This window comes from Chanos chanos, chromosome 4 (genome assembly GCF_902362185.1).
Source record: "Chanos chanos chromosome 4, fChaCha1.1, whole genome shotgun sequence".
Lineage (NCBI taxonomy): Eukaryota > Metazoa > Chordata > Actinopteri > Gonorynchiformes > Chanidae > Chanos > Chanos chanos.
In genome coordinates this window covers 19102528-19390885 of record NC_044498.1, presented here as the reverse complement: position 1 = coordinate 19390885, position 288358 = coordinate 19102528, and the positions used below count along the sequence as shown (strand labels likewise).

At 40.8% G+C, this 288358-nt stretch overlaps 5 protein-coding genes across 16 annotated transcripts; 2 read left to right on the top strand and 3 right to left on the bottom strand.

Annotated features, from left to right (window-relative positions):
* Window positions 1–49522: 49522 nt before the first annotated feature.
* On the top strand, window positions 49523–68799 carry esr2a (estrogen receptor 2a). The gene is made up of 10 exons (XM_030771253.1): window positions 49523–49764; window positions 53965–54533; window positions 54781–54938; window positions 55543–55659; window positions 57809–58129; window positions 60802–60940; window positions 62319–62452; window positions 63192–63372; window positions 66437–66664; window positions 66934–68799. Exons 2-9 carry the CDS (start codon window positions 54133–54135, stop codon window positions 66657–66659), a joined length of 1674 nt encoding a protein of 557 aa, XP_030627113.1. The 5' UTR covers window positions 49523–49764; window positions 53965–54132; the 3' UTR covers window positions 66660–66664; window positions 66934–68799.
* A 4565-nt stretch (window positions 68800–73364) lies between these two features.
* syne2a (spectrin repeat containing, nuclear envelope 2a) lies at window positions 73365–157649 on the bottom strand. The gene is made up of 107 exons (XM_030772153.1): window positions 157562–157649; window positions 154130–154191; window positions 152156–152278; window positions 151945–152022; window positions 151674–151766; window positions 150810–151009; window positions 150328–150527; window positions 149996–150096; window positions 148440–148553; window positions 148083–148220; window positions 147827–147991; window positions 147157–147269; window positions 146455–146623; window positions 146088–146184; window positions 145767–145966; window positions 145144–145308; window positions 144814–144951; window positions 144487–144588; window positions 143992–144168; window positions 143605–143763; window positions 143174–143350; window positions 142484–142888; window positions 141224–141352; window positions 139921–140070; window positions 137776–137885; window positions 137259–137376; window positions 136719–136870; window positions 136364–136517; window positions 135477–136099; window positions 135206–135361; window positions 134836–134986; window positions 134477–134635; window positions 134029–134196; window positions 133438–133539; window positions 132782–132985; window positions 131557–132438; window positions 131081–131262; window positions 130383–130698; window positions 129938–130093; window positions 129376–129684; window positions 126583–126756; window positions 124503–124967; window positions 122888–123082; window positions 122277–122432; window positions 119928–120169; window positions 117617–119690; window positions 117117–117436; window positions 116613–116757; window positions 115947–116147; window positions 115173–115432; window positions 114892–115042; window positions 114391–114534; window positions 113918–114037; window positions 113497–113679; window positions 112703–112840; window positions 112240–112425; window positions 111900–112022; window positions 111577–111759; window positions 110484–110585; window positions 110029–110136; window positions 108421–108873; window positions 107954–108066; window positions 107596–107779; window positions 107435–107500; window positions 106470–106625; window positions 106056–106256; window positions 105879–105971; window positions 105542–105700; window positions 104792–104953; window positions 104443–104574; window positions 103329–103531; window positions 102967–103090; window positions 102527–102709; window positions 101654–101800; window positions 101246–101422; window positions 100685–100840; window positions 100173–100328; window positions 99412–99540; window positions 98868–99001; window positions 97421–97625; window positions 96115–96297; window positions 95818–95928; window positions 95575–95729; window positions 95153–95300; window positions 94739–94833; window positions 93755–93986; window positions 93422–93616; window positions 91721–91829; window positions 90877–91043; window positions 88199–88360; window positions 86442–86608; window positions 82305–82467; window positions 81687–81874; window positions 81364–81514; window positions 80924–81106; window positions 80086–80223; window positions 79769–79963; window positions 79157–79415; window positions 78922–78990; window positions 77891–78024; window positions 77545–77671; window positions 76779–76981; window positions 75733–75933; window positions 75096–75224; window positions 74471–74695; window positions 73812–73858; window positions 73365–73572 (listed from the first exon to the last, which is right to left on the bottom strand). Exons 1-107 carry the CDS (start codon window positions 157647–157649, stop codon window positions 73365–73367), a joined length of 20832 nt encoding a protein of 6943 aa, XP_030628013.1.
* A 6292-nt stretch (window positions 157650–163941) lies between these two features.
* Window positions 163942–166482, top strand: l3hypdh (trans-L-3-hydroxyproline dehydratase). The gene is made up of 5 exons (XM_030772640.1): window positions 163942–164425; window positions 164573–164742; window positions 165093–165215; window positions 165583–165720; window positions 166069–166482. The coding sequence occupies exons 1-5, from the start codon at window positions 163945–163947 to the stop codon at window positions 166192–166194; spliced, it is 1038 nt and encodes a 345-aa protein (XP_030628500.1). The 5' UTR covers window positions 163942–163944; the 3' UTR covers window positions 166195–166482.
* A 1784-nt stretch (window positions 166483–168266) lies between these two features.
* daam1b (dishevelled associated activator of morphogenesis 1b) lies at window positions 168267–197452 on the bottom strand. Of its 2 annotated transcripts, XM_030771846.1 has the most exons (25): window positions 197270–197452; window positions 192403–192492; window positions 186787–186858; window positions 185413–185507; window positions 184144–184477; window positions 183742–183852; window positions 183392–183495; window positions 183211–183277; window positions 182990–183107; window positions 182480–182618; window positions 182244–182302; window positions 181837–182024; window positions 181198–181503; window positions 180431–180538; window positions 179391–179420; window positions 178982–179079; window positions 176301–176385; window positions 175999–176105; window positions 174196–174284; window positions 173794–173962; window positions 173348–173455; window positions 171896–171956; window positions 171391–171522; window positions 169356–169526; window positions 168267–168479 (listed from the first exon to the last, which is right to left on the bottom strand). In XM_030771846.1, the coding sequence occupies exons 1-25, from the start codon at window positions 197450–197452 to the stop codon at window positions 168267–168269; spliced, it is 3237 nt and encodes a 1078-aa protein (XP_030627706.1). The 2 variants fall into 2 exon arrangements, with proteins under 2 accessions (XP_030627706.1, XP_030627707.1); XM_030771847.1 differs by lacking the exon at window positions 179391–179420.
* Window positions 197453–234725: 37273 nt separating this feature from the next.
* On the bottom strand, window positions 234726–276482 carry mark3b (MAP/microtubule affinity-regulating kinase 3b). Of its 11 annotated transcripts, XM_030770444.1 has the most exons (19): window positions 276428–276482; window positions 270726–270917; window positions 269308–269361; window positions 255201–255249; window positions 253062–253127; window positions 252645–252715; window positions 250727–250783; window positions 248952–249188; window positions 248585–248704; window positions 247117–247216; window positions 245666–245778; window positions 243542–243692; window positions 242987–243195; window positions 242656–242756; window positions 241283–241462; window positions 239778–240044; window positions 238845–238871; window positions 236140–236184; window positions 234726–235082 (listed from the first exon to the last, which is right to left on the bottom strand). In XM_030770444.1, the coding sequence occupies exons 1-19, from the start codon at window positions 276476–276478 to the stop codon at window positions 234737–234739; spliced, it is 2436 nt and encodes an 811-aa protein (XP_030626304.1). In that variant the 5' UTR covers window positions 276479–276482; the 3' UTR covers window positions 234726–234736. The 11 variants fall into 11 exon arrangements, with proteins under 11 accessions (XP_030626304.1, XP_030626310.1, XP_030626305.1 ...); XM_030770450.1 differs by lacking the exons at window positions 238845–238871; window positions 241283–241462 and having other exon boundaries at window positions 242987–243158; window positions 243193–243223; XM_030770445.1 differs by lacking the exon at window positions 238845–238871 and having other exon boundaries at window positions 241289–241462; window positions 242981–243195.
* Window positions 276483–288358: the final 11876 nt, after the last annotated feature.

Genomic DNA, 288358 nt, shown 5'->3' with positions numbered 1-288358 from the left:
TGCCTGGGCACATCTAAGTTGTTTTATGGTTGAGAGACATGTTAGATGTCACCTACCTCTGCCTATTGTCTTTAACTTAAAAAAAAAAAAATCCTGTATCATTAACACAGGAGCAAGGAGGGAAAAGTCACTTCTCTCTAACAGTGGATGGGAATAAGTTGCCATTTTGTTGAGCTACTCTGTTTATCTCATGAAAAGCTGATCTGGGCTGTAACTTTGTAATTTACCAGTAATAAATACAAATGATTTTGCCCTTGCTAGTGCCAGGGGTGAAGTCACCTCCTAGATCAATACAGGAACTCTCCCTTCCTCTCAAGATGGCACTGGCAGCAAGCAGCCAATCAGGAGAGGTCTCCTGTTCTCGGCTGACTTTGGTCCGACTAATGGGATGCTCTGTTTTCCTGTGGCTTCATCCGTTCTGAATGTTTCATGAGGAAGCTTATGATGATGCCTGTTTGGTTATGTTATGGTCTCCGCCCTGTGAGTTACTGCCTCTAATGGGATGGTGGTTCATTGGAGCAGTGGAGTCAGGTTTCACGCTTTGGGAGAGTCGGGGGGGGGGGGGGGGTCGGGGGGGTTGATGGCTGCGAAACCATAGTCGTTTTCATTCACAGTGATGCTGCTCTGAAAAGCACACTGCAGACCATGTGGAATGACAAGATGCGCTAGACATAAGACAGCTGCACTTAGGCAGGTGAAAACCATATCTTGACTAACTTGTGGTCAGCTGATTTACTGGATAAACACCCATGTAGAGGAATATGTTGGGAATAATATGAGTAATAGTATAAGCAGTAATTAGTATTACTCAAAAAAAAAAAATGAAGCTCATCAATAATGAAAGGCTTTTACTATTTCAAGAGTAAGGAAGATCAATTACAGTAAACAGCCAATTGACCCATTGATTCACATATCGTACATACATTTATTCACAGATATATTTGGATGCAGATTTATAACTGTGTCCAGCTGTAATATTTGTTTGCTCCTCAGTATTTATTGCACTGGTCTAGTGCTGGAATATGGAAAGAATATGGCTACTCTGTGTCCTCAATGTATTGATGGTCTGTTCTTAAGTCCACCTCTGCCATCCACCATTCAAAATACCAGGACCAAGTGTTACTAAAAAAAATATTATTATACAAATATCGAACTACAACTCTCTCACACGCGCGCTCATATCCTTTGATAAGATCAAAAGGAAGCATGCCTTCCCATCAGTCTGTTTCATTTAGTCAAACTTCACCAGTATGACTGACCTATATGTGGTTAAGAGCCATAAAGTCGTCCCATGTCTCCCAGTACCAGACGACAGCATGTGGCTGAAAGCCGACACTGGATTCCTGGAGTGTCTTTCAGTAGTCAAGGACGTCTGACCCACACACATTTATAAACACTGCGAGTGTGTGATGGGCCCAAATGCTAGGTACGCCTGTCTGATCCAGCCGTCACTTCACTGTCAGATCTGTCGTCTTCAACAGCCAGCCCTTTGCCTGCGCGGAGTGAGCAGCAAAGCAGCAACCAGAATTGGCCATTTGACAAATTACAGTGCTCTGTGCTTTTTGCAGACAACTTAAGTGGTCATATAGATTATATATATACACATACATACACACACACATATGTATATATGTTTACACACTGTGCAATGTAGATGGGATTAGTCATTTTCAATTACTACAGGTTTTAAAAAATGCACTTTATAGGAACGCTTTCGAACTACTTGCTACCCATTTGACTGATCTTAATTTTATTTCTTCTAACATAATGTTAGCACACCATATTTCCATGCAATACTCAAATCTGAACTGTTTTGGCAGGTGTTGGTTTCTGAATGTCTGCTTGGAAGCACAGATCAACACCTACTGACACAAATGCAAAATATATGTTCAGCTTACAAAACATAAGAAACATAATGCCCATCTGTGTTTGTAACACAGTGCCCATTTTATCTACAGCTCTGGAACTAGGTGTGGTGTGTGTGTGTACAACTCAACCATGCATGTCTGTATTTACTCAAATTAGTTCAGAGCATCAGGATGGTTCCACCTTTAATGTTTCTCTCTCTCTCTCTCACTCTGGAACTATTTGGATTTTGGTTTTTGCTGTACTTTGCCAGGTGTGTTGGTGCAGTGCCCCTGTAGTGACTTGCATGTGCTTTGCCAGTTGTTTGAACATGCCCATGGACGGTTTGCTTGCATTGAGCAGGACGAAGACAGAACTGCATACAGTGCAATGAAGAGACAGCACAACACAACCCCCCACTGAATAGCATGTTGAGAATCACTCTTTACAAATCTTTGGTCTTTGGTGAGAAAGAGAGATATTCTATTGGGCAGATGTCTTAATTCATACATTTCAAGTAACCCTGTCTGGTTTTTTCGTCCTGTCATACCTCTGTGCTTTGTGAGGCACAGACTTCTTAATCATCCTGTAGTAACGTACATTTGTTATCTACACAGAGCACATCATTTATGAATAACGTCTGTGCTCACTCACACAAGCTTTTCTTTTCTCTTTCCTCATTATGTCATCATAAGCCACCATGTTTTGAGTATTTCCTCCATCTTCAAATTCAAACCACTGTAAAGGTTGCATGGAAAGTATGTCTTTGATGTATAAACCAACAGTAAAAACAACTAAATGTCTATGGAACAGAACCGTCTTCCAAAGGCATACAATGTTTTAAAAAAAAGTTACAGTATCATCATTTAAATTAATATATTGATCATCAGGAAAAATTAACAGTACTGAGATGCATTAGTCTGCCATGTTGTTCTTATGATATAAAAAAGGCAAAATTTAAAAATGTAGAGCCTAGGAAACATATTCTTCTGAGATAAGCGATGTTCTTGAGATGCCTGCAGCATTGACTGCATCCATGAATTATTACAAAGAGTTATGTCCTCTAAGCACTGAATGAGCATTCCAGAAACAAGCAAGCTCTTATCTGTGGGTTTGGGGAATTCCAGTGAGTCCAAAAATTTGAGATCATAATTATTCAATATACATTTACAACCTACACATTCTCCTTTCATCCTGTATGACTGAAAGATCATTTGTTGACAGCAATACTGAGAGACAACAAATGGAAGAATGCAGAAAATCTGTCACCTTTTTCTTTTTAAAGCCAGAGGACCCACCTGTTAAGAGGTCTGTGTTGCTTTACCCACAGTTCACCTGGGACTGTATTAAAATGTATTCTTCTTTGCCAAAATACTGTGCTCAACATAGTGCTTAACTGGCCTGTTGCCATGTTTGTTCTAACATATCACTCAACAGTTTGTCAGAAACTGTATTTGTGTGCGTGTGTCTGTGTGTGCATTTGTGTATGCTTATGTTTGTATCTGTATGTGAGTGTGAGTGTGTGTTTACTACAGATTGAGAGTAGGTCTGTGTTTGTGATTTAAGGTGTTTATTATATTATTAATATTTCATTTCATGTCCGTAAATGTGACACTGTTTTCAGGCCATCCTACTCATAGCACATGCATTAAATTTCATTTCGTGACATTATCACATGCTATTTAAGCCACATAATGCTTTACATTGCAGTAGGAGATACTGCAGATATGATGATACATTATCCAGCAGGTAGTGTCGTTCTCTCTGGACAGTGTCTGTGAACATAAGTCTCGTAGATTAGTTTTCAGGAGTCTTCACATTTATGCCCAGTCTGTTTGTCTGAATATGACTGATCTTTTCTGCATAAAAAAATATACACTATACTCAGTAGCACAATGAGTCAATGGCTCTTTTCACTTAATGAAACATCCAAATATTTGAATGCATATTGGCTTTGTTCTCTTGCATTTTGAGAACAAAGCAATGCAAAAGAATATTTCAACAGTTCACCAGACACCTCATCTGATTATATGTTTCAGCTGGTTACTCTGGCTACAAAATAATTCTGTCATCAACCCAAGTGCAGCAAAATAAATCTTGGTATAATAAGTGCAGAGGACCTATTTTGGGTGTTTACTAATATAGGTTGTCTCATTGATACCACCATTGAAAGACTTCCTCTATTGGGTTCTGTGGTTTTTGTGCCCCGGAGTAAGACTTTGGTATGCCCTAGTGGCAGGCCATTCACACTAAACCACGGGGGAGCAGAAAGTGACCACACTAGTCACATGAGTCATCGGGTTACACACACTCATCACCCAGCTGAACTGTACAGTAGAGAAACACACGTGTGTGTGTGCGTGTGTGTGAGAAAACTCACATAGGACATGTATGCTCACACACACCATGTTTCCTCAACACGTAGAAAGAAGGACACACATGGTGAAGTATGTCTTTCATTCTTACATGAAATCGTTACCATGGAAACGCATTCTTAAGTACATGATGCATGGTTGTTTACTAACACCGCGATATATAGTTGTATTCTAATGCAGTCCAATCCGGTTCAACATCAGGCACAGACACAGATGGGCGTTTACTAAAACAGACGATGGCATTCTGATGCGCGCGCACACACACACACACACACACACACACATACACACACAGTCCTGAAGCTGTCAAAACGCAACAAACAGGCACATGTGTGCTGGCCTTGAGCCAGTGGGGATGCGATGACCAAATGGGGGGTTGGGGTAGAAGGGGTAGGGGAGCACGCCAGCACCCTGTTTGTTTACCCCTTTTGGCTTTTATGTCAAACGTGTCGTAAAGTAGTCTAAACCAGGTGGTGAAACAACATCAAAATGTTAAAAAAAATCACAATCGGTCTTGAGAAATTTACACCTTGCAGTTATCTGTCATTAGCAAGGTATAGTATGCCAAGTGGGTGATGAATTCTCACCATTGCCTGAGATAATTAAATCTCTGACTTCATGCCCATTACAGATAACATTATGCCTTGTTCACATTTGTTGACATATGGAACCGTTTTTACAGTTGCCCTCTTATAATTAAATTATCAACACCATTTTTCTGATAAAATTATATTGGCAGACCAATATTTACCAATGTTATTGTTGTTTACACGTTGATATTCAGTAGGTATATCAGCGTGAGACTTTTGTGACCTGACAAAGCACAAATAGTTGAGAATGGTTTCAGCAAGATTACACAGAAATCCCTATGACAATGAATAGTTTACTTGAAAATTCAGGTCAAAGCAGCCAAGGTGGTTTATGTTACGGCAAATAAATAAAATTCGGAGTTAAGGCTGTTTTTGATTAAACAATGGCTAAAGAAACAGTTGCGATCAGAAAACCCTCTGAAACACCAACAAATGAGCCTATTTACCAATAAGAGTGAACTGCCCCTGTAAAGTCATTCGGCTACATTCTTACACATCCAGTGACAAATGATTTGGTGATGACTGACAACTGACACACAGACTATCAAAGAACATAAATATTTAATCATTTTAAGATAATCCACCTGGGTCAGTACAAAGCCTGTGGCTATGATGATCACTATACACATTTCAGTGCATCTCATAAACGGAGCACTCATTTCTTACATGTTTGGCAACTGTAAGCCCTTGGTGTAAGCCCTTGTGTCTCAGAGGTCTATAAGAAATATTCATTTTAACTTGTCATAAAGAGGTTCCATGAGTAGATGTTTCAATTATGTTTGTCCAATTATGTCCAACACTGAAGAGGGATACTAGTAAAAAAAAAAAAAGGTTGCGGGGGAGGATGGGGGGGGGGGGGGGTGGCATTGAATACCCCTGATGTTGATCTGTGACATAGCAGATGAGCTCTGCCCAGGAGTTCTTTCTTCTCAGGTTAAATCATAGATTATGCAGCACAGCCTTAAGGGTACATGCTTTGGCAAGCTCTAGAAAGGTCACAAGACCACATACTGCTGTGGCAGATCAAGAATTTGCCCTACTGAATGCAATAGTACTGTTTGTTTAGGATTCTGCCACTTCACAAACCCCAAGGTTTGTCCACAAATTGTATAATCTTGTCTTGTGATCCCCAGTGATTCAGACACTGGCCGATACCTTTACAATAGCCTGCTATCATCTTAAAAAAACTTAAAAATGGCAGAAACTAAATAAACAGAGGAAAAATTTACACCGATATTTGTCAGCTCAAGTCCAGAAGATACACAAGACTGAACAGTTTTGGTTTGCTCCAACTCTTACATGCCTGACTTTTTTGTTAAAAAAAATGTGTCTAGTTCCAACTCAACCAAGCCACTATTCTTTCCTAATCAGAAAGTTGACTTTATTCAGTCAGTTATAACAATGTTGGATCAGAACCCCAAAGATATAACTGAGAAGCCCTGCTTGGCTTCCTAACAGCAATGATACAACTATCTGTAAAGATCTTTACAATCTCTGTTGATGCAGTGTGTGGAAATATATCCAAAAGTACAGAGCAGTGATTAATGGGACATTCTGTACAGTCCCAGATCTTGTAGAGATGTTGCAAGTTCCATGGATAAGTGCCAGTCAGTTCCTCAGATAATGCTTGAGGCTGGCCCAAGACAGAATTACGTCTGGGATGGAGATTTTCCCCTTTTATATCCAGTTTAACTTCAAACTCATTTTAATCATCGTCTGTTAAACTAAACCAGTGAGTTTGATAAGGAAGGAACCACAGTGGTATTTTCTTGATTTTGGGTTGGCTGTACCTCCTCAATGTTCAGCGAAGTCGTCTCGTTTGCTGACTTCCAATGAAAGGAAGAAGCTGAATCTGTAAAGACTACAGTTCACTGACATCAAAGGGGAAAGTTCCTAAATACACAAACTGTTCCACATTCAGCTCTCCTTTATCCACAGGTTCTGTCTTCCCCTGGACATCAAACAGACTTGAAAGAGACTTGTCGATCCTGGTGTAGATTATTCATCTGTGGACTTCCTTTTCCTTTGCTTCGATTCCCTTTACCATACCTGTTTCTTTTCTTGTGTACCACGTTTCATTCTGTAGCAGGAATATTGGAAGTCAATAATGTGCCATAACATGCTACAATAATATGTAACCCCACATAATTTGAAATGACCCTTCAGTGTGCAACAGAATTTCAATGAAACAAAAGTTTATACAGATGTTGTAAAGGACACATAACACAATCCTTCAATACATTATGACTGATTCACAGTGAATTGTACATGCTGCTTTCCATTGACATGTTGACAGTTGTGGACTGTAGCATTTCTGTGTGCTCAGTGTTACTGCCCTATTTTTGTGAGAGAGTCCAGCCCTATTGGTCAGACTGACAAGACCTCGGTGTAATCTAATCCTGGACCTCTCACTGGGATCAAAACACATTTACTGTAAGCAACATTGCACATGTGCCAGTGTAATGAAGGCAAAACTCACCATGCAATGTGTTTATTTGTATTTCTACCTGTATATCTATGTCTCTAACTACTCTGTGTATCTAACTATATGTATGTATGTATGTATGTATGTATGTATGTATCTATCTATCTATCTATCTATCTATCTATCTATCTATCTATCTATCTGCAAGGACCATGAATTAGACTCTTCCAGCTCTGTGGGAGACACCACAGAGAACAGTGGAAAACAATGGAGCTGAGATTCCTTGTAACTTCCACATCTGGGCAGATATACAAGTAATGGCTAAGAAACCAAGTATATAGTAATAATAGAGAAGTAGAAAACAGCAGTGGTGATAGCTGTGGCAAGTGACTGTAACATCTCAAGTGACGGTAGCATCAAAAAGAATGAATACAAGAATATAGTGAAACATCAGCAACTGGAGGAGGAACTAGAGAGAATGAGGAAGGTGAGAACCAAGGTCATTCCCCTAGTGATAGGACTGCTTAAGGCCATGACCCCTGAGCTGGAAGAGTCACTCCAGCAGATCCTAGGAATGACAACATCGATCTCAGTCGAGAAGAGCGCGAGCTTAGGAACAGCAAAACACTGCTCCACACCCTTAAACTCCCAGCCAGGCCTCTGGTGAGAGGAGGCTCAAGTCAGAGGAAGATTCTACCCACAGGAAAAAAGTGTGAGACAGGAATTTTTCATTAATGTAAAGTCCCATCATAATCTGATGTGAAAGAGGTTTGTGTAGGCAAAGCAGTAAACAATACAAAATCTTCCTCTAAAATACATTTAACTGTCTCTGTCTAAATGAAGGAATCAGAAGAGCTTTAACATAGTCTTCATCCCAATCAGAGTAAATTTAGTGAATGAAGTAATGATGCATAGGTTATTATCCTTTCATTAAGACTGTATTTTACTACTCAGAGGTTTTTCTCTATGGTAACTTTGGTGTGCTTTGTTGCAGGTTAAACCTCTCAGTAAACAATGTATTGAAAGTCAGCTCTACTACAATCCGTAAGTGCTACTGAGGTCATTATGAAAGAAGGATTTTGTAATATCACATTCTTTTGTCAGTTTGGGCATGTTTTTCCAAGTACCCTGAGGGCATTAAAATGAAGCCATTCCAAAGATTGGTTGCACCAACATGTTTTCTATCCAAAGGAGAAATTGAGATAAATGATCAAATTAAACTATTAAAGAACTCACCAAATGTATCTATAGACAACTGAAAAACTTCAGATGCAATATGTTCATACAATGAGTGAAAGACCCCTATGAGGTGGTTTAAATTTAGCTGTGATGTAAAGATTCAGATGAAAAATCCTGATTTTGTAGCCATTTTGCTTTAGCTACCATTAAATATAATACTTTCACCATTTAGAAATAACCCTGAACTTAAAGCTGTGGCTCCTCTGTGTTCCTTGGTCTCAGTGTTTGTTTCATTGGGATCGTGTTCTCTGTCTTAGTCTCTTGTTTTCCTCACTTTCCTGAAAAAGAGGGCTGTGCTATGACTGTCTTATCAGTAATCATGAGAGAAGGGCTGATAGAACTTGTTTTGTTTAAGCATGATTTTCTAACTATGCCAATTGTTCTTTGAATGGCTGGACCAAAACATTGTCTAAAATCCAAACCTAACCTCAACCTTTGCCAATCCCTTTCCTCATCATTAACATTAAACTTCACTTAAAATATGCCTGCCCTCAGGACAGACTGTATTAATTCTCACTCTTTAAAACATCAGCATGTTTAGATGCATGCCTAAGTAGGGCTGGGCTTTCATCTCACTGGAATACAAAGGTACTTGAAGCAGATGTTGCATTTTTCACAGCTGTCTTCACCATAGGTCAGGCAGTCTATGGAGCGTGTGTGTGTGTGTGTGTGTGTGTGTGTGTGTGTGTGTGTGTGTGTGTGTGTAGGGGGGGGGGGTCTTCCCAATATCAGAACAGGCAGTAGTTTTCTTTGATTGAAGTCTTGGGAAGGAAACAGATTTCAGCTAACTGAAATATGGATTTGAGGTTTGCTCCAAACATAATTCAGTTCAGGGGCGAAAGCAGGGGCTCCCTGTGTGTAAGCTGCAAGTGGCAAAGCGAAAGGGCACGCTAGGACTCAGAGGACCAGAGCATTGCAGGAACATCTGGGTTTGGCAGGTCACCACTCCAAACTGGCAGTTTGCCTAATTGGCATGGATACTATACTTTGATCTAGATTTTGCACATGTGGCTCTTGCCACTGCTCAGATTTCTTCTGAAAGCAGACAGAAAGGTGTGGTCCATCCAGCTTAGGGACAAACTGCATCCTCTCTCTCTCTCTCTTTTACTACTTTCTGCTTTCTGTTATGGTTACAATGCTGAGCTCCATTGAGACAGATTGTCAGAAATAAACATTACGATTCAGTGAGTTACTACCTGTCATCCAATCACAATCAGAAATCCTTTCCAACTTGGCCAATGAGACAGGAGTACAGCAGAAGAGAGTAGGGACAGTATTGCTTACCCAGAGGGGCAACAGTAAGGCATCAGTGTGTAAGTCCAACATGCGCTGCCAGTGATTATGCAAAAATAGGCAGTAGGGCAGGGGGTAACTTACTACAGAGGGAGAAGTCATTAAGCCTGGGCTTCAGCCCACTCTCTCTGGGTCATTGTGTTTTTAAAACAGATACGCGCAAGGCCAACAAGCAGGGAAACCCTGCTGCTTTGGGCCTTGCTGTGATTACCACGGGTCATGAGAAATGCTCCCGATTTGCCGACTGTGCTGTGTTTGGACCAACGCTTCAAAAGGGGGCTCCAGCAGGATGCACTGACCACAGACGCCAACCAGCTTCCTTCCTGCGCCTGTCCAATCACTTTGGCTCTCTGTCCTATCCTGGTAGAGAGGCCAATATTGCTTCCCTAGATCGGCTGCTCTCTCCGACAGCCCTGCTTTTTAACCAGTCACGGGACCTTTATTGTAAAGTACAGGGGTGGGCAACTATCCCCCTGTGGAGCACAGAGTGCTTGCATACTACAAGTTTGTACATTGATGCACAAACTTGTATCTTGCTATTAATGCATTTATCCAGGATTTGTTCAGCTAGGTGTGGTGAATCAGGTGTACAGTTAGAATGTATTTACCTCCTGAAGTAGATGCTGCCTCCCCATTGACTGTAATGTAAAGGTTTGGTCAGAAGAGAGAGAAGAAGGGATGGGTTGTAAGAGAGAAGTGTTAGAAAGACAGAGAGGAGATGGCAGACTGCCATGCTACTCATTATATTCTGTGCAGTAACTCAGAGGCAGCATTGATCAGAGATGCGAACCCAGGAGGCGAGGAGGAGGTAGGCTGCTGCTCGCCTCATCAACCAACACAGAGCAGTCCTAAGCATGAGGCAGAGAGAGAGAGGCCGAGAGAGAGAGAGAGAGAGAGAGAGACAGAGAGAGACAGAGAGAGACAGAGAGAGACAGAGAGAGAGAGAGAGAGAGAAGGCAGTGGCTCTGAAATGACCACACATGCTCTGTATAGTATGTTCTGAAGACTGTTTCTTTGTATGAATGTTTGTGTCTTTGTCAGCTCAGTCCAGACTTCAGGAGGTCTGGACCATCGATCAGTGCTAAAGATAAACTCCTGTTCAGGCAATGTGTGGGCTCTCCTCTCTGAGCACTCTCACTGTGTGTGTGTGTGTGTCTCTCTGTTGCTCTCTCTCCAGCTGCAGTGCTGTACTGCCTCCAATGGCTTGTCTGGGCATACTACGCCAAGGTACCATGTCACGGTAACTCTCTGCCACCTCCCAAACCCCACCCACCTTCTGGCGCAGTAACTAGAGCAGGGTTTCATTATACCAGGTCTATCCCCCACTTCTCTGACTGCTTACAAATTAGTGTGTTTGGATTGTGGAGAGGAGAGGAGAGGAGAGGAGAGGAGAGGAGAGGAGAGGAGAGGAGAGGAGAGGAGAGGAGAGGAGAGGAGAGGAGAGGAGAGGAGAGGCTGCTTGTTTTGGAGTCACAGAGAGTGAGGGAGAATGGAGTGGGAGAGGAAGATGGAGAGGGTAGTTTTTAGAAAAACGAGGAGAGCGAGGAAAGAGACACACCTCTGCATCAGTCCTCCACAGTGACCTCTGTCAATGACATCAAATGAGCAAACTATAACAAGTGAAGTGCATATGACTACCCTGAAATTGAGGAGTTGGCTGAAGCAATCAGGATGAACAGAACTCTCACTGCAATCCCTTTCTCTCTTCATTTGTACATTTGGAATGGTTAAGACAAACTTCACCATGTTGCTTGAAAATTCCATGAATTTTGTGTTCAAAGAATTACTCATGATTTGAAAAATATTGTGTTTCACAGTATTAGATTGGCAAATTGAAAGGAGTTTCGTGAGCATATTAGTGGGTTCATGTGCAATATTGTTGGCACTACACATACTTGCTGCAGGGGTTTGGTTTGATCAAAAAAGTTTGAGTAGACATCAAGACCTCATTTTGACATTGTGGAGCTAGTCATTTTTCATAACTCTGTGTGTAGTATTTCTTGTCAAAACTTGCTGTGGTTAAAACAATGTTTGTTAAAAAATATGGCACATTCGTTCTGCTTTCAATTCACTTAACAACAGAAGTATGTATTATGCATCACTTTGATAATATGTTCAGTCTAATTAATACGTGTTTCATCATGATATTTAAGTACCCACACATATTTTCTTCTATTTTCTCTTCTTATGATTCATAGGGCCCTACTAGCTATTAATTTTAGTTGTCCTCTTGTCCCGAGTCAGCTAATTCCTCTCTGGACTGTCTTCTGACTCTAGAACATTGAAAGGGAGTTGAGCAAGCCAACGTTCCTAGAGAATTAATGACCTTTTGGGCATGCCACATTACAGTGGATTGAACTGTTCAGTTGTCATATGCTTATATCCTGTTCTTAATTGTGAGTTCTACCCCCCTCTGGCTTGGGAGTAGTACCTACTCTGTTTTAACACAGGGCCCCCAGTTAATCTCTTTAAATGAAATTCTGTCTCAGAAAAAAAGAAACACTCTACACTACTAAACCTAAATGACATTCCTATGTTTGACCTGTCACTCTGTTTCAGCTTATTACATCAAGAGAAGGAAAAAGAAAATACATTACCTGAAAAAGGAAATCAGTTTTCTAATGGCATTTCAGTAATTACAGTTTTTCTGCAGCACCTTTACTGATTGTGAAATGTGATCCAGGCATTTTGAAGACTAATGTGGTTAAAGTTGTCATAAAAGAACACAGTAACCAGATTAATGCTGTCTGACTGAGCCCGTGAGGTTCATGATTAGATGAAAAAAAAGAAAGAGTGAGAGAGAGAGAGAGAGAGAGAGACAGAGAGAGAGAGAGGAAGACAGGCACAGTCCTCTTTGCCTGTCTTTGGGCCGTAGTTTTCTGATCACTGCATTGCACAACTATTCTTGAAACAGATTTCCTCAATGCTTTTCTGGGATCATAGTGGTTTGTTCTAAACAGTGGGGTTGCATAATTAGCTCAACTGCCCAACTGGTGTAGCCAATAATAGACAGTGTTGTAGTGTTGCGTTGTATCAAGAACTCTAACTGATGCCCCATAACCTGTGTGTGACTGTCATCAGAACCAGAACAAAGTAGTTTGCAAGGGTGATTAAAAACATGCCAGATTCAATTAGAGATTCATTCACTTAATCAAACTATTTTGCAACAGTGTTTTTGACCCATTGGGTTTTGATCAACCTTATTACTTTCAAAGGACGACTTTGTCTGTTCCATTTCTCATTGGTTTAGATGGAGCAACCTGTCTCCCTGCTCTGAGCTCCCATGTCTAATTACAGAAAGTCCCTGAATGTGTTCCACATCTGAGAAACAATGACATTTCCATTGGAGGAACTCAGAGTTCCTGCTGATAAGCACTAGGCTCCGTGAAGCCAAGCAGTGTTTATGTGTGTTTGAGCACAAGGCGAAAACAACATTTCTCAGTTTAAAGAGGACAAGTGTCTGTATATAAATAGCCAGGCATGGATAAGCATCAAAGGCCAGAAAATTACACCCAGCGAAAAAGATTCTCACGTTGTACTGTGTGAATATTTTGCAGTATTTTAGAATAGTCTGAGGTGCTGGACTGTCTTTTTTTCACTTGTTTGATACTGATTTTCTTCGGGAGTATTGCTATATTTCTTACAAACGACCATTTATAAATGCTTTCAGACTCTGAAATCTTCATGTAAGCCAAGCCAACTTGAAAGACAATTATATGTCTTATTGGATAACCCAGGGTTCGAAAGTAACATTTATGATAGGATAGCACTTGATTTAAAATTGGATTGGAGCTTCTGATTTTAGGCTGCAAACATGTTTACAGTTAAATGTCAAAGTTGCTCTATTATGGTTATTTTCCAAATTATATTGTATGCTTGACTTTTCACTTTGTTCATACAAAGTCAGAGCGTAGTCTGCAGTTTACCTCAGCTACAAACTTGTCTTCACCACACTCACTCACTCATTAACTAAGCCGCTTATCCTGATTAGGGTCATGGAGGGTGCTGGAGCCTATCCCAGCGCCCATGGGCTGAAAGGCGGGGAAACAGCCTGGACGACCTGTCCATCACGGGGCAGACACACAGACGAACACACACATTCATACCTAGGGGCAATTTAGTGTCTCCAATTTACCTAACCTGCATGTCTTTGGACTGTGGGAGGAAACCGGAGCTCCCGGAGGAAACCCACGCAGACACAGGGAGAACATGCAAACTCCACACAGAAAGGACCCTGGCCGCCCGGCAATCGAACCCGAGACCTTCTTGCTGTGAGACGACAGCGCTACCCACTGCGCCACCGTGCCGCCCTCTTCACCACACTGATCAACCTAAATATGTTAAATATTTACTGATAAATTACTGATTAAGCATCAAAATATTTCTTTTATTGCAACTTTGCAGCATTTATGTTTTTGCGTGATAAACATACACTTATTTTAAAATGTTCAGATGAACACAACTGCTATGGAATTGAACAAAATTTGAAATTTTCTTACTATAGTACAGTCTAGAGAGTAGAGGGGAAACAAACAAATGAACAAACAAACAATAATAACAGCAAAAAACATCTATCAATAGACATGTTCACAATTTTGATGTAGGCCTATTTAGTTTTTTACACCCTACATTTTTCTTTATACCTCATACAAAAACAGTTTTACAGCACCTAAAATGGTGATGCTGGTATTTTTTTATATTTGAATTTTTAAATTTTGTTTGTTTGTTTGTTCATTTTTGATGTGGCTGTGTTTATTCCTGCTTCTCACAGCACTCCTGTAATGGATGTCTAATAGGCATATTTGTCTCTATCTTTTTTCACTTTTTGTGCTTTCATCTCACAACTGTCTCATGAAGATATACGGTAATTGTTATTGCTGTGCTGGGATGGTGATTTGTGATGACACTTTCATGGTTTCCCCACCACAAGCAAGAGTAGCAGGACATGTTCTGAAACGCAGGTTATGATTATCCCAGCTCTCAAGGCGGTCTGCAGAAGAGAAACGAAGCCAAAAGCGTAGAGAACTGGGATCACCTCTGTAATGGGTCCCCAACAACTGCACTGAAGCAGCTAACACTGCAGGACACTGTCTGAGGTCATTGAAAGGCACCATGGAAAAAGGTTTGGGCTGTCTTATACAAGCTTGTTTTCAGTCTCTTAAGGCCCTAATACTCATAACTAGGTGACTCCAATAAAAAATGACAGTTATGGATGCTACTGTAAGTAAGACTGTGCATCTTCCCTCTAATTACTGTGGTTGGCCATGACTCAATCCTGTAGCTACCTATTATAGTGTGCTGTACTGCAGCATATTGATAATGGTTAATAAACACTTGTCAATTGGTTTCTCAATGATCAACTGCACGTAGATATTTTATCTTCTCTGATATCATAATTGCAGCTCTGTGTGTGCCACGGGAAGGCAGTTACAGGAGGTTCTCCTCGTCCTAAGGGCTAGTGTTCTCTTAAGAGCACATTCTAGAATGTGTTCCATGTTGACACTCTAAAAATAACCTCTGTTCCCGGCTGGATGTTCAAAGCAGCCCCCTCAACACCTGATCGAATAACCAAAGGAGGGAGCTGGGGGGGGTGGGGAGGTGGTGGCTTTGCTTCAGTGGACCTCCGCTAGTCTGTCTGTTTAAGACCGGAGTTGAGTAACTCTGATTTAACTGACTGTGAAGCCTATCCACAGCTCTCTTCACTGTAAGGAAACTGGCAATCTTCAAAGCCAATTTACTGTTACTGTTGCCTATCTCTTTTACCACATAGAACGGTTGCATGGGCTGGACAAGGAAGTGAATAAGGTTGTTGCTACTCTAATTTTATGTTGTTTTTTTGGCTACACTAAGTCCACTGTAGTTTGTCTGGAAATTTATTTATTAAATACCTTTGTTTTTCGGGATAAGAATAAGATTCCTTAAAAATTGAGGGGACATTTCTAAATTCATAGATCTACAGGTCTGACTAGGAGTCTAGTGACTATTGAAGGAAGTAAGGGTTGGCGTAAACAGTAGCTCTAGAAGCAGTCAATCGTGGTCCAGACAGAGAGAGAGAGAGAGAGAGAGCACTCCAGGGGCAGCTGTCTGTGCCCTTCACAGGGCTGCTGAAACCGCCCGTCAATGTCACTCATCATTTCCACGACAACAGGGCTACAGACTGGAGCTGAGCTTGGCGTGAGCAGACACACTCACAGGCGGCCAAGTGTGTGTAGAGTGAGAGAGCGACTGTGTGCAGCCAGAGCAGATTAGTGAGGCGAGTTTGTATCAGTCTACATACACAAATCAGTTCTGCTAACTGAAATATGCCACTTTGAACATAGGACTTTACTCAAGCTCACATTTACCCAGCACACTTGATTCTTTTCAGATGCCAAACAGAGCTTTGATTAAGTGAATCAGGTGTGTTTAGGTAGATTTGGAACAAAAACGTACACACTGTAGCTCTTCGGGAGAGGGTCTCCTTAATCTTAGCCTGTTAAACACTGACAATACCTCTATGTGTGATGTTTGATTTGAACTGTTTCTCTAACTGGTCACTTAATATTGTAATTAGCAGCATGCTCAGGCACTTTCTGTTTTTTGTTTTTTTTTTCCTGCAAGTGCCAGTTTAGAACCCCTGCTGATAACACAATCAATCTGCTATATGTATCATGAGAGCCGTGCAGTTGGAAGACCCACAGAAATATTGACTGTAAAAGTTCACATTATCCAAAAGATATTCAGTCTAAGTTTGATGATATACAGCAAGTCTGGCATACCGCATGAGTTATCTATTGTCTGAGTACCATACAAAAGGGAAATTCTTAGCATTGTGTTGCAGTAGCAGTTTGTCACTTGTAGCATGCAATCCAATTTAATAGAGAGGGTGAAAATCAAACAAGTCAAGGGGTAAGGCATGGCTGCCTTTTTTTTCTTTTTCTTTTTTTATTCCTGCAGGAACATTTAGATAAAAATGGTCACATGACGGTCTCATACTCTCTGGTGATGGAGCACATTTAAATTCTAATGAAGCTGGAATCATTGTTCCACCAAGGTGATGAGACATCATGTGAGCTAACATGGGGTTTCTTGCTGAAGCTGACAAACATGAACATCACCAACATTCTAAAATTCTAAAATTGGTAAAATTCCTCCATCCCTCAAAGTCTCTCAAACCAAAGCCTGATGTATCCTTCACATTTTAGTGGCAAAAACAGCATTCTGTGCTTCACTTTGTGCTAGCTGAAGCACCACAGTCACTCAAGTGTTGGACGTTACACCAACAACACTCAGAGAGAACTACTGTAGCTAGGAGTATTTGGTACCAATGTTCACAATACAGTTATTTCCCTTTTGACTGATATTTACATGACTTTTTGATTTGGTGTTGGTACACCCTGAATGTTGTAGAAAAAACTAATGGAAATTCTGACATGCAGAGAATTAAGCTTTTGTTCTATCTTGGACATGCTTGTGGGATTTGACTGCCTACAGTAAGATGGCTGCATCTTTCAAGGTCGAAGAAACCAGAGAGGTCAAAGCTGTATATGTCCGAATTTTCAGCACAGATGGTAAGAGGTACAAGCCAGAAAAAAACACTCCCTGGACAAAGTTATGCCATTGTTCGGCATAAATAAAACATTTGACTAGATGCACGGATGAAATTTTAAGAAAAAGGGGCTAGTTTCCCAACTGAATTGTAAATTGCTAAATCCCTGTTTCGTTCATAAATTTTAGTTTGAATTTGACAAGATCCACATTTTAATTTGAATTAAATTAGAGTTCAGCACTCAGTGAGAAATGATGAGATACTCAAAGGTTTGAAGCACTGAAATATTGTGTTATTGTAGCATGTATTGAAAATTTGCCATGGGGGAGGGGGGGGGCAACCCTTAAGGAATCCTCAGTGCAAAAATATAAACATTATCTTGTCCATAATACAAAGTAAAGTTTACAGAAGTGTTTATGCACAGTATTGTGAGGCTGCTTGTGTTATTTCAATTACTGTATGAAACACTGGCTTGTTTCTGATGATTTGAATCTGTGATACCGATGTAATATCAGCAGTTCACACACTGAGGAAGGTATGATGCCAGGTTGTTTATAGCAATGCTTTCCACCCCTGCTGCCGCTAATGACAAGAAGAAAAACAAAGGGAATATTTGTTTGCCTCTTTCTGCTACTATTTTTTTTTCTTTTGTCTAATTTCATTCAAAATCAATCTTGTCTTCTTCTTACACTTTCAGAATTAGAATTCAGTGTTATTTATTTCGGAAATAGTTTCTGGATAGTTTGGTCTTTTTCCAATAAGTCATCATTACCATTTAAATTCACTTTCAGCTAAAATTTTGCTTCCTGTCTGACTCTCATGTCAAACTCAACTTACTTGAATTGAATTCACATTAATTCAGATGCATTTACAAATTCTAAAATTGACTCCAGTCCTGAGATGTATGTAATGCTGTATACATACCATGCTTTTGCTGGATGCTACTCAGATTAGATATGTTTAAAATGCTTTAACTGTGTGGCAGATACTATTCCTTGCTGTAGTTTCTCTGTGATCAGGAGTCAGTTGCACTTTACATTCCTCTTCTCTCATTCCACATTCCCTGCCCTCTGTCTGATGTCTCTCCTGGCTTGTTATCACTGGCTAATTGCCAATGATGTTTAGGAGTGTTCCTCACGAGACTGCTACAGTGGCGGGGTGCTGTTTTTGTCTCTCTCTCTCTCTCTCTTGCTCCAGGAGCCTGATTCACTTACAGTCTGGTCAGGGCCTTAATCATGGCCCAACCCAACACTGCCTTTCATGTCTGTTTCCCACGCTGGACCACTTCACTGTGTGTGTGTGTGTGTGTGTGCAGTGGTGGAGGTGGAGGCCTTGCCTGTTGTGTGTTCAAATCAGCCCCGGTAATTAGTATTTAAGACATGAAAGGCAATGGAGGATTAGGTGGTTTCATGAACTCTGCCTCTGACTGAAATGAATTAGAGGACATTAGAGCATTAGGGGCTGGTCTCTTCGTAGATAACATGATGTTGCTCCCCTGCTTTTTACTTAGCTTATAGGCACTGGAAAGGATTTGTCTGATTGTGTGACTGTGTCCTCCTCCTTGTCCATATCATACAGCTGGAACATTGCCATTTGAAATTAATCCAAGTTTTCCAATACTTTTTCTGCCTCTTCTTTTTCAACATTGCCTAAATTTCTCACAGTGAGTCATGACAGTTAGCCAACCTGGGTATGTGTACACTTATGGGCACACACACACACACACACACACACACAACCTCAAAATATTTAAAATATATACATATAAAATTTGCTAATGTTAGCAATGCTAAAATATGTGTGATCCCATAATACACTCTCTGTGCTGATTTAACACTGGTAATTTTGCTTTATACATGCAATAGTGTACGTACATTCTGAGTGTTGAATGGAAAGAAAATGAAAATCTTTTAACCACTATGTGTAACTGTGAGCGCTTTACTGTCTCTAAATGAAGGAATAGCAGCTTTTGGTGGTGTGATGATGACAGTTGTCAGATTTGGCATGGCTCTTGGTGCTGGCTGGTTGTGGTCAGGACAGTCCAGTTAGTGTCCTCCAGCCTGTTGCCACAGCTGTTCCTTGGTCCCCTGCCCAAACCCAATCTAAACCCTCTCGGTGCAGTTGCTCTCATCAGTTTGCTAGAACTTGTATGAGAAGGTAGTAGAAGGTCTCTGCTCAGATGAGGGAATGTGATTGGTATGGAGAAGATAAACAAAAGGCAAGCTTTTCTTCTAGGGCTAAGTATTTATGAACATATGCGCACACAGGTGAGAGTGTGTGAGTCAGTGTGTGTGTGAGTGTGTGTCTGTGTGTGTGTGTGTGTGTGTGTGTGTGCGCGTGTGTCTGTGTCTGTGTGTCTGTGTGCGTGTGCGTGTGTATGCGTGTGTGCATGCGTGTGTGCATGCGTGTGAGCATCTGTGCATCTGTCCTCAGTCCTCAGCTCCTCAGTTCACACTTGATAAAAGGGTGAGCTTTGGCTGATAGCAATGTGTTACTTCCAATCACAGCGCACAATCCACTTACCACTGGCACCTGATGGCAGGAGACCTGAGGCTGACTGGAATGGAGAGTGGGAACTATATGACCTGACATGCCTGTCTGGATGACTCCATTGATAAGAAAACCCAATAATGATGTCTTTAATATAAAATGTTAAGACCAATGAGTACCTGAGAAACCTTAATGTATGCGAAGAAATAATTCACCTTGATGAAACACATTTCCTCAGCTGCCTAGAAAGAGAGCAGACAGCCATGTATACCTAGACACCCAACATATATATGTATGTGTGTGTGTTTGTGTGTACATACATACATACATACATACATACATACATATATATATATATATACAGTATCAGTCAGAAGTTTGGACACACCTACTCATTCAAGGGTTTTTCTTTTTTACTATTTTCTATATTGTGCTTTGTTTACTCTTTTTTTGCTTACTACATAATTCCATATCTGCTATTTCATAGTTCTGATGCCTTCAGCATTGTTCTACAATGTAGAAAATAAAAGTAATAAAAATTATTATAAAAATATAAAAATAATAAAAACCACTGAATTAGAGGGTGTGTCCAAACTTTTGACTGGTATTGTGTGTGTATATATATATACATATATTTATACATCTCACACCTTCTGATGCTGACTTCTCTCTTCAAGCACCAAACCTTTCAGGGAAGTGATATGCGTGACTTGACAGTGCTCTTTATCTCTAAGGCAGTCATACCTCTTATTCTCTTGACTGTTTTTTTTTTTTTGTACCCAGTTGACACTTCTGGTGCTTGAGCCGTCACCTTGAGACGTATCCGTGTCTAACGTGCTACTGTTAAGAACAGAGGTGTTAAGAGCCAGCAGAGAGGCGTGCCTGGAAATCTGTGACAGACCAGCGGTTGAGAACAGAGTGCTCAGTCTAATCTTACCTATTGTCAATGGAAGACTATTTTTTGTTGAGGAGGAAAATACTAGCACCTAGACAACCGAGCAAAAAAAAAACCCCAAAAAAACACCTAACCAAGGAAGCTACTTAAAGGCTACTTAAAATGCCAGTGACAACTTTGGATAAAAAAAAAAAAAAACCTTTTATTCCAAAAAGCATTGTTCACCAACCAAACATCAAACATGTCAGGGAGGTAAAAAGAAAATGATAACTCACAAAAGCCGATCCTAATGTCTAGTTGAAGTTTACAAAGAGACCAAACAAGCAAACAAACAAACAAACAAACAGACAAACAAAAACAAATTTAACAAGATTCTGTACCATATGGCAAAAAATCATGTGATCTGGCAAAATGTCTTTGTCTCCCATTTGTAAAAACCAAAACCCAAATAAGCACATCAGTCCAGAGGGACCATCTCCACTGTGAAGCTCGGTGGTATTGGCATGTTAAGGGGACGATTCTCATCAGGAAAGTGAATAGAGCAAAGGAAAAACATTGCAACTAGGTCAGAAGTTCAGCTTTCAACGTGATGGGCCAAAACACATAGCTGTAGGCACAGTAGAGTAGATAAGGAATAAAAAGACTTCTTGAACTGCCCAATTAGGATCCTTTTCTAAATATAATCAAAAATTGGAACATGATTTGAAGACTGCCATCCATCAGCTCTCCATGATGGCACTTGAACAGTTTTATCTAACTGAACGACAGTGTGACAGTAAGGAGAAATAGCAATATAAAAAGGTACATATTATGCATACTTACTGTTTCCTAATTTAATAAAGATCTGAAAGATGTGGATACATTGGAGGTGACTGCGAGGAAAGGTCATCACTGAAGTGTATCAAAGTCAGGCTCTTAGAAATCTGAAGAATATTCAGTGATGTGCAGACTGTCCACATATACTGTGTCTGTTCACTATTTATGTGGAATAAGCCTTGTGTATTTTCTGCTTTGTTCAGGGAAATGGATCCTTATGGACAGATTTCAGGTGGACCACATCCACAGACACATTTGCAACCCCTAGCCTTTGGCACCAGAACCAGCAGGCACTGTGTGTCATGGGCTCTCGCTTGGCACTGGATAGGGGATAGGCTGTACTGTTCTTGGTTGCTAAGAAGAACCATCCAAAAGAGAAGTAGACTCACAGATAAATAAGTAACAGAGTAAATAAAGGTTTGAACCCATAAAAGGTGGGGCTAGGGGTGGGGATATGGTGGCATTCCCTGTCTGGAATGCCCTGGAAATGGAGTTCAGAATGGGATGTGCCTTGAGAATTTAGCACGGGTCTTTACGGATCTGCCGGAAAGCCGGAGGTGGGCAGGGCTCCTCTGGGCAGTGATTGGGCGTTTTTCTGCATGACAGGGTATTTCTGAAAATACAAGAATAGGATGCAGACCTCCCCAACGTTGGCAGCCAAGATGCAAGGAGGAAGTAGCAATAGCCAAATGGAGGAACCGCAGCCAACCATGGACTTAAATCTATTGGTGGTGAGAGTTGGTTTTAGCTCACAAGATAGACAGACAGTAACTTCTGTGGTCGGGGGTGGGGTCTCTCTCAGAATAGTCCCTTGAAATACCAGTCAAAAACTTAATGTGATAGCCCAATCTGTGCTTGTGCATTCTCTTCTATTTTGAGTATAACCTTTCATGCTAAAAGAAATTAATTAATTGATTTTGTAAAGATATATCACTCACTGAGAAACCTGCGCATAGCTGATGATCACATAAGAGATGTTTGATGGTCAAGCAAAGCTTCTATTCACAGGTTTCAAAAGCTGAACAGACCCTTGATGATAACAAAGAAGACAGGATGAAGGAGGGGTACACTGGTGTCATGAAATCAAACATAACCTCATTGTGTGCCATATATGATCTTGAACTCTGTGTGTGTTTATGTATGTGGTGTGTGTGTGTGTGTGTGTGTGAGAGAGAGAGAGAGAGAGAGAGAGACAGAGAGAGAGAGTGAGAGAGAGAGAGAGAGAAAGAGAGAGTGTTATGTTTCATCATAAGAAGTGGTCACTGTGTGCTTATTTAGGCCTCATCATGCACATACTGCCTCCTGCTGTCTTTTATCTATTCATCTATGCCCTGAGGGTAAATCTCTCAAACACAATGAGGTTGGCATTAGAAGAGCAATGGGAATACACATGTAATCAAACATTTAAAAAGCCATGTGACTGGGTACAGTGGGTTGTAAAGGATTGATTTTTCATTTTATTTTGTTTTTGTGCTTTTCTTTTCACATATGATAAAGAAAAATATGCCAAAACATATACATGTCCAAAATAACCATCGTGTTGATCATATTCTACCATTCAGGAAGATCATTTGAATTCTTTTATTATTATTATTCATTTTCCCCCCTAGCAACAGTGTAGTACCCCATATAAAAGTATCCCAACTGTTATCACAGATGATTTGCTATCCTGAGAGTTGTTGGCTTGCATTCTCTTCCCAAACCATGAAGCAATTGTGCAAAATATCTTGAAAGGATAGGACTGTGCAGACGCCTAAAAACTCAGCGTAGAGATGTGAAAAGAATCACACACCTTTTGTGTGTTAAGGATTAATGATTTTCACACTTACTTTTCTCTCCCTTGATTTATTGCATTAACAAGCAATATATATATATATTTTTTTTTCTGGCCAGCTAATATTGTGGTTTGACAAAGAATCAAGATGATCTTCTCTGGCTGGACAGAAAAAAGCCCAATTTCTTTTTCATTGTTTGCTGGAGACACCATGAGTTTAGACACTCTAAGGCTAAACTGATATGTCCCTCTTCACCTCCTGCCGCACCTTGGGTCCATGTACTTACTAAAGGATTTAAGTACAGTGTCCCAGAGGAAGGGGCTATTAATGTATTCAAAAGAGAAATCCAAAATCAAAAGAAAAATATATTTAGAAATTCATATGTGTGAAGTTACAAAGTACACAAAGACACAAAGTATAGGCCTAAATTCTGCTGTATGACTGGACCTCTCTCACAAGGTAACTGGATCTCAATGTGGAAAACATTTTAATCTCCATTGTAAATATTACATAGTGCTTCATACTATTACTGTTGATGTTGGTTGTATTGTAGAACTGCAGATTAGTACATGCTTCCACAAGCATTCTTGAATTAGAGAAAATAAAGTGAAATTAGGTTTACAGCTGTTAGAAAATGCAAGAAATTTTAACAGAGCACAGAGTACATTTAAAGAAAATGTGGGCCAGGTGTGGTGAACTTTTTCAGAGTATCAGGTTCACTCATGTATTGCATGACTCAGGGATTACCCATATAGTTATACCAACATAACAAATCTGTAAAATTGCCAATAATTCAAACACGGTTCGAGCACAGAATAAAGTGATTCAAGTACACACAAAAGGTCAGTGAGACAACAACATTCAGAAATAGATCGACGGAGGTGTGAAGAGCTATTTAAAAAACCTCTTGACTTCTCCACAGAAGCTTTCTCAGTCTGTCCAGATATATTGGTAAAAGAGAGAGGTGGGACATGTAGTTTAATCATTACCCACTCTTTTATGCAAATACACAAAGAAAAAGCCAATTAATGGCTTGTCATACATTTACAGCCTTTCTGTATGAAGACAAAGACGCCCATTCTTGCCGCCAGTGATAAATCAGACCGTGATGTCATCCAGTGACAATGCCACACAATGTGGTAGTGTGACAATCCCCTGGGGAAGTGGAGGGGGGGTGGGGGTCCCAGACCCTCGTGCCCTGTGGCGCTGGCACCGAGAGAGGGAAACTTATGTGGGTTGCTTTGGTTCAAGAGCTGATACAGCTCATAGTCAGAACCAGCTATCGCAATGAGTAGCCAGCCAAGGCAACACCATGAGAGAATCAAATGGACTGGATGAAGTGGAGAATAGTGAGGTCATGGATGAAACAATGGAACCTCGTCTGGCTAACATGACAAAAGTAGAGATATGTGAATGTAGGTATGCTATGACCTTTCTTAGCCTTAAAAGGCTCATCATGTCCAAACATGATTGTTAGATCTCAGTCAAATGTAATAATATAGCATGCAGGCAGCAGCACTCCAAAAGCATAGCTTCTACTTTCATTTTACTATCGTGGAAACTGGCTTCATAGCAGTGCTGTGGACTTTGATGTTGAAAGTCATGAGTGCAATATAGTAAAGTAAAAGTAGCAAATGTCATCTGTATTTTACAATAAATATGATGTTCTTTTCCATTGAAAACGTTTGTACCGATTGGAATGACTAATTCCCCGACACTGGTATAATTTCCTTTTCTGAAGTTATTATGTTACCAAGAAAGATATACGGAGGTATTCCCTCTATGTTTCTCAGACCAGACATTGAGAAACGAGGCAGCAAAAAGAAACTATGAGAGTGAGGCATGATCTCATTTTTGTGAACCAGATTTCACTTACTCTTCAGTGCCTATTTTAGGTCCAACAAATGCCAGTGTCAGCTTTCAGCAAATTAAGAATTTTAACAAAGTAAGATGATACACAAGTGCAGGTATTGGAACACTCAAGTATGTAAACCCGCAGCTTTCTCAGACAGAGACATGAAAAACACTTCAGTTGTTTGTTGAGTGGCAGCGGCAGTAGAAGTAACAGAGAAAAAAAAGAGATGCGTGATTTTGAGATATAAGTTTAAGAAACGTTTTGGCTGACATGATTTGCATATGCACATCAAAGGCTCCTAAACATACGATAATGAAGACAGACTGAGACATGAGCCAGAGAGCCATAGAATCGTAGTGTAGTGCATCAGGGCACCCTGGTATCCCACACATTGCTTCACCCACAGCCTTCTCATTGTACAAACGTGTATACATATCTGGACTCGCATGCTTCAGACAGTTTTACACTCCTGCTGTTCTACATCCATAAATGTGTGCCATATCTGACACTGTAGGTTATTTTTTTCCTGCATACACGAGTTTATAATGGATGTTATGACTCAAGTGATCAGTGCATGCCCTGCCTTTATAAAAAAAAGGGGTTTCAAAGAAACCGTCATTTTTGCTCTTTGTCTTGCCTGCATTCCTTTCAGCTTAGTATTATTTTAGCATTCTTTTTCGTTCTTCCGGCTATACATTTGGTTTTCCTCATTGTGTTGGTTGTGGTCCTTGTGATGTCATTCTTTTGTACTTGATGACAGAAGAATTATGTCATAATGGGCTGGTTAAAATGGAAAAAGTTTTTTAAAAAAAGCACCTGCTTCCTGTTTGTTGGAAGCCATGTCCTGCCCTGGTGTAGTTACATGTAAACCCTCACCCCTTAAAACTTTCCAGTCCATGGGGTTACATGGCATTTTGAAATCCCAAGTTCCAGACACACATCACTTGTACTGAAAGCTACGGTTGTTTGATGTTTTAGCCAATGGCGGAGGGTTTGTGTCAGTCAGAGTGTGCTTCCAGTAGTCTAAATGAAACCTAGTCTTGAAAATAATCAACCTGGGTTTTTACCAGATTCTAACAGAAATACCAAATGTTAAATATTTATAGCTTCATAAATTTTGCATCCAAAATCGTGGGAGATGTTGGTTGTGGAAGAAAATGCCTGATTTGCAGAAATTTACACATACTTTATACACCTGTATAATGTTCAAAAACAATGATATCCTATGGCATAATTACTTACACATCAATGTTCTGAGTTTATGCAAAACATTCATGGCATTCAGTTGTGACACTACTTCACTTTAGTGAGAACTAGAGTAAGATGGTTTGCATATGGTTGTCGTAACCCAAACACCTTTTTCTACTTAGAACATTAGTGTGGAGTACACGTGCATGAATTCATGTAGTAGCATGTGAATTGAAGTGACTAGCTCATTAACTTACATAGCCTACCACTAAAAAAAATCCATCATGTAGCTCTGACTTCAGGAATGATGTGATACTATCCTTTCTTAAATTGTTTTTTTTTTTTTGCATCAGCACAAAGTCGCAAACTCTAATTACTATAAAATACATTCTCTAGTGCTCAGGCTGAAGTGGTTAAAGTTGCCACGATTAGACCACCACAGCCAGCGGAGGCATTTGACTTGAGGGAGTCATTCCTGAAAGACATTTGGTGGACATGGTGCAGAGAGCCCCAGGACCAAGCTGAACCCCATATTAGGTGTATGCGAACTACCCAAAGCTGCTCCACTGGCTTTGGAGGATTATCGGGTCATCTGGATGACAGATTAGCACAACAGTGGAGATTTGCCAGGGGTCTATGGATTCCTAAAAGGTAGGAATCCAAGATTATCAGCCAGTTTTGAATCATATCTTGGCTAAGCTTTGAAGGAAAGATGTTCTTCAGCATTGTGGCTGAGACTCGCCTTGAAGTCCATCAGAGAGGATTTCAAAGTCTTGTGTGCAAGGGGCATATGTATGAACCTCTAGTGTAACAGTAGCCAGCGGGTACAGTGATGTGCTGTTAGTAAACCTCACTCATCCGACACCTTAAGAGGCGTGCTAGCAACCGAGGCTAGCTCCCATGAGTTTTAGCCTCCTTGCTAGCGCCCGACTCCCATACCTGAGGTTGCGAGTTTGAACCCAATGCAGGACTGTGTGTGTCTGTCAACACAATGCAGGTTACACTAGCACATGTTGAGCTGCTGTCTAAAATCTCTGCGTGATGGCCATTACTGCTCGTGGCATGACCAAGTGCTCAGGACCATTGCAGAGGCAGCTGGAGAAGGCAATTTTAACCAGGGCTCAAAAATATTGCAACAATTAGTCAGCTTTGTCAGAACTGGAGAGAAGCCAAGTTCCACACTTTATGCAATGCTGGGGCCTCTCAACACCACACAGGACTAGCAGCCAACAGCGGATCAAGACAGGCAAATCAAGCTCCCCTAGCAAATGACCAGGACTACCCTCAGACCATACTTTGTCCTGGTGTCAGAAACATCAAGGGTCAAATGAATTCTTCCCATGCTGGAACTAACTGTACCATGGGAAGAATACATTTGAGCAGAAGAAGGAGAAGTACAAAGATCTGGCTAGTGACAACCATAAATAAGGCTGGAGGGCCAGGTGCTTGTCAGTGTTGGGCACAGAGGCTCTGCAGGGCAGTCCCTCTGTTAGACTTACATTGCACTTGGCATCACCAGAAAGAAGAAGAGGAGGGCCGTCTATAACAGCACAGGGGCTGCAGAGAAAGCCTCCAGCTGACTCTGGATTAAGAGAGGGGATCTGTGGGATATTGCTGCCAAGGCACAAGCTGTGCCTTGATCAACCTCAGCTGGGCTGCCTGTATAAGGGCGTAGGATGTTGAAAGGCCTGAAACACCTGAGTACCCCAGGTAACATCACTGATGACATGCCCCAGCTTGGCATCAGAAGATGTTTCATTTCAGCAAGGTCTACTTTAATGACTAGTTCACAACTTTGAATTTTAGTGGAGCTCTTTAAGGAAGAGGCATGCTATTTTCATTCCTGTTTATGACTTTACGTGAGTAGTAATGACATTTTTTTACGGGTCTTTTGTATGTAGGAATTGTAAGAGCACCTCCGGTCTCTGCATACCAGCATGAGGACAAACACCTGAAGTAGAAACCAAGGTTGTTTTGATTTTGGAACCATGACCAAGCAGAATGCATGAAATGATATGACAACGTAGTCCTCCTTACCTTATCGATGGTTGGCTGCATGCCATTTGAGATGGTAAAGAGATAGTAAGCTGCCCTGAGAGAATATACCCAGCTGCCTGTACCAGCATCGGTGCAGTCATTCAAAACAAAGAACGGGGTGACAATAATTTAAGCATCGTATATGTTAAACTCTGTTGTACCAGTTTCAAGTTGGAGAATCTAGACTCCAGCTGTGCATCTGGGTAGACAACAGGACACAATGATAGCTAGTTCAGGAACAATGGTGACGTTTGCCAAGCCCACTTGGTGTAAGCAGATTCAGATCAGCACCAGGACACTATGGGTAGAAGAATAAGATAAACAGTTCCAGGGTGCCATTCTCTTGACAGGCCCATACATTCTCTTCCCGACAGTAGGCCTACTATTCTAAAATTAAAGAAAAAAACTAAAATGGCTTAAAAGGGTTGAGTTTCACATTAAAACAAACACTAAGCAAACATCACAACCTGCACTCACAAGTCAGGCAGTGACCTGAAAATTTCTGCCTGAACTCATCAGCCAGCTATTTTCATAAAACACACCAAAAACAATCAGTTTAAGTACTCACACTCTATCCATGAGAACACTCCAGCATGCCGCCTGGTGTGTGTGTTATCAGGCGCTGGAGTGTCATCACTGCTACACTTCTGGCTCCTGTCTCTCATTTGATGCCGCTAGAACACATGGCTCTTGTGAGGCTTCTCCTTGTCGGTGGCATCCACCATTGTTCTGTTGCTAGCATTTTGTCTACTGGAGAAAGCTGCTGCACCTCCCTTGTGACCCTTGTGATACTAGTAATTTGTCCATGTAAAAGTCCGTCCTTCACAATTAACCAGTGCTGTTTTGTTTTTTGTTTTTCTTTTGCATTCTGGACAGCCCACTATGTCTTAGTTCAGGGGTGAGATAAAATATTAGATAAAGCAGCTAATCCATAACAAACCAGGAAGTGATACTGTGGAACAGGAGCTATACATTATTTCCATTCGCTGACTGCTGGTGTCCTAAACAACTTACAATTATTACTTTCTCCTTCAAAGGTCACGCAACTCTGGAGTAACCTCAAGGTTAAATGCCTTATTTGCTGCACAATAGCAATGAACAGCCTCACTTAGGGTTCAAATCCACAACACCCCAGTTACTAGGTCACTGCCTTCACCAGGACACGATCCTTACGCACTACTCAAATATCTAGCACAAGTGACAAGCGATCACACCAATATTAAAATCAGGTAAAACAAGTTCCACCAAAGTTAAATCACATGTTCACTATTCTCCATGGCTGCAGTGTCATAAGACTGGATAGATCAATCAAGAAATTGCTCTGTGGAGGTTCACATTGAATGGAAGGAATAGATGAATTTCTTGCATTCACAAGATAAGATTCTTTAAATGAAAAAAATGCCATTTTCCCATGTTTTAATGGCATAATTTTTTTAAAAAAGAATTGAAATGTGTTAAAATAAAAAATGAAAAAACTTTTTTTCTGGACAATATTTATAGTGAAAGCCCAACAACACCATATGGGATCATTTATTTAATGAAATATCTTGCACAACTTTAAATTCTTCTTAAGATGTTTTTGAGCTATGAAACGCCTGATAAAAATTATTTCTGAAGTGCAGAGCATAATTTGGGCTGATGGTGACAGCTCTCAGACATTGATAAAAAAGGAGGGGTGCGCTGAACCTCAAACCTGCTAATGGGATCCCTGACAATATAATTACCCTGCAAGGATGGTGAGGGAATGGCAATTCCCCCAACCCCCCACCTCAGCCCACGCCACCCACACACACTATTTCTCTCTCTCTTCAGCTCCATGTTATCCATTCTCCTGATGTCCTCTACCTCCCTCACTTCTCCACTCTAAGTGTGTCTCCTTGGCTTCCATTGTTTGCTATGTACCTCATGTTTGTACTGGTGTTAGGGTGATTTGGGGAGAGGGGAAGGGCACTGGTGTGTGCCTAATGCCCCCTCCTCAACCCTCTAACCCCCATCGGCAGATAAAGCGCTCCACATGGCTAATGGCTGACCTTTCCCTCACGGTCCAGGGCCTTCTCTTTATCGGGCCTATACAATACCTGACATTCATCTGCCACTCTTCTTTCATCCCTTCATTATCACATCCCAAATCCACATTGTCCCCTCTCTTATTCCCCTGGGCAGCCTCTGGTACCTATGACATCCAGCAAAGAGAGATGGGGGTGGGGCAGTCATGGCATGGGTCATTTCCCAGAAGCTGCCTCTCTGTGTCTCTGAATCATCCAATAACAAATGCTAACATCTGAACAACATATGAATTACCAGAAAACCAAATACAATGCCATGAGGGGTCTTTTTTATTTTGTGTTTATAGCTGCATGCTCCACTGTCTTTACTACATCAGTGCCTTACTCATCAAAGTTAGTATTATTGTTTTCCAGTCGAGTTACAGTTTTCCTGGAAAGATAATGTATGTTTTTTGGCTTAATTTGTGAACTCCAGTTCTGTGGTTTTCTCGTCTCGATTCTGCTGCCTGGTTTTGTCATGTCTTGGTGCCTGGGTGTTTTCAGAGAGGAGTCATTGTTGGTGGGATTTGTGTCTGGGCACAGTTCCTCGCTTGTGCAGTGTTCTGTGTTGGCATTGCTGATCTCTCATTCCTAATCTTGGTTTCCGGTGGGCTTACATCCTGCACACAGCTCCCTTCCTCTGTCCGGGTCTCTCCTGCCATCCATCCAACGCCAAAACAAAAGATTGGAGATCCAGGGCTTTCACCTTACCCAGCTCCCAGTTTCCCACCCAGACATGCATTACCGCACCAGTGAGAGAATTTGGGGACAGGCATACCGCAGCTCTTTTACATAGCTGTCAATTGAATGGGCTTCTTGGTAATGTGTCTGGCATTGTGACAAGGTATATGGATATTTTTGAGTGTTTTCTTGTCCAGTACTGGTTAAGAATCAAATATTTTGGAAGCTGGGCCAAAGGGCATGCAACTGGCAAAGGTATTCCCTAGGGTGGGCGTGTTGGCTAGGGTCACTCTCTTTGTTGCTTGTTAATGTTAGTGTCTGACAGTTAGATGCCCATACAGCTGCAGGTAGAGGTAAGTGAATACCCCTTTACCTCACACTTCAATTATACTGCTTGCAGATACTAAAAAAATGTCAGAGGAAGTGTGTGCTAACATCATTTGTGAGGGAGGGATCCACAAGATTATGGGATATGGGGCATTCCAGATTAGGAGAAAAGGTGAAAGCATTTTTAAAAATCAGAGAAATAATTAAGATACTGATAAAATCACATCTATCTCTAAGCTCTACTCTGAGCACAATAAAATACTTCTGTAATTCATAGTTTGGAAGGTGTTGACAATATTCAACAAATTAGAAGAGATATTTGTCACCCAGTGAGATCTTTATAAGAATTTTTTTCCCATGCAAAGGTCAACTTACCCCTGTTTAAACTCTTATTTGCTGGTCTCGTATGACCTTAATCCCCTCTGACAAATGAGGCAGGGATGTGATCCCGATGGAACTCACAGGTGGAGATGCAACATAAGGGCCTGGACATGGTACCAAGAAGAGCGCTGATCCTGCTCAGTGCCAGTAAAACAAGAACACTCACAGCTGTGATGTTCAAGGCATGAGTCTCAGGGAAACCCTCCCAGATGACATGTGGCCTCTTGTGTTAGAGGCCCTCTGAGACGCGTCGTTGAAGTGTGACGGTGCAGAGAGTCAGCTTTGACCTCCAACCTCTCGGCTCCCCAGGAGTCTTGCTCCTGTCGTAGACGATTCATCCTTCTTGTCTCAGAGGAGCGCTGTGGCCATCAATCAAAGCGATGGACACTCCAACAGAAATGAGGCACGTTAAGAGATGCTTTTAATTTGTTGGGTCGTAACCCAAGACAAATACATTGGAACTGGATGATGGGTATAGAAAAAAAAATTACTGCCTCATACTCAACCAAAAAAAGTATTACAGCAGATTTCATAAGAGAGAAGGCGTACATTTTGAGCACACTACCTCAGGAGGAGTTTGTTAAATGTGGAAATAGGGAAAGAGATACCTTTGTTAAACCATGAGGCTTTTCACATTAAGGCTGTTAGAATAGAGAAGTATAGCAGTAGAAATGTCCTCCACCAGACACAACTGAAAAGTTGGTAGTTGCTTTCCTCCAGGAACATGACATTTAGTGACAACTAGCTTTTCTCTAAAGGCAGCTGGGATGTGAAAATGGTTTGGTGAGCTTACTATTCCTGGGATGTCAGGAATGTTTTCAAGCTAAAGTGAAGTTCTTAAAATACTTTGTTCTGTTGTCTGTCTATCCCTCTTTGTCTGCTTGATTATTGTCATGTGCAAATTTATGACCTAATGACTTGTTATTTTAACACTATTTCTTCGTAACCTATTTTTCTCCATTTACATTGTAGGATTCAGTTACTGTATGTGTTATTAGGTCGCCTATGAACCATGTTCCACTTACTTAGTGCACGTGAAGGTCATTTGTTTTAATGTGTTTCTTTCATGGTTTTGTTCCACATCTGAATGTGTTCAAAAACACTACAAGACTAAGACTGATTACACCTATGAATTACCTACTGAGACCGCAACCTCGTAAAATCAGTTTGATATATCTGCTGTTCCTGTACTGTGGTCATGTGTAAGTGGCAATAGATTGATGTTAAGTTATTACTTATGATAAGTAATGTTAAATGTTGAATGCACAGGCTATTCCTAGACAGCAGACCATGTGACATGATCTGTCATTTCCTTTGTTATTTGTCCAGCTGTGTTTTAGGGAACATTCACTGCTGTGAGAGATTTTAAAATCATTCATCCAAATCTTTTTATTTTTTCCCCATCTTTTCTGATAACAAATGTGTCACTGTGTTGCTAGAGCGCCTCAAATACCTATTACAGTGTTCTGGAGATGGCACAGCAAAGACAGGTGGTAAGCTGTATGAACTGTGCACTACAGAGAGGAAGAGAGACAAAGAAAAGACAGAGAGAAATAAAGACTTAGAAAGGAGGAAATATGCTGTCTGGTCTCCTGACGGTGAGTGCTGTCAGAAATCTGAGCCAGTTGTCTCTAGTCCAGACTGGGTGAAGGTCAGAGGTCGCTTTCACAGTTGTCCTGTCCTTTAACCTCTGCTCTATTTACTGGGGAGCTGGGTTCCCGAGGAGGTAGTGTTAGCCCTGACTGAAACGAGCTTCACCACAACTGATACAACATATAGACTCTGATATCTCAATTTAAACTTTATTTAATTGGACATTAAACATTGAATTCTGAGTGCACTCTAATTCAGATGTTCTCTCTCTGTCCTCAGTGGTCCCTGTCTTTCTGTATCTGTTATGATGGAGAACATTAACACCTGGAGGTGATGAATGATCGTGTCATTGTAGAACTGCTGGGATTGAGTACTGATAGCATTATTCCTGTGATATATTGAGCTTCTGCTAGCACCTAAACTGATTTTATCCAACACATACAGATAAGACTAGCATTGGCCATTCACTGCATGATCAATCAACAATGCGGAACATTGTTTTATTCTTTGTTGTTTGGAGGTTTTTTGTATCCCTGTCCAACATTACAAGATTACATTTATAGTGTTGTGTGGATGCGTCTTAAATTAATCTGATAATTCAAAGATATAAGTCCTGCTGTATTATTGAATTGCCTTGGACATTATTCTAAAGGGATCAAAAGGGGTTTTTTTTGTTGTTGTTGTTTTTGTTTTTAAATGTTTTTTAGCAGATGAGATGGTTTTGATGATTTCCCACATGGATCTCTTCTGTTCCCTTATCTCTGCCCCTCTCCTCTGCTGGTATAATTCAAACAAACAGACTATAGGGGGAAAGTTTAGAAGGGATACTGCTGTGAATATGAATTCTCTCAAAATGTTCTATTTGCCCTCTAATCAGCCTCTGTTGGACAATGGACTTTCGGCATGGAGATTTTCTAATGAAAGCGGATGCTGATTTTTTTCAGTCATTATTGTTGCCCATTGGACTGTATTTTTCATCACTGAATTTTGGCAACCCTTCATTTATTATATGCAGCCAAAGATAAATTGCTCATGAACAGTCAGACATTGGGGTTTATATCGGCATTAATTTCTGTGCATCTCCGTGGTGACGGATTAAATCACTCCTGCTTTGTGATGTGGGTATTCTTGGATGATGTCATTGCGTTTTATTGTAATTCATACATGTAGGTTGACAGCAAGTGCCAGAGCATGCAATGCAGCAGTAGTGGAAGGTAGCTTTAGAATGAGAGGTGGTGAGGAGAGGCAAAAAATAGAGGGTATCATGGAAACCCTATTTCCATTTGCCCAAATATCATTTATCCAGCTCCCCCCTTGAAGGTTTGAATGTCATGGACATTATGCAGTATTTGAAAGTCTAACTTCTAAAACGTGTTTTGATATACATTACTGAGTACTTGAATTTAAATGTAATCAACAACAAATCATTTTTCAGGCAACTAAGTTTAAGCAATATGGTCCATTTGCTATCAAGCAATTATAGACAAATGTGGTGTTATTATTAGCCGAAAGCTTTCTTGTACTCTCACACCTACTTCAAGGCCCAAGGGGAGGAGGGAGCATGCAAGAGCATTGTTCTTTTCGCTCTGCCATCGACTTTGAGAGTTAGGATTTTATACCCTATTAACAGTGTTCAGACTCATGGCTTTTATTGCAGAGTGTCTCCTCCAGTGAAAAAGTAAGTTCATTGCTTGCGATACTGCAGAAATATTGAGTGGCTTGTTCAGAGTTTGATTACAGTCTGCAGTCAGTGTCGGGTTCAGCTTGGTTTCTCTCAGCCTTTTTGTTAGACATCCCAAAGAGAACCAGACACAGCAAGTTCGATGAAAAGGTGTATATAACTGCATAATTGCATTTATGAAGTGGATGGGAACAGTATTTTTGATTGCTTTTGTCTTTGGCAGACACTAAGAGCTCAACATCACTTTCAGTAACCATCAGAAACTATTGGTTTGAACTATGAGTGCTTGATTACATGGTGCAGTGTAATGAACGGTGCAACAAGGCTCGGCAATAATATTTAGGTGTTTTCCATGACAACCCATTTAAGAAGGCACTTAAAGAAGTCACTTGGAAGTCAAACAACGCGCTGTGGGTTCAAGATCTTTTACTAATTTGGATAATTCAAGGTTGAAATATTCTTTTACTCTCACTGAATGATAAACACTTGAATGAAAACTTTAAACAAACACCATGTTTCAGCTTTCACACTGACATTTCATTTGGCTATGTGATTTATTGCCAAAAAAATAAACGCTTTGAACTTACAGCGCATCCAACTACATTGTTCATATCATGAATTGACATACACAAGAACACTTAATGGATGGTTGACTATCTCATTCACTGGGTTTGGACATGATCTGGCTTAGAAAACTAATTTAGGAAATCTAGCTTAAGAAAATCTTGAGTACACAAGCAATTTTCACCCCTCAGAGACAAGTTTGTTCCATGTTGGTGTAGCATGTCATAAAAAATATGCATTGTGAAATCATGCAATGGCATGTCTGACCTGTGGCTGAGTTGGAAATACTACAGGAATGGCTTTCTGCAAGCAATGACGAAGGCATTGAGCAAGACCACTGTTTGCTGACTTTTTTTTTTTTTTGGTTTTGAATCAAAGTGCCACACAATGACACAAACAGTTCCAACTATCAGGCTTCTGAATGGTTAACATTATTTGTTATGACACTGCTCCTTCATTGAGACAGGGTAACTTGCTGACAGCACATCACAGTAAGTGTTCATCTTTGCATGCTCACGTTTATGCTGGTTTTTGATCCAACTCACAATATTAAAAGTGATCAATTTTGTAGAAAAGCACCGTTTTCGTGTAACTACGGTTGAATAAAATGATTTTGATGTGAGGAACAGCTCTTAAGATGAAAGGCCATCATACTCAGAGAGCCTCAGAACTTGAGTTTAAGACAATAAAGTGTCTAAAATAAAAATCCTAATGGAGACTGATTGTTTGCCAGTTGGGCCAGACTGCCTGCTCATGAAACAGGGTGAGCGGACTGGCACCATCCCAGTATTCTCTCAGCACAGAACCCCTCTGTAAAACAACCCACTGCTCTAATGAAGACACACCACACTAAAGGCAAAACAGGGTATTGGGTGAGTCGCCAGGCTAGCCACAGCAGCAAACCATGTGCTTTTTATTAAGTCTCAGTAACAGTGGCGCGTATTTTAAGGGGCACTGGGGTTCTCTGAGATGTCATGGCACAAATACCCAAACTGAACCTCTCTTTTCCACTGTAGCCCTCCCTCTCTCCATCAAAACACAACACTTCCCCTACCCACTGGTGTTAGCTTTTGTAAATTCACATTGCGACTGAGTACACCATCATCCAAACCACAGATTCATAGCCAGACGTTTCACGCTGACCAAATATGCTGTCATACTCTGTGTCACTACCAGGAATTTTTATTTAATCCAAAGACTAATCCTTCACCACAGTATCTTCAGTGCAAATATCGTGTCAGTTAGAAAAGACAGCTGACATGATAGATGAGGAAAAGTTTTGTCTAAAGCCTCTAATCAGGTCAAAGAGCTACCGGATATCTACGCAGAACCATCCCAAGCATGACTGAGGCAACTGGGTGAGGCTGGCGCGTGCCATCCTGTGTTTGGGTGTGGGATCATTTGGCTGACGCTCCTTCTCCATCGCGTCAGTCTTACCTGCCTATACATGAGTGAAAACTCCCTGCAGCTCAGTAGAGCTCTCTTTACTGCACTTACATTACAGACAGGGCCTATCCCACAGACAGTAATATTCTCTACCCAATAACATTCACTTCGGGATGGGCCTGGTACTACTTTCTCTGCTTGAATGTGCTCAGATGTGAGTGCGTATTCCTGCCTGTGTACAAGGAATAGAAAGTGAGAGTAAGAGAAGGAGACAGGAAACATTCAAGTTGATTGTCAATGTAGAAATAAAACAGAAGCAAAGGGAAAATTAAATCACTGTTTCGTCTAGTGAAGGTCACAGCATTGTGACTCACACTGATTGACAGCATACTGTTTGAATGAATGATAGATGCAGTCTCACTGTTTAATGTACAGGAAATGCAAAATGGATAGAGTTCCTTGGTTGTGTAGTTAACGCCACCTTGAGTACACTTAAGTTTCAGCTATTGCTACCTTTATTACCAGTATGAAGACAAGTTGATTAAAATACATATCATTAGTAATCTACCTTAAACCTTTCAAACAGTTGTTTTAAGACTTGAGTAACAATTTAAGAGGGATGACCCACTCTGTAGTGTCTTTCCCTTTTTACTGTCTTTCTTGTAACAACACTGCACCCTACTGATCATAGCAGGAACAGTGGGGTTCAACATGATGTGCTCATTTCTCATCAGGAAGCATCAGGGAAAGTCATGGCTTTTCTAGTCTCTAACACATAATCCAACTTTATTTCAAATAGCAAGTGCTAAATTTGTGAGATTTTTCTTTAATTGGAAAGTTACGTTTAGAAGAAAATTCAGTTTCAAGCAACATCTGCAATGATTCTGTAACATCAAAGTGAGAAAATACTTATGATATTTTAGAGTTCTCTGGATGTAAAGACAAACATAGTTCATTTAAAGTGTATGTCAATTTGTTTGTGAAGTTGTTGGAGAAATCTTCATGACAGTCCACACAGCAAACAGAATAGCAACAGGGCCAAATGTCCAACAAGAGAGGAAAAAGCTGCACAGCACTAATGCAACATACAAAAATCGGAATTTTTTGATCACTTAATGAACCACATATTGATGCATATTCTATGATTAAAAAATTCATTGAGAAGGAATAAGCATAATTATTTACATCAGCAAAGTGGTAAAGTTGCATGCTGTGATATTACCATGGCAAGGCATTTTTGCTGTATTTTTATTTTCACTGTGTGTTTTAATGTAAATACACCAACAAAAATACTATGCAGCATGTAAAAAAAAATCCAACTGGGATGACTGAACAACTCCTTTTGCAGTGCATTTCAACTGTTTTGTGGCAATCACTTCGCTTTGCCATGTGAACTTTAGAATATGTCATTTTCTCATGTTTTATTTCTTTTGTAATCTGATCATTTTAATGTCCAGATTTACTATCAACATTTCATCATTGCAACTTGAAGGACTCCATTGTAACAGTGTCATGTTCTGTGATCCACAGGGACTGTGAAAAGTGTATGTTTGAGTTGAATGGCATTTATCACTGTCTTTTGTGAGCATATTGACATTGCTATTAATTTTTGCTTCATTTTATGAAAGATAAATGAGGAACAGATGTACATGAGAATTCGGTGGCTATGGTTAAAGCAAAAACATTTTATTATTTCATTCACCGTATTTATGTTCTGCATTTTTTTCTTCCTTTTTTTGTTCTGATTGAGCACTTGAGCACACTGTTTCAAAAACTGTGTAGAAGGCAAAACAGTAAAATGGGTTTATGTGGCCTTCATTTGGCCTCTCCACCACATCTGTTTCAACACTTAAATGAAAATAATGATGAAAAAGTAAAAAAAAAAAACCCAAAAAAACATTGGAAGCCCCACAGGTTTTTTTGCGATATATCTTTGACACATTACTCGCATGGTTATGACTTTTGAAGCTCACTGCATCAGTCCATTAGTGTTGTCCATTTAAGTGGAAGATCAGAAGAGAGGTCATTTTGAAGCCATTTCACCGTAGTTAACAATGCACTGTAATTTTGAAATTTCAGCGAAGAGTCCACTTCTTCTGAACTTTTCATTATTCTATCAGCAGAACCAACAAAATGTTTCCTGCACTGTGGCAGATTATTATGTTGGTAACATATGTCTCTAAACTGTATAAAAATAATATTCCTTTACAGGTTTTGAATTCTGATGTTGTAGCAATATAATTTTGTACAGATTCTGCAGAATGAAATAGTAATAGTATAAAGGTGAGATGTAAAGATACAATGTATTGGAACGGTGAAAATTGTTTCAAAACCGTATAATAATAAGATTTTTAAGTGAAGCTCAGAAGTATAACTACTGCTGTGAATGATATTGTTTTAAAAGGTTGACTGCAGGCCAATGATAAAGTCTTTGTTTATGGTATGTATCTTCCCAAGAAGTTGGAGCTGTTTTGGAGACAATTTTATTTTCATCTTTCATTAATGTAACGTGACTGGACAGCTATATATTCCACCTAAACCTCATATTTAATTTATCTAGTGATTTTGCCTGTCTGGCCAAATAACATTAACTGTTGCATAACCTATAACGTCTCACCCACATTAATATGACTGTCATACTGATTATTGATCCTTCCCTGTGAGTTAGCCACTGAGTTGTAATCTGTGTCCTTATCTCTAACATGAAAAGTGCTTCAAGGAACTGTTTGTCCTGTCATTATGTTGTTTATGTACCAAGGTTCTCTGTCCTCTTTCCAAGTTTGGCAAGATGTCAGGTCTCCTTACCAAAGTCAATAAAAGTTCATTTTACCATGGTTTTCTTGGACTGCTTTTCCACTAGTACTGTTGGCGTGGCTTGTGGAGAGGAAAATGTTAGGTGAGAAAACATTGATTAAGTAAGGCGTAATGTTGACATCTACATGGTAATTAGTAAAAGGCTATGGAGGAAGGCATCTCTTGAAAAGAAAAAATTGTGCGGCATATTTTTAATTGAGACAGATTTCTTGAAGCCAGTGCGATAACAAACTTAAGATGGATTTTTCCAGACTTGAAGATTTTTTAAACCTCATCCTGTAAAAATAAAACAAAACAAAACTAAATATATTATGCAGACAACTACTGTTGTTTCTTGATTTGGCATGCAGCATTGTATTTGTTTATATTTCAGACTGTAAAAGAGCAATGCACTCCATGCTGCAACTAGCTGATAATGCAGATGATAGCTGAAAGTGTGACAGTTACAGATGTTGGCTTGGCGTCAGAAGAGGGAGCTGTTGGGTTAAAATATTGAGTAATGACCTGTTTTCATATCTTTCACATGAGTTTCAATCCTTCTAAAATTACTTTCAAAAATTTCAATATTTCAAAGTTGTTTTCTGTGTGTGCTTGTATGTGTGCCTTTCTGTATATTTACCTTTCTTAAAATTTTTGGATTTAGGTTCCATTTGTGATCATTATTATAAGATGTACAAAATGTAGTGACAACTGATCTAAAGGTAAAAATAAAATTCTGACAAATATTGACAAATTCTGACAAAAACATAGGCAGACAGACAGACAGACAGACAGACAGACAGACAGATAGATAGATAGATAGATAGATAGATAGATAGATAGATAGATAGATAGATAGATAGAAAGATAGATAGATTCACACACACACACACACACACGCACACACACACACTCTCTCTCACACACACACAAACACGCATTCATTCAAAGATAGGTGGAATTGTATATCTAAGTTTGATATGGGTCTTTTTTGCCTTCAAGTGAGTAGTGACTGACTTTGGATTAAGTGCTCATAAAAGGGCTAAAGAATGCGTTCCTTCAAACCAAGGCACTCAACCGAAGGCTTCCTTTTCATGGCTTCTTTTTTTACAAGCACTTAATCTGTCAGGTAACAATAAAATAACATTTGGGATATTCACTGCAGCCATGCTTTATTGCATTTTCTGTACTACACCAGAAACACACACACACACACACACACACGCACACACACGCACACACTACATTAATGAACATTTGGATTCTCAGATTCCCATGATCCTCAGATTCTTTCCCATGTTTATTACACCCTGACCTGTTGTCCCATAATGCTGAACAGCTCAGATATTTGTGAAGTACCTTTAGTGTGGAGCCTAGTTGGAATTTAATAGGTTGTAGCTTCTCATTGCTGTAGCCTGACAGCTGATACAGTGATCTCCAAATTTAGGCTTCTTTCTCTTCGTCTCTTTGAACAGTATTTCAAAGAGCAAAAAGTATCAGGGAGTCTTCACTGGACTTGGCGCTAAATTCTTAAACACCTGTGAGATTGTTAGGATGAGTTAATTTAATTTTACATTTTTTGTTCTCATGAGATAAGGTCTTCTGAGAACTCATAACTGACCTTCCCTAAGACCCTGCTCAGAAAAGAAATGCGGGTTTTGATTTGTGAACTCAGAGAACTTAACATCCATAAAAATGTCCATCACCCTAAACCTGTTCCAAATTGCCTGTTTTACCATCCAACCAGTCTTGACCATGACCTGTGTTCTTTGAGACAGGCACGACAAAACGAAAGGCTACATATATAGACATAAAGCCTGTCATATCTAAAGTAAATTATGGTGATTGGTCAGAGTACAGTGTAAGTATGAAGGAGAGTACAGTGTAAGTATGGCTTGTATTGACTTGTTTTGTATGTATTTATCTTTTTTTATTGGGCGCTTTTAATTAGTTTTCAGAATTAGAGCTTTACTCCTGTAGTCACAATGTGTACCGGCACAGAATGTGAAATACGTCACAACTATAAATCCTCCTTATTCTTGACAGGAAACCAACATGCCTCAGAGAGACCAAGAACAGCCGTACATCACTCCCACCCTCCTCCTTCTCTCTCTCTCTCTCTCTCTCTCTTTCTCTCTCCCCCTCTCTCAACCCCTCTCTCCACCCCCACCTGTCAATCCCCATGCACTTCACTAAGGTTTGCTGTTGTTATAATGTCTCCTTGGCGACAGTTAACATTTGGTAATCATTGTTAATCGAAGACTACAGTAGCATGGGAGGTTGTCAGGGAAACTGATGAGAGGAACAGGGATCAGTCAGTCATTGTGTTTTTCAACCAGAGAGCCCAGACACTATTTCTGTATAAAGTGTTGTGTTAACCCATGTTAACAAGAATTTGAGTTGAAAGGTTTAGTGTACTGAGTGAATCTGTAACTCTCAAATTGAACTAGTCTGTTTTCACTTTATAGTTCAGCATTCAGTTCTAATTTGGATTGATTTGCCTCATGGTTAGCTTTGCTTATAGCTCTGTTTGCTACTTACAGGTCTTTTTCATTAGAATAGAATTAAGAGTAGTCTTAAACGGGGCATATCAATTCAAAAAGCTATGATGTTCAGAATTGGTCAGCTGGCTGGGAGCATGTTAAAACACAAAAAGACTGGAAAGCTCCATTATTGATTCCTAAGGATAAGTTCACTTTTATGTGAGTATTAGTCATAGATACATGAGCCATTTGTCCATTATAAAGCCAGACTGTGCATTATACAGAGTAAAAAGTGGTCCAGGTTGGGCATAGAGCAGCCTGTCACTTAGAGTACATGAATGTGTCAGTCAGCTCCCTAAATCGAACTTGTCTGAACATATTATATTCATACTAAGAGAGGCTAAAGTCCCCCTGACACCATAGCAAACTGAAAACCTCAGTATCAGTGACTCATTAATATCCTACTATTCTTCTGATATTGTATACCTGACATTCATAAATTATACACCCATTTTTGGTGCAATCATTACAATTTTCTGTAGAGAAATATAAAAAATTGGTCTGATTGGATATTTATTTGTTTGTTTGTAGATTAATTACTTGGTTGGTAAGATTGGCTCCTCTTGTCCCTCTTTCTAGCTCTCCCTCTCCATGCTTCTCTCCATAGTCAGAAGTGCCCCCCCCAAAGCCGGAAACAGGTGGCAGAAGAGAAAAGAAGAAGTCTGGGACTGTATCTGTAAATATGAGGAAGGTCCCAGAAGGTCCCAGAAACACTGTGATATAAACACCCCGGCACTCAGAGTATTTGCAGTGTATCACCGGACCCCCTAAATGAGGAATCAAAACTTCCTGTGTTTGGGTACCAAGGGCATGTCAAGGTCATTCCAAAGTCAGAGGTTTTAGCTGACCTTGAAGGCCACAGGAGAAAGTGACTTCCCACTGGCAGAAGTGAGAGAAGGAAGTTGTTGTTTGTTATGTTGTTGATCTAGCATATGAATTATGCTGCTCTTTAGGGAAGAACTTTTCTCACCATTAGCAGTTTCATACCTTTTTCTTCTAGTGACTCAGCATTTTCTAGGTATGTTGTTGTTGCTGGTGTTACATAATAATAGTTCACTGGAAATCTGAAAACACTGTTCTTTGAGACGTGATAAAATGTGACATGATAAAATGGTCTATCTTGTTTTTGGCTTTGACTGCTTCTCTTCACTCTCTTCAAAACTAATTCAAAAATATTTAATGGGTGTTTTAAAATGTACTCTAACTGAACCTATTAATACGCTTACTTAGTTCATTGATGACAGGTCACGTGAAGATAACAGCAGATCTGGCACTATGGGGTTGCATTGGGGTTGCAATACATGATGGGGTTGCAATACATTCCCAGATTGACTTTTGAGCAGCCCCAAAAAAAGCTCCATTAACTGTTGAATGAAATTACATTTCCTAAAGCAAACATGCTTTTTCTATTTCTAACATGCTTGTCAATATCATTATAAAGTACATTTTAATTTCCAAATGAACTGGGTCGCAATAATCACTGGACCACCAAGATCCCACCCAATGACCCCCCATATACAACATTTTGTTAAGAACAAATCTGAATATTTGTACATAGTGGGATGCACAGCACCTCTGGATGGATAACTGTCACAGTTTGCTTGAATTCAGTGCGAATTCAGCTACAAAATACAGGTGCCTTATCGATTAAATCACACACAAGTTTAATGAAAGATAATGGCTATCTGGCTAAAATACATATTCAGAATTAATTAATTAAAAAAAATTACTCTTAGGTGATATCTGTGATCACAATCAGAGAGAGTGCTAAGAAATAATACAACTGATTCTGGCTTTATCATCCAAGACGCCGGCCCTGGCTTTACCTCAGTAACTAAGATTAGCTCACGTACTAGTGTTAGGTCCCCTGGTGCTAAAAGCCAGGCGTTTGCACCGAAACCATCATCACCTTTCTGGCCTGAAGACAACACTGCACTTGAGGATCTGGAGTGCGATAAACAAAACTTAAACATGTCTTTTTTGTTCTTTTTATGTTTTTTTTTTAGTTTGTTTGAAGCAACAGTCAAAACATCAACTCCAAGATGAGTCAGTGCACACAACAAAGAAATCTGCCTCATCAGTGATCAATTATCAGTGAAAATGTCCACGTTTTTGTACAAAATAACAGACAACCAGAAGACAACATATTCATATTTCATTCATAATGCATTTCATTTTATATTGAATTCATATTTCATTGACTTGAAAAAATGATCTGAATCATTTACATTCTGTATTAATGCTGTCTAACATTTGCAACTGCATACATTATCTTACTAATATTTTAGGTCAGCATTCGGAGGTTCCATTAATGAACCTCAGGTCTTACTCGATAATGATGTGCTGGATGTTAAGCAACTGCTGCTGTCATGTTGGTGATGAAAGTTATCAAGGCACTACTGAACTGCACCTCTTGTAGCCAGTAATATAGTTATTGTGCTTCCCAGCCTACATAGGGCTGAATACGGTCAGTGCAGTTTTCTCCAAGTGTTCATTTGTGCGACAATTATAAACATTAATATGAGTGCCTCAAGAAAATCTGGTGCTTCCCCGTTGATTACCGTCAGCAATGTTTCCTGGATACCAGGCCCATTCTTACTGAGCATAGATTAGGTTGAGGAATAGAGTAAACTTCTTGGTCTATTATTCTGCACATTACACATATAAAGAGTTTATAAAATGGTAAAAGTAGTAAACAGGTAAAACTAGATTAAACTGATTAGATACAGATCCTAAACTGATGTTTATTACTGTGGTTGTGTACAGAGATAGGAGCTAATCCCTCTAAACTAAGGGGCCATTAGTATCAGTACAGATCTAACTACGCTCAGTAGGAGAGAAAATACACTGCAGTCATAGAGTGACATGAAGCACTGCTTGTGGTGGATTTTTTTTTTTTTTTAATGACTGCACAGATTGGGAAACATGCAGTTATGATATTATACAGTTCTGTACAATATGGGTCAAAAAGATGTAATACCATGTCAGTTGGTACAATAAAAGATAATATATAATACATCATTGTTCATAATTCTGTGGCCTCAGTTCTCACTTATTAAGGTCGACACATTAAAGGTACTATGTAAAAAAAAAGTCATAAAATAAGTGAGTCATGCTATGCTATGCTATTTATACAACCAGTGGTTACCTTAACAAGTAGAGGCAAAACTGTTTTCTCCCTAAATGTGGTCAAGCTTCTCACCCATTATGCACAATCTTATCAGGGAGGTAAACACTATTTTACAATTATTTATCAGTATCTTCTAATTTCACTTCACATTTATCCCAAAGAGGCACTCAGTCAATTAAAATAAAAATTGTGGGTGTTCAATATTTGCTTGGCTTTACTATATGGTTTGACTTACTGTCTTTTGATACTTATTTCATACAACATATGTGTTATTTTGAATTTATCATGAATGCCAAAATTCAAAGCATTTTTATCCTTGAAAAAAAAGGCCGCCTTTACCCATTAAGAAAATATGGGGGGAAATCTATTTTTATCATTTTAAGACTTACAGCGTAAAATCAGAGAACAAACAGAAAAGTACATTACAAAAATATTACCGTGGAAATCTGGACCAAGGTTCTCTCTTTATAAAAATGATGTATAATTTGATAATAACATAGGAAAGCAAAGCCACGACAGACAGGAGCTTAGAATGAATCAACGCTCAGGTCTCAGGGGTGAACTCTAAAAGCCCTGAGATTTCTTAGATAAACAGGCAGCACTGCCAATCATCACAGCAGGCAGGCACCTGTTGTCAGAGTCGGAGAAAAGCACAGAGAACGACATCTCTGCCTGTGTTAAATGCCCAGGTCTCATGTGGAGCCAGCCTTTCCCAGCTATTCTCACAGAGTCAGAGTCATTACATGGCATCTTTAGTGCTTGAGAGACACATCATTTACAGCAATCCAACACCAACCCCCAGACCTGAAGGCTAAAAGCTATGACCTCAAAGTTGCCAACTCCCATCCTTTTTCCTTTTTGTCCATTTATTTCATTTTCTGAAAATCAGTGTGTGTGTGTGTGTGTGTGTGTGTGTGTGTGTGTGTGTGTGTGTGCGCGTGTGCATGTGTGCCTGTGTGTGATTCTGCATGCGCAGGTTATGATTTGGCATTTTATTGGAGAAAACAAAGGGCAAGCACCCAGTGTTCCAGAGAAAAGAGGGAGTGAACTTTATGATTGGTAAATTATTTTGTTATGTACAAAAACACAGGGACAACTTGATTAATAATCTAAATAGCTGGGGTCAACTCATGTATCTAAACTGGGGTGTGGTCTTTGCCACTGAAACAAGAATGATAATCAAAGGACTTATACTGAACTTTTTCTTACTAAAGACATAAAGCATGCGGTCTTACCTCCCAGCTGTGAACAGTATAGGAACACTTAATAAATCCAATGGACTGTTTTAATGTAACAGAACACTCAACCAGCAGATATGTAGCACACACATGCTTCTTCTCAAAACTACCCAAAGGTGTCTGATGGAGTTTATTGAGACCCTGATGAGACTCTGAAAAGCAGAGCCAGGTGTACTGGATAGGAGATGAAGGAATGAAAAACTGCAGGGTTCCCAAAACCCTGTTTTAGAGTGATGAAGAAGAAATCATCTCTTTTTTTTTTTTTTACCTCGCATTTCCTCTGGCTATTTTGAGGGCACTGAAACTCAAAAAATAGAAAAAACTGTGTGTAATACAAGTTTCAAATGGAAAGGATAATGCAATATATTTGTATAAAGGTATGTGTCCTCCATGTGCTCCCAGGGACTAGTTTATTAGGTACACTACACCTTTCACAAAAATAGGTTACTCACAAAGAGGATTGCATGGCTTGTTATATAAAGCAGGCATTTATGGATCTGTTTACTGTTTCACTGAATACTGTATCTACCTTTTCATGTACAATAGTGTCTAGAGTTTACTGAGAATGGTGTGACAAACAAAAAAATCCAGTTATTAGCAGTCCTGTGAGCTTGTTTTGCTTTGTTCATTTTCTGAATTTGCATTACTCCTTAACAACTCCCTGCCATGGCAACACCCCTCCGTCAATGTGGGAGGATGCAGGTGTTTTCTGAAACATGTAAAGCAAGCCATCATGTCCTCTACGCTGCCCAGATGACAAGCATTTCAACATGCACAACAAACGTTGTCTGATTTAATGGCGAAATGCATATGGACGCCCACACGATTTCCATTAGATTCACCTGGGGGGTATTTCAGAGAGCGAGTTTAGTGAAAACTCAGTTACTTAACTCAGAGAAAGCAGTAAATCTCCTAATAGAAGAGCCCTATGGCTTTGTTTTGATGGGAGAATGAAGCCACAGGGCTCTTCTATTAGGAGGTTTACGACTTTCTCTGAGTTAACTGACTGAGTTTTCACTAAATCTGCTTTCTGAAATACCCCCCTGGAACTCTGTAGGTGCCACACTGATGCTAGAAGCACAATGAAAAAGAGTATACTCTGTTTGACTAATGATTCTGCTCTTTGCACTGCCTGAGCTAAGAGTTTGGTCTTGATTCTAAACTTATGACCTCATAGATGGTATGCTGTGTAATTGACCAATGTGCCACCCAAGAGCCAGTCAAAAACAGCTTGTCTTATAAAAGAGATTGAAGAAAAGAATTGCACAAGTGGGCCACAGCTGGCAAATAACGTTGCAGTCCATCATCTGTGTACAGAATGACATCTCAGCACAATGCACAATGCATTGATCTTTGTGTAACAGGGATGACGACGCGTTCACTTGCGTCTGTTTCTCTTATGTGTTTCACTTAGGTGTTCTTATCATTGATTGTTAAGCCTTAGGGAAGTGACGCAACCAACGCGCCTTCCCAGTTTGGTATGATTTTCAAGTGGTGGGTTATGTTCAACAAAACGTGTTACGAAAGTTTTTCATTTGAGTTCATTCTTATGTATTGCAATGCCTTTATATCTTGCACATCGGAAAGAAGACATGTACAGCCTAGTGCAATTTGGAACAGGTGTACGTATTCACTCTACACGTTTATGAAGAAGGGAGTGGAGGACATGCAGTGTAGTTTGCGATTTATCATGCGTGCGTACGATAAGAATGTGTATGTTTCCAGATGTGTTTCACTGTCGTCCTCAAAAACACTCAGGGGTTGATTGCACTGTATCTTGTCTATTTTCAGGTACATCCTTGTGTTGTACTTTTCTTATTGGCCAGTTCATTGAGATTTTCAAGAGATTTCGTTTTCCTGTCGACGATTTGCGCCCAAAACGCTCAGTGATTGATTGTCCTGTATCTTGTCTACTCTCACAATAGCCATCGTTTCAGTTGTGAAATTCTGGCTTTATGTATCATCGTAAAACACAACGCTAGAGCAAGACTCACACTCAGCGAAATTTTGTCTTAAGACAAAAAGAAGTGGCGGCAGTGCGCTCGGACTGACAAACATTAGGAGCGGGAAAATTTGTCCCCGGACCCATGTGCCCATTTTGCCTCTGTTGCTCCCGGCTGATGGCAGCAATGTTATGTAGTGGGAAATGTTCGGTGCCTTGATACCATTTAAGCAAAGTTAAAGCATATCAGAATACTGTTCCTAAGCAAGCGCGTTCCTGAAGTTTCTCTTTAATCCTCACACATCTACCTCCAGCAGAATAATGCACCATGCCATGAAACGTGTGTTTTCTCAGGATGTTTACCTTATTTGAGTGGTTCAACCCAATAGAGCATCTTTGGGACTACATATATTGTGCTGTTTGCAGCATGACTGTAACTCAGTAATGTTTTGCACCAACCTCAACCAACGTACCAATTAAACATTTTCATACCCTGCGGAATTCAGACTGCTCTGGAGGCTTCGCAACAGTAGTCTTTTATCTAAGGTTTATACACACACGCACACACACACACACACACACACACACATTATATATATATATATATATATATATATATATATATATATATATATATATATATATTTTTTTTTTTTTTTTTTTTTTTTTTTTTTTTTTAATGCTGTCCTGTAAGTTCCTGATGAAGCTTTTGGCGGTGCGACTCCTGTGGTCACTAAGCCGTGACCGTGATAAGGAGGGGCAGTTAATTTGCACTCCAAAACACTGAGCGGTCGCTAACTTGAACGAAGAGGCAATACCATATTTCAGCGGGTGTGGTTAACGACATAGAGGGCCGTCCAATAAGTATTCCATGTCCGGTGCGGCGAAGACCTTCGAAAAGTAGCGAACAGTACGTTAGTTTGAGCTACGCTACCGTCAAAGCTTATAGACAGTTCCTCTGCGTCAGACAAGTTGGCGAACACTCTAAGGACAGCCAGTCGAATCGTTTCAAGGAGAGAAAACCGTAGTGGAACAGCAAGGGAAAGTTAATGCAGTGGATGTTTTTATGACTGGGGCTTTGCTACTGATTCACGGAGTAGTAGCAACAGGTAGGCTCACTCGCTGCTGTCAAGTAGGGTTTTATTTTCCATGTGATTGCGGTGACAGGGAAAAACAGAAATGTCTGTCTTATTTGCAGTATTCATTGTTATTTATTGTGTGTCTGTTGGTAGAACTTCTTGTTGACGTAGGTTACGAGTGTTATTTTGCATGTGTCATTATGTTGCCTAATTTTCACGTATTCTAATGTTGACCTCTAGGTTTTAAATGTCTGGGACATCTGTTATGGATTCACATGGTTTGGTTGAAGTCTTGATGATCGATTCCGCTTGTTATTTTCACATGCCAATGTTAGAAACAGTGGCATAATCCACGAATTATCTGCCATACAGCCGTAATATTTTATAACTCTATCAGACAAGGGCTAATTCAGAAGAAACCGTATTCCACATGGTTATCACTGGTATTAAAATTATAATTTGAATTGTAAAACTCAGCACGACAAATCTGTCGCAGTAGGTGGAACTACATTGGTGAATCGGAGTTACAAATTTACAGATTCTGAGATAGCTGGTGTTACTGTTGAGCAGTAGTTATTTCCCCAAAGTGACATATATTCTTCTTCCAGTTTGACAGGAATGTATAATAATGATTCTCTCTCTCTCTCTCTCTCTCACACACACACACACACACACAGACACACACACTACACGCGCAATGAGTATTTTTTTTCTTACATTTTTTTTTTTTATTTTGGCTTGAGAGACATAAGGTTAGAAATGTTATTTATGTCCATAATTTTGACATCTCTGTATGTTAGGAGAAATTCCAGTGCATTTCTAATGCGTTTCTGCATTTCCTGCGTTAAAAGGACACGAGTCCTATTCAACACTTCATGCTGTTTTCAGAGGAGATGCCAAAGAGGACGTGAAAGGCTTTCAGCTCCAGATTTAGCTAGCCCCTGATATCAGGGCATCTTAGTGTTATCCACTCAAAAGCAGCATATTTCATTAAAATATGAGACTCTGTACCAGTCTTAAATTCTTGAATTCTGAATAACTGAACTCTTAAAATGCATATTAACACTCTACCCCTTTCATTCAGAGTATGGGTTGCCTGAATGAACTGATCAACAGTAAGAAATAGGCCTAGTATTTTTTGTACCCTGAGGCATTCATGAATTCATGACTTTGTAGGTCGTTTGTAGGTTGTCATGGAGGCAGTGCTTTTCCGTGCATTCTATAGTAAAAACCTGCCAAACTACACATTATATTCTGATGGCTTTATATTCCTACTCATATAGATGTGTGAAAAACCATATCACACAGATCATTCATTTTGTTTCAGGTTCTTGCCACTTCCCATCAACTCTCAAGATGTTCTGTGCTCCCCCCACCCCCTTCGTCTCCCTCCCTCTCTCTCTCTCTCTCTCTCTCTCTCTCTCTTTGTCTCTCCCTTATCCTTTTCCGTCTCAGAGAAGGGAGGGAGTTATAGAGGGAGGGTTAGTTCCGTGGCCTTGGGCCTTCTTTTCGAGGGTATGTGTTGCTGGCCGGTGGCCGACGGCGCATACCACCAGAACAGGTCCAATGATGGCGAAAAGCTAGTTCTGAGGAGATGAAGAGCCCTCTTTCTCTATTTTTTTCTTTTCTTTTTTTCTTTCTCTTTTTCTCTCACACCTATTACCCATATCCTAAATTGTTCGTAGGATATGGATGTGGGAGTTAATGTGGGGAAGTGGAGGTTTTTTGATTCAGTAAAAGGTCAAAGTTTGTAAGAAAAAGGAAGAATTTCTCCATCTTTTCAATGCTGAGAATGAGTGGAGAGAAACTCCCTTTTTGAGTGCTTTGTTGGAATGCTTAACGAAGTATTGGGCGTATTGTGGCGATTCCCCTCCCTTTCCGAAAATCTGCCATGGACTGCCGAGGGCTTGTGGAGAACATTTATAGATGATCTGACCCCTTTGTTGCATTTCATCAGTCCAGATCTTCTACAAAGCTTTAACAACTTTAGTAATCACTTTATATGTTCCATGCATATGCATTGAAGTTATCTGAATTATTCATCCATCAAGCAGTTGTTAAATTGACTTTGTATTTGTTTCCATGCTTAAGGTTCTTCAGTAGTTTTTAAAATGATGATAAAATGAAGTATCTTAGATGTCTGAACATGAAATCTGTGCAAAGTCTAGATGAGAGAGAATTTTGGTCAGTGGAGAATTTTTGACTTTCATATTGTATTTATGTAAGTGACATTTGATTAAAAAAACACAGTGCACAAAGGAGTCAACTTTTGCCATCTGGATTGATGGATAAGTGGCATTGAGAGAGGCAGAACAGCTAGTTGCTGTTTGAAGACATCGGAGATGTTTTTCTTTACCTCATGTACTGTTAATGAGAATTTGAGAGTTAAGTCAAATAAGCGGTGGAAATCCGCAGTGGATGCTGGAAGTTTTCATATTCTCATTTTTAGTACAATAAAGTGACCCCTGTGGAGACAGCGACTGGAAAGGGCACCTGTACCGCCCCTCTTAGCTGCATACTCAGTGCTTAAGAGGTGAATGATGGGTTCCACTATTTGTTCTAAGCCTCACTGTTTGTTCACCTCTCTCTCTCTCCCTCTTTTTCTCTCGCTCTCAGCTAGTATGTTCCTATACCCGATGCCAGATCTTTATTGGCTCTTGGCTCCAGCTCCTGCACACGTTCAAAAGTCCTGGGCTGACTAAAGTCCATTCAGTTTTGGTAACCACATGAAAGACTTGAGTCAAAAATGATTCTGTTTTTCACTATATTATTTGAAACCATGTCAGTGATTTGACTGACAATTCTGAACACAGAGACCACCACGGATTCGTTTTTCTTGCTGAGGTTTGTGTTTCTCCTTCTCTCACACTGTCTCTTTTCTCCCTCTTGTGTTATAATTCTCCAGGATGTAAAATAGAAATCAAACCTCCTAGACTAGTGCTGACATGCAGATGAAAGTATCTTTTTTTGGTCTGTGTCAGTGTTCTGTTGTCTGTGCTGGCATAGAGAGCTCTGATTATGCTGCTGTTCCTTTGTTCCTATGGGCACCGTATAAGAGTCAGGTCTCAACAGAGCTGGGAAGTAAATTTTAGTGAAGGTAGAGGGAGATACATGGTAAGCTGAAAGTTGAGTCTCTCTCTCTCTCTTTTAAATCCTCTGTCTTCTAATGTGTAAGAGCAAATCATGTGGCCTTATTTGGTTCTTACAAGGACAGTATCTATGCTGAATGTGTTCAGGGTAGCCCATAACAATCCAAAGAATCATTAATGAATGAAGGTGCCTTTTGGTTTGAGATGTAGCACTTACGCAGCAAATAATTACTTTGGTGTAATATTTACATATTTAAATTATGAAAATTGATCCCTATTTTGGTTTTCACATTTTATTTAGCTCAGGGGCCTTTAAATTTGTATCTACCTTAGAGTAGAACTCTATAAATGGTACTCTAGTGGGGTACTTGAAGTCTGTTTTTCTCCTGTATCAATAGCTGTACAGATAAGAAATTCTAATTAAAATACTCAACATTCATTAGTTCTGAATTGAATATGGTAGCTCTCTACCCACCTACTGCACCTCAGAAATATTAAATCTTTTTTTTAATGCATGTAAAAAGTTAGTTCTTGCATCACTTTAATGCACATTACATAACAAGAAGTTCTGGTATGAATGATTGCTCAAATACTTTACATAATATAGTAGTTTTAATGGAAATGCAGAAGGTGATTCACATTGGTTAGTTTTCCTTTGCTGTGATAACTAAGAAATGCCCAGCAAAGAATTATTACATTTTTATCTGTCTTTGATAAAAACAAACCTAGCAAGCCAAATCTTAATTACCAAAGGTTTTTTTTTTATTGTAGTTGGCTGACTGCATTATGGGTTTAGTGAATACATGTTTACATCACAACATGTTCTTTCTGACTACCTGGGAATCTCCCATGTTCACCACAACAACCAGGGATGTGGGAGCTTACTGTTTTGTTTTGTTTTTAAACGATCTGTAGTGTAACTGCTTGGCTTTGGATATGCTTCTTTTTCACATTTCACTGAGAATGTTACACATCACAAACCCCACATGCAAGACTGATGGATAAGTATCATTGATTACACTGTCTGCACATTAAATGTTAAATTGTCTATTTTGACACATATATCTCCGTCTGAAAAGCAATGCACGTATTTACATATATCTGTCTATAGAGCTAACATTTTTCCCTCTCTTTCTCACAGTTTGAATTGAAGATCTGGAAGTTTCTCTCCTTCAGGATCATACCACATCTGGTTATGTTTGCCTCTGCATTCTCCTTATAATGATGCCCTAGATGGAGGCCTGGCCTTAGCCCCCTGTCAGTTCTGTGCCAGTCATATAATTTCTGTGTTTACTCTGAGTGGATTACCATGGCTGATTCTCCAGAGAGGGACCCTCCACTACTGCAGCTCCAAGAAGTGGACTCTAGCAGGTTGGCAGCACGTGTTCTCTCACCTATCTTTGGTACACCCTCACCCTCCCTGCCACTGGAGGGACACCCCGTCTGCATCCCGTCTCCTTACACGGACCTGAGCCACGACTTCACTCCTTTATCTTTCTATAGTCCCACGTTGCTGAGTTACTGTGCCCCCTCTCTCTCCGACTGCACCTCGGTGCATCAGTCACTTAGCCCCACCCTCTTCTGGCCCTCCCACAGCCAGGTCTCGTCATTGGCACTGCATCGACCACAGTCCTGTTCCCAACACAATCAACCATCCCACGGCTCATGGGCAGACCTAGTGGTCTGTGACCACGCCCAGGGGGAGGACAGGTATTGCCTATGAACACCTTCATTGACACAATATTTTAAGCATATGTCATTGTAAACAAACGTTGTAAACATTGTTCATTTCAAATTCTCATTTTTTAAGTAAGTAAATAGACTTCCCTGCGTTTACTCTCGTGTACTTGACGTGTACTTAATGTGTACTTAATAAAGCACAGACTGTACTCAGGAGTGAGCCATGTGGGGCAGGATTGTTTGGGTAACAAAGTGTCTTCCCACATCTCTGTTCCAGTAAACCTGTGGGAAAGAGGCCGGAGGAAAGCATCAGCTCTACAGCAGGCAAAGCTGACATGCACTACTGCGCTGTCTGCAATGACTATGCCTCCGGATACCATTATGGGGTATGGTCCTGTGAGGGCTGCAAAGCTTTCTTCAAGAGAAGTATCCAAGGTAAAGGCCTCTGCCTGTATCCTCTTGGATAACTCAGTTATCCTGATGGTTACACACGTACAGGTGTGCACAGACACACGCACATACACATTTTACAGTGGCATTTGTGCCCTGTCCTATGGCATTGTCTGTATGCGGAGCGCTCCCCTATTTGACTTGTTTACGTTTAGAGCTTGTTTACTTTTGTCACTGTAACCTACAGTAGCATTTGCTCAGCGTAAAGCAGTAATAAGCCAGGGCCTCTCCTCTACGTTTTTTCAAATGAGCATCATCTCACAGCTTTTACCAATCAATCAAAGATGTCTGAATCCCTCACTCACTTTCTCATCTCTCACTTGATCTCTTGTTCATTCATTCATTCATTCATTCACTGTGAGTTACAGTTGAAGTTAGTGACTATTTCTGTCTGTAACTTGGCCTTAAACTTTTTTGTTTGGTTTGTTTACACCCCTGCTCTAATGCTGATTCTCTTATATGTGTGTGTGTGTGTGTGTATATATATGTATAAAACATTTAACTTGACTAACGACATTAAAGTTGACTTGTTGAATGAATGAATTTTTGGAATTTTCACTCTTCCGGTGCCCTGCTTTCTCTTTGTCAGGGCACAATGACTACATCTGTCCGGCAACCAACCAGTGCACCATCGACAAGAACCGGCGCAAGAGCTGCCAGGCATGTCGCCTCCGCAAGTGCTATGAAGTGGGAATGATGAAATGTGGTAGGCTCTTACATTTCTCTCTCTCCCTCTATCCCTCTCTCTTGCTGTTTCTCTATCTGTGTCTCTCTGACACTCTGTATTATTTATTATTTTTCCTTTAGTTTGTCCATAGCTTGTCTCTCTCTCTCTCTCTCTCTCTCTCTCTCTCTCTCTCTCTCTCTCCCTCCCTCTCTCTCTCTCTCTCTCTCTCTCTCTCTCTCTCTCTGTAGACCATTACCACAGTATTATGACAGGCTGGTGAATGATCAGGCTGTGTTCTGGCTCTTTTTTGTTTGAACTTTGTTCTCTCTTATCATGAACTTTAGCTGTTGACATTCAGTGTCTCTTATTAAGCAAGAACATCCTTTGTTTGTGTAACACAATTTGTTATTGATGTGGGTGTGTATGGGTGTGTGTGAGTGTACGTGTGTGTGTAGGAAAAAGAGTGAGAGAAAGAAATGGAGATACATTGACTTTCATATGCACGTAAACTTAAACATGTGCAGTTTGTCTTTCTCAAACAGCTGTGTGTCCCAGCTCATGGTGAAAGAGTGTCGAGCATTTTTAAATATTCATAAAAACTCCTGATTGATATGTTGCAGCTCAGTGATTAGCACTACTTGAGAACTCTATACCATTCAGTGTTCAGCTGAAGGTATTATACAATGTAAAATATACAAAGCTACCTGCAGTTGTAGTTGGTGATGTGATTTTTTGAATAGCAAATAAGCAGCCGTGAGTCAGTAAATGAGGTGAAAGTGACTTATCCACCCGTGTTCACGTAGCTGTCCTCAGGGCCTAAGGTTGGAGAGAAACAGTACATCTCAGGAGATGGTGGTACCTCTGTTGATGTTGCTGTAACGCTCACCAGAGCGCAGCGCACAGGACGCTTTGTGATGTGTTTCTGTATGAGAACACAGGCTCTTTCGTGGTTGTGGGATGTTTAGGCCTTGTCCATGGATAATAACATAAAACTCTATGACTTTTTGTGCCTCTGTGAAGCCTGTGTGTGCTGTTTGGTACTGCTGCAATCGCATGTGACAATGCCACCAGTCAAGAAGGACATGTTCTATAGTGCTCTGCTAAAAGCTCACAATTACATGTTTTTTGGTTCTGAGTTTCTTCTGGTACTGCAGAAAGTGAGGTCTTTAAAATGATTTTTTTTTCCCCCATATGATTGCCCTATGCGTCACGGATCCAGACGTGGTTATCAGAGCTCCGTGTCTCGAGGAACCTAATGTATCACACAGTTTATAACATTGTCTTGTCAACACCGATCAGGATTCTCAGCATCTCACCTGAAGTTTACGTCCGGTTGTTTAGTCTTGCTGAAGTTCAGGGCCAAGCTGTTGTCAGAGTTCTGTCACCTTGTTGTCTGTAAGCTGTCTCATCATTGCTGAGAATGCAGTTAAGAGGTGAGAGTGTAAAAATGTCTGTGAACTCAGATGTGAGTGTAATGCTTATTGTGTAACAGTGTCTGCACTACCTGCTCTCTGGATTTTTGGGTTTCACCTTCTGAAAGGTTCCGCTCACACATTCAGCAGGCTTTAGCCAAAAACTCCCTGGTTTGCTGCAGGCTTTGATTTTGGGGGGTAACATTATGAGCCTTTGTATTCCTTTATAGTCTCTGTTGAGGTAGATGAGTAGCGAGATGTTAATATTTAGTGAATTTACTGGGTTTCTCTCTACGGGGTGAGATTACCTGCAGGGACCTGTGACATAGGCTTTTCTGTCTGCATTATATGAATTATTGTAAATGTAAAATATGAATTGTTAAAGTGTGCCATGCTGACAAATTATGAGTCAAACACGTTTTTGCTATTGATGCTGTTTGTTTTAAAATGTGTGTTGAGAATATTGTGAATTGTTGTGAATACTTTGTGGGCATAATATACCTCAGGGACGGGTAATCTTTTTTTCTAATGAGAGACAGATATGTCTACTATCTACTGTTTACAGTCAGAATATAATTAGCCCACTTCTTACCCTGTTCTGTCAGAATTTAAAGAGTCACTCATATTTCTGCTATTTTTGCCTTCCAAATCATACTCCTGGGCAAGGCTCATCAGTCTACAATGTCTTTAAAAAAATGTATGACATTTGACCAAGTGAACAGCAGCTGTGGATTTTAACAGATTAAATTGAATCACATAACCCTTGTCCCTGACAGGAATGCGTCGAGACCGTGGCGGTTACGGTAGGGGGGGTGCCCAGCACAGAAGGGTGGTACGGTACAGTGCCAGGGCAGGGCTGGACAGACAGAGACCAGGAGAAGGGAAAGATTTACCTTCAGTGAAGGTAAAGCAGCTGGTTTCCGCGGTGTTAAGCCCCCAGGAGCTGATCTCACGGATAATAGAAGCAGAACCGCCGGAGACCTACCTGATGAAGGACGTGAAGAGGCCTTTTACCGAGGCCAACGTCATGATGTCCCTCACCAACCTGGCCGACAAAGAGCTAGTCCACATGATCACGTGGGCTAAAAAGATTCCCGGTGTGTGTGCATATGTGTGCATGTGCGCGTGTGTGTGTGTGCATGCAGGTGTGTGTGTGTGTATGTACATGTGTGTCTGTGTGTGTACATACATGTATGGGTGTGTTTTGAATGTTTCATGTGTATCTAGGTGTAGACAAAAGGAAGGGATCAACAGTTATTACATCATTCCTTTGTCATGCCTCTCAACTGACACAGGAACCGCTGCATTTACTGGTTTTGTTCATTCACTTCAGGTCTTGGCATTGTTTTAGTAGACCTAATCTTACTAAAACGTTTGGACATTTTTACCAGTGTGCTCTCAAATAAATATAGGTCATTGAAACATCCTTGAAAGTGAATAGCTAAACATATGGTAATTCATATATTATAATCCAGACAAGGAAGGTCAAGGATGCAGGCTGCATTCATCAGTCTATCTCTCAGTCATTTTCAGTCTGTCATATTCACTAAAAATATTCCCCAAGGAGAGATAGTAGGTTAAAATCTTTTGATTGAATTGAGTAATTTTTTTTTTTTCTATGAAATATGCTAGTGCATAGTACAGTTCTTATACAGAAAGGTAATTTCTCCAGGCTTTGCTTCCTGTGCTCTCTGATGTTTTCATGGCCAGGGTGTTCCTCTTCAACTGGTTCATTCAAGGAAAGACTTATTTGAGGCAATTACTTTAGCCCTGGAGACCAAGGCATTGTACCTGTTTTTATTCACTGAAGCAGAGTGTTCCTCACTTAGCTACCAAGCTAGCCATGAGATCAGTCATGAATCATGAGTTGTTACCTACATGAGGAGGTACACCTCTCAACAGGCAAGCTCAGTTTGATACTAAAAGTGAATCATTATTAGATGTTTTCTTTTAAAGTCTGAGTGTTGCAAAGCTGAAAAGTTATCAGTATCGTATTAAAGTGCGTGCTATCATTGGTCTAAAAAGAAAGCATATTGTTTTCTAGGCTTTTCATTGGACAAAAATCTCCTTCTCTCTCTCTCTCTCCCTCTCTCTCTCTCTCTGTCTCTCTCTCTCTCTCTCTCTCAATGACAGATCCAGTGACTCAAGGTTAGTCACTCAGACTCCAGAATGTGTGTTAGTGGTCAGACTGCTGACATACATGTTGCCTACATAAGCAGCAGAACATTCCTATAAAATGATTGATAGATTCATTAAGAATATTTTCATTAATACATATTCACTCATTTATTTTACACAGTGATTTGGTATTGAAACTTACCGTTTCAAGTAGGCTATGGTAGAACCAAGGCTTGAATCTTGGAATATTAGGCCAATCTGGGTCCTATCCAGACTTCATAAGTTTGGAGTTTTGTTTTGTTTTTTTTTGTCTCATCCTTCTCTCGTTCCTCTGCCCTCTCCTGCTCCCCTTGCCTGAAAACTTTCCCTTTTCTGTCCTCCTCTCCTCTCTCTCCTCATCTGTCCCTCCCTGAGCTCAATCTTCCATCCCTAATCCATGTTCCCTCTCTGTCTATGGAGGTAAACAAACGCTTAATAATTATCTGGATTAATATAGGATAGTTATCTTTCAGTGATAGTTATAACTATGTTTTTTTAAGTGCTTGCTAAATTAAGTCCAGTGTTTCACTCAATAACGCAACAAAAGCCTGACTGCACCTGTGTATGTTACTCAGTCTAACTTAGCAGGTTTGCTGTGGGAAGTGAGTCTCTCCCGGTGTGTGAGAGAAGTACCAGCACGTTGCCGCAGCCATAGAAAAGTGTATGCCATTAGCGGTAGTCATATTGCTTTAGTCAGCCATAAAGTGTGTAGATAAGCTCAGGCTGCGGTATAGAAGTTACTGAAAGGGAAGAGAGCCGGGATAAGAGCTAAACTAACCCAGCTTGGACCTAGGAGAGTGAGGAGAGAGATGCGTCGTCGCCCCCCACATAACTAAATGCCTGCTCTGTTTACCAGCCATGTCTGTTTTTCTTTTCCTCAGAAAACACCGGCTCATTTTATTAGAGCTGTATAGGAGCGTCTGCTAAAAGACAATGTAATATAGTCAATTAGTACCGTTAACCAACTGAATTCTGTAATGCGTGCATGAGGGGTGGGGGCAGGAATTTGGGGTTTCAGTCACCAAGGCATTGGATTAGATGATTGATTGGTTGGACTGATTTTTTTTGCCCTGGCAGCAAAGATTTTGGCGTGGAAGGCCACCACTGAGAAATGTTACAAGCAGAAACACTGGTTTAGGTGTTTGAACAGGTCCACCAGTAGTAGAGTAGAATAGAGTAGAGTAGTAGTAGAGTCCTGTTATTTGGAGCTCATACGGTGTGTGTGCGTGCGTGTGTGTGTGTGTGTGTGTGTGTGTGTGTGTGTGTGTGTAACAGTATATTCTCCTCTCTCTAGGTTTTGTGGAACTTAGTTTGTTGGATCAGGTCCACCTGTAGTAGAGTAGAATAGAGTAGAGTAGTAGTAGAGTCCTGTTATTTTGAGTTCATATGGTGTGTGTGTGTGTGTGTGTGTGTGTGTGTGTGTGTGTGTAACAGTATATTCTCTTCTCTGCAGGTTTTGTGGAACTTAGTTTGTTGGATCAGGTCCACCTGTAGTAGAGTAGAATAGAGTAGAGTAGTAGTAGAGTCCTGTTATTTGGAGTTCATACGGTGTGTGTGTGTGTGTGTGTGTGTGTGTGTGTGTGTGTGTAACAGTATATTCTCTTCTCTGCAGGTTTTGTGGAACTTAGTTTGTTGGATCAGGTCCACCTGTTGGAGTGCTGCTGGCTAGAGGTGCTGATGTTGGGACTGATGTGGAGATCTGTAGACCATCCGGGAAAACTGATGTTCTCCCCTGACCTTATCCTCAGCAGGTACACCAGCCATCTGTCCATCCATCCATCCATCTTACTATTTGTCTATCCCTTTATCCCTCCATAATGTCCACTTTCAAATTTGAAATGATGCACATCTTTAAATAAAAAAATGTGGATATGTCTGTGTATTGTGTGCTGATGTCAAGGGGTTAGGTCAGATAAAGAATGCAGCTGCTGACTTCATGTATCTGTCCTGGTGTGTGCTTACTCAGGGTTATTTGAGGTAACAGAAATAATCGATCCACTAGTCCGTCAGCCTTGACATGCGTTAGTTTGGACCCAGCCACGTGTCAGTGTCTGTCTTCAGTGTTAATTATTGAAAACATTAAAACATGAACTCGGTCGGAAACCTCTCTGGCTAAACATTACCAGTTCATTCATGTTCGTTCACAACCTTCATTCAAATGCATATTAACATCTCATTTTCTATCCTACTGTGTCATATACACAGTAGATGATTTGTTATTTTTTAACAGAGGGGATGGCCCAATGGCCAACAGGGGAGATGGCCTAATGGTCACTGACGCTACTCCATAGAGTATATAGGGGGGTGGCGGGTTAACAAAGGGGATGCATTTTGGTCACTTTGCTAACAAGGGGCAAGGGGTATCCCCTACAAATAATCTGCTGCATATGCAGGTCTATGGGGTGTTTAGAAAACAGAGAAATAAGGTAACTGATGATTGACTGTGGCACATATTATCTCATAACAAAGATGTTCAATTTAGATCCAGATCGTTTGTGTGTCTGGGAATGAAACGCAAGTTACTGACACACTGAATTCACTCATGGTAGGAGTTTCCAATCTGAGACTGTGAATGGCCTGGTTGTAATTGTATCAACTGGAGTGGATATAAGTGGATGTAAGAGGGCTGCATCCCATTTTTCTTTCCCTGGTGTTTGAGAACTTCATGAAGTGTTACGCCTCATATGGCAATATTCACCAGACGCTGGCCAATACCAGCCCATTCAATGCAGGAGTGAGCAAAAAAATTAACCCCTGTATTGCTCACCAGTTAATACAAAACAGAAGCGCTGTGATTAGCTGATCTGTTTATTGCTCATTTTTCAAACACATGTTGTCATAGCCAGCAGCAGATTTAAATAAAAGTTTAAACAAATCTGTATATACTGTGTACATAGCACAGGATTTTCTCATATAATGTGTGAAAACACCCATTGAATGTTCTGAAGTGGGCCCAACGCAGTTTAACAGATCGCTAAGTGTTCCCACTATGTCTGTGTTTCTTTTTGATGGAATGGGAAACTTGAAGGTCAATGACAGAGACCTCTATTTTTATTATTTTTTCAAATACTTGTAGAGCTGATTTTCATGCTTCCGAATTCTTTTGCCATTGTGTTTGCTGTCGAACAGGGATGAGGGAAGTTGCGTACAAGGCTTTGTGGAAATCTTTGATATGCTGCTTGCAGCCACTGCTAGATTTAGAGAACTCCAACTACAAAAAGAAGAATATGTCTGTCTCAAGGCCTTGATCCTCTTCAATTCCAGTAAGTGTATGTGCTTTTGTGTGATGTTTAAAAGTTATCCCAGTCAAGTCCATTAGATGTGTGTGTGTATGTGTGTAGTAGATTCTTCATGTCATCAGGCCTGCAATTTTGAGTGTGTGTGTGTGCGCGTGTGTGTGCTTATGCTTGTGTGTGTGTGTGTGTGTGTGTGTGTGTGTGTGTGAGTGCGTGTGTGCTTGTGTGTGTGTTTTGGAACATAGTGCACCCTTGTCAACTTGGCTTTCCTCCATTGCCCCTATAATAAATTGTTTAATGTGGCTGGCCATAGCTCTTTGGGAAGCTTGTCGTTATCCCGCCTTTAAAAGAGGGGAGTACTGGCAAGAGCAGTCCAGAGAGAATTACTATCAAGTCTTAAATGTTTAATTGGAACACCCTGTCATGTTTTAGGAGTCATCCTCTGTTTCAGCAAACATATCCATTTCGATTATAATGGCTTAATAAATAATATTCAGGACTCAGCTGTCATTATGTATTTTAGCAAGACTGTGAGTGTTTTTTTCTTCCTTGTAAATTCCTTTAATCTTTCATTTGTGATGTCCTTGTGTGCTTTTTTTGTAGTGTGGAGTGATTTGTATTCGCTTCATGTCTGCTTTCCTTAAGCCTGATTCTCATGCTGCGTTTGAAGTTGATAACCCGTTCTGATCAGTTTAAAGTGTGCTTGTCTTGGGGTGTGTGTGTGTGTGCGCATTTCTTACTTGTGAGTCTGTGTGCACTGTTACAGACCTGTGTCTGAGTTCATCTGAGGGAGAGGAGTTACAGAGCAGGACAAAGGTGATGCGATTGCTGGATTCAGTGACAGATGCACTGGTTTGGGCCATTTCTAAAACTGGCCTGAGTTTCCAGCAACGCTCCACGCGCCAAGCTCGCCTGCTTATGCTGCTCTCCCACATCCGCCATCTGAGGTACAGCCAGTGCACTATTCTCTTCTGCGTATACTACCTACTATACTATTCTCTTCTACAATATATTACCTACCACACTATTCTCCTCTACAATACATTACCTAATACACTATTCACTTCTACAATACATTACCTACTACACTATTCTCTTCTATAATACATTACCTAATACACTATTCTCTTCTTCATACACTACCTAATACACTATTCTCTTCTACAATACAGTACCTACTACACTATTCTCTTCCATAATACATTACCTAATACACTATTCTCTTCTACATACACTACCTACTACACTATTCTCTTCTACAATACATTACCTAATACACTATTCTCTTCTACAGTACACGACCTAATACACTATTCTCCTCTACAATATATTACCTACTACGCTATTCTCCTCTACAATACAGTACCTAATACACTATTCTCTTCTACAATACATTAACTAATACACTATTCTCTTCTACAATACAGTACCTACTACACTATCCTCTTCTATAATACATTACCTAATACACTATTCTCTTCTACATACACTACCTACTACACTATTCTCTTCTACAATACATTACCTACTACACTATTCTCTTCTACAGTACATTACCTACTACATTATTCTCTTCTACATGTGAGTTTCGGTAAGATTTTTTTCAGTGGTCTTTCTGAGGCTGTGGGTTTAAAAACTCAAATTCACACAAAACAGAAACAAAAAGCTTTATTTCCCACTTCTCAAATATTCTAAAGTGATTTTATTGCCAAGCTGGCATCTCCCATTTAGAGCATTCCTCATCAGTCTCTCAATTTCTGTGTGCATAATCACTGAAATTTGACGTTTTCTAGTAAATTTGGCGCTTTGAGTTAAAGGAGAAATTGACTCTTGTTGACATGAGCCTGTGACAGTTGCTCCCTTTTCTTTAATTTGTAAGCGTAGTTTTCTGATATGTTATTTGAGAGGATCAATATTTACCAGGGCATTCTTGTTCACACCAGTTAGTGTCTTGGTAAATACAGCAGTTAGTGTCTCACTGTGCAAAAATCGCTTTACATTTGGCGTAAAAGATCAATCAAGGCGCTGATTTGTTCCACCTCCTGTGGGAGAGAATGTAAGCATTATTAATAATATGATTAGTTACCACTCAGAAAATCCTGCGCTGGCAAGGAATACGTGTTTTTACCCATTTGACAGTTAAAAAAAATAATCATCTGGAAATTAACTTTTGCTACAGCTGTGACCATCGACAATGTAAATCAATTTAGCTCTCACAGAATAATAGGTTGTTATAAAAAAATGGACATTTTTTAAATATATATATAAAAAAAACTATCCAAGTATTTAAAGCATGTGGGGCCTGAGATTAATCATGATGTGGACCCTTTAACTCAGTTTAACCTTATCTCTCTAGATGAGCTGTCCAAATTGGTGCACTCTGCTAAACCAGTCTCTTGCCTCCTTGATCCCCTACCTGCTAAACTTTACATTTCTTGGTCCTTGGCCCAACAATGCTAAACCTTCTAAATATGTCACTTAAATCTGGTGTTTTACTCTCCGTTTTTAAAACAGCCGTGATCAGGCCTTTACTTTAAAAACCAAACCTTGACCCTGAAGCCTTAAATAATTGTAGGCTGTTATCTAATCTCCCATTTCTTTCAAAAATACTTGAAAAAATTGTAGCTGCTCAGCTGATAGCCCATATATCCTCTAACAATCTGCTTGAAATATTTCAGTCAGGCTTCAGGTGTTTTCACTCTACTGAAGCCGCACTTACTAGAGTAACTAATGATCTTTTATTAGCCATGGACGCTGGTGCCACTTCTATTCTTATTCTGCTTGATCTGACTGCAGCATTTGACACGGTCGATCACACTATATTGTTTAAGTGCCTGGAAAATCAAATTGGCATTCGTGGCCTGGCGCTCTCTTGGTTTAAATCTTATCTCTCTGAGAGAAAGCAGTGTGTCCACTATGATAATGTGACCTCTGAATACTGTGAGCTTAACTGTGGTGTTCCTCAGGGGTCAGTCCTTGGCCCTCTTCTGTTATCCATTTACACGCTCCCTTTGGGTGACATTATTCGTAGTTACAACATTAACTTCCATTGTTTTGTTGACGATGCTCAGATTTTCTTACCTATCTAGCGCAGTGACTGCTTTGAATTGGCTAACCTTGAGGTGTGTCTTTGTGCTATTAAGGGTTGGATGTCTTCAAATTTCCTGATGCTTAACGCAGGCAAGACTGAAATGCTGGTCATTGGTCCCCCTACACATAAGCATCTTTTTAGCGATCTTACCCTAAATTTTGACAACTGCATCATCTCTCAATACTCTACAGCTAAAAACCTTGGTGTGATTTTTGATTCTAGTCTCTTGCTAGTCACTCATATCAAAAACACATCCAAAACTGCCTTTTACCACCTCCGTAATATTGCTAAAATTAGGCCCTCTCTGAGTATGGCTGATGCAGAAACCGTTGTTCACGCATTCGTCACATCTCGCCTCGATTACTACAATGTTCTGTACTCTGGCCTGCCTGCCTGTAGTACCAAAAGTCTTCAGCTGGTCCAGAATGCTGCTGCCAGAATTCTGACCAGAACAAGCAAGTTTAATCACATTACACCTGTCCTGGCTTCCCTTCATTGGCTCCCAGTTCATGCAAGGGCAGATTTTAAGGTCCTCTTATTAACATATAAAATTTTACATGGATTTGCGTTGGCCTACCTATCTGACTTCATTACACCCTATAACCCTCCTTGTACCCTGCTCTCTCAAGATTCTGGACTATTAATCGTTCCAAGAGTTAAAAAGAAGTCTGCTGGCAACCGAGCCTTTTCCTACCGCTCTCCCTTTCTCTTGAATGGTTTACCAACAGAAATTAGGGAGGCAACTACCTTTAAAACCAAACTAAAGACTTATCTATTTTCTCTAACTTATGGATAATATAATATTATTATTATAAGTGTTGTAATGAGTCCATGTGACATAGATGTAAGTAACTTCTACTTTAATGACTACATTGTCCCCTTATTTGTAAGTTTTCCTTAACTGTTTACTCTCTCCTCAGCAACAAAGGCATTGATCACCTCCACTGCATGAAGATGAGGAACGTGGTGCCACTGTATGACCTGCTTTTAGAGATGCTCGACGCTCATATCATGCATGGTTCTCGCTTGCCTCAGCGACCCTCCCATGTCACTGCTCCTGAAGAGAGTCCCAGACCCACCGCACCATTCTCCTGTCCCACAGTTGACCTCCAGGACCCTGAACAAACCAGCAAGAAAGTGTAACAGAGGTAGTCTGTACAAGTGTGACAGTCAAAAAAAAAAAGAAAAGAAAAGAATAAAGAAAGAAGGGCATATTATAGATAAATATTAAAATATGCATTAAATATTAATGCAAGTCAAGTTTAAAAATACCTTTATATAGTTGTTGGAACATCCCTGATACTGCTCATCAGTTATTAATTACAAAGAGTCTCAGAATTTGTTTTGGACTCTTTTTTTTAAAAGTTTGGCAGCTTATAATAGTTAATTATTATTTTTCTCTCCTCTTCTTCACCAGTTGTCTCAGGAGTTCTGGAAAGGGATCTCTTGTGTCCTGAAGATGGACTAAAACAATAAAGAGAGGCAGAAGAATGAAATTGGAACTGGGATGAAATAAGCTTTTGGTGTTTTGAATATTGCAGACCTCTGAAAACACAAGCCCTCTGAAATTGGATTCACTCTGGATCAAATGCTCTGTCAGTAACCTCCATGAAGTGAATCATGTGTGAAAACAGGGTTGTACACTTTTTTTTTTGGTCAAAAAGGTAAACATTGGTTGAAGTCACGTCGCAAATCTTCAGGTGTAGTATGCTCCCTCATCAAAAATAATAATAAAAAAAAAAAAAACAGAGCATCTGGTGCAAAATGATTATAATGTAGAATGAATAATTTTACCATGGGGGAGGGGGGAGACTGGAATAAATGTGATTGAATCTTCCTTTTGTACTGAGTAGGCAGACATGACATCAGCCTTGGTTTGGTTACTCCCTTATTACCATACATGACAATCAAAATTGAAAAAGAGAAACTCTTCTGGGAGACCATCCTAATCTCAAAATTATTATAATAGATCTCAATGGCCTGTCGCTAAGAACAGTCAAGAGTTTGATTACCTGCCCCTGAATTATACTTCTGGACTTTCATCACTAATGCGTGCCTACATCTTTCACTTAAATACACCAGCTGTACAGAAAGAGGAGGTGGTTCTGTTTAACACAGATGTTAATAAAGAAAAAAAAAACCTCACCCACATTTCTGCTGTGGAGGCTAACCCAAAGAAAAAGGATCTCATTTTTCTAGCTTAGATAATACAAGGGTCTAATATTTGATGTCAGAAGTTTCCCAGATGAGGTTTTTTTAATTTTTCATTTTTTTTAGATGTAAACATTATAAAGGTCAGTCTTGGGACAGGTGGTATCCTAGTTGTTGAAACATCTCTACCTTTAAAAGTGTTGATATCCACACGGATTGTTGTTGTTTTTTTTTTAAGGGTTAGTGTGCCGATTAATTCATCTCTCATTAACTTTGATTACACTCAAAACAGAAGGATGGCAGTCACCAACGACTTTTAGGAGTAACTGTTCATTTTAACAGTGGGTAAATTTGTAAATGTATAGATATTTTGGTAATATTGAGACGTGTATTTGTTGCTCTTGAACACAGGGCCGAATTTAAGTTGATCATCAAGAACACACCTACAACTTGTCAGCTAACTGTCATCCCTAAAACAAACCATTGCTTTAAAACACCTTTTTAAATTCACAGCAAAAATGGAATTCAACTAAAAAAAAATTTACATTCAATACAGGTTGAACTTAATACATTTAACTGAGAAGTGATTCTTTTCATGGCTTTTAAAACAGCAGTTGTAGAAACCAAGCTTTAAGAACCAGGAATAAGCCATATTTGTACACAGCCAATCAGAGAACATTTGATTAATTCTGTGTGAACCTTTTAGCAAACTTCTCAAGTTCTACCATTCCTGCCTCTGCAGGTCACTCTGCATGCAGAAAAACAGCTGGACCTATGGTGTTCAAAAACACACGGTTTCTGTGTGTACGCCTTCCTGAAACTGAGGAACTTTTTGTAAATAAGTCCTTGAGCATACAAAATTTCACACCAATCCCTGTTTTTTTTTCTAAACTGTGCTGCAGCTTTTGCACTTTAGATTTTCTGCAATCATCTGTCCATTCATCAGAAGGAATTAAATCACAGAGCAGGATATCTGGTTCATTTGGTTAGCCTGTCTGGTTCTGTTTTCTGTGTGTGATGGTAAAATAAAAAGTGCAAAATTTCTTCTTTCAAAATGTTGCTTGTTTTTATGATGTATTTGTGTTTGCTATGCAGACCCACCCACAAGAGTAATAAAACTGTCATATGGAAAGTACATGACTTGGAAAAGATCTTTTTCAACCTTTAATTAGTTACATCCATTTTGTTGAGTCAGATTGACTCATACAGTCTGAAACTACTCAAAATAATCAAAAAAGCCAAAAAATGCTGATTTTGATTTACAAGATTTTAACTCCCATGGTCATTCACAAGGCAGAAAAAACAAGGATATTTTTACTTCACATACCTGAATAATTGTTCATTGGGCACATTTCATATCTGTAAAACAATCCGATAACACTGTGTGAAGCCTGCAAAGTCATTGCTCTCCATCAGGTCTTCACCATCATCCAAATGACAAGAATGCATTTGTGTGTGTTTGTGTATGTGAGCACACTTTTTGCACATGTCAAATTTAATTTTCTCTGTCATGTAGAGGATTCATATGCAGATGATTGTATGTCATAGATTCAAATAGCTGTAAATCTTGGTGGTCCATTTAGATTACACTGGGGGCTCACAGTCTCTTGACTTAGTGTTTGTTCTGTGTGGGTGCGTGTGTGTGTGTGTTTTTCTATTCTATCCCATTTCAGGATCATTTTTATTTAATTTTTGATTAATGGAAGATAACAGCATACTTCTTGTTTGCTGTTTTATCATCTCTGTGAGGAAGACAGCAAAGGAAAGTTCTTCATTCGTTCAAATACACTGAGGAGTAGTCAAAATAGAAAAAATTCACAGACAGTGGATGCATCAGGACCACATGTTTATTTTAGATCTACAACAATATCTACATCAAAGTCTGTCCAAAGGATCAACAGTCAAAATTATAGAGAGACAACCTCTTTGTGTGGCACAGAAACATTCCACAACACAACAGTTTGACCAAATGTTCCATATACATTCATGCCTGCAAACGAGAAAAAGAAAGGTTAACTACAGCTCCTGTGCTCTTAAACTAGAGTGCAAGAGCCGAAACTGATCCCGCAGGTGTGCATAATAGCAGGGTTAAGTTCGAAATATATGAGTATAAGAAGGCTTTTTAAGAGAAATCTATGGATCTGTATTTCAAAAAATCATGAAGTTTGTTTGTAAGGAGGTAAAAGGGAGAATGATGAGCAATTCAAAAACTGTTTTACTTACCGGATAGCCGTTTTCTTCTAGCAGTAAAAAAAATGCAGATTCATCTGCATCCACCTCGACAATGTACCTCAACTATTCTGATTTTTGTATGTGACTCTCATACTAGAGATGAGAGATAAAATTGTATGTGTTTAAACTGAAAGTACATGAGACATTAACATTAACATTCCACCAACAGACATTTTCAATTAGGAATGATAGGCTTGTCTAACACTGCTGTATCAATAAGATTGTAGTGCTCAGTTTGAAGGGACTTGAAAGTGTAAGCATACAGTGTAAGGGTATATTGGTTTGAATGTGGCATATTTAGAACAATATGTCAGTTGCCACGACATGACGGTGCCACATGATAAAGCGAGTTAGCCTTTTTTTCGTAAGTTCTTAAGAGTCTCTGCATTTTTAGAAGAACTTTATTTGATATGACGGCAGATGCCAAGGTAGTTATACAAGCAGATTCATTTGTAGGACTTTGTGATGGGTTAGTTCAACTTTTTACATTTTGTGAAAGTGAACAAGCTGTTCATTAATTTCATTTAATTTGTTGAAACATTTCAGAGCAGTTTGAGTTATTTTTTTAACTGATCAGAGCCTTTGTGAAATCCTGGGCGTTTCCTCTTTTTTCAAAATCAACAACAGTGATGATAATTCATAAAACTGAATGTTGGGCTTCATAAAACTTGTGGAAGGGTGAGTGGAGTGGGGGAAGGATATAGAGATAGTTGCCATGCTTATCACTGCATGAAAAGAGGTGTATTCGGACTGGAATACTCCTGTATATTCCCGGATACTCCACAGATAATCAGCTGTATCCGGCAGTTTGCAGCTCTGTTACGCGGCATGGAATACTCCTGAATATGTACCGTGTTTGGGGGTCTGCCTAGAGTCCTTAGTTGCCATGGTGAATAATCCCTTGGGGGTGCTTGCAAGGGAACATTTGCACTTCACACCTTGGGCCACCAGGTATCCTGCAATTGGTCAAAAGTCTTTCTTTGGATTGGTGGAGCAATGTCTTGCCCCTCCTCTAAAACCCTTCCCCATTGGTCCATTGTGGGTCCCCAGACATGAATTCATATGGTTTATATTATTAATATTATTATTATTATTGTTAATATTATTATTATTATTAATATTGGTGGTGGTGTTGTTTTATGTTCATGGGTAGATTGTATAGAGTCTGGCAAACAAAAATGAATTACACAAATTTTATTATAAATAAAGAAAATACAGTATAATATAGATTATAAGGCATATAAATTGACAATTATATATATCAATGTACAATATATAACAGAATAGAATACATTAGAACAGAATATACTGTAATATCATAGTATATACTACAAATGCTTTTTGGGAGCATAAATGAAACTCTAAATGTTGAGCATTCCCAAGAACAACCCAGCTTCCGTGGTCTCTATTCTGTAGCGCCCCACACAGTGCAGACAACTCTGTGCTAGGCGGGAGCACCCAAGCTGGCCTTCCATCCAAGATGGCGGCGTCCTCTTCAAAAATTATATCTACTGATGCGGTTCTCAATATGGCAGCCTCTTCCTCAGTTTAAAGAACACTAGCTCTGGCCTTGTGCTGATGCAAAACACAGTGAAAACAGAAATTAGATCAGTGAAAATAGCAAATGGAGAAAAAGTCTAAGAACTACTGGGGAAATGATGTTTTGACTTACTCTTCTCCTCCTTTGCCTCGTTCGAGTGGCGATCCTGCCCCCTCTTTGTTCTCTGGATTCACCCGGTAACGCTTTCGAATAGTCTCAATAGGTCTTGCAGAATGCTATATATATGTTTTGTGATATGGCACTGTGAGAACACACACACATCTCCTGGTGCTCTTTCTATGTTTAGTAACCTTAATATGGCCAGACCTGAGGCATTTGTCTTTGAGAATGAATAAGAAGCCTTGCTGGTAACTGTGTGTCCTTTTAAACCAAATTACTCTTCACTTCCCTGTCATCTCCGTGACAAACCATCATTACCTCACATGTCATCTTGTCAATGTCCATTTGCATAGGGACAGAACCCCTCTAAACATACCATTTTCTCCCATATTACAGTAGTTTCATTTTACAGTTTTTGCTCCCTGCTCACAAATATATCCCTTAAAATGTCTCTCATTCAGAATACTGGACCCCTGCTCTGGTGTCCTGAATCAGTATATGCAGTATTGTCTTCTGCCTGGAAACAGGCAAGCTTTTTCATACTGTTATATTATTACAAGATCAAGATTACAACTTTACCTCTATCCCCCACATCTCCAAGAGTGGCAAAAAACAGCCAAAATAAATCCTTTAAATGGCTTTTAAATGTATATATTTCCACACAAGTGTGCCTGAAATTTGACGATTTATTTAATCATTGCATTCGTTGCATTATGTGTGGATTATAACGTCCTTCATGAATGAATAAAGAACACTGCTCTTATATTTTTTTTTTTTGAATAAGACAAACAATGTTTATTTCCAGGAGAGAAAAGACATTGCTTGATTTCAAAACCACACACAAAAAAAGTTATTACATACAAAGGTTTTCTTTAAAGTATGCTGCGAGCAGAGCACTTTGAATTAATGAGCATTAAGTGTATTTACATCAGTGGAGCTTCAGCCACAAATGTGATCTGGGAAAACACATTTCTGTTCATTTACAGCTCATTTGGAAGCTCACTGTTATTTGAAGAAGTAATAGATAAAGAGAATGTCAGAGTGTGGTTAACTCAGGGATTAAACAAATGATACTTCGTTAAAAACAAATGCTTGATATATGTCTGCAAGCATTTTGATTCATTCATACGGGGAAGGGGTCTTCTTGTTTAGTTGGGACAGAGAGGCTCAGTGCTTTCTCAGTAATCTTTATTAATATTAAGCCTACGGAAGCTCCTGCCGAGGCCAAACACCCAGACACACAATGCTGGCATGGTGTGAGTGATGGCTTTCATTATTATTATTATATGGTCAGGATGACATGTCTACAAATTATTTGAAATTATGACAAAAAAGGTCCCTGACCATACTTCTTGAATTATACAAAAACAATGTCTCTTAATTTACTTAAACATACAAGTATTTTTTTTAAATGCCTTTTTTTCTGAAATCAATGGTTTACACAGAACATATACTGTACTCTGTGAAACTAGGAAACATTCTTTGCTAAGAATGCATTTGTTACTTTAAAAAATTCTGAAAAGTTAGTTGAGTAGTTGTTTTACAACACTTAAAAGACATAAGGATACAAATGTTACAAACAACCAGGGGCTAGATTGTATCCCCCTTTTACATGGTAAATATGGACTCAGTAGTAGTATGGCTTTTGTGGGGAATAAATAGTATAAAATCAAATCCATAAATACAAACAGGGAATAAAAGATTTTTTGGACAGTAGCAATACTCTCTATCAGGCTTTAGAGCAGTTTGAATTGGACAGCTTTGGAAGCAGTCAGTCCGTGTAAATGGTGTGTGTTCATGTATAATCATGTCGGTGGTGGTCCATTTGTGTACCGCAGCATAGGATAAAAGGAGCGAGCAAAGTTGTTGGAAAGTGTACAACTGTAGTCATCTTCAGACAATGGAACCAGGCATGCCAGTACCAAGAGCAGGAGGAAGAGGAGGTGAAGGGGGAAGGCAGCACGAAGTACCCGATAAAAGAATGACCTCTGGGCGGACGATTCATGGTTCTCTCTGGAACAGATTGTGAAGGATGTTAAGTGCCAGATGTCCTACCGCCATGTGCACAAGTTATTGCTGTATTCAAAACATGAGGAATGATGGATTCTTCACAACTACTTTGACAAATTACTCCCTATTTTTTTTTCTGATTGGCTATTTTCATTCACTCACTCATAAGGCTTTAGAAAATCTTATTCAGAGCTGACAAACCACTGTTAAACATTACTTTAATTCTGTTTTGTAACCTGTACCTGGTGCTTCCCGAAGTTCTTCTTCCAACTGTAGCTTCGGCTGATGGCTTCTGCACATACACACACACACACACACACAAAATGTCCTCAGTGTTCTTTGTCATATTTTGGTCTCAAACAAGAGTCTCGGGGTTTGACAGAATATGAACAGTGAGGTATTATTTAAGAAGTTATGTTCAGAAATGGCAAAGTTCAAACCAATAAAGCACACGTACTGATGAAAATGTCAAATAATCCAGTGAGAGTTTATATTCTTTGCACTGCCAAGAAAGGCTTAATGAACCTGTTCCATGCAAAGTAACAAAAGAAAACACCTAAAATGACTAACATCTTCTTTTTACTGTTAATCAGTGACTATGTCAAACATTCTGGGCAAAAAACCTACACTGTCATCTTTTACTTTGTTTTAAGTAAACTGATGACAAAGATAGCATTCAGAGTATGGAAAGGTATGAGTTCTCTACCTTAGCTGGTGGACTGGCAGTCAACCCTTGGCTGCTAGATTCAGTTGTGGACTCCTGCATTCAGAACAACATGGAAAACTAATTAGAAAAAGTTCAACATGGGAAAAAAAAGCACAAAACCATGTCTATGACCATGTATTCCTGTGATACAAAACATACTCAGTTCAGCAACCAAATCCAAACAATAAAAGTCACTGAGATCATATTTTTACCATAGCAGGAACTTACCAAACGCTCCTGCACCGTTTGGAGGTCCTGGCTAACCCGTCGCAGGAGCAGCCTTAACTTGTTCCTGATGACATGGAGCTTCTCCTTGGCCTCGGTGCTCCCCTCTCCCCCTGCCTCGGGGAGGAGCCCTGCTGCGATTTCCTGGAGGGAACTCATCTGCCTTTGTCTGCTCTGCAGCTCCTCTTCTAGCCCCTGCCAGCAGAGGGTGCAATGTGTGTCAGTACAGGGAACGCAACATAGCTACAACATTACTCCTAATGGGTATGCGAATATGAATTTGACGGACACACTAAATTTATTCCAGAGTACCAGCTAATTCACTAAAGACACATTAATGAAAAATGGGAAATGTAATTATATTTTTTTCCAAGTTTCCTAGTATCCGTGGAAACCTAGTAGAACCTTTTTCTAGCTTACAAAGGCTTGGTGATTAGAAGATTAATTGAGTCATTATGTAGCCTAACTGTGAAGTGTTTATTGCTGTAAGTCTCCTAAAAAGGACTGGCCCTGGAGCAGACACTGAAATTACAAATGAAAAGTACTAAAGTTAGGCAAGCAGTGTCATTTACTGAAAAGCCTGTGATGGCCTCACCTTCAGCATACTCCTGTGTTCCACTAATGTGTGGTCCTGAACAGCTGGCTCGAGGATGTTCACTGTATAACACCTGCTTTCAGCGTGAGCAAGCCACAGCAGGAGTGAATGCAAAGCTTCATGAAACTCCTGGAGAGACAAAGACGTCAAAGGTCAAAGGTAACATCAAACCCCACTCAGAATATTCTCAGCTAACCTCTAATCTTATGCCACCACACTCAAAGTTGTCTTTAATCTTAAAGGTGCAGTTAGCCAGACTCAATCTAGATTACTATGGCAAACTGAATCTTGCCAATCATTCTTACTTTAGCCACAATAGACTGTGATGTAGCTTCAGTTCTTTAAGCCATTTCTGTCACTAATAGGCTTAGAGAAGGTATCTCCATTATCCAAAGTCATTACTGCCACCAACAGGCTCAGTAAGACTTGGGATAGGATGTGATGTGTGAAGTTGCAAAGAGTACTCATAGATAGACAGGACTTCAGCCCAGGGAAGCAGACTTCAGACTTCTTTGCAAGCCACAGTAATCAGTGCTCGACTTACTATAGTTAGGCAATGTGTGTTTGTTAAATTCAATCTAATGATAATGTTATAGATTTCACCCCTAACGTGAGGCGTTTCATTTGTTCCTGTTACCTGGCAGCGCATGAGAGTTAACCTTAAGCTGTCCTCCCAGCTTTCCAGTCCTGCACATGCTTCAGTCCAGCCACGGTTCATGTTCCGCATGCTCTCCTGAAGCTCCTGGGACTCAGGGTTCTTGGCCTGCTGCAGGTCCCGACTGCCCAGGTTCAAAGACAGCATCAGGGTCTTATAATGAGCAAAGGCCTTCTGCATCTCCTGCGGGAGGAAGCGACAGTGCCACAAAGCACAGAGATGAAGAGGGTAATTTAACTTAAGTGCTGCGAGATCATAGAACTGTCTGACTTAGAATTGTTTCCTTTGAAGTTACCATGGCATATGTTTACAGCATTTTTTTTTATAGCAGTCAGTTTATATAGTTACAGGGAGGCCTGAAAGAATTTTTGAAGTGGAAACTTCTTGAGTCTCTTGTTATGTAATTGTCCCTGTATATCAAAGACGATGAGAATGATTTTTACATTTAAGTGCATTGTTCAACTTAGCATACTGCAGATAAGACAGGTCTTTGCTATGGCTGTGATGTTGTACTCTAAAGATGAAACTAATCCACACAGTTCTCATAATTTTGCCCATGAGCAAACAAAAAGCTATGAAATCAAAATGAACATGACTTTTTTTTCACCAAACGAATTGCATATGCTCTCTGCTGAACTCTCAGACATACTTAATATACTAGCACTTAAGGTTTATTTCAAACATCTCCGAACTGAACCATCCACAGTGTTGAGCACTGAAATTTACAGGCTGATTACTATACCCAGTGGTTCCACACTGTATATAATGTGAAAATTGATGCACCACCTGTTCCATCATGGGCAACAGTGCAGCCTACAAGTAAACGTAAGGTAGTTTAAAATGTCCATAGAAAAAAAATGTTTATCAACCTTTCATAAGATGAAAGGTTGTTAAACATTACATGTATCTAATTGTTCTGTATAATTGGTGTAGTACCGCAACTATTCCTCTGTCTTTGCAGCACTCCTTCTTTCCATATTCATATGTGTAATCTTTTTGTACTTTGCTGACTAACTGCAAGATTTTACCTTAAGTTGTCTGACTTTGGCTTCCATTATTCGGACGCTAACAGATGTTTCTGGTTTCTGCAACTTCTCAAGTTCAGGGGTCACACGGCCTAGCCAGGTATTGATGTCCTGCAGGTCAGAGGTCATCTGCTGTGGGTCTCTTGAGCAGCTTTGCTCCTGGCTCAAGGCCTGAGCCTGCAGAAGCTCCCATCGCTCAAGTACTCCTGAGGAAGATACCAGAGTCTCAGGTTATGGTGTTGTTTTAGATAGAGACAGAGATTTACCAATATAATGTGAACACTGTATTTAATGTCTGAAATGATCTGAACTGAGACTTCTAGCTGAAGTCTAAAAAAATTCCCCAGAATTCCCAAGAGGAACAAGAAAAGATCCAATTCAGACAAACCAAGGCGCTTGATAAATTTCAGCTATCTTAATGAATTTTATTTTCGTTCTTAATGAATGAAAATGAAATGTAGACTCGTTTAAAATGTACTGGATAAGTTACAAAGGAAGCAGTGCTTTTGCTTTAATTAAGTTCATTATAAGGAAGGTGGATTTGCCACAACACGAAGAACAACTTGCATTCTAAAACCAAGCAGTGGGACAGTGTGCAGTAATTGTGTAGTTTGTACAGTTTTCGTGGGACAAAGTTAGAAAGGGTCATTTGATACCTGACATACATAACAAGAAGCAAAACTGCACTTTTTTATTTGACTGCTCTGGTCTTAGTCTCATAGTCACTGTCTCTGACCATGCCAAGCGATAGCCCACAGTGACTACATACCTGACTGTGTATCGGCAGTGTTAAGGCCTGTTAGGCCCTGCTCCTCACGCTGGTCTTCGTCCTCCAGGATCAGAGAAACTCTTTTCACACTTTCAATGCTGCCACTGCACTCTGACATTAACCGAACCTGACATACACATGCAAATACACATAAAACAGTCAGAACTGTTTTTAAATGCACATAATATAATAAGATGCACACCATATAATATATAATAACAAACACCACTCATGTGAAACCACTGGCCTGTACCTCATGGAACAGCTCATTTCCTACAGCTAGTCCACGTGCATTTAATCTCTTAAGTTCCATGGCTGCTTCAGCACGTGTGTATAGTGTACTTACATAGCCCTGTTTGTATGGCGTGCTTGTACGTGTGGGTGAGGCTCGTTCTCCATCACTCATGTCAAGAAGGGACTTCCTCATGGGTGTGTCTGGGGAGTGCCAGCTTTGAGCCTCAGTAATCACCCTTCCTGAAACTGGCGGAGAACACAGGGAAACAATGGGCCATCAGAATTGAGCTGTTATGTATCTACTTCAGCCCACTTTTTCCTCCAACAACTCTGAGGCCTATTTGTCAGACGACTGCTCTATTTCCACAACTGTCTATTAACGATATCACTTGCCGTGAATATATGGACATTCCTTTCACTCAACTGTGTGACATCTTCATAATATGAAAAATAATTCAATTTTATCATGCTCTGCATTAAGCTTTCTGATATCACCGTCATAATCACAGACACAGAACACAGGTTGCATCAGTGATGTACACAATCTTGGTGTCTGTGTGCATGTGTGTGTGTGTGTGTGTGTGTGTGTGTGTGTGTAAAGAGCAGGTGGCAGTGAGTTTGCAGCAAATGTGAGTGGCAGTGAGTGTGTACAAGCAAAAGTGTCACAGCGAGTTTGCATCATTCAGTGTGTGCCAGTGAAGCTGTAGTAGTAAGAGTGCACTGGTAAAACATAATCAGAGTGAGGGCATCAAACATGGCAGGAGGGCAAATGTGGGTGAAGTGAATAGTGAAGTTACAAGAGAGGAAGACATTACTCCTTTCCTCTCATTCATTCCCTCTTTTGCCTTGACACTCTCGCCTCTGAGCTCCCTCTCCACGGAAAACCACAACTGTCATTATCAGAACAAACCACTCATCAGGTCATATATATATAAAGACCTTTGTCTATAATTCTGTCTTTTTGTTCTGCCCATGTACTCCAAGCAGTGGGAACAAAGGAAGGCAGTAGTGTGCAGGAGAAAGGACAGAGGGACATAAAGAGGAGTTACAAAGGTGCTGAAGGTATTAAATGTTAAATGTTAAGTATTAAGCTTGGCCATGGCTTTACTACTGCAGGGGCACATGCAAGAGGCCAATGCCTACCCAAAGGTACTCCCAGAGTTCTGGATGTCGATTTGACAAATGACTCTGGGTTCTCTGTGATCTCTACATCTGAAAGAAGACAAGTGCAACAACACATCTGTCAAAGCAGCATCAAGACGACCGACACCTAATAGAGTGATGATTCAAAGCTGGGCTCGGTATACTCCTCCTTTTGGGGACTGAGAGGGAGTAAAACATTCTTCTCATTCTTCTTAGCAACTGTTCCCACGGTTACCTGACAGGGCGCTGTAATAGGTAGCCTCCTCATCTTCGTCGTGTGAAGAAGAGCCGCCTACATCTCCAGTGTGGTCCCACTCCAGCGGGATCGAATCCACGCTGACTGGGGTTTCGCGACCCGAGCGCTCCTGCGGGGGGGCCAGGAGGCACATCGAGGGCTGGGTTGGGGGAGTATCTTGGCCTGAAGCTGTTGGCTCAGAGCCTTTAAGCTCCACAGTCTGATCTCTGCTGTAGACCTCTGGCTCCTCCAGTAACACCTGCAACGGGACGCAGAGAACGAGAGAAATGAGAGAGGAAGGACAGGCAGAAAACTTTTACCCTGGGCCTGTGCTAACACATCGGTGAAGATGAACATAAATAGTTCCTAAAAAGTTAAATGATGTAAAATGTTAAAAATAACATTTTACATTGTGTTAAATATTTAGCTCCAATACACACACACACACACACACACACATACATATATATATATATATATATATATATATATATATATATTTTTTTTTTTTTTTTTTTTTTTTTTTTTCCAAAAAATGTTTTCCTCCAAGCTGAACAGGAGAATATACAGTTAAAATTTGAAAGTGTGAGTGAGGGTTTGGAGGTAACTAACCAGTCGGGGGCTGGTGAGACGCTGGTGAAATCGGGCTACTCTCCCGAACACCTCTTGGCAGTAGGAGTGCAGCTCCTCCAGCTCATCCTCTATCAGAGCTGCATCCAGAGGAGCACTCCTCTGAATCAGACTCTCCCCAAATACAATCAGAGCGTCAATCTTCATAGTGTTCCTGGTGATCTCCTTCTTAAAGCCCTACATACATGATAGAGAGAGGGAGAAAGTGAACAATTGGGATCTGTTAGATTATATGGATATTTTTTATATTCATGACATTTGACATAATGGATGTGGGGTGCAGGTGTCTGGATACTTACATTGAGTCGTTTCATCTTATCATTGATGTCAGTCTCTGAGAAGTGCTCCACATTGGTCAACTGCAGATCCATCTCTGTCAGCCAGACCAAGAGACTCTCTCTCGTACCCTCAAATTCCTCCCTTTGACAGGTAAAATGCTGCAGGGAGCGAGAGTGGAGAAGGAGAGAAAAAAAGAGAGAAGAAAGAAAGAAAGAAAAGAAAGAAAGAAAGAAAGAAAGAAAGACATGAATTGGAACACATGACAGGCAAAAAGAGATTTTCAGTGTAATGCAATCTCAACATTCAGGGGAGCTTGGAGTTTTTGAAGAGGCACTAAACCTTTGAAAAACCTCTGATTCCAATCTCAGTAAGCTGCAAAATCGAAGTTATTTGTAAAACGTAACTTAGCCACAGTAGCATGAGTTAGCTTCAAAATGCCAAATTCTATAATATGAAATTATATTGCAGCATAGAAACAATGCTTCCAGAGTGAAGTGTAAGGGCATTTTCCATAATCAGGATTTCTCAATTAACTTAACTTGGGAGTTGGGATTGTCAAATAGGACAAGGGATGCTCCTATTACACATTCCTATTACAAACGACCATTGCAAAATCAGGAAGCTGGTTTTAAATTGTTTAAATTTTAAATTTAAATGGTTTGTTTCAAATTTCCACATCAGCAAAATCTAATCCTCATGATCTATCTTTGGCTAGATCACATAACAATTCTTACATAAAAATATGTATCTATTAACATAATTAAGATGTATTTAAAATCAGATACAAAGATGTAAACTAAATTTAAACTTAAAACTTAAGCTGAATTTAAGCCAATTTGGCACAAGTTGTCTCCTCACCCTGAGTCTACGCAATATGGCTGCCACTCTTCTCTGTAGGTTATCCCAGCGTTGGTTGGCCTTCTGGACCATAGTCTTCAGCTTGTTGGCTGTGTCCGTGCGATTCTCACGGGCCAGTCGCCGGTACTGGTTATTAATTATCTCAAGCTGGGTGAGTCTCTCGTGAACCTGCCGTTGAAATCCCTAAAAATGAATAAAATATGAAACATTTAAAAAAAAAAATAGCTCTAACATTTCTAGAGTCAGACAACTCTTTTCTCTGTTAGTCGTTTACTTTTCTGTGAATTTCAGTGGTGTACTTTTGAACTTGGAAAGTTTTTAGTGTCTGAATAAAAGCATAGTGACTCAACAACACAATTATAACCAAAATTAAAAAGAGAAGCTCCATTGACCGTGATGGGCATAGTTGCTTTTATGGCCTTTTTCAGTCAAGCGCTCACCTCAAATCTCTTCAGCTCTTCTTTGGCTACTGTGTAGAGGACGTCTGAGGAATTAGGATCAGCCACAGTGCGTTCAGCGAGGTTCAGCCAGTCCTCAAAATGAGAATAATCATCCAGAAACTTACACCAAAGCCGCCAAGTCTCCTCAATTCTGTGGACGGAGGGGCAGGGGCCCACATTAGTAAATTATGTAAACCATCACATAGATGTTTTTCCAGTGTTTTACTGCGTCATTTGTTAAGTTCTATGGCACAGACGAAATATCATATTGGTATAGCAAAACCATTGATATGATAGTTTGTCTCTAGCAGTTTAGTCCTAACCTCATCCTCCTCTCTAGGGACATGGCACAGATGTTTCTCCAGCGCTGGTCCAGGCTGCGGCTGGTTTGTTGGAGGGAGTCGTTTTCAACATCACTGCCACACGCGTCCTCATCGTGCAGCAGCACTTCACACAGAGTCAACACTGAGCCTACACCTTCTGTGTGCTGCTCAATGTCCCACTGGAGCTCCTGCGTACACACACATGTACACACACACACGCACGTGCACAGATGCACACACACAAGCACACACACACACACACACAAAAGGGTGCGAACAAATAAACAATCACATTGTCATCCCTCATTATAACATACCATGCTTATCAGTCAAGCAAAATTGAAGAACTGTATAAAACAACATAAAAAATGAATTTAAATATTTTTAGACAGAAATAAAGCCCCTTAGCAACTTTACCAGTGTGCCATAAATCATACTTTAAATTTTAGCCAGTCACATCACTAAAAGCCTCACACTCTTTGGAAAGACCCTAAATTTTACTTGACTCACAGACAAAAGGGAGTCATTAAAAAAAGCCTGTTTTTTATTACTGTACAGCCCCAGAGCCAGGCTTCCCGGGGTGAGATGGGGTTTGGGTGATGGCTTATGGGCCCATACCTGTTGCTCAGCTAGTCTCCTCTGGATCTCATCATTGTGGCAGACAGTGTAAAGCACAGGTTTAGTCAGTTCAGTTTCTACCCGGGACAGCCAGGTCCGCAGATTACTCATATTCTTATCCAGCTGCTGGACAGTCACCAGCGTCTCCTTCAGCTTCTTCACTCTAAGGAAGAGACAGACAGAGAGAGAGAGAGAGAGAGAGAGAGAGAGAGACAGAGACAGAGAGAGAGAGATTAAAAAGGCTTTCAAAGTCAAGTTTTTGATTACTAAACAGAACCATCCTAAACTGACCTGCATGTCCTCACCCTCAGTGATGGCACGGACAGAGTCCTTAACCCTCCACATATCCATATAAACCTCATCAACCTCTCGTATATAAACTGTATGCAACTACTGTAAACTGAAACCATATCTCTGGAACAGCACTTCCAAAGACCCAAAGAGAAAGAGAAAACCAAACAAAGAAACAAACAACTTAGGCATACAGTAGTACTGACCTTAGACATTTTATGTGTACTTTAGCTCATTGTTTCTCAAACTCCGGATTGTGGACCGGTGCTGGGGCGGGAAACTGCCGTCCCCTTGACAGAACTTCTTGCTTTGAAAATAGTAACAGTAGTAACTGCTGAGTCCTGCAGAGTCCTGCCTCTGCGCCAGTCAAATTATGCTCAGTGTTTCTGTCACTTGTGTTTCAGTGTTTCTGCGCCAGTCAAATTATGCTCAGTGTTTCTGTCACTTGTGTTTCAGTGTTTCTGCGCCAGTCAAATTATGCTCAGTGTTTCTGTCACTCACCAGGTTTAACAGTAACATATTATTCAAGACTGTAGAACGTTAAGCGTCCCTGCCTGCGAGAACTTGCATAACATTCTAGAATCTTGAATAAAATGTTACTGTTTTAATTTGGCGAGTGACAGAAGCACCGAGCATAATTTGACTGGCGCAGCGGCAGGGCTCTGCGGACCGGCAGTTTCCTCATCGCGGACTGGCATGTCATAGTTTGAGAAGAGCTGCTCTAGCTAATACTTGCGATGAAAGAAAACAACACAGAGACCTGCAGAGCTAAACTATTTTGATCAGTGAGGTTTATTAAACCTTCACGCCTGACTTGCACATGTAGGGCCTGTTTGATGGTTGGCCCCTTGTAGTCCCCTTCCCTAAATTATCCTCCAGTATTCATCTTGGCAACTGTGCCCAAAGGTTTCTCCCCACACTTGAAAAATCACCATGACAACATGGCAACACATTTATACAGGTCCCCTTAGCTAAGAACTGTTGCTATAGTGACCTTTACTTTGGACCAAATAGCACATAGCACTCTTCGCTGCTCAGGAGCTAAACCTTTTCTTTGTTAAGTCAGTTGTTGACTCAGTGTAAATGTACGATGAGTTTAACATCCTGCATAAAAAGCCTTGCACAAAGCATTTGTCGTCTCTGTGGATCAAGAGATTAAGTATCAATCTGACCAGGTGCTTTGAATGAACTGGAACCAATATCCTCTAGAAGAGGCCTATAAACAAAACACTTGTCTGCCCCCCCCCAAATCCAAATAATACATAAATCTGTCTAATGAATCTTTGGGGGTTACTAAATTTCTTTCCCCTCTCCCAAATGCCTTGCGACTAGAGATGCATGACAACTCTTGGGCAAAGTGAATGAAGTCAGAGTTCACTGCACTAGGCACCCTGCTGTGGAAAACCCTGAAATACTCATGATCAGATGGCAGCCAAACCCAGACGCTAGCCGCTGACATGTGCTTTGTGGAACACAGAGATTAAGCTTAACATATGTAAGTGATGTGCTAAGGTGCCTCGTTTCCCATTGTTTGAGGATAGTGGGCAACAGCATGGACTCTTCAATGAGCTATCAGCCATACTTACATGTAGGCTACACTGTGATGACTACCCCCTCCTCCAATTGTATCTCCTGACATCACCGTTAATGTGTGTTGACAGCCCCCTAAAATCGCCCTTTCTGCCTGCTGCTCCGTTCCCTGACTGCAGCGCTAAAGAAGACCAGAGATGAGCTGCAGGAGGCTAAATGGCCATATGGCAAAGCCGGCCAGTCTTGCCACTGGGCAGGCTACGCTAAATCCTCCTGCTTCCATCATTCCCACCATCTGGCTGCCTTTGAGGACATCACAGATGATCAGCAGTGAAGAGACACATTAAGACATGGCGACGTCAAGTTAATTAGTGTGCGTAGTATACTGCCGTAAGACCAATTGATAGATGCAGTTTATTGTCCTGAATTGTCAATTCATGTACGTAATGTCAAAGTTCAAATGTTCAGACTGAACTACTTTTATATTAAACTTTACCCTTTCCATTTGCTGCAAAGCAACTATTTCTTTTTAAAGGAGCTGTTACCTAATAATATAATGTAAAAAAATATTCGTAGGACTATAACTGGATTATTTTCTTATCCATTTCAGTTTAATGCTGTGAAACAAAGTACATTGTATCTATCACCAAATGGACCCAAACCCCAGGTGCCCAAATAATACTTGTGGATTTTAGTGCTGCTTTGAACATCATCATCCCTGATCTCAGAACTGTTTCTCAGAACAGGTTTGTTACACGCTTGTGTGTTTTCCACTTGCTTTACTTTCTGTACAGCAATGACTGCTTCTCTGATGACAATTCCATCAGGCCCCTCAACTCTGCACTAATCACTGGTTGGTCTAATCAACATGGTAAGTGTCCATGTACCAGGAGGGAAGTGAGTCATCTGTGGTCCTGCTTTCACCACAATAACCTTGATCGTTTATACAGTTAAATCTGTGAAAATGGTCATGAACTTCAGGAAACATCCCTTACCATTTCTCTAACAGGAACTGTTCTCTAACAGGAACTCTAACGGCTCAGATCTTTGATGTGCCAAGTCACATTCTTGGACATAATCTTCTCGTAGGACCTCAAGAAGGACATGAACATCACTTTCATCACCAAAAAGTCACAACAACGTATGTGATCCCTCTTGTAACTTAAGAAGTGCTCTCTTAGCCAGACACTATTGGTTCTCTTCTACACTACCATCCCTGAATCTATCATCACATCATCTATAATTGTGTGGTTTGAGTCTGCATAATCCAATTCCAAGAGCAAACTACTGTATAACACATTGTGGGTTCTAAGGAAAAGGTCACTGACTGCCAGCTTCTCTATATTGCAGACCTGCACAAACAGACTAAGGAAGAAGGCAAGAAAGATCTCTGCCAACACGTCACACCCCGGCGACTTTGTCTGATGTGACTCCCCCAGGCAGAGGGCGTAGAGCCATAAAAAACAAAAGTAAGCGCCACACGTACAGTTTCATTCCCCAAGCTGAAGATCTCCAAAACCAAGCACAAATTTAACCCATTATTCAGAGATTCAATACTCGAAGTTGTATGAGTATGCAGCTTATACTTCAAGCTTGTACGCTTATACACTGCAACATTACCGCTGAAGCTATGAACTTAATATTTTCATTTAGTAACTCTATACATTATGCCCTTGTCCTGCAGATATATACGACATTCATCTCTATATATCTATCTGTTGTGTGCTTAGAAAAGTAAAAAATCCTTGTTCATCCCTGGATGTACCTCAGCAATAAAAATGATTCATTTGCATTTACTTCATTTAATTGCTGCATTTGATTTCATCGAGCATCATTCACTAGAGTTAAACTAAACTAAAAAGTCAAAACTCATGATTATTCTCAACTCTAAATATCGGCATCCCAGGCTGAAGTGATTTGGTCATTCAGCTTTCGTTAGCAAGTCGAGGAGTGATACAAAGGAGGCTAGTCCAAGACCTGGACCACATGAGGAAAAAACAACTAAAATAGAATACAGGAACAGGGCTTCCAAAGGTAACTTCATTAAGTAACAATAATATGAGACACAAATGTTTAGTGCAGTGATTCTCAACTTCAGTCCCGGGGGCCCACTGTCCTGCACATCTTTGTTTTAACTCAGGACTGACACACCTGATTCCACTGACCAATTAATCATCAAGCCCTTGATTAGCTCAATTAACGATGATAATAAAGAGTTAAAAAAAGACGCGCAGGACAGTGGGCCCCCGGGACTTGTTGAGAATCACTGGTTTAGTGGATTCAACAAAGACATCATTGTCTCTTTTTCTATCTCACCTGGTCTCTATGTGGTCAAACAGGTGCTGCCAGCGGTCATTAACATCACGGAGTGCCCCATGGACCTCTGCTTGCTTGGTCCTGTCACTGGCCAGTAGGAGCTGTTCTCCAAGCTGCTTCAGGTGACTTTTATTCTCACTGAAGAGGTTGATCTCTTCCATACAATCCTGTCAAGAGAAAGAAAGAGAGTGAGAGAAAAGTGCAATGAAATGATCTTTCCTGCCAAGGCCATGTGTTTTACTCATTAACCAGTTTTTCCCAAACACACAATGGCCCCTACATTGTCTTTGTAGGCCTAACAGCTGTGTCCCCTCTCACAGCATGGTGCCTCTACAGACAGTGAGCTCCTCTAGAGCACTTTTCAACTGCAGCACTCTCCTGTTGAAAACACTAGGGACAAAGCATCTCATCGGCCACCCTAGGCCCTGGCAAAACCCTGGTCTTTGGGAGGACACCTGTTTTATTTAGTCTAGCCTGGCTCACTTTGATCAGAGAGATAGTGGCCGTTGCCATTGACGACATCTTAAGAGGAACAATGACCACTCAATGTCATGTGATCAATACCAATTCACTTCAGAATGGCAACCTAAAGTATGTGCTAATGATCGCTCAGCGTATAGAAACTGATTCATTAGATGATGAGAGAGAGGCTGCATATAGAAGGCCATTGTTGTGAAAGAACAAAAGGGTAAACAAACATTCAGTTACATGGTGTAACACCATTTCTGCCCTACATTCTCGTCATATTTTCATCAGTGGATTTACTTGACAGGACCTGAGCTTTGGTAGCACAACTCTAAATATAAACATATGGGGCAATACGTTTTACAACCAAGATTGGTACAAGTCATGCATCACTATCACCCCAGAATGGAGAAACCGACAAAACAAAGAAAACAAAATGTGTGGCAGAATGTGTTGCTTGCAAAAAAAAAAAAGATTATTTCAGAAACTCTTGGAACCACATTGAATTTTCATTCACCAAGAAATCATCACCTTTTGTTTTAATTTCCCCAGTTCCCTGCATTTTTCAAATAATCTTTGTCAGATTTAATACTAGAATAGGACATCTGTCTGAACCACTCAGAGTTCGAAACACTAATTTAATGTGACCCCGATTCTGCCCCAGACCACTTCAACCCTAACTCTACTCTGAATACCTTCACCAGAAACATACTGCGCCTTTTTCTGAAACACACACATTAGACGATCATCTGTTTCTCACCCTTTCCCTTTCTGTTTTCACTTCACTTTAAACCACCACGTGTGATGCATTATAACCATTAAAATGAGCAAAAATCTCACATAAGCAAGTATGAGCTCCAAATTTATAATATTGAATGTTGTAGTTATGGCACATAGTGCTGGAGGAACGTGGTTTCATCTCACCGTGCACTAGCTGTGTATGGTTGAAATGACAAAGCCAGTCTACAGTCTAGTAGAAGAGTGCAACATTAGGAAAAAATCCAAGGTGATTAAAATGAATTCAAGGAGGGGTATAGTATAACATTAGTTTACTATAAAACAGTATAAGAGGCTTACAGTGCTTAAAACAAAACAAATGGTGTCCCTTAAATCCAAATAATAAGTGCTCCAGTCAAATGTAAAGGGAAAGCTGACCTTGGTGTTGATTCCTATTGAAAACATACTTATAATGCCTCAGAGGGGCATCTGAAATGCTCCTTAGGTTGTTCGTAAGCTCTTGTTAAAATATAGTAGATGTGTAGCTGAGATGTGATGTTAATCTCATGTTGTACCTTCTTCAGTTTCTCTACCATGTCTTCGATGCTGAGGTGCTCACTGCTGTGAGCCACTTTGTTTTCCATCTGAGCCAGCCACTCACACAGCTCCCTGTTTTTCTCATTGAAAATGATCCAGGCATTCAGACGGTCAGCAATCTCCTGCTTGCGCAGGGACACCTGTGGGGACCAGGAGAGGGAGAGAGGGAGAGAGCAAGTGAGGAGAGCGGGGATGAGGGAGGAACCAAAAGGAGGACAGCAAAATTACCACTTTGATAACAGAAAACCTGAAAAACAGTAACATAAAACAGAGCAAAAGAGTGAAGAAAAACCTATATTCAGACATAAAACAATTAACGACAACTCTTTTAAAGAGAAACATTTTAGCCCTCTCCTTCCCCAAACGAGGAGTTTAAATATGAAAGCATAATTTTTCTTCCCCTATGCTTTGGAAGTTTCCTGAATGATTTAGATGGTGCATGCACACATACAAACATTAAAAAGATGCCAAATCAACAGAAACAACAAAGCATCAGAATTAAGACAGAGGAAAGCACATTTTGTTGTTGTTGTTTTTCTCATTTTTTAGTTTCCCAGAACACCATCATTCTGATTTAATTTAGCATTATGCTAACAGTCCCTCAGTTTTCTTCTGCTGTATCACAATCTAATTGTGGGACTACAGTCTTCTACGCTTGAAACTTAATAAATTATTAACATAAGATTTTACAGGTTTCTTTAGAGGGCCAATCTCACTCTTGACAGAAACAAACTAAAGAAAGAGCAAATATAGCTAGTACGCCATTCTTAACCCACTTCAGATCTCAAGCAGGACTCTTAAAGGTGTGATACCAAATGGCTACTGCTACTCGATGGACTAAGAAACACTTCCTGGACTAAGGTGGGCTGAACTTCCAGGTTTCCAGTCACACAATACCAATATGAACCTATGCAATACTGACAATTCTGGGGACAATTAGGGGGACAATTCTGACAAAAAGGTCCTGAAAGACTTTCAGAAAAGCTTTCAGCAAATTGAGTTCTTACTTAGCGAGACAGATGTCTGGACCACTGAGGACCCACAGCCCCTACATTTCTCCTGTGTTTTGTCAGTTTGGCATCTTTCTCCATTAGTGTGCTGTAATACCATACTTCAGGAGAGTATAAAAGAGTTGCCAAGTTAAGCATTTTTTTCTTCATAGCCTCCATAATTCAGATTAGAATGTGCTTTTCTAAGGACAGCTCAAATACAGACCTGTCATGCTGCTCAGTACTTCTGCACATTCATACAATACCAGCACTATAAAATTAGACATTTGATAAATGAAGGCATTAAAAATCACTCCAGGGCTGCTGCCAGCTTTATTGAGGTTAAAACGTTTATATCAACTGTTTTTGACACGCTGACACACACTGCTTTTCTCAGGGGTTGGGGCCATTCCACTTAACACATCATTTAGCAATTCCCTCTGGTCACGCTTTTGGATCTGTTGTGATCTCTGATGCCATATGAGGGTTTGTGTTTTCCTCCATAACAGACAGATACACACATACACATGGTGTGCACGCACGCGCGTGCACACACACACACACACACACACACACACACAAAGGGGCTAGTCCCATTAGTCCAAGCCCTGCCGAGCCATCTGGTGTCCTTTTCCAGTGACTGCCTCCACCTGCAACCTGTTGGCCTCTGGCCCTTACATTCACTCACCCACACATGCACGCACGCAGACAATTACAACAACTCTTGTTTCAGGGCAAAGGGCCAAACAAGCCTAATGCACAATAACAACATCTTAAACCGAAAAAACGGTTTTCAAACACAGTGGCTCTCTGTATCCTTTTAAAAAGACACCCCAGGGAGCCGTATTGGTTGAAAGTTTCAAAACTTCCTCCTAAATGTCCCTCTTTCATTCATTCTTCAGAGTTGTCACTTACAAGTATGTATACAAACCATTCAGCACGCGCGGTGTGACTCAGACATTCAACTAAGACATATGCCAAAGCAGGGTACACATCTGAGCTTTCTAAAAGGATTAAGAACACTGACTATTTAGATCCCTGAACACTCCATGCTCTAAATTTCAGTCATACACATGTCAAATGACCTCATCAATCTGCCAGATAGACTGTAACTTTTGGATAACCACAAAATCATTAATAAACAGGCAAATCAAATGACATTTTAAAATGTGTATACTTTGGCTAACATTGTAAGAGTAAGCATTATAATCACATATACACACAGACACACACACCCACAGACATACACAGGTAGACAAATACAGAGAAACACACAAACATACACATAAAATTTCAGTTTTGATCACCAATAAAACATAGCTATAATTAAAAAACAAACAAACAAAAAGACGTGAAATGTACTCGACAAGCTATGTGAACGACTTGAATATGCATGTTACTTCTTCCTCAAATTCAACAACTGAAAACATACAAAAATATTTTTTTGCAAAACACACTTTACACATACATGAAAGTTTACAATGTTGTACTGATTTGTCAATATGTGTCAGTGTTCCTGTGCTTTCCCTCTCTTTTTCATGTCTGTGGTGTGGTGAACGTAACCTCCTCCTCGTTTCCATGGCCCCGACCCCACGAGGGCTTTGTGCACTTTTAGTACTGACTGAACACAGCTTCCATTCCCCTCTCTCACCCCCTCTCTCACTCACCTTCAGGCAGAGTTCTTCCCACTGGTCATGGAGAGCTTCCACCTGTTCCTGGAGTAGCGCGGTGTCTCCGGCCAGCACGTACTGGGAAATGTCAGCCTTCATGGTAGCCAGCTCCCTCAGTCCTCCTGCCCAACATGCCAGAGAAGCCTCGTCCTCCTGCATAACACAGTGGCCGGCACTGAGTCAACCCCCCATGTGCCACTCCAACCCTTTCTCTCTCCCTCTCTCTCTCTCTCTCTCCCTCTCTCTCTCTCTCTCTCTCTCTCTCGCTAGCCTGCGGGATTAAGGCCTGTTGGCCAGGACGGGGGAGGGGAGGAGGCGGGGAGGTGTAGAGGGGGAAAGAGAGGGAGGGAAAGCTGAAGGGGAGGGGGAGCATGGTAAACCCATAATAACCCAGTAGGGGTGACCGGGGGGGGAGTGCCCCCAACTTTTTTGTGCTGTTGAGAGTTTCGCTCTTCCCCACAAACAAATAACTGCTTAATCCTACCCCACCTACCCCTTCCCAACAAGTTTGATCAAGACGTTGAGATTAGATCAACTGAATAGTAGCATGATTCTATCAAGTAAGTTGACTAATGAGTATTCAGTGTTTTACAGAATTACAACATGAAATTTAATGCTTTGTGGATTGCAAGTTATCACACTTAACATACCACTGAATCCAGAGGGCACAATTTAAGTATATGTTTTGCAAGGTCAGACAACTGATATTTTTAGACATCTTTTACATTGCATCAGGTGTTCAAATAAGGCAGCATGCCTATTCATTGACAAAATTACTACACTACATCTCTATTTACACCCTGTTCCAATCTTGTTACAGTCACCTTGGTGAAATTCTCTTGGACCTGTAGTTCCTCCAGGATTTCTGGCAGCGGTTGCTTTAGTCTGGCTTTAATCTCTCCCATTCTGACTGTGCTGTCTTCCAGTTCAGTCTGACAGAGGTTCCACTTCTGCAAAGAGAAGACACAGTAAGGCTGAGGGGAGGGTAGTGTGTAGTATCTTTCTTTGTGTGAAGGCTCTTTCACCTTTTCTCTCACTTTCATGCACACAGAAAGAGGAGAAAGAAAGGGAGAGAGAAAGCAAGAGGAAAATATCTTAACAATAGCTGATTTGTTGATTTGAATCTCCTAAAAAAATTTGTTGTGAAACATATGACAAATAAATTAGTACTATCTACACTATCCATACCTGCTGGGACAAAACCAATTCACGAACTGTACAAGTAAACTGAGCAACAACAGTGACAGATCTATTTTGGGTGCCCCTTGCTTCCATGTTATCTCAAAACTCATCCCACTGTTGTGCTAGGGTCCTCGTTCAATGGGTCTGACAGGAACTGTTTAGATTAGCCTGCTTTCATGTACTGCTGCAGACACACACACACACAAAATGATGTCATCTTTGATGTGAAGTACTGTCCCCGTACTGAGAAGCCAATCAGGACTGGTAGTTATTGGGCGGGCCTACCACATGGCCTGAACATGACTGCAGAATGTATCTGACTCAAGAGATATGACATCTGTAAAAATAATGTTTTCATTGAGAAACAGTGTCAAGAGTTCATCTAAGCAGGGACTGCCTTTTGGGTGTTAAGAAACCAGACAGGATTAGTGTAAGCTGACTATCCTACTTGCTTCTTTACATGCCACAACATTCTACTTTTACCATCAGCTGTTAGTTGCTGGAGAAAGACAGGATCTCTTGAAAAAAGTCCAAAGTTATAAACTATACAGCATAAAGAAATACTACATAATCTGGGAGAATGGACTGTAAAGGAAATGAATGGAAATGAAATATAATAGAATGGAATGGAGTGAAATGGAATGGAATGAAACATGGTAGAATGGTGTGAAACAGAATGGAATGAAACACAGTGGAATGGTGTGAAACAGAATGGAATGGACTAAAATGGAATGGAATGTATTGGAATGGAAGGGAAACAGACAGAGTCAAATTGAGCGCCAATGTCATGTAAACAGCTCACTCTCAATGGAGAGCCAACAGTTGAGCGTTTGGCACAGTGACAGGTAACAAGCTTTCATTTCAGTCAGTGTAATAGCCCAGCAGCCCCATATGTGGATCAAGGCAAGATTATAGCTGGCTGGCACTTCACAGTAGCAAAACATGCGGAAACAGAGGTTATGTCTTTTTTAGTCTACAATGGTCTGATATGGATCATCTCAAGCATTTCGCAATGGACATTGCAATTGATTCTCTCATTGTTTTGTCACTATTTGGGTCAATTTCAGAGTGTACTGAATCCATCTGATAGTCTGGAATATAAACTGCACTCATCTCAGCTCAACACTAATATCCTTTAATCTTACCATAATGTGTTCACTAATCCTTGCTGTCACTGAATAGAAGAGACCATCACCACAGTGTATTTTTCCTGTGTCACAGGACATTTGTAGCCAAAAGTGAAACAGTTTGGTTTTTCTCCTTCTTTTGTTATTCCGCTGAGACAGCACCACTTCAATCCAAAAATCATAAACAGTTGTGGAAAGCAACGGTTTCTCAGCCTAGACTCTGGCTCTCATACCTGAATGACAGAGTCTGCAAGATCCTTCCTCTGGACCATCAGCCTGCAGCAGTGCTCCCAGTTCTCCTGTAAACAACTCAGCTCACCCTGCAGCTGAGACCTCATCTGTACATCTGCCCAGGGGAAGATCTGCTTGCCTGCCTGCAGAGTCTGAGTGAACAGCCCCTCATGAAGAGAGAGCTGTTCCTGAGCCCACTACCGAGAAGACAGGGAAGAATTATTGTGATAGTTTTGCTCTTGTGGGCTGATAATACACAAAAAATTTCTCTGTCAAATCAGTGATGGCTTTCTGCAGACGATAGTACTTCTGTCTTGCAATATGCTCTGCCTTACCTGAAAGTCCTGTATAGAGCATTGCAACTGCTGGAAGCTGCACAACCCCAAACCAGCAGGGGGCAGTAGTGAATCTGAGTATCTCAGTAGTCTCTGGAGTCTGTGAAGCCCAGTGTTGTAGAGCCTCCATTGTCTCACCAGTCCCTCCAGATGTGTTCCACGCTGTTGGACCTTTTGCAGTGTACCCTGCCAGCGCTCCTTCAGTTGGGCCAACCCCAAAATCAGAGCACTCCTGTCCCCAAAATACACCAAACAAAAGTGCTCCCATGATTTCCACTTAAAATCACTGCCAATGACATCAATTCATACACATTACTAATTCAAACCTTTATAATTCAAGTTATAGATATATATAGTGCAGAAAGCAAGGCACAGAAGTGACAGATTTGTACAGCTTTGATGATTTTGTAAGATCACATGGGGGTAAAGTGTGGTGGTGAATTATGACTATTAACCTAGTTATGAACTAATTTCATATGGGTCCTATTTTTTCAACTTTGGCAGTACTCATGTGTCTGCAGGTGAGAGCATAGATTTGATTTTATATAAAAATAAAATTTTTGAGGTCTTACAGTGAGGAACATTCCAAAGCATTGAGCAGTTACTGAGCTGAGAAAAATTATCTTGTTGAGTTTCCATGCTGGCAACGAAGGTTAATTCATTTCCTATGTGTTCAACAGATTGTTCCAGATCTGAGCTGCTCACTGTTCCCCTAACTTGAGTTATGGTCACAGCTGGAACTATCTATTGACCCTCGGAAAGAACACAGGCGGAAAACCTCTTTTTTAATTACTTCTGGGATGATATCTCTCTATCTCTCTCAGGCAGAAAGCATTGAGTGCTGCAACGCTTTGATTTCCTAACCGTACAAGGTCATACACGTGTGGGTGGTGTTGTGAAACAGGAGCAAAGAAAAAAATATGGGGATTTCTTGTTGAAAAATGTGGGTTTTTTCTACTCTTCACGAGTTTAGTGAAGCCTCACCTGTCCTCAACCTGTCCAGCCTCCAGGAGGCACAGCGATTTGCTAACCACAGCATCCAAGAGCTGCTGGCTGATCAAAACCTCCATTTTCAGCCTCTGAGGGATTAGAAATGAAGGATTATAAAGACATAACATGGCCAAGAACCCTAATCTGTAGAAAACCTCAGCAAAACATCAATTAAAATTGAACTAAAAATGCTTGAACATTTTCATGATGGGTTAAGCGTTCTCACAGTATTACTATGAACTAATACTAAAGCACAATTAGGGGTTAATATTTGCCTAGAACAAATCTTATACTTCTTCGCTCCAGTCCTCTTAACATGTTGTAATGGGTTGTTATTATGTTAGCTATTTAGTGCAATCTTGGTACAAAGCATTAGGACAGAAATGATAATGTGGAAAAATGCCTTACCTGATGAAGAGCTAGCTGTCTGAAGACCGCTTGGAAGTTTCCGGAAATATCTTTGGCCAGGTCATGCTCAATTTTGTCCAGGATTTCTACCCATCCTTGACACTTCTGCAGAAAGCTCTGGGCACATAACCACTCTGCGTACATCTCTCTAAACACAAAATTACACTCCGTCACTCCGTGCGCCTTCTTCCAAATACAATTTACACAAGGACTTAGAATTAACCCAGTAAAAACAAATAAAAATATTAAATTGTTGTTTGTGACAACTGTGATGTACAGGGTCAACTAGACAGCTGTTTTCATTTTTGTAGAAAATTGCTGTCCCTCTTATCTCCTAACACTCAAATAGGTCCAAAGGAAACACTTCAAATCTTAAAAATGGCACACGCCTTGAAACAGCACTTTGGTCTACACTCACACACCTGTGTTTCTCTGTGGCCTGAGAGAACACCTGCACCCACTGAGCGTTGAGGGTTTGGAGTCTCTCTCTCTCCTCATTACTGAGTTTAAGTCTTAGACTCAGTTCATTTAAAGCTCCCAGCTCTGCTGTCTGTGCGCTCAGCTCCAGGAGGCCCACCTGAAAGCACACGGAACATCAAAATCCAGTGTGCTCTCAATCAAGTATTACGTGACTAACATCATGCAAAATGTAGATGTTGTCTCACTTTCAAAGTCTCCATGCTTGCAGACTGAGATCCGTTGCTTTCAAAATTGTTCAGGTGTTGTTCTACTGACTCCAAACTGCCTCTGAAATTGAGATGCTCCCCTAGTTCCTCCTGAAGAACAAAAAAGTGACTTTAGAAACACTAGGGCATTTGATTTGATTCTGGTCCTGGATCACAAAATAAATGCTCTGGTATATGAGAGGATACGCTGTTAACCAAAGTCCCCCCTGTAGAACAAATTTCATTAATCCATGCCATCCATTCATTCATCCAGACATCCATCCACTGCCCCCTAACCTGGAGCACCGCCTTTTTCCCAGCCAAAATCTGGCTCAGATGCATAACATCACGGGACAGCAACCTGGTCTCTGATTGGATGAGTGCAGCTGCACAGGGCTCCATCTGTCCAATAAGCTGTTTAGATGCAGCCAGCACTTCTCCAACACTGTTCTGCAGTGCATCTATGTCATCCTGTAGAGCCTGACAAGGGAGCAGAGGGAAGGAGTGAGAGCAAAATGATAAAAACAGAGAGCAATGGAAAGTTAAACCGAAACTGTGTTCAACTTGGACTCTGTTTCAATGGGGATCCATTTTGACATATACCTTTAGATTTGAATCGCAAAAATGAAATAAATCAAATCAGTATCATGAAAGTGATGGTAAATAAGAAATTTAATTTCTAATAATTATTACTTTTAATTGATGAAATTCCAATGTGTTTCAGGTGGGTTACTTTCATGTTGTAAATCTAAGTTGTGGTAGATTGTGCCGTGTGTTCATTCAAGCACAAACACACAAGTCTAAGAGCACTAAAGCAGATAAATCTATTTCTAGATATAAATAATGTTCCATTGCAGAATATTACCTTGTATATGCTTTCAGGCATTTTTCACAGATGAGACTGCAGATGTGGTATTCAGGCATTTGGGCAAAAAATTTGGTTTGAGTCTACCTATTCTGGTGCATTTAGTTCTTATCAGAGAAATGGGAGATTGATGATTTGCTGTCCAAAACAACATTTGACTCATTATTTTATCTGCACAAGAGGTACAGGAGCTGACTCTCCCAGCCCAGGAGAGGAAGCAAATAGCTTGAGAACCAAGGACATATATTTAGCCCTGTGTGCTCTCCATATCCAGGTTAAGAACTCAGTGTTCCCCCCATGTCAAACACAATGCTGCCAGTGCCGTAGCAAAGCATCGCATCATCCTAAATACCACAGCAAAAGCTTTTAAAAGCTCTACTTTTATGCTTCATTTGGCTAAGTTAAATGTTTGTTGCCAGGACAGATTTTACTCTCTGTTTACAATAAGAGTAAAATGTTTTGTGCCCAATGAGCAATTCTTCATGCTCTCATCACAACTCTTATACCTTGAAATTGTTCTGCATAAACACTGTAGATACGAATTCATTCTCTCCTTGTTCTAAGAAAGAGATGTAAAATAATTTAAACTGTCGAGAAAAAACGTGAAATTTGGATACTGTCCTGGATCCTGTTTTCATTCTAAGAACAGACATGCCACTCATCTGCTTTTATGGAGTCTTTCATCTCCTAAGGCTCCTGTTCTCCTAGCCTCCTTCAGAGGAGTGGAAGAGCACTCACACTGATGGCTTCTGTCTTGGTCTGGATGGTTTCTGTAGTGTCCACTGGAGTAGGATTTGGGTTCAGAAGCTCTCGACACCGTCCCCAGAGGAGGTCCAGATGCCTCGTGCAGTCCTTGAAGAGTCCTCCATACTCCTGCCAGAGCTGCAGGACAGTCTGAGCTCTAAACATCCCCAGCTCCACGTCATGCACCAGACCCTTCCACCTGCCAAAATGAGATGTTTTCACACACGCACACAGACGGACACACACACATTACATAAGTAATACACTCAGTTTCCTAAGCAAAACAATATATGCCGAGGTAGCATACTGGTTTTCTACTGTGCTAATTGATATGTGGGTTTCATTGAGAACACATTCTTTTTTATATTTCGAAGTAGGTGCTCTATGAAAATTTACAAAATATTTACATTTGATAAATTTTGCTGTCAGTCAAAAAAAAAGTTCTGAATTATGATTGACCTCTTTCTTTAATGGTCTTTCATCGTTAAACAATATCTCCACCAACAAAAGACTGAAATTACAAAATTTTGAAGCTGATTGCCAAAAATTATAAAGTACTTTTGAATCAATATTGAGTTGTTACATTTCTGCCAGTAGAAAGCAGCTTGCACAAAAAAACAGATTAAGTAAAGGGACAAACTGTTCACAACAAACTATTCAAGTGAACAGAAATTTTGACAAACAACTAAAAGAGCTGCCTTGGCTTCAAGTACATCTTCCCTCTTACATTTACTGCATTATCTATTCAAACTAACCAAGGAGGAAAAAAAGACATGAAAAACAGCAGACCATGTTCTTCCTCTTAAGCCTGCACTTCTTGATTTAATATTTCCCAGGAGTCCATGGTTAGCTGTATCTACTCTGCCTCTTTTTAAAAAAATTATGGTTGCCTGTTGTCTTTAGCCACAGACTGACAATCAGCATGTGTGAGCAACACAACAAGAGGAGTCTGAGTACACCAAAGCCAGGAGGATTAAAAGTCATAATTTCCATTTATAAATCTGCCAGTCTGACAGACATGGACTTCCTATACTCCAGACAATACATCATTGATATTTTTTTAACAGCAGAAGGGATAGGTAGGTGAGTGGTTGGAAAAAACAGTGGTGAAAAGAGAAAGGGTTTCCCTCTCTTGCTTGGATACTGGCAATACTGGCAATTTATTATTACTTGCTTTATCAGTGCAGTACCTTTATGTAGCTATTATCTTTTGAACTTTATGAAAAAAATGAGGCAATGCTCCTACACTGTTTCTCCGTACAGTCCAGTTCTGTGCATCCACATTACAGAACATAATTCAACACACATGATTGAACACATCCACTGATCAAAAAGCTAGACATATGCATAACTGAGGCTGGGAAACGCTGGGTGAGCGGAAAGCATGACTAGGGGAGGTGATGAGAGAGATACAGCGTGTTGGCAGGCTGTAGCTGCTGACCGTGTTCTCTGTGCTTCCAGATGTTCAGATAGGAGGAGAGCTGTTCCAGAGTCAATTTTGTTCTTCAGGTCAGGGGGCAGGTCGGGTAATTTGGTCCAAACTTCTCCCGCCTTCTCGCTCTCTGCTCTGAGAGCCTGGGAATTAGAGCAAAGTTAATGTAAAGTTAGACTTACTAAAGTCTCAACTGCGTTATTAGTTCCGGTATCATCGTGTAATGTTGAATTTTTAGCCCTGACACCACCCAGAACTCAGACATTCCCTGTCAGGACCGAAAATGTTGTTTCGAACCAAAAAATAGCAGCCAATTTTCTGACTCTAGCACTCCTGGTAAGTGTACATGCTTGTTCTGATAAAGCACTCCAGATTCTAAAAAAATTGAAGTTCATTATGGTTCCTCATTAGCTGAGAAAAAGCTGGAACAAAGACCTGTATACACCATGACTAAGTTCAAGGTGTCAAGCTTTGCACAACAGAAAGGGTAATACACTCCAAGAGTCTCGTGAATACGTTAGTATCTACTAAAGGAGCCCCCTTAACCACTTACCTCCAGCTGCTCCAGATGGTCTATGCTCTGTTGCAGGGAGAGGTTTGGTCTTCGTCCATGCTCTAGCATGTAGCTTATTCTGGTCGTCTGCAGAGCTGCATCCCTGACCACCGTCTCAAACTGAATCCACTGACACAGGAGCTCCGGAAGTTTATTCCTGAGCACACACATCTGAGGAAAGAGGACAGCAAGGTAAGACTTTTGCAGTGTTCGACTGTGAGCGAGCGACGGAGGAGTCTATATAAGAAGTAGTCACACCAGATCTAGTCAGTAAACCTCTGGGAGAGGGATACATACTCCTAAACTCTGCTAGGTGTTTGTGTAAATCTAGAGAAAAAACAAAACAAAACTGCACAACCTCCAGACCTCTAGAGCGTTGGTTTCCTATCTATCTTCTAGAAAGCCGACTAGCTAAATTGAAAATCCATTCTGAATATTTCACCCAGTACCTGGCACTTACCCAGTAGCTGGCACTTGAAGGCACACACTGTTCTTGAAGTCTTGTGCACTTTTTTAAAAACAATGTAGCCAAATACCCCAACTCAGATGACTGATTTTATTTTTCGATTGAGATCAGCCAGTTCATAGACAATAAGTCCTTGATTATTAATGTCTGTTTTTTTTACAATATAAATAATTTCAACAAGAAATTATTTATTATTGAAAGTGCTTAAGAAAAGAAAAGAAGTGATGGAGTAATGCTACCCTGACAAGGCACACGTAGGCAGTATAAAGATGTGTATATGGGAGTGTGGGATTACCTGTTGTTTCAGTGCTGTGCACTCCTCAATGGTAGCATCCACCTGTGTGAAGAATCCCTGGTCTCCTGGGTGTTCTGCATCCACCTGCCCAAACAGGTGGAGCTCTCTCAGCTCCAACAGCTCAGCAGATTTCAACTTTACTTTCTCCTTCACCTCCTGTAGCACACACACACACACACACACACACACACACACACAGAGTTATATCAAGCACGTTTCTTACTGTGCTATAACTGTCTTGAAATCCTGGGGGGCCAAAGGCTGATTAGAATTAAATAACGACAAAGGACCAATTCGTAGTCTCCTTCAGCCAAGGGAACCTGGCCAACTGGGCTTCATGGAGCCCCAGGCAACCGACACCAAATCCTGAATCTCAGCTGCAAATCGCACCTTTACCCTGTGAGGCGATCCCATACCCAAGGTGCACGTGAAAAAAATCACTTTTTTTTTTTTTTTAACCAACCCCTACGCCTTACACTTCTCAAAAGTAGCTTACACTTTTAGACACAAACCTCACATTCCTTCAGAGCTTGCTCCAGCTGTGTGTGGCTCTGAGGCCTCTCAAATGCTTTTAGTCTTTCTGTTTGGCCTGAGACCCAGGTACGCAGGCGAAGCAGTCTGTTGTCTCTGTCTTTGCAATCCTGAAGCAGCTGCTCCACATGACAAACCTGAAACGAGAGAAATAGAACAAACTCAGAACCAAACCCAATCACCCTCACCCAATAAAAAAAAAATCTTCAATCTCTTATGGGCTCTTATTCAATGGCGTTAGAGTGAACTCTAACTGTTATAAAGGCCACTCTTTTGATGAAATCATACAGTATTATGTCTGACTCTGTGTCTATAGGCATTACGTATAAATGCAAGTTTAATACATGGTCCACGTGTCTAAGGCTTTGACAAACGTACAAAGTATAAACCAGCTTTAGTATAGACTTCACAGAATTTCACCAATTTTAGGTGAAAACTTGCAAGATGAATGGAGATAAAGTTGAGGAGTATTAATTAAGCAATGAGTGTGATAGAACATCTCACTCACTTCATGTATGAAATGAAGCTACCCTACCCCCTACCTGACTGTCAATCTCTCTCTGTAGGAGAATCCAGCTCAAGTTGAGGGCTCCCTGATCTTCAGCAAGAAGAATACGTTCATCACGATTGGTCAGATCCTCCATATCACCTGGTTCATCCACAGACTGGTTCAGAAAGTCTAAACAACACTGACGTATTGTCATCTCTGCTTTACAGTCCTGTAAGGAACATACACAGACAGACACTCCACTCATTACAAGGTAAATTCTATTCTATTTAAACTATTCTATCTAAACTGCTTTAGCTGTGAGTCAAAGGTAACTAGAAGGATTACCTTTGTTTCACACAAAAAAAAGCTATGAGACTGACTGCTTGATTTACTTCAACTCTTTTCACTGCACCAAAATGGACTGATGATGGAGGATTGGGATGGAGAACATGAGGGATACCTTTAAGTTCTGAAGGTGCTGGGTGAGTTCTGTGGAATTCTGAACATACTGGAATTTGTTTTTCTCCTCCTTCAGCCTGCCCTCCATGTGGCTCACCCAGACATTAAGGTCGGACATGACCTCTCTCTGGGTCATACCAGCCAGCAGCTACAAAAGGGTGGTTAGAAGACAAGACTTAAATTCATAACCAAATACGAAAAAGTCGAGCTGTCCTGTTTTTGTGATTTGACTTGCATGACATCTCTCTCTATATATACATTTTTGGAAATGATATTTCCAAAATAGAAAAAAAAACCCAAAAAACTACCCTCTACAGTTAGAATGAGATTTTTGCATGTTTGGAAAGACAGATATTATGAATCTTCTTTGTTTTTGGGGGTCTCGTGAAACATTTTGAAACTGAATTTGTGACCTATTTTTTAACTGGGCCTTTCCCATGCCCTCTTCTTTGATCTGAATTAAGCCCCCCGTGGGACTCTTTCACTGTGCATGCAACAGGGAAGCAGCAATCATCTTTATGGCCTTAGCCCACAGTGACCGATTATAACAAAGTTTGACTGGACTCGTAAAAACTATGCAGCGACAAGGTCATATCTGCACTACAGCAAACACATTGCTAAAATGTTTTCTAAGTGAGTGTATTCTGCCCTAATACAAAGAACACAAAACAAACATAGCAAGAAAACCATATGACCCAAGAGAAAAAGAAACACAGAAGACCAAAAAATCATTGGAAACACTCCAATCCAAAACAATCTACTAGATTTGGGTATTTATGCCAAGAAGCAGAAATGATTGCACAGAAAGAGGGTGAGAGCCATAGTGGATGCCCTGTGCTCCATGGGCGTCCAGGAGGATTATGGGTGGACCAACCTGCTGTAGTGTATCATGGGCAGAGGGCAGGACTGCTGTCAGGTCGGCCCAGGTCTGCTCTAGCAGAGTCAGCCGTCTGCGCAGCTCTGGTGCCTGGCCGTCCATCAGCTGCAGGACCTGTGAAGCTGTAGCACTGATAGAAGCCTTCTGCACAGACCAAACCTCCATCTCCCTAAAGAAGTCCTACAACAGCAGTCAACCAGAGCTCAGGCAATTATAATACATCACTTTTTACAAAACATGTGTGATAAAATTACTGACAGGTAAAAACAATGGAGAGGATGTAAAAACAATGGAGAGGATGTAAATATATTTGGAGATACAACAATATTTGATATGAACCATTACTTAATGGACTAGATCAATTTTGAGATGTGGCTCGTGTGTATGGTCTCAGTCATAGTGTGGACAAAATAGCGTGTGTGTGTGATCTCAGTCACCATAATTTGGGTGAAGAGGAGTTTTGAGTCCTGAGAACTGATGGCAGGCTGGTATTTCCACATGTGCACGTGCTCTCTGGCAGTGCCAGTCCACTCCTCCAGAGCAACAGAGTCACTCTGAAACCTACAAACACACACACACACACACAGTGTATGAGATTCTCACGATACTTCCAGCAATATTACCAAACAAAAAATAAAAAATAAAAGTATATCACAATGTTCGAAGCATCAGTGGTTAAAGTGGCAAAACAACAGAAATGTAAAGCACTGCATAGAGGTAGTTGTACATAGATGTTGGATTTATGTGATGTTTCATCTCATTTCACAGTCCTGTGCCTGTGTGTGTCTACACACACCTGTCATAGCTCTCTCTGATTTTTTCAGCAGCCCAAATCTCCTGGTCTAATCTTGTTTGGAGAGCCAGGCAGCGCTGCATTAGAACTGATCCTGTATCAGCAGGTCCATGTCCTCTACAGCAGCATCCACGGTCCTGTAGAACCCTGCCTCGATCCAGCAACACACCAACCTGCAGTCTGGTCTCCTGCAGGACCTCTTTCAACTTCTGCAATGAAGAGAGTGGGAAGAGAGTGAGAAAGAGAAGGGAAGGAAGAAAGAACAATGGAAAAAAAAATAAGAGAGAGAGGAATGAGGAGAGACAGAGGATGAGAGGTATTGAGATAGATAAGGGGGTGATGAAAGAGAGCAGGGGATAAAAAGCAAAAATACAAGTGGAAGAACAACATAAGTATGATAGAAATTATCGACGCATAGGGTAAACAAAGGGAAAACAAAGGGAAAGAAACACATATGTATCATCCAATTACAACCAGCATAGTTGTCGTATCTAGAACCCCCCACTCTCACTCCATCTCCCTGCCTCCTTTTCTCCTTCCATTCCTTTCAGCGCTATGGCAACAGCCCCTTTACTCCTAACTCCTCTGGAGAGGGTGCTGCAGGCTCCGAACAAGTTAGGCACAAATGTATTACAGAGATCTCATAAGGACCATTCACTACTCAGCCTGAGTCAATCTGACTGAGAAATGAGCTTTCGTAATTGTGGGGGAGAGAAATAATAAGGAAGCAGCCAAACTAGGCGGCAGAACATGAAGTTCCAAAGATATGGCAACCATCTCTCCAAGTAATTTGATTTGGAATGAAGGGGGGGGGGGGGGGGTGGGGGGAGAACGAACTATACAACTTCACCTCATGGCCGATGAGTCTCTCACAAAGGTCTTGTGCTCTTTCATGCTTCATATAGCAAAGTAGCTCTTACTAACTCATCTGAGCATTTGCTAAAAAAACTCATCTGAACAAGATGAGTCTCTTTCCCTCCTCTCTATCAGTGAGAGTAATGAGTTTGGCCGTGAGGAAGATGAGAATCACCCTGTAATGAGGAAGATGATGACCAAGAACTACAGAAGAACTACTCTGCATTGTTCTCTTTGAGAACACAGCTGGATGTGATGTTTTTACCTGGCAGGTCTTCAGTCTGTCTTTTGTTTGGCTTTCTGGTTCTCTCTCCCAGGTTTCATTAGGTATTCCCATTTCCACCTCATCCAGACACCTTGTCAGCTTCCCACACACATCCTCCACTTCTGACCATTCCTATCACACATTCACAACACGGTGTGAAGAGTGAGTGAGGAGCGCACGTACACGTGCATGGTGTGTGTATGTGTGTGAGTTTACGTACATATAAAAGAGAAAACAAGTATTATTGCAAAAACACTCACCCTTGAGATTTTCAAAAAAATGTAAACAAAGAATGCTTTGTACAGACACTGTGCGTAGCCAATGATATAAAGATTGTGTGTGCATGTACCTGTAGGTTGAGCTGCATTTGGGTCCCTTGTTCCACAGCCTCTTTCTGTATGTCAGAGAGCTGCTTCTCTATGTCAATGAGTTGTTGCAGCACCCCTTCTGGCAGCTGCTGTGATAGGTCCTGCACCATTGCAAAGTGTTTTGCTAGACGCTTGAAGTAACGCTGCCATGGAATCCATTAGCGCGATAACCAGAAGAGGTCACACAGAGCAGGAGAAATACATTTAACTGACTAGGATGGATTTGAAAAACTGACAAATACCAAAGCTGGTTGCTGAGTAACAGGCTATGACTGAGGTCTTGTGCATATAATTTGCAGTTTTTGAAGAAAGTGCCTCATCATTCAAAAACAACTCGAAATTGTTCAGGGCATTTGTTTTTGTTTTTTTCATTTACAGTGTCTAAATACTTTAAACTATGTTTTGTATGCAGGACAGGGAAAATTTTTACTTCAGTGCACTATAGCAAATGTAATCATGACAGAAATCTTAAACAGGTTTAACACCTGGGACCATGTTCCATCTGGTCAGACCAATTTAGATAAGCTTGTATAGCTGATCATTTATTTGTTATTAATGTCTCCACATCACAGTGAATACCTCTTCATCAGTGCTCTAAAGAGTGTTATGCTTCAGTATTGTGACATGTTATAAAATGATATAAAATTTCCTATTTAATCATCATCAAAATATCAAACTCATGTTATTACTGCTGTTAAATCAGATAGATTAAGTGCAATGTGATTGTGTACCTTGTGTCCACTGAGGACAGTGTGGAGCTGAGCACGGCTGTTCACTTCTGCCATTGGACTTTTACGAAGGCGTTCAGACCCCAGTTCCAGCAGACCTACAAGGCCCCAACACAGAGATTTGGAGCTGCTCTGCAACTCCACACACTGCTCTAGAGCCCCCTGCCGCCCACAAAATGAACTCCACTGTCTGCCTGGGACACCCTGTGTGTGCATGGACATACCGGTGAGGAAAGGTCTAGGCTCTAGCAAATATCACCATTACTTTCAGAAAATAGGCTCCTACAATGTCTCATAAGGTTTCATGCATCAGGTACAATACAGAAGACACACATCATACCCATAGTTTGGGAAGGTTCCGAATGAAGCTTTGGTTCTCATCTCCTGACTCATTTAACACAGATATTGGGCTCTCAAGCAACTGCATCCTTGTCTGTGTGAAAAAAAGAGAGAACTCAATATTTATCAAGAGATTGATATGGCAATGGTGAATTGGTTGCATCATAACGGCTCTAACCTGAAGCTGGGCTGTTTGGCCGAGATGTTTGCTAAGTTCATCCCATCTAGACGACAGGCCAATCTGGACTGTAGATAGACAATTTTGGAGACATTTCAGACACGCAGAAGCTTTGGGTGTCTCTGAACCCAAGTCCTGAGCGACCACTGATTCCAGGGTTTGTAACTCACTGCTTACAGCAACCAGCTCTGCCAACAGACACTGTCCAAGAAAAAAGCGTTACGCGTGAGTGGTAGTTGTGTTGTTTCGTGGTAGGCATATTCCTGATTCAGATGAGTGCAATGCGAAAACGTTTGTGTGTGAGCCCTTTGTTTTCCAGTACAATGTTGATACACTGAAGGTAATGGATAGAACAACAGCAAAGATCTGGAAAAATGGCAAAGATCTTAAACCTGTGACTATGCATGTAGTTACCTCCAGGTTGAGAAGCAGCAGTTGGTTCTCCTCTCTGCTCATGTCAGAAAGGGTGGGAAAAATGTGTGTGACCATGTCGAGAGAATGTGTAATCTTGCTCAACACTTCACAAAGCTCCTCTGATAGGTCAGCATGGCTCCTCTCCTGCATGATGACCTGAGGGCACATTAACACTTTTCATTGGATGATGTGGACATTCTGTGTTGGTATGTGACTGGTAAAAGAGCTTTGGAATTTTCTGACAATACTTCCTACGTTCTGAGAACTCTCAAACACGTTTAAACTATACCATCTTCCTGCATGGTGAGGTTATTTCATTTATTGACTGGCGGTTTGTATTGTGTGTGTTCAGTATAAAATTTTTGTTTTAATCCTATGAACAATGTTTCATTATTGTAAGACAGAATGTATGAAGTTGAATTTAAAACTTCAGAAGTATTACTACAAATCAGAAGTATTAAATTACTACCAATTTTTCCTGGAATTGACAGCTTTATTTCGAATCAGTATTGACATGACACAAAGTGCATACTGCCGTAAAAACATATATGCTACAATGTTAATAAAGCTGCACAAAATGTAGAGAGGCAAGCACAATTATACTGGCAAATGAAAGTTTCCTTTATCTTATCTTCCTACGTGTCTCTACTAGTTTGAGCCAATGCATACATTTTACGGTTAGTCAGGGCACAGAAATCATTACAGTAAACTGCAATCATTACAGTAATGCAACATTTATTCTTTACAGGCACCAACGGGCTCATGCCGCAGACAGAAGCTTTCAGTGGATAGGACTACCTAAGTGTTTAGACTGCCAAAAGCACTTGGTGTTCCTCACTAAAAGGCACATTTATGAACTGGTTACGAATAAAAAGAAAAAATCCGAAAAGTTGTTGCCTGGCAACTTGACATTGCAGGGATGCTGGGAGCATCTGGAGGCAATCAGTAGCATCTGTGTGGCTCACCTGAGTGCCCTTGCAACCAGCTTTGAGACATACGTGTTGGAGCTGCTCCACGTGTCTGTGCATGTCCTGCGTAACATGGGATGTTATGTCACCTTCCATTCTATCCTCAGCTACAACTTGCACCTGTGGCAGAGGAGGTGGGAATTAGCAGCATTAGCTACCAGCAGGAAATGGAGTTTGGAATACTGCTTATCGATACCACTAACCCCAAATGGAGCCTTATGCTGCTCGCTCTGTATCATCTCCTGCAGTTTCTCTAGTCTTGTGAGAAGTTTGGTCCACGTCTCTCTGGTTGTGGTGCCTTCCTTCGGCAAGTTTGGAAAACGTAAGGTTGCAGAATAAAACCTAGATATGGGAGGTAAAGATTCGTAATAGTAATGGATTTGGGATGGTCATGGTTATATAAGCAAGCCAACAATGATAAATCCACTCCTCAATACATACATAAACCTCAGGAAACCCTACAAATGGAACTACTAAAGTATTTAACACAAGAGTGAGACAGAGTGTATGTCCCACCCTGATGGTGAGTGAGATGAAGAATGCTCCTCTTGTTCAAGGTCAGAGCTGCTTCCATGGTGAGCAATGGCCTTGATGAGATCCCTCTGTTCCTTTAACTCACTCTGCACCTCCTGGAAAGACATCACGTCACATTTCTGATTTGTGCAAAGAAATTGAAATTTACACACTGAATGTACTGAGTTGATGTTCCAAAGTTCATGACACACTTTATGATTGGAATGTTCCAACTAAGGTCTGGGATTGTTGCACAGAGACAGTTAATGGAAATGTATATTATGTATTTGGAGCATTGTGTGAATATTACACCATTGTGGGGACATAGAAAATGAACCAAAGTGTTTTCCCAGAACACTCACAATGTACTCAGTGTTCTGTGAACTTTCCTAGAACAGTGAAAACTAAGGGCATTGTGACTCATTACAGAAGTGTAACATTAGGAAACACTGGCCAATAGTTCTGCTTACCAGTGCTGTGTCTTTCTGCAATACAATATCAGTATCTAGAGGAGAAAAGACTAAAGTAGGTGCTGATATGGTGGTAACTGACTGCTCCAACGAGGTCTCAGGACAGAACATCTGATGATTGTGACCTTGAGCAGGGGGTGCGGTATGGTCCTCCACTATGACCTTATCATTGGATCCTTCTATGTGGTCTGTTGACGCCATCTGAGGTTCTGTCTCCTTTCCCATGGTTATTGAAGATTTGTCCTTGGTTGGGGACCCATGTTCCTTGGTTAGAGCCTCTGTCTCCTTGGTTTCTGATCTGATGTCTTTAGTGGCTGTTATAGCCTTTTTAGCCACTGCCTTTAGCTCCTGGGTTACTGGCCCAGTCTCCTTGGATACCAATCCAGTGTCCTTAGGTAAAGGTCTAACCTCTTCATTGACTGATTCAAATTCATTGGCTCCTGAATCTGCAGCCTTGGTTGATGCCACAGGATTTAAACCAGGCTCAATCACCAATGATAAATCCTTTTCAAGAGCTTGTGGAGATACAGCAGATAATATGTTTGTCCTTTCCTGGGCTACTGGTTCAGTCTTTAAAGGAATCATTGTCTTTTCATTTTTACTCTGTCTGGTCATGAATGCAGACTCTGTAGTTACCAAATCCACTTCTGAGAATGCACTTGTCATTTCTGTGGATACTGGTAGCTGAGATGATCATAAAGAATTTAAAAAGATTTAAACATTGTTTCAATTTGTGAAGCTAGAACAACCCTTTCTTTTATAGTACACAGATTAAGTTGAAGGGTAATTTAGTTGATTATTGTTAATGCACCTGATCAAAAACTCTCTGACTTCTTGGAACAAGCACTGAGCACATGACTAATACAAAATGAGGATAACATTTACCTTAGTGACAGAAGCTGTAAGCACAGTTGAGGTATTAGTTCCTGCTTGTTCACTGTCAGTCAGGTTCTCCTCTGAATCCTGGTTCAAAAGATTAGGTAAATAACGAGCATATGAGACAACAGATTTTGCATGTGGGGACAGAGAGATCTGAAATCTTTTGAAGTGCACATGGAAGAGAGCAGCTGGTCCTGACAGAGCAAAAGGATGTTAATTTAGAGTGAGCAGCTAACAGTGGATGCTAAAGTTGAAAAAGAAGGATGTGAGATATAATCATTTTATAAACTTAGATCTATGATTTACATAAAGAATGTTCTGAACTGGTAATGGTTTTTCCTGATATACCAAAAAGACAACAACAATAAAGCTTTTACATAACAAGCACAAGGACCAAAAAAAATAGTTAGAAATATGCAAAGATAAAAGGACAAACAGATAAATGTAACAGTCAGCATCTGGAAGTATTTTTATATAAAGCATGGTGACTGAGAGCATCATCTAAAGCTCAAGAGTGTAGAGCAGTCAGAAATGAAGGAGCCTTTACCAACAACAACAACAACAACAACAAAAAACCCCGCCCGAAATGGAATTCCCAATGAAGGCAAGGAAGAAGAGGAAGATCAAAGCGGGTGCAGTGGACTTCCTCACCAAGCCAGGAGAGGGCAGCCTAGCAAAAGTCTTGCTGAAAAGTCAAGAGGCACTGTCTTTTTTTTTTTTTTTTTTTACCTCCGAAACACTGCCAGTAAGAGTCTCGGAGGATGACGAGTGACAGTCTTCATGTTCTTCCTCAAATTCATCACCCTCCTCTGAGTTAGGTGTTGCCATCGAGGTCTGCTACACAATTCCAGGGATATGTAAACACATTTTCCCATGTTCCCTACATTTACAAACCTACTTACTTTGAACACTTTGTTACCTTAAGCTCATGTGGACTACTGGCATGTTTGAGTAGCGGAGGGCAATTACAACTATTTAATGCCTTTCAAACACAAACAAACAAGAGTCCCCTCTAAAAGACCCTGAACATTGGGAATTTTTATCGCCGATCAACATTTTTGTCTGGGCACCAACAGTGGTTAGTTGAGTCTAATAGTAATACAGTAGGTTGTTGAGAGCATAATAGAGCTATGAAGGCTGATATTTGGCATGGCCCATTGACTACAACTTGGGACTGAACTCACCTCTGTGTTTACATGGAAGAGCAGGGCTAAGCTGTGCTCTGTGGTCACACCAGAGGGGGAGACACACTGCTGCCTCTGTTCCACTGTCTGGCCAAGAAGTAGCTGTTAAGAGAGGCAGGTTGTACAATGTAAAACAGCTAGTCACTATCACAATGATGTTTCAGGGCAGTCACACAATTTGCACATTAAAATAAAACTCTCTCAAAGACAAGAGATCTCCTGGAAAGGTTGAAGACATGCTAAAAGCAAAGAAGGAAACAATAACTATATTCACACTCTAAGGTATTTGCTTAGCATACAGTAAGAGTTGCTTATAAATTTACTTCTTTCCTCTGCACTGAATAATAATTAAAGAATAATTGTGTTGGGGCTCAGTACTCCAGATGCTAATCTCCTCTTTTATAAAAAAATATTACAGAGTTCAGAGGAGAAACCATGTCTCGTAAGACACACACAAACTGATAAAAGTTGTCAAGGGTTGTTGGAAAACATCCTTAAGGTGAGATCTCAGCTACTTTAATGAAATGGGATGAAGAGAGAAAAGAGAAAGAAAGAAATTGGGCAAGAGAAAGAAAGAAAAAGTGTGAGAAAGAGAACAAGAAAGTGAAAGATGCATGGAACAGGGGCAAGAAAGTCTCATACACAAGGATGCCTGCTTACATCATTTGCATGTTCTTACTTGACCTAGGCCTAAATCTTTAGACAGGTAGGGTTATCTGGCACTTGTTTCTCTGCAACTTGCTTCCTCTGGTTATCATATGATTGTCAAAGATTGTCCTTTTTTGCTTAGCTGTACCCTTCGCAGATTGTGAATCTATGAAACTTGAAGATATGATTTATAACCAAGGGCTGGAAATCAAAAACTATGTTTGTAGGGCATAGTCTAAGCCTGAGGTACACTTAATTCTGAATGGACATTAATCTGAGTCCTTTGTCTGTCAAGCCAGCCTAAAAAGGCTCAAATACTCTGCAACATATCCTATAAAAAGTGTTGTAAACTGAGAGATGATGCTTGTCATAACCATTCCCATTGAGCTGGAAAGAGGACTACACCATATGTTAGGGTCAATGGAAGAGGAGCTGACTAACAGACCCTCAATGCAGAGTTCTGTTCCTCAGTGAGCTGCTGAAGATCTTGAATGTTCTGCAGAAGATGCTCAGCCCTGAGGAAAGCTGTAAGGGTCTTTTCTGCTTCAGGGGGCAATCCCAGACCTGGCCGACAGTTCTCAATTTCTGCAATGGTCCTTTTCATGGACTGGATGTTCTCCAAGATCACCTGTTTTTGATAACAGCCAGGAATGTTAGTACTACGCAATATAAATATGAGTTGTATTTACCCCTCTAATGATTTATAGCAGTAAAGGTACAGTTAATATCGACATAAGCATTCAACATCTCCGGCATGATTTGACTAGCCTGTCGGTGCTGGAGATGTTCCTCAGGATATATGGTATCCGTGTCCATGCTGGACAGAATCGCTCTGATCTTTGACACATTCTTCTCCATAGCCTTCACCTCTGTTTCAATGGCATCCATCTCCTGCAAAGAATCAAGAATTTTAAATCTACCAACCATTTAAAATTATGAGATGATAAATCGGGTTCAAAAGCATAGAAGACATTAGAAAATGAATAACATTACACATGCCTGCAGCTCTCGGCAAACAACAGCATTCACCACCAATGGACAACATATATATCAAAAAAAGCTTTCAATCTGAAAAACTGCTCAGGAGAAGAAAAGAGAGGTCTCTTACAGCTGCTGCATGTTGGAGCTGGCTGAGAGGTTCTATGATGCTTTCCTGCAGGTGTGTGATGTGCTTTAGAGCTTCGTGCAGCTGTTGTTCTTGAGAGGCAGTGTCGCACACAGGAGAGATCTCTTCCAGAATGGGTACAAATGCTTCCAGAGCAGTCTGGATTCTCTTCGCTTCATCCAGAACAACCTACACGGGTTAGATCTGGGCTAGTGAAAGACACCTAGACATCTACACTTAACAAAACACAACATATTGCACTAGAAAGACCCAGCAAGACTACACAAAGACATCTAGATATTTAATCAAGACAAAATAAGGTCAGCTAGAAATCAATATTTGAACAAGGCAAATCCAATGGAGCATCCACAAATTAACAAGCAGCACCATATGCATGTCCTCATGATGTGTGACACTTGGCCTAAATAATCTTTCACATGGCCGTCCTAAATGGCATCTGGCCCACCTGAAAAGAGTTGGCATGGGAGTGGAGACATTTTGGTGAGGTGTAAGTGCCAGGGGTGTTGAGCCAGGACTCAGCTTCTGACAGCCAACAGGTGGAGCTCTTGAGCACATCCTCATACTCTTGAAGACAGGCAGGGATCTGAAAGAGCCCCATTAACCTTGGTTTAAGTTGTGAAATGTTTACAGATGTAGACAACCCTCTTATAAAACTGTAATGCATGCAGGTTTTTACTTATGCAAGGTTTTACTGTGTCATAGATATATACTTGTTTCAGCTCCAGAAGGCTCTGTAAGGCCACTGAATAGTGACCATGTGTGTGCATTGCAACCAGAATAAACTGCTGCAGGAGTACTCTCACAGGAAAATGTTAATCTATCCATGGTCCATTAAAACACAGAATTGCACACTATGACCCACTTCACAATAATCAGAGAAAAATGTCAAAGCTCCAAAAGATAACAACTTATTTCTCTTAAAAAAAGAGGTGCTCTAAGCAAGCTTCAGTCTCCCATCTGAAAAGACGGAAATGTTAAAACAAGGCCACATCACATGATTAGAAAATTATGAAATGTCTGCAGTGCAAAACACAAAGATTATGAATAATGGAGGAACAATTCAGCTTTGCCAGCAACTCCGACAACCTTGTTATTACTATTATTATTACAATACTGAGCACAAGGATTATATATTCTAAGAGAACTACGCATTTAACTAGAACTAAGCATTCTGTTTATCAGTATGGATGACATCTTGGCTCTTAGGCACAGAATGTTGGGAAATGTAGTCTCACTCACTTTGCTGATGAGGGTGGTTCTCTGCTCTGCCTGTTGGGCCACTGTTTGGTAAAGCCGTAGTGGTTCCATAAGCTCATCCATAAGCTCATGAGCCTTCTCTGGTTTCTCCTCGGCAAGCTCCTGGACCTGTGATTCCAGCACTGCGATCCGTGAATGCCAAAGATCCAGCTTATCCCAAGCACACTACACACACGCAGAGAGAGAGAGAGAGAGAGAGAGAGAGAGAGAGAAAGAGAATGAGAGACAGAGAGAAACAATTCAAATAATTACAAATGACATTCATGTCTCACAGGTTTAATGAATGCCAAGATATCGAACTGCACAAGAATAATGCTGGCAAACTTGAATAGAAGAGTGAAATGAGCCTCATTTATTATAATGTAAACATGTATGGACCTTTAGAGTGAGACAGAATACACACCTTCAGGTTCCTTTCTGCCTCATGGAAACTGTGGTTTTTCTGCTGTAGCAAAGTCTGCACCCATCCTAACCCCACAGTCACCTCTCTCACTTGTTCACTTAGTCTGTAGAGGGAATCACTCTTACCCTGGACAATATGAAACATGGGGCTGATTTGAAACTCTATATTTTTGTATTCTAAGTTTAATGAGTATGAATGAATATGATGGACATTCTGTCAGACACATGGTATTGCACAAGAAAATAGCTAGTATGACCCCACATATGATCTGTACAATCATATGAAGAATTGGCACAAAACATGAAAAGAAAAACGTGGACACACCGTGTATACACAGTGTACAAATGTTTGCTGATTTTCTTATTTTATATTATAGTAATTTAATACTGTCTTATTGCTATACCAAAGTGGCACACTGACTTAAGAGTCAGTACACTCTTAAGACATCTGCAGACAGTTACCAAGATGTGTACCTGTTCCAAAGCTTTCTGTAGTGAATGGATGATTTCCTGCTGTACTTTCTCAATGTCTGGTGGCAACTGGGCATGTCTGGTCCTCACTCTGCTCAAGATGTCCTGCATTCTGGCCTTCTGAGAGTCCAACTCCATTTGCACTTCCTGCAGAGAGAGAGAGAAAGAGAGAGAGAAGGAGAGAGACAGAGAGGTGGGGGCAGGGGGTGAGGGAGGGAGAAAAATGAATAGGCTGCACTGTTAATGCCCCAATAACACAGCCTCAGATGTTATTCAATTGTATTCAGTTGAAGACAGATTACAACATCACTATACATAATACTGTATGTATGGTATTTGAAAAAAGTATGTCTTTTATGAGTGGTTTGGATTTATTGCACAACACTTAAATTCATTAAAGTTGTTTAAGTTGCTAGCTACTGTTATGGTAGATTCTACAAATAGCTCCAATCTCTGTAGCTATGAACAGCTAGCCAGTCAGATGGGCGGAGCTAGAACACTAGCCTGGAGGTGCTGAGATTCAGTCTGGGTTTGTAGGAGCAAAAGCACGTTGACGATATCCTGCCTAACTGTCTCCAGTTCTTCCAGAACATGACCACGCTCCTGGATCTCAGCCATCGTTGCCCGACGGACAATCATTCCCTGCTCCCTTAGACTGTGGGAGCAAGTCAGGCATTGAGTAGTTATGACTTTATGGTCATTCTTGTGGGGAATTGTCATAGCTATAGAAAATTAGTTGAAGATTAATTGGTCAAATTTTGTACTGCATGTTTGTGGTTGTGTACCTCTTGCAGCGACTCTGCAGAGATCGCCACTCCAAACAGATTTGGGTGGGTGTTTTAAGGTCCTGAGGTGAAGAAACGCCTTGCAGCCTTGATATGCTGAGCTGTAAAGAGGCCAGGAAACTGCTCTCTTGGTCAGTGCCATCAAGGAGATGTTCTGTTTGGGTCAGAATATTCTGAAGCTCCTCCATGGATTTGTTCTCAACAGACTGGTCAGAGAGTTCACTATACAGTCTGTCAAGAGTCATACTGGATCTCTCCATCTGCAATACAAACACCATCACAAAACACTGGCATGATTTTATACTAGATAACAGTGTTCATGCATACATGATTCAAAGACATATGGGCATAAATGGTAGCACTCACTTCAAGCGGTCACATAATACATACTTACCAGATAATAGTGGTCCTGTTCAAGCCCCATACTTTCAGTACAAACCAATTGCTAGAGTCTTCTATGAATGCATTTTCAAAAGCCCCAGTTTTTCATAGAATGATTTGAGACCATTACAATCTCAATAATGTGCTGGAATCATTATACATTACAATGGGGACAAGTAATTCCATACAATATGTTTTAATACATTCCAGTACACTCTTACTACCTAATAAACTCCAGATGCAGGTCTTAAATGAAGTAGTACTGCTTGGCCAATGAACAATCTAATTAATCAAGATGATCAAACGTACTTCTCTCCATTTAAAAACGACATGAAAAGAAGAATCTCAACATAAGCTAACTGACACGAGCTGAAGGTGTCCTGTGTCACTTACTTTCACAGTGATGTCCCTCCATTCTTCTTCTCTGTGTGTCAGTCTGGATTTTAGGGCACTGACTCTTCTCAGCAACATGGCCCAACGTCTCCATAGATGATCAAGTGTCAGCTCCACAGGCACACTGCAGCCCTGCCCTGGGCAACTCTCTCTCAACTTTTCTAGTCTCCCTGACATGGTCTGGAGCTCCCTCTGGAGACCCTTCAGGTGATGCAAGGAGGTTAAAACATCAAATCAGTCAGTCAGTAAAAAATCAGGACAAGCAACAACATTACAGTATGAATTATGATGTGGATAAAAATATATTTCTTAATAGCAATTAGATAAACAACCATGAGGGGTAAGTTGACATAAAAGCGCATACAGAGTAAAAATCACTATGATAGCCACAATGTCCTGACAAAACACCTCTGAGTGGTGATAAAGTGTAAAAACTGAAATGTTCCAGTTGACCTTCATTAGGGCAACAACTGGGTAGCCATGTGTTTGTAATGATTTCAAATTCGCCTGACCTTCACTTAAGATTGCTTCATACTCACCCACTTGTCAACAAGAACAAAACACTCTCAGAACTGCTATCCACTAAGCAAACTAAACTTCACATGGATTAGTTACAAGTGTAACTAAATTAGATTTTACACAGCAAGAAGCAAATGAACAGCCAACCATAGCTCTCTGAAGCAGGTCTGTGCAGTCCCCTGAAGAAGTTGATTTCTGAGAGAGAATTGCTGAGAGTTTAGACTCAGTGTTCCTAAATATCTGGTTTATTTCCTTGTGTTCCTTTTCGTGAATGTCCTGTTCCTTGATGCTCCTATGAGAGGAAAGAAAAATTTCAGAATGAAATCACAAACAGAGTCCATCTCACGAGCGCAAAAGAGACAAACAATTTCCATCACCAACTATTAAACGAACAATAACTGCCTAAAACACCTACTGCACACAAGTATACTGCTCACAAATCCATTAGATTTTTTCTAAAATCATATCAGAAGAAGTACTTTGCTGTCAAGATGTACTGCATGTACTGCAGCTTAAAACATGACCAAAGGGGAAATTATTTGGTTCATTGTCCTCCTCTGAATTGTAGCTGTACATTGTAAAGCAATTCTCTGAATGAGTACATCTCATTTGCTGAGACAAGCAAAGTGGGTTGCAAGCTTTGAAGCCTACCTATGTAAGGTGTCCAGTTTCATCTGAGCCTGGGCCTCTAGAGTGGCATTCGCCACCAGAAGGTGGCTTAGAATCTGAATGTGGAGTTGTTCAGTTTGGGGGATGGAGAGGCACATTAGCGGAGGGACTCTAGTCCAGATTTCAGTCATGTGAGCCTGAAAACCTTCAACCAAACTGCCCAAAGACTGTTGAGTGTGTTGTTTCTCCTTCATACAGTCCTTGAAGTTGGTGGAGGAATTCAGGAGACTGGATTCTGCCTGTTGAAGAAACCTTGCAACTCCATGCACAGTCCAATAATATTCACTCAGGGCCTCCTGAGCCTGGGACAAGTCATCCTTGAGAAACAAACCCAACTACATGATTATTCATGAAAACAATATAACATATCACTTTTTTAATTCAGTGGAAGCATCTGAGAGTATAATCTAGGAAGCCATAAGTTTTTGTAATGCCAACACCATTTATCAGTCTTATGAATCACCTAAATTAACTGGGGAGACATGAAGCAAAGAGATTACCGTGAGTTTAGTGCAGTCCTGTAGAGTTCTCTTTCCAAGATCAATGGTTTCCCTGTAGCTTTCAGTCGCTGTGTCATCCTCACAGGCTTCTAATATCCGTAACCCAGATTCCAAAGTCCTCCGAAGTGCCCAACGCTTTCGTAGTTCTGTGTCGATGGCATTATCATCGGGATCTAAACAGACAGGGTGGTGTAGCTCCTGTCTGACCCTGCTGAAGCAGTGGAACATTGCAGTATGGTCCACTGGGTGGCTGAGGTGTCCAACTAAAATCCGCTCCAGATTTTTAATCTCTCTGCCAAGAGTGAGCTCCCAGGAAGCCAAGCTTTGCAGTGTCTGATGCATCTTATTCCTTTCTGCACTAAGTTGAGATGGGAAAAAGTTTTGAGAGATGACCTCCAGCTTGTCAGCCGTCTCCTGGCACAAAGTCTTTACAAGAGGAAATTCCGCCAGGAGAGCCAGGCAAAGCCTGAGTCGTTTGGCCAGATCTACACTTGAATTTGTGACTAGTGGTACCATGTCCTTCACCACATCTCTAGAGTTCTCCATACGGTGCCTGCAGCTCAGATACATCTCGTATTGTTTGGCCTGGAGGTCAAGCAGCCTTGTTTTATTCTGTAAATCATAGATAATGTTTAGTAGCTCTCTCCTCTGGGACTCCGGGCAGCACTGAATCTCCTGCACATGACACTGGTGCTCCATCAACATGTGCCTCAGAGGTTCAATTGTAGATAGGGATTCCCGTGTCACTGGATACCTCTGCCTCTCAATTTCTGTTGAGATCTGCTGCAGGCTCTTACGGACAGCAGCACGCTCCTTAACAGAAGTTTCGTGAATGTGCAGAAGTTCCTCAAGCTCCCAACACACAGATCTTTCATGGCTTACAACATCAGTGACTTCTGCTTGCAATGCTATAAGCCTGTTGATTAAATGGCAGCCCTCTGTTATGCTAAGCCCCAGAGCCACATCTTTGACCTCGTCCAGGAGAGTCTCAACGACTGTTGCTTGTCTGTCTGCTGCTTTCAAGGTTGCTTTATGTTTTTGAAGCTGCATCTTCAAGTCTGGAGCTGTGTTTACAAGCTCAGAAACCTTATCTTTGTTGTACTCTTTTTCAAAATGTGACATAAGCCAAGAGGTAGCCTTGGCAATCTGTGCCCATATCTTCTCTCTCACATGTAACATTACGTCCATTTCAGCCACAGCAAAGGAACAGTTCTCTGCGATCTTTCTGTGTAGGTTCTCTAAAGTACTTTCCAAGGACAGCATTATGGATGTATCCCTCTCACTGAGACCTACAATTTTTTCTCTAAATTCCTTAACAGCACAAGTAAATTTGGACTGTCTGTTTGAAATTTCTGACTGCAATTTCTTCATTTCATTAACTTGATGTCTAGCTTCCTCAGGGAAGAGCGCTAATTTTCTTCTCCTCCCGATCTTGCTCTCCGTTTGTTCGGCCCATGTTAAATAATCTTGCATCACTTTGAGGATCTCAGTAGGCAACTGATCACTAGTGTCAGGCGTATGTACAGAGAGCATCTCTTGAGAAAGATCCAGCTCAGACTTCACATTCTGAAGGACATGCTCCACATCATCCAACTCCTTCTTCCCCAAAGGACCCTGTTTAAGCACCTGAGAAACCCTAAGTAAGTGCTGGTAATACTCATTAGCAACTACAAGGTCAGAAGTAGCCACAGTCAGTTTTATGACAGCTTGGCTGTCCATAGGTGTCTGAGGTGAGTGTGAAGGAGTGATCAACTTCTGCATAGTCTGTAGTTTTTCCTGCAATTCTTTAGCCTCCTGCACCAATGCAGACATTTCTGTGGTACAGATGGAGGTATGCCTCAGGGCTTTGTCTGCAGTCCTCTTCAAAACCCGCCACCTCTCCTGCAAGTCATGCACTTGAACAATAAGTGCCACAGGACCCTCAGTCTCACTGATATGAGCAGTAACCTGAGAGGATATCTGGTATAGTTCTCCAAACAAGCTCCTCATCTGCTCCATACTCTTTAGGAATGCCTGCAGTTTTTCACATTGCAGGGCACTGCTTCCCAATGAGTCCCTAATTAAGCAAAAGAACATACATTACAGCCATTTCATGTCTCCACTCTCCTCTGCTTACTGGCAACTCTAAAAAATCTGAAAAGGGTGATACACCAAAACTGGTTCTGCACAGAGATTTACTACAGTGCTAAATCGTGACAGGTTATTTACATAAAAAGGAATGCACCTGAGGAAAATATATTTTCTGCTTCAAATTCATTAACCCAGATTTTAACAGTTTCTTTAGAAAACTCACAGGTTCAGTGTTTCCAGCTCAATCTCAAGACTCTGTAAGGTGTCTCTGATGGTCTGTGTTTCTTGTTGATACTGTGTAACCTGCTGAAGCTGAGCTTCTTTAATCTGCACGGTGGCAGAGGCATCCAGCAAAGCTGCACTCCATCGTCCCTCCAAGCACTGGCTTGCTGTTGAGCTGGGGTACTTGGAAGCATCATGCTGGGACAGAGCACTTACTTGCTCCATGACCAACTGTCTGAGGCACTAGAAAAAACAAATGTTTCAGTCTTTTGTTTAAGTTCATAAGTGACCTTACAAATGTTAATGCTGATGAACTCACAGTTGAGAGTGCACTGGAGAAGAACTGCAAATTTGTTATTGTTTCCCCTTCAACTGTAGTGAATGTGATTTCAGAAAAAAACCTTGACTGACATATGTATGGGTCTCTGTGACCTCATCCTATGCTTTCTGCTCCTAGCCAGTCATAATCTGCATTATATCACAGTATCACTTAAACTTATTTTTTATTAATTAAATTTTTTTGTTTGTTTTGTTTTTACATAACTGAATATCATCGATGACATATACAGACATATCATGCTATGTACAGTTAAGCCCAAAATTATTCATACCCATGCCAAATTTGAATTTATAGTGCATTTATAGTGAATTTGTATTTCACCAATAGGTTTCAGCTGGCTGGAAATGACATGAACAAGTGACAAAAGACGGTAAGAAATCGTGTCAGAGATGCTAATGATAAATTCTACCTATTTCTATGCTTTTTTTTTTACATTTTTACCATTTTGCCACGTCCAAAATTATTCATACCCCCTCAAGTTGTCACATATTTTTGAGAAAATGCAAGCTTCTCTACCATTCCAAATGGTCCTTGTAATTTTTACCGTGTTCTAGAGCATTCTAATCAACTTTAAATTGAGAACAGCTCATGCAATAGTTCTCTAGTCAGTTACTAGTCAATTGCAAGTCATGGCTAAAACCAAAGAGCTTAGTGAGGACCTCCGGTTGCACATTGTGGTTGCTCACAAGACAGGGACACTCCAGCGGACACTGCACAAGGCTGGTTTCCATGGACGCCGACTAAGGAGGACTCCACTTCTCCAAAACAGAAAAGAGGAAGGTTTTTGGTCATCAGTTCTGTGGTTGGATGGCCAAAAGCTTTCTTCTTTGTCCAGTTGAGGCTTTGCAAAGGCTAGGTGAGCGTTGTTGTGCCTGTCTTGGAGAACTGAAGATGTCCTTGGCCGCCGCCCATGGAGACCAGCCTTGTGCAGTGTCCGCCGGAGTGTCTGCCTTGAGATGTTGGTACCAGAATTGCTCAGATTCAGCGGGGTGGCCTTGGTGGTGATCCTTGGAATCTTCTTGGCCTCTTGCACTGCCATTCTTACAAGCGCAGGGGTCACTTTTGGCTTCCTACTCCGCCCTTTGAAATTTTTTCACAGTCAAGAACTCTTTGTACTTTTAGATTATGCTTTGCACTGTGGCACTGTTGAAAACACTTGGATATGGCCTTATAGTCTTTCCCTGTCTTGTGAGCAGCCACAATGTGCAACCAAAAGCCCTCATTAAGCTCTTTGGTTTTAGCCATGACTTGCAATTGACTAGTAACTGCCTGGAGAACTACCGCATGAGCTGTTCTCAAGTTATAGTTGATTAGAATGCTCTAGAACATGGTAAAAACTACCAAGACCAAATGGTAGAGAAGCTTGCAACTTTTCAAAAATATGCAATAATTTGAAGGGGTATGAATAATTTTGGACATGGCATTTTTGGTAAAAATGTAAAAAACAAAACAAAACAACAACAACAACAACAACAACATAGAAATAGTTAAAATTTATCATTAACACAATGTCTTACCATCTTTTGTCACTTGTTTATGTCATTTCCAGCCAGCTGATACCTATTGGTCAAATAATGGGCAGCTAACTCTAAAGGTTAGAGAATTGGGCTGTGACCGGAGGGTTGCTGGTTTGATTCCCAGGACCAGCATCCATGGGTGTGTGCCCTTGAGCAAGGCACTTAACCCTAATGCTCCTCGGGCGCAAGGAATGCTGCCCACTGCTCCTGCATCTGGTGTATGTGTTCATTACTGGTGTGTTGGATGGGTTAAATGCAGAGGACAAATTCACTGTTCACAGTGTGTGTACGCGATCACAGAGATTTACTTTTTTTTTTTACATTTACATAAAAATTCACTATAAATGCAAATTTAGCATGGGTATGAACATTTTTGAACATAAATACCGGCAGCTGTTTTTTTTTTGTTGTTGTTTTTTGTCCCTATATAGAAAATTCCTAATGGTCATGTCAGTGAAAGAGTAGGACTCAGTGCTGTAGAGCACTGTTGTACCTGAGCCTCCTGCAGCTGCTGGGTCATAAGAACAGGGTTAATCTGTGCTGGATGGTATCTACAACTCAGAACTCTCAGAACCGTTCGGGTCAGCTGAGCCCCTGCTTCTGTGGGTAAGGGCTCTAAGTACCAAGCATCCCCCAAAGGCAGACCTTTCTGAAGATAAAGCAAAAAAGGGAACAAAATGACTTAACTTCAGCTGAGCAAGAGAATCACAGCTGACGCTACCAATGAGGTAACGACGTGACTGTTGCAGCCAACAAGACAGCACAGGAAATCCCAATGGTTCTAATTCTTTCCTGTCCATTTTCCCTCCAAATGTCCCAATGGATTATACGACCAAGTTTGTGAAACATCAAAGTCTGCACGCATTATCCGATAACTTGCCCATGGCCTAATTTCCACAGAGAATAAACATATTTATCTGAAGGCAAGAATAAGCTACTGATTTCACAGATCATATTTTAAGTTTTATTGACTCTAAGCAACTATGCGTTAACTCTACGCAGCTAAAAGTTTCGCATTGCTTAAATACTTATGCGTTTCTGTGAGCTTGTCAATTCATTTAGCACTTTTATGGTTCCTGCCTCATGCTACTTTGTAGCACTCACCATCATAGTGTTGTCATTAGTCTTCAAGAGAGGCTGAATATCAGTAATAATATCCACCACTGCTCTCAGCTGAGATGTTCCAGACAGCTGGTCCATTTGACTCTCCTTCTCCCAGGCGCCAGCAAATGAGTCTTTGCTCCGGGCAGCTTTGTTCCTGACGTGTAAATCCTTTTTGGCTCCGTGCATTTCCATTGGCTAAATAAGAACAAAAAACAGAGGATAGTTTCACATCAGGCTGCCTTACTATTCTCCAAAACAACAAACAGGGCATTCCTCTAGCTTTCTTTCTAATGTGACAAAACACCACCACTGTCCTCAGCACTCTGGCTAGTGACTGCCAGTGACAGTTAGCGTAGGAATGCAGTCCTGTGAGGAACTAAGCCTCCCCTTTAAGAGGTGTGGTGCTTTAGGCCCTGCACAGACTGGTGAGAAGTTGTCCTGCAGGATCTACTGCCAGCAATGAGTAACTAGCACAAGGAACGACCAGGTTACAACCCATAGAGATGAGAAGCAGCACAAATATTGCAATCCTTTGCAGTGTACAGTGGGGAGGTTTCTTTGTCAGGCAACATGTAGACGCATGTATACTTTAAGAAGTTTTCAAAATCACACGGTAACGATTTGCATGAGGTCAAAAGGAATATAAACTAAGAATAATGGCATTGTCTAACACGGGCATGATGGGAAGAAGCAGCACCATGTTGCAGGGTTGTTCCTGCATTGTCAGTTATTTTATTTTTAATTACTATTTCTGTCTGTAATAGACCCTACCACACTAACATGTATGCAAGTTTCTGCACTTGAGAAAAAAATTACTTGTGCCGAATTAACATTTGAAGAGTGCTAAGAAAGGGAATGAATTTCACTGAAGTATTCGTAAAAAGACATAGAAGACAGACTGTAATAACACAGCATCTATATTATATCCACAGTCAACATCTATATTCATAGTCAACATAAGCATGAGGAAAGGTGAAGGGAGCACAAAGAATGTCAAATAGTGAGGAATTCAGGTTATTAGTGTAGAACTCTCCAGGGAGTTCATTTCTAGGCATTCATTTTGAGATGGAAATCAGAGGGATCTATTCAGACTAAAAATGATTGATTTTGTGTATTTGGGCAAATAATGACCTTTTCAAATTATGACAGAAAAAAACTTCCTCAGCACATTATAATAACACTCTAGTCTGAATGATTTTTGAATGGAATATAATTTCTAAGCTCTGGAAATGTCAGATCCCTTTAGGGGACAATTTTCTCCCTGTTTTTAGGATGAAAAACTTTTCTCTCCTTACACCTTCAAGCTATCACCATTACTACTTCAGTTGCCTTGGCAGTTCAGTAACATAAAGCATCACCTTTGATGTAACTGACAGTAGCAGAGTAGAAAACTATAATTGAAGTGTTGGAGTGTCTCATAGGCTATTTTTGTCACCTAAAGTAGGACAGGAGGCCTTAACTTCAGACTAACTTCAAGGTTAGCTGTCTTTGACTTACCCTAACGTAGAGTCGGTTTGTGAAAGACAAGGTGGGAATGGAAAGTATTTACTGTGTTTGAAATTTATGATGAACAACAGTGTATTGATTTAAGAAATACAGGGAAAACAGATGTTACCTGTGAGCACTGAACACTGTCCAGGTCATCCTCATCCTTTCCCGTATTCATCTCTGCTACAACGTGGGCACTAACATTCTTCTTGCCGGGCAGTTGGGTAGGGATGTGTGACTTTGATTTAGGCCCCTCTGCCAGTGAAACACTTGTTGCTGTTAGTTTCACGGCCTCTTTCTCTGTGGCCTTTGTAGCTTGGACATCTGCCGTTTCTTGAGGTCTGGTGTTCGCTTGTATTGTGCATGTTGCACTCAATTTTCCACTGTCCATCAAGGCCTCCTCTTCTCTAACTGTGCTCTCTGCCTGCTCTGGGTCTGTAGCTTCACTCTGTATGGCATCTGCTGCCTCCATGTGTTCAGTTTCAGTAATAAATGATTCTTTGAGATGCACTGTATTTCCCTGTGTGCTGTCTATAGAGACTGCTGGTCTTCCGTCTACAGTCTTCATCTGTGTGGCGTTGGCCATATCTTCCTGCTTGAGAAAATCCTCTTTCTTTTTACGTTTTGTCCGCTTTGAGCCTGGAGCCTTCCTTTCAGTGTTTGCTTTATGTCTTTTTTCGGAATCATTTGCTTTGCTCTGGTTTTCATCTGACTGTTTCATTTCTTTTGCATTTACCATCCTTGCCTCTTTGGTTTCTATATCCTTTAACTGTTTTTTGTCTGAAAAAAACATGCTTTCCTGGTGCTTGATGATTTCCTTGGGTTTTGATTTTTGAGTTTCATTATTTTTAACATCCATGTTGGATTGTAAAACATCTTGCTGGTAATTTGTAGTCTGCTGGTCCAACTCAATAAGGTTTGTGAGTATTGCATCACCCCCTGTCTCTTTGGGAATATTTTGGGCAGCTGTTTTTAGGTGTTGGATCTGAACTGTTTTATTTTTATTCATGTGAGAGAGCTCTTTGTATAGAGGAGGACCGCTTGTGTTTTGACTGCTGGATGTTTGACCAGAATTAGTATTTCTAGATTCTAGGTAGTTTACATGGCTTGATTCAACACTACCCTTCTCTGAATATCCTGTTTTAGATTGCTGACTATCTTGACGTGATCCTGTAGAAGATACACGTCCATGTTGAGTTTTGGTGTCCAGACTGAACGATGAATTTGACGGCGCAACGAATTCATCAGGGTCTCTGCCTTGATGAGGCTCCTGTACTTCAGATCTCTGTGACTTCACTGCAAATGGATCAATATCCAGAATAATGGTATACACTTTCTTTGAGGGTTCAGAACCATCACCTTGCGTATTATCTGTGTTTGGAATATTATAATTAAAAGAGTTATCTATCTTTGTGGTTTCCTGAACCTCAGGGCTAAGATCATATAGAACTGTAGATCCTGTATGCACCGTTTCATGACCCAAACTGGAATCTTTGACATGGTTATCAACATCTGTTACAGGAAAATCAGCATCCAAAATAATGGTTGCCACCTTTTTGAGTGCTGGTGATTCAAACTGTTCGGTCTCTGCACTCCACAGGTCTGTTCTGTGACTATCAGTACATTCAGATACAGGCTCTTTGTCTTTTAAATTACTTTCTGGTTTCAGTGACACTTGAGAGAAGACAGACTTGCATTGCTGCAGGGAACAACCAGGAGTAGCCGCAGAGTGCAAAACCTCATTAGTTCTGGTTAAGTCTGTGTCGAGGACAACTGTCAACATGGGCTTTCTAGTTTCAGAATTTTCCGTATGCATTTGGTGCTCCTTCCCCAGTCCGGTAACAGAAAGTGGGTCGTCAGCACCTGTCATTTTTGTTATCTTCGTCTCTGTGTGCAAACAACTTTGCTCTGAGGAGCCTCTGTCTTCCGGTTTCTTATGAAACAGCTCTTCTTTGATCTCTTTCATTGTTTCAGACGTTCTTATTTCATGCTGTCCTGGCAAAACTGGCTCCTTTCTTCCACTAGAATCATCTTTGGCATCTCCAGAAGCCATCTACACAAATATGTCATTGTATGTTACATTTGGGATATATCAGAACAGCTGGAATGTGTTCTACATGATATATATGCAATGTTACTACTGAGTTAGCTACTTTCTTATGTATTACATATTATGTGCATATAATATGAATGATTGGACAACTCACCTTCAGACACTGTGCGAGGTCAGACAGATGAGAGGCACTGTCACTAAGGGTTTTTAAGCTGTCCCTCTCCAATGTCCCCATCAGCTCCTGTCCAGCAACACCTTGCAGGACTTTCCAGTGTGACAGTGCCTCCTGTAGTGTATGATGAAGTTTTTGTCCCCTTTCTAAAGTCACCTGAGAGAGGTTTATGAATTCACAGTTTCATACTGTAAGGCTGTAGAAGCACCTCTGTCCCTAAATTATTTCTTTTCACTGAATTTGGTCAATTTAAACTTAACACACAGACAATAAATTAGACAGATGCAAAACATACTCTGTTATGTATTCTTGAAACTGTGGGGAAATATTTCATTGAGGAAATCTCATTATATGTTTAAAGAGAACCAAAGTATACCAGAGCTCTCATGTCTAGACAACTTATCAATATAGACCTCAACTAAACTTACAAGATTTCATTTCCTGAATGACATGAAGCACTCTGATGAAAAGCTCAAATTTGGTTTCAAGATCCCTTATTCACATGTACACAGTGAAGTAGTTTATGCATTTTCCTGGAAAATCCTGAGTAGTACTCAGAGACAGTGCTTTCAGATGAAACAGGAAACAAACATTTAGTTTCAAATGACTGGTGCAGAGCCTACAATAATAGTTTAGGTAGCTGTTAAAAGTCATCATTTGTTCCAGACACAGGAGCACTAATGTATTTGTTCCATTAAAGTAGAAAGATGTACTCCCTGACCAAAAATACTGAACCTTGAAAACAAATCACTGATGAGGGTTTGATTGCAAAAGCTTAATTAAACATAGCTCTACATTTTTTCCTTCCCCATTTTCTCCCAGTTTGGAAAGCCTCACTACCCATTCTCAAAAGTTCCAGACAGCCACGTCAACATGCACTAATTCACATGCAATATGCTTTCTCTGTAATACACATTTAAAGGAATTAAGCCGGTTTTATATAAACAATCAATATAATAAACATAAAAAAAGTTTAAGTTACTTTCTTCTACTCATGACTCCATGGACACTCAGGTGACAAATAGAGCCCGACCGATAAATGTTTGTGCCGATATTATCAGCCGTTGTGAGCAAATTGCAGATAAATCGGTATGGGCGTTTATAACGGCTGATAAATGACAGTTTAAAAAGATACGGAGAGATGGAAGACAGTGTCTTGTTTTATATAATATGTACGATTAATTCCAGACAACGACGTGCTATAACTCAAAGTATTTATTTGGTGTTCTGGACACAAACATGATGACTGTCTTGCAGGAGGGCTACTTCAAACACTCTGAGACTGTGCTGACAAACTATTTGCACGTGCTATGGACCGATGACAATCAAGCATATTTCAGCATCCAGTAGGATGTTACCATCTCACATTTATAATACCGCCGTTAAACAAGTCTTACCGATATATTCTATGTGAGCATTGCAGATGGATCCTTCAATCATGTTAGGCATATGACATTCATGTCAGCCATGCCTGGTTTTGTGTGCAGTAACGTGAAAGCCCACAGTCAGTCAAACATCAAAATTACATTAACGTTACAGTAGTTGAGTGGTGTAGGCTAAGCTGTTGACAAACCTTATTGTAGGTTCATTTATGAAACAGTGTGGCAGTTCTAGCGAGTAAACAAACACCGGTCCTACCACTTCTCCCTCGTCACTTCTAAAACTTTTCTGGCAACATCGCTTACAGCAGCTGTCCCTTGCTAAAGTAGGTTACCCACAAAGCTAGCTAATGCCATGTTTATCAGTAGAAGACCGCTAATGTTATTGAGCGGTTAAACTATAGCGTTTAACTTACTCTGTTTAATGAAGTAATGGTCAATATATCTGCGACTCGCATATCTGTAGTTAGTCGGTGCATTGGAAATGATTAAACCAGAGGGCACACGCAAATAAACGTGAGCTGAACAAGTATCTAACAAGGCTTGGTGGCCAAAGTTACCTAGCTTCTCTTTCAAACGTGTAGTGTGAAATCCCACAGTCAGTCCTCGTTGCAAACAGTCGTGTAGTACAGCAGCGTTTACTCTAGGTCAGTGTATCAGTTTACTGCATTATTTATCAAACTTTAATATATTTTGTTGTGCTTTTGTTCAAAGTACTATTTGTGACAATAAAACAAGTTTATTTTTAGCTGCATTATGTCATGTTATCTTGGTGAGGACTCGTAGCTATACATAACAAATGTTCGGGAAAATCTTTGTTTGTGTTATGTGTTTGAAAAAAAAGGAGAGCGAGGGAGAGAGAGAATATCGGCCGATATATCGATCTTAAAAATCCTATATTGGTTGGGCTCTAGTGGCAAATGTGTCACACATCAATGAAATTCAAAAGAAACCCAGTGTCACCAGTGAGTCCAAGGTACAAGCAGTGAATATGGTATAGTTGGGGTTCACATCATGAAAAACTCTTTCCTGTCTCAACAGGAATGTGTAGGTGTATAATTAACAGGCATGCTCCAGTAAAAGGGCAATGCTCCAACTATTGTAAAGGTCTTTCCACAGGGCTTAATTCTGACTGCACCCAGATTTACAGGTTTAGGCATGTGGAGCAATGGGGAAAGTTTAAATCGATATGGTCAAGAGTTGCATATTACCTTAATTTCTGTTTGTGGCTGGATAATGTAAAACAAATAGAAATAACATCAAACTCTTACTCCCAGGCTTATTAGGCAACAAAAAATGATTACTAAGTCCAGTTTAATGAGTAATTATAACAGTTCCTTGCGGCTGTCTACTTTCTACAGCTAACTATAGCGTGGAACACAAAATGAAACAATACCTGGATAAGGTGGATGGTATCTGGGGGGGACTGGGACTCTCTTTGTTGGGCCTGGCTCCACTGCTGCAGGGCCTGGAGAGCCTCTTCAACAGCATGTTCAGAGCTCTTTCTGCTGATCCTCTGATTCTCCAAACAGCTAAGATGTTTGTGAAGTGTCATTTCCAGAGCTATCCTTTGTTTCTGTAGACTCTGGACATTGTTGGAAAGGGTAGTTTGGCCCTCTGTGGTGCAGGTGTGCAGCAAGGCAGCAGTAAGAGCTTGCACTTCCTGTAGGTCCCTGCCCTTCTGGTCAATAGCCTGCTGTAATGCCTTCAAGATGTTCAAAGAATATTTATTTTTTTAAATAGATGTTATAACAACAGGAGGTGCTAGACATCACAATACTCTTCACATAGCAGTGACAGTAGTAAAAATAAACATGTATTACAATAACAATAATAATCCTTTTGGGGATGAGATGGTTAGACGTTGAGTAATCACATTCCTGTGTGCTGTGTCACACGGGCCTGTCTTCTGTGTATGCGTACCTGTGTGTGTGCGCGCGTGCGCGCGAGTTTCTCACCTTAAGATTCTGTAATTTTGACTCCAGGTCGCACATGTGTTCGGCTGTTTCCTGTGTCCTCTTTTGCAGTGAGTCCATTGTGTTACTACAATGCTGAAGTTGGTTTGCACAATGTTTTTCTCCCTGAACACTTTGATCCAGGTTGCAACACACCTCCTGTCCACACAAAAGCACATTATTACATAATATTGTCACTTTCTTGATTAGAATTTTTTTAATCATATAAAGCTTCTTCAAAATTAAAAAAATTAAAAAAAAATCATGCATATTACTAGTCTACTACTCTATTCAACTCATCTTTAGTGAGTAACACAAATTCTAATGTAAGTGCTTTATTGTTTAAAAATAAAAAGCTCAAGCTAATGTGCAATCAATTTATGAAATACATAAAAAAGAAAAGAAAAAGATGGAGGCGCATGACAGAGAGAAATCTTGAGGTGCTTACGTTGAGCTGTTTGACCAAGGCAGAGGCAGAGTTCTCCAGTTTAGTCAAGGATTCATCAGTCCAGCTGGGGTCCTTAGTCAGCTGGGTCAGTTCTTTGCTCTGAGCATGCAGAGCAGAAAGGGCTGGTGCCAGGGACTGCACTCGTTCCAGGAGGCTCCGGGCCTGTTCCACAGCTCTCTGTCTCTCAGTCAGACCAGGCCAGGGGAAGAGGACAGGCAGCTCTGCTACCTGAGATTGCAGCTGTTCCAGCCTGGTCTGGGCTTGTTGCCTCTGTAACTGGTAAGCAGATGCTCGCTCCACTACTCCCTGCATGAATCTGACAGTAAAAATGGACCAGAACGTTTAAAGCATTATTAAATATAGGGAAATTAAAGCATTTATGCAAAACTTAATAGAGGGTACTGCAGAAAGTGTGCAAATTGTATGGCTGCATGAGTGATTCAGTAAGAGGTTTCTAAGAACAATAACCAGTATGATTGTGCAGTGTGCATTTTCTCTCAGTTTGCTCTCATATAAATAACAAAAACATTTAGCTGAAAATACAGGGGGGAAAAAAGTGAGGTTAAGTTTATACTGATGACACTATGTCACTTTCATTCCTTCATGAAATCAAAGGTTGTGAGGTGGAGACATTAACCACACCTAAGGACTACAGAACAAGACTGATAAACAACAAGCCGGTTGGTGCAGTGACTAACCTGTACTGCTGATCTGCATACTGCAGGAGCATGTTCCACTGTTCTGCTGTGTCCCTGAGGCTGTGCAGGATTTCCTGTCTGAATTTCCCCTCCAGTCCTGTTCTCACAAGAAGTCTCTGTCCTTTGACCTTGAGCTCCTCTAGTCTGCTGTTTCCCTCCATCTTCTCATCCAACACAGCCTGCTCAACAAACAAAGGTTTAAAGTTACAAAAAAGGGGAGGATTAACTACAGGTAATATAGTGTGATATATTGGTGCAATTATTATTTTTATATTGTTTATATATTGTATGCATCCTGTTTAGCAGTTCTTCAAAACTGACTAAAAAATTTTCTTTCTGCGAGTTACACTGCCCCTAATTGTAGCTTTGAGTAGGTTGCATAACTATGCAGGATCTTCTGTTCTAAAGCAATGCCTGTCCTACCTTTCAGATTATAATGTGGAAAAAAAACAACAACTTTGACATAGTTCTCTCACCAGAGCTGCCTGCAGTTTCTCCTCAGTTTGGGCTAGACTGCCACAGGTTCCAGTGCCCAGTGGATCAATCTTTATCTGCAATACTCTGACCCAATCCCTGACAGTCTGTGTCAGCTGTTGAAAGTCCTCTGTCTCCCTGAGCAAGTCCTCTTGGTGAGGACCTGGTGTTTCCTCAAGTCCCTTGTCTTGTGCTTTTGGAGGACAGGGTGGCTGAGTCTGAAGAGGGTGAATCGCCTTCAGTTTAGGATCTTGAGCTTGGATTTCTTTAGTCTCCTTCAACAAGGGGTTTTGGCACTGAAGAACAAGACCCTCTTCAGCTGTGGAATCTTTGGACTGAAATTCGTTAGTCTTCTTGAATCTGACAGTTTCACTCCTTACTTCTTCACTCTGCTTGAGTTGGGGATCTCTGATCTGTTCATTATTTTTCTTGAGTAGGGGGTCTCGGACCTCCTGATCTTTATTTTGTTTTAGGGGGGAACATTGAAGTTCTTTAGTCTTTTTCAGTGGGGGGTGTACAGCCTGAAAATCTTCACTTTTCTTGTGTAGGGGATCTTGGGTTCTTGAGCGGTCTCGAGTGATTTTGATTGTGGCTTTTGGTGCCTGGTTTTCTTTGGTCTTCCCCAGTGAAGGATCATTGGACTGAGGCTCCTGAAACTCTCTGGGTACAGTATCTCGTCCTTGCGCTGGTTCACTAAGAGTCTCTGCAAGCTCTTTTTTCTGCTCTATCAGCTGTCGAGTTGTAGAGATGCATTCTTGCAGGCAAGTGCTGTCTTTGGCCAGACCTTGTAGGTTCTCTGGACCTGCAACACTGGCCAGGAGAACCACTTGCTGCAGCACAGCATCTGCCTGCTCTACCTGTGTCTGTAGCTCCACAGACAAACTCTGTCAGATCAAATGATACAATTAAAAGGGCGCACAAGCAAAATGATAGGCATCGTATTGGACAGTGTGGAGTAGACAGAATGGTTAAAATGATTAAGATGGTTAAATGAGATGATTTCTGGTTTAGCTTCCAGAGTTAGCAATGCACACATGATAAATTTGGCGTTGTCGAAGTCAGCTGGTAAATAATGTGCATGATTAATGGAGTACTTTTAAACAAATTCTCAGCAATGCAGTGCTTCTACTACAAATGGTATGTTTAAAAACAAATCTGTTTGTTCTCTAAATCTCTGCATTTATGAACAGTTCATTTCTCAGTTTTTAGTTGTTCTTAGGGTGTCACCTGGATTTTTTGGAGAAGCTGTGGTCTGTCAGAGGCAGAGAGAGCTCTGAGTGAATCCTGGATTGTCTGTAGAGAGGACAGACACTCTGCCATCTTGGCTGCCACCTGTGTCTTGGCTGCCAATATATCCCTGAACACTTCAGAGGTTTCCAAAAAGAGCTCCTTGACCTCTCCCATCCTCTTTCTCAGCTGACTTTCAATTACCTAAGAGATACAAACCACCAGGACAACTTAAAACAAGTGCTAGAGATTATCCTCTCCAACCATCCTTCATTCAGACACACTTCCACATGCAGTGGCAACAAACCAGGGCATCCCCTGCCCAGCAAAGACAGCATTACGACTGAAATGCCTAGAATTAGCATCATAACAACAACAACAATAAAAACAGCATGACATACAGGAATACTCTGAAAGGGACAATGAACAATAAACCATCTAGGAAACACAAATGTCCGAAACTGAAAAGCTACCCAGGCACAACAGACATGCTCAGACAAAACAAGGCATGTTCAGTCATACTAGACATGCTCAGACAGAACCAGGCATGCCCAGACAACATAAGTCTACTCTGGACACAACAAAACATCCAAAGATGCAACAAAAACATGCCTGGGCACAAAGAGACATGACCAGACAGACCAGGGCAAGCTAACCTGTAACTCCAGAGGGGGTTCCCTGCTCTGGAGCAGCTCTTGGATCTCAGCCGCCCTGCTATGGAAACGTTCTACACTGTCCTCTTGGGCTTTCAGCTCCTCCTATTGAAACAATGAGGAAGCATTAGGCAAAGACACAGCTCAGAGAGACATCTGAGGCCTGCAGTTTAAAAAGTAAAAGTATCCATAACACATCTAGCTAAATTTATAATGTTGTAGCAAAAAAATTAAATGGAATAATTTGACTTAACATTTACATAAACAATTTGGAAAAGTCTTCGAGCTACATGGAACTATAATTGTCTGAAACATATGAAAGAGCACATAATTACATTTCAGCGTTAATTTTAAAAGATTACATTGTATTACCGAGGTAATCACATAAGACATAGGTTGCCATTGCATTAAATTATTACTGCTTCATGTGACATTCAGAATAAGCAACTAGAATCCATTTTTTTACACTCTATTCCAGACATATGATCTCAGTTAACGTACTACCACAACAATACTGTTCTTTGTTTATTTGTGATTGGTTTGTTTGTTTATTTAGCTGTAACATAACCAGAAACTACATCTAGACTCATGTACCTGCATGGCAGTGACCTCTAGCTCAGTCTCGAATGGGCAGGTCTGTGCAAATGCCTTCAGCTTGTAGGTAGTCCAGGTCTCTATCTCCCCAGCCAGTACCAGAAGCTTGTCCCACAATGCCAGGCCAATCTTAAGGTTGTCCAGGTAACTGTCAGTTCTCTCAGTGATCTGAAATAAGCCACATTGTCTCTATTTCACTGGAAATGTCTAATGAAGGTGTCCAATAAAGATGCATATACTAACCCTTTAAAATGGAAAACCTATCATACTACATCATGCTAAAAAATAACAAGATGTCTTTTTTCAAAGAAACTAGTTTGAAGTTGTTCACCTATGAAATGAATGGATTCACAGAGCCTTAGAACATACAACCATTATATTAGTACTGATGGAATCTGTTGGGGAAGAGTTTAGAGTTGGCTAAAGCCTCCTCATTAAGTGAACCTACATCAAGCCAACGATCCATAAGGGCATCAGCCTCGTTCTCGAATGGAGCATCAGCACAGTCTGAAATCTTCCTCATCTGAGACTGGAGCTGCCTACACACGCCTCGAAACTCCTCCACACCATCCCCGAGATCGCTTAACTCTGACTTTATTCCAGTGACCTTTACACAGATACACAAAGACACACATCAGCCTCATATGATTTTCATATAACATATTTAATCAACAGTGGCTTTCGTACTAGTCTGTATTGAAGAACTGAAGCTGATACTGCCATCTACTGGCTAATAGACCATAACACAGCGCTCTCAGATCCAAAGGGGTTTGAAGAAATGATTGGTTGAGGCCCTTGATGTCTTACCCTAGTGAGGAGTCGCTGCAGGTTGTCTTTCCCCATGTAGGAGGACTGCTCACTGATCGTCTGCTCAGCTTTCTGCATAATGCCTCCTAGATGACTGCGACAGCTCTGAAACATCTTCAGCAGCTCAATCAGAGACACACACTGTTCACGACTGCACAGAGCAAGACAACAGGTAAAGAGGTTATATGAGAATGGCTCTCTTTTACACTGCCATTTGTACCTGGAGCTCATATTCTAGTTTTCATCTTCAGAATGCATTTGCTGTTTTTTTTTTATTTATCTTCAAAATTCCTAAGTCTGATTTCTCATGCTCTCTCTTCCATTATACTCTCCTATCTCCTGCTTTCTCTTTCCCTCCCCATCTCTTCACCTTTCAGCGACTGCTCGGTGTGTCTCCTCCCACTGTGTTTCAAGCTGTCTGATACTTGAATCTGAGTGGCTTGTCTGCGCAGACGCATCCTGCAGACTCTGCAGCTCAGAGTGCAATGCCGCCAGTTTACTCTCCATGTCTGTCAGAAAGCGCAACCTGAAAAGGAGAGCAAGAAAGAGAGTGACAGAGGGAGGAAAAACAGTATGTGAAGCTGACGTATATGGAGTTTCTAGTTTATGCTCCAATAGTAACGCTACTATTCTTCTCTCACCTATGTTGCAAGGCTGGCAATGTGGATTCCTTGAGGTCTTGCTTCTCAAGAGCTGTTAGCACCTCCCTAATACCAAACTGCAAAGCTCTCCTCTTCCTTGCTATTGCCCGTTCCCTCCTTTCATCCTCCTCTCTCCCTTGGACTCCTTTCTCCATTTCCTTCTTTCCTGATATCAAACGGGTTTCTGCCTCCTCAAGACGTTTGGCCAAGATTGACATCATGTCCTGACAACTGACTGGTTTCCCATCCAGAGCCAGTTTCAACCCTGCCTCTACCAGCAAGTTATCCAGCATCGCAGCCTCTTCCCCAGCCCTGTGCAGTCTCTGCCGGACAGATGCCACCTGTAAGGCCTGGGATGTGCTGTGGGAAGACACAGCTGTGGAGAGCTCCCCATCCACCTGCTGTAAATGGGAGAGGAACTGTTCCAGAACATTCAAGGCAGACTCCGTCTGTTTATGACGTTCCCTCAGCTGGTCGAGGCGCTGTTTGCAGCACTGGACTGCATGTTGTATTGGCAGATGGCTCTGGACTTCAGTCTCATTCTTCAGAACACCAGGATCATCTGTTTCACAGCTGGACTCAAATAGATGCGCCTGCTCTCTCTGAATTCTCTCATTCAGGAGCTGTGGAGAAGACAAGAAAAGTTACATCTTTGTATTTTTCACTGTATTTGAGACACGACAGTACAGAGGAAAGCGTGAAATTTACTAAAACACGAGATAGCACATGAATGCAGAGAGCAACAGTCACTGAGTTGACAACAAATTACATAATTGTTAGAAAAAAGAAAGTTTCCCAAACTCTCCTAAAGTAACCCAAATTATAAAATATATTTGGTCTACTGTAGTTGTAGCACAGCTTGCAGATGAGTGTAACTGAATAAGTACCTTGATGTCTGCATGGACAGATGTGGGATCAGTCAGAGAAAAGCCTGTGATGTCCAAGGGTTTCTGAGCGAGGTTATTCAGTTGCTCTGAGATCTGTGAGATCTGGATGTCTGATGCATCTATTAATCCAACAGCAGCCTCCAGAGACTTCATCCTAACAAATACAGGATATTTCTTCATTCAGTGTAGTTCAGTTACTTCAAGATCACATAGCTGTTTGACTGTTTAAAATCACCACATTATGACATCTCTTCTGAAAAGTTTTAGATTGATGTTTACATTTATATCAGATTTTTTGCAAGCAGTGTGTGAATGTGTGCTTGTGTGTGTGTGTGTGTGTGTGTGTGTGTCTCACCGGGCCTGAAGACAAATATTCTGGCCTCTCCATTGCTGAATGAGCTCTGCTCTGTCTGACTCCAAACTACAGCTATCCTCCATGAACTGGAAACACTGGGAGTACTGGAGCTCAAACTCAAACCACAGGGCCTCAGTTTGATGTTTCAGTGCCTGTTAGCATAAATGATTCAGTATGAATATCATTTCTTATCATGATAAACCATTTTTGGTTCTCAGAAATACTAAAAAATATTTAAACACAAACCAGCTAAAATCAGAATTATACTGACAAATTATCAAGATGGTCTTGTGGTATGAGTGATATGGAAAAACTGTTAGTGCAGCACTGGAGACCTCTGTACAACAATCTTCACCATTCCGGAGGCAGTGATTTAGCTCCAGATTTACAAAAGCCCTTGAACTAGTGAAATTGTTCAAACTGTGTTAAATTATTCATTTAGTCAATGACTGGTCATAACGTGTGTTAATCACCGGTCACTGGTGTTGTTATTGTTTTGGTGCACGCATAGCTATAAGCGCCAGTGCTAATGAGACTAGCCTGTAGATCCTGAAGTTGGGTGTGCAGAGAGAGGGTCGTGACACTGGGAGATTGTTCGTCTAGGCGCTGGCGGTTCTCCTGCAGCTGCTGCTGGAAGACTATGCGGGCAGTGTTGTATCTGACAGAGACACAAAAGGATTAGAATCAATCCAAGTCAAATATGCTCAATAACTTATGAAAGACATGATCCCCATATTTACTTTGGTATTGATAAATGAGAGAGATTTACTGATTCTAAGAGTAGGTAGCATCTCGCATGAGTCACAGTTACAGAATAAACACCCAATTCTCATTTAAGTTTCAGTGGTTTCTTATAATCAGTGATGACTACTAACTCAGTATCTATGTACGCACACTAAATATTTGTTCATTCATGTATCATATTCGCTTTGTTAGATCAATAATAATATTTATCTATTAATCAATGCTATATTATCAAAAATCATATGCAAGTTGGTTCCCAGTACTCCTAATATGCATTTTGCAGACTGCAAAGCTGGTAGAGGAGGGACCTTACCTTCTCTGGGCTTCCTGTGGGGAGGGTTCGTCTTCCTCTCCGGAGGTGGTCTGGATGATGGTCCTTTCAGGTGTCTGTTTGGTCTCTGTGCTGTCAGCCCTGATGACCACCTGATAGAGACGAGAGCATCGGCTAATATTAGACAAAGGACCAGGGATACAACTGGCACCTGACTGAAGACTCCAACAGCCCTATCCAATTATAGAGGATTAAGTTGGACAAGCCGACACTGGATTAAGAAGGTCATCTACAACCAATTAGGAATCAGGGAATTCCCGAGGGGTGACTAAGCGTTGAAGTGCAGTGTACTGGAGAAAAATGGACTTTGCTACAAGACAGTGTATTACGCATGTCCTTCAAAACTTTGATTGCAGCTGAACCACTAGTACAGGAACAGGCAAGTATAAGACTGAAATACACTTGTGGATTGAAGCTCAGAAGTTAAAAATAATTCTGTTCTTCTTTTTGATTCCTGTCTTTATGTTTGAAGAGCAAAAGCACCAAATGCCTCGCATTATTTTCAATAATTTTAAATTCATATGTTTTTAATGAAATGTGGGAAGCTTCTACATTGAGCAGTAGTCATGAATGCACGGTCTCTCTCACATACACATACACATACACATAGACATACACATACAGACACATACAGACACACACACACACACACACACACACACACACACACAAAGTATCCTCACAGTTAGTATACCTGTGAGCAGACCAGGCTTTGTGCTGGGGCAGCTGACACAACCATCTCTCTTAGTGGGGTGGAGTCCTTTACTTGTATCCTCCTGGTAATACACATGCAAACACACACACACACACACACACAAAATCGAAGTGAGAGGCTAGGAAAACAACAGATTCATAATGTTTTAACACTTAAATGTGCATACAAACACGTAGGTGACTATATTAATATCTGAAAAAAATGCTGATACTCTGTAAAGCTCTAAATGTCAAATAGCATAATGCAATAACATGCCAAAATTTGTCTCCTCTCTTTCCAATCACTTTTCCCTTACACTACATAAACTATGAATAAATGTTGGTTATTTTGAATTAAGTTTCGTCAATTTCGTCATTCCTCACCAGTCCTGCGGAGGCGCTGTACTGGTAGTCTGGTGTTGCACTTTCTCCAGTCTCCCCTCACAGTCCTTCAGCTGAGTGGTAGCCAGATGGTGGCTCTCTGAGTGTTGCAGTGTTTCACTGAGACCCCTCAGGGCATCTAGACATTTTCCTGGCTCCACTGCGGACAGACACGTCTAGGGAAAAAAAACTCCACGGCATTAGTCAGAAACTACCACAACCACTGTTAAACAGTTCTCAGGGAAAATTTGTGCAATTGCCAAATTTTCTGTGGACTACCTTGAAATTTTTTTTGGAGCTAGAAGTTACATCTTACTAAGGGACCATAACTTCCCATGGTCCCTTAGTAAGACAATTTCCTATGGTCCTGTTCTGTCCCCCGAAAGCACCCCCCCCCCAACCCAACACAAAGCCTTGGAACAGTGTGTGTATGAGTCATGCTGAAAGTGAGGAGAAAATCCCATTAGAGTTAATGAGGCTTGCTAACCTGGCTGACAGGAGAACATTAGACAACAAGGTTCAAAGCACCTCAAGTATTTACTAACATGGAAACAACATATACATTCATTGTTTGTCAGCATACAAGAAGCTTGTGCATCTAATGTATAGAGGTCAATTCATTGATCACAAAAGCGACCGGTTTCATGCCACTTCTCCAAAACAATCCCTGACTCAACTCAAAGCAAGACAAGGTGATGCAACAGTTAGATCAGGAATTAGCTGAAGTGGTCAGAGATAAGCACAGTTGAGAGGTAGGTTGGCCATTAATGGAGAGAGGTTTTGAAGATAACATGCACATTTAGAGAGTGCACTCATGCAGTGGTGCATAATAGATTAAGGCACATGTGTCAAAATCCGGTCCTGGAAGGCCAGGGTCCCGCCGGTTTTTGTTTTCATCTCGTAGTTACCTGTTGATTTTCACCTAAAAAATAGGTGTGCACGCTCCTCAGCCAATCAGACATTGCATTTAGTTGGTCAACAAGAAAAACAGCAGGACCATGGCTCTCCAGGACTGGATTTTGACACCCTTGGATTAAGGCGGTGTTAAGGTACCTGTACGTTGGACTTGACATCAAGGTCAGAGGTCAAGCTTTGTGTATTAGTGTCAACCTCATAGCTCAAAACAGCCATGTTAGCTGACTGACTTTGTTTCACCTCAGACTGCAAATCTGGCAAAAAGGCCTTTATCGCTGAACATGCTGCCTACACAACAAAACACACAGAAGTCTTTGGGTTCAGATATGACGGCATGCTGAGGATTATCTGTGGACACACACGTCTGGGACTAGATAGATAGATAGATAGATAGATAGATAGATAGATAGATAGATAGATAGATAGATAGATAGATAGATAGATAGATAGATAGATAGATAGATAGATAGATAGATAGATATTTTATTGATCCCGAAGGAAATTTAGAAACTAAACCAGACACTTTCACATGCACTCTCTCTCTCTCTCTCACACACACACACACACACACCTATATATGTGGTAACACAACAATGTTCTGCAGTTATCTACAGGTATGGGGACAGAAATATACTAGTAAATATTCTAAATATAATAAATATTAAAAATACTACCACAATAACAGTAGGAATCAGGTGGGATTTACAGTATTCTCACAGGAATGGTAAAGAAATGTATATAAACACCACGGGATGGGGTGGGAAAGGTTTTAGGGGTGCCAAGAAGATTGGGCATGGGGACAGAATTTGGCCTCCATGGAGCTCCCTATCAAACAATAGCGCAAAGTTCTCTGTGCCAGGCCCTGGGAAACTCCCTTTTATAGGTTAGCCTGACGACCGACAAAATAGTGTACACCTGTGCCTTGTCAGCAAAATGCAAAATGGGCGAAATGACTGGCTCCATCCCCTAAGACATGATACTGTGAAATACAACAAACAAGGCTAGGGACAGGAGATATTCAGCACCTGTCATGTAATATTGAAATGTGAAATGTTTGAAACATTTGAAATGTTTGGTAGGAATTTTTACATTTTCATATGATTTCTCAAGAATATTCTTCAGAGCTGTCCAATTTTACACATGCTGCTTTTTTACAGTTGTACTGTAGAGTGTGTTCTCTTTTTTGAAAGCAGTCAGTGTTTAAATAGCATTTGGCAGAGACCAGACATGTCGGCATTGTTTCTCTAATTTAGGCTAAGTTCCGTTAAGGTCTCCGACATCCACAATAATCCAAAAGACTGAAAGCGGAAAGGCAAGAACAAGATTGTAACATCCCCTCCCTCCCGATCTGCTGTGGAACTGAAAGGCTGTGAATATCTATCATATGAGGACAGCAAATTGAGTAATGCAGAGAGAGTTCTGAGTTTGTGATTAGTCTTACCTCCCACTGAGCCCTGACAGACAGGGAGAGCAGTTCTATGTCTCTGAGTTGGGTCCCTGAGCAGAATGCCCTCAGGCCCTCAACAGATTCCAAGAACTCCTCTAACCCTGTAGACATCTTCAATGTCTCCTGTTGATAAGGCAAACATTTTAAAACAGATTTAAAAAAAAAGAAAAAAGGTCTAATTTATGCCCATGTTGTTTATATGTAGCTGTCATGTAAACTGGTAAAGGGGGGGGGGGGGTTCTAAAAAGGTAAGGTTCCTGAAATTTCTTAAAATGGCCTTGGCTTCCAGTCAAAACACATTTAAAGCTAATTCTTATGTCTAGGAAAATCAGCAGTTATGTAAAAGACTGACTCCAGAAGAGATTGTACTTCAATTGCATGTCTTCTGAATTAATGCTGATTAAACTGTTAAAATCAGGCTGTAACTAGAACAGTCACGCACCACAATTCTCTGTTTTTCTGTGTCATCAGACCATGTCCTCAGCATTAAAAGATGTATAATCATAACAATTTAATTGAATTAGATTTTTAAAGTGACTGCAGATTGCGATCAACAAGTGACTGAAATAACTTGATCTCTGTTGATTTCTTTTGTGCGAAAAATGGTCTCTGATTATTCTGTTCCACATTAATAAATCCCAGGCATGTCTCAGGAAAAGCGCACATGTTAACAACAACAAAAATGTCTGCCACCACCCCTGAATGTTTTTCTATGTTCGGATAATTATGAGACAAACATAAAAACAGATGGAGCATGCCCGAAGGACCGACGGGGGCAAATCAGGGTTGTGAAAGTAAAACGTGTATTTGAGAGCCAAGGCTGAAAGTCCTCTTGGATGGCTGCACACTTCAAGGAATGTGTTCCAACCACACATTTGTTCCATCTCTTAAATTAACGCACAAGACTCAGATGTACAGATGCTCCTCAGGATCTTAATTAGCTGTTTTTGAGTAAGGTTGGAACCTACATAGCCTGCAGTCATAAAAGAGCTGATTGAGCGAGTTGATATGTGTGATCAAGTGTCCTAGTGATGGGCAGAAACAAAAATTTCCTGGGCAAGGGAGCCCCTCAAACTACTCCTCAGGTCTCCTCTGCCCTGTAAATTTTTGTGTCAGCCCAGCATTGGCACACCTGATTGTACATATCAACTTATCATCATAATCTTAATTATTGGAGGGGTAAAGCAAAGATAAGCAGGGCTGGGGATACCCAGGAAAACTATTAGAGCATATTACACCAAAAATAACTCTCACCTGCATTCTCCTAGCTTGTTCTTCAGATATGGCTCTGCTGCTGAACACAGTGATGGCCCCCTGTATGTGCCCCTGGAGGTGTTGTTTTGCCTTCTCCAGACGGCTCCTGGCAAGTGCCTGGGCTCGAGCATACACCTCCTGCTGGCCTGGGGCTGGAGGAGGGTTTCGGGTCTTGGTTTGGCCTCTCTGCTTAAGGCTTGTTTGGGGAGCGAAGCTTTTAGGCTGTGTCTGTCCTTGCTGAACGGCACTTTGTGGTGTGTTAGACTGAGCCTGTGCTGGCGGGCCAGTCTGTGTGAGTAACTTGGCTTGAGTGTGGGTGTGAGATGGTGTATGCAGAGGAATTTTTGCTGGTCCTGGACTCTTCTTTTGTTGGCTTGTGGTGCGGAGCGGAGGTTGAGCTGTAGGCTGGGATTCAGGGAGTGGTTGATGTTGAGTCACAGAATGAACCTTGTTTTCTGTGTTAGACTGGACCTGGACCAAGCACTGTATCTTCCGAGGTGGCTCTGATTGTACTGTGAGTGGAGCTGAAGCCAATCCCTGAGTAACTTTTATTTGTTCACCCTGGTTAGAAGATCCAGGCTGTCCTGAAAGAGGAACTTGGGGTTGTGACACAATCTTTTGGCTTTTGACTTTGAGCTGCTTTTGGACCTGGGGAGAAGCATTGCTCTTCTGGGGTATCCCTGTCAATACCTTTGGAGATATCTGAGATGCTCCTTTAGGAGAGGCATGGGGCTGGTACTGCTGGAAGGTTTTGGTTTGTGGTTCTGGCTGACTGATTGCACCAGCTGTGACATTTGGGGGAGATTGGTCAGTATTAACGTTCCCCTGCCACTTTACTCCCAAACGGCTCAGTGTCTCTACGGCCTCCTGAGATAGAGAGAGAGAGAGAGAGAGAGAGAGAGAGAATTCATACTGTCAGTGTAACTACACTTCATGTCAGATGAGTAATGGATACAGTTCCAAATGTGCATTTAATCTAGAGGAAGAGTGCACATTTTCAAGTAGATGAACAGAAAACAAAAGGCACCATGGTGCCATATCCCACTCCTAATTTTTTGAGAAGCTCTCCAAGAAGCGGACTTGTCTACTCCAGCAGATGGAGAGAAGAAGTATGTCATTACCTGTGACTGTCGGACAGCCTCTTTGACTCTCTTCTGAAGTGCAGATGCACTGAGAAAGGGGAGGGAAGAGCTTTTCTGTACTGACTCTAGCAGAGCCTGGATGTCCTGCCCCTCAGTCACCAGCTGTCCCTCCAGCTGCAGGCCTCTGGAGATCAGCCCCTGGGTCAATGGATCAAATAATAGGTCTACATGACATCCTACGTTCTGAATCCGTTAACACGCCTCAGCCAAGTTACATAAGCAAAATCAGAAGGGTTACACTAGACGATCACACAGTAATATGGCATTCTTGGAGATTAAAATTTTGAAACATTTTTGGAAAAAAGGATTACCAACGGTGATTACAGAGGTTAACGTAGAAGAAGTCATAAGTTTTAAGATGCTCACTTTGGCCCTAGGGTGTGGCCCATGGAGTCTCCTCTGCTCCCGCTCCTTAAGGTGTTCACAGACGTCCAGGGCCTCTGTGGTCCAGTGACTCAGTTCAGCCACCCGGCCCTCCAGCAAAGACGCACCTTTCTGCAGGCATTCACATGCCTGCTCGGCAGTACTTAGAGACTGCCTGACCTGATCAGCCCAGAGATGCACACACACACACACACGCACGCACGCACGCACGCACACACACCTGTTATTAGCTTATTCTATTCTCTGTGGTAATGGTGTAGATGTGAAGGTTCCATTCTAGCGAACCTGAATCTTTGATACCCAACACTCAGATTTCCTTTTGACGTTTTCTTGAAACAGCATGATTTAATACTAACAGGGTAAACAACATACATAAGTACAATCAAAACTAGCATTAAACCACTATTGTGATAATTATTTACTCCTTTAAAGGTCTTTTGTAGTTTTTGTGTGGCTATCAGTCTTTTTTTTTGTCACCTCTGGAAGGGTTTGTTTCAGTTTCTGTAGCATCTCCTCAGAGCAGTCTGGAGATGCAGTGACAGAATCCAAATCCAGCTCTGACATCTTCTTTATCATGCCCTAGTTGTAAAAGACAATCAGAAGGAGAGAAATATGGAGAATTAAACCAAGTGAAAGAGTAAAATAGAGGGAGAGGGAGTAAGATAGTTAGAGGAGAGTGTAGGAGATGAAAATGAGTATTAAACAGTAACTGACCACTCATGTTACCTCTATCAGCTCACAACTGTGCTACGTTAGAAAGAGTTGTCGCTGCGTGTGTAGATGAGGAAGAATGATGACCAATACCTGAACTCTCTTTCTGAATGAACGTAACGTTCCAGAGTTCACCTCCACTGGTTCCCGGAGCAGAAAGCCTGCCTCCTGCACCAGGATCTGAGGAGCCTGTGCTCCGGGTGTAACGCTGGGAGCCTGAGAGACCACTGACTGAGGAGAGAGAACCAGAGCTCAAACTGTGTCATTTATCTACATCAGAAAGAAACATTTCCATACTTCCATTCTACTGATAAAGGTGAAATAAAAATAATAATAATAAAAAAAATTATCTGGTTATGTCAGTGCAGTTTACACTGTGAGAAATGAAGCATTGTACAAGTTGAGTGAGTGTAGAACACTTACAAATTTTGTCTTCTTGATGAAATCAGCCCATTGCATATTGAGGCGACTCAATTCCTCCGCCAGGGCGTAGCTGGTGGAGCACTCAGTCAGATCAATCAGGTAGGTCCCTGCCTCATTCAGCTGAGCATGATGGGACCTCCACTTAGACAGATCTGAGGACACCTCCTGCTCCAGTATGGGAGGGTGACAGACACAACAAAGACTCAGAGGATCCCATCCTTGAGTAAAACTCAAGATTTTGTATTTGTCGGCTGTGTGTTTTGGCTCATTGTGATAACAGATTATGCCATCATTTGGACTCCTTTCATGAATGACAGATGTGATAGCTAATCATAGCAATTACAAGAACATATACATTTCATATCTTTGATGACAGCAGCAACTGAAATGTATTGACATAAATAATTATACTGCCCTTTTTTGTATAATTATGTATATTATCGATTTACATAAACATAGGATCCCAGTCACAGTAAAAGGTGCATGGTCTTCTTTAATATAATATAAAAATCATCCACTCTGTACATGACTGATATCTACAGTATTTTATATAAAGTCTGCAGTACACTTTGGCCCTCTTGGCTTGTTATGAAATGCACTGAATCTTGTTGGATTGGTCATACCTCTGTCTGAGTGGTTGAGGGTTGGGTCTGGCTCTGCTGTCCAAGCCACACCTGAAGCAGGTGTAAACAGTCTTTGTACGACTCCCAGGTTAATAGCACACGGCCCAGGGTGTCTTTCACTGCTTCTGCCGCCTCTGAATTCAGAGTTACCTCACTCTCTGCTTCCTTCACCTGTCTGTTCACCCGACCTGAGTCCTCAGCTGTGGAGAGGAGAGGAGAGGAGAGGAGAGATCTTATTAAGAAACTGTACTGTGTATTTGTCCTTATAGTGTCAGCAGTGAACACACAGACACACATACACACACACACACACACACATACCCAGGGCTGCCTTGCTGGTGCACATGGTGGCTGTCTCCTTTAACTTATTAAGCTCTGCTTTCAACGTGGAGATCAGGCCCTGCCTTTCCACTGTGTCCTGATAAGATAATATATATGAAATACACATAGACCTTTGCAATCATGCACATGCCACATATTATATAACCTCATGGAGTTCAGTTCAGTTTGTTACAGTGTCAGGTCTTCACGCATAAAAAAGCACAAAAAAGTACAAAAAAGTAAACTCATCGCATCCCAGTGACAAAATCATCTGTACATCAGTTCAACGAAATGATTACAATTTTTCTTAAGTAGCTCTTTAGTAATAATGCAAATACTTAATCCAGTGTCCAGCCATGCCACTTACCTGCCAGTCCTGAAGCAGGCAGCTCACAGACTCTTGGGAGCTGTACGGTCCTTTCCATGTGTTCAGTTTGGCTTTGAGGCAGCCCAGCAGGTCATAGACAATGTGCCATTGCTCACGGTACTCCAGCCGGATACCGTGGTACTTGGCCATGACTCGAGCGTTTGTGAAACTTTGGGGCAGAGATATAAGACAGCTTGAACAGCAAAACCAAATCTACCAAATCCAATTAACTTCAAAGAAATGTTGTACCTTCAAAAAAGAAGAATCAGTGATATTTTTTTCTTTTTAAAAAGCTGAGCCTTCTTTTGTGACATCATACATCAAATTTTTTCACAAACAGTCTAAGCCAAAGCAGCATACCGCTTCCAAAGAGATAGTTTTCCTTATGCCTACAGTTCAAGTGCATGTTGCAATGACCAGTGTCTAAGTGAGCAGAGGCCTTGTACAAGGTTCACCGCTAAACATTATAAAAAATGCAAATACACTGAAAATTTGCATTAACTTGCAGAAACAACAAGCTACTATCAGCCACTGTTCACTTGGAGCTTCACTATGCAGTCTGACCATGGAGTTCCCTTTTTTTTTGCCCTGCGTGTAACATGAGAACTACTGAATTAATGGAAATAAAAAAATGCTTGTTGTATGAAATAAGTGTAAAAATTGGTCAAATGGAATTGTGCAGTGTAAAATAAATTTGCTTACCGTCTCTTTACCTCATCCAGTTTATCCTGAGGCAGAAGTGCGCAGCCGTCTTCGTCTGTGTTACTAAAAGTGTGAAGGGTGTTCAAGTGGCAGCTCATATCTGTCAGGAGGACCTTAAAGGGGGGATGCACAGCAGCATGACAATGAAGTTAGAAATAGCTACTGCTTAAAGACAAAGGCCCCACTTACACCAGGTACTTAAAGTTGGCATCCATTATTCATACAGCTTTGAATCTCTGTAGTTACACAATCATGCAAAATTCATGTCCCAAAATGTGTCCCCTTAAAATCTCCATACTGTAACTAGTATTCCCTATCATTGTTTTGTTTTGCTTACAGGGCTGGGAGATTGACAGAAGGGGCCGCTCTGTGGGCTGATGTGGTGCGTTGTTGAGCAGTTTAGACACTTTGCTGTGTGTACACTTCAGTATCATGTAGCCACACAGTGTCTTTGTACCCATCTGGATGTAGATTTGCACAGCTCACCACACTTAGATTTCAGTTTGGGAGTTTAGTTTACGCCTCCTAAAAAGTCAGATCTCACTTCATATCTGTGTTGTTACCCCTAATGTGTACCTGGTGTAAACAGAGTTTGACTATGGCTATCAATACCTTGCGTTTATTATACAAAGAGTATCAACAGAACATTGCTATATAGAAGTTTTCAAACCTTGAGTTGCTCATGTTTGTCCCTGGCATCTCTGGCAGCACGGGCATGGTCGTGTAGGTCTCCATCCTCCTCAGAGAGCACCACCTCCATCTTCTGTAGCCATAGGCCCAGTGTGTCCAGTGGTGTGGGCATATTCACATCCAGATCTACCCTGCATTGTTTCAGCTGAAGAACATGAACCACTGTTAACTCTCTCTCTTTTACTTGCTCTCCTTCTCTCTCCAACAATCACACACACACACGCACACACACTTGCCTTCTCCTCCATTTTGTCCCAGGCCTTTCTAAGGGTGCACTGCTCCTCACTGAGTTTAGCACTGTGCTTCATAGCACTCAGCATGGGCAGCACTGGTCGTCTCTGCTCACAGTACCATGCCACAAATGTCTGGAATGCCTGCATATAAAACACACACCTTAGTGTGAATACAGACACACGCACACACACACACACACACACAAACTCAGAACACATAAATAATCATTCTGCTTCTGCATCCTGTCTTTTTATTTATTTAGAAGTTAATAATATATTTAGTCAATGTGTCAATGAAAGGTGTTTATTGGTCTCTATATGCAAGTCTCTTGTCTCTATGCAACAGTCATCTGAGCTTACCTGGTACCTCTCTGAATATCCTGCTCTCTCGGTTGAGTCCCAGGCCTCCTGCAGCTGCTCATAGGCTCTCTGCAGCCAGTTGGTCATCTCTCGGGCCTTCTGACTAGGTGATCCCTAAACATGAAAAAATAAATGGAGGGAGAGGCCTCACAAAAAAAGGCTTAAAAACCAACTTTCCTCATCTTACTTTCATATTTTCCAACACCTTGTCTTTTGAGGAGAACATACCCCATGCATTACCAAACTGTCTAAACTCATAATGAGCATAAACAAGGTGTCTCAGGGATATTAGTGGCATAACGGTTCCTAAGAGCCAATGACATCTGGAGAGTGGTGTTGTGTGTCTATGGTGTGATGCATCATGAACAGCAGAAGTAGAAAATCCTAAACATGGAGGGCTGCACTCCTACAGGTCTGTTTTTAGAGTCCTAACATGACACAACATGAATCTTATATTTGGGGCCTCTTTAGGACGTTGATTAGTTGAATCACTGCGGTATGCCATGAGCAAGCACACACTTGAGTTCTATGCTATAATACACACAATCACAGGTAGAGCCTAGGGCCTGAACACTCTACATATCTACTGCACTCCTACAGCGGGGGACAGCTAGAGATTGTACAGCTTCCCAACATACAGACACTGATCCAAGAACTCTTAAGAGTCCTTACATTTTGGAGACATTCCATGGGGTTTCACTTCAAGAAGGCAAATGTGTTAATCATTCAAATAGAATCATTTTATTTTTGCGTTTAGCTGCTAGGATATGCAACCAGGTCAATGCAAACCCTAGTTCTGAGGAAACAGCTAGAGCACTGATCTAATTCATATTACATAAAGCAGGATGACAGGTAGAACACCCTGTCTGCCTGATTGTTCTGGAACACACCTAAACAAGGTGGTAGTATCACTCATGTAGGCAGTGTAATTTACAGCTGTGCCACCCTTCAAACACTCCAGCACTGAGCTCTTTAATCACTTATATACAGACCAGTGGGTTTGGCTCATCCTCATTACCACACATATACCCACAATCCACTGCTTCCTCCACTATGGATGGTTGACTCAGAGCAGTTTGAAGTTGACCAAGACATGGTAAGGCAGGGTTTATAGGACAAAAATACGATACACAAATGGGTCGGTTCTCTTAAAACAGTTTAAACCACTGTATTATGATGTGCCTGATAATGGTTTGAGACTCTTCATACCCTGAAAATAAGGCCTTACAAACGGCTACAGAAGGCAAGAGACAGAAGGCATGCTGTTTGTGAAAGACTGAGCACAGCAGGGTCTCTGTACCTGGTGCAGTGGTGAGGCCATAACAGCAGGAGTAAAGTAGGTTGGGAGGTTGACAGGAGAGAGACTCTGAGGAGAGAGTATGGTGTGCAACTACACTCCCAAACCAGCAGGGGGAGTGAGAGAACAGAGAAAGGCACCAGTAAGGAAAGAGGAGAAAAAGAAAAAGTGTGTGAGAGTGATAGGGAAAATGAGTGAAAGAGAAAAGGAGTGGTAGAAATATGAAAAGTGACAAAGAAAGAAGAAAAGGTTCTCTCACCTCTAGGTCATCGTCTGGTGTGGGCAGGTCATTGGAATACTGTAGAAACTGAGCCACATAGGTCATGATGGACTTCTCATCAGGGTTACGGATGTCAATGTCTGAGAGGAGATGGAGAACACACACTACTGATCACTCTGATACTACCATTCAGGTGAGACACATAGATGGAGAGAGAGGAAGAAGAGGGGCGAGGGAGTGACAGGAAGACAGAGAAAGAAAGGGAGACAAAGGGAGAGATTGTGTGTGTGTGTGTGTGTGTGTGTGTATGTGGGTGTGTGCGTGTGTGTGGCTGTATGTTATAGACTGAAATGACTCAATATGATTCCTACCTTCAGGCTCAAGCAGTCTGGGAATGCCCAGTTCTTGCTCTGCAATGCAGAATGCGTGTTCCAGGTTCTGCAGATTAGTCCTGGTCTGTGCCAGGGAAAGATCCACCAAGTCTGGTCTCAGGGAACACAAAATGGCCAAGAATGCCACTCCACTCCTCCAGCTGGTTTTAAAGTCCTTTATACTAATGGAGCAGCCAACCCTGAGGAGAAAGGAATCAAGAAGAGTTTAAGAGAAAAGTAGAGCAAGCAGGCAACAGAAGAAAACATAAAAATGACAGGTTTGTACTGACAGTGAAAATTCGCAAGAAATTAATCTAAAATTACAATAATTCATTTTTATTAATGAATGCATTACTTGTAGTTTACTCAGAAACACTAACTGATGGAAATTAACAAAAAGGATTTTATTTATCTGTCAATTACAACTGAAAGACTATCTTCTTTTTGTGTGTCTACAGGCACATTGGCATAATGGGACTCACTTCTTGCACTGGTCCCTGACCCACAGGAGCAGAGCCTTCTTGGCGGAGAGCCGGAAGCGGTGATGTAGGGGAGAAGCTCGGCACGGGACAGGGCTGCCTCGTAAAGGTGTTCCAGCGCCAGAGTCAGAGTCCAGGCTGGATAAAGACTCCAGGGAAGAGTGTCGAGAGCTGTAGGAAAGAGTGTTGGCCAGCTCCTCTATCTGAATGAGTCAAAGTTACAGTGGATATTAATATTCAGTTGGGTTATCTCTGATTAAAATAATTAGCCTTTTGAAAACATGGTACAAATGATTGTAACCACAGATAGAGAGAAGAATGAAGGACAAAGTCTGTGTGTTTGTGTATGCATGTGTGTGTGTGTTTGTGTTTGTGTGTGAGAATGTGCCTGCGTCTATGAATAAGATCCTGCCCTTTATTGTGAGAGAAACAGGTTTTTTGTTCTACTCAATGGTTATGTATTTTTATCCCTCAGGGACTGGCACAAATGAGTCACAGCCTACACAAAAGGATGCTGTTCAGCCAAACTCTCAAATCCTCCTGGTGAGGATTCGGAGGTTAAAAACTAGTCGGACCAGAAACTTTCAGAGGCCATAAAAACAGGTGAAATCTGGGACGCATTTATGTAATCTGAGTCTATGCACAAGTCATCATAAAGGGTATTAACACAGTTTTATCATACATACCCTGACCAATCACTGATTGTGTAAGTAGTTCCTCACAAAGTATTGTAAATAGTACATCAGGCTCATAGAGTAGTGAATAAAGCCTGACAAACAATGTTTTATTCTGATTGTTTCAGGCTACGTTGCATATAAATGTCTTAGACACAAAGATTACTGGGACAATCTCTAATGTGATACTCACATGACAGTGCAGGATAATGGTCCATATTAGGCCAAGGATAATGGATGGCTTTCCCTCAATGACATCAGGAATATTGATATTCACCAGTTTGATCTGTGAGACATCAAGTCAAGTCAATGGCTCATTCGCTCATTCAAATAAAACTGCGTTCTTTTTTGGATTTCTGTTATTTTTGTTCTCTGAATATCTTTCCTAAACAAAATGAAAATGAAGAGGCTAAAGAGGCTTTTGATAAGATCTTTTAAATTGTGATGAACAGAAAACTTCTTACCGATTTGCTCCTCAAAAAGTTCAAAGCCGTCTCAATGTTGCCTCTCTGCTGGAAGAGTCCACGGCCTTTCTCTCTTTTCTGAGGAGGAGACAGAAGAAGTACGTTGTTGACTGAGAAAACGTAGGATAAGGGAGTACAAAACCTTCTCTAAAATGTTCTACAAACTATTATGTCAACTTGAACTCTCAGGTTGCGCAAGTCTGATACTCACTAGGCGCTGGCCACTCATCACCTCCAGCAGGTCAAGGAGTCGCACGCCATCACGCAGATCGACAAACAGGTTCTCCACCCTGGAGGGGGAGCTCTTTTGACAAACACAAACTCTTAGTGAGTGCTAATCTCTGTGAGACAGTGCCTTCAGGAGACATAATGTACAATACTATCCTTAGTAGTGGAGTGTTAGGTAAAAAGAAAAAAAGGTGGTAAACTGGAGATAATTAACAGCATCAACAAACCGAAACCCCAGCTAATCTAGGAGCCTAAACATCCAGATGAAGAGAGGGTGTTCAAAATGTTTAAGAAGCCAACAACTAAACTGGGTGCCAAATCCTTCATGGCTTTACAGTCAAACAGAGTATTCTTTTGAAACCAGTGAAATCTTCCATTTTCCTCCACAACATCACTGTCCTCTTATTTTATCGACTGAGAAGGCTAAAGAGGAGGTGACAGTCCATCTCTTCACTTCCAACCCCAATGTGACTTCAGTATTTGTTCATGTGAGAAACTAGAAGCTCAGCAGAACTGAAGTGAAAGTTAAATTGATGCTTTAATCTGGCTGTCCCAATTAATTTGTAATGTAATCCATTTACAGCGCTTAACATAAGGGAAACTGTTCTGCAAGCTGAGACAGCCGAAAGATTACGGTAGCTCTGTGGTAGATTACCACAAGTTATTATTCGTTAAGCAGATGTAGTTGTGTTGGACAGGGATCCAAATGGAGGTGAAGGGGTATTGGGGTTGGGCTCATATTCCATATTTCTGACAACATGACCCCCTTCCTGGAGTCTATAAATACTCCAGCGTCCTGTCAAATGCAAGTAGAGTTTGTACCAGAATAGAGAGGGCAGACGCTGTCTTCCAAACCATGATCCAGCAGTTCATACACTGTTATAGATCATTCTGATTTATGGGACCTATAACATTTAACAAGATAACACCATCTTGTAATTAAAAAAAAACAATTTTGGTTTAATGATTTGACTTTTTAAATTAACTGAGTGTGAACAATTAATTTGTACAGAAGGGACAAAGTGTAGAAATATTGTGAGTAAAGCTCTTTTACAAGGAATGATTTCATATATAGTAATGCCCTGTAAAATGGATTTTTTAATAAAAATAAATACATTTTTTAATAGAAATAAATCCAATGCATGTAATTTATTATTTCTCTCAATCATATCTGTTCCAGACACTAAATAACTGGGCGGCATGGTGGCGCAGTGGGTAGCACTGTTGCCTCACAGCAAGAAGGTCCTGGGTCCTTTCTGTGTGGAGTTCCAGTTTCCTCTCACAGTCCAAAGACATGTAAGTCAGGCGAACTGGAGATACTAAACTGCCCCTAGGTGTGAATGTGTGAATGTGTTTGTCTGTGTGTCTGCCCTGGGATGGACTGGCGACCTGTCCAGGGTGTTTCCCCGCCTTTCGCCCAATGAACACTGGCATAGGCTCCAGCACTCCCCACAACCCTAATTAGGGTTAGAAAATGAATGAATGAAACTAAATAACTGTCATCTCGAGTTTCCCACCTAGGTAAATGAGCGTGCCAAGGAAAATTTACACATCAAATACAATTTTCAGCCTCTGAAGCTACAAACATTCTAATTTAATTACCCATATAAAATGTTTGAGCTCCATCCAAAGATCACATTAACAGCCAGTGGAGGCTTGTTTCCTGCATGTTTGACCTCAGCTTAATGTTCACTGCGTCTAAAGAATCTAACCATCCATCCATATTTCCATTAAAAGGTCTCATCAACGGACAGGATGCATGTGTAGATTTCGCTGTGCCATACATTAATATATTTTATCACTGACACCAGAACTCAGTTAGTTGGGCCAAATGATTCTGCGGCATGAAACATTTTACCATAGTCTTAAAATAGACAAGTTGTCTTTGTAAATGTCTTTGTATGTCTGTAAATGTCTGTGCAGTTAACTTGATATGTAAATGTCATTGCGGCTCTACCTTAGAGAGCTGAGCATTGATCCAGTTTGTGAATGTCCTCTTCTGAATCTGCTCCTGTTCCACTGTAAGAGAACACAAAACCATCAGCTGTGTCCAAACACTCCACTACTGGCTCCATATGTACAGGGTGGTCACTGGTGCACAATTGTCACTACAAAGGAATATCAGCAATAGGCCTACTGCTCAAACAATTAATATTATCAGTGGGCAAACATACACTGAAACACCACATACTGGGCAAATACAAGTGCGAACACAGTAAATGAGAACTATGCATGTACCTTGCCAAAATAAAGAGCTGTGACTTGTCTAGCTCAAAGCACATTGTTGACTCAAAACGTCATTCATAAGGTAGGTATTCTCCAGATCTGAAAAGGAATTAAACCACCACTGGAAACCTGGCTTAGCTTACCAGTCTCTGAGCAGAAGACACAATTTACCTCAGTCTGAGATCTGAGAGATTTCATCATTTCGGCACCTCTGTCTTTGGATTTTTCCCCTTGCATGGCTTTCCACTACTTTCATTGATATCCCCAACCAACTAAGAAATCCTCTGCCCCACAACCCACAACAGTATGTGCAGTAAACCTGAGACTTGGTCTTATGCTATTAAAGGCAAACTGGGCCTTTGGCGCAGATGGAGTGTCCAGGGTATTTTGTAGGACAATGTCCAACAGCAGGACTCACATTAAAAGAGCTGCAATGTCATTAAAGTGCTAGACATGGTGGCACATTAGCATACACCCCCCCCCCCCAAACCCCAACCTACTTTAGCTCCAGAACAATATCAAATAAGCCCATACTTTCAAAAGAGTTCATGAATAGTACTGTGAATTTACAAGCTACAGGTCAGACCAGTTCTGCATGATCATTAAGACAGTTAATGGTAGAAATGTACCATACATATTTTTGTAAGCTCAGAATAAGAGTGTAATGCACAATGCTAAGCTAACAATACAGTAGTAATATATGCTATGCACATCATTTCCTTTAGCAATGGAAGAAATGGAAAGGTCATGTCATTACAGACTATAAACACACACTTATATATCTGACACAAAAGCCATTAGTCACTATATTCATAACAAGCCAAGAAGCATTTGTAACTTTCAACAAATAGCAGGTTCTATAAAGTCCTGGCTGCGATGGTCTCTGAGGTGAGTAGTTAAATTCCAATATGAATTACAAATCTGGAAAAATGGTTCAATAATGAATGGCTCAATTTTAATTTTACTGAAATACTGGTCTGTCTCTTTCCTCTGACATGTAAGGAGCAGACATTGCATCATGCAGCAGTCACAAATACATAAGACGTCACTTTTATATGACTCAAGATTTTTTCTGGCTCACACCATCATGTTGTCATTGCAAACACCCTGTAGCTTGGCAACCACGCACCAGCAAGCGTGGTCAGTCTGGAACAGGGCCAGAATCCACAGATGAATTTAACAGACAGGACCACAGACAAACGTGAAGGTCAAAAAACGACAAGCGTGTCAGAAGACAGGGAGAACTGCCAGTCTGAAGTTCGAAAATGGCAGTTTGAATTTGCCTTATATGAACAAGAGCAAAAAAACAAATAAAAGTGTCAGGAAGAAGCTGCTATAAAGAGCAGTGGAAAATAGCTTGTGGGCTGTCTAAAATCAACCGGAGGAAAAAAAAAAAACAAACAAAAAAACTGTGCTCAGCTAGTGAAAGCAAAACATGCTAAATAAGTAACAAATTCTTACACCAATCAAAGTTTTTTTATTTGTTTTTTTTTTTTTTACTGCATATCATAACGAGCCACTTGTCATTTGCAGGAAACAGATTATTTTAATATTGCAGACAAATAAGGAGAATAAAATAAAGACTTTTCAATACACAAGAGAAACAACACAAACGGTTTGCTAAGCATGTCAAAAAATAAATAAACTAGTTAGTCAAACTGAAAGACTTCTCTGAAAATGCAGGATATTTAAAGCTAATTGTTAAAATTTACATTCTCTATCTTAAGTACTGACTATATTCAAACTCATAAGCAAAATTCATTCATTCATTCATTCATTCATTCCTCCATCCATCCATCTTCTGTCACATTTATAGAGTACTGCAGCTACATTTAGCCTTGTATGCTGTTCTATTTCACACCTGATTGACATGTGAACAATCCCTGCTTTAAAATTAGATCAGAAAGAGTAAACCGGGGTGGTGGGGGGTGGGGTGGGGGTTGGTGTTGTACACAGGACTCACAAGCTGCCCCCTCACTGACCAGAGCTACTGATCTTAACTAAACCAGTTATTTAACCAGTTAAGTTATTCAACTCCAGACAGCGTACAAAGTCTCAGAACTGTACATTTCAGTTCTGGCCCAATACTACCTCACTCAATTCAACTAATCAACTATTCATTTAGCCTTTGATCAGCTGAGGATTTTGGGAGGGGTGAACTATACACTGGGCTTCAGTAATTTTACCATTAATATTCTGTAATGACTGTAGTTTGCAGGCTAGAATATGATTTGTTTGCAAAGCACTGCATTAGGAGGCTTGTTAGTGCAAACTCCAGAGACTATAGCATAACAGGGCAACTGTGGTAGAAGAATGGATACAGTACATCATGATTTGTACATTCCCATGGTAGCAGTGTGAAACAGAAAGAAATAGGTGTGGCCGTATTATATTATCAGTTCAAGAGGAAGACATGTACCGTTGGAAATCACATCTAGTGAGCCACAGTTCAAAACCTCCATCTGTCACTGAAATGAAGACATGTACACAATAGTGATACACATACACAAGGAGAGTGTGTGTGTGTGTGTGTGTGTGTGTGTGTTGCTTCACTCCTTACAAACTGCTGAATTAGAGGTTTACACTTCCCACAGTCAACATAGAGATAATGTGGCATATTTTCCATGGCACAAAGGAAGTCAGTAGATCAGACATCCAGAAGGAGAATTAGACAAACACTGACAGTAGTTCTCGACTGATCAAATTACATTAGTGTGAATGCAAGCTCTTGTTTTTTAAATAAGCTGCCAGTGTCTCTCTCAGAAACACTCATTAACTGCAAATTATTCACCCTAATGAATCTATATCCTGATAAGTACAGCTGATCTGTACATTTCCTAGAGAGACAGGAATACACGAGATAATAATATATTGACTGTAAGTCTTGCAGATATACTAAAATATTTGTGTTACATAAGTATCACATATGGAAATAGTTAAATGGCTGCACAATTTTCCTTCCATGTATTCCCATATTTTATATCCTAATAAACTGGTAATTATACCAACAATAATAAAACTGTATATATTTCAAATACATAACTACTCGCACTGTCACAGTTGTTAAGACATGTAATTAATATGTGAATATGCCATAGACACTTTTATATCTCACAAGTTCCAGTTCAGAACAAAGCAACTCATAGCTATGGGTGACTCTGACCTTGCAGGAGCATGTGCACATCGTCTATGTCCAATGGGACATTCCTCCCCTCTGTCAGGGAGGTGTTGACATCCTCCCCTGATGCCATTTGCCCTGGACAAGGTTCAGTCAGCTAGACGCAGACTCCTCCAGCAGCATCGTGGTGAACAGACACTACATGGAAAGCAAAATCGGGTGTGTTAGAGACGCAAAGCAATTTTCTATCACTTAAAAAACAGAACATTAAAAAACAAAGATTACAAATAGTCATTTCCATCACGAGCTCGCACAGATAATGAAAACAAAGACAGTCAGATTCACAGAAACGCACTCTACTAAGAGATGCTTACTTGAGGGAAGTAAACAGAAAGGACCGTCTCAGTGTAGAGTATGTATCTGAACTCCTCTCCTTCTCTTCCACGGAAGTGCCCTGCCTGACTAAATTAGATTATTCTGATGTCAGTGAAGCAATCACATTAAAAAGAAACACACACACACAGGACAACATGCATCAGATGGCAACAACAATAACAAAACATGCCAATAAATACTAATTATTCATTAAAATCATCAGTCAGGTTGGAGGGTGCTTGCCCCCACTCTGTATATTGGGCCAAAGTAAAATGCTTAACAGTGCTGTTTCATGTTCTGAAAACAAATTAGCTTAAAAAAAAGGGGGGGGGGGGGGGACTTCAATCAAATTCCTTCTGTTAAGTCTGTGGTGCAATTACACTGTTTTGGCGATGAACACTACATAGTAGCGCCATTTTCCCGAAAGTCACTGATTGGGCCATAATTAGTCCAGATTTGACGTCAGTAGTAACTGCACTTTCTACCATATTTACTGTTGGTTAGGAAGACCATCATGTATCATGTGGTTTAGTCTGTTCATCTTAGTCCTCTTATCTAACATCTGGAAATTATACAGTATATCTCTTCAAACAAAGGAAATTTAGTTCTTATGACCCTTTTTTCCCCCGCTTGTGACTGCCATTATTTCATCATCATAATCAGAACCTTATCAGAAGAAATAAAATGTCAAGGCAACAGAGGATCATCTTCCATGTCATAACAAAGAGAAAGCAAAATGAATAACACTGAGTCATAACAAAAAGAAAACAAAACACATTATGTGTACTGAGAGACTTCTGCTGAGATGGGCAAACATCTTACATTCTGCACTAGAGTGGAGACAGCAGATCAACACATTGCCAATTAAGCAGGTAGTTAGGAAAACCTTGCAAATTGATTTAGGGAGGGCAACGGCATATTCCACAATATGCATCACAGGCAAAGTAATAGCTAAGATTCAGCATGGAGCAAGCCTCTCTTGGATTGCTGAACCAGACAGCTGGAATCCTCATGCTGTCTGAACACAGAAAAGTACACAGAACAAGAAAACGCATATGCTCTTCATGGAGCTACTGTGGAACAAATGTACACAAACACACTGACAAAGTATGTGTGTAAAGTGGACAGAATCCAGCGGGAACAATGCACATGGAACATCCTACATCATACCTTACAAATCTATTGTCAAGGTACATTGCACAATTGTGCTCATTTTATGTATGTTGTGCATGTAGTGGCATGCTGAATGGCATACTGGTCTCTGTGAAAACTGGGCATAAGGTCTGAGAAAGCGTGTGTAGTTCCTACACAGGCTTTAAGAGGCTTACAGCATTCTATGCAAAAGTTTTTCTCAGTGTGTTCAGGATAAATCAAGCCCTTCATGAGCAGGTTCAGCTGTATTGTAATACTTGATTACTTCACTGATACATATCAAAATAAAACACACACACACACACACACCCCAGCTCTAGAAACCACCTTCACAAAGACAGCTTCAACCACCCACACTCACACACATCTATCTGATTGTTTATTGTATATGCTTAGTGTGAATAAGGTGTGGAATCTAACTGCCAAATTTACCCTATAGTTAATTCACAAACAAAAGAAACATGCAAGTTTTCCACCCATAAGATCAGAACAGTCAAGTTTGTGTGAATTGCTATGAAACGTTGCCTGGTATGATACAGCGTGTATCTTGCGTCCTCATTTTGCATTTATAGGAAAGTTTGATTCAAAGTACCAGAGAAGTCAGGCATGTCTCACATGCTCACACACCTGTTCTCAAGTGGACATTAAAGACATTTCTAAAGCCATGTACAAAAGCAATGCCAGACCAGTCTGGAGAGTTGGTGTGGAAAATCAGACACTTGGTGAGCTAAAACCTGGCACACAGCAGCTTTGGTAGAAGGAGTGGTGCCAATGTATGGACATCAAAGGCAAGGGGGGAGAGGGGGAGAGAGAGAGAGAGAGAGACCTGAATAGAATTCATGAGGTCTGAAAATAGGATGACTGAACTCTGGCACAGACTGAGAGTGACAGCCAAGACTAACCTTTAGGATGTGACTCTGCTCAAACAGCCCTATTCCCCTTTAACAGAATTAACCAGCTATACACCAAAATACTGTTTAGCTCTCCCAGAGACTTTTGGCTTGTTTCTTGACCTGTTTTTGACCTCTGTCTTGGTGGTTTAAATTCTCTTTTTGCTGTGGTTCAAATGAACAACCGTATACTCTGTTTTCACTCGGTGGTCACTATTTTACCTCTATCCAGGTCATTTCATTTTGTGAAAATGTCTTTGGGCGGCATTTGCCCCTGTAAGAGAACAAACTCTCTTATTAGTGCTTTGCATCTATCATACAGCCATAATAATAAGTCAAACAGAGGAACTCCAGTGAGAATCTGACAATGTCCTGTGAATATAACACAATGGATATATTCTGAACCATGGCAATGACTGGGGATCATGTTAACAAAGTCACAAGGCGTCACAAAAGTTTGCTCTCTCTCTCTCTCTCTCTCTCTCTGCTCCCCCTTTTCAGTAGAAGTGAAAGCGTATCAGGTAACAGTGACTCTGACCTTGCTTTGGTTTAGCTGGTTTTGAGTTATGAGTTTGTGATTGTTATTGTTTTACGGGCTTAGTTACAGATATGGCACTTTCACTCATAGGTAGCCTGTATCTCATTCATCCACAAATTGGATCACGAGGTACGCTTTGTAATACATCCCTGTTGATGATCATACTCGCATCATTAAAGCCATCATTGTTTCTTGAGAGTCTCAGGTCCTTTGGACGTCAAATGTACCATTACAGCTGTTGTATCTCCTCCTCCTTGACATACACGCGCACGCACATAAAACAAGATTTTTGTGCACTCCCAACAGTATCTCAACGGACAATTGAGATCGCGTTGAAATTCCATTAGCTGGCAAAGCAAGCGGCTATTGCATTTGCAAGATCAGACTAAGCCTGTTTTCAGGCTTGCTGGGTGTGAACATTGTTATTAAAAAGGGTGGAGTGCTTTGTCTCAATGTTTTCCGCAACGTTGTGTTGGATCATGTGTAATTTAAGTTCTCGGAACTTGTCTCCTGAACGCGTCATATAAAACTCTATGCGCTAAATAACAAGACGTATACACTCTAGTAACCATTTTATCAAATGTAATGACGTGTATTGTAGGGATCATCGGAATTTTTTTTCGTGCCTGCTGTGATGCTACATGTATTACATAGATATTGTCTTGTAAATTCCACCCGGAGTCTTCCACACTGACACAAGGAATGTCATGCCGCAGCAACATGTACATATATCACGTGCTGTCGCACCTCTCCTTGCACTGTCCTTTGCCAACCAAATTTTACAAATATTTCTCTAGGCACAGTAAATGAATAAATAAATAAACAAATAAATAAATTGTAGTAGTATTGATGTTATGCGATAGGTATTTAGGTATTGCTATGCATATGATCATTCTCTCTCTCTCTCTCTCTCTCTCTCTCTCTCACACACACACACACACACACACACACACACCTGAATAAAAAAGCTTCGGAAGTTCGGAACTAAATTATATAAAAGCACGAGTGTAGAAATGCTGTTCAGCTGCCACAGGCTTGTCTAGTCTGGGCACGCATATGCTAAATACTTCACAGAATAATTCACTGTTTAGAAATAACCATTCAAGCAAACTGATGAACAGGACTAAATGCACGCATCTGTAGATAACAGAAATTGCAAAAAAAAAAAAAAAATACTGACTACTCACATAAAGTCGGCCAAGAGATTTATCGGTCACAGAAACTCTCCGTACACCCCTCGAAAGTTCCTTGATTAAAGTTGAGCAAAGCACAGCTGATTGCGCTTGACTCGTGGACTCAAGCGTGGCGGTAGTTATTACGCCTGAAGGGGAACTCCGCCTTCAATCGCGCTTTCCGAGGCAGTAAATCCCCGCATCAAGGGCTGTGTGGAACTGCTTGTACGACCGCACGGCCAAAGTTGACAACTAATATTAAGGACAAATGGCACGTTGTCCCCAAAGTATGTGTGTCCTGGTTTGTGTGAGAGATCTTAAGCCGAACTTCTCAAACATTTGTAACGTTGCGCTCTAATGGTGCTGTATTCAACACTCCCTGGTGTTACGTCTTTCTTTTTTCCACTCTACAACATTTCTGGCCCCATCTACAGAAGGAAAAAGTACACACGTCGAGTTCTCAGGTTGGTGATTTGGAGAAGAGAGACACAACAGCAAATGGGGAGACTTAAGTCTACATAAATTGCAGACTAAAGATCACTTTTGCTGGTCGACTCGTCTATCAAAAACCTTCAACTGTAAATATAGGTTTAAGACGTATGGGCAAGCGAGACAATTTCAGCTTTGGTCTCCGAACTATATTTAGTGAGAACTAGGTTACATGGAAATATGATAAAGCGCTTTATGTAAGTTGTAAATTTGAGTTGGCAGAGCTGAGTAAATTTCAAATATCAGTCAGAGGTCTTACGAGTTATTGTAAGCAAGAGCTAGGATTTTATTAATATACAGACATGATATACAATCTTTTCTTCCTGTTTCTCTGTTTTCGAATGTGTATGTGTAAGGATATTTTTTCGCCTTGCGCATTTTTAAACTACATATATCATTAATGGGATATGGCTGCTGGACATGTCAGACTGGTCTGTTCTCGTAGGCACTGCTTTGGTTGCTCTAAATCATGGAGAGGAGCTGTGTGGAGGACAGATGTCGTAGATCACATGAATACTAGAACGGTACATGGTTTATACTGTATCGTATTACCACACAAGCCATGATTCCCAATGGGTGAAAAAATATAACCTCTTAAATGGTACCGCTGACTGGAAACACCTGGAATGATGCCTGCTGTATGCAATAGGCTATTTTTTGATCATTCAGTTTTCTTTTTGCTGTTAGCTTCAGAAGGTTTTGTAACATGAACATGAAATTTCACTGTGAATTTCTCATAAACATTGGTAAATAAATAAATAAATTCAACAACAACAACAACTCACTCAACAGTTCATTCGCCTATCACATTTCAGGCATCTCTTGGCCGTCTGCTGACGAGAGAACAATTGTATTTTTCAAAGATGTTTCCACTGTGTTTGAAACAGTTGTCCACATTTTGGCTTTTTTTTCTCTATGTAGACCATGAACATTTATGATAATACACTAAATGAAAGAAACACTGAGCATGAAAAACGTGAAATGATAGATACACACCTGATTTTAACTATTTCCTCGATGTGGTGTCCTGGTAGCTCTTTTATTATGTGGGATGCATTTTCCAGGCACTATCAAGGACTACTTAACACCTTGGAAAGCATGTTAACGCCTCAGTTACCAGATCTCAGCCGAAGTGCACATTTAAACTTTTGTACCATTAGTTCTGGCGACTAGTGGTGGCCCGGAAACATTGTAATACATTTTACATTTGTTTTTTTCCCCAGTAATGTTGCAGTTACCTGTAATTTTAAAGTACCGACGTACTCGAGGTTTTATTCCAGAACAGCGGATGGCGGTAATGAGCTGTCATGAAAAAATCCAACGAGGAGAAGAATCACGGAGTTTCGGAAAAGCAACACTTAATTTTTAAAGTAACCAAGGATTGCTGTATATGTCCGCTCTAAATTCAGTAATTTTGGTGGCTCTGTGAAGAGGTATTTAATGCATAGATAAGCTGTTGTAACAGTGAAGTACACTTCACGCGATTTCTACAGAGGAATTCCAAAGTTCAAAAGTTAACTGTCTTGCTCGTATGATAGAAAGGTACGTCGTCAAATTTGGGTTCGGTTCCCTTCAATTAACCATAAGTTGTCAACTGTTGTTTTGTGTTTAGAGCAGAGACACTAAATTAGGATTTATCCCTACATTGATTTATATTGGTATAATGTACTTTAATGTTTACTTATACAGTCATTTCTAAACTCTTGAAGGTAATGTACCATTTGAGTCGGGCATAAGTTCGATGCTGGCCTGAATTTTGTCATTGTCACTAAATTAAGAGGTTACCAAATACAACTCTAGAGTGACGCATCAATGGAGTTACCAAAGCTTCCTCCCCACGAAGGTCCCGTGCTGACCGTGGTTGACATGCACACCGGTGGCGAGCCGTTGCGCATCATCCTGAATGGATATCCCGAAGTCAAGGGTGACAGCGTCCTAGCCAAACGACGGTATGTGCGAGAGCATCTCGACCACCTGAGAAAAGTACTTATGTTTGAGCCTCGTGGTCACTATGATATGTACGGCGCCTTGTTGGTGCAAAGCGAAATATCAGAGGCTGATCTTGGAGTACTCTTTATGCACAACGAAGGCTACAGCACTATGTGTGGACATGCTGTTATTGCGCTCGGTCGGTTCGCTGTAGACTACGGAATGGTGAAAGCTCCGACTTCTCCTGAGACGCAGATAAATATTCACTGTCCATGCGGATTGGTGAAAGCTTTTGTGGAGTATTCTAACGGTAAAACCGGGAAAGTGAGGTTCCAAAGCGTCCCTGCTTTTGCCTTTGCAACAGGTGAATCCCTATTGTATATTTGTATCCATGCCATAAAGGATATTTTGGATTGATTGATATATAAATATTTAATATATTTGCTATTTATCATATCAGTAAAATGGTGTGTCCTGCACTCTCACACACTGCCTCAACGCTTTATTCCAGATGTCACTGTGTCAGTACCAGGGTATGGTGATGTCTCTGTGGACATCAGTTATGGTGGTGCCCTGTATGCTTTTGTGAGTGCTGAGAAATTTGGATTGGATGTCAGTATGTCCAGAACCAAGGATTTAGTGGATGTAGCCACTGCAGTGACCAATGCTGTCAAAGCTCAGGTAACAATTGTGTCAAAAATAGTTAAAAAAAACCCAAAAAACTTTAATATCCCTGCCCTTTCACTGGCCACTGTTATTGTACACTTATGCCGTACTTGCCCCAGAGGTTAAATGACAGAATTTGACTTAAAACTCTAGTGAAAATAACTCATTCAAATATCCAATTTGTTGCTGAGTTTATTCAGGTGGGTCAGTCCTTGGTAGTGCTGCGTAGATGGTTGCTGGGTCAGGCATTGTGCAGCAGTGATTTTGATTCTCATGTCCTGTAAATGCCCTTTGGTTTTGTTTGCCATTTAATTCCAGTGCAACAGATTGAAAATTCTGTGCAATTTTTCTCTATCTTCTGTTAGGTGAAACTTCACCATCCTGTCAGTGAGGACTTGGCCTTCCTGTATGGCACCATCCTCACTGATGGTAAAGATGCCTTCTCAGATGAACCAACTGCCAACGTGTGTGTGTTTGCTGATGCTCAGGTAAGACACAGACCAACTAAGCTACCTCAACTCTGTGTTTTGGCAACCAAATGTTCTGAGAAAAAAGTTCACTGGAAGTATGTAATAAAATACTACTTGGTAAAGGGGTGGAATGCTGCATTAGTCAGTCAGCAACAGTTGACAAGTACTGTCAATTTTCAATTTAGGTTTTAGACATTGTTACAGGAAGAAAAGTCTGATATTTGTTTGACATTCAAAATAACCTGACTGTGAACTAAAATAAAATAATCTACATTTTGATATGTCATAGCATTTTAAAATGTGCTATGTAACTGTATTATGGACATTATATATGAACATTATCCCAGTACCTCCAACATGCCTCCTGTGATTTGCGATTCTTCAGGTTGATAGGAGTCCAACTGGATCAGGGGTCACAGCACGCATTGCTCTTCAGTACCACAAAGGCCTGATCCAGCTCAACCAGACCAGACACTTCAGGAGTGGAACCACAGGATCCATATTCACGGGAAAAGCAGTACAGGTACCATACTGCACATACACATCAAACTCTGTGGTTGTATGAATGATATGCAATTTATTATTAATTGTTTACATATGAAGAGTAGGAACCCTGAAATACTGCTAGTACTGTTTTTCTCTAGTCAGATTAATAAGTCTTCTTTGAAAACATTTAATGTTGTCTAGAACGCATTTTAGAATGATAGATGTTGAATGCTCAACATATTGAATATGGGGTTTTTAATGCAATGGTGCCACATATAATAGTATTTCCCAAGCCTAGTCCTGGGGACCCATTTGATATTTTCATTGCAGTCTAGCATTAACACAGCTGATCGATGTGATCAAGGGCTTGACTTGTTTCTTTAAGGACACTGTGTGTGGACAGTTTAAGGCTGTGGTGGTGGAGGTAAGTGGTCAAGCTCACTACACCGGAGTGGCCTGCTTCACCCAGGAGACTGACGATGACCTAAGAGCCGGCTTCCTCCTCCAGTGAACCGCTGCCCAGCATGGAGTTTTTAGCGACAGTTAAGAGCAAGGCAACTCCTCCTCTTTTAGATCTGGTGAATTTCCAGATTTTTGCTCGAGACATACTTGGAGACATCTGAATTGACTTAAATAATCAAGGCCCTCATGAGCATCTAATTAGCTGTATTAGATGTACTTTTGTAACTGCATAACTGCATCTCTGCTGGGCAGATCTCTGGAGAGTAGTTCCACACTGTAACATCAGTGATTATAGCCGAGTACCATATGGCATACATACTCTAGATTTCTATTGTTCAATTTGTGACTATTATCCTATTGTGACATGTTCTGGTGTTTTTCTCATGCTAAAATGATGTTGCTGCGCACCATATGTCATTTCACTATATATTTCATTCACAATTTAATGTTTTTATGGAAAATTGATTGACTAAAGACTCAAGGCAACATTTTTTGAGTGCACTGTCTTAAGCTATAGCACCCAGTTACCACCAGAGTGCAGCAGTTGACTATAATATGAAACCGGGAGAAATGCCCAGTGTTTATACACTTATAAAACAGATCAATAGATGACTCCGATTAAGACTCCACACCTGATCAGATTTTCCCTAAGAGCATTAAAAGTAATCAAGCCAGAAATGTGTAGAAGTCCTATCAATACATTTCAGCTATGTTTTATCTACTTACTAACTAGGCAAACTTCTAATGTGATGTATTGTTTTCAATAAAATCACAACAAAATCACCGTAACTGCTGAAGTTTTTCTGTTTATTCTTCTTAGATCTATCTTACAATGGAAGGCAAGTTTTAAATTACAAAAGTTCAATGGAAGTATCTCACACTGTGAAAGGAAAAATTTTTCAGAACACAAAACTAGGCCGTGGATAAAAAGACTGAAGAGCATTGGGAGAGAGGAAAAAAACAGGAGGGGGGAAAAAGGAGTATTGCATTGATTTGGTTACTTAATCTTCTCTTTAAATAAGTCTACACAACATCCCTCCAACTGCAACAAAGACTCAGCAACATTTAATGCATAGTGTCACCAAAATGAAACTCCATGATGCATCAGAGAACTCAAACCTTCAGTGTGTCCTTAAAAGCACATCACTGACGTTATCTTCCAAAAAAGCAGGTCTCTGAGATCACAAAACGGTTCCCCTCTTTAATGTAGTTTCTGTTCTTTGTCAACCAGCCCTTATATCACCGTTGTTAACATTTAACAACATTACTTGATATAAAACGGTTCTCTTAATGCTTCTGAAAGCGTTGGCCTCTCTTGGTGACATGAATACACATTTTTAAACAGTTTTTTAAACAGTTGGCCTCTTAAACAAAACATCCATTTGACAAGGTTGTGCATTCTTCCTCTGCTGTTTTGTTTTTATGTAGGATAATAGTCTTAGGCATTAAGCTGTGTGTCTCATACAGGATCCTACTTCTGCATGCGACAGGCTCCATCTATGCATCCAAGACATGAGAGCCACTTGTTTGGGGAGCACTGACGAAGAGGCTTCGACAAACATAAAGATCTTTTTCTGAAGCATTGCCAGCATATACAATTATAGGAAAGACCACAATTTGCTTGCTGTACCCTCTGTGGCTGGTCAGATTTGACTACATTAAACTCAGTCTCGTTCTTTGATACCCTTGGTGCACCAGCACCTTAAAAACCACTTCAGATCTTCTCAAAGGAAGAAATGCATCAATAATAAAATTAAAAGTTCTTTTGGCAGCCACGTTTTGACTGAAACTCCTTTGGCCCTACTTACTTTCAATAGTCTTGTGGGCCAGAAGAATTTATTTTTCAATGTACTCCATATGTCAGGGTCATGCCTGCCCCATTTCTTGGCAACCCCCAGAAATTTTCACAATTTAAGTCCAGTGTTGAGAGGAGCTCAAAGGCTGTTTTGAGAGGAGCATGTGTGCTATACCACTAGCAACCAGGTGGGGGCCTTATTGTCCAGTCTGAAATGAGAAGAGTAGTTGTGGAGATCACATGAAACACAGGATGAGGTGATAGAAATGGGTCTCATAAGTACGGCTCAGGATTTGAGCTTGGTGATAGGCCAAGTCAGGTGTAGCTCAGAAATTGAGTTTGGTGATTGGACGCTCCCTGCCAGTGTCAGTGGTCTGGCTGTTGATGCGTTTGCGGTTACGCTTCATCTTGGTTAGGTCCTTGTCAAAGACTTCTCCAGAGCGCAATGCCGATACGAGATCGTCAAACTCTCCTCCATTGTCCTCTCCATTCTCTTTAGCCTTCCGTGCCTTCCTTTCCTTCTCTCTCTGTTCCTTCAGCTGAAGACAGACAACGAGAGAGAGTTAGATATAAGGAAGAAAACTAATGAAGTGTGAAGGGCTTTGACTAGGTTGATAAACAGAGGTGGGTCCCGTGTGATATTAATATCAGAAGTAGGGCCTTAAACCAAAAGAAAATAAAGAGAAAACTTGATATCTACAGTCTTGATTTGCCATCATTCTACCATACATCTTTCTCTGTTGTCCTCATTTATTCGTGCTATATACTGACATAGACTGTTACTCATTTACTCTGTGGATTATTTGCATAATCAGCTGGTTTACCATAGTTTATTATTTTAATGTGTTTCAAACCCGTCTCACCCATATGATTACTTAATAGGGATTTTGGCACAGCTATTCCTATCCTAGCACATATGTTACCCATATGTAGAGGTTTAACACAGAACCCGTGGTTTTGGCTCCATATGTGCTAAGTAACAAAAACTGATAATAAATATAAATTTAATATATACATATGACAAATGATGTGTCATCAATCCCACCAGTCTTATTAGTGGGAGAGAACTTTTTTTTTGGTTGTTTGTTTTTAATGACTATTGCAAAGATCACACGGTTTGCAGTTTGAACGATTCAATTTCTTAAAGTATATGAAACTCAAATGTATTAACTATGAATACTCTCTCTCTCCTTTGATCGACCATCGCTTTAACAAGTGACCTTTTATCACAAAAAACAAAAACAGTCAATGTTTGGTCTTCAAAGTTGTCATGTTTGTGTCCTCTAAACTTATCAGTTTCTGAAAACCTTCAGCCTGAGAATTGTAAGGCTGTGCAATCTTCATGTGAGACCGGGGTGAGAAACGTGTGAAAACTAAGAGATAAAAAGACAGAAAAGAACAAATTCATTCATCACCTGAGCCTCCATGCGTGCCCTGCGCTCCTCCTCTTCTTTGCGTCTCCGCATGTTTTCGTTCTCCTGACGTGCCTCTGCAAAGGACTGCAGGAACTGATCAAAGATGCCAAAGAACTCATCAGGCTGCATCTTCCCAGTGTCCTCACCAAAGTGCTTGACTGCTCTCAAGAACTGTGAAACGAGAGACAGCACAGAGTCAAATATAAAGACATAATCTGTACATTTCATTTCATATTTCAGTGTGAATACGAATGGAGTTCTCTAAAGAGTGCTGGCACATAAGTGTGATTCAACAGGGAACGCATCCTTGAGAAAAAGGAATGACCTCAACACCCAGAGATTTCTCTCTGATGAATTACCACACAGATTCATAGACGCTTAAAGAAGCTGTGTGTCACTGACTTGGGAGCTGCGATGCCCTTAAAAAACACTGGTGGAAGGTTTAAAAGCCATCCTTCTGACATCATGTAAAAGAGTGGATGAAAACTTTGAGTAGTAAAAAGAGTAATAACAAAGTAAACTAGAGTGGACTCCGAACTTGGGGGAACAAACAGCTGGAGTCTTATGGACCTGCGGTAAACTAACCTCGTCACGCACGGCTTGCATCCAGAACTGGTAGCTGAGATCGTAGCGGTCTTGTTAACCCACATTTCACTGGCGACTGATTACAGCCTAAACAGGAGGGATTGGGGGGGGGCCTCCCTGTGGCACCACTGCGGTATCGTGCCGCCTCACTGCAGGGGTGGAGGCCCAACCTTCCCATAATGCCTTTGATGTGTCTTTATTGCTGCCATATGGGGCAAGCACTCTGCAGGGTCCAGTGTTCACTAAGCCAAGGGGCATGTTTTTATTTCTTTTTTTTTTTATCTGTTTTCTCTTTCTCTTACTCTCTCTCTCTACATGAGGCCCAAGGTGGGTTGCATTAAAGAACAGTAACAAAACACAATCTATATTTTTTGGTTTAGGTATAGGATGAAGCTTAGTGTTGTTAATGTTCAATGACTGTCATGTAAGACTGTGCTCATAAAATTTAGTATTTTTGTTCAGTTCAACAAGCACATCCATATCCAAAAATTAGAGGGGTGACCTGTTTTCTTAGTTAAACCGAACCTAGTATAACCATGAGCGTTAATAAAAAAAAAAAAAAAAATCAGCTCACTGCGTCTTCACCACAGACCAAAATTTGAATGACACCCTCAATATAAGGACATCATAGCTCATGACTAAAAGACACAAATGGAATGGTGAAGAAGTGTAGAGAACTGTTTCCAGACCACCTTTTTTCCAATGGCAACATGTTTTACATGGTGGCTGCATCTACCGGGAGTCTTGACATTGCATTTAAAAAAAACAGTTGTAGAAGCTTGTACAACACAAAATATATCTGTATAAACATGGACCGCTGTTTAATCCGAGGTGGATATGAGTGATTAGGGATGATGTAAATGCTTGGATCAGATTGCTTTTTTTCAGTAACGTTATGCATGTTCAGAAAGCATGTGACCCTTTGCTTTGCCTCCATCATTTTTTGCCTTTCATCAGTATCAGAAACAGTCTTATTCAGGTTATAGTTTTGAAATGTGGACAAACAGCTTAAATGAATGATATATTTAGCATACACACAAACAATTTATTTACAAACTTGGACTTGAATCAGTTCTTTCAGACTGATGAAGTAATTTGGCTGCGAATGTAGCCATTGTCTGCCTGCGTGTAGACATCAACTGAAACTTGCATTATTACTTCCTTTAAGGCGGATGTTGCATTCAAAGCAACATGTCATGTGTCCTTTTTCCGGCACTGTGCCATGTCCTCTTGGGTCCCCAAAGGGCCAATGAACATGTCACGGTCACTCCATAGGAAGAGCTCACAGACAGAGGTCAGGGATTAGCTGCTGCACTCAGCAGGCTACAGCTCTAGGTTTCTGTGTTCTGTTTCAACAGCTGGCCTTAGAGGGGAAACTCCACAAGACTCAGGGGTGCGCACTCGCTTCTCACTCAACACTTCACATACACACACACACACACACACTCACCAGTTCCTTAGCTTCCTGGAGTGAGTCCTCCACATCAGTGAAACTGAAACTAGCCACAGTGATGAACTGACTGACCACAGACACAAATTTATCTCCAACCTCCTGAGGACGTTTCCTCTGGAAGTCCAGCTCCTGTCATGGAGAACAAGATGCATCATTTTCACATTAATTTGCTCAGAATGATGTTTCACTTTATATATTTACACATTTAAATATATATTTTACAGAAAGCGCACAGGTTTTAGATTTTATTTCAGTTTGGTTATTTTTAAATGCTTCGGTTAAGGTTGGTTTGTTTTGATTAATCATTTTGACACTTGCAATGGCAAGCATTAGTTTATTCTGTCTGCCACTCAAAATATATTCCTATAATTTTTCAAATGACACAAACTGTACTTGTCTAGACACACAAAAAAAGTTGTAAGTCAAACCACATAAAAACTAGCTGACAGATACTCAGAGAAGAAAAAGTTATATGTACTTATTTAAACTGAAGAGTACTTACACTTTCCACATTTTTCAGGCCACTGCGAAGGTTGTTAATCTCTTTCTCAAGCTCAGTCATGCTATTATGTATTGAAAAACAAAAACAACAGAGTTTAAAATGATTTCCTGATACTGAATGGCAGGATATTTGAACACTGACAAATGCATATGATGATCATCCAACAATCCAAAGAAATAGATGGCCAAAATGTACAAATCTAATAATTTACCCAGAAAACCAACATTTTTTGGTTCATTGTTCCAACAGTACTATAGAAGGTCTATATGTGATTCACCCCTTGGCAAAACAAGTCACGCTCTGAGAAAATTGATTATAAAACTAAAGCCAATGCATGTGAACTTTAGCATTTGTGGTAACCTTCCTATAAGGCTACTGGCAAGAGTAATGTAGCGAGAGAAAGGGCCAGAGAGAAGGAGGCAGGCTCTGTTTAGTGTTGTGGTGTGTTCAGTCACTGGGCATGACATCAGTGCTGCATTTATGTGATAGATTGCCAACTGAATTCAGCAAGAGGCGCCTATTCCTGCCTTCAAACAGATACACTATTGTCCACAGTATAGACAGCGGTTAACACACACTCACACAAGCCTCAATTAACACATCTGCACACACTGATTATTCACACACACAAAGCTCCAGTGAACATTTCAGGGCTTTGGGAAAAGCTCCATTTTCATGAGCCAATGAAACTGACTCACTGACACATGCCATTCTCCCTGATGAACACTTACATCATCTCTTTGAACTAAGGCAATTTTGATCAAACTGAACTGACAATCAGACACCCAACCCTAGTTTGTCTCCAGCCTCTCTAAAGAGAACAAGAGTGACGAAATCTTGTCTTAATTTCTCTTGTGGGGCTTGTTACAAGAAGAGAGTTGCATGGCCAGATTTTTCATTTCTTTTTCTTTTTTTTGCCTTTTCATTTTCTGACACACTTTGGAAGGGGATAACAAGTACTAGCATTACTGGTTCCTGCAAACATAGTCTCTTCTTCTGTCCTTGTGATCGCCACGACTACATTCAGTCACGTTACCCACACATGGACTAAACCCCACCCCCTACTTGACCCTTTTGAGACGGTCATTCCTTAAGATGAAAGATATAGAGCAGACAGACATGGTGAAGTTGCCAATGTGTCCATTTCAGTGCTTCTTATGCTCTTACGCTGTGGAGGCCCACTGGGGAAAATTTATACATCTCAGCACCTCAACTTTCAGAAAAGTGAGGGGTCTTTTCCTCGTGCCACTCATCATAATTTAGTGTTTCACTTTACAAATGTGAATACCTCTGGTCTTGTGTGACTTGCAGAGTAGAACTGAATGGAGAGGGCAGAAAGACCAAGAAAAACCATTTCCTAAATCCATTCAACACAAGTAGACATGGAGGACTCATAAATAACCACACGGTGCTGAGTGCAGAGCACTCTAGCCTCTCTGCTGTAATACCTACTTGACTTTTGCGGCTTCCGGCACGTTCTGGAGGTCCTCCGGGAAGAGCATGACTTTGGGGTACTTCTTCTCAAGAATGGTGATTAGGTAGTGAAGGAGAGTGATATTCCTGTATGAACACAAAACACGATACATTTGATCATATGAATAATTGGACGTTAAACAAAACACCCGTTTACGTTCCCATATCACTTTCCTTGCCACTGAAAACTTTCTCAAGGTCTCAGATCTGGGATAAAGATTGGTAAAACCTAAAAAAGCACTAAGTCAATAAAGCTGAACTGAACTGAATTGAGTAATTTGGTTAAAGGCCAGATTCAGCAATATGACCTTGAACAAAAACTAAAAATCCTACAACAAAACTCCTCTAGCCATGCATGTATTAACATGAATACATTCAATATGTAGATGAACTGTTTCACATTCACTAACGCTGAAGTTACTCACTTGTCAATGCTGGACTTGGTGTCTGCGATCTTGTTGAGTGAGGACACTTTGAAGCCGTAAGCATTGCCTCTCTGCCCTTTGTTCATGTAGTTACCAAAAGCCAGCACAACCTCCAATAACTGCTTTAAGTTCCGGCTGTGTAGCACCTCTTTCGAGGCCTTGGACAGAGCTAGAGAACAGTGGACAACATTAAATAACAACAAAACAGGCATCATGAACTTATGGCTACTACTAATGGAGACAGTATGGTATAGTATGTGCTTTGTCCAGCATGTTGTCCAGCATGTTGTCCAGCATGTTGACAGCAACAACACAGATTTCATTTGGCTGTGTGCTTGTAGGACACGTGGAGGGAAAAATGCTAGGTAGTGGAAAACGAATCTACTATTCACACAGACACACCTTCAACTTTGGGTTTGATCTCCGCAATTCTCTCAGCAAACTTCTTCTTGAAGTAAAGAGACTGCAGCCTCTGTTGGTAATGGTTTATTCTGTAGTAAGAGAGAGGGGAACAAAACGGACATTAAACCTGGAATCTTAAAAGCAATATAAACTCTCTAAACCTCTAAACTCTCTAAACCATATCACACTCGATTGGATACAAATGGGCTGCAAAAATTGCTCAGCTGTGTAAAGGACTTGTGAGGAGATGTTGCTGAAAAGAGAAGTTCTCTTGCACTCCCTTCCACACAGAGGTCTCTGTCAAGCAGTTTTACAGCAGGTGACAAGATGGATTATTAAAGGAAAGCAAAAACAGAGCATGACCCCATCGGACGAACTTAACACTTGAGTGTGGTCTTCAGCACCCCTGTGCTGGGGGTCTGTCACCATGGCTACTGCCCTTGCGGAAAGTCCAAACACTACTGGGACTTTGATCAGGGACACAGCCAGTTCCTGGAGTGGAAACCTCTCTACTCCTCTCCTACAGCCAAACCGGAGCGGAAAACAAATAAACGTCTGCTTTAATGGAGTCATAAAAAAAAAGCGAAGCCATTTCCAAGGCACCTGTGCTTTGTTTGCTCTGTGTTTGCCCGGTCAGGACACAATACTGTGTCGTGTAACTACAGTGAGAAGGTTCTCATTTGGATATAGCAAATATTGATGCAGCAGCAGACTCTCTCTATGATTAGATCAACATGTTACAGAGGATTCAGAGCTGTTTCCCATCCCTGATCCAGGAAACAGAATTCACACTGGAGAGCTGCATAAATAAGGCACAGAATTTGACCCCCAATTTAATAAAAGTTACTTTAAGCTTCTGGGTGGCCTTCTTGGCTAAAACACCGTTTCCCAAAGAAACCTGGCTTGCACACACAATTACTTATTTGGCCAGTATGACGAAATCCACTGTGTGAAACATAGAGAGTTTAAACAGCCAGGGATTACATCAAGGACAATAGACAGAAAAAATCTGAGCTGTAAAAAGACTGCTGTCTTAGCAGGAGGAGTGTGAAATCATCAGATCTTCAGGGATTTGCTCCTACTGAAATATGAGTTGCTGAAATACAAATGCTACTGCTTATTTTTCCAGTCCTGGGTTGCCCTTGATAAGGGGGAAAAAAAGAAAAGAAAAAAAAAAAAACGACCCAATTTTATTTATAAAATTTCTCCAACATGTTGGACATGACTGTCAAATAACCCTGTCAAAAACTTTAGCACATCTTTGAGAACTGCTCCAACTTATCTGAGAGTGTCTGAAACAGGGTGATCAATTAGACGGAGAGATGATGACATCTATGGAGGCGTCTTTAACCTTAGTTTAAGACACGGTTTTAGACAATGGGGCTCAGTTTAAAGGGGAGGAGTTTAGACTGTAGTTTTTGGCGTGGTTTGAGTCAGAGTTTTCTTGGTCTCCACTGACTGGGAATCTGAGTTTGAATCCCTGTTGTGCCTCATTTTCTGTTCTCATATCTGTTGCTAGGAGCTCTGGGAAGCCCATATAGGTCACTTTTCTTTTGGGTGGGAGACATGACAAAGCCCCTATTAATCTCATGGCTATGTGACACACTGTGAAATAGGAACACATGACTGTGTACTAAATTAGTAATCAATAAGTCAGTAAATAAGTGAGTAGCTCTCAACTCAAAAATGTGCATGTCACTAGACAATAGTGTATCTTTTAGCGCAAAAAAACACAGGCTCTCTGCACGGCATAGGCAATTGGCTGGTAAAAATAAGGTGAAAAAAGGGGTTTTCTTGTTCTACCTGCTCATCTCATAGAGGAAGCGGTCAGCTTTGGCCATGCGGTCCAATTCATGCTTGTGCTCCTCCAGCAGGTCAATATCACTCTTCTCAGGCACAAACTTAAGCATCTGGAACAAAGTACACATCACACATTGAGTTTTACAGTATCAGAGTACATAGTGCATGTCACAACAGGGCTTCTAATTGGCTCCCATGTTCTCTTTATCGGCCCGACATCTATTTGACAATGACATATATGAGTTAGACCTCTACGATCTATCTAATGAAGCACCAGAAACTCCTCTGCAAGGCGCCATACTCACCTGTTCCAGCATGTCTTTGGGTAGATCTTCATGTTCATCCATAGTTAGGATGGCTCTCTTTATCTCTTCATTGGAAAGCTTCAATCTGGAAAAGAGACATTTCTGTTTCTATTTCTGTTCTTATTTTCTCTATGCTTTACACGCCATCCTTCTTGTAGAGCCCAAATCTGCCTGTAAAACTATCTAAGCACAATAGATTCTTTGTGAACGAACTTCAGAACTTGTATTGGTTTGGCACCCAAGTTTAACATCTCAAATACTGTACACAACATAAGCCAGAGCGCTCTACAACAATGGCTCCTTGTCAGCAAATCTAACTCATTAAGAAACACAATATGGTGTCAAACAAAGGTCATCTCATTCCATACTTTAAAAAATAAGGTGTGCAAAGTGACATCCTCGAAGCGGGAATACCCTCAACAGCCAAGTGCAGAAAACACTGGAGACAAACGAAAAACAAACGTGAGCCTGAACAGCCCACACTTTTAAATATGACAAGCTGCTGAAAACCAGTGAGACGAATGTGTCCGTTTTTGGGGTTTTTTGCGGTAGCTGGAGCTGGCCAAAGGGAACAGGTGTCTGACAGGCCCGAGAGCTACTGGAGAGAATTGTGAGTTTCTTCGCCAAAGGAAAAAAGAGAGGCTGGGAGCCACACCAAGGCTGTGAAACATGGCCAAAGCACTTTCCATGTCAGAGTCTGAGTGTCTGCGCCAGACAGCACACACTGCTTCCAACTTTAAGCACACTTAGTGACAGTGTTTTTGAGAGACAACATCTCTGAGTAGCTATTTAAGTGATTTAAAAATAGTAGCTGCAAGCAAATGCAGAAACCGTTACTGGCGCACTTCCTTGGAATACTTCAGGATCATAAGTAAATCTTTGACCACTTTGTCCAAAGTCCTTAATGATTTCTGGGCCCATCCTGAGACTGATATTGCTGAGAAGAGTCTTCCTCTAGCACTACAGAAGGCTGTGAGATTATGTGAACAGAAAAAAACATGGTAATGAAGAGCTAGGCAAAAGTATCTAGTGATTGTAGTCGAATTCTCAAGAATAAGCTCAGGCAATGTGACAAGACGTTCATTAGTCTTAAACCTGTTTATTCCATCTCTTCCATCATTTTTAGCAGTCCGTCAACACCGCGGTGAAAACCATGACGGGGCCTTGATTAGAGGAGATTACGCACCTGCCATGTCACCCCATCCTCACCCTACCCCGCACAACCAGGACCTCTGCTTCTAATCCCCTGGAGCTAGCATCATCACAGCAAAGAATTTACAGCTCTGAACAGAGCTGGGGCTAATGTCATCACAGGAGTCTCTCTGCACCAGGAGCACTCCATTTAAACCCTCTTTATGTCTGCCTGTGTGGGTGGTCTTCAGGCTTCACTTAAAAAGTTCTTACTGACCTTTACCAAGCGTCAGAATTGAACTGAACCAGAAGTAAGCATCAGTTACAGATATAGATGATAGTGATGAGAGTTGTTCATGGGCATCACAAGGGCTAAGAATTGTTCAATCAATCACACACTCTGTTAAAATCTCTGTGAAATACTACTTAGAAAATTATCTTTAGGTGTTTCCTCATCCAAGGCCATGGTTAGACCTAGTCATTATCATTACAATGATTATGATGAAATGTGATGGTGCATATAATAATTTTGGTAAATGAGGTCAGAGGTTTATTGGTTTCCATCAACAAGAGGTATGCTAATTAGTGGCTTAGTCAAATAAACCATCTGCGAAGACATGGTTTGGTGAACATCCAGACTGTCCTTAACACCTAAGCGAACCCACAGTTTAAGAAACACCATCATCTAAGCCTCACAAGAAGTTCCAAATTTTAACTGATACACCTCCCCCTTTGTCTTCCATTCCACATTTTGGTTTGTTTCATGTAGTCTGAGTCAGAAAGAATTAGTGTCTCTCTGAGAGTAAATCTGTTGCTCGCTGAAGACGCCAAACCACATTAAATTAGCAGGGCATCATAAATTTGAAGAGAACTGGTTTGCCAGCCATGACCACCATTTACAGCAGGTTTTATTCATCACACCAAACATGACTTCTCAGTGACCAGCCAGTTTCTCATCTAAAATTAGCAGCTGAAACTTAAAATTTTCCCAGAACTAAGTTGGTTTAGTTGAATTACATTTTGGGAGAATGTGCTTAAAAGGTACGTAAATCTCACAGATTTTTTTTAACAGTTTCATGTGAAAGCTTCTATTTAGGATATATCTGCTTTTAAAACAATAATGTGTTAGTTAAACTATACATAATGTCAGTAAATGTGACCAATGACCAGTGAATCAGCACCAGTCAGTAACTCAAACACCACTGTTGGCAGAGCAAAAGATCTTGTGAAGACAGTGTGGAAACCAGAGATATTGTTTTTATATCCTGAAGAATCAAGGGAAATCACGTCATACTAATGTAAAAGAAAATGTCTTTCATTAAGAGGAAATAACACTACAGTGTCAAATTATTTCGCTTGGGAGACTGAGATAATCACCCTAGTTCCATATCCCACAACACAAGGTCAAGCTTTATCATGGATAATAAAACAGGATATGACAGCATGTCTGAGAGCCAGTGAACTGCACAGGCATCCAAACAGGAAGTCAGCTCACATGCAGTGCCAAAAATATCGTCCTCATTGGAGTAATCGTCATTGTCATTACTCACCGTGAAAGGAGAATGTTGCAGTTTTGTGCTCGTCGACCATCGATAACAGACAGCTCCTTCACCTTCTTGGAGCTCAGGGCATCATCTTCTGTCTCTTTCTGCAGTGGGACAGATAGAGAGAAGAGTCATTTCATGTTTCTGAGCACCTAGACCACCCAACTCAGAACTGGTGGGAAATGCATTAAAACCAATAGAAAAGAGAAGTACAGCTAACAAAAGTTGGAAATTGATTGTGCACTCTACTAGGCATCCAAGGGGAAAGCAAAGTAATCGAGAAAATACGACTGCATCATTTCAAACCTGATTTTTTTTTTTTTTTTTTGGAAAAACTGGAAAAACACAGCTAAATATTTTCAAATACATATTTGAGTAAGAATAGTTAGTTGTTTTCAGATGCACCGTCACTCACCTGTTTGGTGTTATTGACCATAAAGAAGTCCTAAAACGCAGGCAAGAAGCAAGGAAAATGCAGCACTCGTTAGAATGATAGCGAAGCTTGGTGAATTCAGCCAAAACAACCACAAATAACTGAAGAAACAATCAAACTAACAGATGATCATGTGACTAATGATGCATGAAGTGCGACTGGATGTGCAAGCAAAGCTGCTAAAGGAATTTAGCAGTGTGTGTGTGTGTGCACGCGTGTATGTGTGTATATGTGTGCGTGTGTGTGTGTTTTTCTGCAGGTAGACTCATGCATGATGGTTGCAAATGATAGCTGTTAGCCTCATTATCATGGCTTTATATCACAGGCAACAAAAAAGGTTTGTGGACAGTTTTAGCTTCTCCTTGTAAACAACTGAAATGACCAAATACATTCTTTTCAGCTGACTTCAAATCTTTACATCTAAACAGAAATCAAGTGTTCTACTGAGATCAAACATAAATTATGAGAATAACGTTTTTTGTATTGCCACTGTGGTTATTCCTTAGGGCATTTTAGCATATCACTGAGAAATACTGAAAGAGCATTCAGCTGAGCAGTGATCTGTAAATTTCACTTTTATCTGATGGAACAGGAGAAGCTAAATAACTGACCCAAAACAGTGCAACTCTATACATATTACTAGGCATGCTAACAAAAAGCATTTCAATAAATTGTCAATGTCAAATAAATAATCAGTATGTACAAACGTAACATCTAACAAACGGCATGTGTTGTAGTGCCTGTCCTTGGCTGGTTTTTCACAAGGAACCTCCAATTTCTCCAGTTCTTATTAATGATCATAGATATGTCTAGGTGCTAACATGTCCATGCAGTATTTTTAAGATACCATGCTGTAAACTCTACAACAGCAAATTCTAGCAGAAACACTTTGATGTCATGAAATATTGAAGCATAAGTAAATGAAAATGCTTTGTTTGATTTTAGAGAGAGAGAGAGAGAGAGAGAGAGAGAGAGAGAGAGAGAGAGAGAGAGAGAGAGAATGTAACTCTTTGTTCGGTAACCTGTTGTCTCTGGTAGGCAGAGAAGGTCTTCTCTATGTCCTCCAAATCTAAAATCTTGAAAACCTTGCTGTCGTCCACCTCTGTCCACATTGTGCCCTCCAACTTATTCTGCAAGAGGAAGATAACATTTCTTACTTTGACTCACATGATCACTCTCAATCTTATGAATGTTTAATTATATCTTAACTTAATATCCTCAGAAAATAGCACATTGCAATTTGATTTGATCTTGGGGATACCCTAATAACTAGCTTTTTAGTAGATTTTTTTAAAGGTGGAAATTTCAGAGTTTTATGGATAGATAATAGTAGAACATGGGTGACTGTTCAGCTCATGTTAGTAAGCTTAGACGAAAGGGTCGATTTTGTCCACAATGAATGAATCAATAACTAAATAAATACATCTCAATAAAGTATAACAATTTCCTCAGAAACCACAGAATTCAAACTACCAAATGATTATATCATTTCTATAAAATCCATTTCAGTCTTTTTAGACTTAATCAGGCTGAATCAGATGTTTTGTCAGGTGTTTTTGGCGGGAACAAAGGCATGCCTATCATGTGGAACTCCAGAAGGTGCCAATCTAATTTCAATATTTTCAACACACTTTTAAGTCATTACTTAGCAAACTGACTCATTTTGAGTGTTTGAGCTCTACATCCTGTTTGCTGCTCTGTACCAAGCTGTCACCCTGTAACTAAAGCACCAGGCTGCCTAGAGGTGACAGATGACCCTGTGTGATATCTTAATCCCAGTCTGCCTCACCTCTGACAGCTTGGCCCAATTGAAGGATTTGAGTGGATTGGATGGTTGAGGAATGTTCTTCTTCTTTAGGGAGGGGCCAACAGGAGCTCCAGGTGGAGGTGGCACCCCACTGAGGGGTGGGCGACCCAGGGGAGGTGGAGGTGCTCCAGGTGGAGGAGGTGGTGGAGGAGGCATCATACCACCAGGTGGTGGAGGTGGTGGTGGGGGCATCATGCCTCCTGGAGGTGGAGGTGGAATAGGTGGAAGAGGTCCACCTGGGGGTCCTGGAATGGTTGGAGGACCTCCAGGAACACTGGCTATCTGTCTCTGTACACACCGAGGAAACAACCAGTTTACTTTCAATTGCGTATCACAATTATGTCTAGAACCATGAATGCATGACAACAAGTGACTGAATCTTACAATCAGATTTACTAGCATCAATGGCAAAGGGCACAATTACAAAAACAATAAGACTTATAAATACATTGACCAAAACTGATCATGTCATCAGTTATATGATTATTGTGATTATTGTTTCCAATCTGAAAGGCTTCAGTAAATCAGGGACTGAAAGGAGACAAAAGCCAGTACCACAAGAACAAAACCTAATTCTGAAATTTGAGTTGTGTATGGGTTTTTTTTTTCAGGTGAGTGTACCGTGCTGAGGTCGTGTAGACGTGCAGTTAGATCTGCCACTTGCTGTTTGACCACTTTATGCTCTCCACTCTCCTTCTCGAGCTTTTGCTTCATCTTATTAAGTGTCTGCATCATTTCTTCTTTCTCAGTTGTCTTGGCCTCACATTCCCTCTCTTTCTTCTCCAGCTTCTGCTGAAGCTCATGGTGTTCTGTGGGGGTCAAGGGTCAAAAGTGAAATGGAAGAGAGCCAACTGATCCCACAGAATACAGATACCCACATTATCTGTATTCTTCATTGACAAAATGAAGAATCTACATATTTAGTCACTAGGACGATTACATATTTGGACACTCTCCTGTTCACCAACAGCAATGATCAATTCAATACAAAACAATCTAGTGTTAATGGTTTTGAGTATCTCACTGACCTTTTCTCATTTTCTCTGCCTGTTCTTTCCACTGTTTAACCTCATTTTCATTCACAAGCCTGTAAAGAGCGAGAGAGATGACTGAGTGGTTGAAGTCTCCCCAACAAAGAGCCCTCTAAAATTAATGAAATCTTTCCCCTTTGAGATAGCAGCATTAGACATTTTGTGTAGTAGTTTTCTTGGAAAAATTCTGCATTTGAAAACAATAAGAAATGGTTCTAAATGCCAAGACTCACATGCGAACCACATTTTTCACGTTGAAGTTTTCTAATGGCGTGACATCGGGGTCGTGACCTTTGTCATTCTGCAGGACCATCTGTTGGACGATCCGGTCAAGGAGCAGCCAGTACTGCACTGTGTTTCCACTCCGCTTATCTGGAAAACAGAGTTTAGCCCCAGTTAGCTACAAAAGACCTCTCAGCAAGCTGTGTGATTTACAAACCGAGAATAAACAAGAATGAAGAGCACATTCTTCTCACGAGCACTGAAAATTCTACGAAAATCATTTAATGAAAGAAACTGAAACAGATTGAATTCAGACAGAAGAATATACAGTGGGAAATGGCCTTGACATGTCAAAAGCAAAGAAAAAAGGTTACAAAAAAGATGTTGATTTTGATGTTGATTTTTTTTAAAGCAACTCAGAGAATTACTTTCAAGGTGAGAGAGAGACAGAGAGAGAGAGAGAGAGAAATGATCAGTCTCTGGGCTAAATAAACTAAAAGCAGGACCCAGTGAATACCTACAAGGCATGAGCAGGCAGTGGTGCAGAACAGATATAAAGTGCGGATATGCATCTGTGTGGTTCATCTTCTTACGAATCAAATCAAACATCTGCGTGGCACTTTTAGTGTCTACATGCACCTGTAAAAACGGACATTATACATTTATCACACAGCAATGACAGGATTCTAAGAAAACATGAAAAAACAAAGGAAAAGAATGTGAAATGAAAGAAATGACCTACAGAATCAAAGCGCCTGGATAAAGTGAGTTCATCGTCATTCCTCAGCATTTCAAAATAGTCCAAGTGCCTGAGGGAAACACACACACACACACACACACACACACAGGTTGTCAGACACCCGCAGGGCAGTAATGATCCAAGACCACTTTTGCTACTGGCATTACTGAGTTGAGAGTTTTACCTGTCTAGTGTAGCGTTCTCATGGGATCTCAGTTTGTCAATGATTGGCTGGATCCCCAGCATGAGAAACTCATATCTCAGGTGCACCCGGAACTCCAGGCTTGCCTGCAGACAGTTGCGCAGAGTTTAAAAGAGACATCTGGTATAAGTTTTCAAACCAAACAATCAGTTCTGTTTCTCTTTCAGTGAAGTTTATCTTGTCTTTCAAGACAGGATTTAAGATTGGCACACATTTGGCTCACAGTGAAAGTGTGGAAATGTAGAAAGTAAAAGAACTATGAGGGTAAAAGACTGTGTGTGTGTGTGTATGTGTGTGTGTGTGTGTGTGTGTGTGTGTAGGGCGGGGCCCACCTCTCCAGCTCCCTGGCTGAGCACAGCATTGATGAAGGACATGATGGCAGTCTTTAGACTAACTTCATCTCTATATCGCCCAGTGCTCCTGTCCAAATCATTCAGCAGTGTCTGCAGACAAATGTTAACCATGATAATGAGCACAGCCTTGATGCTGAACAACAACAGCATAGTCCAGTGCATAAGGTCATTCAGTAATAGCCCTCTCTAATGCAATTTTACATTTTACAGTCACACCTTAACTGACTTCTAGGCACCATTTAGTACACATGCATTGTGGTTTTTACCTGTTGTTTCTGTGATCTGTTTCACAGCACGTAATCGTTTTACAGTCTATGCAGTACCATTTTACCTAGCATTTAGGACATGCATAACAATCAAATGAACAAAACTCTGACCCACCTGAAAACGTGTCCGCTCACAGGCAAATTTCTGATAATGCAGCATGGCTTCCAGAATTTTTTTGTGTCCTCCAGGCACCAGGCACACAGCACCCATAATCTCCAGAACAGCCACTTTTGTCTTAATGTTTTCAGTAGCCAGACTCTGGGCAATGATATTGATGCTTTCAGAATGGGAGAGCACATGGGCACGTCCCTGGGAATTATTCATCAGGGCTTTAATGCAGCCAATCAGAGAGGTATGGATCTGAGACTCAGTGGTCTCATAATCCATACTCTTCAGAAAGTTGAGGATGCAGGTCAGACCGTCCAGATCAATGAAACGTGTCACAAACCTGGCGAAAGATGAGGAAGAGGAAAGAGGACAGGTAAGAGTCTTAGGTAAAATGTTCGCAGCCCACTGCAAATTTTCAACATCTATAGCGTTAAAAAAAAAAAAGAAAAAAAAGGAAATTAAAAAAAGTTTTACAATCAGCATTCACGGATAGCCACATATATCCAGACATTACCATTTTCTCATAGATTTTCATATTGAGTCATGAGAGGTATGTTGGCAACTTGGAAGTTCACTTATTTTCCATTACACAGACTATCAGAGGAGTGATTACTGTTTTAAACTCACTTATGAGTTTTTTTTGTTTGTTTGTTTGTTTGTTTGTTTTTTAAATGGAGACAGTTATTTTCAACCATTTCTATCTACATTTATTTGAGAACGTGTCTTAAAACCTAAACCTGTAAAGCTGTAAATATTTAACTTCTGAGTGGCATTTGATGCTAGCGAAGCATATTGTCTTAATAAGGGATTTCGTTCCACCACATGCCAAAGGGCTGAAACTGAGAGAGTAATCTGCTATTAACACACCAAACACATGACTAAGAACAAAAGAGGCAGGAGTTCTGTGTGACGCACGTGGGCCAGGGGTCAAATGTATTGACGTGACTGCAGATGGAAAAGGTCAGGGTGGTGATTACTTGTATGTAATGTGCCTAATGACCTCACAGTCTTCATGAGGAGAACAGGAGCAGAGTGCTGTTTAGAGGAGGAGAACATGTGTGTGTGTGTGTGTGTGTGTGTGTGTTTAATAATGTGTGTGTTTTATAATGGAATTAGCTGTACTGGAATCTGCCAACAGAACATAAATTTTTGATGCATTATATCACTCAAATTAAAGTAAGCAGTAACAACTGTTGTGTAGGTACATCTGTATGCATGCATGTACGTATTTATGTGTGTGTGTGTGTGTGTGTGTGTGTGTGCATGCATTGGAACCTCATGGGTTGTGTCCGCAGAGCTGTTTTGAGGCTTTCTATCGTCTTATTACGTTCCTCTTCATCCTCCTTTTCCAGCGCAAGGAGAGTCTTCCTCTGTTAAACAGACAGGGATCAGAGATCAGTACATTATCCAACATCATGCCAAACATGACAACACTCTGGCCTTTTCTGATACTGTTTATCAATGTGTTGTGTGCAACATTTTTTTCTGTAAGCCAGTTCCACAGCTTGACTCACATAAGGGAAACCATCATTAATCCAAGCATTTTAGAGCATCTGTATGCTAAAACCGGATATGTAGGACTAGAGCAAAAAGTTTGTGCAGTAGAGTAAATCCCCATGAGAAAGATTTTTCCTGTACTAAGGATTTGGAATTGAAGTGGATGCCTAGTTTAGCTCTGTATCATGGAAACATGTGCCAGCAGGACCTGTTCTTATACTCGTTTATTCATCAAACTCTTTGCCCAATTCAGTGTCGCTCTAGATAAGAGCGTCGGCTCTAATCCAGAGCACATGATTACATGTAAATCCTTGCTGTACACAAGTATCTTTTTTTTCAAGTGCCTTGCTACAGTCAGAAACTTTTTCACTTTAAAAGCAGGTCTGAGGGCCCAGGGGAAAGATTGCAACCCTTGCCTGGTTTCTATGATACTGAGAGCCTGCTGTGCATTGTGTGTATATGTGCGTGTGTGTGTGTGTGTGTGTGTGTGTGTGTGTGTGTGTGTGTGTGTGTAGGTGTGAGATGTGGCTGGATATGCTATGATCTATCGATGTGGTCAAATCAAAGAGCTCTCTCCAGATTTTAGTAGTGCATTACGCATGTTTAATGCGGCCCAAGAATCTGCTTTACCTCCTAAAACACAATGTGTAATAAACCACAGAGACTCTGAGACAGAGTGTGTCATCTTTCAGGAGAGAAAATGGGTCTTGTGTGCCAGTGATTATTTAATGAAAAGCCCCATTGTTCTTGGTTTTAATTCACCTGTTTTTGTCCTTAAACCTAAATTTGTTCTCCTTTGATCTGAACAAGACGGCAAACAAATGAAAAAAAAAAAACGTATCTGCCCTAATTTGCTTGGTTTTGTCGTAAAAGCATATTATTCACCACAGTAAAAAGATATCAGACATGCTTGGACTAGCAAACAGAGGTCATGGGTTCCTACACCAAAAAGATGAAGAAATGTATTCAGAAGTACTTGGCTAAGGTTCTTCAGTGTACTATTGCCTAAGGTACTTAAAACCATATTTTGTCGTGGTTGCTGCTTCATGGCTGACCTCTCCCCACAACATAGTATATGCTGTAGTGTTGTCAGAGGTGAAACAGATGACAAGCTCATTGTGAAGTGGATAATAAAGATTTTATGGTACTTACAGCTGCCATAGAATTGAGTTGGTCAATGTAGTACTCTGGCCAACTTGTGGCTCCTTTGTTTTCTTCTTGTTCCTAATGCCAAAAAACAAAACCAAACAAAACAGAAGATTAAGGCAGTTAGTTTGTGGGTATGAATCAAATGACTATTGAAATGAGTCTCTGAGAAGTTGTAAAGACACAGAACGTGCAAGCATGTTTGTGATGAGCGGTGTTCTGAAGAGTTTAACAATTACTTTATTTCAATTACTCTTCATTAATCTATGCTGCCAACCCCCCACCCCCCCATTGCTGAGGATATGGAGCAGTAACCATACGAAACAAAGTAAACACAGTGGAAGTAATAACAATGCATTATTCCTTTTTGCACTTACAGTAGTGTAACTCAGCTTGTTGGGAATATGTATTTTACACATACTGTTATTGGGAGTCAGACACTAATAAGAATGCATGTTTTTGTGATATCATCCTTGACCATTTTGCCCCACTACCCTATTTTAGAGCCCTGACAGACAATGTGTTTCAGCATGTCCTTTGCTATCGAGATCGGTGCAGCTGGAGCCTCAGTATCTGACATCTCTAGGGCTGTTCACACCGCACATTTTTAGCTTAACCTTGAATGAGGTTTCATGCTGTCTCTTAGAAAGCTGACCTTAGCCTGGAGATGACTTGGCCCTATTCTGAAGCAGAGTTGGAACCAGATTTTGGGGGCTAAACTTAAAATTCCGTTCTATTTTCAGACAACTTTTGATGTTAGCCCAGGGTAAAGGGAGGCTGGTGTGAAACAAGGCATGTTTTGTCCTGAGCTATAGATAGCCCTGGGTTAAGGATAGCCTTAGGTCACACTGTATTCCAGCACAAAAAGCCCTTGACCTCTTTATGAGTGTGTGAGATGTCTTCCAGAGACACTAACACTCATCCAGTGTCATGGAAGCCATCAAGTCTTTTCTCTGAACTACAGAAATAACCGTCACACTTCAGAACCACATCCGTCACACACACACACACATACGCACAAAAACACGCATACAACCCCCCCCCCCCCCCCGTGCTTCAAACCAGTAAGGAAAGCTGAATATTACTGTGAAAAGCAGTTGTGGCAGAAATAACAAGAGAGTCCAAATAGAACAGCACAGATAACAGTCTTCTTTCATCAGCAGCACTGCAGTGAGAGCTGTGACCCATGGCAGAAAGGAAAAGAAAGACAATTCTCCTCGACCCAGATACAGCAAACCCACTGCAGGCAACCGTCCAGGCCAATGAGAACCATGTGAGATTAGTAATCAAATCCTAAAACGACAAGCTATATATGGTGTTAGAACCGTCTGGCCAGAACAAGTTTGCTGTTTTTATGAAGTTATGGAGCATTCAGCACACGTCTTGACGTCGGTCGATCTGTGTGATAGTCGAGTGCTTTCTTTTATTCTGTCGCTATCAGAAAGATGTGAAAAATGCAAGAATACCCTCATCTGAAAAGAAGAGGAAAGGCAACATCCCGGAAAAGGGAGGGTATTGGAATACAGAGAGCCTTTGAGCCAGCCAGCTTTTCTCAGACAGTGTAATTGCTATCACAGTCACCAAGCCGACTGGAACCAGAATACTGGCACAGCTTGGATGATTCACCCGATTCACGCCACATCTTTGGCTAGGTCCCCTGGGAGCAATGGCAGACGTCCAGCGGGCATATTAAAAAAAAAAGAGGCATAAGGGATGTTGAGATACTGGCCAAAAACAGAAGACCCCACTTCTTACTCAGCATCTGGCCACTCCAGAATCCACCATCAGGACTTAATGAGAGAAGCATTAATGGACTTCCAACAGAACAGAGAGACAGGGTGCAAATCTCCAAATTGACCTCCTCTGACAGCTTTATTTTCAGTCTAAGCCCATTCTGTGTGTAATAGCTGTGATAATAATAGACACGAGGGGAGGGAGTGCACATCAAAATACTTTGCCACTTGAGTAAGATCTCCTTGTAGGCAGCATAAAGACCAGAATGGCCTTTGCTGCAATGCTCCAGTTTCTCTAACTCACATCACAACACTTCTGTCTTTCTAGGCCAGGAAACTGACATTTTGTAAGCTTGGAAGGGTGTTTTTTTCTGTAAATCCAACAGCAAACCAATAATTCAATGGGATAATGAGATTAAGGCCTCATTTGAAAATGAATAGACAATGATTAGGGGTGAGAATGAGCCTTCATAACATTTGGATTATTGTAACAGGCAGGGAAAAAAAATAATCTCAGACAAATTGTGTATACAAAACATTACATGTTAAGATAACTTTGATTTATCTGCCACCACAAATCATGCTTGCTAAAAATCCCATGATTGGTTTAATTTTTTAATGGAGAACAAAAATGCTTCAGAATACTTTCATGTAACAGATGCTCAGATTACAGCACTTAGTTATTCTTATTATGGGAGAGACAAAGGAAAAGGCAATAAATCTCAGTGCTGATCTTTTCTAAATTCCATCCCGGCTGAAGGGAAGAGAAATGATGCCTTTAACACTGGACTTAATCCAAAAAAAAAAAAAAAAAAAAACCCTCCCTGCACACCTGACTAGCACTGTGAGCAGGGATATAAAAAAATCTCTTCATAAACTGAAGAGGAGAGAGAACTCAGCAGAATGGGTTTATGAATTTGACTTAAAATAGCCGATGTCCTTCAGCAGGGTCATAGGAACTTTGCAGTTTTTTTGTTTCTGTTCCAAACCATAACTTTACCTGGATCAGCACAGAACTCAAGAGGCTAATGCAGTAACCTTACTTAAGCATTCAATTTTCAAATTTTCTGGAGATATAGAAACACTACCACAAACGTGTTGTGTTTTACTTGTGGTTTCAGAATTAATGACGATTTGTGTGGGATCACCACTGCCATTCAACTCCCTCTTCAGGTTTAATCATCTTTCCCAAAACACTAAGGCTGAGAGGCTGAACTGTGCCCGGTCACGCATGGCCCCGGTTGGCCCTGGCTCTGTGGGCAGCGTGCTGGCAGGATTAATGGCCCAGACAGGCCCTGACTGATAGCAGTGATGGAAAGACAGCTGAAAACTCTCAAGTCTGACCTCATGTTCTGTGTTAAATATAGAATTGAGACCAGAGCAAACACACAACCCCATTCAAACTGCACCATGGTCAGTGTTGGCACCATATCTCCATCATTAGCTCTGTGGAGACTAGACTTCTGTTAGTGTTTATCGACACAGAAGCGTGTCCAAACCTCTTTCCAGGCTTCTGAATGAACTGCAGAACTAAGCAAAAGAAAGGGGCCCTGAACATATATGTGAGTAAGAAAAAGTGAGTGAATGGCATATGGATGGACAGGACTAGCACTGACTCAGTCCATTTCGTGGGCTTGGCCACCCCACTGGTGACCCCCAAATCTCCCCCCTCTCTATGAAACAAAAGCAGCACCTGCAAAGGGAGACCTTCCTGTTAGCTTTGGAACAGTAAGCGCTTTCTCAGTGCCCCTCCTTCGCCTCCGTGTCTCGGTCTGAGGGCGTTGGGGAGCTGTGCCAAGCTCCTGCTTATTTGGGCGCAGGCCAGACACACCGCTGAGTCTGCATTATTGCGGCTATGCTGCCAAGACCTGTCTCCCAACAGTCACTCTCCTCCCTAACTCCATCCCTCTCAGTCTCTCTCTTCTAGAGCCAGTGCCTAGGGCTTATCCACCCTTAGCAATGCAGCGAAATTAATTGGGCCGAAAAAACACTAATCAGTAGAAACTCTGCCAAGCACAAGACCTAAGACCAGAGAGGGAGAGAGAGAGAGAGAGAGAGAAAAAAAAGAGAGAGAAAAAAATAGAGAAAGATACAGAAACAGAGGTAAGACATAAAAAAGCCACAATTTCTGGTTCACTTTGTATACATCATAGCAGTGAGACCCCATGAGAATTTGAGTGCCCTATTTCAAACCTTCACACATGTTCAGTGTGGCCTAGCTAAATTCAGTATTCCCCAAGACAGTGAGTAATTAGGCCTTTAATTGGGACATGACATGTAGTAGCGCACAAAAGGCGAATGTCAAAATGCAATCTACTTTAATCCATCCAAAAACTTTCCAACAAGCTGGAACTGTACTTCCCATCTTATGCCTTAGGGCTCTCTCCATAGCCATTTTTTATGTGCTCTTATAACTCTTTTATTCTCGTCATCAATATTAACCACACTGAAAGATGAGGCTGGATTGCACTGAAAACATGATTCTATAGCACCTAACACTTTGACTTCCATGTAAGATTGAAGTAATGATCAAGACTTAAGTATGCAGCATAGCATTGAGGCTTCATAAATTCAAAAAATAAAACAGCTGTAGATAACAGAAAGTAAGCTATGAGAAAAATAAATCAATATCTTGACCAGATGGATGTACTCTTCTATGAGCCAAACAACATCACTGTGTATAAAAATCACAGAGAGAGGAGGAATGGAGAACAGGCTAGTTCTTTTTATTTTGTTTCCTCATAGCCTCCACACCCGAAAAAATTCCTTGCTTATCACCGACTGCAGGGTCTGTTCAAACAGTTGTAAGACGCAATAAATGAGGCCTTTTTCTGGGGAAAACACAATAGGTGGATCGAAAGAGACATGATGTCCACAGCTGTTGACAGTGCAGTTAAAGGTTCAAATGATGAACATCAACACAAAGTTCCTCAATGGTGATACAAGTCCAAACTTGGAAAAGCATGCACAGGATCTTCAGATGAAGAGATGGATGATGTCAGTCCTCGGCATACGTTCTAACAGTCCCTTTGTTACAACGCTTTACTATTTGAGGGCTCTAGAACTGGAGACACGAGTAAAACTTTAAATGCTGTTTTCAGCCTTACATGATAATGAACCTCTGCATCACAGGGAGATTCATCATGCCCAGATAACGATCTGTGTCCAGTATCTGGATAGATGGCATGATAAAAAACAACAAGCTCTCCAGACCACAGAGATTGGATAAGTAAGCAGAAGCAAAATGATATGGCGGAATGATAGTTTCGTTATGATAACTGTGGCAGTCTGAGGTTATTGTAATTAAACCTTTGGCCAGTATTTCAGTGCTTAGCATGGTCAAGCGACAGCATTCTAACCTATAAAAAACCTCCAAGGTTTGAGCATTCAGTGTTATAAAATGTAAAGGTTTAGAAGTGCATGAATGTTTTTTCTGGACTGGATAAAGATGAGGGCATGAGTTGCACATTACCCCATTTGCTCAGGTGCAGATGACAGCTTGTAGAGGGGTTAAAGAAATGAAAAGGGGTCAGAAGGTCAGAGGTCCCAAAAGTCAAATGGAGAGAAGAGCAAACACATGTGTTAACAGGGAGGAGGTGTCACTGATGAAGTCACTAGTAGCAGGAAAGTGCTGAAAATAGAGTGGACTTAACACCCTCTATTCACATTACAGTCATTACACAGAGAGAGAGAGAGAGAGGGTGAGGGAAGGAGAGACCCATCTACTGTACACATGGAAAACATACAAGACCTCGCACACACACACACAGAGAGAGAGAGAGAGAGAGAGAGAGAGAGAGAGAGAGATAGAGAGAGACAGAGAGAGAGAGACAGAGAGAGAGAGAGAGAGAGAGAGAGAGAGAGAGGGAGGGAGTTAAGAGCTGTTCACCTTCTTCTTACTGCAGTAGATCTGCCATTTCTTCTCTGCTGGCAAAGCAAACATGGCCTCTCTGTGCTTCTCTGTGAGGTCCAGTTCATCCTGGAGAGAGAGAGAGAGAGAGAGAGAGAGAAAATATTAAGGGAGACATTTGTCACTGCTCTTTTCTTAGCATTCAGACCAACAAAAGGACACACAGATACATTTTTGAGATGTATTTTGAGAACTCTTTTATATGGTTAACGATGACATTTTGGACATCCTTTGTGATAAAAGGAAAAAAACATTCCACAAACCACTGATAATAAAGGACAAGAAAATGTTTTCAAAACATCCCCTCCCCTTAACCAATAAATAGTCCCTCTATCCCTTGCCACTGCAGAAGTCGATGAGGCAGACAGAGAGACAGAAAAACAAAAAGAGAGACAGGCAGATAGATACAGTGTGTTACACAAACTCTCTCACGCAAAGTGATGCCTTACACAATGAAAGCTGGAGTCATAAACCACTCATCTAGTAATTTCTTTTCTTCTTGTTCTCTAAATAGCACATTCATGACAAACATTGTGTTGTGGTGGGCACATTTAAGAGAGTGCAGTTGTGTATATTTGACAGAGAGAAAAAAACAAAAAAACAAAAACAATGTTCACAAATACATGTGTTCCCCCTATTGTTTTTCACAGCTCAAACTCAAGACTGTGGTCTTCATATTTGATCCTCACTACAAATTTCATACTCACATTATCACACAGAAACAAACAAACGCAGTTCCCCTCCATATCCCCATGTGCACCAAATTACAGCTATGTATTTATATGGACAAATGAATCCCTCCTTTCTCCCTTGCTCTGTCCTTTAAAATTGCACAATAGTATTTTGTGGAGATGAAGATTCAAAACTGCAAGTTTTGATGATAACTGAAATTATACGGTTCATACATGCATGGAACATAGGTGTACAATTACTTTACCTCATAAAATTGCAAAATGATCAGCTTTCATAGATGGAATTTTTCTCTTTTTTTTCTTTTCTTTTTTTTTTTTTTTTAAACATGCAGGCAGACACAAGTAAACTGCACTGATTTAAATAACACATTTCTTAAGTATGTGTGCATGACTGGTTAGTGATTGTGTTAATGTTTTTTTGGTTTTTTTTTTTGCAAATGTAAATGTAATCCTTTATACAAAACAGTATCCTCCAATAAGTACTGAAGTGTAGGTGAAACATACAGCACACATTTCAGAACTCTCTTGCACTAACAGTCTAAAAATGATGCAAGACCATGTCCCTGAACCTGGAGTGCACTGTTCCACTAAAGACTGCAGATCAGTAGAAGAGGATATAGTGTTGGGAGTACCTCCCTCAAACAGCCTACTGAGTCTTACTGGTCACAGAGCCACGGAACTGTTAAATAAGTACCTGTTCCATTGCATAATCTGCACTGCATCCTTTGGCCGGGAAAGTCTTTGGGCTAAACACAGGCCAGATGTTTTGGTGTAAAGTCAATAGCTCCCCGAGCCTGGTATCAAGAACATTAACCCAACCCTCATCTTTCATCTTTTCCCTTCACCCAACTCTACCTGTAAAACTCTGATATTAACAATACTAACTCTTACCTTTTAAATTTACCGAGCTCCATTTCCCAAACTCTGACCTTTATGCTTATACTACATTTAGCGAGAAATCTTATTCAGAGATATTAAAAAAAATGTTTTTAAAAATCTTGGAAATCATATTTAAATAGCTTTTAAGCAGCCTTAAGTAACAGCAGAAATTTATGCATCTTTTTAAATAGATGTTTGTCATAAAGAGCTCCAGCATATCCATCACATTCTACTCAAGAGGTGTAAACATGTCTTCATGCCAGAAAAGCTACACTGAATGAATTCAATATGTAGGATAAACATACTGACAGAACACGAACGTCAACACGAGGACTGTCACGTGGTTAAGAGGAATTCAAATCAAGATCATTTGATACTTGATGCTTTAATATTTATTATTAAGATTAACAGCTGGGATAACTTAGGACGAATTCTTCTCCTATGAGCTTATTTTGTCTTTAACCGTTGTTAGGATCATCTATCACTTATCTACCAGAAGCAATATATCTGTGTTTCCATGGAAACAAACCAAACAAATACTCAAGATTAAACCACCTGTCTAGACCTCAGGTATAAAGCTCTGGTTATGAATGTCTCCCCACACTGTAAGAGTATTTTTATAGGCAGCAATATGGTTTCCTGTCTGGACATTCCTGGTGACAGTAATATACAAGGACAGAGGAGAGAGGAACCTATATCTGGGTTCAACTTCCTGTCTGCAGAATTTTTTCCATGATTTCCCCTTCCGACCATTCCCCAAGTCTCATCAGAAAAGAAGTGCAGAGTCAGCAGGAACAGAGTCCATCCTTCTTATATAAGTAAAGTCTACGTCCAGGCCATGGCACATACATCTTTAGGAGGAATGAGGCAGAAGCCAGAATGGATGATGAGAAAAAGTCCTCTGTATTTCTTAAGCCAAGTCCTGGGAGATGCATTTGGTCAGCACATTTTTTTCTGCTCTAACCTGGCACTAGCATGCCTGTTTCTAATAAATTGCTGTGATTAATAGATGATTTGAATCAGGTATGTTAGTTCTGCACTAATGCAAAAAAATGTGGCATACAAAAGGCCCCCATAACTGGTGTAAAGTAGACAGGAACTCCAAACTCAAATAAATGGAATTTTCAAAATGCCAGCCTTTTGATCACACTTAGACTGGCATCCTGGCATCAGTCCAACAGTGTGGTGCACTGTGATTATAATGCAGTGTTATGCCACATATGACAACCCACCATGTTTTGTGACCTATGATGGTTGCAGTTATGGTTAGGCACAGGGTTATGGTTACTTTCTTCTTATAATCAGCAAGGTCACACAATATGGCATGCCATAAATTTCTTTCTGAGCTGTTTCTCAGACAAAGCTCATTGTGGGCTTGTCTCCAGCAGCTTTTAATATGGATGATTGTATGGCTCCATTGTAGGAACTGAGCCTGTTGTGACGGCAAGTGGAATAATGCTGAAAGTGGCTTGTGTTCCAGTGCATGGACTAAACCTTTGCCAGAGATTAGGTCAGACTTCTTTAGCATTCGTGTAAATCTCAGTTCTCACAACTTAGTCTGTTTAAATGAGCAACGATTGGGAAACCAGGGCTACACTGCTATATGAAAAGAAATCGCACAGTTAACATATTTAAAAGCAGACCGGGATTCTTCGACAGAAGCGAAAGTTGGTTTCTCTGTGAGTTATTCCCATGGAAGCGTATAAGCAGACCTTCAGTTTAGGTTAGGTGATTGTGGACCTGTTTAGACAGCAGGTCTAAAAGGAGCAACATAAACTTCACCTGAGGTGAAAAGGAAAGAGAATCACAACTCTTAACAGAAAAGGACAGTTATTCATGCAGTGTCTTCCCAGAGGATCTCTGTTTGTAAATTATGTGGAAATTCCCTCCATTTATGGAACTTATTATCCTAAAATTGAATTCAATTCCACTTGAGTGCACAGTATATCTTTTGATTCTGTGTTTTACCAGTGTGGTTACTTAATTCATAAGAAAGACCTTCTCACATATTATCATAGTGTTCTGGAGGTTATGGGCAAAAATGGCTAACCTTGTGATCTGACTGAACAACACAAATGAAAAAGACAAAGGTCAGGGTCTTTCACATAAATCAAATCAAATCAAACTAGTAAGCTGAGTTTCTTCATTTCTCAACTAGGTTTGCTCGTTTCACCATAAGTAGCCTGGTCACATTTTATTTCATTAATCGATAGTTAAAGAATAGTTCAAGAAAGAAACATTAAACTATGCTGGCATTATTAAGTTTTGGTATTCATAGAGAGGTGAAGGGCTTTCGATTGAAATGTCACCTTATGTCTGTAGTATAAGCTCTGTCTGGTTTATGAGTTCAGAGAAATGTCTCCTTCTAGTAATTTATTTACAGACGTCAGCTAAGAGCAAAGTGTCCTTGAAATATTGGGGGCGGAAGGCGTGAAAAGTGACCGCCTGGAACATATCATGGGCTATGTCAGTTCAAATCAAAGAGCAAGACAAGAGGGGTTAGAGAGGGCCAGACAAAATAAGCAATTAGTCTAAAGAGGAAGCCAAGACACAAGGCCACTCAAAGAGACTCATTCATGTGCAAAGCTAAATTGCAGCTTGAGCCAACAGACCACATGGCCTGGCAGTGAAAGAACACAAATGCGAAAGTGAGAAAAAGAGTGTATGAAGGGGGGAGAGAGACAGAGAGAGAGAGAGAGAGAGAGAGAGAGAGAGAAACAGGATCAACAGTCTGTCACACTTTTGCTAACTTTGTTGCCAAAATGGCTCTATTCGACCGGTCATTATTTGAAGCCCCTTTTAATTACAGTTAATTAGACAGCATTGGAATTGAGAGTAACAGAATGTCATTACTACTCATTTCCATTCATGAACTTCGAGCACATTGCATTCGGGGAAACTGGAGAGGCCAGCATACACAATATCTGTATGCAAATACAGGCAATCATAACCAAAACCATATTATCTACTGTTTACAACAACAGCAGAGTTTGCTCTCTATTCCAAAGACCACAGTTTCAAGCAGATACCGACCTAGAGAAGAGACCACCCTCCCCTGTGGAGCTACAGTGAGGGTAGACTTTCTCCCCATCTCTACTGTAGAACACTTTACTAAGGTAAACAAGGCCCTGATGAGTCTCTGAATAAAAAAGTCAAGCATGATGGACAAAACATAGGGTAAATACAACACGAAGGTTTGCCTACTCCTTTCCTGATCTGAAGCTGTTTAGTTTAAATGACAGAAACTATATGAACATGCATGGAAAAGTACTCACCACCAGCTCAGAGAACATGGCATCCAGTTCATCATAGCCAGGGATGGGCAGTGCAGGCTCCATGGCCTGCAGGGCGAAGTCCTCACGGAGCCGGTAGGTGATCTCCGGATGATCGCTGCTTTGGAAGCAGCAGAAGATGAAGGAGATGCCACGCCCTCCACCACCACGTTTGCGGGGTGCCATGGCTGTTGAGTAGGGGTGAAGGGGGAAGGGGGAAAATGGGTGGGACGGTGGTACCTCAGCTAGGTCAGGGTCACACCGCTTCTGTCACAGAAATCTGTGGGTAAGGGAGTTAAGAGGAAAATCAGACAGAGTCCAGTCATATCACAATAAAACATTTTATCTTTGTAAAGAAGAACACACTATAGAGCAGAGTTTCTGACGCTCTAAATCTCTGAGACCACCAAGTGTATCAGATACTTCTACAGTCGCGCATTGTCTTTTTCTAATTTCATCTGTCAATCGGCCATTTGATCCTTAATTAACAGAATCAGCTCTGGTGTTTCAAGGCAGCAATACAAATGAGAAACTCTTGGAAATCTTTGAGAAGATGTTTGACAAAAACTGCAGTCTAAAACATATCAACAACAGCACATTTCTCTATAATAACAATGTCCATATAATTTAGTCTCAACTTATTGTAATAAAGGCAACATTTACCTCATAGAGCAGCTACATACAGCTTACCAATGGCAATACCAATATGCTACAACTGATGGACACTCAAAAGACCTAATACATTAACACAGTTCTCATTCAGAGTATTGATCTCTGAGAGGGATAACTCCATAAATAGTGAGTGAAACTCATACTGCCATTAGTCTAGATTAGAGGTATAGGTTTCCTCCTACTATATTCTGCCTCCAGAGATTTAATGATTTCAGTCGAATTAGCCTATTCATTACCCAGTTTTGTGAACTCCATGAGCGATTGAATGCACAATGGATAAACAATAGGGGGAAGGTCCATTACTTCAGGGTCATTTCCTAAATTCCATGGAAAAGTGATTGGTGTGGGGTGAGTATCCATTCTTTGTTTTCTTGCGAGAGGACAAGAAAGGATGGATATTGTCCAAAAAGCTGAAACACTACTTGGAGCAGAATCAGAAGTCAAATAAGAGGAAAGACCATATAGTAACAAAATCACGTAAGCAGCTGCACTGTATGCAGGCATTGTCTGCAACAATGTTAAAAAACATCTCACTGCTCACATTTTACCCTCTGTTCACACAAAGGGACTATGTTAACAGCCAGTTTGTTGTCCTTACAAACCAAATGCACCATTAGATAAGCTTTGAGATCCCACTGAAAACTATCCTTGCAGCATTCATTTACTGGGCAGGCTTATCTAAGCACAATGCAGAGCGGACAGAGTTTCAGGAATTGCCCTGTGCTCTTTCCTAGTGGATACTAAGTTACAGGTGTAGTAAATTTTTTACTTGTATCTTTTCCTTGTCCCTGAAGTCAAACAGTGGTTGACAACACTGCCCTTGCACCTAACAATTTTTCATACACTGCTGTTTAAACATTTGTGGCATGACATAGATGTGTGCTTTGCAGACTTCTTTCCACTGTAGCTTTGCAAGCCGTTCCCTTGCTCCAGCTGCCCCTCTGCATCAGCTGTCATTAAAATATCAGATTTCTGAGTGGGTGTGGCGCGCCTCACAAAACAGCAGGAGGGATTCAGGACATTGTGCGTGAAAGTAACAAACTAAAACCATCCCTCCAAATCTCCTACATTGCACGGATACTAAGCAAGGGCAGTACAAGGCAGCACATCCCTCACACAGTTTTTGCGCTCCACTGATGACAAGAACGAACACAAGTGTTGTGAAGAAGCACCTCAACGAGTTTCTTCATATTGCTTATAACTGCAAAGGACCATTAAGCTTGAGATTGGCTAGGAGAACAACATTAGTTGACCTCAGAGAAAATGAGGAAACTCTGATGAGAACTGGTATTATAGTTCAAGAGGAAATTTAGTTGGGGGAGGGGGGAAGAAAGGCTTTGTTCATTTAAGCACTTTGGCAGGAGGACAAACATTGTATGGGTGGAATGATATGCATCAACGGATTCTCTATTTTTCCCCCGCCGAGTGGGTAAGGCTGGCATGGGTGCCTCTTTGCCGGCTGTTGGTAACCGACAGGATCTCCACAGCTGGAGCACAGCTGAACTCCAACCCTTTGACCAGTTTGTCGCCATAAAGAAATTCCCAGCTGCTCTACTCAAGGATCAGAATCTTTTCCATCTCAACTACCTATTCAGTCAAATTTGTTTCTAATCTTACCATGACCAGATTATTTCCATATATTTAATCTAATCATGAAATCTGGTCCTTGAACCACAAGCAACAGAAACTCATGAGAAATCTTACAGCATCTTATGAAATAACCAAAGTACGGAAAGATCAAAGAAACCACGGATTCTCCAAATCAACAAACCCGACATTTACATAAAGAAGTACAATTGTGACACAAAGTGATACATTTTGGTGGGGGCCCACAATCAACCCCTAACTATGCAAGAGATCACAAGTGACCATGACCTTTTTCATTCTGTGTACAGCTATCCAAATACTACCTACTGACTCAGTTAAGAGGAGGATAATAATACAACACACTGTTCTCATACTGTTCACAGTTAAACGGTTTGGCCTAACCCCTGGCTGACTCTGAGCCGATAATTAAATAACTCACAACTGCATTAGACCCGCCCGAGAGGTTAACATTCAAACCATTGCAAGAGACAACCAGGCGATCTGCAGCTCATTTTAGAGGAATGCAGCATGTAGAGTTTATGTGGGTCTTGACTAGAGCTTTACTCAGTCCAAATGGTAGAGATCACACTTAAAACTTCCATTTTTTCAGAAAGGCAGTTATGTCATCCCTTTATAGAGCTGCCTTTCGAGAATACACTGTGCTCGTCCATGACAGATGCTTCAGATTTATATAAGTCAACCTGGTCTACTGGAGACAGTGCCTTTTCAGTGGTCTCTTGACAGAACTGTAGTTGCCTACAGCACTAGCTGGATATGCAGAATTGAGTAAGCTGTGGTCACAATGACTGGTTTACTTTTTTACCTCCTTCTTTGGCTTCTTGGCTGACCTTCAAGAGTGTGATTTGGTGGTTTAAACCAGAGGGGGGTGCTTAAAAAACTTCTCCTCAAATGACTGACCAAAGAAAGACAGATGAGTCTGCCATTACAACAGTAGGAAAAGAAACACACACATATGTCCACTTTAACCACAGGAAAACACACTTCAGCTTGGCCAAGAAAAAACATAAGTCAATGAAATATTTGCTCTCTGTGTTAATATAAATATAAGGTATGAAAATAAAACACCCCAGCTGTTTTCTGCTATTTAAGGAGAGGTCATTCAAGGCTAACCTTTTTTGGCATACATCACAAATGCAATTATATAACGTCAAAGATTTATGGTGCACTCTCAAAAGACCTACTAGAAAGACAGCTCTTACTTCAATTTACATTATAAAGATAGAGAGGAAACCATCAGAACACAATTATGCTCACTCAATGCACTTCTGTGCTTATATTTCAGGTCAGTCTATGAGAGTATACCCACTTGACTTTCAATCACTTTTTATCCTAGCATCCCTACTGAGAAAGTGCTTTAGTAATGACCACTAGAAAAGCTGGGTGCCCAATAACAGATTTGGCTCAATAGATCAGAGGAGTTCATGCCCGACTGCTTTTTAAAAGACCCAGATTTTCGGGCAGAGACATACAAGAGCACAGAGCATACAGCACAAAACAACAGACAGTACTTGTGTGTGGTTATCAAGTAAATCATCTCTTGTAGCCAGTGAAACTGAGATGATCTGCTTGAATGCCACTCAAAAAACTGTCAAAGGTTTCTAAACTTCAACTTCCTTTTTGGAATTTATGGTTGCTATGTGGAAAAGGCTTTTTCATCAAAGTATATTGTGTCTGTGTGTGGGTGTGCGTGTGTGTCTCAGCCATGTGAACCAGAGCATCTCATGTCCTGCATAGCTTGTCAGTCAAAACACAGTCACAGGCAATTAGTAATGATGAAAGCAAGGAGAAAAAGAATCGAAAGAAAGAGTTCTTCTTAGGACCTTATTCCTAGGATTCCTACTGACTCTACTGGCAGCCAAAGGTTCACTTGATTTTGAAGGATCTCAACATTATGTTGTTTCCCTGGTAGATTTACTTAGGCATCTTTATGACATCACTGGCCATTGCTTCACCAGCCTCTGCCACAGATGGTGAACTGAACTCTGCAAGACTGGTCAAGGGTCACTTAACTGACCAGTGGCTGGAAAGATGAGTGAAGCAGAAAGAGGAAATTACTAAAAGGAAAAAGAGAGAGAGAGAGAGAGAGAGAGAGAGAGAGAGAGAGAGAGAGAGAGACCAGGTGTACAAACATAGGAAGTGAAGCAAGCAATGAGTTAAGATGACTAGGGTTCAGTTTATCATGTTCATCAGAGCATTTAAGTTATCAGACTAAACAATAACCAATGAAATGATTTTTTCACTATCATGCCATCAAATGACTTCAGATGATCTACAACTGCCAAAAGAACTTCTTACTTAGGTCTCAATTTACTCCTTCCCTCAAGAAGGATACTAGTTGTCTGGAAGAAACTAATAGTTCACAGAGAAAACAAACTTCACTTCCACACAGTGCCCAGTTAGATGTACAAATACTCTCTGACAGGAAAACTGACAAACCGCTCTGCTATCTCACCTCCATGAAGAGGAGATTCTTACCTCAGCATGGTAAAAGACACCAAGATAAACCAAGTTACTCAGTTACTTTGTAGAGCCAACTGATGTTCCCTAGTGAGATGGAACAGGGCCAAGTGGAGAGCAGCCTTTTCACAATTACACCATTTTCAAAACATACAGAGGTATGGCCAACAACAATACATGCATTAAATGTGTAAAAGGGTCTATAGGGATTCCAGTACATAATGCAGACACAGTCAGGCGATTCTAACAGCATGCAAGTACTACGGCAACCGCCCCCCCCCAAAAGTAATCTGACTATCTATTCACATCTGCCCACTGAAAGTAAATCTGGCAATCCTGTTTCTTATAGAGGCTTTAAATCAACCATGATACTTTTTTCTTCAAATTTTCAGTTTTACGGTGAATTTTCTCATCCCAATGAAAAACTTTTTTTTAAATACATACGAGATCCTACGAGTGCTGTGCACATTTCTGAACATGAGAGCTGTGATATTCCATGCTATGGTGGTTGCTCCCAAAAGTAGAATAAAATATTGAGGTTTTCCTTGTAAAACATTAACTGTAATTCTCAAGGCAATGGTTTGTGGAGACATACACAAGGTGTTCCCAGCTGGAAGGCCACATGTGAACCACAGAGAGCTGCCAAACTTCCGTAAACACATAAAATCTACTGTTTATTTTGACACATCCTTGACTTTCCCCAAACAGACTACCAGCAGTGTTAGCACTACCTTACAGACACAGATTACTGAGACTCTGGAAGAAGGAGGAAAACAATATCATGCAGACCACTGGGGTCTATGGAAACCATTCAAAGTGTTAGACATATTTCACTAGGTATTTAAAAAGACCATTCAAATTTTGGATTTGATATTGTTTTATTTTGTATTTCTCCAATCTAGAAAATTTTAAAGCTTAATCGAAATTTTGAGAATCTCAAGTACTTGAGAATACTTTGAATATTAAATAGTTTACATTCCTGACTTAATTATATGGGGTAAAGACAGCGCAAGTCCCAATTAAATAGACCGGGAACTCCACTTCAGACCAGTCAAACCCATTGAGATTTTTATAATCTGTGTTATACACTAAAGTGAGGGGGTGACGAATAATGCATCAAGGCAATTAACGCTGTTCTAATGAAGCATTTCAAACTGAAGAAATAAAAATATTCAAAGAACATTGTGTGAATAGATGTCCAGACAAAATAGGCATTGTCATCAATGCGCAAGAAAGACACAGTAAGTGAGTGAGTGAGAGATGTTTAATTGAGCTTGTGGGATTAGTAGGAATGCTACCAAAAGCCACTCACTGGTTTCATAGGCGTTTAGTAATTGCATTCACCTGAGACACTCTCCCCCCCCCCCCCCACCCTTGTCTGCACAGACGTTGACATCCCCCCTTCCACCCCAGGCCTGTCCTGACAGGACACATTCCACACATAATCAGCATGGCTCTATAACAAACCAACTGTCATCTCAAACTATAGACAACCACGCTGCTTTTTTGCTCTGTCCCCGGGGCTAACTGCGCTCAGCTTGGTCAAAGGCACTACCTAGACTGACTTAATTACGATACGAGGCAGGCAAAGGCACTCCAGTTCTTTCCAGGGGCTCAGCAAGTGTCCCCTTAGCTTGAACCTCTCTAATGAGGGCATCTGTTTTAATCATCTGCCTCTTTTTTATCACTGCTGGCATCTCCACTATTTTGTCACCTGTCACCAAACTTCTCGTCGTCCTACCTCACCCTCTTTATTGTACCATTCTTTCTATCCATGTATTGTTTCTGTTGCATTCCAGTGTATTGATAATGATCCTCCTCTTAAGGTAAGATAATACCGAGTCACTGTAAACCCTCCAGAGAAACACTAAACCTGCAAACACAAAGTAGAGACACTCTGATGATAACATGTTTGTGGAAGACATCAGGTCTCACAATCCAGCTAGTTTGTCCGGTTGCTAAGAGGAGAAAAGAAACAGAATAAAAGAGAGGGTTAAACAAAAAAAGTGCCAATGCTTCTGGGCCATTTTGTCAGTGAAGAGACTGTGATCTGAGAACAGTTCCAGAGAGGTGAAACAACTTCTCCTCCTCTTTTCACTAATCTGATCTTCAGACAAAGATCGGTTTTTCACACATTCTCTTTTCTATTGCGTACTTTCATCTTCATTAAGTATAACTTCCAAACATAGTTTTGCCTTATTCCTCTCAATATGAGCTCCACAGTAGGGGTGACCATACGTCCTCTTTTTCCCGGACAGGTCCTCTTTTTCGGACCTAAAAAATGCGTCCTGCAGGGATTTCTAAATCGCCCAAAATGTCCAGGATTTGGCTTTTGCTTTCCACAGTCACCATTCATTGTGTGTGCATTTGCATTACTTTGGCCTTTTTCATTAGGTCCCGCTCTCTCGCACGCCACAAATAGACGGTCATGTACATGCTCATGGCGTAAACATTGATTAAACTGCATTTCATTCATTACCGTTATCACCGCAGCCAAGAGACCTTAAGAAAGCCATAACGCCACCAAAACTTGAATGGAAAGAAAATAGGTCATCTTACGACTGTTATGACGCTAGCAGTTATTTGTCTTAATAAAGACTAGCCGGCTATGTATTGCGGCAGTTAAGTACAGATGCAGTTTCACATTGCATTGTCAACCATCCGCCTTACATGCGCAATCACAGGATCCAAAAGTTACATACACTTAAATTTCCCCGTAAGTTAGGAGGGGAATGGATCATTCCGCCCCTCCCGCGGGCCGTCCTCTTTTTTGAAAACCAAAATATGGTCACCCTACACAGAACAAAAGAGAGAGCTACTGAATCAAAGACCAAAAGAGGTACAGGGCAGTTAGGCATAGTCATACCATCTTCCAGCATCAGTCAAAACATGCTACGGCATCACTTCACAACATGACTACATGTCGTGCAAGTTAGCCATTTTTCAATTGTTAACCTTCTCAAGTCAAGACAGTAATCTGAACCTTTAGCTGTTGAAGTATCATGAGGAAACCAACAGTTAACCCTGTTTGATTTTTACAGCTCTGAAGTACCATTCAGATTCATAAACAAACAAAAAAGTACAAACTCCAATTATCTCTCTGCCATGCAATAAAGGTTAAATAGTACACAGACACTGTCTTACTCACACACACTGTAAGTTTACACAGTTGATGTGGCGCCTTCATTAAGGCTGAGCCTGACTGAAGTGAACATTTTCTTCTCCCTGTACATGATTTATTTTGTTTTTTGCCAGGACTGAAATGTTGTGTGACAACAGACAAGTAGACAGTTCAGACAAGGTATTGCTACTTCAGTTCTCTGCATGTTTCACGTGTGACTATTCCAGAAAATGACCAGTGGTGTCAGAAAGTGTGTGTGTGTGTGTGTGTGTGAGTGTGTTGTGACAACACATAAGAGCATCTCCGAGGCTTGAATGGCAATCGGCCAAGGTTCTGGGAGAGGTGTCTCACAAGGTTCTCCAGTTACAGTCCTACCTAAAGTAGGGCGGAAGTCTAACCTTTTGTTCCAAGGAACTAAGTTTATACATTTTCTGACTCATGACCTTGTCATTCCACCTGTCTTCTTTAGGTGACACAGTGAAAGCTAAGAAATGTTTCACCCCTGCTGTAATAAACTCCAGAGAAAAAAAAAAAGGAGTTCAATTAAAAGCTAAGGTTACATTCACATGCAAAACCCTAAAGGAATTTTTGCTTGAGTAAACGGGATTATCACAGATCTCATGTTTTAAAATAAAAAAAAAAAATCCTTGACTCTGAGTTAATCCCAACTCTGACTCCTTATTCACTGAGTAAACCCATCATCTGAGAGCACTGAAAAACGACTTTATTAACTCCAGTCCCCTGGAAAGCAATGTGGGAGTTCCATTAGAGTTTATCTCAGCATGTATACCAGTAGATTCATGCAGTGGTTCTAGAGATTGAGACTTGCTCAGAGAGTTTTAAGGAGTGTTGATTAAAAAGCATTATTATGGGGGGAAAAAACAAAACAAAACAACAACAAAAAAACAACTCTTTTATTAATCACAAGAGTGGGTGTCAGCCAGTAGGCTTACAGGCAAGACTTATTTTTTCCTGATTCAATAACCTCCACAGACCACAGAGTTGACCGATGACAACCCAAAACACAAGCAGAGGACAGATCCAGACACCAGGGCCCTCAAATGAACCCAGCGAGAGGTTCAAATTCCACACCCCCTCCTGTCTACAGTAATTTAGAGAGAAGAGAGGGAGAGGAGAGTTGAAGATGTTTAAGAAGGGGCTGCTCCCCCGTATGTTAACGGCTTGTCAAACATGTTTTGCAGCAGACAAGAGAGACCCTCCCGATTCCCTACTCAACACTCGCTCAAGACACATGCACACGCAAACATTCCGCTTCAGGTCAACACTCCCACTGAAGTGCAAGGGCAGGCAGGACACAATCGAATTTATTTAAACAAAATTCTTCCACTCAACAATGTTTTTTTTTTGTTGTTGTTTTTTTTTTTTGCTTTTTTCACCTTAGGATAGTACAGCATAATATGTGGTTCTGTTTCAGGGTATCTCTCTATACTGTGGGTGTCTGTCTATTTGTATCTTTTAGCTTTCCCATTGTTCTCCGATTTCACACGTTCAGCTAGCGTCACGTAAACAAAAAGAAAATAAGACCAAAACAAAAGAAAGCCACTAATAACTGCGGGTTTAAAACTTGCACTGGATTAACAATTTGCCAACAGACCTCATTAAAATGCCCAGTAAGCATTTGTTAAGTGCTGCCAACATGACAGGCGAACAGGCTGTTACACGGATGAGCTGAAAGGCAACAAACTAGCAGAATGTATTTGTCCAAACATGCCTCTATGAGATGCATGTGATGTAGGCCACGCCCATATGTACACTTGCCTTAGGGGCATCGAGAAGGACTCCACGACCCCTGTGGACAATAATGCAATCTAAGTGTTTGCCTTGGGGAAAGCTAAACATGCGTGTGCGTGCACATACCCATCTGCATGCACACGTACAAAACACACACGCGTGGCATTTATTCACTAATAGTCAACACCTCAAAGAGATTAGTTTGGCTCTCCAACTAGTTAAGTGTTTCTGAGGTGATGGGGCAAGGAAAAACACCCATGAATAAAGATGATATTCCTAAAGCTGAAACAATAAAGCGTAAAGAAGTACTATCTATGACAACAACGTGACAAAAGCACTGTAAACATCACACCTCTTCGTCTGTGCGAAAGTGCTTTCTTAGTAAATCTTTGCCAGCCCACCCATTTGCTGCAGTTGCCATGGCAACAAACCACTTGCCATGCTGGCCGGCCGGCGCTCTGCTGTCATCGTTTTGTACTAAACTGTGGATAAGAATCAAATAAAATCAAATCTGTTCGCATTTAGTGTGCCTCAAAACAAAAATATTGTCACTGTGACTGATGAGCAATGGTGAGGCCACCACAGATGATAAGACCTGGCAGGAAAAATGAAAAACCTCCGTCCCAGTGAATAAGGATGGGTGGATTAAGCCCCGCCCTCTCATCAGACATCAACTAATGGGTAATTAGCTTGTTGCACTACTGGAACACTCATCATAAGCATTAATTATTGAAACATACGACAGCTCAAGGTGTTCCTCAACCCCTGGGGCTGACTTTGAATGGGATGGTACTCGGCAATGCTTTGGTGCTTAGAGGTACTTTAAATAAACATAAAGATAAAAAGATTACACTCATATTCATGTTCGTTTGACAAATATAAGAATCTGTTTGAATGAACAGATTTTGTGTGCAAGGAAAAGGGAAACATTGGCAGCAGATATGAAGTCAGGTGGCCACAAAATCGTATTGTCACCTTGGAGCTTAACAACACAGCCCAGAGATGTCTCAGGATGAAAGAGAGAGAGAGGGGGGTGGAAAAATAGGGACAGATACATGAGTAATAAGAGAAAGGGACCACTCCATTTTCAAGGTGATTTTCATTCTCATTGACCTCCTTATTCCTGCAGCGCACGCACACACACACACACACACACCTACACACACACACACACAGAGAGCTCTCCTAGGGAGCTAATACAAAGTCCAGAGGAAAGGAAGGAGTGGAGGATTATTTTAAAACATTTTTCATTTTTTGTAACTACAGAACAGATCAAATCACTAGGTTACTGCTGAAACCTAAACCTTTACGTAGAGAAACATCAAACACACACACACGCGTCATTCAGAAGGTTAACAGCCAATCGACAGTCAGCATCCCCCCCAACCCCCATCATGTTTAAAACATGAAGACATCACACATTCCTCAATGCAGCTCTCCTGAGACTTCAGAGAGATACCGAGGGGAAAAAAAAAAATCCCAATTCCTGCCTTGACATTAATCATCTCACAGCTGAGTTCGTCTTCCTCTTACCTTCTAATTTGTGCCAACACTCCGGATCCGCTTTGAGTGAGTAACACCCCTCAGGTTTAACGCATCCAGCTTCACTGCAACCCTCGCAATGGCACAAGGCAAAAAAAGACCCATCAAAAGCTGACGAAAGGAAATTCTGTGTCCCAGGGGACACCTGGTTTGTGTTTGCAAGCCGTACCGTCAGTGCAGGGACGTGACAGCATACAGTTCAGTGCAATATCGTTCACAAAAACTGTCATATCCAGAATCCAGAGTGAGTGGTAAAGGGAAAGTAAAACACTGCATAGAACAGAGATCCTCCTCTGACAACCGGCATTTGTTCACAACCTCTCCCTGCTATTCCACCGATCCTCTGAAACAAGCGCCCCTCCTCCCTACGCCTCTCGGTCTCAGTCTCACTCACACTCACACAGTCTCTCTCTCCCTCTCTCTCTCTGTACACACAGGCACAGATGTTACTATCTGCAGACCACACCCCTTTACAGCAGCCAGAAAGCTCATAGGATGCAGTCAAAGTGCAGAGGCCGCCTACTGCTCTTCTTTCTGTTTTTTTTTTTTTTTTTTTTCTTTTTTTGAGACCCTTATGGTCTGCACTGGTGTTTACAGTTTGTTTAGAGCTACAGGAAGCCCTATCTAAGCGCATGTATGTGAACGTATGACAAAGAATTCAAGAAAGGGACACAGAGAGAGAGAGAGAGAGAGAGAGAGAGAGAGAGAGAGGGGGAGCGAGAGAGAGAGAGAGAAAAGAGCAGGTCAAAGAAAAAGAGAGACAGAGAGAACATTTAGTAAATAAATTTAGTAACTGTTACGAAAAAAAAGTAAAAAGTAATTGAATGAGTGATTGTTTGACATGAGTGAGGACAGTGAATCTGTTGCCACAACAGCCTCTGCTATTGCTGAAATTTCACATATTCTGAGGGGAGGACCTAAAAAAAACAAACCAAAAAAACCCCCCAAAAAAACGTGAACCTGACAAAATCATCCTATAGGACTTTTAAACTTAAAAGCCTGCCCAAAACAAGCTGACAGCCAGCCTGTAGCAGGGCATGCGTCTCAATCCCATTTTACCAGTTCTCTGTTACAATTAAAATTAAAAACACAAACGCAATTACCAACACACAGTGTGCTCATTGAGATTTGAATGCCTACTCAAAATACTTATCTAGTCCAGGAGAAGTCAACACGCCACACGCTCCTTTTTTTTTTTTTTTTTTTTAAGCATTGCCTCTCTGACGCTCTCTTGCCCTGTCACCTCACATTTGTCTGTCAGCGCTTCTTTTTCTCTCCATTCGTCCTAACCTCACAAACACACACACTGAAATGTGTTAAAAATACACATGGAGGGGGTTAAACAGAATCAGGTACTATGAGCCATAACCCATTTGTCAAATGCCTGTTCTGTCTCTTACCAGTGGCTGTATGTAAAGCAGAGGCAGCAGATGCAGACACAACAGCCTTGTTTTTAAACCCTAAGGCGTGTGTAAAGGACCAAAAAAAAAAAAAAAAAAAAAAGAAAAAAGCCAAGCCACCCTCCTGTGGTGTGTGCTGAAAGCTTGTCTGGAGCCCTCCTCCCTCCCTCCGATCTGTCTTCATGCCCCCTTCACTCTACTTAAAAAGATCCTGGATACAGCCCATGGACAACAGCAAACCAGAACATCTGTCAATCAACTGACATCTGTCACCTGGCTTCAGATGGGTTTGAACCTAGAATTTTACTGGCCTTTGCATTAAAACTCTGTAGCCAATGTTAGCCGAATTCCACGAGGACTTCATACCAGGAATTTTTTATTCGTTCATCCATTTTAGTCTAGCACTGGCATGATATAGCAAATAAACAGACTGTTCTGTTCCCTGTTGACTGAATGAGTCATTGCTGATTTAAAGCTTAAATATGTTCAGAGCAGTGGACCTTTTAGGTATGGATTAAGGGATAAAATTAAAATCAAAAGTCTGTACACTCATGTTTAACTTCAAAATACAGCACTGTATTCAGGTGCAACCTTCTGACATGCTTAATAAACAGAGTCGTTTGCGGAAATGATCGCTTCTGGCCCCATCTCTCACTCTACCCACCTACAAACAAATGCAAAACTCATCAAAGATTAATAAAGCAAAAAAACAAACAAGCAAGCAGACAAACAAATAACAACAATAGGCCTAACACAAGCAGAGTAAGTTCACCTGTTCATCTACCCTTACATAGGAGTTCCATAAAAGGATCTGCTCTGTTCTCAGGAAACTGTATCTCACAAGCACAACCAGTCACTGGAACAACAGCCTGGTTCTCCATGACGGCCTTGTGGATTCAGTTCTGAAACTCACCTGTCCTTGCCACGCAGAGGGTTCACTGGAGGCCCTGACTTAAGGCACAGCCTGATGCAGGTCTAAACTTGTCCGGTGTCAGTGCTGTTTAGGTGAAGCTCCAATAGATCTTCTCACACCTTAGGGCTGCTTCTGTGATGACGCGAACCATAGTACAGAGAATCTGACTAGCACTGTGGCTGACTCACTGGGAGACACATACACTGTCATCTCTAACAAGAGCTGGGACTGGTACGACCACTCTCTTTTTACTGTTATGCTGAATATTGAATATTCATTTGTAGCAGATGAGATCAGTATATTTCAAAAGTGTCCAGGCAAAAAAGAAAAAAAAGGTGTTGGTGCTCTACACTTCCTACCACCTTCAGGACGTCAGCTCTCCCACAGACGTTTAAGAACCATGAACACTCTCAGACAGTCTAATCTAATCTGTACACCTGAAACTAGGGACTGGATACAACATTTTGCAAGAACTTTTAAGAGCTATTAACCAAAATTTAGAGTACTCTACCTCCTCAAAAAGTACATTATTTTACCAGAAAAAAAACCCCACTCAAATCTAACAATATGAAATGCTAATTTTCTAAACGGTAATAGTTTAAAGATTGTATCAAATATGCACCATAGACAAAAAATACCCACTGTCAGAGACATGGGTCTGTATTCATGGCAGCGTTCACTATTAAAACCCGGGCAGTTGAGAAGAATGTCCCAGCATGGTTAAAAATACTGTCAGTATTGCCATGCTCTTTTAATGTAGACACGCCTGTTTGACTTCATTACAGGTGGAAAACATTTGCCAGTTTCCACTGCCTCCAAAATGTGAAGCTGAACAAGCACTTTCCAAGAAAGAGAGAAGATGATCACTATCTCTCTGATAGACATCATGATGACACAAGTGTCTATGCCCGCACAGTCTGTCTGTACAGCTGGGGCGCAGACATAAAGAGAATCTTCTTGTTTTGCCTCTCCTCCACATGTTTAGATCTATCTCTGAGTCAGTGGAATCACTGGGGTTTGTCATTGTCGTACCGTGCCACCCGGCAAGGTTTCACAAAAGAAAACAAAGATTGAAAAGAAACACACTGTTTTTCTCTGAACTTTGAAGGATGTGTTCCAAATCATCGTTTTTTGTTTTTTTTTCTTCTAAGCTAATTTCATGTGTCATGCTTCACAACCAGTTGTAAACACATTTTTAATATTTTTGAGCCAAAGGCTGCATAAGCACAAATGCCGAAACAGACATGTCAAACCTCTCTAAAAGAAACCAGAAACCAATGTATTTGGGGTGGGCCATACCCAGAGAAACCACATAACCAGCATCTCTCCACCCAGGGATCCCGTGAATCACAAATTAAATGCCCGGGAAGGGGCTTTGCCCACCCATACATGGCTTAGGCCTATAATTAGTGCTGGCATCACCAGGGTCAGTCCACCAGGGACTAGCTCTCTCACACAGAGCCCTGTAATTGTTCAATACCAGCACTGCACTTTGAGCTGTGAAAGGGCTTCTGTTTTACCAGAATCAAATGGGACTTTTCAATTTTAGCTTAAACATAAATGGAAACACCGTAAAAAATTGTCTCTGGGCTTAAAAATAGCACATCCTCTGGAACTGCTACTGTTATCCTTTACAAGGATCTGAAGAGAGGAACTCAAAAGTCTGCATACTATTAGAAAGAGGAAGAACTGTCAGAAAGATGAAAAGAGAGAAAATGAGATCAAAGAGGAGAAGAAAGGAGAAAAAGAATTAGAAAATAAACATGAGAACATCAAAAATGAGAGGGTATGTAAGAGTGGGTGAAAGAGTGGAAAGAGGGGAAAGAGAGAAAGAGAGAGGGAGAGAGAGGGAGGAAGAGAGAGAGAGTGAGAGAGAGAGAGAGAGAGAGAGAGAGACCAAAGCACTCATCAAAATATCTTGTCTGGCTCTTTCCCATGTGTCAAGACTGCTACTCCTGTAAAGATGGTCAGGACTGAAAAGTTCTAAGATATGAAAAGGGAAAAAGAGCATGTGGGAAACACTGCAGCTGTCGTGTGTGCATTTACACCAGATTAGTGGATTTTGGGGGTTAACGGCTCCAGATTAACTCAGTGGTCCCCAGATGTATCTTATTCTTTTTCATGTCAGACCCGTTACTAAACTTATCTCACGCAACCGGTGTTTTTTCTCCAACACTCCGTGCTGGGAACGGCTTTGGTGGCATCTCAGTCATGGCCTTTTGTCTGAGTCTACGTCTCTGATCACACAGAACAGATAAGAACATCTCTACTTATGACTCTTATTTTTCAGCTTAACACAGGCTGCTTTTCAGCGACAAAATGAAACATAATAGGCAGAAATTCTTCTGTAGACGTCTATAAACAGTGGACTGAAAAACCTTTAAGATTTGCAAAGCCTTTCTTAAAAGAGGCCAGTTTCGGATGTTTATGATACCTGTCCAAAGTAAGACTCCTTCCACTGGCATGGCTCATCATGGACACGGCTCATCATTTGTGTCTTAGCAACATGATGCTTTGCAGTGGATCACTCAACGGCACTTTTCCACATTCTCAACCAGTGCACTAACAGACCTGATTCGGCTGATCGGGGGGCGATTGGGTTATGCAGTTTTGAATCAGGTGTCTTAGTGCAGGACTGAAGCTGAAACATTCACGGTTGTGGTTCTTGAGGGATATGACTCTGTGAAGTCACGCAAGCCTTGCATGTCAGTTTTGGAGGCCATGGAGGAGAATACAGGAAAATGATATTCAAATCAGATGGATGCGGATGTACCAGCTACTTGATTATGAGAATGTTCAATGTTTCTGTGCTTCAGTGTTTTGATATGTTCAACGTTCAGTTTGTTTTAGTGTTCCTCTGTGGTCCGTTATCATAATGTCTAACAAAAACTGTTTTTTCATGTACAGTTGACAGACTTTCCCTGATGAGCATGAAAACGTGGAGCAAAAAGATATGGTTAAGGAAAAATATAACTTGAATTATATGGGGGGAAAAAAGAGTTGATCCTATCTCACATGTTTGGTTGGATAATGGCAAAGAATACCTTACAAGCAGCTATTAGATGATACATGTATCAGTTCCTTAATTCTAAGGGAGAAAGAGATTTTAGAGAAAATTGTTTAGTCAGCAGAAAATCTTAAATAAATCTGTTTACACACTAGCACTGTGACTCAGTGGACAGATAAACAGTATAAAGATTAGTGGACTGTGAATCCACCCAATGGTTCATGCACCATTGGTCCACAGTTACATATTTCATTAAGATTCTGAAGTATGAGCTTATGTTTGTTTGTGTATGTGTGTGGGTGTATGTGTGTGGGTGTATGTGTGTGGGTGTGTGTGTGTGTGTGTGTGTGTGTGTGTGTTTGTAATGGTTACACCTGGTGAGTGTCATGTTGTCATAATAACTAACCCCACAGGCAGAATGAGTGAGAAAGACTCACAAGGACCTGAACACCTGTTTCAGAATGTGGAAGATATCAGTGACGCACACTATGGAAATTCTCTGTGACCACAACCCTGGGAGGGGAACTATGTCATCAACAAACAGACAGTCCAAGCAATCAGAGTGAATTTAGAAGATTATTGAATACAGAAGATTATTTTTCATGAGTTCAGATATGCTTTTGCAGGCCCATTTTACACAGCCTCACAATTATCTTACATTTTAAAGTTAATTCAGTAAAATTAAAGGAGAAGGTGCATATATATGTTCATATATATCTAGATATTTATATTAGATATATATCTACATATGTATCTAAATATACCTATTAAATAGACACAGTAGCTAGCTAAGCACACAGTAGATGGTGTAGTTATTCACACTACATGTGGTTTTATCTGTAGAGAAATCTTGAAATTTTGTCGAGATATTGCTTTACCTGTGAAGTACATTCATTTGAAACAAGAGGGAAGAGTTGCACAGTTGAATAAACATGGGAAGAATAACAAAGAAAGAGAAAAAAAAGAGAGACTTGAGAATACTGTAGTACGTGGAAGGCCTCAAACTTAAGAGTATCCTTCTAATTTTGGCAAAATGACTGACTACAACACACTTTAGAAGCGACTAAATATTCAAGATGTGTACGTGCGGTGGACTTGGCTATGTGACAGAACTATGCTGAAGGCAGTCTACCACTACTTACTGAAGCGTGTCTGAGCAAGACTGGATGTTTGTCTGTTTACTGGAGCAAGAACATCTTGTTGTCTTTGAGGAGTTTGCAACAAGGAGGCCCGAAGTCGGGCCACGCTCCAACACATTTAATCCCCAAGATAGCCGTCTGCTAACCCCAAAAACCAGACCAGACCTGCTGCACAATGCCAAGTTTTGGACTTCAATCTCAAAGCATCTTAACTGAGATCAGGGTGGCAAAAAGAAAAAAAAATAGTCCAATCTAGTTCAGAGAGGATACTTCTGAGGATGTTTTAAGGTCTCAGTTTAGACGCCTGCTGGTAATCAGTTAACATCTCTTGTTGAGGATGTAGCGCTTTTATGAACACAGCTGCCCCTCCTGAGCGGGAATCGTGCCAAGGGCATCCTTTCTGGACTTGCCTCGTCTCCACCCCGCTCATTACTTTCTGCATTTTTAGCGTGTGCCAGCCAGATGAGACAAAGCCATTTGGCAATCTACACTGCCATAAACACACGCACAGGCTCAAAAGCTGTGCCCAAAGCTTCAGCGCTGCTTTTCGTCACGCCTTAAACAAGCCCACTTGTCCTCCCCGCCGGTGCTTTTGTTTAGGGCACCAAAGCGGCAAGTATGCACACTTGTCTTTTCCGACTGGGAGTTCCCCATGGTTAGAATGTGAGCATGTTTCTTTTATCATGGTAATTTTGGATACCAGCACTGTTTCCCTTTCATGTCTGGACATACAGAAACATCTAAAGTAAAAACTGCTTGTCACTAAACCGCAGATTGTCAAGGTGGATGGTGCAGTGTTCTAAACATAGATGGTAAGTCGTGAGATCACATTCAAATGCATGATTTGATTAGATGGCCACAAAGCTAGAACTTTTCTTAACACACAGTGTTAACAGACATAAAGCTGATACACTGAGCCCATGATGTGGCCGTGTTACATATATCAGTGAAGTCCATGCAATCAGATCTTTGTTTCATTAGCTGGCGCAACTAATTTGTCTAATTCCAAAACTTCCTTCAAAAGTGTCGGAATTATCTGTGCACCACACAGATTTAAGGTCTTCACAAAATGGCCTCATTTCTATTGAAGTGGAACAGCCTGCACTTACACACAAGGGAACAGCTGTAAAGAGTTTGGCCCAGACCAAATTCTGCCTCTGAGGCAACCTAGTTCTGTACCTAAATTAAAAGTTAGACACGAAATGTAAAATCCTTCTTCTTGCTGAGTCTGTAGAGACATCTAAGAGCTCTAATCCTTGAATAAGCGAGGTACGAAAATCAAATCTAATAATAAACAGGTGAGAAACGACCTGACCGTCCTCCGTGCACCTTTACACGATACGCTTAAGAGTACAGACATATTCACATGGCCATTCACATGTCTATTAACATTCTGAATACTTGAAAGATACCTTATGGTGTCATGTAATATATCACATTTCCAACAGGTCTCCTGTTCAATTTTCACTCCAACAACAGAGAAATACAATCGCTGACCCACCCTCTTGCCTCACAATAAACTCTACTTTCACATTGTTGATTAACAGCCCTGGAGTCTAAGCTTGTACTCCAGCAATCAGTTTCCATAAGGAAATGTGACATGTACTCTTTATGCAAATGAGGGACTAATGAAAAGAATGATATTATCATAATGGTGTTTTACTACAAAAGAGGCCATTTTGATAATACAATCAGTTGTAAACTAGCTGGACAGTTGGAGAAAAAGCATTTTGTGTATACATTGTCATGCAAATTCAAGGGTTCTTATGGACTATGACTTGATGGCACTAAACCAACTGATAAAGTAATCAACATTCACTGGAGTTCTGTAACTCACCTTTGACCAGATAGCCCAGATTAATTAGCTTGGAAAATCCACTACAAAACTGCTACACTGGGTAATTGAGCAATCCTTCTCAGTGTGATGTCTAGACTTTACTGCCTGTCTTCATGGTCTCCGTGGTGATGTGATAACTTTGGACTTGGCTTGAGAGTCTTAAACAAATTAACAGCGACCCTGTATCAGTCAACTCCTCTGTGGCTGGAACAGCAATCAGTTCAAATATACTTAAGCTCAGCCTCCTCTTCATTTTGCTTTACCTTAAAATTCTTTCTGAGGTTAAGGAGACAGGTAATGGCAATTTATGGGTGCTTCTTTGCCTCCCTCACTCTCTGCCCCAGGGTGTCCTCCAGAAAGTTTAATGTCTGAAGCTCACCTCTGACATTGCAACTTCAATGAAAGATAAAAACAAGTCTCACACTCAAGCTCAACTTCTCCTGAAGCCTGAGGGTATTCATATCTATTGGCTGGCACATCATCTAGCGTGGAATGTTCATTTTCATGTTTCTATTGCCCTCATAGCAGCATCTGAAATCAATTCATAGGAATCAATGTGACTATACAGGAAAGTATGAAAACGTTTAGCCAAATCGACGGTTTGCTAAGATATAAGATGAGCAGGGTGTATAATACCAAACCACTCTGTATCCTTATTTAAAATGTCAATAAAATATTGTTTCAGTACGCTTAGTCTCAGGGATGTTTGTCAATCTCAGATTTCCAACCACAAATACACTTGATTGGTCCACCCACTCTCTGCACACCTGGTCCAACGAGGAGTCAGGTGTTACTTGGCTGAAAATCAACACTATCCCGACACACATCATCATCATGGAAAACACAGACAAGATGGCAGTTAGCGAAAGAGAGGGAACAAACACCTGTGAGTCACTTAGGAGTGGAAAAAATAGACAAAATAGAGAATATGTCTCGGTTGCTGATTGAAGAGGATGTCCTCCTGGGCTGGGGGAGTGGACGATGATAGACTCTGACAGAACTGCTTAACTGAAGAGTGCATCAATAATTCCAGCTGTCAGCTCAGTCAAAGTGAACAGAATGGCCAAATGCACCAAAACCAGCTCATCTGGTAGGGTAAAATAGAAGAAAGACTCCACAACTAAATAAAAAAAAATTTCCTATCATAAAGGGGAAGCCCAGCCTTGTTGACATATGGGCTTCATTTTGATAATTGCCACTTTGTAATTTATCTGTCATCATGATTTTTTTTTTTTTTTTTCTGATAAGTTATTTCCGCTGGCCAATATTTACTGATTTTTGCATGCTGAACGAGCAAAAAGATCTTCACATCTTGTCTAAAAGATTAAGAGTAAAAAAATAAAAAATTACTGCTTTGTCTCGCTTTCTGAGAGAATGACGGAAAACAGTTTCAGTAAGATTTTGTACCATATAGAGGAAATGGTGCAGGCAAAAAAAATAAGGCTTTTTTTAACCAGTTTAATTTTTAAAAAGGTGAGAAACATTGTCTCATTGGAACTAACAACATAGTAGTAAATTAATGGTTTACTGTGCATTTAGGCCATTATGGAAAATTAATGCTTTACTGAAAAATACAGAACATTAAATATTCTTCAAACAAACAATTTTCTGTGACAAAGAGCAAGCACCCCATATGTAATAAAGGGTGAACCTCCCTTTTAAAATAAAACTATGAAAAGCAGAATTGAGGCTGTTTCGTTGACATATGAAGGACTGACACCAGATATGGAGCTAATTTACAGAGGAATGTTACCTGAAGTACTTTACAACCCGGGTGTCGCCAAGAGGCTATCTAATGAATGCATACCTATGTAATAAACACAATGCCATCTTTGCTTCTCCTCTTCTTCCATTCTTCCTCTCCAAGAAAGGGAGCATCAGACCCCTCCATTCATACCAGATTTCCTCACATGGCTGTGAGAGGAACGAGGATTCAGGGATTTGTCTTGGCCAGAAGCCCCCCTTTATCTGATTCTCTGATCAACAGTGTTGGGGATAAAAGAAACAAAATACCGGTCCGCTTCCCCACGTTTAGGGTCTGACTCTCAGATTACAGAACATCTTCTGCTGAGGTTTGGCTATGCATCTGCATTGGTTTGCATCTAGACAAAACAGAAATCACAAACGACCACCAAAGCCACAGGCCCAAATATTGTCAAATTTGGTCATTCAAATGTGCAGAAAGTACCACAGAGAAAATGAAAAAGAGACAGAAGCCAGCAACCTTGGAAGGAAGGGAATCCATGAGCTAGACCAATAAGCAGTTTTTGAAAAGTAGATTCTAGGGGGCAGCAGATAGTCTTACTAAGTTCCAATAGGGAGCTACAGAGTATTCTGGGTGGCTCTGTAGAAAATTAAACGCATTAACATGAAGGAAAAATCACTCAAATTGAACCATAATGCAAGTCTCAGCCAATAAAAGGTAGTAGTCAGTTGAAAGGAAAATGTGTCTCTTTGGGGTGTGAGACATTGTTTAATCCTACCAAAATACATACCTCCCAAAAAGCGCCCAAATTCTAGGAATTCTGTGGTTATCGAGAGGATATGAAATAGGCTTTCTAGGGTATACCAGCCAACTATAATCTAAGTGTCCTGGGGTCTCAGATTCCACAGAGTGGATTGACAAGCCCAGAGTCCCTGCCGTCAGAACCGGACAGGCCTTTATTTGATAGCTTACAGACGGAGAAATGAATTTCACAGAAATGAATTTAAACATCTGGTAGGGATAAGGATAGGAGGAGGGACCAGTCTTCTTACTTCCACAGTGGGCACAAGACACTGCTAAGATTTGCAGCACTTGCGCTTTAAAGGGTAGTTGAACTTGGAACCCACAACAGGAAACAAAGTTCTTTGAAGATTGTGCGGGGGTTAATAAAACACCAAGTGGCAAGCAAGAAAACATGTTTCAGATGCAGTGTTTTCAATAATGTGAGAGAAGGAGATTGAGGAATTTAGAAGCAACCCTCCATAAATTAAGAACTATTCCCTATTCTCAGCCAACCAGTCAATGACCTTCTCTTTGACCTGGGAAGAACAGAAGGTCAAGGGGCCTCAGTAAAAAAAAAAAACCTCATTGCTCTGTGGCCATTTTACCTCAACAGCACCCCTCAACAGAAAGTGAGGAGTGCTTTCTGAGAATCATCAATCCAATGTTCTCCAAAGAAAGATGCTTTACTTCGTTTGGATTGGGAAACACCCTGCGGAAGTGATTTATTGCTGGGTTCAAAAGTTAAAACCAGGGGTCTTTGAGAGTGTTTTTTAACTGTGTTGTATGAACTTGAGTAGCAAAAAATTTCTCACGGAGATACATACCACAGGTAGAAGGGTTAACAAGCACATGTAAAGCTATTCTGCCATGCAGAGCATGTAGTAATCCTTCCACGTGCTAAGTATGAGCTAAAAGGGGGTAAGAGAGTGAGTCAGCAAGTGAGTGTATGCGAGTGTGTGTGTGTGTGTGTGTGTATGCGTGCGTGCGTGTATAGAGATCAGAGGTAATTATGGTCACTGAACTATGGGCATAATCTTCTTTTATCTGCAGCGAAGGACAGAGAGAAAAACAAAACCAGAACTGAATCAAACAGAGAGATAAGCACAAGGGTGCAAGAAAAACCCCCCCAAAAAACTCTGCCTCTTAATTCAATTCATCTCCTACTAACAGGAGAAAAAAAAAAAGAAAGTCAAGTCACAGAAACTCCTCCAATTTGGAATGTCAGTGGAGGTGTGCTATGTTAGATTGGACAGTGGGTTCTCTGGATTTGTATGAAGTGAGGCAAACAGGACCAGCGTGGTGACAAGCTAGGCCTCAGAAAATAAATGACGCTAAATAAGGCCATTGTCTGGTCCAAGTCAACCACACCATTCAGAGAATAGGACATTCAAACGGTCACACAGACCCATTGTGTCAGCCCTGTTGGGCGGTGTCCTACCTCATGAGACTTGGCAGGATCCACAAGGCTCTGCTCCCTCCTTCTGCAATGAATGAGCGCTACTATACATCACAAGCTCTCCAGCAAAGACCTCACTGTCCACCTCCAAAAAGAAGCCAAATATTGTCCAGAAAAGAAAAACAATGATTGTATTTGGTAAGCAGTTTATGCTTAAAGCACCAGAGACTAGGTCCCACAACAGTATTGGCGAGTAATGGAAGTTGATGTGCAGAACATATTAGTCATCAAGTGCGGTCCAGGTTGGACTTTCAGTGGGAGGAATCATCTCTACATTAGTCCAGTTTGCCTTTCTTAGCCTGCTGAAATGAGCTGTAGGGAGGGGGGAGGGGGGCTGCAGGGTAGACTACCTCTGCATGTGCTTGCTTGGCTTTCTAACTGCAGTGTGGTCACTGTAATCTCAGAGACAGATCCATGCGAGTGCATCACAACCAAACTACTGAGGAAAAAAAAGGGTAAATCAAGGGATTTGCCATTTTTAACATTCATTACCAAGCACGAAACGTAAGCTTAAAAGATAAAACAAAGAACTGCAGAAAGAGAGATAACAAACACTAGAGATCGTATCAGTTCAGACAGCAGACAAAATAAGACTCCAGTTTAACAGCATTTTCCCATTATCATGTCATCCAGCAATGTTCACACAGAAGACACACCAAAGTTATTTTTAAAAAGTTAGCAGTTCTAACAGGGGATATTCCTGCTCACTGCAGGACATGGCTACATCTCTCACTTTCCAAACTTTCACGCTAGGATTGATGGCTATGGGTGGGCCAGCCATGTGACACATGGGTTAGTTTGGTGCTGCACCAGCTGGCAGAAATGGCTAAACCCAGTGCAGTCTCCTCTTCTGCCTCATTTACAAACATGAACTGCAGGGGTGGTAACAGCTCCACTCCACTCTGAGAAAAGCCGGTGAAACTCAACACCCAATTAATTTTCTCAAGCCCCACCAGAGAATAACAAGTGAACCTTCAAGTGGACCACAACACATTGGCCTGGGTATTGGGATCAAGCTTAAACAAAGGGATGTACATGCACAAAACACACAGATACACATACAGACACACAGACACACACAAACACACACCCTGACAGACAGCTTTGTTTGTTTAGCACCAGGATATCCCGTAACAACACCAAAACACAGACCTACTGAGAATAAACAAAGAATAAATACAAAGTTCTGTTTACCATGTGGTTAACAACTGCATACAATATAACATTCCAGTTAACATACGACCTGTTAAGGGAAAAATGGTGATACAATGCCAAAAAGGGGAATGTTAAAATGAGCTGGCATCTGAGCAATGTGTTTTCCAACCCATATTAACACCACAAAATTTCTAAAACAGAGATACACACACAATCCCAAAATATCCTTCTAAAAGATTCTCTCCTTTCTTTCTTTGATAAGTAGGCTTACATTTTCATGACTGAGCCAGCTGTTTGTGTGATAACTAAAAGACATTTAACAGAGAGAGAAATGCTGACTGCTCTGTCTGCTACAGTGCTGATGGAACAAGAGGTCAATGAAACAGTTAAAACATCTGGGATCTAAATGCCATGATCAAAGCCTTCTTTCACATGTGGATACTCACAGTCTCTGTACATCCCCAGCCTTAGGGTTGAGCTGGGGACAGAATCATGCTCATGCTCCTCAAACACATGCGTGTGCACACACACACACACACACACACACACACCCTTTTCCTTGAGAAATTTTAAATTAGACATTAACTCAACTCCAACTGATGCTGGAAAATCTTCCTCATGTAACCATGCTCCACTGTTCTTTCCCTCCATAATGAAAACATACATTTATCAAACCACTACTCTCCTCCACTGAAATTTCCCTTTTCTATACTCAGATGTGATATTAGCACCAGAGGAGAAATGCTGATTAGACTGATTAGTACCAAGTATTGGGGAATAAGAGCAATTCCTGTTTGGATACCTCTTCCTCGTACTCACTGTGAGTCATAACATAAGTTAAGACTTCCACAACAACGGTTCTAAAATTGCTAGAAACATGGTGGTACATGCAAAAGACTGAGTCAAGAGATAGTAAGGAGAATTGCGTTACACGGCAGCAATGAGACCCATACGACAAACAGGCTAGTGATTTAGGAGCGTAGAATCTCGGTGAATGCCTGGCATGCGAGCGGCTACATGCGAGTTAGTAATTCTATGGCTGCACGAGAAACCGATGAATGGATGAACCCATATGGTCTATTTCAAATGCATGCTGTGAGACCGACACATCACTTTCACCAAGTAAAGTGCTCATAACATCTTTAAATTGGACCTTGACATGATCCTCTAAAAAACGACTTTTTGAGACACTTAACGCACTGTTGATGGAATCTGTATGGACGAAGTTTAGATGCGTAAATGACTCTAATTTCTAAACAATAACGATAAGCTTTAACGTGGTCTCATTTGGAGGGGGAGGGAAAACCCCCTAAACACAGCAATCTAATTTCCATGCAGACTACTCAACCGGCCGGGATTACTTAATGGTCTGTGTAAATGCTTCACACAGTGACAGATGGCGAACGTTTCATCAGTAAAGGTGTTTGTCAGTATAACCCTAACTTCGGGATAAAATAAAAGACGAATCAGTCGTTATTTTATGTTTCAAGAGTTTCCGTAAAGAAAAAAATGCTGTTGTGGAGCTGTCAAACATCGTTTCCTACGTACAAGTTTAAAGAATAGGCTATAGGTTACACTTGATAATGACGGATCAGTAGTAGGTTGTGTCACTGCAGGTAGCCCTTGTGAGTCGGCTCAAAGAAAAGTGCATAATTTAAAGAGTAAACAAACACCGCTTGTAAATAGGATGCAAATACCAACCGTCTCGAATTGTAAACTGTTTTATTCCTCGCACATCATGGTATAACACTACGCACAGCCACATCACACTCAAATTGCCGGGGGTCCGACAGCTCGACTAGCGTACTGTCGGCAACTATCAACCTGATTCTGAAGTAAAACTGAATCATTTCTCTTATTCGAAGGGAGGTGTTTCGTGCTTTCAACATATTCACTATAAATTTTGCAATGATCCAATGCAGGTAATATTATACTTCTCATTTTCTTTTCTAGAACTGATGCTTCTCGATCAATGGCAAAACCAGAAACAAACTATCCGTAAATGCATTTCTAAGTATTATAATCAGACACATAAAATTCACGATATTATCGAAATCTGCATTCTTGAAATACCATTCTTACCTTATTCACTGGATCATCATTCAAGTTAGCGCTGCAGCTACTTGTAATATGTTAAAAATCCGGTTCAACTCAGCAGAGTACGGACCGACTGCAGGTGACATCATCCCTTTAAGACCCTATAGCGAACCAGTGCGCATGGTCAGACGATGGCAGAGCCAATGTCTTGTGGGAGCTGTAGTAACTCTTTAATATCACTCAAACAGCAATTTAAATTTCATGTTGAAAGCTGAAAGATTATTCTGTCATGTAGCAGGTAAGGAAGGCTAGAAGACGCATCATTTCGTTTTATGTATGCATATATGAGTTTATACAAGTTACACATTATCTAAATAATTAAGGAAAATTAACAGCCCATGTCTCGATCAGTTAAAATTTGAAGTGACTATGTGCTACCGACTAGCACACATTCAAATAGCTATGGAGAAACACTCAAAAATAAACTTAAAAATAACTTCAAATTCTGTATCTTTTCATTAACTGCACTAATTGGTTCTTTCTGGTCATCCTTCAGACTTGATGCAAACTATGTATTAGTGACACTGAAGCACTGAATACCTGCTCATTTCTCATCTTTCTCTAGGAAATGCTTGAAGACATGCTTCAGGAAACCTCTACACAGAGCAGACAACCTGAGTGATTATGCAAAACACAGACATTCTTACACCGCATCGCTCTCACGCTTCATCACAGTCTTTTTCACACAGAAGATGTAGTATATGTTTCCAGAATCACACTGTGTTATCTCCCCATATGAGGGACGTACATATGGTTGAGTTTTAAATGGGGGGTCAAAAAGCAAATGGTTCCTCCTTTGTACTGTTGAGAGTTTCTTATTGAGTTAAATGTTAAATGGTGCTCTTGTTTGCAGAGTCTCATTCCCAGCAATGAGATTATGTTTCTTCATGGGGAGTTCCTTTTCACTCTAGTCAGCCTGCTCCTCATCCATATTAAATTAAGAGCAGGGAGACAGTGATCTGGAGTCTTATCAAGACCTTAATGTTTTCTGGAGAGGCACAGGGACTGAGGCCCTCTCTGTGGAAGTCTATATGACTTAAGGGTATTCTGTAGAATACAGTTCCCTTCATGCTAGAGCCCCTTGGAGTTACTCCCCTTCTACAGGCTTGGTGAAAAAAACAGATGCTCGAGGGGTTCCACACATCATTCAAAGGCTGCGAGATAACTAACGTGACACTGAACGCTGGTTTAATTGTGCTCTGCGTGTACTTCTGGAGTTGGGTGATGATTTCCAGACATGCAGGCACCCTGTTGCTCCAGCCTCCACATGTCCAAGAGAGGATAAATCTGGAGAGAGGACTCTGTAAGGACGTAAAGCCTCCAGGATCCCAAGCAAAGACAGATAACTTGTGGTCTAGGTTTAGTAAACATTTACTGCGATAGCACGCAAAATGATTTGGCAAAATTACCATTTTGATCTGATTTCAGAGGTGATCATCAGAAAATTCATTATGACTTGTCAGTCTGTGACTGGGAAAAAATTTAAACATGAATGTGAACATGAGAGGAATTTTAGATTATCCGCAGTGTTAATTAAAACTTCAAATATCAGCATTGTTTGCATCAGGATTCCTGGGGTCCCCTGCTCATTATTGCTCCATGTTTTTGACAGTTATTCAGTGGTGTGATGAAAACAGCATCACCAAGGCCGAAAGTCACCTCAGGAATGTGCTGGTTGCTGGAATTTGTAGTGAATTTTTGTGGGAAAAAAATGTTTATTTTAAACGATATGGCTAGCCAAATGAATTACGACTAAGAACTCAATATTTATATAGATGGGACATTTATTGTATCTCTCTACAACAGTAGTTGTACAATATACATTGTTACTATTTTTTGTACTGCTGCAATATAGCAACTTTCAGCAAGTTTGGAGCCTCCACTACTTCAGGAGTCGTTTTTCCTAAAGCCATGCCGCCATGTTCATTTTCTGTAAATTACTCACAGAACTAAATAATTTACAGCAATGATCTATGCAACATATTTTCTAAGATTTGATGTCATCCGTTGACAGATAATTTGGTTAAAATATTACATAGGCATAAAAAGCAAGATAATAAAGCAGACAGAATGTTAATAGCTTCTGCATTTGAAGAATGTTTGTGTAAATGAGTATCTCTTTTCCAGGTCTTCCATCAAAGAGTACCAAGGCAACAAAATAAAATAAACAAATGACAGAAGATGGGAGAGAATGTGCAGAAGATTCAAGCAGCATCGAAAGACTCATAAAAACAGACCTTTGGCAAAATGGCCCCTCAGCACGACATGCGGTAATAGTGTATTTGTTTGAGAAGCAGAGACAGACAGACAGAGAGAGAGAGAGAGAGAGAGAGTGTGCACGTGCTCTTACCTATAGGTCAACGCTTGGCTGGTGTTGTGCTATGTTATAAATCAGACAGGATAAATAATGTCCATCGTATTAGCAGTGAAGCAGTTGAGACAGGGTGATCTGGGAGAGTGGATGGGTTTAGATTTATGATCTTTGGAACACAGAGGCACTGTGGTAAAGAAGACTGGGAGAGGCCCGCTTACTGAAAACCAGCTGTCTATATACGCACTGTCCATTACCATACAAGCCCAGCCCTTGAGAACACTATACTGGATGTTTCTGTCAGCGTAAATGTCAGATGGACAAACAAATGATCTCTAAATACATTCCCTCTGAAAAGGGTTGTGTTGATCAGATTTTGCCAGAATAATGAACAGGATTTATATTGAATAGAATTTGAGCTGTAATAACTCTAGGTGTTAGTCTTATGAGGGTGCTTATGAGAATCAGCAAAGAATAAAAATGATATTAAAATTGTTTTGCTCTTTATTTCTTTGCCACGTTAATCCCACGGAACATTATCCCATTATTGCTATGCGCATATTTGGGAAAAATTAGTATTCAAAATGTCTGAGGAATTGGGCCAGTTCCAAAACTCCTCTGTGTTCTCCTTCTAAGTAAACTTGTTCCTTTGGCCAAAAATCTTAATAGATAGGATAAAATCTCAGTAAAGTATTCAGGTGTTGTCCGCTTAGTATTGCTTCAACACAAACAGACCTCTTAGACCTGGTTACAAATGAAATGAAAGGATGTAAGATGTCTCATATAAGAACAACGGGACATTGCCAAATCATCCAAAAGCTTTAAATACACAGTTAACCCTCCCTGGTCATGAGGGATGAATTATATATTCTCATTTTGGAAAATCAGGAAAACCAACGAAAAAATACCGAAACTTTTATACACCATGAGTGTAATTTGAAATGACAAATTGTATGAGTGGTGTCCAAGAGGTTATATTATAAATACAGTAACTAAAAAAGACAGTTGGAACTCATTAATGGTAAGGGGGTTTCCTGATGGAGTAGAAGGGGGAAGAAGACAAACTAGACCCACAGATAGAGGCTGAAGCCCCCCCCCCCCCCCCCCCCCCCCCGTCATTCTTTACTCGTCAGCTTAGAAAAACTGGTAAGCAGCTGTGTTTTCATCCTTTGCGAAAGAATTTAATAAACAGTACAGGGATGAGGCCTACCTGCTTTTAACAGGACTTGCAAAAAACTCCCCAAAGGATAATACGACCCTTAAATGTTTCACCTCCTGTTGAAGGGTCTGAAACTTGGCTACAGGCACCTCCCTCCCTTAGTGTGTTCAATTCCAAATATACAGCCATTACGGTTGTTTATTTGGATTGTTGAAAATTGTGAGGCTTAGATAATTGGTCAACATGTTATCACATTGTTCTTATGTCTTACAGTCTTTCAGAATCAGTGAATGTTCTGTAATTTAATTAATCTACTTTTGAAGTGAGTGGTTGTACAACTGTTTGTTATCTGTATTTGTTTAATACGTTTTCTTTGTGCATCTGTGGTAAGAAGTGAGGATTGCTGACAGTGCACACACACACACACACAAATGGTCCCATACTGTGAGATTGTCACAGTTACTAGAAAAATAAATGCATAGCATCAAATTTGTTAGCAATGACAGTGATTCAAAGTTAAAACAGTGAGGAAACTGGTCTTAAACTGTATACAACATTTGCCAAACTAACAGCCAAACATCACCCACCTTCCTGACAGACCAAAACACAGGCTTTTTCTGCATTGACAAAACCTGTGATATGAGTACCACGGATAATTTCAGCGCCTGACTTTCAGTTATGGGTGTCTGAATTCAGTCAAGGGACTCTTTCGTTACATTGTGCAGCTAAATGGCTCTACAGTCACTGACCATAGTCAGTGACCTGAACTGTATAAAGAGAGAAGTTTCATTAGACATTTTAAAGGCTGATGAGGATAGAGCTTTGTTAAATTCCATAGAACCTCAAAGGAAATAAAGATCTGGACACTCAGTGAGGTAAGTTAATAGAAATAATAATAACAATACTTGTTGACAATAAGGGTTAATATGAACTCAGACACTAAGAAATGTCGGAATATTGCATGAGGTTGAAAAAAATCAACTATAGTTGATCTAATTGATAAATATTTATCATTTCAGTAGTTGAGAATATGTAAATAGAAGTTATAAATTTGTTGTGTGTGTGTGTGTGTTTCATTGAGTTTCAGTCCAAGGTGTCTCTAATGACAGGACCCCCTGGTGAGCATGCCTTTATGCTGATAATTTAAAGGGAATCAGTGAATAGACATTTAGCATTTTCAGTGGTTGAGAATATGTAAATAGGAGTTATAAATCTGTTGATTTAAAATATTGAATAAAGACTGGCACTCCCCTGCTGGCAACTTCTTAATTTTATTAGTTAATGTTGTTCAGTAACTGTGATTTCAGGTGTCCAGCTTCAGCCTTCAAGTGATACAGAGATATAGGGAGTCTACTCCAGGCCTCACTTTAGATAACACACACATTTATGTGTTTTCCTACTACAGCAAACTTGATAAAAGAAAAAATGTGCATCCAACCCAAAATATTAATGTTTACAATATGATAACAGGAAGCTGTAGTACGCTCAGCATTGCAAAGAGAGAAAGAAGTTAGGACAGTGGCACACAGATATTTCTGTACTTCAAAAGAGAAAAAAAAGCACAGACATGGCACCAGAGAGCCTTGTTAAAGAAGATTAATGAAAGAGCTACTTTAGTGGTTCCACTGTATGCCACAGGGCCTTAGGGGGCACCGAGACTGGTGAAGTGGAGCTTTGCATGCCAAGATTTCACGTTTACATCATCATGTGATTCTTACAGGGATTTAGAGATTTATGTATTCAAATAACATGTTGACAACCCTATGCTTTATTTCATACCCACATTTCCCACAGTTCTCTTCACAAAGTATGCTTACCCTCCACAGAATGGGCAGTTTATTCGCCCTCAAGCGTAATACTTACTCTAACATCATTAGCTTGTTTGAATGGTGGCACTGTATTTGATGGGAACGTTTTCCAGGTCCAGAATTGGGCAGAAAAATGTATTTAATATTGGATTGGCATGATTATCATCACAAGAACACTATATATGGACCCAGTGAATTCTGTTCATTCTAGCTCACATTTCATTCATAAATTTCACAAGCTGTTTTTGGTCTGGAAATGGAACTATTCCTGGAGCTGACCTTATGAGGCATTTACAGAAAATAAAAGCTATTTGAAAATGTAAAATCTAAAAATACCTTCAGTTCAAAAGTGTTTGAATTTGGTTAGAGAGTAAGCATAAGATAAAAATGTCAGTGAAATGGCTGTATTCTCCATTTTCTCAAAGGGTCACATACCCATTGCAACCCACACACTTTTCAGTGGGCTGATCACATACCTCAGGCAACCTCTAACAGATTCACTGTTTCACCATGTGTATCAGCACACAGACACACACACAGACACAGACACACGCACACACATACACACGCATCATGAGACGTCCTTTCAAGTTCCAACACTAGTGAATCAGAGCATAATTACAAAATCAGGCCTGATTCAATTGAAGAGCACGTGGCCTGCTGTATACTGACCATCCACATGTTTGGGCTGAAGTAAGCAAATACTGTACATACCATTCGTTTAGACCTGCATTTCTCCTGACACTGCACCGTTTGAGAACATTTTGGGCTTCAGTGGCCTTAGATAAGACACAAAAACAACTCCTCAGCTTAGCTTTAGGGAGTTATCAGTCACTGGTGCAGAGAATGGGAGAGGGGGTGTGGAGGGTTGGTAGGAGAGGGAGGGTCTGTTTCCTGTCAAAACTGTGATAGGGCTGACAGCAGAAGGTGGTGGAGATGGGTTCATTCTTTTCATGCTTTGCTATATCTTTCCCTCACCTTTGACAGTTTCAGTTTCTTCTTCACACTATCTGATTCTAAATGCCTGCTAAACTTATCACCCATTCCCAACTTGTATACTGGTGTATAACGAACGACCACATTGCCAAGTTCTTCTCTTCATCATACAAAGCTCTATCAGGACCTAGTGGCATCTAATTACCATGCCTAATCACATTAGATTATATGGTGATACAGTGATAATATTACAGGATTGCTTTTGGAACACTGCAGTCACTCTGAAGTAACACTTCAATAAAATTACTGAAAGATCACACTAATAACACATAATAATGTAATACATATAATGTAATACATAATGTAAAGCCAATCAAAACTGAGGACTTATCTAGACCATGGTATAAACACAGTATTATTTATATATACATATATATATATATGTATATGTGTGTGTGTATATGTATATATGTATGTATATATATATATGTATATGTGTGTGTGTGTATGTATATGTATATATGTATATATGATAATATTGTTTTTTTTCTGCTGCTGTTGCAGTGTAGCTGTGACTCACAGTCTGGGTTAAAGCCTAGGCTGAAAACAGAGATGTGCGTGCATGTGTGTGTGTGTGTGTATGTGTGTTTTAATGGGTTTCAGCCCAAGGTCTCTCCGATGACAGGACCCCCTGGTGAGCCTGCCTAATTGCTGATATTTTAAAGGGAATCAGTGGACAGGACAGGCTGAGTGATCAATGGCCAGAGAGGAACTCTAAAAGGGCAATGCTCTTAGCAGCAGATGTCCATAACCCAGGAGACATGCTGTGGCCCACTTCTGTGTCCTTGAGGCATGACACAAAAACAGCGGAGCACAGCTTAACCGGAAGGCTTTGGCTTTTCTCTGATGGTTCTCACTGTTACAGCCAAATACCGAGCAAAGCTGATCATCAGTGGCACCAAATGGAGATTAAAAATTGGTCATACTATAAATACAGTGTGAGACAACACTACCTCACCAACATTTGATAGTGAATTTCTTTTACAGAAACCTGTAATGGTTGGTTTTCCATTGTTTACCTTTTTTGACCGTTACAGCTTTGTGAGCAGGAACAATACGCTTACTCATCAGCTTGGTGGAGACAAAAAATGCCCGATGCCATTATAGCTTTGGTGAGATAAAAGATGTTATGGGAATAAATGTCAGAGACTTTGATGATGAAGCTGAGGCCATCTGGAGTGTGTGGCTGCTAGGAGGTGCTGGTAGTGATGGAACACTCATGCTCTCCCACATGCCCTGTTCTGCAGCTGTTATTATACCCCAAGGCTCTGTGTGTGTGTGTGTGTGTGTGTGTGTGTGTTAGTCTGAATGAGAGACTACATCGTATCTCAATTTCACCCCCTTCTAAGCTCCCCAAGGACTCATCAGCTCTACCCCCTTACTCAAATAAAGTTCATGTCACTGTCAGCCCAGACAGTTGGACACAGATATTTCCTGGTATTTATTGGTTAGAGAATGAGATCCGATTGGGCATATGGCTGCTTTTAATTTACGTCCCAGGACAGACGCCAACTAAGTGACTCTGGTCCACATGAATAAATATATGGTTAATGAAGCTGTATTATCAGATGTTGAATTAGATATATGGTAAATGAGAAGTATTAAAAACAGGACAGTACTTTTATGAATCAGTTAGAGTGCTGTCAGGGAAACTGCTTTCAATCAGTGTGAACAGGCTCCTTTATTGGCCAAATCGGAGTTAATATAGGCAATAAGTGCCAACCCCCTCGTATTATCATTGCTGATATAAATTATTTCAAACATCCTGAAGGCACTCTGTCCTTAACTGAATCAATATTTCCAATGGTGATAAATAATTAAATACACACTGGCATGGAGAACAAATATATCCATATATTCACCAAAGGACAAAAAAAAGAAGTTTAGCTGTTATTAAAATACTATACTTTACAGTCTTCAGCCTCAGATAGGTTTTTGATTCGTCAGATCTTTTTTACTTGCCATTTGATAACAATGATTTGATAGGACACAGCATATTTTCAATCCTAGTTCATCTTTTAACAGAGATCCTTTTAGTCCTTTAGTTTAGACTGCTCCCAGTGGCCAGCCACCATTACTGCACTGAGTGCTTGGAACCATTTTAACTGTCATTCGGAAGAGGTGTACTGCTCTCTTCTGGCCGCAAGTTGGATTGTATAAATCAAGGGATTCAGTAACAACCAAAACTTATCAGAATGTTTAAGAGCTAAAAAGCAACACTGAGTGCTACTAATTGGTATGTCTAACCAAACAGTGTACAAAATATATTTAAAGAGTGAGTGTTTGTGTCCTCCCTTAGACTAGGATAATGCAAATATCTTGGAATATATGCCTATACATTTTAAACACTGTATAATAACAACACAATGTAATTCAACTGACCATAGAAATGTACTACCTCATAATTCGCCTGTGATTCTACTGTACTGTCAATATGTAAGAAAAACAGCACTGGTTTGCTTGTACTTGTCACGCCTTCAAATATCTGATAGTAATTTTTAATAAAGGAAAAACACAGTATAGTCTGTGTCTGGTGTTGGAAGCCTTTGTAGACAGGAATATATTACATTTTAAAAATCAGACTGCCTTCACTGGTTGATTTTCCCCCAGTGAACTATAAGCAACTAATTCAGAGGGTCAGTAACTCATGACCAAGCAGACAGGTAGACACTGGCACTAGCCATCTCCTTCAGTAACTCAAAGCTACTCTACATAAAGCCTGTTTTCCTGACAATTTCACATACACACACACTCACACACACACACACACACACACACACACACAGTCTTATTTCTGATGCACAGCAAGTTTTAAATGTCCCCCCCCCCCCCCCCCCTTCACATACTGAAGGATATTCTGCCGCTTACAGGTATAAATACAGGAACTGTAAAGGGACTTGTGATCGTAAGAACATTCACGCAAACAAACTGTTGAGTTAATTAACTAATTTTCATTTCTGTTTCTTTCAGATAATCATCAGATCAAAGACTAGTAGGAATTTAAAAGAAGTAAGATTTATGATGGCAGACTTTGTAATTTTTTTCTAGTTCTTTTCTAGCCCCTAGTTTTAAGCCGCTAAGCACAGCTGAATAAGTGAGGCGATGCAGCACACTGCTTTTAGGGTGTTTTAATGGAGACACTGATGAACCTTATCTTGTGATGAACTACATTAATTTCCATTGTTTCTGGCTCACAGCCAGACTTACAAAAGAAAAAAAAAAGTATACCAATATGCAACCGTTGCAAAACTAAGGTACATTATTTACATTCCAGAAACATGACAACAAAACAAAACAAAACAAAATTAAAGAGAATAATAACAGTGCAGGGAACTGAAGGGAAGGGGTGAATACTGTAGCCTGAAAATGTTAAAGTGAACTTTTCAGCTCTGTCCTGGAACAATAAATCACACCTGACTCTAGCCCACAGACCCGAGTGGGCGGGGCCAGAGCACAGATGACATTTCAGTAACATCTGAAAGGAAAAAAAAAAAAAAAAAAGAAAAAACAACAAAAAAAACTTATTAAGGAAATATTCAGTATTACTCAACTTAAGATTTCAAATAGACCAGGATGTCAAAAATGTCCTGATCTCAGTCCTTTTTCTTATTCTGTCACAAAATCATTAGATTCCAAGTCCCACGGTGCATTGCAATAGCCCCCTTTAGAGAAGCAGTGATTTTCTCTTTGACGTGTCTCCTGCTATGCTCACGTCCTACAACTGAGCCTGCCACGTCCACGAACCATTACTATTGAGATGTGGTTACCATGGCATCCGTTAGTGCCCGTCCACCATTACAGACGTACGATAAAATACAAAATGTTTGAATCATTACTTGTGTGAATAGAAGAGTGTGGGTGTAGTGAGGGAAGGGAGGTAAAAAGGGGGCACAGATGAAAAACAGCAGAAAAAAAAAGCACACTGAAAGGGAAGTCCTCTTTTTAAGTGAGATGGTGAAAAATGGTGAAAATATTACATTTCTGCCAACATGTGCTGTGACTATTTTGTTTAGACATCTTCGTGGAGCCGAGAGGATTACGGGAGGAAACTGGACAGTGCTGGAAAGTGAACAGTGCTAGAATGATTTTACATTCCTCTTCTTTTGTCCTCCTTCGCCTTTGTCTGTCCGTTATGTGATACTGATTCAGGTATGTTAAGCACTGGGCAGACAGACAGACAGACAGACAGACACAGGGTCTTGGGGCCTTAATGCAGTAGTGCACAAAGAAGAAATAAAATAAGGACCATTGATTCCAGCAACCATCACATCTTTCCCTGCAGCCTGAGACCACCTGTTTCATCAATAATAATAATAATAATAATAATAATAATAATGCTTTGAAGATGCAGGAAATTATTGCCTAAGGCATAATCCTATACATTTTTTCAGTACATACTTTGTAAGTGTTTGAGGAAAACATTCCTTGGATCTGCTACTTTTTTTTTCTTTAAAAAGAATGTACATTAATCTATTTTTTTTCTCTGTGTGCCTTAGTCTTTTTGACTCCTTTTTCACATTTTCGATTTGTTTTGTTTTTTTTTCTCCTTTTTTTAGAGCTTTAATTCATTGGCAATTTTGGAGGCAATGTTCTTAAATGCGATGGATGTTCCTGAAATTCGCTTGAAGCGCACGCCATTGAGCGAGAGGCGGGGCAACTTGCAGACCTCCATTTCCCATTGGACGAGACTCTCGGCGTGTCCATCGCCATGTACGCAGAGGAGTAAGAAGCGTTCACGTTGCTCGTAATCGCAGTTGTTTGCGTCAAGGACCTTACGTATTTCACGCATCATCTCGTTGGGCTCCATGGATGAGGTGGTCTTCATGCTCCAGGTGAAGCGCAGTGAGCGGGGTTTGGTGTCCTTTTGCTCCTCCTTCTGATCCCCAGACACATTACGACTGTCAAACAGAAAACAAGCAGTCAGACAGGCTCAAATTTGACTGCGTGTGTGTGCGTGTGTAAGTGAGCTGTCTGTGTGTGTTTGGAAATTTATGACCTAATATGTTGAAATGAACCCACGATGACCAAGAGTTTATATCATGAAATCACAATCTTGACAAAAACAGAACTTTCCAGTTCTAGCACTCTCATTTTATCTCTGCTCATAGCTAACCCTTATGTCTGAAATGGTATTTCTGGGAGATATTCCAGAAAGCAGGTTTAGCGAAACCTCAGAGTTAGTTAACTCAGAGTAAGTAGTAAACCTCGTAATAGAAGGGCCCTATGGCTTCATTCTCCTAGCAAAACAAAGCCATAGGGCTCTTCTATTAGGAGGTTTACTACTTATTCTGAGTTAACTAACTCAGAGTTTTCACTAGATCCTCTTTCTGGAACATCCCCCTGTTGGCATAACTTTTGTTGCATGGCTTGTTGAGACATTCAGCTTTTTAAAAAGATCCTCCCAGTGTATGTGTGTGTGTGTGTGTGTGTGTGTGTGTGTGTGTACATGCATGCGAGACAATGGCTATACACACTTGAAAATACTAAAAAATCACATGCTAACTGATCCTGGATGTGTGTAGACGTGTAGTAACTCAGATAATATTCATTCCTTCATTGTGTTTTGCCATGCTTCACACTGTCATGCAGGGGGCGCAACTGCACATATTCATACATGCAATTGTTACACGACAGCAGACTGAAAACAAACCAAAAACCATTTGTGTCAAAGGCATGTTGTACTGTTACTTAACAGCATGCTGTGACCAGTCAAGTCCCAGGCTAACTCTAACTCCTATCAATACTAATTTAAAGGAAAGTAAAGTGATCTGACTTAAATCCAGAGCATTTATCAGTGCTTCGTGATTGTCTAGCTCCTCTACATAGAAGCTGAGCTCTACAGAGGACAGATGGAGAACGTGTGTAAGATGAAGGAGGAAGCAACAGGGAGACGACTGATATTGGGGTAAAAACACACATGAGGAGAGAATGGGGAATCTGAGCATCCTATCTCACCTTGAGCCCTCGTATCTGCCATTTCTCTCAAACTCAGCGGGCACTCTTTAAAAACGAGGGCAGGGAGAAAGATAAACAAGAGAGAAAGAGAAAGAGAGAGGAACTTAAATTTCACTGGTATAAGCAATAGAGAGAGAATAATCTGTTCAGATAGCCCCTAAGAGAAAAGAAGAAGTTTGTTTATAGTTTGAGGGTGAAGAAAAAAGGCAGTAGAAAGATCTGTAGCTTCAATTTCCTGTTTGTGTGGGAGAGGATATTGGACATACTCTCAGAACTGTCACTGTGAGAAAACAAAGGTAGCACTTAAACGAGAGGAGAAGCAAGGAGATTCTGCGACTCCATTTCCTGCTTTCTACAATTCAACTTCCTGCTCAAAACAGATCACATGCAGAACAGGGCCTGGGGCAGTCCCACGTACAGACATCTCATAGAAAAAAAGAGAAAAAGAAGGGAAAAGAAGGACAAAACAGGGTTATGCGTGCGTGTGTGTGTGTGTGTGTGGTCCATAAGGAGAAAATATAATGTGCATATAATGTGGTTACCCCGCAGAGAACGCCCAAAATGAGATTCCATTTGCATAAAATTACATTCCACAAAATTACTTTTAAGCTCCTACAGAAAGTCACAGAAACTCAGATTAAACTGACAAACACAAAAACACAGACAAACAGCACCATATTGAAAAGGGTGACAAGAGACCATGCATATGAAGAGTGTTTTTCTTTAGCCAGGTATGCAAAACTGTTTCTCTGTTCTAGGGTTAGGGAAAGAGAGGGAAAAGATGCTTGAACAGTTATCAGTCACCAAAGCAGTGTTCAACAACTCGTGTACTGTTGTTCATATGAGCAAATTTGTTGTTTTTTTTTATGTTGGCTTGTGTTGACTGCAAACAGTCCACAACATTAGTCACCAAAATCTAAAATAGTGTGAAGCCAACATACTGGAAAAGTGCTTAGGATCACTGTGATTGTCAGCATTCAGAACTATGTTGCTGCTACTCTCCCTAAACCATAACAAAAGAAATACATTATTCAGTCTGAATCCTTAGACAGTGACTAGAAAAGTAGCATAGTTTGCTATGAATGCTAGCATAGTCTACTGCATGCCCGGTCTTGCTGATCTGAAGAATGTCAAACTCTGGGTGAGTGGGGACAAAAAGCAAGCAGAACTGTATCAAAGCAACCATCTCTGAGGTTGGTCTGTTATGCAGAACACCTACTCCAGAGGTGTGGACCCTCAAACAGTAAGATCTGGAAACCTGAGAAAACCCCTGACATTTAGTTAATTAACTGCAAACACGCTTCATCACGCTCTGGGTTTAGATTCTTTCAGGATGTTTTAGGTTTACGATTCTTTCAGATCTTCAAATGGTGGGAGATCTGACTCACTCCTCAAAGACTCAACAGTCAGATTAGCTTTATAATGGCCTATTCATGTGATGACACTCATTGGTGAGACTAGGCAATGCTGTCAAAGGCTGTCATACTCAAGCCACAACAATCACTCAACCTTCACAAGACATTTCACATATGTCTGTCCATTAGCAAAGCTACAAACAACACAGACAAATGTTGCCATAGCACTAGTGTGAAGGGTTCCTCCAGCAGAGAATGCATCATAGAAAACACAGGTTAATGAGGTGGAAACAGAATGACTGAAAGCCATGATGACCAAAGACAGGCTTATCACCCCTGTACAACTGTGGTTTACCAGGGATGATTTGAGTCAAGATTAATAATCTTAGATCACAAAAAAGTTTTGAATACGTCTGAGTCAGAGCAAACTGTACATGTGTAGCGCCCGGAGAGGTCTGGGAAGAGTTGGCAAGGGTAAGGTGGAAAACAGTGGGCAAATTCTACACCTGTGGAAAAGCATTGGACTAGCAGAGCAGGGCGAGAGGCCAGAACATGAGGGGCGGAGACAGGACTTCTCAATATGTTGATCTTGGTACCTGAACTCCATCTTGTAACGAACCACCTCTCAATCGCCACATCTGTCCGCGGCCAAATTTAGTGCCCAGTAAGGTGGCCTGAATTGCACAACCAACCAAGAGTGTGTTTGTTATCTGACCGCACAGAGAAACCAAACTGCAAGAATTTCAGTGGTCCTTAGCCAAAGCAGACTGACAACAGGCTGGAAATCCAAAGAGCAAAAAAATACAGTAAAATAATACCAAATACTATGATGCACGCAAAGTTCAAGTGAACGTGACAAAACAGTGTAATATGAATCACAGATTGCATGTTGATATGAATACATGACTGAATACTGTAATTAAGTCCAGTCAAAGGTCCATGGTACTTGATTACAGGAGATGATGATGATAGTGAATACAAAATCAGAAAACACATAATCCACATGGAAAACAAAAACAAAATATTGTGAGATTCCTAATCCAAACAGTGAGAGGTGTATTAATGTGTGATGATGCATAATTCCGCCTTGTGGAAAGGCATGCATGGATCATTAGTAGAGTCTGTCTGGTTCTGCTCATCTACTCAGAGGACAACAGACAGAGGTCTGAAAACATGCTCAAATGGCACTCTGACTGAGACGCAGGGAGACGAGGGTTAAGTGTCAGGCAGTTCATTCAACTTTTTTTCACACTTTGTTAAAAAAACAAACAAACAAAAAAGTAAAAAATTTCAATCCAATGCCAAACTTCTTGATTAATAATTTCACACAAAGCCAATCGCTGGTCCTACCTTTTTGTAAACCTGAACGACATGTTTCTACAAAAGAAAAAAATGTAAAAAGGACATCAATTAAAATCTAAACTCACGGAGAAAAAAAAGGTTTGAAGTACAGAATCTAGGCAAGCTCAGAGAAATAAGCTGACGACTTGCATTACTGTCCTTGTGAGAAATTTAGCACCTTCATGTTATTTTGGGATGTAGGCAGTGTTGTTAAAGTGGCTGATAAACCACTGACAGGCCTCCTAAACCAGTTGACAAAACTGATGACAAAACCAAAAAAAGGCCTGAGCTGTTCCAGTTAGCTTTAGTCTACAAAGGCTTTGTGCTTGGTCTTTGTAACTTATGGACACATACAGCCAAGTTAAAGGTATTATTTTACCCAAGCACTTAAATAAATGAAGAAATATGTAATGTTAGACAAAATGTAAGAGACGAGCAATCAAATTATTTTAACCACCAGATTATTTCAGATCTAGAAGCTGAAGTGGAGCATATAGTGGCCTAAGCAGGTTCAGGGAGACTAAACAAAAGTCTATTATGTAAACTGCATGAACACTTGTTTCTTACTCCATTTTAATGTTAAATGCACTGAAACAAAGATAATCACCAGCTTAAAAATCCAGAACACCCCTGACATGTACTATGGTTTCCCTTTTTTGTGTGTCTTTATTTCACGAGAAAGTGTACATTCATTGCAGTTTAGGGGTCATATGGATCTCCTTGGGGACTCTGTGAATAGTGTTTGTTACCCGGTACTAAAACATCTGCTTCAACCATTCAAGGGCTTGATGATTTGTTGATCAGTTGAATCAGGTGTGTTTATGTGAGTTATACCAACAATGTGCAGTGCACTGGCTCTCTAGGACTGGAGTTAGGAACCTGATGTAGGCTGTATGGATGGATGTGTAGATGGATATGCTCAGCTAGGAACAGGAATCTTACCTGCGTGTGAGCTTGGACGTGAGTTTGGTAAAGAGGTTGGTGGAGCCACGGCTGCGTGACTGGGAGAGGGGTGTTGCATCGTGGGAAAGGGTTGGTGATGCAGGTGGTCCATTATAAGTGGCAGTGCGCCGCTCCCTAAGTTGACCGCCATGGAAGGTGCTACGGCTCGCTGTGCCTCGTGGGAAACGGAGGCGGTCTGGGGGCGTGGCACTGCTGATGCTGTGGGTGGAGGCTCCAGGGTTTCGTTGACTTGGTGCTGTTGCAGTACTGAATAGGGAGAGGTCACATTGACACAGAGTACACAAGACACATAAACCAGCATTTTGTTAGCTTCACCATTAGACCTACAACTCTTGAACAATACTATTATTGCATCAATTCATTGTTCATAAGATATATCACAATCACATTAATAATTCCTATGCTAATTTCACTAAACTTTCATTAGCTCTAGCAGTATTATAATTTCACTTACAATTCTCTCTTGCCGTTACCATTATACAAACAATCCATTAGCTACACCACTATTACTCTAGCAATTCATTAGCCACACATTTATTATACTACCAATTAATTAATTTCACAAGTAATAGTTTTACACGAACAATTCATCAGCAACACTATTACTGTCACACTACTAATTTATTACCTATGGCATTATTACCATTATGCTAACATTTCATTAGCTACACCACGGTTATGCTAAACCGCTATTGCTATCACATGAATGAATCATTAGTCATGTCGACATTACACTAACAACTCTTTCCCTACACCACCATTACTTATTTTTTCTATATAACCTTAGATATTTGTCTCAGAGCAATGCAGAGAAAAGATGTATATCTGAAAATTTCCCTCCCCCACAGCATAATGTATGGCAGTAACAAAAACAAGTTCTTAGTGTCAACATCTGCCGCCATTTGTATTCCTGGCAAGCCCACCACCAGTCTGGGGAGATGAGTGTAGGTTGTCTGGTTGTCCTTGATCTTTTTTTCCCACTCTCTCACACCAGCTGGACAATTCAGTAAAATTTGCATGTGCTGTTTGCTTTGTTTTGTGTTATTTTCACTACCCAGATACGACATGGCATTAATATTCACAAATAGAAGATTATGAGCAACTTTTATAGGTGTGATTAGCTCTTCTATTGGTCTGTTCTATGTTATCAGTGATCATGTCCAATAGGATTAGTGGGTGCAGTGACACGGGAGGAGACATTAGCATAGAGGGCCGGGAGTGGGAGATGCAGGACTTCTTCAGACGTTAAAACACAAACAGGCATCCTTCAGTGCCGCCTCACTGAAACAGTCGAGGTGCTACAGGGAGTGAGAAATGGGCGAATCCCGGGAGGGACGCACTGTTGGGTTAAAGATGGTCGCAAACGCAGACAGCAGAGAGGTCAGTGGTCATTAGAAAGAAAGGAGCAGCCGAGGGGAAGGGTGGTACACTCAGGTTAGAGAGAGAGAGATAAGAGACAGACGCTGGAGTTCTGGTGCCCTTACTTGGGCCTGAAGATGTCGGTGGCAGCGGCCTCGGCTGGGGGCAGCGTGGCACGGCAGGAGTGGCCAGAGGCCGACAGGGATACGGCTTTCTGATGGCGCAGGCGGACAGACGCAGAGGAGGCAGTGAGAGCGGCGGTGTACGCCGACGGGCTTGTGGCACACGCCGACATTTCGCTCAGACTGGGCAGCGCCACACAGCCCAGGGGCAGAGAGAAAGTTCATTTTAACAAAGCAAGAGCAAACAGAAGAAACATAAAAAAGGTGCAAAGTAAGATCGTGAAAGAAAAGCCAATAAGCTGGCCTTCCACAGTGGCCACACTCAGCATCTCCCTCAGGTCGGCGTGGCAAGAACGTTGAATGAAAGTGAACAGTGTAGCAGAGGTAAGGGGGGCAGGGCAGGGCTAGTTATTGTGACATCTGCTTCCTGGATAAGTTAGCTATAAGCCAGCTCCGCAATTATTTGTTTGATCCAGGAGCACTCAAGGAAACTATACTGATCTTTGATCGACATATCATGTTTATTTAAGCACATATCCTTGCAGTTCAGCATCCCACCAGGGACTAGAGACGTCAACTTTATATTTTGAGTCAAATTACCCATTCGCATGGCAGGCACCTAAGTCTAGGTGAGTGAAGCCAGTCTTTTCATGCTATAAGCTGCTTAGCATCACCAAACAATGTAATGGATTTGGATGAGAGCACACAGCACTACACAGATACCCATCTGTCAGTGATCACTGACAAGCATTGACAGTGAGAGGGACTAACCCATAAGCCGCATGGAACATGGTCAGTTACGTTGCTGTGAATTCTTAGCCAGTCAGCAACTGTGGCACAGCCGTGGTGTGAACTATGAACTCCTGATAAAGCATATCACTTTCTACTGTGAAAGACTTGTTTACCTAGGTGAGCTTCTCAAAGGCCCACACAGAGTTACACCAACACCAAACTTCATATTGAGTGGCGTATTGATTTTGGCTCAACTCTCACATTATGAGAATGTACTAGTGTGAGATGTGAGACAGAGCCCAATACTGATAAATGATGTTGTCAAGCTTGTGGATGCCCTCTGAAAATCATTTAACTAGCACACCTTCTTCGAACGCACGAAATTTGTGGTGCACTGTGCTCCTGGAGGCAATGCCATTTCTATAAATTCTAAAAAGACACGAAGATGAAAAGTAATAGTGCAAGGATAGCTGTACATGAGTGTATGAACTCTAGGGTTGGAGGGAGGGAAGAAAAGGTCCTTTTTCTCAGTTCTCACAAATGACAGCTGGACTTCTCACTTCCCAGTCTGCTGTTATTGAGAGAGGTTCAATGTGAGGTGATAAACCCCAGACCTGAGAATGTTTTTCAGTTTAGGTGCATACCTGTTCTCTTTGCCGTTCTGAATGACTGAGTGACGGTCTGCAGCGTTCCTCTCACTGCATACGTATGTGTTCCTTCTGGTCATCCCACCAGATACTGAGTTCTGCAACCGGAGAGGACAGGCGTCAGACATGCTTACTTCAACCAACAAGTATCACTCAAGTTAATCTATGTTCACTGACACGAGCGTTGTTGCATCAGAGAGAGAAAGAGAGCAAGAAACAGTGAAAAGATGAGTCACTTCAAGTGATCTGTTTTCTTTATGTTTACGTTATCTCACATGTCACAGTGAACAGATATATTAAAGCTATTATAGTGTGAAAGTGCGCTTACCGGGGCTGTGGAACCCTTTTTGCGGTCAGGAATGTCAGCCTTGTTGGGGTTGTTGGCATTGCCCAGCATGGGGCTGGGAGGGGCCATACCACGGCTCCCAGATGAGCTGGACTTCCGCGGCTGGGCAGCCCCTTCCTCTTTGAGGTCGTTGTCGGCTGCAGTGGTCTGGCTCCTCTTAGGGTAACCCACTGAAGGAATGGATGGACCAGCTGGTGGGGGGAGAGAGAGAAAGACAAAGAGTGAGAGAGAAGTCAAACATACTGCTTTTAATATTGTTCAACCGCCTTAGGGGAGAGAAAGATGGAGAGAGACAGATGAGGAAAACAGACAGGTCGTATGAAGTGCTGCAATGCAGTTTCCTGATAGTTTCCTTTTCTTTTTCAAGCCAGGTTGTAGCTAAATCAAAATAAACATACTGAAGAGCTATAGCAGAACCTGTGCCTTTGCTCCTTTAAAAAAACAGTGCTTACAGACAGATACTATATGATACGGTTACCTGTCTCTTGTATCAGGACAAATCAAAGCATTGAAGTGCTCACTGAAGATGGAACTTACCCTGGTCACTGTAACGACGCTGCTTCTGACTGGATGAGATGTTCCTTTGGACTTTGAGGTGAGAAGGTGATTGGCCATTATTGTGTTCACTGTTAGGCCTGGCTTTGGCCAGCGACAGATTACTGCTAGAACTAGAGTCACTGGCCTCCAACTGAGAGAGAGAGAGAGGGGGGGGGGGTGAGAAAGTATACTAGAATCTGCTATTCTTTAACAACATACATCAGACTGGATGTATTGGCTCTGAGAGTCACATATCAGAATGTCAGTCAGAGTTCTTTACAAGTTACACAATTCCAGTGGGATCATAACAAAAAATATTCTTCGAGAACCATTAGCGAAGTCCCAAGCACTGCCTAGATTTGTTAAGAATTTAACTACATATTCTCATATGGAATAAAACTACATATTCCATAACTGTTCTTAATAATAAAATGTAGAATTCTAATCCTCTCTGTGTTTCCATATAACAGGCATATTCCATTGGCAGCCCACAGGCCCAATCTGGCCTGTGAGCAAGCTCCACTGGCCAACAGATGACTGCAGTGAAATTCAAATTCTACTACAATTTGTTTTGGCTGAGTAATTTCATTGGACGACAGGCATTCCATGAGTGAAGACATGTAAAGGATAATCCACTAGAAGGCTCGCATTAAAGAATTCCAATGCACAACGCAGAGGTGAAGAACGATCAGACACTTCGTGTCGTGTGCTTGCCCTCGTGGAGTTTCCTAAAATACTTTCAGTTATACATCCTTGAAGTGGATTATCTCAGTAATACCATGGTCACTTGCCCAAAAAAAATTAAAATAAGAGCATTCGTTCAGTTTTGTTTAAGGTTTTGGACTCAGAAGCTGACGAAGAAAGTTTATTGTTCCCCACAAAAACACCTTCATTAACCTAGACCCTCTTATAAGAAGTGATAGTTTTGCGATCACTCATGTTACAAAGTATTAAAATTCAATTTGACTTTAGCTCAAAATAGGCCCACAGTAGTTCTGCTATCATGGACAGTTAGCTAGCTACATAGTGCATTTTATTCTGAGCAATGACAGAATTTTGTCATAGTCGAACTACTCAACTGCAATCCATTGAGTGGCAGACAATAGCTGGTGTGACGGTTTGAATTAATGCTTGAGGCAGTGTATGAGTTTAGAACTCCTATTAAACTTGACTTTAACTACTTGTGCATTGAAACGTTTTAACACATAGTTTAAAGCCAATCAAAACTGAGGACTTATCTAGACCATGGTATAAACACAGTATTATATATATATATATATATGTGTGTGTGTGTGTGTGTGTATGTGTGTGTGTGTGTGTGTGTGTGTGTGTGTGTGTGTGTGTGTGTATATATATATATATACACACACACACACACACAGTACCAGTCAAAAGTTTGGACACACCTTCCCATTCGGGAACACACACACACACACACACACACACACATATATGTGTGTGTGTCACTCCCCTTTTCAGCACCATAAACATCCTGCTAGCCATACAAAGTCGATAGATGCCTGTCAGCAAGCTATGAATTGCAGTCAAACTATAGGCTGCCAAAACTTTCTGGCCCATGAGCAAGGCCTGGTTTTGAAATCTGGGCCATTTGATGTTGTAATTGAATAGCCCTGCTCTTGGACGTGTGCATGTGTGTATGTGTTTTCTGTGAGTGCAGGATGACTTCTCAGCAAGGGGTGGAGCAGCAATAAATGGCTAATCCCATACATGTAAGAACACCTCACAGACACAGCTTCTCAAACCTAATGCTTCAGGACTCAGCCGCAGCAGATCAAAACCCAGGGCTTTCAAACCTATAAACCTATACAGGGCTTTCACCAGCTTCATTATCTTAAGTGCTCACTGCTGAAACATCAGCAGATAACACCCATATGACTATTGTAAAAATACACAATACAAAATACAAACTTCTTCTAACAGGAGCCTTAATCACCCTTTTATACAGTAATGTACTATTGTCCATGTAACTCATTTTGCCTTGAAATGCACTGATCAGTCTCTGAAGTGACTGGTGACATGATGCTGGCTGATAGTCTGGCTTTGTTGTGACTGCTTCTGATGGACATTATGGCTCTGGTTGAAGTAGTGTGGATAGCTGCTCACCTCAGTGGATTTTCTTCCCAGTAAAAGGTAAGTGGCGGTGATATCATCATACTTCATCCGGGTAAGAGATTCGTGGATCTCTTCTCGCGAGTAGCCCATCCCAACCATAATGTCTGAAAAGAAGAACGTAACACATAACTTTTAATTTCATCGCAATCATGTTTTTCCTTAATCAAAAATAAATAAATACAAACAAACAAATAAATAAATAAATAAAATAAAAACTTGCTGGTGGTGGACCTTAAGTGCAAAAGTGATAAAGTTCATCCTACATCTGGGAATTACAGCTATACCACACTTGTTGACAATGGCCAGAGGGCCCAGTGGAGTGTAATCGGTCATATTCCCTTGGGCAGACAAGTCAGCCAGGGCCCTGTCCTTCTCACAACTATTGAGATTCAGTTAAAGACAGCTGTCTATGCAGCTGGATTGGAGGGATGTATTGGGAGAAATATGTGCTTGCCTACCCACACAGGCAGTGGTGGGTACACTACAATATAGAGGGGGTGATTAACAAGAGTTATTTTAATGTGTTCAAAGCCATCAAGACTTTTAGAATGGTGTTACACATTACATCACACAGGAAACTGTAAATTTGTTCCCAACTTGTTCGCAGGTCATTTGAATCACTTTCTTATCAACACCTTCTGGCCTAGGTAACTGTTTCTAGACTTGAGTCAGGGTAAAGCTCCTCATCACCAGGGTTAGCATCTTAGGGTGTGCTAAATCTTGAATGCACACACAGACACATACAAAGACACAGGACTACAGAGACAGAGAAAGAGAGAGAGAGAGAGAGAGAGAGAGAGAGAGATGTGAAATTGATGTCGGTGTGTGTGTGTGTGTGTGTGTGTGTGTGTGCTTGAAGGGCAAACAGCCCAAGGCAGGGATGGAAAGAACGGGCTTTGCGTGTCCTAAACGCCATCGACCCCCTGCACTACTCAGGCTGGCTCAGCCCAGTGGCCTTGGGCCTCACTCATGAACACCACTGGCATCACGTTGTAGCAGGCACGCCAGGCGTGTCACTCTGTCAAAACTAAAGTGCCTCTGGAAACACGCACAGGAACACATGCACATGCACACACAAAACACCTCCGCCATCTGAGGCTGGACCCTCAGGGGAGGTTCCACAGCAAGGACTGGCACTGTTTGGAGATTCTGCCTTAATCAAACTCCTTAACCTGTCTCAGCATTTGGAAATCTAGAACACCCTTCTCACTCTAGCACACACTCTCTGCTTCTCTTTGTTTTAAAGTGCGAGTATGGACAATAAAATAAAATAAAAATACATTAAACAAGTCAAGATCAAATCTCTTCTTTTCAGTGCTCTGAAGACAGTGGTACAATCCAAGCGACAAGACTGGCTTCTTTCTCCTAAAAATGTCAGTTCAAAATGTTTGGCAGATGCAAATTCACATAGGATTGTTTGTCAAGGCTAATGTTTGCCTTACCTATTCTCTTTTGGTCAGAGACATCCAACTCTGGCTCAACAAAAGGCTTCAGCTCATCCTCCTCACAGCCAGCATTAATCCACCTGTCCTTCATGATTTGCTGTGAGGGACACAAAAACACAACATAATCTCTGATTGACATGCTCTCAGGGTGAATTACAGTGAAAATTAGGTTGGAATAACAAGATGAGTTAGTGTGAAAATTAGGGTGATTTGGAAGAGCAGGGAGATACAGTGTAAAAACTGAGGGTGGCACAGAGAAATGAGGTGAGAAATGAGAGTAAAAATGAGAGCGGTTTGAAAGAATAAGACTTTAGAATAAGACAATAAGAATAAGAAAGAATGTCAAAATGACAGTGATTTAGAAGAGAAGTACAAAATCTTAGAGCAGTTACACCATTAACAACTAAAAAAAAAGCTACTGAGTTAACCATATCACATTCTACAATTAATCAAGATCAAGTGTAGTTAAGAATTTAGTAGCAATTAATGCTGATTCCTATTAATAACTATGTATTGGGCTGCAGGAGTATTTTCATTAAGGGTAAAAACAATCAAACAAACAAAAAAAACCTGCAATGAGATTTTCCAGTTTCCATATTTTCTGCCAGCTCAGCTTGTTTTGCTTAGGAAATTTAATGAACAAAACCTTCAGCATGGAGGTATTCCATGAATATTCCCATGATTTCTCAGCCACTTAACTTGAGTCAAAAGTCAAAAATGTCTACTAGGATGACCGCTAATGAATCATACCTATTTGTCAGTCTCGACTTAAGAAAAAAAAAAGAGAAGTTAGGTATGAATACCCTCTTCAGTTTTTTGACCGTCATCGTGACATTCGCCCCTTTAATGACACCAACCTCATTTTGTCCTGAGAGCATGCAGTATTTAACATCATTTAACCTCTGGTCAGACGCTATGACATCGCAGTAAAGCACAAGAGAGACAGCACACGCTTGCCTAAGTGCACAGCAGCAACACTGTCTCTGCCGGGCTGAGTTACTCCATTATTCAACAGCTGAGTCCATCATTTAGCTCAAGGAGGAGTACGCTCTTACTCTGTGGCACTGTGCCCGTTGGCATGGCTCCCTTCTGAGGACACAGGATGGTCAAGGAACTCAGATACCCTGTCGTGCCCTTCATCCCAGCTTTGTAAAGCCTACTGTTCTGAAAGTTTGGGGCCTTGACCTGCAGGGTGGGTATGTTTGCTGAAGTGAATAAAGCTATGTCTCTGGGCTTAGCTACCCTGCTTATGGTAAATTAATCACTTCTGAGAAAGCGTCTGGACCAATGTTAGTGTGTAGCCAAGAGGGAGTAAAGTTGTTAAGATGAGTAAGGGGACACAGGAGAGGAGTGTGTGTGTGTGTGTGTGTGTGTGTGGTTGTTTGTGAGAGGGTGGTGTGAGGAAGTGAGGCTTGTAAAGCAAGTCTGTTGAAAGTGTAACTGCATTTTCGGCATCGTCTCTCACCTCCAGTGTGCCCCTCTTGGCAGGGTTGAGAACTAGGAAGCGTTTGAGGAGGTTCTCGCAGTCTGTAGACATGTAGAATGGGATTCGGTACTTTCCTCTCAATACGCGTTCCCGGAGTTCCTAAAAAGGGGCAGCCAAAAGCACTACTAAGCTTAAACACACAAGCAAATGTCCATTGCATTTGAAAAACACACAGACATCCTGACAAACTTACAGCAATCAACCCAATAAATCCCAGCCAAACTACCAAACTGATGACCAAGTCCATTGTGGTATTTACAATTCTATGAAGGACTTGTCCCTCATATTTGAGTAGCAGAACAGTCCAGATGACTAAAGTGAGCCCTTAAGGAAAGTGACCTCTGACCTTAAGGTTCTGGCCGTCGAAGGGCAGTGAGCCGCTGACCAGGGTGTACAGGATGACCCCGAGACTCCACACGTCTACCTCTGGACCGTCATATTTTTTCCCCTGGAAAAGTTCGGGGGCGGCGTAGGGTGGACTGCCGCAAAACGTATCCAGCTTGTTTCCTAGTGTGAATTCATTACTGAATCCAAAATCTGCTATCTTTATATTCATGTCAGCATCCAGCAACAAGTTCTCCGCCTGAGGATATGCATGAAGAGAAAGAGAGAGAGAGAGAGAGAGAGAGAGAAGGGGGGGAAGAGAATGGGTTTTCAATAGGATTTAGAGAGTGTGTTTAATTGGGACATTTGATTGAGGCTGATGCAAATATGAATGCACTCCACAGACATTACAGAGCAACTCAGCCTTACTCAATTAGGTCTGTTTCCCAAAACCTCACCTTTACTATAGTGCTAATGACGTCTTAATCACATAATGGTATTCAGTGTATTGTCATTACTGCCACTTAAGAAACTCCACCAGCTGGAGGATCTTGAAATTTTACCAAATCCTTAGTAATGGACAGCAGTGGACAAATTATGCAAAGAAATTAGGTCTTCATTAACATTTAGAGAAAGCTGGCCCTTAGCAAGTGTGAAGCCAAGAGGAAGAATGGCAAATAAAAAAAGAGAAAGAGAGAGAGAGAGAGAGAGACAGGAGTCGCTCACACATGTGGCCTGTAGACAGACAGCTACTCTCTCATCCTCCCAACTCTCATGCATCATTTAGGGTGCATCACCGTGGAAACAGAGCGTGTAATGGAGCATGGACACTCTGTGAGAGTGGGTTGAGGGGAAAGAGCTGTTCTATCACCACCCCTCCTCCAGCATCAGGCCAGCTTCCAGACTCAGAGCTAAAGCTCGTCCTGGGTTCTGCTAGCGTCATACGCAATGGATATTCAATTCAAACTGTCCAATCCACAAGTCCTGTTGGGTATTTGTCCTGGCTTTCAGATTGAGGATTGATTTCTGTCCTCTGAGAAAGAGGTGTGTGCACTCTCGAACTGTTTAAAGGCACACAGGGGTGAGTAAATGCAAAGCTCAGCAGGGCACCCAGATTTGAAGGCCAGAGTTGAGAGGCCCTGCTCAGTGCTCTGTTATGAGACAAACTGATTTGTCTGGTAATGTTGATGGTTGGGAGGAAATGACTAATAATGAACCAGTTAGTCAGCAGCAGAGTACAGTGTGAGCTCTGTGTGTGAGTGTTTGTGTGAGTGAGTGAGTGAGTGAGAGAAAGAGAGAGAGAGAGAGAGAGAGAGAGAGAGAGAGAGAGAAAGGTGAGGGTGTGAGAGTCTCTGTTAGTAGTAAGGATGAACGAAGGTCTGATTGGGGACTTTTCAGGAAATATGTGCATGCATGAAACCATGTACTGCTATTGGCCTGGTGATCTTTTTTCCTACAGACCTGACACAACTTGTTCTAGCATACAGATGCTTCCTAAGATGAACTAGGTGTGGAAGACTAGGACTAGAACAGGACTTAAGAGCAGGAGATCATCAAGGCTTCAAGGCTGACCATCTTTACTGTGACCATGGTAAACATTCATACACAAGACACTTTCCCCTTTCAATTTCAAACAACACTAGCTCCAAATATCACAAGGACATATTAAAACTATGGTATGGTGTTTTTTTTTTACGGCATCAATTTTCAGAGAACCAAATGATCTTGGAGGAACAACTCTCAAGAGAAAAAAACCCCCAAAAAACAGAGAAACCAGACACTCAGCACCCGGCTTACCTTCAGGTCTCTGTGAACGATGTGTTTCTGATGACAGTACTGCACGGCTGATACGATCTGGAGGGATGAGAAAAAAAAGAAAAAAAAAAAGTCAGACAAACAGCAGGAGTAGGAGAGAGAGGACGGAGGTCTAGATTGAATGACAGACAGTGTTTGGAGAGCACGGTGTGAAAGCCAATTAGCCACATCGACCGCCATCACCACTTTTTTCCCAGAAGGCCATTGATTAGACAAGAGGCCATGTGTCAGGTCGGCTCTGCCACGCGTCAGAGGAAAGAGAGAGGGATGCAGGGGGAGGAGAGGCGAAGAGAGGAAGAGTACTGAGTGGGCACATGCCACAGTAACCACAGGCAGAGTTAGAAGAACTTAACTTCATTCGTTGTCCCAAACAAACTGTTCCAAGTACATACTAATAAGTATTTCCTGAAGTAATTATAGACCAACATGTGATTGACTAACACACGTCAATGTATTGGACAGTTCTGTGGTGCATATGGGCTTCTTATTGTTTATAAATGTAAAAGCGCTCTCCTGTCTGAAATACACAACCAGTCAGAAATACACAACCAGGCCTGGTTCAAACTAGCACTGCATTTGGAGTATTTTTTAAAGGTTTTTCATTGATTTCTTTGACCTTCTGTCTTGTATCACCAAGCAGATGAATGAGAAAGGGAGAATAATGAGAAACTAATTAGAAGACAGAAAAGCAAAATGTCATTCTGTGGCTTTTTGTCTGGTGGCCTGTCACAGTTTGCATAGTACTCAAGCTCTGTGCCCAGCCTTGACATTTCCAAAAACCTAGTGCTGAGCCAAGACAAAACGTCATTTCTTTTTGCTCATGAAATCACATAGGTTAGATTCACTTTGATTGTTCTGCCTTTTAAATCATGGTTTTGGTGATGTCCCTTGGTACAACTTTCAATGTTTTGATTTTGTCTGATTTCCTTTGTAACAGCCTCTATATAAAAAACTCAACAGAGGCAGATCTTCAAAAAAATCGGCCTCTATTTTTCACTTTTGATACAAGAGGAATCTGGTAATTTCCTTTCCATACTGAAATCTCACTGCTCTTCCTAACCGACCCAGATAAACCGTCTCCACGGCAGCAGTGAATTGGGAAGAGGAGGAGAGGGTGAGGAGGGGTGGTAGGAGACCCCCTTTATTGCCATGACAACGGATACCCGGATGTCTGTCCCAATGGCTGGCAGCCACAGGGCAAGCCCACCAGACAGGGCTATTAAGACCCCTGGTCTCTGGAGGGTTGAGGGGGAGCACAGTACTTCCAGTAATTACTCTAAGTGAGTTTTAACTACCGTAAACAAACGCATGTGTTGTCACTGTGCTGGTTCTGCAGCTGTGATTAAATGTCCCTTTGGGTAGGTATCCTCTGCTACAGTGTTAGGCAGTGCTCCTATTGGACTACAGAGCAGCACCATGTCATTAGTTTTCTACCTGATTCAGGAGTGCCACTCCCCAAAAGTGGGGTCACTTTTTCACCTGTTCTAATATACACCCATACAGCTCATACGAGGTGAAAAAGACCCTTCTCCTTAAACATGTATGAGCCCTTCAGGTCATATTTGATTTGATGTTCTCATATACGGGGTAAAGAGGACGTATGTGCAGTTTTACTGGGGCTCAGAGTTAAAGCTTTATGTGAGCAAGCCTGTAATGGGTAAAAGTGGATCTAGGCCACGACCCTAAATGAAGGGAAATGTATATGGGTCGGCTCGGTCCACTGGGTACCGCAGTAGTTGGACAGCACCACAGTCAATCAAGCTCGTCCCATCCAATGGCTGTTCGGCGCGAGCAGTTTCCACGGCAACCCCTATGGCGCGCGAGCGGGTCGGCTGGGTTGGGCTAGCAGGACCAAAGGAGGCTGGGGTAGGGTTGAATTGAGCACACTGCAGTACAGTACCTGTCTAAATTTAGCCCTGGCCTCCTTCTCCTTCATCCTGCCATGTGCAACGAGGTAGTCAAACACCTCCCCTACACAGAGAGAGAGAAAGTAGGATCAATACAGTGTATATAAAGATTCCCATTTAGAATCATGCCTAAAGTGTTCAAGTTAATGTGTAAACTGAAGCAAGAGGCACCTTCAAGTTGTAAGAGGACCTCCTGAATTTTCAAACATTGCCACATCCAAAAACTTATTGAAAAAAAAAAAGAAACCGTTAAGTACGGCAATGGTTCACCTTTAATCCAAGAGTGTTAACTGTAGTGATTTGGAGGACATCTCTTTAAAAGTAAGATAGGCCTACATACTTGAGGACTGTGGGTCGCCCTAAACTCTTTTTTTTCCTACATTAACCCGTCTGGCAATGTTTCAACTCACCTCCGCTAGCATATTCCATCACGAGATACAGAGTCTTCTCTGTCTCAATGACCTCAAACAGCTTTACTGTGAGACAGAGAGAGAGAGAGAGAGAGGGAGAGAGAGAGAGAGAGAGAGAGAGAGAGAGAGAGAGAGAGAGAGAGAGTGAGAGAGAATTAGTTATGGTATACTTTGAGTTTTATCTCTTGTGAATTTAATCTGAGGTAGTAAAATGCTCAGGCCTTTGAAGCTTAAACAGTGAAGGATAATCAGGATGATCAGTGTCTGGATAAAAAAAATATGCTATGTAAAAATGACATGATTCTGATCCATCTTATTTCCATAACAGGCATAACACAACACATTCTATCAATAAAACATCAAATAATGGAATCACTCGCCAAAGAAGGTTCTGTCATGATTAACATGAGTCTTTACAGTGAGAACTGGAGCAATTTAAATCTAATTCAATTCACCCCGTGGTCACCTCGTGCCCTGCCCTCCTCCCCACCTGGCACAGTTATGAATGTGCACTGCTAAAATAGCACTCCAGAGGGTCACATGACAAAAACACTACCCAACAGAACATACACAGAGCACAAATGGTAGGTCAAGTCACAGAGATAACCCTAACACACACACACACACACTCCAGAACAAAGAGACATGCATAGCACACATGGTGTACTGTTCTCTAATGGACATGACTGATGAACAATGAGAAGGTTGCTAAATCCGTCCTGTATGGCCTTCAGTATGCTTGCACATATACCCAAACACACACACACACACACACACACACACCCAGGGAAGAACCTGTTACTAGCCACTGAAACACTCTAAACATTTCTAGTGTCTAGTTGTTTAGTTACTCTGTGAGGTGTTATATCTGGTCATTTCTGGAACAGGACTGGACTTGTCCACACAGTTAGACAGATGATAAGGTTGGTGACAAGTCTTTCGGAGCAGATCTCAGTATTTTTGAGCCATGTTTGCTGTCTGTTTAGAGTAAGGGTTGAATGTCTTGCTGTTCAGTTATTGAGGGTGAAGATGGTCATCTTGCCGGCAAGTACAGCAAACTGTTATACACAGCTCCATGTTGCAAACGACATCTCCATACAACATAAGCTGTAAAAGGCATATCACAATACAGCTGAAAAAGGTCTACCTAATGCAACACAGTGTAAAGAATACTGCCCCTTACTCATTCTACCTGATGACTGACCTGTCTTTTCCTCTCACACAAAGCCTACTCAAATCCTTCCCTTGCTGTGCTGTTTTATTGAAGAGGAAAAAGGACAAAAAGTGGGTCAGGACAGACGGAGAGGAGAGAGGTAGCGTGTGACCAGACACAATAACCTCATAGATGCAGACAGACTGAAGAGGGGGAAAAAAAAAATCCCGCAGGCCACGGTAGCTGATGACCGAGCAAGCGAGCATGTGTTCTTATCACGATAACAATGCAATTACAGAACGAATGCCTGTTAGAGGAACTCTTGCCACAAGAACCGTGTGTCTCTCACCTCTATGGTCTCTAAGAATTTTGAATGGCCATTCAGAGTAAATTAATTAAATAATAACATTAGAGCTGATTCACATGCACACATACACATACACACACACATACACATACACACAGACAAAAGTGTAAAAAGTAAATAAAAGTTTGATATGGTGCAGTGCACCGACATAGGTTAGGACCCTCAAGATATATATGTCTGATATGAATACTTCCTATGATCATGGTGTTAAAACACACACACACAGAGACATAGGGCAAGGACATACAGACATACAGGGCTGCTGGGGGGGGGGGCAGGGGTAGAGGCATGTGCAAGCTGTCAGATGACTGGTCATCATGAGGCCCAACAATAAAACAGAAAAAAACAACACAGGAGTTCTTTTGTGTGGCCTGTGAAGAGCTGAGGCTCCCTTAATAGAACAGACCGGCTGCTCTGGGAAAAGAGGAGTGGGAATTCCTGTGGAGAGGATTATGGGGGCTGGAGCAGGGAGAGTACGGTGCCCCGCTCCTCCACCAAATCGGGATTCCCAAGCTTTTCACTGGAGAGGAACAGGGTGCCAAACAAGTGGTCATTGAATCGAACTCCAGAATGAGAACGAGCGGCTGAAAGTAGATTAGATTAGCGCAAGAGCACTTACCAATATTTGGATGGTTTAGAATCTTCATTATTCTGACTTCCCTGAAGAGCTGAAACAGAGAAGAGAGACATCTGAATATAACTTTTCATTTCTGCTTTCTTATATTTGGATTTTTCATACATTCACACATATACTTGGCCAATTCAACAACAGAGAAAGACAATATAGACTGAAAATGACCATCCCTGCTAAATCTTTCTCTCCCATCATAACACACACAGGAAAATGACAATATAATGACAAACAACCTTTAAAACAACCATTTGATTGTATTGTTCACCAAATTAGACAGATACTTTGCTTCACATAGTAACTAAACAATAGAAAATGTGGCATTAACTAAAGCTATTCCACACATGATACAAACACAGAAAAACAGAGAGCTTCAGCTGCCCACAGTGTTGAGGACTAGTACAAACAGTACAAAGTCACTGAGAAAAAAAAACCCCAGAAGACACAGGCTTAAATAAAATAAAACATTCTACATAGCTATTTTTCACGGATATGATCAAGAGCATCAAAGTGTTTAATATGATTCTGACAGCTTGATCATCATTTAGAAGACCAAGGTCATGTGACAGCCCGATCTCATCCGTGTGGGAAAAAAAAAAGCAAGGCCGACTGACGACTGAGTCCTCTTTCTTTTCTTTCTGTCGTTTTTTTTTTTTTTTTTTTTTTGTCCTTTCACACTCACTCCTGAATGAGGTACTGGGGATGAGTCATACTCAGCCCACTGTGACGCTAATGCCCCTCTGGACAAAAACGACCTTCTGACCCTCCCCGGGAGGAAGCGATGCGATTGGGTGGCAGCACTTTCAGCAGGCACGCACAAACACACACTCCAGGACCACCCTTTGATTACCTCAGACCCAAAGTGGCACGAGACAGCGTGATGAGGAGAGGCAAGGGGATGCGGGATGAAGACGGCTCTCAGTGAGACAGACTGCACAGATGCACCAATGCTAATATTCAGAAGTCTACTCGAAACAATCTTCAACAATACTTCAGTTGTGTCCTATTTCATGTTTGTTATATTTCAGCTCTAACTCCCCTGATACATATTATCATTTCATCTTCATCTTCATTAGTCAGAGGTGCCAGTTTAGGGAAGCATGACTATGTGAAATGGCTACTGAATTTGAGACGCAGTTTTGACAAATGCTGCTACAATATATTTCGCTAATCCTGGTGCAGTGTATCACTACTGCATCACAACAAATATTTAAAGATGTTTATCACTGACTGAGCTTGTAGGGGAAAAAAAACAAGCAACATAACAGAATGTCTTTAACCCTTTTTTGTCACTTCATTTATTCTATCTTTTAAACCCCCTACATCTGTGCTGCCTTTTTACCCATCCCATTTGTTTGTGAGAATTCATCCATTTGTGGAAAAATGTCCCACATTCTTTCACTCTCTCTCGCTCTCTATTAACGTGCCCCTGCTTCACAATTTCTCTCTATTTGGCCCACCTTCCTGCTCTCCCTCTCTCTCTCTCTCATTCACTCAGTGCAGCAGTAAGTAACAGGGGTCAAGAGTTCTCAGAAAAAGAGCCTGTGCAAAGCACTTTAGCAGGACCCTTGACTCCTGGTCCTCAGAATAGCAGCTCCCCACAAACACATCAGTAAAACACACACCCAAACTCACACACACACAAACGTCACTCTGACGCAGAGCGCTGCAGACAGTCTTACTGGCTGCTATCAAAGTTCAAGTCATTGAAAAACTAGAAGTGAGGACAAGACAGGTAAGGTAATAACCAGCGAATGATCTCAAAAGACCTGATTGCAATCATGGCATAACACACCCCTTTTATTGATGACACAACACAAAAAAAATCGCTCTCTCTCACACACATCAAGTACACATTTGCTCACTATAACGTACGCAAAATCCTAGACAGAAAACAACCCGAGACGACATCAAAGTGGGCATTTTGTGGCCCTGTGCCGGACTCGCCAGCCGTACAGTAGCAGCCCAGAGATGAAACTTAACACAAGGAGGAGGCATTCGGTTTCCACTCAGACGGGCCAGGGCGTAAAAGTCTAAATTTAACCGCTAACATGGCCTGTGACTTTGAACATGGAAAGCAGTAACACTATCTCTTCATCAACAGCCTGTAAAAGCCTCCAGGGGCAGTCAAGGGCCTAAATCTGGCCAAGACGAATCAGAGAAGACCACTTAGAGGACTCATGTCACTGTCGTGAAGAGAGCAGACCGAGCAAAGGACAGCGGGGGGCAAACCAGTCAGCTTCACATACTGATTCACTTGCCAACTGAGTGCATCATGGAACGGACATTATGCAAGTCAGTTTTAATTATTTGCTGAAATCGAGATCTTTCAAACAGCACCTGGCGTCAAACCAATCGCAGTGGCACGTCATCGTGTGGCATCTTTAATGAGACAGCCTCCCGTCATCTATTAGAACCCACTGCTGATGCTACCACAACAGAGCAACAACAGATTGAAAAACTGCTCTTTGTGAAGCGTGCTACGGGAAACCAAAAAAAAAAATCACATCTAATGAATGACTTCATCCTGTGTGGGTTTGGCTCCTGGCTTAAACAGCATGGGATGTTGGAAAAGACAAAAAAAAAAAAAAAAAAAAAAGGCGGTCTTTACTGTCGGGATTGCCTGAAACCATTAATCACATGGCGCTAATTAATGAGAGCAATGTCTGCACTAAGGAGAGGAAGCTGTAAAGACGCGGACACAGCCGTCCCGTCTGGTCGAGCAGCAGTTCCGAGCCTAAATGGCTGCTGTTGTAGCGATACGGTATGAAAAAAAGTGACGAGTGGCTTTATTCAGACACAGAAGAAAAAGGACGATTTTCCGCTCAGCGCGACGCTACAGTTATACTCAACACCCATTATGAAAATATGCAGAGGCATAACAACTATATTACACGACGACCGAAATAAAACACATCATCTTGTCATCTAACAATATGCCAAAAGCTTTATTAAAATCAGAACCTGAGAGAAGTATGTAAATTCACAGTTGAAGTTATGCGCCGTCAATTCTGTCCTGTGATGGCCTTCGACCCAGTTAATTTGGCATGCAGCAAACTACCAGACATCAGCTAAGATCCAGCTCAGGTGAGGCACTGCCTCTCTGGGGTGCTACTCATTACAGCAGAAAAATACTCAGACCAGCGAAGATTACAGAACAGGAGATTACAGAACCATTCTCAAAACAGGCCAGTGTTTGCTCTTGCCTTCTGGTCAGCCCAGGGGTCTAACTTTAGAAAATAAATCTGATAGAGTTTACGGTGTAGTGAGAGGCGTGACACATTACCGAAGTGTGACACAATCTGGCAGCGTTCACAATGTTAGTGAAAGTCCACAAAATATTTTAATGGTGTGAAAGCACCTCCCAAATGAAAACAATTTTCCTGAATTATGATGGGGTTAGACGACTCCAAAACTAACAAGGCAAACCCTAGTCAGGACCGCCCACTGCTTCAGAGAAGTCCAGGCCTGGATAGAACCCCCTCTATGGATTACATTAATGGGAAACTAATGAGCAAAGGCAAAGCCGCAATGTTTATGTCATGGGCACGTTGCCGTGAGCAGTGAGACAGTGTGTTAAACAACACTACCCCCATATTTTTACTTTTTAATCATGGGAACCATCTCTTGGCTTTAATCATGGTGCATTTTGAAACGTAAAACACAAAATGAAGCACGTTCGACCTTCAGTTATCAATTTAACCATGGAATTCTGGTAACAAGTATGGGCATCGGCTCAGTTCCCACATTTAAAACACAGGGACAAACCAGAGCATGGACTGTTTATGTCTGGCCACCACGTCCTTCCCTTGTGTGCATGCGTGTGTCCGTCTGATTGTGTGTAGGTGTATGTGTGTGTATGTATGCTGGGGTGTATGCTGAACACAGACTGTACCGTGTGCTGTACTGAGTGTGAGTTGCTGTGTGTAACGGGTTTCCACTGGCTCCCAGGTTGATCTTTTTGCTCACTTAGCGCACAGCTTATCTGCTCATGAGATCAGACATGCACTGTTCCTTTTTCCTGGAAACCAACGGAAGGTCTCCTGTGATTATATGGAAAGTGGAATAAAAACAGGCAAAAAAGAGGGCAACATGTTCTACCTCTCCAAAATTTGGGTCGTTGAAAGTGCTTAGGTGGGCGAGATAAAAAAAAAAAAAAAAAAACCCTGAAAAAAGAGAAGTCACAAATAATAATTATTACACTAAAAAAACAATGACTTTTCACAAATCTTGAAAGGACGGCACAGTTATGACAGATCAAAAGAGAGTTGAGAGATATATGTAAGCAACGTTTATGAAATTGTGTATTTAATATCTCAACCATTCACTCAAAACACAAAACAAAACAAACAAAAAAAAAACCCCACTAACTTTGATTAATTGTAACCAATGCTCGCTGTGCATTCTTTGTAAACTCCGTTTAAATCAGCTAAGGTTGAAGTGACATTAAAAGAAAATGCACTATGGTTGCATTCTCTCTGTTAAGTGAGGTCCACCTACACAGTTTCCTGTGTGGGAACCATGCTAAAGGGCCTAAACCAGCTGAGTTTACATTCAGTTTGAGCTGCGTACCTATGAGAAGCAAGACGACAACCTCTAAACAGAGAGCGTGCCTTCGGTGGTTAAACCATCCTGGGCTTTAATCTCTCTTTTCAGCTACAGGTCAGCCTCACTGTTTTTACTTACCCAGTGGGTCATGTGTAATGTAAGGCTGTCTTGTTCTAATACACAAACTCCTTTATTCGGTGTGTGTATGTGTCTGTGTCTGTGTCTGAGTGTGTGTGTACCCGCGCGTGCGCGCGTGTGTATGTGTGTGCGTCTGTGTGTGCGTCTGTGTATGTGTATGTGTGTGCGTCTGTGTCTGTGTGTGTGTGTGTGTGCGTCTGTGTGTGTGTGCGTCTGTGTGTGTGTGCGCGTGTGTCTGTGTGTGTGTGTGCGTCTGTGTCTGTGTGTGTGTGTGTGTGTGTGTGTGTGTGCGTCTGTGTGTGTGTGTGTGTGTGCGTCTGTGTGTGTGTGTGTGCGCGTCTGTGTGTGTGTGTGCGTGTGCGCGCGCGTGTGTGTGTGTGCGCGCGTCTCTGTGTGTGTCTGTGTGTGTGTGCGCGTCTGTGTGTGTGTGTGGTGTATTCTTTTGTTTAGACTGTGTGGGGAAAGAGGGAGGCACTTTGATGAAATTAATATTTTAGAGTGTGCCCAGAAGCCCCACCCACCACAGCCTTGGTTGGTGTGGTAAGCATCTTTGTGTGCGACTAAATGCATGTTGTTTCTCTGCCATGCACCTGTAAGCATTTGCTGTGGTATTTTGTTTGCGTGTGTGTGCGCAAAACATATGTTTAAGCCGACGTGTGTTGAACATATGGAGAGAAATCAAGACACACTTCCTCTGGTTTGTGCATGTATGTATGAGTGTTGAGGCATGTGACGGCGTATCCGTGTGCATGTCTGTGTGAAATAGTATGAGGGAAAGTGTGAGTGGGTGTGTGACAGAGAGTATGCGTGTGTGAGCAAAAGTGTCTGTGTGTTTGTCTCTGCGCATGTGCAAGTATTTTCTCATGGCTCAAGGCTGCTGCAGTTTCCTGTATCTCAGCGTGACTAAACACAGTCTGATTCTTCAAGAAAAAAAAAAAAAAAAAAAACTTAAGCACTTCTGAATAATTCAGTCCAGGCTCACAGACCGACAATACCCATCAGTGGCTCTAAAGCTTCTTCCTTACTCTCCGAGCCAGTCGCACGCAATCTGATCTAAAGCAGAATGTCCATATAGATATATGGATCCAGATAGATTTCTCAAACACATCAGATATAGCCGCTAACACAATGCGTTACTGAAACATTTTAATGATTTCTGTTCTGATGCGAGTTTTGATGCCTATCATCTACAGCATCAAATGAAACTGAATGTCTGGTCACAGTTTTAGACCAGTATTGATCTATAAGATCCATTTGATAGCACATTTTCGCCCTAGACTGTGGCCTACACCAACTCCAATCAAAGTTGAGAAACTGCAAATGAGGAGAAGGAGAGGAGGTTTTCACATGCATCTGATCATGTGGCCACAGGTACTTCAGCTTTCGCAGTTTTTTCAGTTCTTTCTGCAAGGTATGGCACGGTCGCTCGACAGAAATAAAGTTCACTTCATTTCTCTTTCATTTTCTCACCACAAGAACTGTCTGGCCACAGAGACTGCTGTTATGTGCGGTTTAAGGTTTCCATGTCCATAACCACTGCAAAGTCAAAGTGCAAACTAATTTCCTGCCAGGTACCAGACTAGGCCCATCCGCCAGTACAGCATCCAATCATATGCAACTCTCTGGGTTTCCTTGATTGTCAAGTTGTGAGCTCTTCTATAACTGAATGCTCACACAAACAGGAAGTCACAAGTAGAGACGGAGCAGAGTGGTGTATAAACGTGCTTAGATGGAAAAAAAAGAGGCGAGTACACACACACACACACACACACACACACACACACACACACACAAACCCCAACACCACATATGTTAGAAGTACATTTTGCATCAGGAGCATTATCTGCATGGACAGACATGTACTCCAGATTACGTGCATGAGAATACAGCAAACATACACAAACAAAACTTAGCACAACTGTCTCAATAAAATAAAGATAACCCCCTTTCTGCCACCAAAACCACCAACAAACGCAAACATACACTTTCACACAGACAAGAGTCTGGACATGGGCATCGCTGTCTGGCTGTTCCAGCTCTCTGTGTCCTCTACTGGGATGAGTCAGCCTGCAGGTTATCATCATCATCAGCATTTTTCTCTGAAGGAGACTCTTCTTTTGAGTGATTTTCATAGCCAGTCTTACATTATCCTGCGCATATATGCACACAGACACACTAACACAGCCTCTCTAGTTAGGGTGGAAGAAATATAGCAACTCAGATATAAAATAAAAAGAAGCATCAAAGTTAAACGGTCTTCATATAAAATCCTCTGGAAAAAAAATAAAAAATAAAATAAAAAGCTGACAGTACTGCAGCACTGAGACATCATTTTCGATGAAACTGGCTGCTCTCCACTCAAGCTAAAATTTATAGCCACCTGCTACGCCGCTGCATCCCATTTTTCACCGAGCTTCAATTTAACGCCCCGAGATTATGTCGATGGCGCACGCATCCAAAGGCTGTCGCTCTTCTCTGATGTCTCTGTTTCACAGTGAGATGCTGACATCACACTGTTCCTTACTCCCTCGTGGCATGACTTACTGGGCCTAAGCCATGACATCTCCCTCACAGTTCCTCTCTGAATGTGCTACTCACAGGCCTTCAGGCCTATCCATGACTTTATACACCATTTGTGTGCCTGTAGGGTTGTTTCCCCGCAAAAAGCCAGTGGTGTATCACAATATTAAGTATTCATAATTGTTGACAATACCAGAAAATGTGAATTCTTTGTGTGGCTTAGTCTACTACTGTAAATAAATAAAAAGGCCCAGTCTAAAAGGCAGTCTTCACCTGTTAATCATTACATATTTATGGTGGTTCCCAAAAAACTTGTACGTCACTAGAATGAAGTCAAAACTGTGGCAAACAATGAGTAGACAACAGAGTTCTTAACTTAACAGAGTTCTAAACAGTCACACGTCAAACGGTTAAGATGAAAAAAAAGAGAGAGAAACCACAACAACAACAACAACATAAAAAACATAACAGATGTCTTTCTACAGACGTTCACTATAACTGGGTATAGAGAAAGAGACAGAAAGTGCACGGCCATGCCTCCATATGAAAACAGACACGCGATTCTCTCTCCACTGGCCTAATTGGCCACTGGCCCACTTTTCCACACACCATCCCTCATTTAATATGTTTTCATCTCAAACTTCCTCCTCTGCACACTTCCCTGTGTACTAAGTACACACATACATTGGCTGCTTCTATAGGCTTTCTTCCATGGCAGGCTGGCTTACAGGACTGAGATGTTCCCACATTGCTCATGAAAAGGAGTTTCAAATCAAGTTTGCCTGACTCCTGCTGCTTCCCGTCTCAGCCAATAGTGTGAGACGGAATGCCTGTGTTGTTGCCATGACACAGTTGTCGGGGGCAACCCCCAGTTGAATTGGTAAGGGGAGCCTGCTTTGTACCCTGTCAAAAAGACATCAGCAAGCCTGCAGTGAATCCCTAAACTGTTTACAACTTTTAGAAAAGAGTGAACAGAGGAAAAGAGTCGTAACCAAAGCACAACAAAAGAGAGGAAGATATGTAGGAGAGAAAATGAAACCAACACATTATATGGAGACTCGGCCCATTAAAGAGGAGGATTACTTCCTTTTCGTTTTGCCTTTCATTTACTCTCTCTACTCATTCCCTGATGACCAAAAATCTTGAAGAAAAGAGTCACTTCATAGGCTAGAGAAAGCATCTCAGGTTGTAATTTACTGGAATGAAGAAAACTGTTGAGTTTTACTGGGGTATATCTGGGCACTGTTTCTCAAATGTAGTACGTATGAAAGAAGCACAAAGCTGTGTGCTGAAAGCAATCAGATGTAAATCAGTTCATTTTTTACTTGACCTCCATGGGTAAACCAACAAAGGGGTCATGGGCTTTGACCTTGGTTTAGCGATTGGTCTATTTCACATTCTTCACAATTCACATTCATTCACGTTCAATCTGCCAAAGTCCTCAAACCTCATTAAATAGCACTGATACAAAACACTACACAGATTTAAAAAAAATCCCAATCTTTTTAACTTAGTCTGTTTATCTCTGTAGGAGCCCCAGTGAAATGGATGTTAATGCGAAAGGTCTTCTACGACAAATGTCTGATGTGTAACTCAGTGCAGGACACTCAGAGTCCACCTGACCCGTGGCTTGTGAATTAACGTATTAAAACACGGTGGAGCTGCCAATGCACATGGCTAGCGTCTATTCTGTTCCTTGTATATATGGTGCAGCTCAGATTCGCATCAAACTATATGCACTGCACTAAACGCTAACATTCATTCAGGTTCTCAACCATCGCATCCCACACTAACACTCATAAACAAACTCACTCCAGTGTCAGATGTATTAGTTTTTCATCCACAGTCCAACTGGAAACTGGATTAATGAGCAGTAATGGTCATGTTGTTCATGTAAAATGTTGTTCATTGTAAAATAGGTGTCTTACATTCTAAATATCCAAACCTGAACATTTACAATACACGTAGCCTGAAAAAAGGCAAAGGCAAATTACGGCAGCAGAAATGAAATGGAACATGTGACGTCTGTGGGATGGACGTGAAACAAATGTTTCCATAGGAGTGAAATGCAGCTAAAGCGGATTTGCCAAAGCAGATAAGTAAATATTAAAATTAACGTCAAAAAGAAAAGAAGATTCTGGCCACCTGAGCCCACATAACGCTGTCCTGAGAACACCCGAGTGTTCCCAGTCACGATGCTCCGCCCGTCAACCCTGATACAGACACAACATCTCTCTCTCTCTCTCTCTCTCTTCCCCTCTGTTAGATTATAGCTGATCTGTAAAGACTACAGGTGAATGCTGCCGTGAAAGATGACACAGGAAAACCACCACCAAAGGAAGAAGACATCATTGCCGGCAGGGTGAACAAGAGAGCACGACAGATAGATAGACAGATAGACGGGGGGTGGGGAGACAGAGAGAGAAAGAGACAGTGGTAACTCTCATGCAGGCAGCTCCACCACTGTAATGCACGTCTCTGACACTTTATTCAAGGTCAAAGAATAGATGGGGAGAGATACAGACAAATCAGAATATTAACTATGCCCGTTTTCGACAGAACAAATTTACATGCAGTGTTCACCTGATGTCCTACATAATGTAATGACCACTGACTTTGGAAAACTGTAAGTATGCAGAATAATTGGACCCCCCATTGTTGAGGAAATTGCTGTAAAAAGAAAAAAAAAAGGAAAGATGGTGAATCTTGCATTTATAGACAAAGCCCACCCAAGTGGAAAAAAAGGCAAGAGAGGAATAAATAGCAGAAATATCAGATGCTGGGTGTAGACAGGACAGTTGACAGCACCCTAAAGCTTTAGTGAACCTCTGAGGACCAATCATTTTAGAGAATTTTTTTTTGATGACAAAAATACTAAAATACTGCATTAATAAGCCCTTTCTATCTTGACAGACGGTTCTAAATTTACCACATCCCATCATCAGAGGGAACTGTGTAAAAGAACACTACAAACCCATCCTAAATCTGTCAAGACTCCAAAAATAGACAGAGATCTGAACACTCCCTTGAAATAGCATTTACACTAATCAAAAACTGTGGATCATCCCCTTAAACTACAATACATCAACAGATATTAAGGCGAACGGCCTTCTAAAAACAACGACACGCGTTGCTTATGACACACACACACTTAGTATTTAAATGCGGCCGCAGAAAATTCAGACGGCACGATAACATCAGGACAAATGAATAAACAAACAGGGTGGAGCAGATGCAACAGTCTCTGGATGATGCAAACAAAAATGAGGTCACAGCCAGAAACGGCTCTGGCCCACATTAGGAAAAGGCCACCAGACTGCAGAGACCTGGGTCTAGAAACACAGCACAGGCATCAGCGAATCCCTAGCCCATCCCTGCAAAAAACAGTCACTCCAGTATTCTTAAAAACATCTTTGGGAACAGTGGAACTCCCCATTAGTCATGGACACACACATACACAGACAATGGGATAACTCATGGAAAATTACTAACTCTCCTATAGCCGGAAGGCATCACCGGAATACGTGTCTTTGATTCTTTCTTCAAGGTCAAAGAACAGAGCAGAAGAGTCAATACTATCAGATCACAATGTGCTGGGTTTAAATAACAAACTGAGTCCCTTTTCATCTGAAGTCCTACTTAATCTAAAAACAACTTATGCCGAGAAATATGTATGTAAAGTAACTGGATTGCTTATTGCTGAAAAACACACATAAACCAGAAAACATATTTGGTTATATTTCTCATTCAGCTTTATAGATGTAACATTCTTGATTTCACACAAGACATGCGACTTCAATAGTTCAATGTTATTTCAATCATTTTATTCAATTTAATCTTTTTTTTTCAATTTCAATATTTTTTTTAATTCAGTAGTTTAATTCAGTACCATATATTCTGGGCGCCTGACATGGCACTTCTGCTTAAAGGTTTCATATATGTAGGCATATAGGCTGTAAATTAAAAATTGTCATTCACATTAAAAAAAAAAAACCACAATTATGAGTATAGAGAAACTTAAGAATCATAAGTGTAAAACATCCTTGAGAATAAAAATACATCGGATACATACATTCACACCCACAACCACTTTATGACTAACTGTACAGCGTACACGCTGTACTGACGTCACATTACGAGCGCGATACATTCCGGTTGTCGAGGGCAACGGAGAGCGCATACTTCCGGGCCCTCAAACGCAGCTCAAACGAAGAATCCTGATGTCTGACCCTGATCTAATAAAAACAGCCGACTCCAAATGGAGTGAGAGCGATCCAGCACCAGGGCCCACCGCCCACTCCTTCCAATTACATAAGAGGTCACACCGACGCAAATAAAAATAGCACCAATGAGAGACAGTGAAAAACCTCTCTGTGATAAAGAGAGGTTTTCCGAGCTAACACAGAGGTGCCCGTTGTCTGAGCCAAGTCTTGGTGTGTGGGCAGTCAGAACATTTACAACATTAACACATCAATTCAAACGCCAAAATTAAAAAAAACTGCTCATATCTGTATTAAAATGCATTTGACCACAGGTGCGGCAGTCAAGCCGTATGGCTACGTGGTTTAGTTTTACCCTCCATCTTTGGTTTAATAATCAAATATCAGAAGCATGTCAATAAATTATCAGAAATATAGATGTCATCCTTGAACTTATTAAGGCTTACAAAAACAAGTATTCACATGAAAGGTAGTCTTACAGGGCAGGGCTTACCAGTGGCACAACTAAACAAATTGCTGTAGGAATACAATATAGCTACAGGTACTGTCCAGAGTTAACTTCAGTGTGCTGTGAATTAATTAGAAATATCTGAAACACTAACCTGTAGGGAAAAAAGGCAGGAGTATACTGGTTTTAGCTTAACAAACAAAAGTTAGAGGTCACGGCATACACGACACCTCCATCAAACCGTTTAAAAAAAAAAAGAGAAAAAAAAGAGGGCTCAGAGGCTCTGCAGAGCAGTGATGACGATGGGCAGACGTTTTTAGGGGCTAAAATAGTGACATCCCATGTCGTCCCACTGACGCCCACATCCGAAACGCAGAAACGCCGACAGCATTATGCTATTTACAACACTTGCTCGCTCACAGTAGCCAAAAGGGACCAAAAACATGCGTCCATACAACATATCAGGCATTCAAGTCAAACTCGTCTTGTTGGTCTTCTGAGATAACACTAAACCTTTCAATAGTTTGAAGTACTGGTGAGAGAAAGTAAAAATGACTTTTCCCACTAGTCACAGATTACTCTCCTTTGCATCTTTACTCTATGGGAAAATGGGCACCGTCTGGCAATAATGAAGAGAAAAAAAGAGAAAAAAAAGAAAAAAGAAAATGGAATATATTGGTGGGTGTTACATAACCAAGGGAATTACAAAAGCTATCTGCATTCAACTGTTGTCACACTAAGAGTTCAAACAAGGGTATTTTATATTTCACATTAGTCTGTAAATGGTTGGGTGCTCAGGCTGCAGACCAGCTCCGAATGAAAAAACAGCTGCATTATGGATGGGATTTCATCTTTCCAGTCAACAATGGGGAGGCTGACAAACTCTGTGCAGCAACTTGCTCAAACGCAGCTGCACTCCACCCTCAGTACTTTTAAAAGAGCTAGTCTTACTGGCCAGTCAGCTTCAGTGCAGACGACCTCTCCCTTTAGCCGCGACATGTTCAAGCTGTCACACTCGAATCCTAATACTACACCCACTCCAAAGCCCTTCCTCTCAAATCAATTAATGAGAGAAAATAAGCCTCCAGTCTAAGGAGCCAAAGGGAGCTAATGTGATAAGAGATCTCATTGTAATGACTGAGACATTACTGAAGACAATACTGACCCATTAGAAACCACATCTCTCCGAACCAGAAAGTTCTGATAGTGTTAAAATGTGAAACACGGTGCTTCACACAGGATAGAGACTACGTGAAATTTTAAGCGGCTGGTCACGCTGCCAACCTCCGGATCGACCTCGCTTCCCTTCAGAGCCACATGCAGGGCCACAGGCTTTCGATTGGTCAAGCAAATGGAAAACCAACTGGATCAATGACCTGGAAAAACAAGTGCCAGCTAATTACACTGACAGGGCACACTGTCACCCTCTAGTCAGCCTAAATGTGACAATGTGATCTATAGAGATGAATCAAAGTGGGGCCAGGACTAATGAGGGGTGGTGGTAGGTGTAGCAGGTTAGGTAAAAGCCTGGCAGCTACAGTCTGACAAGAGAGAGAGAGAGAGAGAGGCTCTTCAGCTCAATCAGCAAAGAGCTCTTTAATCCACCAACTCCCTTCTGCATCTCCAAATGTAGTTCACATAGACGTTGAGAATGATTAGCAGACTAGAATGGGATGATTAGATTGTGAGCGGAAGCAATACAGTGCGGTTGGCAGTTAGCTGAGGTAGCCTAAACTCTCTACACTGACATACACAGTCTCTCATTCTTATTCTTCAGCTATTATTAGAATCTTCTGAAATCCTAGTCCACAGAGGCCTCCTTCACATGTCCCCGAGCAGACGCTGCAGCATATGACACCCAACGCACCTAACCTGCATGGTTATCTCAAATGATTGAGGATGAACTCTTTTTCAACTACAGATAGGCATCAGCGCTGTGAAAACAAAACGCGGTGCCGACGAGTCAAACCACATGTTTTGTCTGAAGTGAGCGCAATAGCTCGGCAGTTTCTAAATGTTTCATGTTCTGGACTGCTATGGAGACATTGAGTTGATATGCCATTTTCACAAAGAGTAAAAGATCACATGTGAGTGTACATTCATTCAACAGTTCTGACTGGAAATAAGAAAAGAGTGGTTGAGATAAAGACCGGAGAGAGAAAGAAAAACAAACGGACAGAGAGCCAGATTTTATCTTTGAGTTGCATGCTTAAACAATTACCTTCTGAAGACTGGTAGGGTTGAGCTGTGTCTTATCGATGATTTTTATGGCCACCTATGAGGAAGAGACAAAAAAACACACTTAATACTCAACAGTCCCACACACTGGAGACTGGCCATCAGTGCTACCAGCATTCTTTCAACAAAAACAAACATGTCTACAAACTGACTCTGGTCTGGCCACTGAAAAGCGATGAACGTCCTTATGGAACTAAGACGCATTCAAACTACAATACCATGTTTTTTCTTATTTATTTGACAATAGCAGACCATAGAGCTGGGTTCATTGGCCACATCACAGCATCTCTGAATTTAACATCCTGAGATGCCCCGCCTAGGATTTCAATTAGTGTTTGAAATCCTAGTCAGATTCCTCCAAAATCCTTTGGTCCCAAATGTGGATTCTTAACCTGCTGAGCTGCACTCACTCCTGTACCTAACTAATGTAAGCGGCCAATCAAAGGCCTGTTCTCTACTGCTCAGACTGCCATCAATCATTTACCAGTTGCCATGGCGTCCTGACAGGGCTTTCCTCAGTTTCACCTCAACACTTCCTATATATTACAGAGAGGCAAATATTCACACAAAACATAACAACATAAATAGCATATGGTACTGACTCACGTACCATCTACCTGTATATGCTGTCTGAAACTATTCATTTTGTAGTTAGTGTTGTCACTGATTCATGTGGTCAAAGGGACATTCTCAGTCACGCATACCTACATAAAAGTAGAGTTTGTAGCCTACAGTACTAATGATACGAAAGTGAGAAATACGTCTTCCTGAAATCCTGTTTCCTCAAAGACCACAAGTGTTTCTCAGCGGCCTGCTCTCAGTGCTGAATCACCACATCACGTTATGTTTGTTGTTGTTCCTAAGTCCAGTACTTAGGAGATATCAATCTTGTCCTGACACCTATGTATTGAGCAGGGGAAAAAAAAGCCCTCTGAGAACTTAGCTGTCTTATCTTAGTTTATAACAACTCTGGATCAACCCTTGAACATGGATGGTACGCAGTGGTACGCATCCTGCTGTTTTCTCACCCTCGCTTTATAATTCAAGACAGTCTATCCAGAAATATGTGTTTATGCTCTTCAGTCAGTCAGTGATAGCTGTAGGAAGACAGAAAAAACAGCAGGACTTCTGAATTCTCATGTTACAGCTGAACAGCCCTGCTTCAGACTGAGCAGAAAGCTATAATGTACAGCTGTCATCTAAAACTGCCGTAAAACAATGTGTACAATGGTGGGTTAGAGGATCAACTACACTATCACATAGCACAAACTGACTTGTACCTACTGAAGCATGGGAGAGAGACACATCAAACCCTCTTTGATATAATCAAATAGAGTCAAAAAGACAAAGAAAGACAAATATGGTGGAGTGGGTTGACTCCAGATGATGAGATTGGTTCACCTCTCGTCCTGTGAGAATGTGTCGTGCCAGTTTGACCTTGGCGAAGTTCCCCTTCCCAATGGTTTTGAGCAGCCGATAGTTTCCGATGTGTGGCTGTTCGTCGGCACAAGAAGCGATGGAGTTCCTACAGCGGGCACCCGAACGGCCAGGACGCGTGACCACCTCATTACGCCCATCACTGTGCGAGGTGTGCTGCAGATAAGAGAGAAGAGAGGCCAAAAGATCAACCAAACATGAAATGAAATGGGATCAAACATAGCACCATGGGGTGGAACAGCTGACAAAGGAATGGTGCAGGAAGCATGTCGTTCACCATCACAAAAGCACACGAAACTTCAGAAGTATGAGGCACTTTCATGTCATGTGAAGTTATGCCCCCCCCCCGTGTTTGTTACTATTATTCACTAGTGATACACAGGTTTCAGATTAAAATCACAAATCGAGTTTTTCATTCTTCTTCAAATGGCCCATGTAACATCCCAAAAGAGGAGAGTAAACATGTAAGGGCAAGGCAACCATTCCTTGTGTGCCACTGTCTGCACCATACAAAACTGCTTTCACTCTCATCTCCGGATATTCAAAAAGTGCTGTGTATACAACACTCAACTATAAGTCACTTGAATCGAGATCACAAACTTAATAAATTATGGTCTGTAGTTAAGCAAGCAGTTTTCATAAGTGAAAATCCGGCCAATTTTTCAACATCTTCTGCTCCACATCACTAAGCAGACCAAAAACTGAAATGCTTAAATGAGCAAACAGACTTCAGGCAGACGTCTTAATATTGTTATAGGTATGGCTGACAGAACGTGAGGGAAGAAGAGACAGATGCATAATTCCTTTTTGTAACTCTTTGTAAAGAATAATAAATAAAGAAAACAAAAAAAAACAAACAAACAAAAAAAAAAACACAAACTTGCGAGCACTGTGTGGACAACATGCTTGTGAGCACGGCTCAAGCTGACAATGATTAAATACACTGAGTAATTCTTAAATTACTGGTGAAAGCTGACTGTTAGGAAACAAACTTATTCACAGAAAAATAAGCTCAAATTGCCTAATAACACGCTTCCTTCAGTCTAAATATACTGCCTGTTAGAGGAAGGAAATGGATGGCACTCCATTAATGTTTTTGTTTTGACTTCCATTTAGAATATCGTAATCCTGCTCAGCCTAGTGAGATTATTATGCTGACTTGTGAGGGTGAGATTAAGCTCCTACAGAGTTCAATTTCCAGATTTAAAAATGATCTGACAGTAAATCCGAACTCGCATACACCTGACAGGTTTCCAACTACCTATTACAGCTCCAAAAATACCAACAAACCACAGAGAAAAACCTATTACAGCACCAAAAACACCAACAAACCACAGAAAAAAACACCTATTGTTCTTGTCTTCAGAATGAGCTTTCCACACATGAGAAGGTGGAACACATTCAACGATTCATTGTCTGAGAAGAATTACGGCGGATTCATAGGTCACGCTGTTGACTTTGAATGGAGAGGATAATGATAGGACATCATAGAAGGGAGAGTGTCATATTTGATTTGATTAACTGAGGTGCTGTAAATTCTTATTATGGAGAGGGGATGAAGGATTGAGTCAGAAGAGTGTTTTAACAACGCACTGCGCTTGGACAGACCCATATGGACATTGTTCAGACTTAAAGCAACCACTGTTACCTCAAAACCCTGTTCATTAAACAAAAAGCAGTGATTCAATATATGAACAACCCAAAACAGCTGAATGAATACGTAGAATTAAGGGCGAATTGTAAAATAAAAGCATCGTTATCATTTAGTATTTTCAATATGATAGAAGTGCTGTAACTCTGATTTTCATAACAGATAACACAAAACTGCCATGTGACATTTTTAAAAGATGTCATGCAGTCCAGTACATTCCTGCAGTTGTAAGTGCATGGCTCTACATAAGTCATGAAAAGCTATTCACCGAGACGACGGGCAAATATTTACCAGAGCGATTACAGCCTTTAAACCAACCTTTCTGTCTCCTGCATTGATTGCACACCCTCAAACGAGCTTTATATCAAATTAATCATTTTCATCAAAACTTGCTTCTCATATAAAAATGGTCTTTCTGCTAAAATGCAGTCAAAAATGATTAAAATCACACTGACTATTTCATTACCATACTGAATTAGTACACAGCATATTAATGAGGGACCACATGTTTTTTTTATTATTATTTATTTGGTTATACTCCCAGAACACTGGTTCACAGAGAGACAAGGGTGCCCCATAACTTTGTTTATGAATCGTGGTGGCAGGATAGTCGTTTATATGATAATCTTAAATGATTACAAAACCTTTGGAAGGGATTACGGGTCAACTGCTTAATTTACTTTCTTGACGACAGAACTTGCTGTTTGAAATGAGACCAATTCAGATGAGTCATCTCCAGTACACAGGGTCAATGCAGGATTGACAAAAGCAGTTTTTCTACGATTTGTACAGTGGATAGATTCTTTTTCTTGATTTGGTTTATTTAAAATCAAGGGGTAATTTTGATTGTCAAGATCGAGATAAATCATGTCAATAGAACAAAAAGGAATTGACAAACCAAAAGGGCAATTAGGACAAAATCGAAAATGATGGCACATGCTGTTCCTCACCTCTAGGTATGGAATCTCAGTAGGATATGGTTACCTATTCTGTCAGCATTTTATGTAGGTCACAAAAGCCTTTTGGGCAAGAGGAATTGGATAAGAAGAGGTTGGTTCACCAAACTCGTTGGGACTAGTGAGATTTAGATGGGACTAGGTGCAGTAAAAAGATAGTTTAGATGCATTATTTCTGGGATCTGTGATGGAGAAAGGGACAGGGCAGAGAAAATAAACCTGAAGGCTGGAAGGGGAGAACAGCGCTCACTGGTACCACAAATACTTTTCTGAATATCTTTTAAGTGAGGCAGGAATAAATGGATATCTAGTTGGACAGCGTATTGGGTTTTTACAAATGTCATACATTGCCATGAATGAAACGTCTGCAGTTCCATCTGTGAACAGAATACATCATATAATGACTATTAATGGCTTTAATGCATACACTATATCACTGTGCTGACCTCTCAGAAAGCCTGCACCCTAACACAGCTCTGTGTTATGTATGACCAACTCAACATCAAGCCAACAGGGAAAGAATAACACTGAAACAAAAAAGGCTTGTGTTCAAACTTTGCTTCTACATTCTGAAGCAATCTTTTAAACACTGTTACAACATTAGTGCATAGCTGAGACATGTCTATCATGCTATAAAAATACACATTGTTAAATCAGTTGTTTGATGCTTAAAGAAAAATGTAATTTTGTTGTCAAAGGGAAATTCAAGCCATGCAGTAAGATTCCACAAAAAACAAACTTTAGCAACTAATGAGTGTTTTTCATAAACCCCCTCCCTTCTTTTTGTGTTCAAGATCTGCGTTCAAGAACAGCTTCAGGCATTTCCACGAGCGTGATTATTCAGCCAACTTGATAACTTAAATCAACATCCTGACATAACTCAGGATTGTCAAATAAAAATACATCTTAATCTTTGTTCCTACTGTTCAACATTCTGCGGTTTGGCAGTCTATTTAATAATGCTTTGGGTGAGAATATTATCTATTAGATCTTGATCTGGTAAAGTACTCCTGTTTCTCTTAATACAAAAGAGCACATTTGTCCAGTCAAAACTACAGGATTACTGTGTTAATTTGAATAAAATTGTGTGTCTTTTAAGCGTAAGGGGAATGAATGATTACTGCAATTCTGGTCTACATACAGCTAAACATAGCCCATGTACAACTGAACAACAGAGACCAAAAACATCTCTTTGCTATGTTAAACACTTAAAAAAACAGCAATCTCTTCAGCTGCAATCACTAAGTTTTCTTATATAACAAATGGATCCATAAGCTAGACATTCTTCTCTCCTTTACAGAGTTTTGCAGCTAGAATCCTCACAAGCTAAGTGCCCCAGATTAGGAGCTGCTCACAGATCTAACAAAGGCATTACCGAATGCAATATCTAGGATGGTACTGACACAGATATATGTGTGCCTGACCTTTAAAAGAAAAAAAAAGTGAAATTGTTACAATGCAAACACTGTTTTAAGAGAAAGAATCTCAATTATTAAAAGCCTGCTCTTTGAAATTCTGTTACAATTTTGTGACAATTACTACTTACAACTATTCTTAAACAAAATCAACTGTCTTTTTATGATACTCTCTTAATACTGCTACATCATACCACCGAGGTTTTACTGAGCACTTACTCAGAAAAAGAAAACTCTTTGTCTTAACATGACTTGCCTTGTCTTGTATTGACATGGGTCTCATATTAACACGTATTCAGAACTAGGCTACTTGTCTACATCTGATTTTAGAATACAGCTACTGCTAACGAATTTATACACGTCATGTGGTGATAGTAGGTCGCGCATTCCTGGGACAAATGTTAAAGCATTCTCTGTCCTGACACAATTAGACATTCAACGGCATTTCTATAACTCTCTAAAGAAAACTGCGACTTACTATGGTAATGCGGTGTCTCTTGACCGAATGAGAACCCTTCATCCTTGCATTGGCGATTTGAATGGCGTTGAAACAGACCATCCGTCCGTTTTTGTTATGGTGGCAGCTCATTGATCTCCTAGCGCTCACTCATGCTCAGAGGAGCGTGAACACATTTCGTGCACCTGTCATTAGACTAAATTCTGACGGGAGGGAGAGGGCTGCTTACTCTGGCTTTGCTGGCAAAAGTAGGTGCTTATGTAGCCTACCTACCCACCACTCATCACCTCGAGAGTGCAACTGCGCAATCAGACAGGTAAGGTCTCACAACTAATTTCTGTGGAGACAGATCCACTACGAGAGATATGTACAGCCAACGTGTGTATTATTTAGTATCCTGTTTAAATTGTGTCTTTACTGATAGCATTTCAGATAACATTGTTTGCAAAAATTATATAGACCCCATCGATTCATATTTTAGACTACAGTTAACGGTAGCTAATAATTACCGGCATGATCTAAACCTCTCCCTGATGTTTTTGTCACCATACGCCTCATGTCTGAAACTGCCGTCTCCATGACTGTCAATAACTGGAGACATTATGATACAATTATGTGCAACTCGCCACACAACTACATGCAGGCAGGAACGAGAACACGGCACTATTTGCACTGGGCAGAAATCTACACTGTAACAGGAAACGAGATGAGAGCGACTTGATGATTCTCAGACACGTCTCTGGGTTTTTGTTGTCTGCGCAAAAGAACTGAATTGTCAAATATCCTTTTACTGAGCCAATACGACGGTCTTTCCCTTCGTTTATTCAGGCTCATAATCAAAGTGTAGATTCATGCGAGCGTTAGACATCTTAACTTTGGGGCAATGCACAAAGACGCGACAAAGTGTGGTGGGATGCAAAAGCACTTATACAGGGGACTATGAAAAAAATTATTAAATTAACCATTGTTTTTACTGAATAAAGAACTTAGCCAACTAACCTTGTACTGTCTTCCTGAAAATTATACTGACTCATCAACTGGCACTATCTCTGAAGTTGTTCTGACGAGGCCATTTAGAAAACCCTTTCGTCCGGTCTATGTTCGAATAACACAGTATTTAAAAGATAAATAGAAATCATCTAAACCCAGGACAAAAAACGCCAAGCTGTTTAAAATAAGTTACTTACATTTTCCGTGTCACGTTCATTCACCGTAGGTAGTGGTGTTCTAGTTGACATCTTAATGTCTTGGTCTCTTGAGAGGTTCGGCTGTCCAAGTGGGTCTGGTTTTGCAGCACCTTAGTCCGAAGCGTGGAAAGCAGCTGTCAAATAGCTGATGACGACCATCGATTCGATCAACATCAACTGCAATCTAAGGCCAAGTTCCAACACAATAACTACGCCGGAAGATACTCCGTGTCCAGATTAAAGAAGTAAATTATCGAACTGCATTACAGTACACCGCTCCGCGCGCCGGCAGCACAAACTGTAAAAAGACAACTCTGCGCAAAGTTGACAACAGACAAAACATATCACTGTGCAAAAAAAGTGTTGTATTGGTATTTTTGTTTAAATATGTCCTACTGTAAAGGTATCAGAAGGGAACATTGAGGTAACAGGCCCTTAAAACTGCATACAGCTTTCAGACAAGGAAAAGGGGAGGGGAGGGGGAGCTCGCGTAGGACCGGCCTTAGATTTTGCCGCCGGCGTCGGTGGTTAGGTTTGCAGTTAATGTTCTAGTTCCGAAATGCAATGCCCCGGTCTTCTGAAAAAGCCGGATTCTGAAATCGGCAAATTTGCTTAAAATCCTTCCATCCCAAAGCTGAGAGTACCCTTGCTTGCTTGTTGAATCCAAGATGGCTGCCCACTTGCAGAAAAGTGCCAAGCCAAACCCAGTGCAGCCAGAGGAAGTGAGGAAAGACAGAGCTTCAAAGCTCATTGGCGCTACGGCTGGAGAGTCGCTGTTTGTTGTTGCTAGGGTGATTACTTAGGAAAAAAAAAGCTACCTGCTGCTTCACAAGCAGTGAAATAGCTCGCTCTTCCCATTAATTGCGTGGCTACCCCGACCCCATTTCTACTGGGATGTTAGTGAATTGCAGAAACCAAGAACCATACTGTACACCCTGTCATTCTATGACGGTTATTTTGTTTTGTCTCTCTCTTGGCTGTGCTTTTGTCTGAAATTTTTTTCAGCTATTTGAATGATAGTCAACATTATAACATTATGAAATCAGAAAACAAAGTTTTTATGACTCTTTTGCCTTTCAGACTCTCAAGAGGAGATTCCAGAACAATTTGGAACAATGTGATACCTTAGTGATAAATGACATCTGCCTGTTTTGACACTATTTTTTACAGTGTAATGGTGAGAGATACTGTTTCAGAGTTGAGACTGAAAAATTATTATGCCTAACAAGTGAAACCTTAAGAGACTCATATATATAATTTCCACAAATGGGTCAGACATTTCATTAATACATTTCTAAAGCTGTATTGCAAGCAAGTTGACAAAATGTGGCTTTATTCCTGGAGGACACAAACACATACACACACAGAAAAAGAGAGAGAGAGAGAGCAAAGAGTTCTGTTCTGTCTTGTGTTTCTCACATGAGAGAGGATGAGCCGCACCTAGAGCTGTGTACTTCCTGCATGGTTGACTTGACATGAAAAAAAAAAGTCTTTTCGGACAGAGAGAAGGTTAGAGGGTTGGGCAAGGAGAAAAAAAAGGAAAGCTGTGTGGTGGCAGTGGGTAAGAGAAAATAAAAGAACAGCTCAAGTCTTTATAATAATGGCTCACACTTTCATCTGTTTCTATCTATAGTATTTTCAGAAAAGGCAGTTATAGTGATCACTGTTTTGAGTTAGGCAGCATGAACTTACACTTCAGTTGTTCACATGTCACTAAGTTCACCTCACTTCCACAAAGATATCATTTTATAGACCTGGAAGAGACCTGGCATAAACAACCAACCTTCCCGAAGATCAAAATCTCAACCCTGCTGCTGGAGGACCATAAAAAAAAGAAAGATAGAGAAGAAAAGACATTTATCATCAGCAATAACAACTCTAAGTAATATGACCAAAGGAGAAACTCAAGAAGAATGTGTAGATAACAGCTGGCTAATCTCAGATGATATGCAGTTAAATATTAAATGAGATCTATTTTGCTCTTTTATTCTCGTATCTTTCCTCTTTGTCTGCTGTATAGAGTACATGTTGTAGAACATATTACATATATTTTTATTTTTATTACTGAGTCACATTCATATGCTCTGACGATTATATGACCAGTTGCAAGGTTTTTTTTTATTATTATTATAACATCAGAAATCAGCACCAAGCAATTAAAACCTTCTCTGAGAATAGGTCATGTCAAATGTGATACATATAGTTAGATGACAATTTTCGAGTGGTTGTACTGCTGAGGAACACTGTAACATGTAAGTTTTACAATGACAGAGCAAAAAAAAAAAAAAAATACATTTGGCATGTACATGAAACTGGCATCATCTTCCATATGGGGAACAATAAGAGCCTAAATCTAATTCTAACCTGAAAGTGATCAATGTGATATGGTGAAAAATTTAGATGCGCCACAAACAGTGACTACATCCATTCATCCTTAATGCATTAAGGACAGGCTAAGTGGAACAGTAGAGACATTTATTTTTATTATTTCTATTTTTTCAAAAGCATATTGTAAATGTTTTGTCTGTTTTAATAAAATGTTTTGAAAGTCACTAGGGAAAAGAAAGACAGACGTACAATAATCCAATGCCACCACCTAGTGGCAAGACTAATGCATTTCTGCTGGATTCAAAGAGTTTCATTAAATCAGAACCTTTAAGTACAAAGTGTCAGAGACAGTGCTTAGGATCTAGGATCAGATTTTGCCCTCATAGTCCTCTTACATAAAAACTTCTTACACAAAAAAATGCAGTAATGAGTCAGTGGAATTCAGTTTTTAAAATTCATGATTTCAGTATTACTCTTTTGCTTCAAACCTAACTGAAGCTGTCCTGTGGAGTTTCTTTTTTCATTAGTGTATTATCTTGCATGCACACACACACACAACACACACACACACGCATGCGCACGCGCACACGCACACACACACACACACCACCCTGCCATAACCTGCCTCAACTGATCCAGTAAAGATAACACTCTTTGCACTGTCACATGAATTCACAAAAATTTAGACTTAACTGTTAGAAACATTTCTTGTTCTGGACTGAACCCTAATATTTCATCAGATATAAACTGTATATTGTGTCACAAAAGTTTTAAATAATCACATTTTCTTCCAATGTGCTCCTAGCTGTTTTAAAAGAGCTCTAGGGGAGAAAACTGCTGTTGCTGATATCAGACATGGTTGTGAGAAATATTGCTGTGCAGATCCTATCAATATCTTTTACTACTACTATGGATGGGGGAAAAAAGCCAAACTTGCATCGGCCAATAATGGCAACGAGGTGTGAAAACATGTTCATCAGCAGAGCACAGTGTTACATAGGAGAGCCAGTGAGGACTCAGACTATCAACTTGGTCTGTCAGCAAGCAGGAATTGCTGATTGAAGATAAATCGTGACCATACACATTGTGCCAAAGAACCACTGATAACATAAAATCGAATTTCTATTCTCAAGGGTGAAGGGCCAATCTCCATCCTTGAAAACAGTTCCATGAGGCTGGAGGATTGTGGAGGGTTCATTTGTTCCAGTCAATCTATGCTTTTCACCAACCGTGGAAAAATCAGAAGTGTGCTTCCAAACTCTCTCCTGGCATGGACTAAGAAGCTTATTAATGGTGAAACAAAATATAAACAAGGTCTAGATTTTAATCGATTTATAGCAAATAAAAACTAACTTATTTTATTATACATGCCTATTATACATGCCCGCAGTTTCTTCCGTGATTATGAATGTTTTTGATGGATTTAGTTTGCCATGCAACAATTCAGAATTGAAAGGTGCAGGTCACTGTCTATGCTTTCTGCTGACTGCGTACATAAAGGTGTTGTTTAAATATCACTGTGCATTTCCCTTACACCATTTCTTGCATTGTCAAAGAATCTGATTGAACTGAAATGTTGAAATCAAAGATACTGCCAATAATGTTTGGTTGTAACACATAAAATTCTATTATTTTTTACATGAGAAAAAGAAGAAATCGTCACTTAATCAAAAGATTGAGAATGTCACTAGGTATGTTGGAGCTCTTTACTGTAATAAAGGAACAATACATGTTTTTTGCAGAATTAAAACCAATCAAAACATTGGGAGTAATCTACAAAGTACAATTTCTTGGTAAGCTAGGTAACGTGAGTCAAAAGTCAAGACTGTCCAATAGGAATGATGTTTTGCCTTCTGTAGGACAGTTTTCACTCAAGTTACATTGAAAACTGAGAGATCCTCGGTTGCCTTATATTTAAAATTTAAAGACCAAGATCTTTCAAAACAAAAAATAATAAGGACCCATTTTACCTGAAAGAGCTGATTTTGTGCTGTAGGGATGCAAGATTTAACATCCAAGATCCTTCTCTTTTGCTGTCATTGGACCTTAAGCAACATGTTCTCTAACAGTTAACTCTAGGGGACAGAAAATGTAGTAAGTCTTAGCTAAAATCTTTGAAAAAAAGATTGTTATATGGGCTTTCAGGGTTTATCCAAATTTTTACTGGATGTCTTTTTACAACACAAGTTTAAGAACTAAATGTTATAAAGGCAAATGAATTAAATAGATACGTTTTTATATTTCTCAACTGTAATATACAATGTCATGCTACACAGGATACTAAATGGAACAGTTCTATGTCTGTGCAGTTGATGACTAGGACAATCAGACTTTTAAGATTACATTCTATGTTCCTGGTTAGCCATTAAAAGGTTTTGAGCTGCGTGTTAAGTTTGTTAAGGAGGCTCAGATTACGCAGCAGCGTTTTACCTGTTCCTTTCCAGGTAATATATGAACCATACTGGCCTGTGCCATCAAACACATGACTCAGGTTACCACGGTGTAGACTACAATAGGGACTTCATCATCCACCAGTATATTCTGTTTCTCAACGAATCAGTGGGCTTAAGGTAGGCCAAATACAGTGCAAGTGCAGTGAAATTCGCATTATGTTTGGCATTAGGTGCAATTTCAATTATATACTGTATTATAATACTGGAATAGGTAGCAAACCATATCTGGAGAAGTGCAGGTAGCCTAAATACACTTTTCTGCATCTGTCAGGCAAGAAAATGAATTTCACTTTTTCATCAAATGTATGTTCCATATTCTAACACAAAGATCAGGTGAGCTGTTTAAATCATTTCACAATATTTTATCATTCCTTTCTTTCACTCCAGATTTGTTTAAACAAAAGCTAAATAGTAGAGCCCAAAGACAGTTTTCATACACAGACATGAACATTTGAGACAATATTTACTTGTCCACTATGCAATATAACAAACCTCAGACATATCTCAACAGTTATCTCATATTTCCTTATGTTTCACAATGGAGATGCCAAGAGAAAAGTTCAAAGAAACTTTCCAAATGGCTTGCAGCTTGGCAAAGTACCCAAAGTACTGAAGTGTACAAGGCCCACATTTATCAGGCATACAGAGCAATGCTGTAAAAAAAGAAAGAAAAAAGAAAACAAAAAAGAGTCAAATCATTGGTAAAATTCCGGCTAAGCGTTATTAAAAAGATGGATTAGCAAGGTATAGTCCATTAATATATGAGAAAACGTTTGGAATCTGCAATTATATTATTGTTTCTTAAGATCAGTTGACATTGACATTTAAGTTGTCGTTCTCATCCTCACAGTCAAAGCATAAATGCACTGCAGGATAATAACAGTGCTGTAACACCAGTTTGCAGCCAAAGCTTGGTTCAGCTCCTCCCCATTCTGCCTTACAAGATTATTAAGGACACCTGTTGCTCATTACCTCATCAGCTCTGTTTCGTACAAAAAAAAGTCTCTTTGTCTAACACTTCTTTGTGAGGCATTGTGTCATTTTGCACTTACTGAGCTGTTGTTTCTGGATCTCCTGTCTCTGTTCCCATGTGTATGACCTACTTTTGGTCTCTTGGATTTGATCACTGCCTATTGTCTCTGGTTTTGGTAATTACTATTTCTGATATATAATCCCATGAACTCAGGCCTGTTTCAAGATCTTTGATTTTGGTTTGTGACTTGGACTTGTTTGTTAACATAATAAATCTACCTTCTGCAGATGGATTCACAGTCTGTTTCATTACGGATGCACTCATTTTCTTGCACTAATAAACAAATAAAAAAGAAAACATGTATCAGCTTCATATTATGATTTTCATTTTTAATGATCAAAAGCACTAACAGTGAGGAATGCTCTTCTGCACTAAGAATATGTATTCCCTGTAAGTTGCCGTTACATTTGAGAAAAAGAAAAAAATGAGCTGGAACAAAATCTACAGTTGATTACACATATACCATGAACTGAACCAAGGCTTACAGAGCAACTAGTTTCGGTTTCAGTACAAAACTGTCAGCAGAACTTTGTATGTTCATTATGGTTTTCTGTACATGTATGTTACAAAGCACAAATAGAAATAATAGAAATAATGGTATGACACTGTAATTTATACTTTTTCATCTCCAATCCAGAATAGGACACAATATCCTAATGAATCATTAATTAACACACCAAATAAGAGATGTAAAAGACTTAAAACAATTTTGATGAGGAGAGGCGTCTAAGGCAGTGGCTCCTAATACAGAGTCTCCAAAACCAAATTTAAGGTGGTGATAAGCGCCTGCGAGAAGACCCTGAACTCAATTTTTAATGTGCTAACTCCTCATGACATAGCTCTCCACATCTAATTTAAGGTGCAAACTCCACATAAAAGGATTCTCAAAGTACCTCTCCAGCGAGGAGGCTCCAGATACCATCTAGGATAGGATAAGGTCTAGGATTAGGGATGTTGATGATTAATCGATGACTGATTATTAGCCATTACACATTCACATCAATCAAGCTTAATGATTAAAATGATTAGATGCACCTGGGTCACGTGACTTTAAAACACTGTTTCAAAGAAAACATAGCGATTTAAAATTTCCACTAGATGAATCTGTATATTTTAGTCCAATGAGAGTATATAAGATAAGTGATCTACATCTGGATACTGTCATCCATTTTGAGAGTAGCAATATGAAAAAGTTCAAACACAGTTTGATACCAGATCATTTTTTCAGTGAAAATGAAGAGGTACCCAGTAAATACTGCAATGCAGTGTATTAGTACAACAGCTATGCAAGCCCCATGTATCACATGCAGAACAAGCACTCAGGCATAGGTTTAGCTGCAAATCATGAAGACCCTGCTAAGTTTACCATCCATACAATGCTAGTTGGCAAGAAAAAATATGATGAACACAGAATGCAGACAGTAACACAAAAGGTGTGCCAAATGACTGAAAAAGACATCAGCATAGTCAAAGTTGAGGGTTTTCAAAGCTCAGTGAAGCTCATTGAGCCAAACCACAAATTACCATCCCGTTATCCAGGACTGTGGTGCACCACACTAAAAGGGATTATGAAACAGTCAAACAAGAATGGAAGACACAGCTTGTCTAAAAAATAACCCTCCCTTCAGACTGGTGGACTGCATTGACTACAGTGAGCTACATGAAGACACGCCACTTCATATCAGGTGATTGTCAGCTCTGTACCGAAGTCCTGTTATGCATACAGCTGACACTCTGGCTGAGAATCTCAGCAATGTCATCTCTGTCTGAGGGCTCGCTGGTCAAGTGATAGCCTTTTTCCACTAATTGACCTTACCTAATTTAGCTAAATGATTATCAGTTATTTGATCATTAACAACACCAGTTGTCAATCAAAGGGATTATTAAAAATGTGCATCCCTATCTAGAACGATGGCTTTTGTAATGAAGCAACCCAAAATAAAGAGATATTTCAATGTCAATTCACAGGATGTCATGACAGTGTCAGATGTTTATGCCGCTACACCACCAACGTCCTCAGCCAAGGCCATCTGTCCTAAGTGTTTCAACCCTTAGCTTGATACACTCTCAAGATGGGGGGTCTGCAGTGGTGATCAGTCACTGTGTGTCAGTGGTTGGTCCACAGCTACCACTCTCAACAGGATACTTGTTCTGCAGCCTCAGAGATCTTCTGTACTGCTGTTCTATTTGCTCGCCCTGTCAATCCTAGAGCACTGCACAACTGGACTGTGCCGGAAAGCCCCGTCAGACCACCTTGACTTGGAATAGCCTCGTTTGCCAGCCTTGCTGTCGACAGTGCGCCATCAAGGTGTCATGCTTTGTTCTTTTCCTCTCGTGGGCTTCCTCACACCTCTCTTCCCATGGCATGGTAAGCTCTACGATGATGATTTTCTTGGTCCTGGGTAACCAGAGGACGATGTCAGGTCTCTGTGGTGTTGGTGCAATGTCTGGGAATGTGAGCTGTTTATCCAAATCAGCCACCATTCTCCAGTATGTTGCATGGCACAGGATGCCCATGCTTTTTACTTCTGCTCTCCTGATTCATGCCCCTCCCTCACGAACCCCATGGATATAAGCTTCTGTTTGGTTGCCTTGCCCTTCCTCTTGCTTTCCATCTCCAGCACGACTGCAAGTTCTCTGAGGACCTGATCATGCCTCCAAGTATATCGCCTTTGGGTGAGGGCTACTTGGCAAGATGTTAGCATATGCTACAGGGTACCTCTCTGCCCCCACAGTTTGCAGATGGGTTTGTCTGCCAGTGATCATCTGTAGAGGTTAGCTGGGGATGGAAAGGTGTCAAAGACAGACTGGAGGAAAAATTGGAGCTGCAATGGTGGATACCTCCAGATATCAGTTCATGTGAGGGTGCAGCTTTCAGTCTGCCATCTCGTCTACTGCTTTGGACTGCTGCAGCTCCTCTTCCCTTTCTCTGATGTCTCTCTGTAGGAAGGTTCTTCTTTCAGCAGGGCTGGCCCCTTTCTAGGACTGGTATTGTGATCTCCCAAGCCTTTGCCGGCCCTGGCATATGAGTCTGACTATGTGTTTGTGCTTGAGTGAGCTTTCTGCTTGTACTACTGCCTCTGGCACAGATCACTTCCCTCTTGTCTTGACCTTGATTCCAGCCTTTTGGACTTTTTTGTCCTTTATGTCCTGGAGGGTCATGAGTAACCTGGTCTTGGCCACTTTGTACTCCTCAACCACAGATGTTACTGGTAGTTGGAGTTTTGATGATTTGCTGTACAGCTCTAGACTCGTAAGGCTTGGAGGCACTCCAAGCCACCTTCGTAGGTGCCTGCTGATGGCACCTTCTATGGCCTCCACTGCACTTTGTCCTATGCCATAAAGTGTTAGTGGCCAAATGAGTCATGGTAGCAATCTATGATGGTAAATCCACACTTTAAATGTGCCTGGAGGCCCCGACCTGTCAATATTCCACAAGCCTTCTCCCACCTGTTGCTGCATCTTTCTGATGTTATTTGTTTGGTCCTCCAGCAAGTCATCATACCACCTCCCAAGGCACTTGATAGGGTTCTCCATTATTGATATTTGACAATATTTATATAAGAAAACTTTCCATCAAAAGATTAAAAAAAAAATTATACTAAAGGCAAAGAAATGCTAAGTGTGGGTTCCAAAGGGGAAGATTACTAAAACATCTTAAAGTTTTAAGGAATATGGATGCAGCTCTCCACCTGAACTTCTTCAAAACATAACTGTATGAGAACCTGTGCTTCAATGAGTTTCAGTTTTGAAGACTTTTGAGCAGGGTTGCACAACCTCATATTCATTAGTCCTTTGGTACTAAGTGATATTTTTGAATAATTTTGGCAATTTATTTAGTGAAAGCATTGTGACACTGTGGAATGTGTTAAAACCTACATTTTCACTTGTTCTGGTTTTTGAAAACTGTTCCTTTTAACTGTACACTAAACAGAAATGTGCAATGTTAAAGAAATAGCAGCATAAGAAAAACATTTCTAAGTGGCAAACAAATAAGGTCCTTTGTTTGAAAAGGAACACCATTTCTTCCAGTGACTGATGTGGCTTTCACACTACACTCTTCGGCATGTTTCAGTATCTCCAAGAGTTTTACTTCCGAGAGGTTGTGTGTGGTGACGAGAGTTTGGGCTGTTTGCCAAACCCAAGTCTCTCTCTGATTAAAATATTCTGGGTCTTCATAAGGTGTCCCTCTACCAGCTAACTTGAAAACATTGGGCTTCATTCACCAATATCTTTTTCTTAAATTTGTTCTTGAGAAAGGTCCTAAGAAAAAGTCTATGTCAGATTCATGATGTGTTCTTAAACTGCAGAATTGTTTGCATCTTTGTTCTTATAATGATGAATCCCATTTTACTTGTAAATTGAAAGCACTTGCCAGTTGTTCCTAATTAGCATAGGTAAACGCCCTGCCAATCCCCATAAAAGGGCATGAGACGGCAGGGCCGTGCGCACACAGAAATCTATGGAAGCCCGTTTTGGCCACATTAAAAAAAAAGTTTGCTTAATTGCAACTTTATTTCTTGCTATTCTGACTTTTTTGTTTCGCAACTCTGATTGTATTTCTCGCAATTCTGACTTTCTTTCTCACAATTCTGACTTTATTTCTCAGAATTCCAACTTTATTTCTCATAATTCTGACATTATTTCTCTGAATTTTGACTTTTTTTCTTGTAACTCCAACTTTACTTCTCACAATTCTGAGTTTACTTCTCACAGTTCTGACTTTTTTACTGGACAAAGCAGATGCGACCTTTCTGTTTTACTTATCTTATTCTATTGTTGTGTTTGATCTGTGCTGGATGGTGCTGTTGTGACACTCAAATTTAATTAAGTATTTCTTATCTTATCTTATCTTGGTAGCTGAGAGCACCCCAGTAGGTACTCGTCACTCTCTGCAAACAGATCTACCTGGAAGAAGCGTTCCCTCCTCAGGGCATGATCTGCAACATCTTGAAGCAGCAGTAAATATGCCATTAGGAAAGTAGGCCTAGGGTACAGAAATAGGCCTACTTTGGGCCTATAATAGTGTTATCAGTCACTGATAATTGGATGGCATGGTTCCCAAGTAACATAATTGATGTGAAAGTGCTGGTATAATGACCATAATGCTTTGTAAAATAATGAAAATATTATAGATGATAAAAATAATATAATTTAAATCCTGTAATATTATACAACTCTAGAATTGAAGAAAATGCAATAAACAATTATTTTGTACAAACATGTCAGCACTCAAATGTGCGTACATGTGCTCTTGAGTGCGCATAGATTCTGTTCTTACTTAAGAACAAATCCCAAATAAGAAAACATTGGTGAATGTCAGAAAACTATGTAAGTGGGCCTTAAGAACAAATTTCTCCTTAAGAATGGTTGGTGAATGAGGACCACTGTTTGTCTCCCAAAAGCTTTTTAATAAACTGAGGGGAGCCTGGGAAGCAAGCTCTTTTTTGCAGTTGCTTTTTCCTCTTATTTTGTTTTATTTTATTTTTATTTTTTTGACAGTTAAATTGTGAATTTATATCTCTGAGTCGCACAACTGAGCGTTGTGTTTGTAAACTCAAGACAGTCAAGATGTTTTTAATTCAGCTGTAATGAGATTTTTGGTGTTTAAATCACAATAGATTACAGATACTTAGCATACTTTCTTCCAGTTTTCAACTGACATACCATCCATTTCAAGGTAAATAACTGATGGAGTTATTCACATATTTATGAGTTTGAGATAGTATATTTGCCTTGGAATAGGGGTGCCTCACTATCCTGCTAGATCTGGGGGCATACACATATCTACCTACATGGGTAGCACACCAGAAAAAATAGTACCCACCATTTGCCACACACCTTGAAGTGGCCTAATCCACCCTTCACCAGGGCTTACAACCTCCTCTGCCTCTTCTCTGACTCCACCCTGGTGCCAGTGCAGAATTTTCACAGGACCTGTTTCTCAGATGAATCTTCACTGGGATCTTCATCAACTATCCCACTTTTCACACCAATGTAACCTCTGTTGCTACAGGGACTCAGCAAGTGAAGATGACAGAGAAGGGAACCTGTTCTTTTAGTGTACTTTGTCAACCCTAGAATAGCATACTCAGAGTTCAACAGCACACTTAATTC

What these genes read in the sequence shown, in the direction of transcription:
- syne2a (XM_030772153.1), bottom strand. Translation starts at nt 157,649, where the DNA reads ATGGCATCAGGGGAGGATGTCAACACCTCCCTGACAGAGGGGAGGAAT. An exon ending in GGGAAGAACTCTGCCTGAAG is followed by an intron (nt 88,361 to 90,876) that starts GTGAGTGAGAGA and finishes TGGTCCCCACAG; the next exon opens with GTGTCCCTGCGCAAGCAGGA. An exon ending in TGGTAGAGAAACTGAAGAAG is followed by an intron (nt 86,609 to 88,198) that starts GTACAACATGAG and finishes TTCTCTTGACAG; the next exon opens with GATTGTATGGAAGAGATCAA.
- l3hypdh (XM_030772640.1), top strand. Translation starts at nt 163,945, where the DNA reads ATGGAGTTACCAAAGCTTCCTCCCCACGAAGGTCCCGTGCTGACCGTG. An exon ending in CCAATGCTGTCAAAGCTCAG is followed by an intron (nt 164,743 to 165,092) that starts GTAACAATTGTG and finishes ATCTTCTGTTAG; the next exon opens with GTGAAACTTCACCATCCTGT. An exon ending in TCACGGGAAAAGCAGTACAG is followed by an intron (nt 165,721 to 166,068) that starts GTACCATACTGC and finishes TGTTTCTTTAAG; the next exon opens with GACACTGTGTGTGGACAGTT.
- esr2a (XM_030771253.1), top strand. Translation starts at nt 54,133, where the DNA reads ATGGCTGATTCTCCAGAGAGGGACCCTCCACTACTGCAGCTCCAAGAA. An exon ending in GTGGGCTAAAAAGATTCCCG is followed by an intron (nt 58,130 to 60,801) that starts GTGTGTGTGCAT and finishes TCTTCTCTGCAG; the next exon opens with GTTTTGTGGAACTTAGTTTG. An exon ending in CTTGATCCTCTTCAATTCCA is followed by an intron (nt 62,453 to 63,191) that starts GTAAGTGTATGT and finishes GCACTGTTACAG; the next exon opens with ACCTGTGTCTGAGTTCATCT.
- mark3b (XM_030770444.1), bottom strand. Translation starts at nt 276,478, where the DNA reads ATGTCAACTAGAACACCACTACCTACGGTGAATGAACGTGACACGGAA. An exon ending in ACATTCTCACAGGACGAGAG is followed by an intron (nt 269,362 to 270,725) that starts GTGAACCAATCT and finishes TCTTCCTCATAG; the next exon opens with GTGGCCATAAAAATCATCGA. An exon ending in ACCGACATCTTCAGGCCCAA is followed by an intron (nt 240,045 to 241,282) that starts GTAAGGGCACCA and finishes CTCCCTATTCAG; the next exon opens with TACTGCAACAGCACCAAGTC.
- daam1b (XM_030771846.1), bottom strand. Translation starts at nt 197,452, where the DNA reads ATGGCACCCCGCAAACGTGGTGGTGGAGGGCGTGGCATCTCCTTCATC. An exon ending in GTGAGCGGACACGTTTTCAG is followed by an intron (nt 183,853 to 184,143) that starts GTGGGTCAGAGT and finishes ATTTGTCTGCAG; the next exon opens with ACACTGCTGAATGATTTGGA. An exon ending in TCAGCCAGGGAGCTGGAGAG is followed by an intron (nt 183,496 to 183,741) that starts GTGGGCCCCGCC and finishes AACTGTCTGCAG; the next exon opens with GCAAGCCTGGAGTTCCGGGT.